General features: G+C 47.2%; 2 protein-coding genes, 2 long non-coding RNA genes and 2 gene segments (V, D, J or C); 3 read left to right on the forward strand and 3 right to left on the reverse strand.

The window, feature by feature from the left end:
• LOC149524485 (uncharacterized) overlaps positions 1–2,123 on the reverse strand; it is a 2,302-nt gene extending 179 nt beyond the window's left edge. Inside the window, exons 1-3 of the long non-coding RNA XR_016349336.1 lie at positions 1,300–2,123; positions 832–963; positions 1–101 (exon numbers count right to left, since the gene is read on the reverse strand). The exon at positions 1–101 is cut by the window's left edge and continues 179 nt beyond it. This is a non-coding gene — a long non-coding RNA (uncharacterized LOC149524485). The remainder of the gene's footprint in view (positions 102–831; positions 964–1,299) is intronic.
• A 180-nt stretch (positions 2,124–2,303) lies between these two features.
• On the reverse strand, positions 2,304–12,981 carry LOC149524486 (uncharacterized). Its single transcript, XM_089777754.1, has 3 exons — positions 12,855–12,981; positions 7,286–7,357; positions 2,304–5,848 (listed from the first exon to the last, which is right to left on the reverse strand). The coding sequence occupies exons 1-3, from the start codon at positions 12,927–12,929 to the stop codon at positions 5,612–5,614; spliced, it is 384 nt and encodes a 127-aa protein (XP_089633880.1). The 5' UTR covers positions 12,930–12,981; the 3' UTR covers positions 2,304–5,611.
• Positions 12,982–22,119: 9,138 nt separating this feature from the next.
• Positions 22,120–23,495, forward strand: LOC149524487 (uncharacterized). Its single transcript, XM_089777640.1, has 2 exons — positions 22,120–22,551; positions 22,912–23,495. The coding sequence occupies exons 1-2, from the start codon at positions 22,158–22,160 to the stop codon at positions 23,457–23,459; spliced, it is 942 nt and encodes a 313-aa protein (XP_089633766.1). The 5' UTR covers positions 22,120–22,157; the 3' UTR covers positions 23,460–23,495.
• Positions 23,496–30,288: 6,793 nt separating this feature from the next.
• Positions 30,289–221,478, reverse strand: LOC142829702 (uncharacterized). 3 transcript variants are annotated; one of them, XR_016349372.1, is made up of 4 exons: positions 221,133–221,478; positions 67,466–67,544; positions 37,927–38,078; positions 30,289–31,577 (listed from the first exon to the last, which is right to left on the reverse strand). It is a non-coding gene; the product is annotated as an uncharacterized LOC142829702 (long non-coding RNA). The 3 variants fall into 3 exon arrangements; XR_016349371.1 differs by lacking the exon at positions 221,133–221,478 and adding an exon at positions 93,814–96,087; XR_016349370.1 differs by lacking the exon at positions 221,133–221,478 and having other exon boundaries at positions 67,466–67,757.
• LOC106731490 (immunoglobulin kappa variable 4-1-like) lies at positions 112,893–113,986 on the forward strand. The segment is given in 2 exon segments: positions 112,893–113,106; positions 113,285–113,986. Coding segments are annotated over 2 exon segments (357 nt in total).
• A 42,061-nt stretch (positions 221,479–263,539) lies between the features above and the next one.
• On the forward strand, positions 263,540–264,692 carry LOC102456713 (immunoglobulin kappa variable 3-20-like). The segment is given in 2 exon segments: positions 263,540–263,806; positions 264,235–264,692. Coding segments are annotated over 2 exon segments (612 nt in total).
• Positions 264,693–288,358: the final 23,666 nt, after the last annotated feature.

The raw sequence follows: 288,358 nt of genomic DNA on the forward strand, positions 1-288,358 counted from the left end.
TAACATCTCCATGTCACAGCTCATGGTGCATTGAGCAGCAGCTGTCAGTGGAGAGCTCTCAAGATGAGGTCACACTCTCTGCTCATCTGCCTGCTGGTTTTCTGTATGAAGGGTGAGTATTAAATTAGAATTTTTAATTAAGGCACAAAGTGATGGACAATAAACTACAGAGCATCATCAGAACAAAATGAGGAACCATTTGTAAAAAGACACCAATTTTTATTTTACATCTCCATACATGTTAACTACATCAGGAATAGAATTGAAATGGTTTGATATTAAATAAAATCTCAATTTTTAATGTTTATTTAAATAATAATGTTATGGCAAATTAAAATCTTGCGCTATGCAGTACTACTACAGACACAGCTGGATTTACACTTTGATTTCATATGCAGATGCCAGCGGGGACATTGTGATGACCCAGACTCCAGAATCCCTGGCAGTGTCTCCAGGAGACAGAGTCACCATCAACTGCAAAGCCACTGCAAGCTTCAGCAGCAGCTTAGCCTGGTACCAACAGAAAACAGGACAAGCTCCTAAGCTCCTCATCCATAGCGCTTCTACCCGTCCCTCCGGGATCCCAGACCGGTTCAGCGGCAGTAAGTCCGACACGGACTTCATTTTGACAATCACCAGTTTTCAAGCTGATGATGCTGGCATTTATTACTGTCAACAATACTATCAGTTTCCTCTCACACAGTGATTTAGGCCAGTACAAAAACCTCCCCTCAGTGACAGTTCATTAGTTGTATTGCAACTCTGTGTCTCAGTGATTCCATCAGAGTTTTTCTAGGCTTCACAGCCCATCAGCGTAGAACGTTAACTCACCGATGTATGCTAGGGATGTGATACTGTACACAGTTAAACGGTTAACCGATGAGCTTGGGTAACTCATTCCAGTGCTTCACCACCGTCCTAGTGAAATAGTTCTTTTCCTCAGTGGGATCACAGCAAAGAGGCCTGTAGAATATGATGTGGGTGAGTTGTCTGGCAGCCTCCTTTTCAGTCTGATCTATTCATTCTGACCATGGCACCCTCTTTGTCAGCCTCATTTATTATAATGTCAGAGCTGTTTGTGAGATTGTGGGTAGCACTGCATTCGGTATGGCTGAGGTTATATATCACAGGACATTTTTTGTTGACAATGTCACACAGTGACAGTCTGTGCACAATTGTGGAACCTCAATAGAAATACCAAAAGAAACTGCATGATCTACTCAAGAAACTCTCTGCTACAGCTTGGGACCAAATCTATACAAACACTTCCGCAGATCCCCACCATGAGAATTCTGTTACCTGTGATCCTTGAAAATCCCAGGTGTGCCATCATCTCAAGCACTGTCTTTGAGACACCCTGACTTCTTCAGGAAACTACAGAGCATCAGCCATCTCCCTGAAAACACCATTCTGGTTACCGCAACGCAGAAGCTCTTTACACCAATATTCCATCTGGAAGGACTACAAACTCTCAGGAACACTATCCCCAATTAAGTCACCGCACAGCTGGTAGCTAAGCTATGAGACTTTGTTTTCACCCTCAACTATTTCCAGTTTGGGGACAAATTATATATTCAGGTCAGCAGCACTGCTGTGAGGCCATGCAGAAGCCCATAATATGCCGGCGTTTATATGGCTGACCTCGAATAAAGTTTCTTCAGCTCTCGTCCCCTAGTAGACTTCCTCTACGTACACTACATTGATGATATCTTCATCCTATGGACCCATGGGAAGGATACCCTTGAAGAATTCCACAGTGATTTCAACAATTTCAACACCACTATCAACCTCAGCCTGGACACGCAAGAGATCTACTTCCTTGACACTACAAGGCAAATAAATAATAGCCACATAAACATCACTCTATACCAAAAACCTACTTACCACTCTTTTTACCTTGCTTCCATCCAGGATATATCACAGAAATGATTGTCTACAGCTAAGCCCTAAGATACCCTGTGGGATTTGAGCAGATCCATTGTATGTCTACACTAGCCCCCTAGTTCGAACTAGGGTGGATAATGTAGGCATTCAAACTTGGAAATGAAGCCTGGGATTTAAATATCCCAGGCTTCATTTGCATGTTCCCAGACGGGCGCCATTTTTAAATCCCCTTAGTTTGAACTGACTGCCCGCGGCTACACACAGCAGTCAGAAGTTAATCCAAACTAAATCCTTAGTTCGGATTAACTGTTACTCCTCCTGCAATGAGGTGTAACAATTAATCCGAACTAAAGCCTTAGTTCGGATTAACTTTAAACTGCCGCGTGTAGCCACGGGCAATTCATTCGAACTAAGGGGGATTTAAAAATGGTGGTCGGACGGGAATATGCAAATAAAGCCCAGGATATTTAAATCCCAGGCTTCATTTGCAACTCTGGTTGCCTGATTTGCCAACCAAGCTCAAATTAACGAGCTAGTGTAGACATACCCACAGAGACAAACACCTACAAGATCTTTATAGGCATTCTTAAAACTTAAATATCCACTTGGGGAAGTGAGGAAACAGATTGACAGAGCAGACAAGTACCCAGAAGTCACCTGCCTCAAGACAAGCCCAATAAGGAAAATAACAAAACACCACTGATCATCACCTACTGCCCAGCTTAAATCCCTCAGGTACATCATTGAGAATCTACAACCTAGCCTGGAAAATTGTAAGGCAGACTAGGTCCCTATACTTCTCAGGGTATGTCTAGACCGCACCCTCTGTCAGCAGAGGGACGCAGATTAGGCAGGTTGACATTGAAAATGAGAAAGGGATTTAAATATCCCATGCCTAATTTGCATAAAAATGACTTGACAGTTATTGTTTTCCTCACAAACACCAATACAGATTCTAGAGTCTGAGACAGAATCATCATGGTCCACCCACTTAAACCTAGATGCTCAGAGATGGAACACTGGTGTGGTAATAAGAACAGCAAGAAAGTACCATAATTTAGCGAATATAACCCGCAGGATTCATTTTTACAAACCCCTCCCACGCGGGCTATAGTCAAGTGTGGATTATATAGGTTTTTTTTTTTTTTTTTTTTTTACAGAAGTGGCAGAGGATCCCCTCCCCCCCCTTCACTACCTTTGCTGGTCTGGGTACCAAACAACACAGGGAAACTTACAGGGGGTGCAGCAGCAGGGAACACTCCGGAGCCAGGGCAGAGGCATCCTCAGCAGAGGCACAAGGCAGGAAGCTCCCATCCTGGGCTGACAAAGGGAAGGAGCCTGGAGCCACGTTCCAGGGCCATTGCCTGAGCCTTTAGTTGCATGGCAACTGTTGGAACTGCAGCTCCGTTGCCATTGACCTTTGCAAAAGCCACTGCACTCAATTTAAAATTGGCAGGGTATGACTTAGGCATTTCTAAAAGCTTTAAAAAGTTTGAAAAGCTTAAAAAGGGGAAAGGTTTAAAGTTTAAAATGCTAAAATACAAGTTAAAAGCAGTGACTGAATAAGTGGTGTTGTTCAAAGGGGTTATATATCCCTTAGGGCTGGGCGTTATCAACTGAGGCTTATTAACAGCTGATTACAGGAGCTTTGCATGACCATTATCAGCTGTGGCTCATTGACAGGTGATTAAGGGGGTTTGTAGTACCTTTATTCACTGAGTCTCTCCTGTGGGCTATAGTCCTGCACGGGGTATACAGGGATTCCTAAACTCAAAAGGGAAAAATGGTGGGGTATACTCGGGTGCGGGGTTTATTTGGGTGTGGGGTATATTCTGGTAATGCCTCAGAGCAGATTATGATTCAAGGCTTTGCATCGCAGCACGTTACATTTGAAAACAAATGTGTTATTGCATTAAATAAAATATTGCAGCATTTTGGGCATTTTAATACATTGGTTATTAACTGGGCAGACTCTTGTGTTGCTTTTAACCATGGACCCAGAGACCCAGCAGCCAGAGACAATGAGTCTGTGAGGACATCTTGGCAGATGGTGGCTGGAAATGCTTATCAATGAGCCTTGTAGTGGAAAAGGAAAAGTTCTCAGCAGCTCACAGGAGAAATGTCACCCATGTGAATATATACATTGTATGAAATGTACTGAGCTTTAGATCCAGGCAGGATTTTACAATGACCACAGGTGGGTTCTATGTTTCATGCTGCCTGAGCATGGTCTAATTAAAGATGGGCCTGAGCAAGAACACCTGTCAAATACTCTCTCTTGCAGGGTTGGGCAATAATATTTGACAGGGGGTCACTCCAGGATTTTGGTAAATGATCAAGGGCCACACTTTTCAGTGGAGGGAGTGCAGGATCTGGTTAGTCTCTAAGGTGCCACAGGTTGCAAAGTTTCATCATTCTCACATGCCACAGGATAAGTGCCTCTCTCTGTTCTTTCCCTGAGCAATTGGATGTCTATACTTCCCAAAGGTTGACATTTAAAATGCACTTCTGTTACAGCACAGTGACTGGGCTGTTCCACACCATTAACCCATTTTTCAAATAAAAACTGAGTCCGACTCCCACATACTGTGAACAAAACCAGGTTTTTCAAATTAACAATTGAAGGTGATAAGGAAGAAATCAGGGTTTGTATTGTAACCTCCCCAGTGAATTGTCAGCTGTCTGGCCCAATTTCCAGTCTGTGTTTCTGTAAGAGTGGAAGGCCCCAGACTTTGCAGAGCTCTCCCATGTTGACTGAAGGCTGCGCTGGGTCCTCTCACAGCCCACACTATGTATTAACTCCCATCCGCCTACACTGCGTGGGGTCACCTTGTATTTCCAAAGCCACCACTCAGCCAACACTGAGCTCTACCCGGCTGAAACCTTGCAGAAACTAGCTAAGCCAACCCTGAGCATCCATCAGCCTCACTTCTGCCATCTCAACCCTTTGAAAACTTTGGGCTATGGGATTCCTGACTGAGCTGGAATCCTCTCATGTCTAGAAAGAGGGTTTCTGACCAGCCTGAGCAGGGAACGATGACACCAGAGAAGTGTCCAGGTGTTTCTTGTTTTCCTTGGATAATATTACTGGGCTGCAGTTTCCAGGCTACTAAGCTGCAGGAATTGAATGAGGTCAGAGTGTTAGCCAGTTCGGGGTTAATAGTTAAATACAAACTCAGCACATCAATCAGATACTGCGATGAAGTGACCACCATCATGACAGCATCTGGCCATTCAGAACAGGGAATAAAGAAAGGTCGTGTTGTTTAAGGAGCAAACAGCATAAGGAACAGAGCAGAAACCATTTGACCAAGAAAAATATGGTATTTATATGCAGAAAAAAAATTAAATACAGTTACAACGGGGGCGGCGGTTCTATTATTTTCACTTTACAATAAAAGCTACACTTTAAATTAAAGGCCACCTGGATGATTTTTTTTTAATATACCACACACAGATACCCCATGATGTGTACAGGCATTATTATATATGTACAAAATGTCCTCTATTGCTCCATTAACCAAGCTTTCTGGAGTAATACAGGGTTGCTGTAGTCTGGCCAAGTCATGTAATTAAACAATCAAGATTAAAAATTACCATAAAAATGGTTAAAAATTCCATAAACAGCCTCTGACAAACAGCTGTTCTAGTCTCTCTCCAGCCTAGGAACATTCTCTGTGGACTCTCAGTTACTCAAAATCTCTCCCCCCTCTGGTTCCTGCCAAAATTATTTTGAACAGTGGACACAAGGTAGGAAGTAAGGTCCTGAAAAACCCTCCATGTATCTGAGGGTGAGGGTGTCAGCCCGGAACAGTTTGAGCCCAGCTCTCTCATGCAGTAGGTTGCTTGTTACCAGGAATTCCTTGCAGTGCTGTAGATCATGCAAGTTTGCTATATTCCTACTGCTAGAAAACAGAGCCATAACTTTCCAAGGGTAACACTTTGGAAGATGGTCTTCAGTTTCCTGCATAAAGAAATACTGAGTTATTCAGTTCTGTTTTCATGGGGAGAGAGTAGAGCTAGAAGATAAAATGATGGCAGATCCGGCTGCTAAAAGCCTCCCAGACTATGGGTGGAGGATTTGTCTACTTATATCTAGCTGCAGCAATAAGATATACCCTTGAACATCTTGCCACTCCATTCCGATAAACCAGACATGACCAACAAGGCAGTTCAGACTCCAGTCAACTCAGATGTATTTACGAGACTCATTTCTTTTGCAAAATCACACGTGTGTGACACTCCCTTCCTGCTCCGCTGAGCGTGTATAAATGGAGCGGTTTGCATTGCACAGTGCTCTGGCTCACACTGTGGCTGAGAACTGCCACCATGATCTCCCACACTCAGCTTCTCTGGATACTGGTGTTTTGGATTCAGGGTAAGAAAACCCAAGAGACCTCGCTTAATGAACAGTAGCAGCAGAGAATGTGCATATAACAGATATTTGATTTGTTTTTATTTAATAATCTATCAAATTAAAAAGTGTATTAACTCTGACTAATAAATCACAAGTTCCTGTATTTTCTTTTTACATCTAGAGTCCACTGGGCAGAAAGTGCTGACGCAGACTCCAGAATCGCTATCGGTCTCCCCAGGAGACACTGTCACTATCAAATGCAGAGCCAGTGAAAGTGTTAGCACTTACCTACATTGGTACCAGCAGAAATCAGGACAAGCTCCTAAACTCATCATCCACAACGCCTCCACCCGCCCCTCTGGGATCCCAGACCGGTTCAGTGGCAGTGGGTCTGGGACCGATTTCACTCTCACAATCAACAGGGTTGAAGCTGAAGATGCTGGAGATTATTACTGTCATCAAAGCTATATCCCTAACACAGTGATACAGACCAATACAAAAACCTCCCCACATGTGTACCCACTTCTGAGCGTTTGTCACAGATGTACGTGCGACTTCACTTTCACAGGTTTCATAATTAACACGAAACTGGAAGTTAATGACACAGCTCTCTGTCATTAGTCCTACTGCCATGTCTAGTCTGGACACAGAGGGCAAAGAGAAAACCTGCAAAGGCTACTGACATCGGCAGAGTGATCCTTTAAAAACAGAAGTTGCAGGAGGGAAAACCCAGAAAAGCAATGTTTGTGCAGCACCTTGATCCATCACTGGAGCCCCTGGGTGCAACAGCAATACACACAATGACACAGGTTGCACCACTATAAACCAGAACCCTCTGATTCAGCAACATTGGTTCAGGAGGACCACAGAAGTGCCAAGATCAGAGAGTCCTGGCACACTGTGAGATGTAGGGGGCTGGGTGTCTAGCACAATGCAGGGGGGGACAACACACAGCGCAACCAGGCGTGCGGCTCAGCTGGGCTGTGCGGGGAGCCAGGAAGCCAGGAATGGGGTGGGGCCGGCAATAGTGGGGTTAAAACTCACCTTCTCCAGTCTGGCAAAATCCTCATCTGGCACCACTGATGTCCTGAGGGTGCTGGACTGGGGAATTCTAACCTGTAATAATCAAGAAATACAAGCTAGTGTTCCCAAAGAGATCATTTTCCACGTAGGCATAAAGTAAGTATTTAATACAGCTCAGCAAGTTGGCTGTCAAGAGCTATGGTGAAGCTGGTCATAAAGATCTCAATGGGAGTGGCAGGATGGCCCATATTAGGTGCCTAAATGCAAGCTGTGCTTTTTAAAAAATCGTATTCTTTGAGTCTGATCCTGGGCTCCGAGACATTAATGGAGGGCTGCTATGGACTTCAACTGGGGTTGGGCCAGACCCTACAGACTGCAGCAAGACACCTCTGTCTGACCAGCCTCAGAACTTCTCCCTGTGGTGAGATGGGCCTGGGATAAATCAAGCTGTAGCTGCCACACTGGGCAGCATTTGCCTTCCCCCGCTGTGTTCCTTCGGTTGTACTGTCAGGGTAGGCCTCTGGGTAGGGTAACCCTCCAATAAGCAGAAGGAACTGCTTCAGGGGACACAAATACCAAGGGAGATACCTCCCTTGCCCACTCACTGGGGTGGGATATTGACCTGGGGTTTGCCCTGGGGACTCAAGTCTTTCCCCTCGCAGATGCTCAGGCTTGTCTGTTTCCTGTGCAGGAAGAAGCAGGGCCTCTCCTCCTGGAGTTGCTTGTTGCCCTGCTGTCATTGGGGGAAGGGATCCCCTTTGCTCAACAAGGGAGAGGCTTTAAAAAAGCGCTTCCGAGAATGGCAACTAATTGAATTCGGGTGTTTCTAATGAACCTCAGGTAACCCCTTCTGAGCTGATAGGTTGGAGCCTTTAACATTCTACGGCTTTCATGTGTGCCTTCCCATGCTCTCTTAGGGTGTGTCTACACTACAAAGTTAATTCGAACTAACAGCCGTTAGTTTGAATTAACTTTCATAGGCGCTACACATGCAAACCGCTAGTTCGAACTTAATTCGAACTAGCGGAGCGCTTAATTCGAACTAGGTAAACCTCATTCTACGAGGACTAACGCCTAGTTCGAATTAAGTAGTTCGAATTAAGGGCTTTGTAGCCACTTAATTCGAACTAGTGGGAGGCTAGCCCTCCCCAGCTTGCCCTGGTGGCCACTCTGGGCACAACCAGGGAAACTCTTCTGCCTCCCTCCCGGCCCCAGAGCCCTTAAACGGCCTTGGTCTGGCTACGGTGCCCGTGCCAGGTGCAAGCCTGCCAGCACCCAGCCAGCAGACCCTGCACCTGGCACGGCACAAGCTGCTACCCAGCCCTCCGCCTCTTCCCGGGACCAGGCTGATGGTTCCCAGGAGCCTACCCGGGGCCACAAGAGGTGGGCACCCTCCTGGTCAAGTGCGGAGATCCTGGACCACATCCAGGTTTGGGGGGCGGCCTCCAACGTCCACGACCTCCGCACTAGGCACAGGAAAGTGGCCGTCTAGGGCAGGATAGCTGCCTGCCTGGCCACCAAAGGCCACATGCAAACCCAGGAGCAGGTTTGCATGCAAATCAGAGGGGTCCAGTGAGACCCTCGACCCTGAGCCCTGAGCTTAGAACATAAGAACATAAGAATGGCCATACTGGGTCAGACCAAAGGTCCATCTAGCCCAGAAGCCTGTCTGCCGACAGCGGCCAACACCAGCTACCCCAGAAGGGAAGGACTGAAGACAATAACCAAGCCATTAGTCTCCTGCCATCCATCTCCAGCCTTCCACAAACAGAAGCCAGGGACACCGTTCCTACCCCCTGGCTAATAGCACTCCATAGACCCAACCTCCATGACTTTATCTAACTTCTCTTTAAACTCTGTTATAGGTCTAGCCTACACAGCCTCCTGTGGCAAGGAGTTCCACAGGTTGACTATTTGCTTTGTGAAGAAGAACTTTTGCTTATTAGTTTGAAGCCTGCTACCTATTCATTTCATCTGGTGTCCTCTAGTCCTTCTATTATGGAAACTAATGAAGAACTTTTCTTTAAGCACCCTCTCCACACCACTCATGCTTTTATAGACCTCTATCATATCCCCCCTCAGTCTCCTCTTTTCCAAACTTAAAAGTCCCAGTCACTTTAGCCTCTCCTCATATGGGACCTGTTCCAAACCCCTGATCATTTTAATTGCCCTTTTCAGAACCCTTTCCAAGGCCAAAATATCTTTTCGGGGGTGAGGCGATCACATCTGTACACAGTACTGAAGATGTGGGTGTACCATATTTTTATACTTCCCCTCCTCCTTCCAAAATGCTAATTCAAACTAGTTTTTAGGTCTAGATGCACTTGTTCGAATTAGCTTAGTTCAAATTAACTAATTCAAATTAAGTTAGTTCGAATTAGTGATGTAGTGTAGACATACCCTCATAGAGGGCTGACCTGACTTGGTCACCAGCCACATGTCCAAGCTGCAGCCTTCTCCAGGTCAGCGGCAGTGGGTCGGGGACTGATTTCACACTCCAGGAAGTGCTGTTGAAGCAGTCAGTGCTGGAGGTCATTTAACATCAGCAAAGCTGGAATCAGCCACTGTCACAATGATATAAATCAACGCAAAAACCTCCCTGTCCCCCCCGTGGGCTCACTTCTTCAAGTGTCAGAACTGGGTGTCCAACCACTGCTACATTCATCGATTTCACAGCAAATCAAAATAGGAAGGATATTTGGTCACTCACTGCTTCCACAATGGAAAACTGTGTGAAAGCAGGACATGCCCTCTGAACAGCATCACCACAAAATGAGCCAGGCGGAGCCTGGAGGGGAGTGCCTGGCATGGGGCTAGGGTTGGGTGTGGCAAGGGTTGAAAAGGGGGCCGACTCAGGGCTGTGGGTTGAGGAGAGGGGCCCAGCCAGCAGATTGGGACCATGTGGCCTTTCCCACCTGTGCTCCCTGGGCTTCCCCAGAAGGGAAAGGGGGAAGCTTCACACACGGTAATAGACTCAGTGGTGATATGGGCTGGCTAGGACACTACCTAGTTAATAACCACTGAAGGTGCTAACAGCTCTGTGAGTGGTATCCTTCCTGTCTTTGCAATCTATCTATTTATTTGATTTTTATCTGCTTAAGTTTAAGTACCCATTCTCCAGATACTTAATGACGCTCTGTCTCACACAAATACCCTTCCTTTTTTCTTTTTCTTCCCACTCCTCTTCCCCTCTCCTATTTATTTCGAGTTTTCATATCCCCTACTCATAACTCTGGTCATCAGAAGAAGTGGGCTGTGCCCTCGAAAGCTCAAGATACCACCTACATGTTTTGTTAGTCTTTAAAGTGCTACCAAAATATTTGTTGTTTTTTTCAGTAACAGACTAACTCAGCTACCCCTTGAAGCTCATGGCCATGTTAGGTACCCCTGCAGTGCTGGCAGGAGAGGGGATCAGTGGGTCCTGTAGGAGGAAGGGGCTGCACTGCTTGACTCATATAGTGCTCTGGGGGCAGAGCTGCAGTGGTGGGGCCAGGTTCCTTGCCCCCATCATCCACTGCTCTGGCTGAAGGCTAGGGGGGAAGGATTTGAGACAGGGAGGCCACTTACCTAGGCTAACAGAAGGCGATTGCGAGCCACATTCACAACTGGCCACTCCCTGGTTGTGCTGCTGTTCCCCCCCTCCCCACAGCAACTCTGCAGTGTAGCTCTCCCCTGCAGTCACTGCCCCAGTGGTGACTGTGAGTAATTCCTCTCTCTGACCCTTTCATTTGCATTTTATGGAAAACAGTCCCATTCCAGGCACACCCGGTTTTCCTGTCACAGCCAAACCCTGCCCTCACGTTAAGATAAGAGGAAGCTAAATACCGAGTTTGGTGATCTTAGCTCTCTCCATTTAGGGGAGTTTTTGAACAAATGGACTTGCAGAAGGACACATGGAGAGACTCACAGACAAATGCACAAATCTCTAATAGATAGCTAGATAATTTACACAGTACAGTATTTTGGAGTTCAGATATAGCAGATTAGAAAGAAACTCAGGAAACCAGGAAACCCTAGCTTGGAGACTTTTGAAACAGATTCCATTGGGAAGAAGTACTGTATCAGAAGCTGACCTAATGCATAGTTAGAAACTTCTGCAGAAATGTCGAAACTGCTAACTTCTGAGTTGGCTTCCTTACCAACTTAGAAACATAATCTTATCTTGCTGAAAAACTATGGACAAAAATGAAAACAGTAACGGATTTTCAGGGGAAATGTCAGTCAGTGTAAAAGAATGTTTTTATTACATGTATATAATATTATTCTGTGTGACAAATAAATGTGCAATGAAAAAAATTCTGTCAGCATCTCCACGGGGTAATGACACGGATGATGAATGCTGACCACAAAGTGTTAAGATATTCTACTTTCTGGGAAATTCAGAGAGGTTAGGCTATATTGATTTGTTACACAGCCTGGTGTCTATTGTCATCACGAAAAATGGAACAAATCACGTAGCAAAATTGTGCTTATAAACTGCTTTCTTTAGTCTTTTTTGTTTAAAAATAATTACCTTCTTTGCCCTTGGATGGGATAGTAGGTGATGTCTCAGGTAGCCCTGGCATTAGGCAATTAGGCAGGTAAGGATTCCTTTGATTGTGACAATGGCTTACTTTTGTGGTTGTGAAAAGTCCCAAGTAGTAGTAGTTTAAACAAGCATTTGTTGGCAACTAATATTAGATAACGCCTATCCCCTACTGGGAAAGAATCTAATTTCACAAGTGCATGAACACTATAGAGTAGTACAACTCTCACATATGAATTGTGCAAACAGTCTCTAGCTCCTACAAGTCCCCCTTAATAAGGAAGTCAGATTATGATCAGTAGGAAATGAGTTTCCAAGGGCTGGATCTCTTTTCAGCACCTGTTGTAAATCACGATCAGCTTTTTATTGCCCTTCAGTTTAACATACTGCAGTGTAACTTGCTACAAAGCCTGAAACAGTCATCACTTGGTGCCAGTTCTCGCAGCCTGACTCCCATTGAGTATTATTTTCAGAACAGTCCGATAATTTCAGTTAGACTGTTTGAAAAGTAGGACCCTGTACAGGATAAGTAAATCAGAGTCTTTTCTCATGGCAAATGCAATATCACAAATCTCAGTGCTTTCAGGCACCCATATCAAGCTACCTCTAGAATCAGTGATGGGGATATTTGCATAGGTATGCTTGTTTTGCATATCCATGCCCCAGTGGCATTGATCTGTAGCTCAGAGGAGCTATAACAGCTCCATATCACAGCTCATGGTGCAGTGAGCAGCAGCTGTCAGTCAAGAACTCTCAAAATGAGGTCACACTCTCTGCTTATCTGCGTGCTGGTTTTCTGTATGAAGGGTGAGTGTTAAATTAGAATTTTTAATTAAGGCACACAATGAGGGACAATAAGCTATAGAGCATCATCAGAAGAAAATGAGGAACAACTTGTAAAAAGATGTCAATTTTCACTTTCTGCAGCCATACACTTTAGCTACATCAATAACAGAATTGAAATGGTTTGATATTAAATAAAATTGTAGTTAATAACAATGCTATTGCAATTTAAATCCAGTACTACTACAGACACAGCTGGATTTACACATTGATTTCACTTACAGGTACCAATGGGGACATTGTGATGACGCAGACTCCAGAATCCCTGGCGGTGTCTCCAGGAGACAGAGTCGCCATCAACTGCAAAGCGAGTTCCAGTGTTAGCAGCTACGTGGCCTGGTACCAACAGAAATCAGGACAAGCTCCTAAGCTCATATTCTATGGTTCTTCCTCTCGTCCCTCCGGGATCCCAGACCGGTTCAGCGGCAGTGGGTCTGGCACTGACTTCACTTTGACAATCACCAGTTTTCAAGCTGATGATGCTGGCAGTTATTACTGTCAACAGTATAATGAGCTTCCTCTCACACAGTGATTCAGACTAGTACAAAAACCTCCCCTCAGTGACGGTTCATTACTTCTATTGCAACTCCATATTTCAGTGACTCTGTCAGAGTCTCTCTAGCTTTCACGGCCCATCAGTGCAGAAGATTAACACACTGACTTATACTGTGGATGTGACAGAATACACTGTTAAATGGTTAACAGATGAGCCTGACTTCACTAGTTAATCTTCACAGTTATACTCAACGTCCCCTCCCCAGGGTCGCTGCTGTTTGGCAGCAGCAGCAGGAGAGGGTGGGGGAACAGGCAAGAGCTGGTGCTCACAGGGAGTTGACATGTAAGCACACTTCCCCCCAAGCTCTGGCTCCTGAGGAGCCCCCCTGACCCTCCACATAGATTGCTGCCTCTGTATCAGAGGCAGCAGCACGGGAGAGGCAGGCATATATATAGAGCCAGCTTTTAAGCCAGCTTCCCGAGCATACCAGCTCCCGTGGTGCCATCTCCCCCCCACTGCATGTAAATGTGTGGCTTCTGAAAATTTCAGTGGCTACACATTTACAAAAAAACCTGCTTTTTAACCTTCCTAACTTATACGTAAATTAGAAGGCTTACCTGGTATTGCCCAGGTTCAGCTGGGGTAATGAGGGGTAGAGGCATCCCGCCCATGTTCCCTGAGATGGATAGAGACTGGATGTGGGTCTAGGGCAGGGATGAGGTTGGGGGGTGGTGCAAGGTTTGGGAATGGGACTGGCTCAGGGCTGGAGTTTGAGAGGAGTGGCCCAGCCCTCAGACTGGAGCTATGCAGGAATTTCGTGCCGGCATTTTCTGGGCTGGCCAAGGGTGGGGGAAGGGGGAAATCTACACAGGCTGGGCCACCATGACCACTCTGGGTGCCTGTGACAAGGTGAACAGGCCCCCCACTGAAGGGTTGGGAGTAGCCCAGGCCCAGCTGGCTGAAAGAGCCCCGCCCCTCCAGCCCTGCTGGGCCTGCTCCCAGCAGAGCTGGAGTATAAAGGCAGAGGGAGCTCTGCAGGAAAGGAGGCAGCTGGAGGGTAGAAGGGCACAGGCAGCAATCCCGGTGTTCCTGCAGCAGCTGAGGCCAGAGAGAGGGCCAGCGTTAGACTCAGGGAGTAGGGTTGCAGATGGTTGAAACAAAATTACCAAACACCCCCCCCCCCTCAAAAAAAAAAAAAAAAAAAAACACCAGGAAAAAATTCTGTTGAAGGGGGACAAAGGGTGCAGGGAGACCAAAGTTATTGAAAAAAAAAAGAGACTCCAAGGACTTATTAAGCCAAAAAAAAAATTAAAATAAAACTGCATTAAAACAGCATGTCCCCTTTAAGTGCAGGGCTAGGAACAGGGTGCGGTTGAGCACTAAGACCCAGGGGAAGCATTGCTAGCATCCCCTAGGTCTTTTGGCCAGCAGCCATTTGTGCTGGCAGCCTTGCGAACCAGGTAAGTATGGGACTGGGGGCATTGGGGTCCAGAGGGGGGCAGGCTGGGCGCTGAGTGTGTAAGGTTGCCAGGTGTCCAGCATCTTTGCCTCCTGGCTGGGGAAAAATTCTGAAAATATCAGACATCTCAGGTGTCCGGTATTCTCTGAATTTTCTACCGGACAGGAAGCGAAAATACTGGACTGGCTGGGTGAATACCAGACACCTGGCAACCCTATCAGGGAGTGAACCAGAAGCCAAGCCCTGAGCGACCGGACCACCTACAGAGGAAGGTGGAAACTGCATACCTAATTTCTTTCTTCCCATTCATAAGGAGCTCTTGAACAAACGCACTTCTAGACAGACACACAGAGAGATGGACTCACAGACAGGTGCACAAATATCTAATACAGGGGCATGGATCTGGCCCCTGAGACTTGGGGCTCCCCCTCAACACGGGGAAGCCTGCACTGGTACTAAAGCCCTCTACTGTTCCCCCCACGGGGCTGCAGCACACAAAATCTACTAGCCTGGGCCCAACTGATTTTTCTATGGGTAAGCGGCCCTTGACCCCCAAAAAAGGTTCCCCACCCCTCCTCAGATAGATAGATAGTTTTACACAGTACAATACTTTCTCTTTATGGATTTCAGATAGTTAGAACATAACTCAGTAAATCAGAAAACCCCAGGTTGGAGGCTTTGGAAGCAGATTCCTTTGATAAGAAGCACCACATCAGAAGTTGACCTAATGTATAAGTTAAAAATGTATGCAGAAAAGTGGAAACTGCTAACCACTGAGTTGGCTTCCTTGCCAATTTAGTAATACAGTCTTATCTCACTGAAAAATTGCTGACAAAATTGAAGACAGCGACAGATTTTCAGGTGTAATGTCAGTGTAAGAGAATGTCTTTGTTGCATGTATAAAATCATTCTGTGCAAGAAATAAATGTGCAATGAAAAAAAATTCTGCCAGAATCTCTAATCAGTAATGACACTGACAATGAATGCTGACTAGAAAGTGCTGAGATATTCCACTTTCTGGGAGATCCAGAGAGGTTAGATTGTATTGATTTGACAGTGTTACACGGCCAGGTGTCTATTGTCATCACTAAAAGTGGAAAAAATGACCCAGCAAAATTGTGCTTATAAAACTGCTTTTATTAGTCTTTCCTGTTTAAAAAGAATTATCGTCTTTGCCCTTGGACCGGATAGTAGGTGTTGTTTCAGCAGCCATGGTGTTAAGCAGTTAGCGATTCCTTTGGTCATGACAATGGCTTACTATTGCTGTTGTGAAAAGTCCCATGTAGTAGTAGTTTAAACGTGCATTTGTTGGCAACCAATATTAGATAACGCCTGTCCTCTACTGGGTGATAATCTAATTTCACTAGTACACACACTATAGAGTAGTACAAGTCACACACATAAATTGTGTAAGTGCCCCTTAATAAGGAGGTGAGATTATGATCAATAGGAAGTGACTATTAGAGGGCTGGATCTCTTTTCAGCACCACTTGTAAATAGCAATCAGCTTTTTATTGTCCTTCAGTGTAACTCACTGAGCAGGGACTTTTCAAAATATCAAAACTGAACTCAACAGTACAAGTCAGGGTGTCAGAATTGGTCCTAATTGAAGATTGTTTTCAGGCTCCACAGAGCATGTGTGTGGAGACACTTTTCACTGAACATAAAAGGAAACATGCTTGAAAAGGTAACAAGGAATCCACTTCAGGGGGTAGCCAAGTTACTCTGTACAGAATAAACCTCTCTAGTTTTGTGGCAAATGCAGATTGAAGCTCTCTCGTCTGGCACCCTCGGGTCCTTGCCAGTTCCAAGCCAGAGAAATTTCCCGTCTACGGAAAGACAATATTATCTAGGAGAATTACCAACACTTCCACTGCTTACTGGGCTGTTAGAGGAGATTTAGGAGTAAATTGGAGCTAAATAATAGCACAGAACACTGAGAGCGGTAGCTGTAAACAAACTTTATGGAACAGTGGGAAACTTGGCCATGCCCATGAAAGTGGACATCTGGCTAAGTAAAATCATTCTGGATTATGGATGTTTCTGGACACAGAGTTCTAGACTAGAGAAAGTAAACTTGTAGCAGGGATACAGATATTGGAATGTTACATCAGAGCAAACACTCCCATCTCTGTATCCCCACTATCTATTTCTTTTTCCTTTCATGCATCTGGTGAAGTGACTTCTAACTCATGAAACCTTATGCCATAATAAAACTGTTAGGCTGTGTCTACACTGGGCCGCTTTTCCGGAATAAGCTGCGAGCTGTCTACACTGGCCCCTTGAATTTCCAGAAAAGCACTGACGATCTACTGTAAGAAATAGCTGCTTTTCCGGAAAAACTATGCTGCTCCCACTCGGGCAAAAGTCCTTTTTCTGGAAAACTGTTCTGGAAAAGGGCCAGTATAGACAGCACGGTAGTCTTTTCCGCAAAAAAGCCCCGATCGCGAAAATGACGATCGGGGCTTTTTTCCGGAAAAGCGCGTCTACATTGGCCACAGACGCTTTTCCGGAAAAGGGGCTTTTCCGGAAAAGCATCCTGCCGATGTAGACGCTCTTTTTCCGGAAATACTTATAATGGAAAACTGTTCCGTTTTAAGAATTTCCAGAAAAAGGTGCCAGTGTAGACGTAGCCTTAGTCTTTAAGGTGCTACCAGATTCCTTCTTGCCTTTTCAAGCATGTTTCCTTTTATATTCAGTGAGAAGTGTCTCCGTGCATACGCTTTGTGGAGCCTGAAAACAGACATCAATTAGGACCAATTCTGACACCCTGACTTGCATTGTGTATTATTAACAGGACTGTTTGAACAGTAGGGACCTGTCCAAAGACAAGTAAATCAGAGCCTGTTCTCAAGGCTAATGTAATATCACAGACTTCAGTGCCTTCAGGCACCCAAATCAAGCAACTCCCAGGACAGGTGATAGGGACGTTTGCATATCCATGCTTATTTTGCATATCCATGCCTGAGTGGCATTACCCTGTACCTCAGAGGAGTTATAACGGCTCCATGTCACATCTCATGGTACACTGAGCAGCAGCTGTCAGTGGAGAGCTCTCAAGATGAGGTCATATACTCTGCTTATGTGTGTGCTGGTTTTCTGTATGAAGGGTGAGTATTATACTAGAATTTTTAAATAAGGCACAAAGTGATGGACAATAAGCTACAGAGCATCATCAGAACAAAATGAGGAACGACTTGTAAAAGACGCAAATTCTCATTTTACGCCTCCATACACTTTAGCTACATCAAGAACAGAACTGAAATGCTTTGATATTAAATAAAATCACAGTAAATAAGAATATTATGGCAATTTAAAGCCTTACTCTATTCGGTACTACTACAGGCAGAGCCGGATTTACACTTCAATTTCACTTACAGGTGCCAGTGGAGACATTGTGATGACCCAGACGCCAGAATCCCTCGCAGTGTCTCCAGGAGACAGAGTCACCATCAACTGCAAAGCCAGTACAAGCATCAGCAGCAACATTGCCTGGTACCAACAGAAATCAGGACAAGCTCCTAAGCTCATTTTCTATGGTTCTTCCTCTCGTCCCTCCGGGATCCCAGACCGGTTCAGCGGCAGTGGGTCTGGCACTGACTACACTTTGACAATCACCAGTTTTCAAGCTGAGGATGCTGGCAGTTATTACTGTCAACAGTACAGCAATTGGCCTCTGACACAGTGATTCAGGCCAGTACAAAAACCTCCCCTCAGTGACGCTTCATTACTTCCATTGCAGCTCTGTGTTTCAGTGACTCCATTAGTCTTTCTAGGTTTCGCAGCCCATCAGTGCAGAACATTAATGCACTGACTTGTACTAGGGATGTCCATGGTTACACCTTCTCGATTACACACCAGGCTCATCGGTTAACCTTCATGGTTACATGCAAGGTCCCCTCCCCAACGCTGCTGCCTCTGATATAAAGGCAGCAGTGTAGTGGTGGTGAAGTGGCAGCAGGGAGCCAACTTTTAAGCCAGTTCCCTGAGCAGAACCAGCTGCCATCGAACTGCCTCCCCCTCTCTGTGCATAAACGTGTAACCTCTGAAATTTCAGCAGTTACACAATTACATGCTTTTTAACTCATAGAGAAACTAAAACACTTACCTGGGGTTGCCCAGGTCCAGCTGAGAGAATAAGGGGTGGAGGCATCTCGCTGGTGTTCCCCAAGTCAGGCAGGGACTGATGGGAGGTCTGGGGTAGGCAAAGGTTGGTAAGGGATCTGTGTGGGACTGGAGGTTCAGGGGAGGGGCCCCGCCCGCAGGGGCTGGCCTGGAGGAGGTGAGGGGGAATGAGGAAACTGTGCAGGCTGGTCCACTATGGCCACTCTGGGTGCCCCAGAGGTGCTGGTGGGTGGGGGATCCACCAGCAGGTCCTGTGGGAGGTTGGGGCCGTGATGCCTGGCTCCAGTGGTGCTCTGGAGGAAGGTCTGCGGGGATAGGGCCGCCGTGCTTCCTCACTCAATCCGTGCTGAGGGCCGGGAGTGGGAGAGGAATTTGGGTCATGGAGGCCACTTACCTGGACTAGTGACAGCCAAGATGGGGAGCCCCATCCCTAACTGGCCACTTGCTGTTCACTGCTTTAGCTTTCCCCTGCAGTTGCTGCCCCAGCAGTGACTATCACGTCCCTCCTCTCTCTGGCCCTTCCCTTTTATGGAAAACAGTCCCATTCCAGACACAACTAAACCCTGCGGCTGTGTCTACACTGCCCAGTTATTCCAGAAAATCAGCCGCTTTTCCGGAATAACTTGCCAGCTGTCTACACTGGCCGCTTGAATTTCCGGAAAAGCACTGACGATCTAATGTAAAATCATCAGTGCTTTTCTGGAAAAACTATGCTGCTCCCATTCGGGCAAAAGTCTTTTTCTGGAAAACTGTTCCGGAAAAGGGCCAGTGTAGACAGCAGAAATTTCTTTTCCGCAAAAAAGCCCCGATCGCGAAAATGACGATTGGGGCTTTTTGCGGAAAAGCGTCCGTGCCAATCTAGACGCGCTTTTTCCGAAAATACGTTTAACAGAAAACTTTTCCGTTAAAAGCATTTCCGGAAAATCATGCCAGTGTAGACGTAGCCTGTCCTTGTGTCAAGATAAGAGAAAGTTGGATACCTAATTTGGTGATCTTAGCTCTTACCTTTAGGAGGAGTTCTTGAACAAATGGACTTGCAGACAGATACATAGACAAATGGACTCTCAGACAGATGTACAAATCACAGAGGCTATGTCTACACTACACTTCTTTTTCTGAAAAAGGTACACAAATTGTGCTCCACAATTTGCGTACCTTTTTCTGATTCTTTTTTCGGAACAGGCTTTGATAGGATAACGAGCCTTGTGGATAAGGGAGAAGCGGTGGATGTCATATACCTAGACTTTAGTAAGGCATTTGATACGGTCTAGCATGATATTCTTATTGATAAACTAGGCAAATATAACTTAGATAGGGCCACGATAAGGTGGGTGCATAATTGGCTGGATAACCGTAGTCAGAGAGTTGTTGTTAACAGTGCAAAATCCTGCTGGAAAGGGATAACAAGTGGAGTTCCGCAAGGGTCTGGTTTTGGGACCAGTACTGTTCAATATCTTCATCAATGATGTAGATATTGGGATAGAGAGTACGCTTATTAAGTTTGCAGATGATACCATACTGGGTGGGGTTGCAACTTCTTTGGAGGATAGGGACATAATTCAAAATGACCTTAGCAAGTTAGAGAAATGGTCAGAGGTAAACAGGATGAGGTTTAATAAAGAGAAATGCAAAGTGCTCCACTTAGGAAGGAACAATCAGTTCCATACATACAAGATGGGAAGCGACTGTCTAGGAAGGAGCATGGCGGAAAGGGATCTAGGGGTCATAGTGGACCACAAGTTGAATATGAGTCAACAGTGTGATGCTGTTGCAAAAAAAGCAAATACGATTCTAGGTTGTATCAACAGGTGTGTTGTAAGCAAAACTCGTGAAGTCATTCTGCCGCTCTACTCTGCACTAGTTAGGCCTCAGCTGGAGTACTGTGTCCAGTTCTGGGCGCCACATTTCAAGAAAGATGTGGAGAAATTGGAAAGGGTACAGAGAAGAGCGACAAGAATGATTAAAGGTTTAGAGAACATGACCTATGAAGCCAGGCTTCATGAACTGGGTTTGTTTAGTTTGGAAAAAAGAAGATTAAGGGGGACATGATAGCGGTTTTCAAATATCTAAAAGGGTGTCACAAGGAGGAAGGAGAAAATTTGTTCCTCTTGGTTTCTGAGGACAGGACAAGGAGTAATGGGCTTAAAGTGCAGCAAGGGAGGTGGTTTAGATTGGACATTAGGAAACAATTCCTAACTGTCAGGGTGGTCAAATATTGGAATAAATTGCCAAGGGAGGTGGTGGAATCTCCCTTTCTGGAGATATTTAAGAACAGGTTAGATAGACATCTGTCAGGGATGGTGTAGATGGAGCTTGGTCCTGCCTTGAGGGTGGGGGGCTGGACTCGATGACCTCTCGAGGTCCCTTCCAGTCCTATGATTCTATGATATTTGGCCTGTCTACACTGGGCCAAATTTTGGAAAAACCTCCTCTTTCGAAAAAGCCCTTTCTCCGTTATGAAATAAGGTTTGGAGGGCTTCCAAAAGAGTGTTTCTGCTCTTCCAAAAAAATTTCAGAAGAGCAGACAAGTTCCCTGGACATGTCAGAGTTTTTCCAGGATGACTTTTTTTCCCAGAAAAACTCTGTAGTGTACATGTAGCCAGAGAGAGACACATTAACACAGTACAGTAACTTCTCTTTACAAAGTTCAGAGAGATCAGGTTGGAATGCACCTCAGTAAACCAGGAAAACCCAGGTTGGAGGCTTTGGAAACAGAGTCTATTTATAAGTATCAGAGGCAAGGAGGGATTCTTGGGGACAGGAGGTCGCTCTTGCTGCAGGAAAAGGAGACTCACAGACTATAAACTCTCTAAGCTGTCAGGTAAACTGATGAAGTAGAAAGCGACCAGCTAAAGCCTCTAACTCAGGCAATCAACACTGAGGCCGTGTCCAAACTCAGGGGTTCTTTCGAAAAAAGTACCCTTTTTTCGAAAGAACTTCCCCTGCGTCCAGACTCAAGCCGCGTTCTTTCGAAAGTAAATCGAAAGAACGCGGCTTTTCTTTCGACGGCTGTACACCTAATTTTACGAGGAAGAACGCCTTTTTCGAGGGAGATCCGTCGAAAGAACGTGAGTCTGGACGGGGGGAGCCCTTTCTTTCAAAAGAATTGGCCTCCAGGAAGAAGCCCTGGTGGACAATCTGGGCCATGGGTTGCACGTCTGTGGTTCCTGGCTGCAGCCATTCCTTAAAGGGACAGGCGCACCCTCACAGCCACTTGTTGCAGACAAGGAGCCAGAGCACACGGCGACCTTGCTGCAGCATGTCACAGCCCCAAGAGCGTCCTGGCCCTTCCTCCGAGCCTTCTGAGGACCCAGCCAAGGGCTCCAAGCGCCGGGCACCATCCTGGTCCGGCGCAGAGATCAAGAGCCTGTTGGAGCTGTGGGGAGAGGAGGAGGCCTTATAGGCCCTCAAAAGCCGGCGGCGAAATGCCGAAATTTATGGCCGCATGGCTGAAGCCCTGGCCCAGAAGGGCCACTACCCCCGCACCCAGGACCAGGTGCGGTCCAAGGTAAAGGAGCTGCGGCAGGGCTACGCCAAAGCCAGGGAGGAGAGCTCCCGGTCTGGGGCAGCCCCCCACTACTGCCCCTACTACCCAGAGCTGGACCAGATCCTGGGTGGCAGTGCAGAAGCACGCACACCACGGAGGTTCGTGCAGTCCGGACTGGCAGACCCCGTGGTGGACGCTCCAGAGCGGGAGCTACAGCAGTCTGGAGACGGGGACATGGTCCCAGAGGAAGAGGAGGACAGCGAGGAGACGGCGACCCTCACCACCGTGGAGCCAGTCACCCAGACCTCTGAGGCCTCCCAGGCGTCATCTGGCGCAGGAGAGGAAGCAGCAGGTGAGTACAGTGAGGTTGTGTCACACCCGGGGGGGGAGGTAGGTGGGTGCACAGTGGGTGATGCACAAGGGAAACCTGCCATGCTCAGGCTGATGCCCTGGTCACATACACACACACACACACACACAGTGTGACCTTCAGAATGTCTGCTTCCCCTGTCTCAAGGGAGAGGGCATGCCCTTTTGGACAGCTGTTGCACACATGACTGATTGTGATAGAAATGTAGCCGTGTTACTCTGATCTGAGGAAGTGGGTCTGGCCCACGAAAGCTCATCCCCTAATAAACCATCCTGTTAGTATTTTCAGTGCTACAGAGTCCAGTTTATAGGACTGATTGTGTCTTCTTCTTTTCCTCCACAGCCGGACCAGCCGTGGAAGAGGGCCGCAGCACCCCAGCCCCACCTCCATCTCCATCTCCATCTCGGGGACATGGGAGCCGCAGACACAGGCGTGTCTACGCGGACATCCTCAGACAGCACGTCGAGGCTGTGCAGGAGCAGAACTCCATCCTGCGACAGAGGGCGGAGGCAGAGGAGCGCTGGCGTGATCGGCTCATGAACGAGCTGGTCCTGCAGCGCACGGTCCTGTACAGCACCCTGAGGGAGGGCAGCGCCTTGCCTGCTGCTGTGCCTGGTCCTGCTCCTCCAGCACCCCATGACCCCACCCCACCAAACCCCCCTTCCACAACAGCATCCCTTTCCCCCCTTGGACCTCCCGCTCCCCCAGCCCCCCCAGTTCCCCAGCCCCTCTCTCCCCCTGGCCCTCCTCACCCCCAGGCTTCCACGTCCCAAGAGCACCCCAGCAGCCAGCCAACCAACAGGTGCATCACCCGATCCCGTAGCCGGGGAGCACCCCAAACACGAGGCCCAGGCAGGAAAGGGAAATCTGCCAATCCCCGTTCAACCTGATCCCCTTCCCCCCTCCAGGTTTCCAGTCCCCTTCCCCCCTCCAGGTTTCCAGTCCCCTTCCCCCCTCCAGGTTTCAATCACCCCCATCACCCCAGTTATAAAGCACAAACAAAGAGTTAAACGAACTGTTTCTTTATTGTATATAGTTTGGCAACAACAAAAATGAAAAAATTTTTTGTTATGTTTGCAACATTTATAATTTTGTACATATTACCTAACAAGTAAAGAGAACATTTTATTTTGAAACACACCCTGGTGTAAGTGATGTGTCCAAACTGGGTCAGGAGATGGGTTGTGGAGGGAAGCTTCTATTGGGCCAGGGCCCAGTCCCCAGGCAGAAGCCCCTCAGTGCACTCAGTCTCAGTGGCCTCCACTGGAGAATTGCTCCCGGAGGGCCTCCCGGATGCCAACTGCAGACCGGTGAGCCTGGCGGATGGCAGCTGTCCGGGGCTGGGCAAAGAGCCTCTCCTGGGCATCAGCAGCTCTCCCCCACCGTGGTAGGAAGGCATCCCCTTTCCTCTCCACGAGGTTATGGAGGACGCAACACGCGGCCACCACCTCGGGGATGTTGGTCTCCCCCATGTCGAGGCGTGTGAGCAAGCACCGGAATCTGCCCTTTAAACGGCCAAACGCACATTCGACCTGGTTGCGAGCCCGGTTAAGGCGAGCATTAAACTGCTCCTTGCTCGCATCCAGCTGGCCGGTGTAGGGCTTCATCAGCCACGGCATCAGGGGATAGGCGGCATCAGCCACTATGCACACCGGCATGTGCACATCCCCAACCGCAAACTGGCGATGGGGGAAAAATGTTCCTGCCTGAAGCCTCCGGTACAGGTACGAGTTTCTGAAGATGCGGGCATCGTGTGCCCGCCCTGACCACCCAACACAAATGTCCGAAAACTGTCCACGATGGTCGACCAGGGCCTGGAGGACCATAGAAAAGTAGCCCTTTCTATTGATGAATTGGGCTGCTCGATGGGGCGGTGCACGGATGGCAATGTGTGTCCCATCGAGCGCTCCTCCGCAATTCGGGAAGCCGAGGGCAGCAAAGCCGGCCATGACACTGTCCAGATCCGGTAGACAGATGAGCCTGTTGAGCAGCTCCGAATTGATGGCCCTCACCACCTGCAGAACGAGACAGACAACAAAGTGTTAGAAGGGGTGCCTTATGTCTTAGGAGGAGAACCCACCGCCCACCTTCTCTCTCAAACACCCCAGGAATCCCCTCCTCAGAACCCCCCCCCCCACAATTCAGGGTGAGTGGAGGAGCTCCCTCCCACTCCCACTCCACTTGGCCCTTCCTGACAGTCTCCCTTCCCCCCACCCCAAACTGTGACTGTCCCCAGACAATGACTTACCTCCATCAAGACGGCCCCGACGGTAGATCTCCCCACGCCAAATTGGTGTCCCACGGAGCGGTAGCTGTCGGGGGTTGCCAGCTTCCAGAGGGCAATGGTGACCCTCTTTTCCAGGGGGATGGCGGGCCGCAGGTGGGTGTCTTGCCGTTGCAGAGCAGGGGCGAGCCAGGTACACAGCTCCTGGAAAGTGGTCTCTCTCATGCGGAAGTTCCGTAGCCAGTCTTGGTCATCCCAGATCTCCATCACGAGCCGGTCGCACCATTCAGAACTGGTGTCAAACCTCCAAACACGCCTGTCCACGACAAAGTTCGGAGGCAAGGGCAGTGCGGCTGCCTGACGGAGGAACCCCTCGTCCCTCTGGTCTGGGAGCAGCTCGGGAAGGAGCCTCATGACTGTGTCATGAAGATGCAGCAACAGCTGCAGTATGGTGGTGTGGGGCCATCGCCTGCCCAGGGGCAGCTCTGGCTCCATGCCAAAAATAAGGGTCTGCAAGCAGAAAAACCTCAAAAGAAAAAAGCTGCTGGGGTGTCCCAGGAAGCTGAGCACTCCAAAGCAGCACTGCAATGCCTTGCAAAATTCCTCAAGGGACAGCAAAGGCAGCTGCAGGAGCAGAGCAACGGGTGTTCAGGAGTGTCCCTCTCACCACGCGTCTCTGCAAAGGGCAGGCAGGCAGCACCCGGAAGGAAATGCTGCCCCCATGCCCTGGCAGAAGCAGTTCCGGGTGGCTTTGAATTTCGAAAGAGCGTCCAGCAGTCTGGACGCTCTTTTTCGAAATAGCGGATCGATCTTTCGATCCGCGCATTGTAGTCTAGACGCGCTCTTTCGAAAGAGCCTCTTTCGAAAGATGCTTTCGAAAGAGGCTCTTTCGAAAGGAGCCTGCAGTCTAGACATAGCCTGAGAGTCTGAGGGGCAGAGGTCTGAAGGTTCCCTGAAGCTGGCCCAGGAAGGTCTGTGGTCACCAGTAAGGATCACTCTCAGAGCACTCTTCCTCTCCCATCTTTTCGGAGGGCTTCCCACCATAAGATTAGGGAGCGCCCCCCTACTTGCCAGTGGAGAGAGAGAAGCAGGAAAAAGGAAATGTGTAAAAGACAACCCCCAATGACCCCACTGATTCTAAGAGACAAAAGATGAGGTGGGAAGATAATTCTTCCACCTTAACCTGGTTTTATTTTCTGAGCCTTGAATTTTGCTGGCTATAGATGGATCAGTCTGCATAGCTAATAAACTTGTTGGAGGTTCTTCCCTTCACTGCAGGGGTGTCTGCCTTTTTGCAAAATGAGTAGTGGGAGAGAAGAAAACTCCGAAGAGCTCCTTCTTCTACACCCATATGTGACCCTGAATTCTCTCAGTCCTCAAAGAGAAGTCTTAAGAAGGAGACTCCCAGTAGCAAAGCCATGGGGCTCTCAGAGGTTGCCTCTTCCTTACCTGGCTGTTGTCATGGACTCTCTGTGAGATCAGCCCCTCCAGAGTTCCCTTAACCAATAAGATAAGGTGCCTCAAAAGGCCATTGTGATGTTACTGCCACCACCATCCCCGATTCCTGCCCCTGGCCAGCCCCTTTGGCTATGTCCAGTCTCAGGGGTTTTTTCGAAAAAAGTAGCCTTTTTTCGAAAAAACTTCACCTGCGTCTAGACTACAGCCACGTTCTTTCGAAATTAAATCGAAAGAACGCGGCTTTTCTTTCGACGGCGGTAAACCTAATTCCACGAGGAAGAACGCCTTCTTTCGAAAGTGCTCTTTCGAAAGAAGGCGTTCTTGAAAGCAAACAGGCTTTTTAGAAAGAGAGCATCCAGACTCACTGGGTGCTTTCTTTTGAAAAAGCGGCTTGCTTTTTCGAAATTCCGCGTGCAGTCTAGACGCGCTCTTTCGAAAGAGGCTCTTTCGAAAGTATCTTTCGAAAGAGCCTCTTTCGAAAGAGGCTTGCAGTCTAGACATAGCCTTTGGGATGTTTGAGTTGCTCTCTCTGTGTCACTCCCCACTCACTCAGTGTGAGTTCTGGGGATCAAGCAGGTTACACATGAAACTATCAGGGGCTGCTCAGTGTGCCACACAGTTTTGTAGAGCTTTGTAGCCTTGAAGGCCAGAAGAGACAATTAGATCAGCTAATCTGACCCCATAACATGTCACAGCCTCCCATTATGGCAAGTAGTGAGTTTTGGACTAAAGCACACTCCAACAAGGCATCTGGTCTTCACTGGAAGACGTCTAGAAATGGAGAAAGCACCACTTCCCTTGGTAGTTTGGAGGGATGGGAATTGATGCCAAAGCCACACCCAACAGTCTGCATCATAACACACATGCACAACGGTCATCTCTGTCTACTTTCTCGTGGTGGTAGGCCCTGTTTTTTTGTAGCATAGTGGTTATCACATTCGCTTCACACGTAAAAGGTCCCTGGTTCATAACCAGGCAGAAACAGGTCTCCTTTGATACTAAGCCCCGGCTAGGATGACTTAGTTGGGATTGGTCCTGTTTTGGGTAGAGGGCTGGACTCAATGACCTTCTGAGTTCTCTTCCAGTCCTAGGATTCTATGATTCTTACACACCACTGTGCTAATGTACAAGTAACCTTAATTCTGGTGTTTCCTAATGCTTAAAGGCCTGGGCGACAGACAGTCCTTCATAATTATATAGCTGTTTTGGGTAGGCCTGCATATCTGTGTTTATTGCTATCTACATAGTTGTCCCAGCACAACTTTTAGGATGTGGAGATACATATTTTCATGGAAATGCCTTGTGTCATTGTTGCTTCTTCCCCTTGCTATCATGGTGGAAAGCACCTTTAGGCAGAGATGACTGTGTCCATAGGGAGATTGTATCTCTTGAACTACCCTAGTAGAGCTCAAGCACTACCACTTTCCAGTGTGACAAGCCCCTGCTCACCAACACTCATGCACTTCCAGACTGAATTAAAACAAAGACGTCAGCCTCTTACAGAGCTTTATTTCAGTGCCCCTCTTTTTCAAAGTGCACCCTTTAAGCTGCCCTGAAGTTGACAGCAGCCCTTTCAGCACCTCTGACTGCTCAAGTATCTCGCTGCTCAAAACTCTGTTGCCAAGTGCTCAGTTCTAGTACCCCACCCCTGAGCAAACCACTACCCCTTAGGGTCACACACATTATGCAAGCTGCAACATGCTGCAATAACCATGGGACTACTGTCCTCACTGAGGTCTAGCCTCCTATAGAGACACTTCCATCTCTCCTCAATTTGACCACCTGCTCAGCTTGTTGTTAAAATGCTCCTTACTATTGTTCAGATGCCCCATATATTTTGCCCAGCTTCGTAATGTGATCAAGAATTTGAAGCAACAATTGCCTCCTATCCTCAGGAATGAGGAATGCAGGAACTACAAAATGGGGAGTGTATCCCGAAGACCAGTGACTCTGAGAAGTATTGAGGGGGGTCACAGAGTGGGCAAGCAACTCAGCATGAGCTCTCGGGGCAATGCTGCGGCAAAAGTGCTTCTGTAATTCCCCAATATAAATAGGGGAATGGTGGGACTAGGGAGGGGATTTTACCTCTGAATGCAGCACTGGTGAGACCCAGACTAAAATAGTGCCCTCTGGACATTCAGTAATGGAATTAAAAGTAGCCATTCCTCTAAAAAAGACTGTTACCAGCTGATTACAAGAGGGAGACATTTACAATTGGAGTTCATTTACAAATTCAATTCTATCAACTTAGGTTTGAATAAAGATCTTTTCATATTTCCATCTCCACATCAAATGCTGCAAATGAGACTCAATCACCCTGACTTAATTAGCCTCATTAATACTCATCTTACAATTGACAGGTAATTTCTTTGATATTATATGTACCACAGACTTTGCAGTCTCTACTCCAACTCATTTGATGAAATGGGTTTTACCATGAAAACATGTAACGTAATAAATCTCTAAAATGCCACAGGCCTCCTAATTTTTACTTAAGGATTAATTTAATCCGCATTAAAGAGCTCCAACATAGCAAAATGATCTCTTAGCCTTAACTCATATGGTTGTTAGTGCTCAGGATCCAGGGGAAAAGATATTGAGAATATTGGATGGAAAAAGCAGATGGAGAAATGATGCAATATATTTTCATGCATTAACTCTATCCAGGGATGTCAGTTTAATATTATATCTAACTTGCTTAGAAATTACTTTGATTTTATGTAAAATTAATAAAACTATGAAAATGCAATTTAAAAAGCATGTTGTTGTGTGTAAGGAGATGGAGGATAAATACACAACTCAGCTTACTTTAACTTTCATATATATCTAGTGGCTTATTTTATTTATCACTGAGGCTCCAGAGAAGACACTGGGATGACAAGGACTCCAGAAGAAACAGTCACAATCCATTGCAAAGCCACTGCAAGTGCTGGCAACTGTACCATCTGGTGCCAACAGAACTCAGTACAACCTTATTATTCTGGCTCTAGCCTGCCTTGAGAGGTTCCAGCCTGGCTCGGGAGCGGGGCAGCTAAGCAAGGAAGGACTCTGACTGTCAGTGTGGTTGACACAGATGATGGAGATCATCACCGAGACGGTGTCAGCTTCCCTCACACAATGACACAGCTCTGTCTCAAAACCTGCTGGGTCTCTTCAACTCCTGTGATTCCACAGGAACAGCTGCTGCCTGCAGAGAAGCCCAGAGCCAATGCGGCTGTTGCAGTCCAGCTAACTGCTCTGTGTCTAGACTGATATGCACAGGGCTAGACTCTGCTACCGCCAGCAGCGGATATAGGGCAGGGTGAGCGGGGCAGCTGCCCTGGGCCCCGCACTTCAATAGGCCCCGCACCAGCCCCGCTTGCCCTGCCGTATATCTGCCGCTGCTGCCCTTACCTGCTGGAGCCGCCTCTGCCGCTGCCTTTCACTGAGAGTCCACGAACGGCTCCGTTAGCCCGTGGCATGCGCGCGACGGTGGCTCGTTGCCAGGGAGGCGAAGGGTGACGCCTGGCCATGGCGCCCGGGTATCCCGCTGCTCCACCCTCCTGCCCTGCCCAGAAAGAGTCTGGGGGTGGTGAGGTCTCTCCCCCAAGGGGAGCTCAGACCCCTTTCCCGCCACACCCGGCGGCAGAGCGACCCGCCTGCCAGAGAGACATCATCTCCTCCCGCCAGTCCCCACCTCCCCCCACTTGTGGGCGCAGCGCGATCCAGCTCCACAGAACGCGCCCCCCCCCCCACACACACACACGTCCCTGGGAGCAGGGGGAGTTACCAGCCAGGAGCTGTTCGAGAGGCTGAAATGGTTATTTCAGCCTGTCTGATGAGTCGGACACCCCTGCCCGCTGGTCCTCCCTATGGCCCATCTGTGCGCCATCCTCCACCTAGCCACACCCTGCCTGCCCCCCAACCCGAGTAACCACACACTGCCTGCCTCCCAAGTCCCAACACCCACACGCTGCCCGCCCCCCAAATCCCAACACCTAATGCTGCCTGGCCCCCCAAGCCTGCACACTCACATGCCCCCTGCTCCGCCCCCCAAAGTCTCAACACCCACACTCCACCTGGCCCCCGCAAGTCCCAATGCTGCCTGGCTGCGGAACACCCAACGCTGCCTGGCAAATACCAGCCATGGGCAGCCAAAGAGAATCTACTGTGAGCCAGGAGCGTTGTGTAGGTCTTTTGATTATATCGATTGAAAATGATCTGTGTAAAGAAATGGATTTTACTGACATAATTGAAGAATGTGCTGCCAAAAGAGCTAGACAGCTATAGTAGACTTAAATACAAATTAAAATGTTTAATTATTAATGCAGAATTGTGTTTAAGAATGAATTACAATATAATTAAAATAAAAATTATCCAACTAAATTAAGTTTCTATCAAATTTACCCAATTCACATTTAATATGAAAAATAGCCTTCAATTTGCGCATTAGACGCCTTTTTTCTATTTTGTCTCCAAAGGGGGGGCCTCACAAAATTGTGCTGCCCTGGGCCCCGCAAAACTCTCATCCGCCCCTGGCTACCGCACAGCGAGTGACCTTTCGGGGGGCTGCTGCTGGAAATGGAGAGGGTGGCTGCAAGCAAACTCATAGCCCAGAGTACTAGGGGAACCAGTAGGAGAGAGTATGGAGGGGGCAGACTGCTCGGGGTTTTCCTTATGTCTCTGCTGAGGCCTTGTAAACTGATGTGCTGTGACCTGGAATTCTAAGGAGGCCAATTTTCTTCCACTATTTGATCTGAGGAAGTGGGTCTGGCCCACGAAAGCTCATCATCTAATAAACCATCTTGTTAGTCTTTAAAGTGCTACATAGTCCTGTTTTTTGTTTAAGGAGGACGTGACACTCTTGATCATTAGAACAGCAAACAGGGGATGTCTGCAGGAGCATCCCCTTGGAGAACCTCCCTACTCTCACATTTCAAGCCTGTGTTCAATGTTGCCTTGTGCAGGAGAGTAATTTATGTTAAAAAGACTATGGACAATCTGTCAAGCCGAAGGCTAGGGAGCTTTCATGAAATGAAAAGGTATCAGATCCAGAGTAACCCAAAACAGCTGGGGTAAGGCTTGATTTTTTATTGTTCTCCACCCCCAGCTTTTATCCTTTTCTTTATGCTCCACTCACGGGATGGGTCTCATGGGTATGAAGTCTATTCAATGTGCAGAGAGAAGGGACATTTACACAGAGCTGCTGCTTTGCATGTTTCCACTCCAGTGACAGTCCCCTGCTGTTAAGAGCAGATATAAACATGTCACTTGAACCGTTTGTGCTTCTGAGCTCCACAGCTGCCAACATGATCTCCTGGACTCAGTTTCTCTGGCTCCTTGTGCTCTGCATTCAGGGTAAGAGAAATAACAGGGGAAATTACCTTGAACATACTAGGATGCAGATATTCAGAGATTCCGCTTCAAGCAATGATTCCCAGAGGCATTCAGAGTGTTAGTGAAGAAGGGGTATGAGGTGAAGCTTTCTAATTAGTTACAATGTATAAGATTTGAGTCACTTTACATTTGTTTTTCTTTTAATTTTTCTCTCCCATTCAGACTCCAGTGGGCAGATCGTGCTGACTCAGACACCAGAATCCCTGGCAGTGTCTCCAGGAGACACAGTCACTATCCGCTGCAAAGCCAGTTCCAGCCTCACCAGTGGTAGTTATCAACGGCTAGCCTGGTACCAACAGAAATCAGGACAAGCACCTAAGCTCCTCATCTACAACGCTTCCACGCGTCAATCTGGGGTCCCAGACCGGTTCAGTGGCAGTGGGTCGGGCACTGACTACACATTCACCATCAGCAGGGTTGAAGCAGATGATGCTGGAAATTATTACTGTCAGCAGCATTACACCACCCCTCTCACACAGTGATACAGACCAGCACAAAAACCTCCCTGCTCTGTTTAGTTTTAGGCTGTCACTCACAGTATTTCAGCTGCTTCCTCTGTAGCATCCTGGTGCCCGTGATTCTGCAAAGCTGCCCACAGGCTGGGAGTGAGTCAGACTTGGGTCTGTTCCCTCTTTGCCCCAGATCTTAGTCCTTTCAAATGTTACCTCCCACCAAGTGGTTCAGCACTTTTCCCTCCGCTACCATTGCTCCCCTACCACTAACAGGGATCTGCTCTGAAAGGCTGCATGAAGCTTCTTACTGACAGCCACTGTGACAGGCTGCTGGTTAAGCCGGAGCCCTGCCACTACAGCCTGGCTGCAAAGATCAGCTGAGCAGGCCCCTGCCTGAGGGGCTAATGGGAAACAAAGGTGGGCCTCATTACCAGAGGGTTAGAAAATACAGCAACAGCTAAAGTAGCTGGGGAGGAGTGGGAGAATGGGGGACTGTGCTCCCCAGACAAATGGAGAGGCCGGCTGAGTTTGCTGCTGGAACAAAGCTCTGTAAATAGAAGGTGGGGAAATTGGTGTGGACAAAAAAGTCACATACGTGACTTGCACAAGAGGGAATTTCCACTTGATTTGTGACAGAAGAAGCGGTTCCAGGGGGAGGAGCCTGAGCAAGGACCTTGCCACAGGTTGCAATGGGAATACTTTGCACTGAGCAGAGAGCTGTACTCCAGCTTCCTAACGCCCCCGAGGGACACTGCAAGAGTCTAACCCATGTCCTCAGATATTAGCAACTGGAGGATTCCCATTGTGATTTAAATGTTTAATGGACCCTCAAATCCCCTTCTCAGCCCCAGGCCCCATCATCACCCCACCTTTTCCCACCACTACTCCATTCCTTCCCCAATACATCTGTCCCCTCCATTTTGTCCCACCCTCCACTCCACTCTGTCCACCAGGGTCCCACCTCTTCCTGCCCCTGCTCCAGCCTTCACCCTAATTTTCCCACCCTTCCCCTAAGCATTGTCTCTCCCCACTTTTCCGCCCTCTATTCCAGCACCTCCCACATGCTACTGAACAGCTGTTCCTTGGCTTGCAAGAGGTCTGAGGAAGGAGAGGGAGACCCCCGTGCACCCTACTTTGAGAAACACAGGCTGTCTCCAAACAAGGTAAACTGAAAGCTGCTCCTTGATTCCTCTACTTATCTAGCAAAACACAGTCACTGAGGCAGCTCCCCTTTTGTGGAAGAAACACCTCAGCAGGGTTGAGACTCTGGCAAAAACTGAACCCAGAACTCCTCACTGGCACCCAAAAGCTACAGATCACAGTGATAAAAAGAACTGAGCCCACCTGCTGGTGCACCGAGGATGAATTCTGGGTCACATTTATGCTAGCACAGGTGCAGTCATGGGGCTGTGGGTGCTGGGGCAATAGGAGGAGGAATACAGCAATCATTGTATCTGAGCAGTGGTCCATCAAATCCAACATCATTCTCCAGCTGTGGCCTGTCTCTGCTACCCCAAAGGTATCATATATATAGTAGCCCAATGACTGTGATTCTGTAACGCTGTAGCATTACGAGTTGCCTGTAGGGGGCGCTGTTGCCTCCCGCCGTGGTTCTCAGCTGACTTCTGCGCCGCTCAGCCAGGCGGGTGCAGGGGAGCAAGTGGCGCAAGTGACCGTTTGGGCCCCGCACTCTCCATGCAGCATGCTGCATGTGGAACGCGGGGCCGCCCAAACGGCCGCTTGCTCCCCTGCAGCAGCCCAGCTGAGCGGCACAAAACTCAGACGAGGGCCACAGCGGGAGGGGAAGGGAGGCTGGGGCAGTGATGTACACCTGGCCGTGTACGTCACTAGAGTTACAAGGTAGGGTTAAAAAAAACCGGACACACTTGATCAGAGGCAGGAGGAGGGAGGGATCGGATGGGAGAGGAGCAGGGCTGTCTGGGAGGAGGGGGGGGTGAGAAGCAGAGCTTGGCGGGGGGGGGGGGTCAGAGGTAGTATAGCTGGCCAGGGGAGAATGGGGGAGGGGCGGCTGGTGGGAAGCAAAGCTGGTCGGGGGTGGAGGTCGGAGGCCGCGGGGCTGGCCAGCGGGAAGCAAAGCAGGTCGGTGGTGGGAATCGGGGGCAGAGAGGCTGGCCAGAGATCGGGAGGAGGAACCGGCTGGTGGAGGGCGGGGAGAAGGAATCGGCTGGTGGGGAGCCAGACTTACGCAGGCACGTGCAGATCCCAGGGTGCTGCCTGCCCTGCTCATGGTCCCAGAGAAACAAGTCCAGCTGTGGCTCCAGCACGCGCTGGAACAGTGCTCAGGAGCAGGGACAGAGCTTCCCCTGCTTTCCAGAAGCAACTAGAGGCTCCCAGCGCCGATCGCACCCCCCCCACCAGCCACTCCCCCGCCCGCGCCAGGCTTCCATCTGGCGCCCAGCCGGAGAACCAGAAAATACCAGATATTGTACATGTCCGGTATTTTGTGATTTTTTTTTTTACCAGACAGAAGGCCTGAAAACCGGACTGACCGGTAGAAAACCGGACACCAGGCAACCCTATATGTCACCGTCCCACCCCCCCTTCACCTCCCGCCGTGGCACTCGGTTGAGTTCTGCGCCGTTGAGCCGGGCCTCCGTGGGGGAGCCCAAATGGCCGCTTGCTCCCCCGCGGTGGCCCGGCTGAGCGATGCAGAACTCAGCCGAGCACCATGGCAGGAGGCGAAGGGGGGAGGAGCGGTGACATATAGGGTTGCCTGGTGTCCGGTTTTCTACCCCAGTGACACCTTGCAGAAACTAGCTAAGCCCACCCTAAGCATCCACCAGCCTCACAGCTGCCGTCTCAACCCTCTGAGAACTCTGTGCTATGGGATTCCTGACTGAGCTGGAGCTATAATTCCTCTCATGCCTCCTGTACCCTCACCAGCAGCCTCCTCCACATTATCTACATGCCAAGGAGCCACCTGGCCACTGTTTAACGAAAACAAAAGGAAGTTAAACAACACACACACCGGGAAACCTCTGGCACAATCAGCTCAAATTCATCCCTGAGGTAACTCTGCTCTGTTCACTGCAGTTACACTAAGGATGGGTTTGGCCCCACATGTCCAGCTGAGCTGCTCCTTGCATGGCAGGTTCTACTCCATGAAGGTGAAACAGAGAGCTGAGATAAAGCTTGAGTCCAAGTGATTTGGCACCCCCTACAGGTGATCATTCAGATCTGTAGCAACCCATCCTCACCATCTCCATAGAAGTGGGCTCTACGCTGAGATAGCCACAGCACGGTTTCCTGGGTTGTGGGTTATTTGGGGGACATTTTTAGGAAATGGCAGGAACTAAATCCCCACCAGGCTCTAAGGACCACAACTGGGAGGGTCCCCTTGTAGGAAGCTAATAGATCTGTGGCCAGTCTCTCTGTGTCAAGCCCTTAACATTGGAGTTAGCTGGAGATGGAGAAAAAGAGGGTTTCTAATTATCCCTGGCAGGGAACAATGGCACCAGAGAAGTCTCCATGTGTGGGTCGTTTTCCTTGGATTCATACTGCTGGGCTTCACTAACTATTAAAAAGGTCATAGAGCAGTTTTTAAACTAAAAGATATGGGGAAAGCCGATTCGTGCAGAGGAGCACGTGGATTGGACGGAGACTTCTCTTAGAGGAGAGTCCATTGATCGAGATTCTCTAGGTTTTAGTCAGAAGGAGAGGAGGGGAGATGATAAAGTATGGGCCAGATCAGAAACAATCACATATACAAGAATCTAATACATCGGGGAAGGGCAGACAAATAAACAGTGGCAATTTTTTAAAGTGCTTCTACACAAATGCTAGAAGTCTAAATAATAAGATAGAGTACCTCATATTAAAGGAGAAGATTGACATAATAGTCATCACAGAAACCTGGTGGAATGAGGACAATCAGTGGGACACAATAATACTGGGATATAAAATATATCAGAAGGACAGAATAGGTCGTGAGGGTGAAAGATAATGTAGAATCAAATGAAGTAAAAGTCTTAAATGAATCAACATGTTCCATAGAATCACTATGAACAGTAATTCCATGCTCTAATAAGAATATAGCAGTAGGGATAGATTATCGGCCACCTGACCAGGACAGCGACAGTGATGTTGAAATGCTAAGGGAGATTAGAGAGGCTATCGAAATAAAAAAAACTCAGTAATAATGGGGGATTTCAATTATCCCCATATTGACTGGGTACATGTCACCTCAGGATGAGATGCAGAGATAAAATTTCTCAATGCCTTAAATGACTGCTTCTTGGAGCAGCTGGTACAGGAACCCACCAGGGGAGAGGCAATACTCAATTTACTCCTGAGTGGAGCGCAGGATCAGGTCCAGGAGGTAACTATTGCAGGACCATTTGGGAATAGTGATCATAATATAATAACATTTAACATTCCTGTGGTGGGAAGAACACCTCAGCAGTCCAACACTCTGGCATTTAATTTCAAAAAGGGGAATTACGCAAAAATGAGGTGAGTTAACAGAAATTAAAAGGTATAGTGACTAGAGTAAAATCCCTGCAAGCTGTATGGAAATGTTTTAAAGACACCATAATAGAGGCCATACTTAAATGTATACCCCCAAAATAAAAAGCGTAGTAAGAGACCTAAAAAAGAGCAACCGTGGCTTAAAAACCATATAAAAGAAGCAGTGAGAGATAAAAAGGCATCTTTTAAAAAGTGGAAGTCCAATCCTAGTGAGGTAAATAGAAAGGAACATAAACACTGCCAAATTAAGTATAAAAATGTAATGAGAAAAGCCAAAAAACATTTTGAGGAACAGCTAGCCAAAAACTCAAAAAATAATAGCAAAACATTTTTTAAGTACAATAGAAGCAGGAAGTCTGCTAAAAAATCAGGCCCCTGGACGATCAAGATACGAATGGAGCAATGAAAGATGATAAAGCCATTGCAGAGAGACTAAATGATGTCTTTGCTTCAGTCTTCACAGCTGAGGCCTTTGTGGGAGATGAATCTGAAGAACTGTCTCGGACTGAAGTGTTATTAGAGGAGGTTTTGAAACAAATAGAAAAACTTAACAGTAACAAATAACCGGGACCTGATGGCATTCACCCAAGAGTTCTGAAAGAACTCAAATGTGAAATTGCTGAACTATTATCTGTGGTTTGTAACCTATCCTTTAAATCAGCTTCCGTACCCAACGACTGGAAGATAGCTAACATAATGCCAATATTTAAAAAGGGCTCCAGAGACTACCCTGGCAATTACAGACCAGTAAGTCTAATGTCAGTACCGGGCCAATTAGTTGAAACAATAGTAAAGAATAAAATTGTCAGACACATAGAAGAACATAATTTGTTGGACAAAATTTGTTTCTGTAAAGGGAAATCATGTCTTACTAATCTATTAGAGTTCTTTGAAGGGGTTAACAAACATGCAGACAAGGGGGATCCAGTAGATATAGTATACTTAGATTTCCAGAAAGCATTTGACAAGGTCCCTCACCAAAGGCTCTTGTGTAAATTAGGTTGTCATGGAATAAGAGGGAAGATCCTTTCTTGGATTGAGAACAGGTAAAAAGACAGGAAAAAAAGGGTAGGAATAAATAGTAAATTTTCAGAATGGAGAGGGGTAACTAGTGGTGTTCCCCAAGGGTCAGTGCTAAGACCAATCCTATTCAAGTTATTCATAAACGATCTAGAGAAAGGGGCAAGCAGCTGTTCTAGTGTCCCTTCAGCATAGAAGACACTGACGACTCCAGCCCAGGATCATTCTCTGTGGACTCTCAGCTAATCAAAATCTCTCCCCCTCTCGGGATCCTGCTGAAATCCTTTTGAACAGTGGAAACAAGGTAGGGAGTGAGGGTCTAAAAAACCCTTCAAGTACCTGGGTGTGAGGGTGCCAGCCAGGAACAGTTTGAGTCCAGCTGTCACATGCAGTAGGCTCCTTGTTACCAGGAATTCCTTGCAGTGCTGTAGATCATGCAAGTTTGCTATACTCCGACAGCCAGACACACTTGGCAGAGGGTCTTTAATTTCCTGCACAAAGAAATACTGTTATGCAGTTCCATTTTCATGGGGAGACAGTAGAGCTAGAAGATAAAATGATGGCAGGCCAGGCTGCTAAAAGCCTCCCAGACTATGGGTGGAGGATTGGTCTATTTATATCTAGCTGCAGCAATAAGTTAGCCCCTTGAACATCTTGCCACTCCATTCCTATAAACCAGACATGACCGACAAGGCAGTTCAGACTCCAGTCAAGTCAGACGTATTTACATGACTCGTTCCTTTTGCAAATTCACACGTGTGTGACACTCCCTCCCTGCCCTGCTGAGCGTGTATAAATGGAGCAGTTTACATTGCACAGTGCTCTGGCTCGCACTGCGGCTGAGAACTGCCACTATGATCTCCCACACTCAGCTTCTCTGGATACTTGTGTTTTGGATTCAGGGTAAGAAAACACAAGAGACCTCGCTTAATGAACAGCAGCAGCAGAGACAATGCAAATATAATCTATTTGTGGTAACAGAGATTTGATTTGTTTCTTTAATAATCTATAGAGTTAAAATGTAGGGAATATAAAGCTATAACTCTGATTAATAAATCACATGTTCCTGTATTTTTTTTTTTACGTCTAGAGTCCACTGGGCAAAAAGTGCTGACGCAGACTCCAGAATCATTATTGGTCTCCCCAGGAGACACTGTCACTATCAAATGCAGAGCCAGTGAAAGTGTTAGCACTTACCTACACTGGTATCAGCAGAAATCAGGACAAGCCCCTAAGCTCATTATCCAAAACGCTTCCACCCGTCCTTCTGGGATCCCAGATCGGTTCAGCGGCAGTGGGTCTGGGACCGATTTCACTCTCACAATCAACAGGGTTGAAGCTGAAGATGCTGGAGATTATTACTGTCAGCAGAGCAGCAGCTGGCCTCTCACAGTGATACAGACCAATACAAAAACCTCCCCATGTGCGTGCGCGCTGCCGAGCATTTGTCACAGTCGTTTGCACGACATCACATTCACAGATTTCATAACAAACACAAAACAGGAAGTTAATGACACAGTTCTCCGCCATTAGTCCCACTGCCATTTGTAGTCGGGACACAGAGGGCAAAGAGAAAACCTGCAAAGGCTATTGACATAGTCAGAGTGATCCTTTTAAAACAGAAGTTGCAGGAGGGAAAACCCAGAAGAGTAATGTTTGTGCAGCACCTTGATCCATCACTGCAGGCCCTGGGCACAACAGCAATACACACAATGACATAGGTTGTACCACTATAAACAAGAACTCTCAAGTCCGGCAACATCAGTGGTCCAGGATGACCACGGATGTTCCAAGATCAGAGTCCTGGCACACTGTGGAGTGTTGGGGACTAGGAGCCTGGCAAAATGAAGGAGGGAACAACGTGTAGCCCAGCTGGGCTGGGGTGGGTGAGAGGTGAAAGCCTGGCGTGTGGCTCAGCTGGGATGTGGGGAAAGCCAGGAAGCCCAGTGGCAGGGGGCGGGGGGGAAGGAGGAGGCTGGTAGCAGAGGCTCTGGAAATTACCTCCCCTGGTCTGATAAAATGCCTCATCTGGGACCATTGAGGTCCTGAGGGTGCCAGACTGGGGAAGTCCAAGCTGTAGCACTTAGGTAATAAAAGCCAGTTTTCCCAAAGAGATCATCTCCCACGTAAGAATAACATAAGTGTTCAACAGAGCTCAGCACGTTGGCTGTCAAGGGCTATGGGGAAGCTGGCCATAAATGTCTCAATAGGACTGGATGGGTGACCCGTCTTAGGTGCCTAAATGCGAGCTGTCCTGTTTTGAAAATCTGCTTCTTTGAGCCTGATCCTGGGCCCAGAGACATTAACAGAGGGCTCCTATAGACTTCAACTGGTGTTGTGTCGGACCCTACAGACTGCAGCAAGACACCTTTGTCTAACCAGCCTCAGCACTTCTTGTGGTGAGACAGGCTTTGCCTTCCTTCGGCGGTACTGTCAGGATAGGCCTCAGGGGAGGGTAACCCTCCAATAAGCAGAAGGAACTGCTTCACTAGCCACAAATACCAAGGGAGATACCTCCCTTGCCTCCTCACTGGGGTGGGATATTGACCTGGGGTTTGCCCTGGGGACTCAGTCTTTCCCCTCGCAGATGCTCAGGCTTGTCTGTTTCCTGTGGATGAAGAAGCATGGCCTTTCCTCGCGGGGGGGGGGGGGGGGGGGGGGGAGGGGGGGGTTGCTTTGTTCAACAGGGGAGAGACTTTAAAAAGGGCTTCTGGAGAAAGGCCCCTAATTGAACTCAGGTGTTTCTAATGAACCTCAGGTAACCCCTTCTCAGCTTATAGGTTGGGGCCTGTAACATTCTAGGACTTATGTCTCTGCCTTCCCATACTCCCTTATAACTGGCTGGCCTGACTGTGTCACAAGGCACATCTCCAAGCTGCAGCCTTCTCCAGGTCAGTGGCAGTGGGTCTGGGACTGATTTCACACTCCAGGAAGTGCTGTTGAAGCAGTCAGTGCTGGAGGTCATTTAATGTCAGCAAAGCTAGGACCAGCCACTGTCACAATACAAACCAACACAAAAACCTTCGGCTGTGTCTACACTGGCATCCCTTCCGGAAAAGGGATGCTAATGTAGCACATCGCAATTGAAGTGGGAATAAGAAATCCTCTGGAAAAGGCTTTATTTTCCGGAGAATAACGTCTGGACTGGCGCTTTTCTCCGGCTTATCTCCAAGCCGGAAAAAAGCGGCAGCCATGTAAATGCAAATCCCACGGGGGATATTTAAATCCCCCGTGGAATTTGCAATTGCGATGTGATACATTAGCATCCCTTTTCCGGAAGGGATGCCAGTGTAGACACAGCCTTCCTGTTCTCCCCTGTGGGCTCACTTCTTCATGTGTCACCACTGGGTGTCCAACCACTGACACATACACCAGCTTCTCAGCAAATCGAAACAGGAAGGATCTTGGGTCACTCACTGGTTCCACAATGGAAAACTGCATGAAAGCTGGACGTGCTTTTTGAACGGCATTACTGCTCAATGGAAACAAGGGCAGAGTAAAGTCCTGCAGCAGCCTGACCTGCTGTGTGTGTAGATACAGCTCTTATAGTCAACGTGTAAGGCCAGAAGGGACCACCAGTTCCTCCAGCTTGACCTTACGCATATCACAGATGACCAATCCCACCCAGGGTCCACAGACTAAAGTCAGCAATCAAGTGAGGCCTAAGTCTTACAGCCCAGAGCTGAATATTAAAACTGAGTTATCTTTCAGAAATTTTCATATACTTCCCAGTGCCCCACCAATTCCTCAGATCCTACTTTACCCAGCATTTCTGAGAGCTAATCACATTATTCTCAGGGAGCATTATTTATTGCAAAGATATGGCAGCATAAGCAGCAATTTCAGGGCTTAATTGAGCTTCAGCAGTTCACAGGCCTCAAGCTGGCCCTCTGCATTTCACACAGCGTGACTTTGTTCGTTCCTGTGCTAGTTTTTGTGAGCAGTTCATTGTTTTGCAAATAGTTTCTGAAGACAATTTTTCACCTGTGGGTCATATAGAGTGTCTATACAGCAAAGTTATTTTGGAATAATGGCCGTAATTCCAAAATAATATATGAGCATCTACACAGAAATTCCATTATTTTGAAATAATGGACAGCTTATTCTGACTTCTGTAAACCTCTGGCTACGTCTACATTGGCAAGATTTTGTGCAAATACTTTTAACGCGAGAGTTTTTGCGTTAAAGTATTTGCGCAAGAGAGCGTCTACACTTGCATGTGCTTTTGCGCAAGAGATGTGCTTTTGCGCAAAAGCATCCGTGCCAGTGTAGACGCTCTCTTGTGCAAGAAAACTCTGATGGCCATTTTAGCCATCGGGCTTTCTTGCGCAAGAAATTCATGTTGCCTGTCTACACTGGCCTCTTGCACAAGAACAGTTGCGCAAAAGGGCTTATTCCTGAGCGAGAGCATCATAGTTCTTGCGCAAGAATCACTGATTTCTCACATTAGAACATCAGTGTTCTTGCGCAAGAACTCCCCGCCAGTGTAGACAGGCAGCATGTTTTTGCGCAAAAGCAGGTGCTTTTGTGCAAAATCATGCCAACGTAGACACAGCCTCACTGCATGAAAAATAATGCCTATTCCAAAATAGCTATTTCAAAATAATGAATGTACAGATGCTCCACTTCCGCTATTTCGAAAAGAATGGCCCTGGGCTCTAAATCAAGATAGCATGTCTACATTAGGGAAGCCTGCCTCGGACTAATTTTGAGGCTTCCTTGCAGATTAGACATGCTATTTCAAAATAAGCTATTTCAGAATAACTATTCCAGGATAGCTTATACCGAAATAACTGTGTAGAGTAGATGTAGACATAAAAACCAGGGAATTTTCTGGACCACAGAAGGTCAGCACTGTCTAGCAGCATTACAAACATTTCCACTGCTTTCTGGGCTCTTAGAAGATACTTAGGGGTAAATTAGAGCTAAATAACAGCACAGAACACAGACAGTAAAGTCTGGTGGCTGTAACAAACTTTATGGAACTGCGGGAAATGTGCCCACACCCATGAAAGGGGATATCTGGCTAAGTACAATCATTCTGGATGATGGATGTCTCCGGACTAGAAAGTTCTGGACTAGAGATACAGATATTGTAGTAGGGATACAGATACTGGAATGTTACATCAGAGCAAACACTCCCATCTCTGTATCTCTACTGTTTCTTTTTCCTTTCATGCATCCGATGAAGTGAGTTGTAACTCACGAAAGCTCATGCCACACTAACACTTAGTCTTAAGGAGCCACAGGAATCCTCATTGTCTTTTCACGCACATTTTCTTTTATATTCAGTGAGAAGTGTCTCCATGCACACACTGCTGAGCCTGAAAATAGTAATTAATTAGAGCCAATTCTGACAGCATGTCTTGCATTGAGTATTTTTAATAGCACTGTTTGAGTAGTAAGGACCTGTCCAAGGGCAAGTAATCAAAGCCTGTTCTCATGGCAAATGAAATATCACAGACCTCAGTGCTTTCCAGCATCCAAATCTAGCTTCCTCTTCCCAGACAGGCGGTGGGACATTTGCATACCCATGCTTATTTGCATATCCATGCCTCAGTGGCATTACCCTGTAGCTCAGAGAAGTTATAAGGGCTCCGTGTCACAGCTCATGGTGCATTGAGCAGCAGCTGTCAGCGAAGAGCTCTCAAGATGAGGTCACACTCTCTGTTCATCTGCCTGCTGCTTTTCTGTATGAAGAGTGAGTATTAAATTAGAATCTTTAATTAAGGCACAAAGTGGTGGATGATAAGCAACAAAACATCAGCGGAACAAAATGAGGAAAGACTTGTAAAAAGACACCCGTTCTCATTTTATACCTCCATACACTTTAGCTACATCAAGAACAGAATTGAAATGATTTGATATTAAATAAAATCACAGTTAATAACAATGTTGTGGCAATTTAAATCCTGACACTCTCTGGTACTACTACAGACACAGCTGGATTTACACTTTGATTTCACTTACAGGTGCCAGCGGGGAAACTGTGATGACCCAGACACCAGAATCCCTGGCGGTGTCTCCAGGAGACAGAGTCACCATCAACTGCAAAGCCAGTTCCAATGTGGGCAGCTACGTGGCCTGGTACCAACAGAAATCAGGACAAGCTCCTAAGCTCCTCATCCACAGCGCCTCCACACGTCCCTCTGGGATCCCAGACCGGTTCAGTGGCAGTGGGTCTGGCACTGACTTCTCTTTGACAATCACCAGTTTTCAAGCTGATGATGCTGGCAGTTATTACTGTCAACAGGACTACGACTCGTCTCACACACAGTGATTCAGGCCAGTACAAAAACCTCTCCTCAGTGACGGTTCATTACTTCCATTGAAATGCTCTGTTTCAGTGACTCCGTCGGACTCTTTCCAGATTTCCAGTCTTTCCAGCCCATCGGTGCAGAACATTAACACACTGCCATTTGAGGGATGTGCTACTGTACACGGCTAAATGGTTAACTGATGAACCTGGGCTCATCAGTTAACATTCACGGTTACACTCAAGTCTCCCCTATCCCTTCTGTTGCCTCTGTATCAGAGGCAGCAGGATGGGAGAGGATGGTGGGAGCTGGTACACTCAGGGAGCTGACCAGATCCCACAGAGCCACCTCCCTCTACTGCATCTAAACATGTAACTAGTGCAAATATCAGTGGTTACACATTTACAAAAAGCCTCTTAACATCCCTAACTTATACAAAAACTAGCAGACTTATCTGGCATTGCCAGGTACAGCTGGAGAAATGAGGGGCACAGGCATCCCCCCCCCACCTCCGGTGTTCCCAGAGCCAGGGATGGCCTGGAGGGGAGCCTGGCATGGGGCCAGGGTTGGGTGTGGCGAGAGTTGAGAAGGGGGCCGGCTCAGAGCTGCGGGTTATTGGGAGGGGCCCAGCCCTCAGATTGGGACCATGTGGCCTTTCCCACCTGTGCTCCCTGGGCTGGCCCGGAGGGGAAAGGGGGAAGCTGCACATGCTGGGCCACCATCACCATTCGAGGTGCCCCAGCAGTGCTGGCAGGGGAGGGCATTGGTGGTTCTGGCGGGAGGATAGGGCTGCACTGGTTGGCTCAGGTGGTTCTCAGGGGCAGAGCTGCAATGGTGGGGCTAGGTTCCTTGCCCCCCACATTCGGTGCTGTGGCTGAGGGACAAGGGGGAAGGATTTGGGACAGGGAGGCCACTTACCTGGGTTAACAGAAGGCAACATTGCAAGCCCCATCCACAACTGGCCACTCCCTGGTTGTGCTGCTGCCTATCCCCTCCCCCCATATGGCAATTCTGCAGAATAGCTCTCCCCTGCAGTCACTATCCCCAGTAATGACAGAGTAATTCCTCTCTCTGACCCTTCCCTTTGCATTTTATGGAAAACAGTCCCATTCAGGCACACCCTGTTTTCCTGGCACAACCAAACCCTGTCCTTGCTTTAAGATAAGAGAAAGCTGAATACCAAGTTTGGTGATCTTAGCTCTCCCCATTTAGGGGACTTTTTGAACAATTGGACTTGCAGAAAGACACACAGACTCACAGACAAAACCACAAATGTCTAATAGCTAGCTAGATAATTTACACAGAACAGTATTTTGGAGTTCAGATATACCAGGTTAGAAAGAAACTCAGTAAACTAGGAAACCCTTTGGAAACAGATTCCATTGATAAGAAGTACCATATCAGAAGATGACCTAATGCGTAAGTTAGAAACTTATGCAGAAATGTTGAAACTGCTAACCACTGGGGTGGTTTCCTTACCAACTTAGGGTGTGTCAAGACTACACCTCTCTGTCGACAGAGAGATGTGGATTAGGCCCTTCAAAAGTTCAAATGAAGCCGGGATTTAAATATCCCATGCTTCATTTGCATAAACATGGCTGATGCTTTTTTTTTAAATGGAGCTTTTTTGAAAAAAACTGGCAGTCTAGACACGATCTTTCAAAATACAACCCTTTTCACGAGAAGTAAGGGAGCGGTCGACAAAGGCTTCCCTTGTCTACCGATCCACCTAGACTGCCATGCTGTGCCAGATTAGCTGATTGTCGGCACAGCGTGGCGGCCATTTTTATTTTAATGAAGCGGGGATTATTTAAATCCCCGCTTCATTGACTATGATGGGTAAACTAGTTTACATGGCTCCAGGACGGGATAGTAGGTAGTGTCTCAGGTAGTCATGCCATTAGGCAATTAGGCAGCTAGGGAGTCCTTTGATTGTGACAATGGCTTACTTTTGTGGTTGAGAAAAGTCCCATGTATTAGTAGTTTAAATGTGCATTTGTTGGCAACAGTATTAGATAACGCTTATCCCCTACTGGGAGAGAATCTAATTTCACTAGTGCACGAACACTATAGAGTAGTAAAAGTCACACATATGTATTATGCAAATGGTCTCTAGCTCCAACAAGTGCCCCTTAATAAGGAGGTCAGATTATGATCAGTAGAAAGTGAGTTTCCAAGGGCTGGATCTCGCAATCAGCTTTTTATTGCCCTTTAGTTTAACACAATGCAGTGTAGCTCACTGCAAAGCCTGAAACAGTCATCACTTGATGCCAGTTCTGACAGCCTGACTCCCGTTGAGCATTATTTTTAGAACAGTCCAAATGATTTCAGTTGGACTGTTTGAATAGGAGGACACTGTACATGACAAATAAATCAGAGTCTGTTCTCATGGCAAATGTAATATCACAGGCCTCAATGTTTTCAGGCACTCAAATGCAGCTACCCCAGAACAGGTGGTGGGGGCGTTTGCATAGCTATGCTAATTTTGCATATCCATGCCTGAGTGGCATTGCTCTGTGGCTCAGAGGAGTTATAACGACACCATGTCACAGCTCATGGTGCAGTGAGCAGCAGCTGTCAGTGGAAAGCTCTCAAGATGAGGTCACACTCTCTGCTCATCTGTGTGCTGGTTTTCTGTATGAAGGGTGAGTATTAAATTACAATATTTAATTAAGGCTCAAACTGATGGACGATAAGCTACAGAGCATCATCAGAACAAAATGAGGAACAACTTGTAAAAAGATGCCAATTCTCATTTTATGCCTCCATACACTTTAGCTTCATGAAGAACAGAATTGAAATGGTTTGATATTAAATAAAATCACAGTTAATAACAATGTTATGGCAATTGAAATCCATACGCTATCCAGTAGTACTACAGACACAGCTGGATTTACACTTTGATTTCACTTACAGGTACCAATGGGGACATTGTGATGACCCAGACTCCAGAATCCCTGGCAGTGTCTCCAAGAGACAGAGTCACCATCAACTGCAAAGCCAGTTCCAGTGTTAGCAGCTATCTAGCCTGGTACCAACAGAAATCAGGACAAGCTCCTAAGCTCCTCATCTACTACGCTTCCAACCGTTACACCGGGATCCCAGAGCGGTTCAGCGGCAGTGGGTCTGGCACTGACTTCACTTTGACCATCACCAGTTTTCAAGCTGATGATGCTGGCACTTATTACTGTCAACAGTACGATGAGACTCCTCTCACACTGTGATTCAGGCCACTACAAAAACCTCCCCTCAGTGACTTATCATTATTTCCATTGCAACTCTGTGTTTCAGTGACACCGTCAGAGTCCCCTTAGGTTTCACAGTGCATCAGTGCAAAACATGAATGTGCCGGCTTGTGCTAGGGATGTGATAGTGTGCACGGTACAACAGTTAACAGATGAGATGAACTCATTGGCTAATCTTCAGTTACACTCAAGGTTCCACCCCCTCCCAGGGGCACTGCTGCTTCTGCATCTGACACAGAAGCAGAAGAGGGTGGGGGAACAGGCAAGAGCTGATGCTCACAGGGAGTCGACTTGTAAGCAGGCTCCCCCCAAGCACTGGCTCCTGGGGAACCCCTCTGCCCCTCCACGCACATTGCTGCCTCTGCATCAGAGGCAGCAGCCTGGGGGAGGCAAGCAGGAGCTGGTGTATGTGAGGACCCAGCTTTTAAGCTGCCTTCCTGAGAGTACCAGCTCCTGTGGATCTCTTACCCTCTCACTACATGTAAACGTGTAGCCACTGAAAATTTTAACCTCCCAAACTTATAGATAAATAAGAAGACTTAGCTGATGTTGCCCAGGTCCACCTGGGGTAATGAGGGGCAGAGCACCCCGCCCATGTTCCCTGAGATGGATAGAGACTGGAGGTGAGCCTGGTGCAGGGCTGAGGTTGGGGGAGGGCGAGGCTTGGGAAGGGGACTAACTCAGGCCTGGGGTTGAGGGGAGTGGCCCAGCCCTCAGACTGGGGCTGTGCAGGCATTTCGTGTTGGCATTTGCACTCGTGGGTGGTGCGACTGCCCCCAGTGGTGACTCCACAGTATAGCTCTCCCCTGCCATCACGGTCCCCCGGTAGTGAATGTTTCCTCTTGCTGGCCCTTCCCTTTGCATTTTAAGGACAACAGTCCCATTCCAGGCACACCCTGTTTTCCTGGCTCAACCAAAACCTGCCCTTACATTAAGGTAAGAGTAAGCTGCATATCGAATTTATTTCTTACTGTTTATGAGGAGCTCTTTTACAAATGCACTTGTAGACAGACTCACAGACAGATACACAAATCTTTAATACAGGGCTGGGGAACCTAAGGCTCGCGTGGATCTAGCCCCTCAGGCTTGGGGGTCCCCCTCAGCATGGGGAGCTTGCACTGGTACTAACGGCCTCTGCTGTTTCCCCCATGGGGCTGGAGTACACAAATTCTACGAGCCTGGACCCAACTGATTTTTCTGTGGGTCAGTGGCCCTTGACTCCAAAAAAGGTTCCCCACCCCTGCATGCATGCATGGATAGATAGATAGAAACAGTTCAGTAATTTCTCCTTATGGAGTTCAGATAGTTAAAATGTACCTCAGTAAACCAGAAAACCCCAGGTTGGAGGTTTCGGAAACAGATTCCACTGATAAGAAGCACCACATAGAAAGTTAACCCAATGCATAAGTAAGAAACGCATGCAGAAATGTCAAAACTGATAACCACTGAGCTGGCTTCCTTACCAATTTAAAAACACAGTCTTATCTCACCGAAAAATTACTGACAAAAATGAAGACAGCGATCAATTTTCAGATGAAATGTCAGTCAGAGCAAGACAATGTCTTTGTTGCATATATAAAATAATTCTGTGTGAGAAATAAATATTCAATGAAAAAAATTCTACTAGAATCTCTAATAGGTAATGACACTGACAATGAATACTGACAGGAAAGTGTTGAGATATTCTACTGTCTGGGAGATCCAGAGAGGTTAGGGTATATTGATTTGACAGTGTTACACAGCCTGGTGTCTATTGTCATCACTATAAGTAGAACAAATGACTCAGCAAAATTGTGCTTATAAAACTGCTTTCATTAGTCTTTCCTGTTTTAAAAGAATTTTCTTCTCCACCCTTGGACGGGATAGTAGGTAGTGTCTCAAGTAGCCCTGGCATTAGATATTTAGGCAGCTAGGGATTCCTTTGCTTGTGACAATGGCTTACTTTTGTGGTTGTGAAAAGTCCCATGTCTTAGTAGTTTAAATGTGCATTTGTTGGCAACCAATATTAGATAATGTCTATCCCCTACTGGGAGAGAATCTAATTTCACTAGTGCATGAACACTATAGAGTAGTACAAGTCTCACATATGAATTGTGTAAACAGTCTTTCTGGACCAGAGAGTTCTAGATTAGTGTAGCCAGAGAGAAACTCCCCTCTCTCTTTCTCCCCCTCCTCCCTCTGACATCCTTGGGAGAGAGAATCCTTGAGAGTGAAACTCTGTCTTCAAAGGCTCCAGGGCCTCCAGAGGTGCTGGAATAGCAATGGCCCTGGATGCTAGACAGGAACCAGATAACAGTGACAATTGGGCCAGCAGGCGTTCGGGGACCTTGGGCTACTTTTGGCTGGTACCAGTATTGATACGCCTACACACACTGTCCCAGAAGAGGAATCTGCTGCCCCATCAGAAAAAGGATGCCTGGCCCTAATGACTTAGTTACCTCCACCTCACAGGTGCAAATTAAGCTTTGGACCACCTGTGGGAATGGGCGTCACATAGACATTCCAACTTAACTGGCATTTTAATGACAAGAGAAGTGTCTACGTGACCACAGGGGTATAAAGTAGGGCCCTGTGCCCCACTCTAATTGGAGATCCACCCATAGACCTGCTGGTCAGGCGGTCTTGGACCCCCGAGACTTTAGGGATGCCTTCATCTCGTACTGACTGCTTCCCATTGGGATTGAGAGAAATGCTGCTTTCACCAGAGTAAAGATCGCAGGGGTGAGAATATACCTGCTAGGTGTCTGTTTTTGCATGCATTTAATAAGAGCTCAGAGAACCAAAAGGGTTTCATGGTACCTGTAAATGATTTTTTATCGTAATTTCTGTCTTGTCCTTTTGTAGTGGCTGTGTCATCTGTAACACAGCAGTTACATTTAACAGCTAAGCTTGCCTTGTAACAATAAAATAGTAACTGTTTACGCTTTAACCTGACTCCTTCAGTTGCTGTAACAGAACCAGACACAATTAAAAGAAGTAAAGCCGGTCGGGGTAGACGCAGAAAGAGCTGGGCGTTGGGTTCTGATGCCTCCACAGGGCAGATCCTTGGGGCACCCATCAGCACTTCCTGGCTACCCTCTGCGAAGGGACTTTTGTCCTAGCTGTCAAAGACTTGGGTGTAATTCTTTGGGGCACCCGTCAGCCTTCCTGGCTGCCCGCTGCGAAGGGACCCTGCAGTTGAAGACTCGGGTGTTTAATACGGCTCGCAGACCACACACTACCCCGACCACCAGCTAATAACTAGAGAAAGTAAACTTTAGCAGAGATACGGATATTGGAATGTTACATCAGAGAAAACACTCTCATCCCTGTATCCCCACTATCTGCCTCTTTTTCCTTTCATGCATCTGATGAAGTGAGGTGTAACTCACGAAAGCTTATGCCATAATAAAACTGTTAGTCTTTAAGGTGCCACTGGATTCCGTTTTGTCATTTTAAGCATGTTTCTTTTTATATTCAGTGAAAAGTGTCTACACACACACACAACAAAGCCTGAAAACAGACATCAATTAGGGCCAATTCTGACCACCTTACTTACACTGAGTATTATAAATAGGACTGTTTGAATAGTAGGGATCTGTGCAGGGTAAGTAAATCAGAGCCTGCTCTCATTGCAAATGTAATATCACAGACCTCAATGTCTTCAGGCACCCAAATTGAGCTACCCCTAGAACAGGTGGTGTTGACATTTGCATAGCTATGCTTATTTTGCATATCTATGCCCCAGTGGCATTGCTCTGTAGCTCAGAGAAGTTATAACGGCTCCATGTCACAGCTCATGGTGCATTGAGCAGCAGCTGTCAGTGCAGAGCTCTCAAGATGAGGTCACACTCCCTGCTCATCTGCGTTCTGGTTTTCTGTATGAAGGGTGAGTATTAAATTAGAATTTTTAATTAAGGCACAAAGTGATGGACAATAAGCTACAGAGCATCATCAGAACAAAATGAGGAATGACTTGTAAAAAGACACCAGTTCTCATTTTACACCCCCATACACTTTAGCTACATCAAGAACAGAATTACAATGGTTTGATATTAAATAAAATCACAGTTAATAACAATATTATGGCAATTTAAATCCTGACACACTTTGGTACTACTACAGACACAGCTGGATTTACACTTTGATTTCACTTACAGGTACCAGAGGGGACATTGTGATGACCCAGACTCCAGAATCCCTGACTGTGTCTCCGGGAGACCGAGCCGCCATCAACTGCAAAGCCAGTACAAGCATCAGCACTAACATTGCCTGGTACCAACAGAAATCAGGACAAGCTCCTAAGCTCATTTTCTATGGTTCTTCCTCTCGTCCCTCCGGGATCCCAGACCGGTTCAGCGGCAGTGGGTCTGGCACTGACTTCACTTTGACAATCACCAGTTTTCAAGCTGAGGATGCTGGCAGTTATTACTGTCAACAGTACCAGAGCTGGCCTCTCACACAGTGATTCAGGCCAGTACAAAAACTTCCCCTCAGTGACGGTTTGTTACTTCTATTGAAACGTTGTGTTTCAGTGACTCCGTCAGAGTCTTTCTAGTTTTCACAGCCCATCGGTGCAGAACATTAACTCACTGACCTGTACTAGGGATGTGATAATGTGCACGGTTAAACTTTAGTGATTACACAACAGGCTCATTGGGTAACCCCTTCTCCACACTGTTGCCTCTGGTGCAGAGAGGCAGCAGTACAGCAGTGGGGAGGAAGAGAGGGGAGAGACTGGAGCCAATGCTTGCAGGGAACCAACTTTTAAGCCAGTTCTCTGAGCATACCAGCTGCCAGAGAACTGCCTCCCCCTCTGTGAATAAATGTGTACCCTCTGAAATGTCAGTGGTTACACATGTACAAAAAACATGCTTTTTAACTCATACAGAAGCTTGAAGACTTACCTGGTGTTGCCCTGGTCCAGCTGAGTGAACGAGGGGTGGAGGTTTGATGGACCGGGCTAGGTCTGGGCACAGCTGAGGGCGTCCGCTCAGGGTGAATTGCTCAAAACTCGGGGCTTCTTACAGCCCCATACTGGAGGCCTTGCCCAAATAAGGCACAAATCAGTCACACCAAGCGCTTCAGCTGCCAATCTGGCCTGTCAGAAGCCTCGCGAGCAAAACCCCTCTGACACCCCAGCTCTTCCTATGCCCCAATCAGCCCCAGGCCTGCACACATGTGAGGGATTTTAGATCCCAATCTCACCTACCCCGAAGGGGTTCTTCTGGTCCCAAGAAACCAGCCACAGGTCCCAATCAATTTACACTCTGGATCTTACCCACAAGACCACACTGAGCCAATCCTTTAGAATTTAGAAACTAACGGTTTATTACTAAAAGAAAGAAAAGCATGAGAGTAAAATTGTTAAGGAGAATACATTACATGCACCGAATCACCAAGTTCTCAATGCAGGCTCTTAGCAGAGATGTTATAAACTGCTATATTATAAGTCTATAGTGTACATCCTATGTCAGGATGGGTCCAGTTCTTTCCAGCTTGCTGCCACATGGCACTTATATACCTCTCCTGGCATCCTCCTAGCCAGAGTAGGTCACATCGTCGAGTGACCTATCTCTGTTTCACATGCTGGCAGCCATTATACCCTGACTGGTTTGCAGGTATCAGTCACATTCCTCAGGTATGTATTGGCACCTCAAGATTCATTGTCTCCTTGCTAATTAGCATAGCCACCAGCTGAACGTTCTTTGCCTATTGCTCTGTCTCAGACAGAGAATTTTCCAGCATCAACACAGAGTACATATTTATAACTCCACATACAGATATTATACAAGTACATGAATAGCATATACAGAATCAGTAGAACATAAGTTTTCATTTAACATCTCACATGACCCCCTTTGTACAGACTTTTGGGGCAAACACCCCTTCTCCCCCATGGGAGGCATCCTGTTGCTGTTCCCCAAGTCAGGCAGGGACTGACAGGGAGACTGAGGGTGGGGCTGGGGTTGGGGAAGGTTGGTAATGGACCTGTAGGGGCCTGGAGGTTCAGGGGAGGGGCCCAGCCCGCAGGGGCTGGCCTGGAGGGGGTGAGGGAGAATGAGGATGCTATTCAGGCTAGGCCACTATGGCCACTCTTGGTGCCCCAGCGGTGCTCATGGGTGGGGGGTCCACCAGCAGGTCCTGTGGGAGGATGGGGCTGTGCTGCCTGGCCCCAGGAGTGCTCTGGGGGCAGGTCTGCGATGATGGGGCCCAGCTTGCTTCTCTCCTCATCTGGTGCTGTTGCCGCGGGCTGAGGGGAAGAGGGATTTGGGTCATGAAGGCCACTTACCTGAGCTAGTGACAGGCAAGATGGGGAGCCCCATCCCTAGCTGGCCACTTGCCGGTCACTTCTGTAGCTTTCCCCTGCAGCTGCTGCCCCAGCAGTGACTATTGCGTCCCTCCTCTCTCTGGCCCTTCCCTTTCCATTGTATGGAAAACAGTCCCATTCTAGGCACAACTAAACCCTGTCTTTGCATTAAGATAAGAGGAAGTTGCATAACTAATTTGGTGATCCTCGCTCTTACCTTTTAGCGGGAGTTCTTGAACAAATGGACTTTCAGACAGATACACAGACAGATGGACTCTCAGACAGATGTACAAATCTCAGAGGCTATGTCTACACTTCACTTCTTTTTTGGAAAAAGGTACACAAGTTGTGCTCCGCAATTTGTGTACCTTTTTCCAATCTTTTTTCGGAACAGGCTTTTCTGAAATTTGGCCTATCTACACTGGGCCAAATTTTAGAAAAACCTCCTCTTTCGAAAAAGCCCTTCCTCCCTCATGAAATAAGGTTTGAAGGGCTTTCCAAAGAGTGTGTCTGCTCTTCCAAAAAAATTTCAGAATAGCAGATGTGTTCTCTGGACACATCAGAGTTTTTCCAGGATAACTTTTTCCCGGAAAACCTCTGTAGTGTAGATGTAGCCAGAGAGACACACATTAACACAGTACAGTAACTTCTCTTTACAAAGTTCAGATAGTTCAGGTTGGAATGCACCTCAGTAAACCAGGAAAACCCAGGTTGGAGGCTTTGGAAACAGTGTCTATTTATAAGCATCACCATATCAGAAGCTGACTTGAAAGGTCACGTGAAAGGTCCCTGGTTCATCACCAGGCAGAAACAGGCCTCCTTTGATTCTAAGCTCCGGCTGGGATGATTTAGTTGGGGTTGGTCCTGTTTTGGGCAGGGAGCTGGACTCGATGACCTCCTGAGGTCTCTTCCAGCCTGTGACAGGGCAGACAAGCCCTGCACTGAAGGGTGGAGGGCAGCCCAGGCCCAGCTGGTGGAAGAGGCCCAGCATCCAGCCCTGCTGGGCATGCTCCCTGCAGAACCCCGGTATAAGAGCAGAGCGAGCCCTGCATTTGGGAGAGCAGCAGGAGGGTGGAAAGGAGCAGGCAGCATTCCTGGTGTTTCTGCAGCAGCTGAACCAGAGACAGAGCCCCACAACGGACTGCGGGAGTAAAGCCAGCAGCCACCCCCTGACTAAGAGACCGGAGCACCCGCAACCCCTACAACATCCCCAGCAGTACTGACTCCCAGGCAAATAGACTCCAGGGGAACCAGGGCATTGTAGGAAGCAGCCCAGGGCAAAGGACTGATAGTGTGGCTCGGTGTGTATAGGCTGGCCAAGCGGGCAGGAGCCATAGTCCCTGCCTAAAGGGCCCTCAGTTGGGACCTAGTGGAGAGGGAGGGCCCGGGTCCCCTACCACCCTTTTCCCTACCCTGGACAATCAACCCCTGACCCCGGAGAGGCGTCTTCAGATGGCTAGGTCTCAAAAGCCGTATTTACCCCAGTAGAAGGGCCTTGACTTTGGGACTAGGCTGCTAGAGCCGTATTTTCCCTGATAGAGGAGCACGGACTTGGTGGTGAAGCCAAGGGGAGGGGCGAGCCCCCCGACACAGCCCTAGTATTCTATGATTCTTACACACCCCTGTGCTAATGTTGTACAAGTAACCAGCTGTTTCAGAATAGCATGGGGCATGCACATGGTCAGGCTGGGATCAGGCTCTAAGCAAACAGGAGCTGACATGGAAGGTGGTCTGTCAGCTTCCCAGGGGCTGCCGGACTGGCCACACCCATCCAAAATGGCAGCAGGTGCAGGAGGTGAACAAGGCTGAAGGGAGGGAGTCTGCTCCACTCACATCACCCACTGCAGCCCTCAGACTTTGCACCTACCAGGCCAGAGAGGTTAAAGGAATAGGGACACCGACAGACTGGGCAGTGCTTGGCATACGGATGCCACCTTTCAGCTTGCTCAGATTTGGGGTGCGTGTAACTCACACACCTACTGGGTGTGGGGCAGTGGCCCATCTAGTGGCACTGAGACCACTTACAGAAAGTCTGCTCTACTGCCTTAGCTAAGAGCCAGCTGCCTTTTAGCTCATGTGGGAGAGGGTTATGTGCTAAGCGCCAGTGGTCTCAGGTTTGATTCCACCTGCAGATAAGTGGAGTCTGCTGGCGTTGCATGTGCTCTTCCCAGACCTCCTTTTCCTTCTTCCTCCATGCACCCTGCAAGCCTCCGAGAGCACCAATCATTCTGGAGGTACAAAATACCTACGGCCACTGGTGCCAAAGCAGAGAAGCACCAAGCAGCTGCTGCTCTTTTTACTTGGATCTCAACCTGCAGCTGACTTCCTTACCCATCGTTAGTTCATCCGTGGTTGCTACGCCCTGCGCTTACATAGCTAACTCTGGCTGCTCCACCATCTGAACCATGCAAATCTGTGATCATTAACACAGCCAATGACAGCCTGAAACCATCCAATCAGCTAGTTCAAAGCTCCTTCCTGGAATTAAAATCTAGTCTTTTACATATCTGAGCTCATTTGCCTATTCACACATGGCTGATATTTTCTCAGTGAGCTACTGAAGGCATAAAAGGCTCCATTTTCACTTTGTGCCTTGCTGACGAGCGTTTCTAACCACACAGCAGCAAGATGATCTCAGCCACTCCCCTGGCCTGGTTGCTGCTTTTCTGGATTCAGGGTAAGAACAGACAAGTTTTACAAGGGTTATAAGGAATGAGATAAACCATGAAAAATGGCAGTCGGTTGTTTATTTAAACACTCGTTTCTGGGGTATTTTCTAGTTCATGTTTCCTGTTACATTTACAAACGTTTCAGTACAAAGGTTTGAATGTCATTGTCCCATTTACCCAACCCCAACCCTGACAATTTTTACCTCTCTCTCTCTCTCCAGGTTGCAGTGCACAGACTGTGATGACTCAGACTCCAGAATCTCTCTCAGTGTCTGTGGGAGACACCGTCACTATCAAATGCAAAGCCAGCGCAAGCATTAGCAACAACATTAATTGGTACCAACAGAAACCTGGACAGGCTCCCAAACGCCTTATCTATTACACCAGCAACCGTGACACGGGTGTCCCAGACCGGTTCAGTGGCAGTGGGTCGGGCACTGACTACACTTTCACCATCAGCAGGGTGGAAACGGAAGATGCTGGGGATTATTACTGCCTGCAGTATAACAACTTACCTCTCACAGTGATATAGCCCAATACAAAAACCTCCATCTGAGTACACAGTGCTGAGCATTTCTCACAGCTGCACACAGTCAGCTGCACGGGTTTCATAACCAACAGAAACAGGGAGTTAGCAAGATCACCGTCTACCGCAGCAGCCCTGCAAACTCCACTGTCATTTCACACAGAGAACTCAGGGAAAACCAAACTCCAAATGGCTGTCAAGTAAAGCTTATGGAGAATAGAAGAGAGAACAATTCCTTAAAAAAATGTCAGAGGGAGGAAATGAGAAAAGCAGGGATTTTGCAGCTCCTAATACAATGGGGCCTTGAGCCATGACTGGAGTTTCTGGCACATCAGCAGTGCAAACAGCAATGATAATAACAAATAAATATGGGCCAGGTTTCCCCCAAAAGAGAGTGTTTCCTATTGAGGCACAAAATAAATATTCCTCACATCCAGGTGTTGAGATCTGCTGAAAATCTGGCCCTAGGTATCTCTGCTGAGAGATGCCCAAATGGCTGCTGAGCCCTTTTGAAAACTGCTTCTTAGAGCCTGATCCTAGTCTGAGTGATGTTAACAGGAGGGTCCCCACTGACTTCTCTGAGTGTTGGATCGGACCTCCTACAGGCTCAGCTACAAGTTTCCAGAGTTCCTCAGTTCACTCAAGAGCAAGTGGCTGGTTTGCCTCTAGAGAGGCAGATAAGAGAATAATATCTGGGACACGGTGTGAATAAAACAGCCCAAAGAAGGACACCACAAGGTGAATCTGGTATGACAGGGAGGGATCCAAAAGAAGAGGAGCCGTTTCATAAGTTCCCATCCTTGCCCAGGACACCAAGGGCCACCATAAGGTCTGGCCAGCAGAAAGAAGTGAAAGACAGTGACCACACTGGCCATGACCCAGAGATCCACAGGGCAGGAAAGTGCCTCCTCCGACTGAACCACATCAGACAGTGTTTGGAATAGTTACTAGGCAGCAGCCAAATATCAGGAACTGGCAGATGAAGGACAGATCAGTTCTAGTTCAAACAGACGTAGTCACTGACACTGCCAATGAGGTATCCACCACAGCCATTAGATTGGAATCCATGGCAAACCATGGTCTCCAAAACCCATCCAAGTGCTCTAATCCACAATGAATAACCAAGTGTTCCAGAGTCACTGAGCAGTTAGGAAACCTATTAATTAACCGTCAGCAACTGGAATTCACGCTCATTGAACATCTCAACTAGGAGTCTCCACAGCTTTATGAATTATGGACTTGAGTTATAAAAGTTTCACTTCACTTTCTGTGGTTTTTTCACAAGGTCTGATCTGAGCAGACAGAGGAGGATGATCTCGTAAGCTCATCTCATCTTCTTCTTTGTGCTCTAGATCCAGGGGGAGAACCAACTCAAAATCTAGCAGAGAACACAGGCTTTGTGTCGTCATCACACCTGGCTCTTTGCTCTTATTTACATGCACACTGGAATCCACTCCGTGTTTTTCCCATTTAATTAAGACAACAGAACACAGTACACATAACTAAGGTGTGAAAACACTAGAGCATCCATAGTTATCATTACATTTTTATCTTTACATTCAGACTGCAGTGGGAACATTTTGCTGACTCCAACTCCAGAGCCTGTTGTTACTAATAACCTAGTACCAACGGATACCTGGCAGGTTCTTATGTACAGGGCCTCCTCCTTGCGGCCTGGGGTCCCAGCCCTGTTCAGTGGCAGTCAGGCTGGGAGGTGTGCCACTAATTACACTCTCACAATCAGCCCCATTCACATTGGAGATGATGGAGCTCGTCATTGTCAGTATTTGTATGGTTCTCTTTCACACAGCAGTACAGGACAATATAAACCCTCCCTGCTCTGTGTTTTAGCTGCTTAGCTGTTTGCTCCCACCTGTCTCCATAGCAGGCTGGCTGCAGCGTGCAAACCATGGACAGCGACCAGGCAGCTCAAATTCATTCTTTATTGCTTAGGTTGTGGTTTAGTCATGGATATTTGAATTCATGGCCCATCTCCTGTCCATGACGAGTACTGAACACCTGTAAGTAAAACATGGACTGGGAAGGGCTGCAGGTGCCCTGAGGGGATAGTCTGAGGGCACAGCAGGTGCTGGTGGGATGGCCTGGGACCAAGGTGGGAAGGCTAGGGGACTCCTCTGCTCACTGCCCCCACTACCAGCTCTGCCCCACTGCTCCCATTGGTCAGGAAGCGCAGCCAATGGGAGCTGTAGGGGAGGAGAAAGTGACAGGGCAGGGACATACCAGTTGCTTCCAAGGACAGCCCCGCAAGGTGAGCATTGTCCCATAACCTAACTTGCTACCCCAGCCCTGAGACCCATTCCACACCCAAACTGCACCCACAGTGGCTTATGTGTTCAGGCAGCCACAGAGCCAACAGAACTCACAAGGTAATGGGAAGTTGGATCAGTTCAGCCATTACAGAACAAAAGTCTACTGGCCATGTCTGGTTTATTTCAAGCCCAGCAGATTCCAGGCCATGCCCTGTCACCATCACTCCTGGTAGGGTACCCAAGTGTGAGAATGCGGGGTAATAGGCACCTATATAAGACAAATCCCTGAACATCAGAACTGTTCCCATAAAATTAGGACATCTGGTCGTCCAGAGCTCAGCTGCTGGGCATGCCTTGGTATCATCGGGGATGCTGACCCTGACAGTTTGTAGTACAGCCTCATATGGAATATCGATGTAAACCTGATGCAAATACTGACCAGCAGCTGCATACCACACCACACTTCTGCAAGAACCTATCCCTGCAACAAAGCCCATTGCCAACTCTGTCCACACATCTATAAATATGATCTAGCCACATAAACCATAACATCAGGGGCTCATATACCTGCACGTCCACTAAGGTGACATATGCCACCAAGTGCCAGTAATGCCCCTCTACTGTGTTGATTGGTTAAACCAGACAGTCTCTGCACCAAAGAATAAATGGACAGAAATCAGAAATTGGGAATGTAACACACACAAACTTGGAAGGGAAAAATTTAAACTTTCTGGACATTCAGTAATGGAATTTAAAGTAGCCATCCTGAATAAAGAATTTTACTAGCTGATTAAAGAGGGAGACATTTACAAATGGAGTTCATTTTCAAATTGTACTCTATCAACTTAGGTTTGCATAAAGATCTTTTGATATTTGCATCTTCCCGTCAAATGCTGACAATTAGATGCATCCACCCTGATTTAATTAGCCTCGTTAATAATAGTCTTACATTGACAGGTAATTTCTTTGCTCTTATATATACCACAGCTTTGCAATTTCTAATTCAACTCATCAGATGAAGTGAGTTTTACCTCAGCTCATTTGGTTGTTAATGCTCAGGATCCAGGGGAAAGGATATTGAGGATATTGGTTTGAAAAAACAGATCTAGAAATATTGCAGTATATTTTTATGCGTTAACTACATCCAGGGATATCACTTTAATATTATATCTACCTAGCTTAAAAATTAATTTAATTTTATGTTAAATTAATAAAGCTTTCTAAATACATTGAAAAAAGCATATTGCTGAACATAAGGAGATGGATGATGAAAACACAACACGGTTTATTTTAACTTTCATATCTATCTAGTGAATTATGTTATTTACTGAGGCTCCAGATAATATACTGTGATGACAAAGATTCCAGAAGAAACAATCGCAATCAATTGCAAAGCCACTGCAACTGCTAGCAACTGTGCAGTCTGAAATTAGCACAACTTCCCTTCTTATTATTCTGGCTCTACCCTGCCCTGTGAGATCCCAGCCTGCTTCAGGAGCAGCCAGTCAAAGAAGGACTCTCACTGTCAGTGCAGTTGATTCAGATGATGGAGATCACCACCAAGAAGGTGTCAGCTTCCCTCACACAGTAATAGAGCCCTGTCCCAAAATCTCTCGGGTCTCTTCAATTCCTGTCATTCCACAGGAATAGGTGCTGCCTGCAGAGAGCCCAGGGCCAATGCGGCTGCTGCAGTCCAGGTCACTGCTCTGTGTCTAGACTGATACGTACAGGGCTAGATTATGCTGCTGCATAGCGAGTGTCCCTTCTGAGGGCCACAGGGAATGGAGAGGGTAGCTGCAAGCAAAAGCATAGCGCTGGGGTGCTAGGGAACCCAGCAGCAGAGAAGACCAAGTGGGGCAGACTCTTTGGGGTTTTGCATTTGTCTCTGCTGAAGCCTTGTAAACTGTTCTGCTATGACCTGCAATTCTAAGGAGGCCCTGACACTCTTGGTCAATACAACAGCAAATGCAGGATGTCTGCAGGAGCATCCCCTTGGAGAGCCTCTCTACTCTCACATTCTGAGCCTGTGTTCAATGTTGCCTTCTCCACAAGTGTAATTTGTGTTAAAAGGACAATTGAAAATCTGGTGAGGCCAGGCTAGGGAGATATCCCTGGAATGAAAAGTTACCTGATCCAGAGGAACCCAAAATGGGCAGCGTCAGGCGCTCTTTTTCTTTCATCCCCACCTCCTACTTTTATCCTTTCCTCTCTGGTCCACTCATAGGATGGGTCTCCTGAGTGTCCAGTCTATTCATAGACTTATAAACTGATAGACTTTAAGGTCAGAGGGGACCATTCTGATCATCTAGTCTGACCCCCTGCACAGTGCAGGCCACAGAATCTCACCCACCCACTCCTGGAATAATCCTCTCAGATACTGAAGTCTTCAAATAGTTGAAAGACCCCAAGATGCAGAAAATCCTCAGCTGTGATCTGTGCCCCATGCTACAGAGGAAGACGAATTCAATGTGACCCTGGGTCTGCAGAGTGGAGGGACATTTACACAGAGCTGCTGCTTTGCATATTTCCACTCCAGTGACAGTCCCCAGCTGTTAATAGCAGATATAAATATGTCACTTTAACCGTTTGTGCTTCTGAGCTCCACAGCTGCCAACATGATCTCCCAGACTCTGTTTCTCTGGCTCCTTGTGCTCTGCATTCAGGGTAAGAGAAATAACAAGGGAAATTAGCTTAAATAATACCAGGCGGCAGACACTCAGATTTTCCTGTTCAAGCGATCCTTCCAAGTGGCATTCATGGTGTCAGTGAAGGAGGGATACAAGGTGAAGGTCTGTAATTAATTAAAACTCATGAGATTTGAGTCTCTGTATATTTTTTTTCTTTTAATTTTTCTCTCCCATCCAGACTCCAGTGGGCAGATTGTGCTGACTCAGACTCCAGAATCCCTGGCAGTGTCTCCTGGAGACACAGTCACTATCCACTGCAAAGCCAGTTCCAACACTTATAGGAACCTGGTCTGGTACCAACAGAAATCAGGACAAGCGCCTAAGCTATTTATCTATGGTGCATCCACCCGTCCCTCTGGGATCCCAGACCGGTTCAGCGGCAGTGGGTCTGGCACTGATTTCACATTCACCATCAGCAGGGTTGAAGCAGGTGACGCTGGAAATTATTACTGTCAGCAGCATACCAGCTACCCTCTCACACAGTGATACAGACCAGCACAAAAACCTGCCTGCTCTGTAGAGTTTCAGATTATCACTCACTGTGTTTCAGCTGCTTTCTCCGTAGCTTCCTGATGCCCGTGCTTCTGCAAGGCTGCCCATAGGTTGTGTGTGGGTCAGATTTGGGTCTGTTCCCTCTTTACTCCAGAACTTGGCCCTTACACATGTTCCCTTCCACCATATGGTTCAGCACTTTTCTCTCCGCCACCATCGCTCCCCTACCCCTAACAGAGATCTGCTCTTACCGGCTGCATCCCACTTACTACTGTCTGTCACTGTGACAGGCTGCTGGTGAAGCCAGAGCCCTGCCACTACAGTTTGGCTGCAAAGGGCAATGAGCAGGCCCATGCCTGAGGGGCTAGTGGGAAACACCTGTGGGCCTCATTAGCCAGAGGGTTAGAAAATGCAGCCACAGGGGATGTGGAAGGAGAGGAGTGGGAGAATGGGGGAGTGTGCTCCCCAGTCAGCCAGAAAGTCCGGCTGAGTTTGCTGCTGGAACAAAGTTCTGTAAAGAGTACGTGGGAAAATTGGTGTGGACAAAAAAGGCACAGGTGGGTTGCACAGGAGGGAATCTCCACTTCATTTGTGACTGAAGAAAGGGTGCCGGGGAGGGGCCTGAGCAAGGATCTTGCCACACAGCTTACAATGTTAATTAACTCTGTAGTGAGCAGAGAACTGTACTCCAGCTTTCTCAAGCCCCCTGAGGGACATTGCAAGAGTCGAGTCCATGTTCTCAAATATTAGCAACTGGAGGAATCCCATTTTAATTTACACATTTTAATGGACCCTCCTTTTCCCACCCCTCCCTAAGTATCGTCTGTCCCCGCTTTTCCCTTCTATTCCAGCTATTGAACAGCTGTTCTTTGGCATGCAGGAGGCCTTGGGAAAGAGAGGGAGGACCTCCATGCACCCCACTTTGAGAAGCACTGGCCTCTTCCGAACAAGGTCGACTGAAACCTCCTCTTTGATTCAGCTTCTTATCTAGCAAAACAGTCACTGATGCAGCTTCCTTTTCCCAGAAGAAACACCTCTGCAGGCTTGAGACTCTGACAAAAATGGAACGCAGAACTCCTCACTAGCACTCTAAGGCTACAGATCACAGTGGCAAAAAGACCTGAGACCACCTGGAGGGGCACCCTGGATGAATTCTGGGTCACATTTATGCCAGCACAGTCATGGGGTTGTGGGTGGGCAGCAGGAGGAGGAACAGAGCAATCACGGTATCTGAGTGGTGGTCCATCAAATCCAACATCACTCTCCAGCAGCAGCCAGTCCCTGTTGCCCCAGAAGAAGATACAAGAAACCTCCAGTAGCAGTTAGAGGAAAACCTGGCTCCTAGGAAAGTTTACTCTTCATAAGACCAACTCTTATGGCATTCTTCCTCTGCAGCCAGCACAAACCCAAGAGAAAATCTGACCGAAATCATTCTAGCTGGAAGCACTGTGAACTCAGCCTGTCTGTTCACTTCCTTCCCTGCCACCTTGTGCATTATCAGGCTGTAATTTCTATTCAGAATCAGCCAGGCAAAGATGCAAACAGAAATATTTCCATTCACTCCATTGTGGATCTTTAGATAGCCATTTAATTCTAAGGTATTCATTCCTTCAGAGTGGGGATTCTTAGCAGTGTATCACCATTGCGGTGGCAGTGGGCAGAGATCTGATTTCACTTCACCCTCACGATCAACAGTGCTGAAGCAGACGATACTGTTGGCAGCCAGGCTACTGCCTCCCTCACTGCGACTCTTCTCACAAACCTCTCTGGGCTGCTCTGTCGCTCTGCTCATTAAAACATCTTCTCTGACACAGAATCTTCTCTACAGCTGCTACTCCCATGGCAGCCTCAATGACCATGTCAGCCATAAGAGGGAACTAAAGGCTTTCATTTGTGTTAAAAAGACTAAAATTTGGCAAGACCAGGCTGGGGAACTTTCCCTGAAATGAAAAGGTGTCTCATCCAGAGGAAAATAAAACAGGTGGGGCAGGGCTCTCTTTTTGTCTGTTCCCGCCTCCGGCTTTTATCCTTTTCTTTATGCTCCACCCACAGGATGGGTCTCATTGGTTTTAAGCAAAGGTGGGGAACCTTGTTTGTGTGAGGGGGCACTGATCCACAGAAAAATCATATGAAGGATGCACAGAACACAAGTGAGAAGCAATGAAAAAAAACCATCAATGACTTGGCCCCCGGGAGACAAAGAGAAAGACACTCCCCGTATTCCTCTCCCACACCAGAGCCTACAGGCGCCTAGCTGGTAGATTTTCTGTGCTCCAGCCCCATGGGGTGGCTGCAGTGAGGCTGGAGCACCAGCACCAGTTCCCTAATGCTGGAGAGGGGGGACTCTGAGCCTCAGGGGAAGGATCCAGACAAGCCGGGGGTCAAATCCAGCCACCAGGCCTGAGGTTCCCCATCCCTAGTGTAAAGTCTATTCAGTCTGACTCTGGGTCTGCAGAGGGAAGGGACATTTACACAGAGCTGTTGCTTTGCATATTTCCACCCCAGTGACAGTCCCCTGCTGTGGAGAGCAAATATAAACATGTCAGGTTTGTGCTCCTGAGCTCCATAGCTGCCAAGATGATCTCCCAGACTCAGTTTCTCTGGCTCCTTGTGGTCTGCATTCAGGGTAAGAGAAATAACAGCAGAAACTAGCTTAAATAACACCAGGCTGCAGATTTCCAGAGTTTCCGCCACAAGCAATGATTCCCAGGGGCATTCACAGAGTTAGTGCAGGAAGGATACAAGAGGCAGCTTTGTAATTCGTTAAAACTTATGAGATTTGAGTCACTGGATATTTCCTTCCTTTTCTTTTAAATGTTTTCTCCCATCCAGACTCCAGCGGGCAGATTGTGCTGACTCAGACTCCAGAATCCCTGGCAGTGTCTCCTGGAGACACAGTCACTATCCGCTGCAAAGCCAGTTCCAGTGTTCGTGGCTATATGGCCTGGTACCAACAGACATCAGGACTAGCACCAAAGCTCCTTATATACAACACTTCCACCCATCCCTCTGGGTTCCCGGACTGGTTCAGTGGCAGTGGGTCTCACACTGACTTCAGATTCACCAACAGACGGGTTGAAGCGGACGATGCTGGAGATTATTACTGTCAGCAGAATGACACTACCCTTCTCTCACAATGATACAGACCAGCACAAAAACCTCCCTGCTCTGTTTGGTTTCAGATGCTCACACACAGATTTCAGCTGCTTCTTTTGTAGCTTCCTGGTGCTGGTGCTTCTGCAGCCTTGTAGTGGGGTGCATGGGTGTGTGTTGGACTTGGGTCCCTTCCCTCTTCACTTTAGAGCTTAGTCCTTTCAGATGCTCCCTCTCACCCTGTGGTTCAGAACTTTTCCCTCAATCACCATTGCTCCCCCACCACTAACAGGGATCTGCTCTCATGGGCTGCATCCAGATTCCTACTGACAGCAGCTGACACTGCTAATACCTTTGTACTGAGCTGAGAAGACAGAGAACTGGACTCCAGCATCACACAGCACCCTGAGTGACACTGCAAGAGTCTACTCCGTGTCTTCAAATATTAGCAACTGAAGGGCTCCCATCTTGAATTAAAATTTTTAACAGGCCCCCAAGTCCCTGCCTCTGCCCCAGGTCCCATCCTTACTCCACCTTTTCCCACCCCCTTTTGACTCCTTCGCCAATTCACCTGCCCCCTCCATTTCTTCATGTCTTCCAATCCAGCTCTTCCTCCAAGGCCCCCCCCACACCTCTTCCCACCATCTGCGCCAACACTGCCCCTCTTTTTCCAGTCCCTCCTCCAAGCATCCCCTGTCTCCACTTCTCCCCCTCCCTCTGAGCACCTCCTGCATGCTCCTCAACAGCTGTGCCTTGGAATGCAGGAGGCCTGGGGAAGAAGAGAGAAGAGTTGATTCATGGAGCCTATAGACCCGCTGAGTCGTCTGCCCGATAAGCCCAGGATCATCAGGTAGTCGAGTTGACCTCTTGCACTTCCCCCAACCCCTTGCTGCCTCTACAGGAGCAAGGCAGAGATTGAAGTAGCAAGCTGGGGGAGCAGGAACTGGTGCTGGAGGGATCCGGCTTAAAAAGTGGTTCCCCAATCACCATCTCTGTAGTGCAGTTGAGGGAGGGCACGGGGGGCAGACCCACAGCACAGGATCCAGTGTGAGACAGGACTGCTGAGTCCTATCACACACCATTTCCAAGACCTACCCTCTGCAGTTTAAATGTAGTAGGGGCTGAGCTCCCTGTATGCCCCTTATCGACTAATTGTGCACTTGATTCAAACTGCATTGAGCACACAATTAGCCATTTACTTGCTATTTAACGTCTTTAGCTAAACGCAATCACAGGTGCAGCTCCCCTTTCCCGGATGAAACACATCGGCAGCACATAGACTCTGTGAAGCTGGCTGCTCTGGTAAAAATGGAACCTAGACCTGCTCACTAGTCCCCAAAGTTTACAAGCCACAGGAGAAAAAACACCTGAGCCCACCTGAGCCATTTGCAGTCACTGGAGGATAAGTTCTGGGTCCCATTTATGCCAGCACAGGTGCAGTTAGCGGTGTTGTGGGTACTAAGGCAGCAGCGGGAGGAACACAGCAATCAGGAGACCTGAGCTGTGGTTGATCCAAACCAACATCACTCACCAGCAGTGGCCAGTCCCTGCTGCCCCAGAGAAAGGTACAAAAAACCCTTCAGAAGCAGAGGAAAACCTGTCTCCTAGGAAAGTTTATTCCTCACAAGACCAGCTCTCCATGGCATTCTCCCTCTGCAGCCAGAGCAGAAACCCAAGAGAAAATCTGATCAAAATCACTCCTGCTGGAAGACTATGAATTCAGCCTCTATATTCACCCCCTCCCCACCAACTTGTGGATTATCAGGCTGTAATTTATATTCAGAATCAGCCATGCAAACATGCAAACTGAAATATCTCCAGTCACTCCATTGCTGATCTCTAGGTATTGATTTAATTCATTCAGACTCTTTGGTGCAGGACATTTTAGCATTCTCTCTCCTGAGGCTACAGCCATTGCATTGGCATAGGCAGAGATCTGATTTCACTTCAGTCTTGTGATCAACAGTGTTGAAACTGAAGATCCTGTTATCAGCCAGGCTAGTGCCTAGCACCTCCCCCCTCCCTCTTGCAGTGAAACTTCTCACCATAAACCTTCTCTGGGCTGATGTGTCATCTTGCTCATTAAAACATTTTTTAAATGAAGATATACCTATCTTCTAGAACTGGAAGGGACCTTGAAAGGTCATTGAGTCCAGTGCCCTGCCTTCACAGCAGGACCAAGTACCATCCCTGACAGATTTGCCATTCATAGGATGGGTCTCATCCCTGTGAAGTCCATTCAGTATGACCCTGGGTCTGCAGAGAGAAGGGCCATTTACACTGAGCTCCTGCTTTGCATATTTCCACCCCAGTGACTGTCCCATGCTATTAAGAAGAGATATAAACATACCACTTTAACTGTTTGTGCTTTTGAGCTCCGCATCTGCCAAGATGATCTCCCAGACTCAATTTCTCTGGCTCCTTGTGCTCTGCATTCAGGGTAAGAGAAATAACAGGGGAAATTAGTTTAAATAATACCAGGCTACAGTTGCTCAGATTTTCTTGTTCAAGCAATCCTTCCCAGTGGCAATTATAGTGTCAGTAAAGGAGCGATACAAGGGGCAGCTTGTAATTAGTTAAAACTTATGACATTTGAGTTACTGTATATTTTCTTTTCTTTTAACTATTTTTTCCCATCCAGACTCCAGTGGGCAGATTGTGCTGACTCAGACTCCAGAATCCCTGGCAGTGTCTCCTGGAGACACAGTCACTATCCGCTGCAAAACCAGTTCCAGTGTTAGCAGCAACATGGCCTGGTACCAACAGAAATCAGGACAAGCGCCTAAGCTCCTCATCCGCAGCGCCTCCACCCGGCCCTCTGGGGTCCCAGACCGGTTCAGTGGCAGTGGGTCAGGCACCGACTTCACATTCACCATCAGCAGGGTTGAAGTGGATGATGCTGGAAATTATTACTGTCAGCAGTATAGCAGCTACCCTCTCACACAGTGATACAGACCAGCACAAAAACCTCTCTGCACTGTAGAGTTTCAGATTCTCACTCACAGTATTTTAGCTGCTTCCTCTGTAGCTTCCTGGTGCCGCCCTCTGCCACTCTCCACACAGACTGGGTATGTGCCAGATTTGGGCCCCTTCCCTCTTCACTCCAGAACTCAGTCCTTTTAGATGCTCCCTACCACCATGTGTTTCCCCCCTTCTCTCTCAGCTGCCATTGCTCCCCTACCACTACCACTAACAGAGAAGACAGAGACAGATCTGTACTCCAGCTTTTAAAGCATCCTGAGGGACACAGCTACAGTCTAACGCATGTGCTCAAATATTAGCAACTGAGATATCATTTTAACTGGATCCCAAAGTCCTCCTCACAGCCCCCAGCCCCAGCCCCACTCCACCTTTTCCCACCCCCTCTGCACAGTTTCCTCAATGCTCCTCGCCATCCCCACTTCTTCACATATTCTGTCCACCCCTTCCTCCATGGCCCTACCCCACGTGACCACTCCCTGCCCTGCTCCATCCCCACCCCACCTCTCCTAGGCCCTGCTCCAGCCCTCCCCATCCATCCTGCTCCGCTCTCCAAAGCATCCCTGTCCCCATTTCTCTCCTTCATCCCAGCACCTGCAACAGAGGTGTACAGATAGTTTGAAATAGGAAGCCTAATCCGAACTACCTAGTTCGTGCCGCGTGTAGCCGCGGGCACGGAGTCCGAACTAGCAGGGATTTAAAAATGGCGGCGCCCAGCAACATGCAAATGAAGCCCGGGAAATTCAAATCCTGGGCTTCATTTGCAAGTTCGAATGCCTACATTAACCAACTTGTTCGAAATAGGGTGGTAGTGTAGACATACCCCTACTCCCAGCCTGCTCCTGCACCCCACCTCACCCCCTCACTCCCTCTATTCCCCACCTCCCTTCCAGATCCTGTACCCCCATCCTTATCCCACTTGTTGGCAGCCCTGCCTCGCACACTGAACACGTCATTTTGTCCCCACTCCAGAGCCTAGGAGATCTGCAAAATCCACTAACTCTGGAACCCCAGAAGAGTAAATCTGGCCTATGGGAAACCCTGAACCTCAGTCCTACCTGTCCCTTCCTCTCCCCCTGTGGGGCTGGAGCACCAGAGGAATGAGGTATTTCAGTTGGGGACCACATAGGTGAGGAGTGGGGGGTTTTGGAGCAGTTTTTTGCTTCTTGTGTGGTCCCCAACTGATTATTCTGTGAGTCAATGGCCCCTAACTCAAAAAAGGTTCCCCACCTCGGCCATAAATAAAAAAAAAAAGGAAAACTTTTGTGAGTTGGACATAAATTAATATTTTACTTTGTTTAAAATAAAGTTTTGTAAACTAATATGACAAAGTAAAAGCTCTTAATCGGATTAATAATTTACATTAATATTTCCATTCATACCGGTTACATGAAACCATTCTCCCTAGCTGCAGCACTTGCAAAATGGATTAGGCATAATTAAGTAATTAACGGTGAGTTTCCAACAGCAGCTGCTGGTACACACAAAGGTTTGGACTCAGCCAGGCCGGTCATTGGCAAAAAGTTTGATCTAATTCAATATCACTCTCGGGCAATGGCCAGGCCCTGCTGCTTAGGAGGAAAATACAAGAAACCTTCAGTACCAATTAGGGGACAGCCCGGCCTCACGGAAAGTTTACTCTTCACAAGAGCAGCTCTCTCCCTCTGCAGCCAAAGCAGAAATGCAAGAGAAAATCTGACCAAAATCACTCCTGCTGGAAAGGATATGAACTCAGCCTCTATATTCACTCCCTCCCTACTGATCTTTTGACATTTGCATCTCCACAAGAAATGCTGCAAATGAGATACATCCATTCTGAGTTAATGAGCCTCATTAATACTAGTCTTATAACTGACAGGTAATTTCTTTGATATTATATATACCACAGACTTTGCAATCTCTACTCCAACTCATCTGATGAAGTGGGCTTTACCAATGAAAGGACATGACAATAAATCTCTGAGATGCCACAGGACTCTTAACTTTTACTGAAGGATTAATTGATCGACACTGGAGCTCCAACATAGCAAAATGATGTCAGCCTCAGCTCATCTAGTTGTTAGTCTTCAGGATCCAGAGGAAAGGATATTGAGGATATTGGTGTGAAAAAGCAGATTTAGAAATGATGCAGTATATTTTCATGCATTAATTTCATCCAGTGCCATCACCTTAGCAGTCTATCTACCTAGCATAGAAATTACTTTTTGATTTTATGTTAAATTAATAAAGCTATGAAAATGCAATGTAGAAAGCATGTTGTTGAGTGTAAGGACATGGATGATAAATACACAACACAGCTTACTTTAACTTTCCTATATATCTAGTGGCTTATCTTATTTACGACTGAGGCTACAGAGAACACACTGGGATGACAAAGACTCCCGAAGAAACAGGCACAATCATTGAAGACACTGCAAGTGCCGGCAACTGTACCATCTGATGCCAACACAAATCAGCACAAACTCCCTTCTTCTTATTCTGGCTCTAGCCTGCCCTGAGAGGTCCCAGCCTGCCTTGGAGGGCAGCCAGGCAAGGAAGGACTCTCACTATCAGTGTGGTTGAAGCACATGATGGAGATCATCACCAAGACGGTGTCGCTTCTCTCACACAAACCTGCCAGTTCTCTTCAACTCCTATGATTCCACAGGAACAATTGCTGCCTGCAGAGAAGCACAGGGCCAACGTGGCCGCTGCAGTCCAGCTCACTGCTCTGTGTCTAGACTGATACACAGAGGGCTAGACTCTGCTACTGTACAGCACATGACCCCTCTAGGGGCTACTGGGAATGCAAAGGATGGCTCCAAGTCAAACTATAGCTCAGGTACACTAGGAAACCCTCCAGCAGAGAAAAGCAAGTGGGCAAAATCATTAGGGTTTTTCATTTCTCTGTGCTGAGGCCTTGTAAACTGTTGTGCTGTGACCTGGAATCATCAGGAAGCCCTGACACTCTAGATGAATACAACAGCAGACACAGGATGTCTGCAGGAGCATCCCCTTGGAGAATCTCCCTACGCTCACATTCTGAGTCTGTGTTCAGTGTTGCCTTGTTCAGGAGATGAATTAGCGTTAAAAGATAATTGAAACTATTGCAAGCGAAAAGTTAGGGAGTTTTCCATGAAATGAAAAAGTGTTGGATGCAGAGTAACCCAAAACAGGTGGGTTAAGGCTTGCTTTCTATTGTTCTCCACCCCCAGCTTTTATCCTTTCCTATATTGTCCACTCAGAGGATGGGTCTCATGGGTGCAAAGCCTGTTCAATGTGACTCTGTGGCTGCAGAGAGATGGGACATTTACACAGAACTGCTGCTTTGCATAGCTCCACCCCAGTGACAGTCCCTCGCTGTTAAGAGCAGATATAAACATGTCACTTTAACCGTTTGTGCTTCTGAGCTCCACATCTGCCAAGATGATCTCCCAGACTCAGTTTCTCTGGCTCCTTATGCTCTGCATTCAGGGTAAGAGAAATAATATGGGGAAATTATGCAGATGCTCAGAGATTCCACTACAAGCAATGATTCCCAGAGGCATTCACAGTGTTAGTAAAAAAGGGATTTGAGGTTCGGTGTTCTAATTAGTTAAAATTTACAAGATTAGAATCACTGTCTATTTCCTTTTCTTTTAACTTTTCTCTCCTATTCAGACTCCAGTGGGCAGATTGTGGTGACTCAGACTCCAGAATCCCTGGCAGTGTCTCCTGGAGACACAGTCACTATCCGCTGCAAAACCAGTTCCAGTGTAAGCTACATGGCCTGGTACCAACAGAAATCAGGACAAGTGCCAAAGCTCCTTATCTACGATGCTTCCAGCCGTCCTTCTGGGATCCCAGACAGGTTCAGCGGCAGTGGGTCAGGCACTGACTACACATTCACCATCAGCCGGGTTGAAGCGGGTGATGCTGGAGATTATTACTGTCAGAGTTACTACAGTAGCTCTCTCACACAGTGATACAGACCAGTACAAAAACCTCCCTGGTCTGTACAGTTTCAGACTGTCACTCACAGTATTTCAGCTGCTTCCTCTGTAACTTCCTGGTGCTGGTGCTTCTGCAAGGCTGCCCACAGGTCGAGTGTGTGTCAGAGTTGGGTCTGTTCCCTCATCCATCCAGAACTTAGTCCTCAGATGTTCTCTCCCACCATATGGTTCAGCACTTTTCCCTCTGCCACCATCGCTCCCCTACCACTAACAGGGATCTGCTCTTACCAGCTGCATCCCGCTTCCTACTGTCAGCCACTGTGACAGGCTGCTAGTGAAGCCAGAGCCCTGCGGCTACACCCTGGCTGCAAATGGCAATGAGCAGGCCCATGTCTGAGGGGCTAGTGGGAAACACCTGTGGGCCTCATTAGCCAGAGGGTTAGAAAAGGCAGCCAAAGGAAAAGTGGAAGGGAGGGAGTGAGCTCCCCAGCCAGCCAACCAACCAGCGAGGCCGGCTGAGTTTGCTGCTGGAACAAATCTCTGTAAATAGAAGGGGAAATTGGTGTAGACCAAAAAGACACAGGTGGGTTGCACAAGAGGACCTTGCCACACAGCTTGCAATACTAATACCTTTGTACTGAGTAGAGAGCTGTACTCCAGCTTCCTAAAGTCCCCTGAGGGACACTGCAAGAGTCTAACCCATGTTCTCAAATGTTAGAAACTGGAGGATTCTCATTTTGATTTGAAACATTTAATGGACCCTCCTTTTCCCACCTCTTCCCAAGCATCATCTGTCTGCACTTTCCTCCTCTATTCCAGCTACTGAACAGCTGTTCTTTGGCATGTAGATGGCCTGGGGAAGGAGAGGGAGGACCCTGGACTCCGCTCGTTGAGAAACACTGGCTAAACCTGCTCCTTGATTCAGCTTCTTATCTAGCAAAACAATCACTGATGCAGCTCCCCTTTCCCAGAAGAAACACCTTGGCGGGGTTGAGACTTGCAAAAATGGAACCCAGAGCTCCTCACTAGCACCCAAAGGCAACAGATCACAGTGGTAAAAGAGACCTGAGCACACTTGGGGGTGCACCGAGGATGAATTCTGGGTCACATTAATGCCAGCACAGGTGCAGAACTGGGGTTGTGGGTTCTGGGGCAGTAGGAGGAGGAACAGAGCAATCATTGGTATCTGAGCCGTGTGGTCTATCAAATCCAACATCACTCTCCAGCAGTGGCCAGTCTCTGCTACCCCAGAAGAATATTTAAGAAACCATCAGTAGCACTTAGAGGAATGCCTGGCTCTTAGGAACACAAGACCAGCTCTCCATGGTCTCCCTCTGCAGCCAGAGCAAACCCATGAGAAATCTGACCAAAGTCATTCTTGCCGGAAGCGCTATGAACTCAGCAGCTATACTCAATTCCTCCCCTAACACATAGTGGATTATCAGGCTGTAATTTCTATTCAGATCAGCCAGGCAAAGATGCCAACAGAAATGTTTCCATTCATTTCATTGTGGATCTGTATAAAGTGATTTAATTGTAAGGTATTCATTCCTTCAGAAGGGGGATTCTTGGCAATCTCTCATCTGAAGCTACAGCCATTGCAGTGGCAGTGGGCAGAGATCTGATTTCACTTCACCATCACGATCAGCAGGTCTGAAGCTGAAGATACTGTTGGCAGCCAGGCTACCACCTGCCTCTCACTGCGAGTCTTCTCCCCACAAACCTCCCTGGGCTGCTCTGTCACTTTGTTCATTAAAGCATCTTGTCTGACAGAATCTTTTCTACAGCTGCCACTCCCAAGGCAGCCTCAATGACCATGTCAGCCATAAGAGGGAATTAAAGGTTTTTGCCTACCTCTCTGAGCACCACTAGAGGGAGGAGGGTCTAACAATTCAGAGCACAGAGCTTAACCCTTGGTTCTTTTTTTCAGTTCAGTGATAGTGCAGCACATTTGACACAACCGACAGGAAAGAAGAAATTGGTGCATGAAGTACGGGGCCAATGCGGCTGCTGCAGTCCTGTTCACTGCTCTGTGTCTAGACTGATTCGCACAGGGCTAGACTATGCTAGCACACAGTGGGAACCCCCCCTCCCCCACCCCAGGGGGCTGCTGGGAATGGAGAGGGTGGCTGCAAGGAAAAGCATAGCCCAGGGGTGCTTGGGAACCCTGCAACAGAGAGGACGGAGCTGGCAGACACCTCGGGGTTTCATTTCTCTCTCCCTGCTGAAGCCTCGTTAACTCTTGTGCTGGAATTCTAAAGAGGCCCTGTCATGCTTGATTGACACAACACCAAACACAGGATGTCTGCAGGAGCATCCCCTTGAAGAACCTGCACACGCTCACATTCTGAGCCTGTGTTCAATGTGGCCCTGTTTAGGACTTTCATTTGTGTTAAAAAGACTAAAATCTGGCAAGGCCAGGCTAGGGAGCAATCCCTGAAATGAAAAGGTGTCTGATCCAGAGGAAAACCAAAACAGGCAGAGCTCTCTTTTTATCTGTTCGCTCCTCTGGCTTTTATCCTTTTCTTTATGCTCCACCCACAGGATGGGTCTCACTGGTTTTAAGCAAAGGTGGGGAACCTTTTTTGTGTCAGGGGGCACTGATCCACAGAAAAGTGAGAAGCAAAGAAAAAAAACCCTCAATGATGAGGTCCCCGGCAGACAAGGAGAAAGACACTCCCCATATTCCCCTCCCACACCAGAGCCTAAAGAGGCCTAGCTGGTGGAGTTTGTGTTCTCCAGCCCCATCGGGGGCAGCAGAGGGAAGGGATATTTACACAGAGCTGCTGCTTTGCATATTTCCACTCCAGTGACAGTCCCCTCCTCTCTGGAGCAGATATAAACATGTCACTTTAACCGTTTGTGCTTCTGAGCTCCACAGCTGCCAACATGATCTCCCAGACTCAGTTTCTCTGGCTCCTTGTGTTCTGCACTCAGGGTAAGAGAAATAACAATAGAAACAAGCTTAAATAACACCAGGCTGCAGGTTTCAGAGTTTCCTCCACAAGGAATGTTCCCAGGGGCATTCACAGTGTTAGTGAAGTAAAGATACAAGATGCAGTTTTGCAGTTCGTTAAAATGTATGAGATTTGAGTCACTGTACATTTCCTTTTCTTTTAAATGTTTTCTCCCATCCAGGCTCCAGTGGGCAGATTGTGCTGACTCAGACTCCAGAATCCCTGGCAGTGTCTCCTGGAGACACAGTCACTATCCACTGCAAAGCCAGTTCCAGTGTCAGCAGCTGGATGGCCTGGTACCAACAGAAATCAGGACAAGCTCCCAAACTCCTCATCTATCGCGCTTCCAATCGTCCCTCTGGGGTCCCAGACCGGTTCAGCGGCAGTGGGTCTGGCACTGACTTCACATTCACCATCAGCAGGGTTGAAGTGGATGATGCTGGAGATTATTACTGTCAGCAGCATGACACCGCCCCTCTCACACAGTGATACAGACCAGCACAAAAACCTCCCTGCTCTCTATAATTTCCGACTCTCTTTCACATTATTTCAGCTGCTTCCTGTGCAGTCTCCTGATGCTTCTGCAAAGCTGCACATATCCTGGGTGTGGAGAGGGGATGTAACTAAGAACTCAATAGGAAAAACCCAAACTTAGATCCCAGCACGCCTACAGTTTGGGTCCTTGTGCATTTTTGGGCCTGCCCCTACCAAGAACATCTCCAAAGAGCCAAGACCACGGTGCACCATCCCGGCAATCAGGGGCAATTAATGAGTCAGATTTGGGTCCCTTCCCTCTTCACTCCAGAACCTAATATTTGAGATGCTCTCTTTTCTCTCCACCATTGTTCCCCTACCACTAACAAGGATCAGCTCTTACCGGCTGTATCCAGCTTCCTTCTGAAAGCTGCTCACAATGCTAATACCTCTGTATTGGGCAGAGAAATCAGACAGAGAACTGGACTCCAGCTTCACACTGCACCCTGAGTGACACTGCAAGAGTCTACTCCATGTCCTCAGATATTAGCAACTGGAGGTCTCCCATTTTGATTTAAAATTAATGGAACCCCAAGACCTCTCAGCCCCAGGTCCCATCCCCACACCACCATTTCCAACCCCCACTGCACTGCTTCAGCAAAGCCCCTTTCCAACCCCACTTCTTCCCATCCCCACTCCACCTTTTCATCGAAGGCCTCACCCCCACCTGACCTGTCTCTGCCCCTGATCCAGCCCTCTCCCACCACTTTTTGGCCCTGCTCCTGCTCTGCCCATCCATTCCATCTCCTCTGCCAAGCATCCTCTGAACCCACTTCTCCCCCTCCATCCCAGCACCTCCCGCATGCTACAGAACAGCTGTACCTTGGCATGGAGGAGGCATGAGAAAGGTGATGGAGGAGTTCGTTGTGGGGCCTGTAGAACCCCTGGATTATCCTTAAGGCCGCAGGTGCCCCTGCATCCCAATCTGAGAAACACTGTCCTACTCCAAACAAGGCAGACTGAAAGCTGCTCTATGGTTCAGCTTCTTATCTTCCAAAACACCGTTACTAATGCAGCTCCCCTTTCCCAGAAGAACGACGTCGGCAGGATTGAGACTCTCTAATACCAGCTACTCTGGTAAAAATGGTACCCTGGTGTCCTTACCTGTCCCTAAAGGTTACAGGCCAGGCTCGTAAAAAGACCTAAACCCACCTGAGTCATTTGTCATAGCTGGAGCTGCTCCCAGGATGAATTCTGAAGCCCAATTTTTGCCAGCACAGGTGCACTCAGTGGGGTTGTGGGTGCTAAAAGCGTGGGTGCAGGAGAGGGAGAGGGGAACCCAGCAATCTCTAGACCTGAGCTGTGGTCCATCTAATCCAACATCACTCTCCAGCACCGGCCAGTCCCTGCTGCCCCACGGGAAGTGTCATTATCATGAGGGTTAGCCAGCAGCCTGGGGACTAAGGGGTTAACTATGTCCCTTACCTAGCCAGGTGGAGCGCCCAATAGGAATGTACACAGGAATTTCAAACTGGGACAAAGGAATTTTTGGTTTTTCCCTCCTTTGTCCTGGGCAGTTCTCTCCAGCTATTGAGGGGGACAGAGACTATGTCTCCCTCCAAGAAAAGACTCTTTCTTCACTTTCTGTAAGTAGGTTAAAGTTTAGATAAATCCATTTTATTATTTTATGGGTTGGGTATGGGATCTGAAGTCTGTGCACTTTGTAACTAAGTTCTAGGCCCATGGAGTCTCTCCATGACTATATTATTTTGTTACTTTTCCATCTAATCATTATGCTTGCAACACGAATAGTGTGGTGATAATAAAAGTTTTCTCTTTTCCTTTTAGTAACCTGGTATTGGTTAATGGTGGTGTCCTGCTTTTTACTTTAGGGGTGAGATTTTCCCAAATGTTCTCTGCCCTGGTTTCTTTATTAATTTAGGTGGTAGCAGCAGAAGTTTTATTCCCAAAATCTAGGTTTTTAAGATTTTATGGGGAAGTTTTATACCAAAGCCTGGTAGATAAGGTTTTGGGGTAATTGCTGGACCCCACTTCTGCATTTATTGTGCCAGACTGGGGAAGGAGCCATGACAGGAAGGGACAAAAAAATCTTCTGTAGCAGTTAGAGGATAGCCCAGCTCATAGAAAAGCTTACTCCTCCAGCTCTCCATGGCATTCTCCCTCTGAAGCCAGAGCAGAAACTGCAGAGAAAATCTGACCAAAATCACTCTTGCTGGATTCATTATGAACTCAGCCTCAATATTCACTCCCTCCCCTGCTTCCTGGTAGATTATCAATCTGTAATTCATATTCAGAATCAGCCATGCAAAGATGCAAGCAGAAATATTTCCATTCACTCTATTGCTCATCTTTAGGTATTGATTTCATTCATTCAGACTTCAGGCAGGCAGGACACAACAGCAGTCTTGGCAGTGTCTCCTCTAAGGCTGCAGCCATTGCAGTGGCCATGGGTAGAGAACTGATTTCACTTCATCCTCCAAATAGATAGAGTTCAAGCTGAAGATACTGCACCTCCATATCAAAATCTGCAAATGAGACACATCCACCCTGACTTAATTAGCCTCAATGACATTGGTTCTACAACTGACATGTAACTTCTCTTGCTGTTAAATATACCCCCGGCTCTCTAATTTCCACCCCAACACACCTGATGAAGTGGGGTTTACCACTGAAATTGGCCTAATAAATCTGTTAGTCTGTAGGAGCATCCCTTGGAAAACTTGCACTCTCCCATATTCTAAGCCTGTGTTCAATGTTGCCTTGTTTAGGAGTTTAATTTGTGTTAAAAAGACTATTGAAAATCTGGCACGGCCAGGCAAAGGAGCATTCCTAGAATGAAAAGGTGTCTGATCCAGAATAACCCAAAAGAGGTGGGGTAGGGCTCTCTTTTTGTTTGTTCCCACCCCCAGCTTTTATCCTTTTCTTTATGATCCACTCACAGAAAAGTGATAGAACTGTAGCCATGTTAGTCTGGTGTAGCTGAAACAAAATACAAGACCATGTAGCACTTTAAGGACTAACAAGATGGTTTATTAGATGATGAGCTTTCGTGGGCCGAAACCTATTTCCTCAGATCAAATTGTGGAAGAAAATTTTCTTCCACTATTTGATCTGAGGAAGTGGGTCTGGCCCACGAAAGCTCATCACCTAATAAACCATCTTGTTAGTCTTTAAAGTGCTACATAGTCCTGTATTTTGTTTCACTCACAGAAAGGATCTCGTGGGTGTAAAGCTTGTTCAACCTCAAAGTGTCCCTGGGGCTGCAGAGGGAAGGGACATTTACACAGAGCTGCTGCTTTGCATATTTCCACCCCAGTGACAGTCCCCAGCTGTTAAGAGCAGATATAAACATGTCACTTTAACCATTCATGCTTCTGAGCTCCACAGCTGCCAGCATGATCTCCCAGACTCAATTTCTCTGGCTCCTTGTGCTCTGCATTCAGGGTAAGAGAAACAACAGGGGAAACTAGCTTAAATAATACCAAGCTGCAGATGCAGAGATTTTCCCGTTCAAGCAATCTTTCTCAGTGGCAATTATAGTTTTAGTGAATAGGGATATGAGGTGCAGCTTTGTAATTAGTTAAAACGTATGAGATTTGAGTCACTGGATATTTCTTTTTCTTTTAAATGTTTTCTCCCATCCAGACTCCAGTGGGCAGACTGTGCTGACTCAGACTCCAGAATCTCTGGCAGTGTCTCCTGGAGACACAGTCACTATCCGCTGCAAAGCCAGCTCTAGCGTTGGCAGCTACATGGCCTGGTACCAACAGAAATCAGGACAAGCTCCTAAACTTCTTATATACGATGCTTCTAACCGTCCCTCTGGGATCCCAGACCGGTTCAGCGGCAGTGGGTCTGGCACCGACTTCACATTCACCATCGGCCGGGTTGAAGCGGATGATGCTGGAGATTATTACTGTCAGCATTATTATGGTACCCCTCTCACACAGTGATACAGACCAGCACAAAAACCTCCCTGCTCTGTTTGGTTTCAGATGCTCACACACAGATTTCAGCTGCTTCTTTTGTAGCTTCCTGGTCCAGGTGCTTCTGCAGCCTTGTAGTGGGGTGCATGGGTGTGTGTTGGACTTGGGTCCCTTCCCTCTTCACTTTAGAGCTTAGTCCTTTCAGATGCTCCCTCCCACTCTGTGGTTCAGAACTTTTCCCTCAACCACCATTGCTCCCCTACTGCTAACAGGGATCTGCTCTTATGGGCTGTATCCAGCTTCTCACCAACAGCAGCTGACACTGCTAGTAGCTTTTGATTGAACTGAGAAGACAGAACTGTACTGCAGCTTCTCACCGCACCCTGAGTGACACTGCAAGAGTCTACTCCGTGTTTTCAAATATTAGCAGCTGAAGGGCTCCCATCTGGATTTAAAATCTTTAATGGGCCCTCAAGTCCCTGCCTCTGCCCCAGGTCCCATCCTCACTCCATCTTTTCTCACCCCCACTCCAGTCCTTCCCCAATTCGCCTGCCTCCTCCATTTCTTCCTGTCCTCCAATCCAGCCCTTCCTCAGGCCTCCCCCCCACCTCTTTCCACCTCCTAACCGACCCTGCCCCTCCTTTTCCAGCCCCTCCCCCAAACATCCTCTGTCTCCTCTTCTCCTGCTCCATCTGAGCACCTCCTGCATGCTCCTCAACAGCTGTGCCTTGGAATGCAGGAGGCCTGGGGAAGAAGAGAAAGGAGTTGATTCATGGAGCCTATAGACCCGCTGGCGTATCCTTGCAGGCCCGTGGGAGTACAGGCACCCTATTCTGAGAAGCACTGGCCTACACTGAACAAGTCAGACTGAATGCTGCTGTATGAACCAGCTTCTTATCTAGCAAAACATAGGGACGTAGAAGAGAGTCGATTAGTCGACTGCCCGATAAGCCCAGGATTACCAGGTGGTCGAGTTGACAACTTGCACTTCCCCCAACCTCTTGCTGCCTCTACATGAGCAAGGCAGAGATAGAGGCAGCAAGGGAGGGTAGGGGGTGCAGGAACTGGAGCTGGGGGGAGCCTGCTTAAAAAGTGGTTCCCCCAGCACTGTCTCTGTGGGGCAGTTGAAGGAGGACAGGGGAGGCAGAGCCACAGCGCGGGATCCTGCATGAACCAGGAAGGCTGAGTCCTGGCTTGGGCCCTTTTCCAAACCTACCCCTGCTATCGCTCTGCAGTTTAAATGTAGCAGGGGCTGGGCTGCCTGCATGCCCCTTATCGACTCTTTGTGCACTTAATTCAAATTGTACTGAGTGCACGATTAGTCATTTACTCCCTATTTAACACCCTTAGCTAAATGCAGTCACTGAGGCAGCTCCCCTTTCCTGGAAGAAACACCTTGGAGGACTGAGACTCTGTGATACTGGCTACTCTGACAAAAATGGAACCCAGACCTGCTCACTGGTCCCCAGAGTTCACAGGCCATGGGAGTAAAAACACTTGAGCCCACCTCAGCCATTTGCCATCCCCGGAGCTGCCCGAGGATGAATTCTGGGTCCCATTTATGCCAGCAAAGGTGCAGTCAGTGGGATTTCGGGTGCTAAGGCAGCAAAAGGACAAACACAGAAATCACTAGATGTGAGCTGTGGTCGATCCAATCCAACATCACTCCCCAGCCCTGGCGCCTCATAGAAAGACACAAAAAACCCTTCAGAAGAAATTAGAGAAAACCTGTCTCCTAGGAAAGTTTATTCCTCACAAGACCAGCTCTCCATGGCATTCGCCATCCGCAGCCAGAGCAAACCCAAGAGAAATTCTAACCAAAATCACTCCTGATATAAGCACAATGAACTCAGCCTCTATATTCACTCCTTTCCCCACCACCTTGTGGATTATCAGGCTGTAATTTATATTCAAAATCAGTCATGCAAACAGGTCTGGGCTTACCATGAGGCGAACTGAGGCGGCTGCCTCAGGTGTCAGACTGGTGCATATGTATTCGCTCTGCTCTAGATGCAAAGAGATGGTGGAGTGCTTTGCTAGAGGAAGGAGGTGCACAAGAGACGTAACAGGCAGGCAGGAGAAAAGGTGGCAGGGAGGCGTCATTTGAGTTCCCTGCCTCAGGTGCCAAAATGTTGTGGGCTAGCCCTGCAGCCAAAGTGCAAACGGAAATATTTCCAGTCACTCCATTGCTGATCTGTAGGAATTGATTTAATTCATTCAGACTCTGGGGTGCAGGACACAAATCTATTGCATGGGAGTGGGAAGAGATCTAATTTCAATGCACCCTCCCGATCAACAGTGTTGAAGATGAAGATCCTGTTATCAGCCAGGCTAGCACCTCCCTCTCACTGTGACACTTCTCACCACAAACCTTCACTAGTCTGCTGTGTCACTTTGCTCATTCAAACACCTTCTCTGACACAGAATCTTCTCAACAGCTGCTACACCATGACCATGTCCGTCCTTAAAGAGATAACTAAGGGCTTTTGCCTACTACTCTGAGTACCACTAGGGGGAGGAGGGTCTAACAATTGAGAGCACAGAGCTTATCTGTGGTTCCTTTTTTCAGTTCAGTGACAATGCAGCACATTTCACACAACTGATGGGAAAGAAGAAATTGGTTTCGGAAGAGAAGACGGGGATTCTTTGCTAATGACTAGAAACAACACTAGATTCCAGAACAGAGTCCACAGACACTGATCACCTTGCTAGACCCCAGGGAACTAGCATCCTAGGGAAAGCAAGGTGGGTGGAGGGGCTCTAGGAAAGAGAGAAAGAAGAGGAAAGGAAGAGGAAAGGGCAGCTTTAAATTCCACTCCTATCCCCAAGGGCAGAGCAGCAGACTTACACACTCCACATCAATGGCATATCAATCCCAGCACATCCGGGTGGTTTCCTGTCATTTCCTTCACTCTCCCTTTCAGTCTTTAAATCCCAGAGGGTAGAGATGCAGCCCTCAGGGAGGGGACAAAGTTTAGATTCTGCCCAGGCCTGGATCGCTTCACCATCCTGGTACGTTAGAGAAGCCCCTGCGTCTGCTGTAATTTACAGTTGTGTCCCCAGAGCCACCTGTCACACCCATACTAGCTCCTAGAGCTAGGAGTGAAAAGGTTATTTAGAAGAGACCGATGATGCTTTTCCATTTCTGTACATAATTCAGTATCCATTGGCCCAGAGAGACAGACAGTCTGGAATATGGGAGACCCACGTACAAGCCCTGGTCCAATATCTATTTAATTAGTTACTCCAAGTGGAACAGCTCCACCAAGACAGATTTAGAGACACCTGGCCCACAGCACAGCCATCAGGGAACTCACCTGAAATCTGGCTTCCCACAGCTCAAATCCCTGCTGTAAATCAGACAGAAATGGGATTTCAAACAGCTGTGCACAGGTCAGTGTCCTCTCCACAGCGCTATTGCCACTCATGTAAAAGAGGGAGCCATCAGTCGGATTCTAGCCCTTCAGGAGAAAGGGCAGACCTGGCTGACCTGCCCAGATCAAGTTGACAGCCATGAATTCCAAGCAGACAGGCACCTTCTCCCACCCCAGAGCGAGGGGCCTGACCTCGTGTGAGAGGCAGGGCTGAGGCCCAACCCGTCTTCTCAGCATCTGCCACCGGCTATTTTTGGCCGCTCCCTACTCAACATGCTGCTCTGTGAATCCCTTTTTTGGGGGGAAGGAGGAACCTAAAATTGTCCCTGAGCCTTCTAGAGGGATCCATGTACCTAATGCAGGGCTGAAGATTCAACCAGCAGCAGGAACCTGGACTGTGCTGTTGTGACTCCCAAACCCCTTCATGCATTCAGCTGTGACTGACACAGGGGACACACATCCAGTCGTGTGCACAGCTGGCTCTTGGATCATTCAGCGAGTGTCTGCTTCAAAGCAGAGAGCTCCATCCTAGCCCAACATCAACCCCTCCCTGTCATTGTACTGGGCCCCACTCAACACTGCTGAAGGCATCCCACCCCAAATGGGCCAACAAGTTTCCCAGAAAACCAGGGCTGCCTTTTTCCAGCACAGGAGACATTACAGCCCTCTCTGGCCAGGTGCTTATTATAACTGTTCTACCTGGATCTCAGCCTGGTTCAGGGACACAAAAACAGAGAACACAGAAAACAAAAACACAAAAAAATACAGAGAACCACTGCTCCACTGCTTCTATTCACTTGTACCCGAGGAGCAGATACTATACTCGGTGGTGCCAGCGCAAATCAGCACAACCTCCATTCTTATTATTCTGGTTCTACCCTGCTGCTGGGGTCTCAGCCTTTTTCAGGGCCAATCACTCTGGGAATGGTCACAATGATTAACACGCTCACTCTCATTGAGGTTGAAGCAGACGATGGACAGCATCACCAATATGGTGTCAGCTCCCCTCACACTGATACAGACCCATGCCAAAACCTCCTGGGTCCCTTCAGCTCCTGTGATTCCAGAGGAACAGCTGCTCCCTGCAGAGAAGCACAGGGCCAATGTGGCTGTTGCAATCCAGCTCACTGGTGTCTCTAGACTGATACGCGCAGGGCTAGACTCTGCTACCCCACAGAAAATGACCCTTTTGGGGGCTGCTAGGAATAGAACATGTGGCTGCAAGCAAAAGCATAGCCCACTGGTGTTAGGGAACCCAGCAGCAGAGAGGATGGAGGGGAAAAAGTCCTCGGGGTTTGACATTTGTCTCTGCTGAGGCCTTGTAAACTCTTGCACTGTGACCTGGAACACTAAGGAGACCCTGACACTCTTGATCGACAGAACACCAAGCACAGGATGTCTGCAGGAGCACCCCCTTGGACAAACTGCATATGCTCACACTTGGAGCCTGTGTTCAATGTTGCCTTGCTACACAGTTTAATTTGTGTTAAAAAGGCAATTAAAAATCTGGCAAGGCCAGGCTAGGGAGCTTTCCCTGGAACAAAAAGTTGCCTGATCCAGAGGAACTCAAAATGGGCCCCGTAGGGCTCGGTTTTTGTTTCATCCCCTCCACCAGCTTTTATTCTTTTCTTTCGGGTCCACTCACAGGATGGGTCTCATGAGTGTTCAGTCTATTTAATGTGACCCTGGGTCTGCAGAGGGAAGGGACATTTACACAGAGCTGCTGCTTTGCATATTTCCACCCCAGTGACAGTCCCCTGTAGTTAAGAGCAGATATAAACATGTCACTTGAACCGTTTGTGCTTCTGAGCTCCACAGCTGCCAAGATGATCTCCCAGACTCAGTTTCTCTGGTTCCTTGTGCTCTGCATTCAGGGTAAGATAAACAACATGGGAAATTGGCTGAAATAATACCAGGCGGCAGACGCTCAGATTTTCCAATTCAAGCGATCCTTCCCAGTGGCGTTCATGGTGCCAGTGAAGGAAGGATACAAGGTCCAGGTTTGTAATGAGTTAAAACTTATGAGATTTGAGTCACTGAATATTTCTTTTCTTTTAATGGTTTCTCTCATCCAGACTCCAGTGGGCAGATGGTGCTGACTCAGACTCCAGAATCCCTGGCAGTGTCTCCTGGAGACACAGTCACTATCCGCTGCAAAGCTAGTTCCAGTGTTGGCAGATGGATGTCCTGGTGCCAACAGAAATTAGGTCAAGTGCCTAAACTCCTCATCCACACCGCCTCCACCCGTCTCCCTGGGATCCCAGACCGGTTCAGTGGCAGTGGGTCTGGCACCGACTTCACATTCACCATCCGCAGGGTTGAAGCAGATGATGCTGGAGATTATTACTGTCAGAATCATAACAACTCCCCTTGCACACAGTGATACAGAGCAGCACAAATACCTCCCTGCTCTGTAGAGTTTCAGTCTCTCACACACCGTATTTCAGCTGCTTCCTCTGTAGCATCCTGCAAGTCTCCGCAAAGGCTGGGTTTGCGCCTGATTTGAGGACGTTCCCTCTTCACTCCAGAACCTGGTCCTTTCAAATGCTCCCTCCCACCATGTGCTTCAGCTCTTTTCTCTCAACTGCCATTGCTCCCCTACCACTAACAGAGAAGACAGAGACAGATTTGTACCCCAGCTTTATAAAACATCCTGAGGGACACTGCAGCAGTCTAACCCATGTGTTCAAATATTAGCAACTGGAGACTCCTATTTTGATATATCATTTTAACTGGGTCCCCAAGTCCCCCTCTCAGCACCAGGCCCCACCCCTGCTGCATCTTTTCCTGCCCCACTGCATGGTTTTCTCAATACTCCTCGCCATCCCCACTTCTTCTTACATTCACTCCACCTCCTCCCTCTATGGCCCACCCCACCCGACCGCTCCCTGCCCTGCTCCATCCCCACCCCACCTCTTCCACTCCCTGCTCCAGCCCTCTCCATCTATCCTGCTCCACTTCCCCAAACATTCCCATCCCCAGTTTTCCCTTTCATCCCAACACATGCCACTGAACAGCTGTGCCTTTGTATGCAGAATAGTGATGGAGATGCAGCCGTGTGAGTCTGGTGCAGCTGAAACAAAAGACAGGACTATGCAGCACTTTAAAGACTAACAAGATGGTTTATTAGGTGATGAGCTTTTGTGGGACAGACCCACTTCCTCAGATCAAATAGTGGAAGAAAATTGGCATGCAGGAGACCTCCAGAAGGAGAGGGATGATTTAATTAGTGGGACCCATACATCTCCTGCAGTATCCTTGCAGACCTGCAGGTGTCCATGCATCCCAGTTTGAAAATCACTGGCCTCCTCCAAACAAGTCACACAAAAGTGTTGGATGGTTCAGCTTCTTATCTAATAAAACACAATCACAAAACACAGCTCCCCTTTCGCAGAAAAATCCCCTCAGCAGGTGAGATTCTGTGATACCGTCTACTGTGGAAAAAATGGGACCCAGAGCTCCGCACCTATCCCCACCCAAACTCCAGGATTACCGGTCACAGTGGTAAAAACACCTGAGCCATTTGCCATTGCTGGAGCTGCCCCCAGGGTAAACTCCAAGTCCCATTTTCCCCATCACAGGTACAGTCACTGGGGTGGTGGGTGCTAGAACAAGAGGGGAATGAACGCAGCATTAAGTACACCTGAGCTTTGGTCCATCTACGGCCCACAGCTGCCTTCCAAGTGGTCTATGACCCAAGCTCAGCCTCCCTTTTTCCCCCCACAGCAGGGAGCATGCGCTGGCACTCCAGCTTCGTGCCCTGCCTTTCCTCGTGAGGTTGGAGCTCCAGCACCAGCTTGTCACTCGGGGAGAGGGAGAGAAACCATGAGCCTCCCCACCAGATCTGGCTTGCGGGGAAGCAGCAGAGCCGGAGATGGCTCAGCACACTGCTGCTCCCCATCTCCTTTCTGGAGTTGTGGGAACAGCAGCCCACGGATGCACGGCCTGGGGGATTTCCTTGCTGCTCCCCTTGGCCAGGAGGATGTGCCTTGGACATGGTGTCTGGGAGCAGCACAGGGCATGAAAGCAAGTCCCCACCTTCTCTTCATGTCCAGACTCTGCACCCCCTCCCCTCACACACCTTCCCACCAAGACCTCACATGTCTAGCCTGCTCTTGCACCCTCCACTGCTCCTGCACCCTTTCCCCTGGCCACCACTGCACCTTCCCTTGCTCTTGCCTCCCCCCCCTGGCCAGACACCCTACTCCCAAGCCTGCTCCTGTACCCTATCTGCTGTGCAGACCTCACAATCTCATCCCCTTCTGCACCCCAACTCCCATGAAGAGCACGCACCCTCACCCCCTCTGTTCCCCATCTCCCACCCAGATCCAGCACTCCTATCCTTATCCCATTTATTGGCAGCCCTGTCCCACACACTAAACCCCTCATTTTGTCCCCACCCAGAGACTAGGGGACCTGCAACATCCACTTACTCTGGAATGCCAGAAGAGTAAATCTGGCCTATGGGAAGTCTTGAACCTCAGTCCTCCCTTTGTCTTCCTCTCCCTCTCCCTCTCTGGGGCTGGAGCACCAGAGGAGTGAGCTATTTCAGTTGGGGACCTCATAAGTGAGGGTTGGGGGCTTTTGGAGGATTTTTTTGCTTCTCACTTGTGTGGTCCCCAACTGATTATTCTGTGAGTCAATGGCCCCCAACCCAAAAAAGGTTCCCCACCTCGGCCATACATAAAGAGAACATGGAAAACTTTTGAGAGTTGGACATAAATTAATATTTTAATTCAATTAAAATAAAGTTTGGTAAACAAACATGAAAAAGATAAAGCACTTAATCTGATTAATATATAAATTAATATTTTCTTTCTTATTGGTTAAATTAAACCATTCTCCCTAGCTGCAACATTTGCAAAATGGATTAGGCATAATTAAGTAATTAACGGTGAGTTTCCAATAGCAGAAAGGTTTGCACTGAGCCAGGCAGGCTGCTGGCAAAAAGTTTGATCTAATGCAACATCACTCTAAGGCAATGGCCAAGCCCTGCTACTTAGGTGGAAGATACAAGAAAACCTTAAGTAGCAGTTAGGGGATAGCCTGGCCTCACAGAGAGCTTACTGTTCACAAGACAAGCTCTTAATGGCATTTGCCTTCTGCAGCCAAAGCAGAAACCTAGGAGAAAATCTGATCAAAATCACTCCTGCTGAATGCACTATGAACTCAGCCTCTGTATGCACTCCCACGCCCCACTCACTACTGGAATGTAAACCTGTGATTTATATTCAGAATCCACCATGCAATGATGCAAACAGAAATATTTCCGTTCCCTCCATTGCTGATTTGTAGGTATTCGTGTGCACAGCTGTTCCTTGGATCACTCAGCGAGGGCTGTCTGCTTCAAAGCAGAGAGCTCCATCCTAACCCAGCATCAACCCCTCCCTGTCATTGCACTGGGACCTACTCAACACTGCTGCAGGCATCCCACCCCAAATGGGCCAACAAATTTCCCAGAAAACCAGGGCTGCCTTTTCCCAGCACAGGAGACATTTATAGCCACCTCTGGCCAGGTGCTGTCTTAGAGGCAGCCTCCCACTGAAGTAATTAAATGTCTCCCTGTGGCTCACAAAAGCACAGAAGACGACAGAGAAGCTGACAGTCAACAGTGCTGAGCGCCACTGCGTCTGTTCTCTTGTGCCGGAGCAGCAGTTGCTCTACTGTTTGGTGCCAGCACAAATCAGCACAACCCCCATTCTAATTCTGGCTCTACCCTGCCCTCTGGGGCCTCAGCCTGATTCAGGGCCAATCCCTCTGGGAACAGTCACACTGATTTACACTCGCACTGTCAGTGTGGTTGAAGCAAACGATGGAAAGCATCACCAAGAAGGTGACAGCTTCCCTCACACAGTGACACAGCCCTGTCCCAAAACCTTCTGGGTCTCTTCAATTCTTGTCATTACACAGGAACAGCTGTTGCCTGCAGAGAAGCCCAGGGCCAATGTGGCTGCTGCAGTCTAGCTCACTCTTCTGTGTATAGACTGATACGCACAGGGCTAGACTCTGCTACTGCACAGCGAGTAACCATTCTGGAGGCTGCTGCTGGGAATGGAGAGGGTAGCTGCAAGCCAAAGCATAGCCCAGGGGTGCTAGGGAAACCAGCAGAGAGAGAGGACGGAGGGGTAGACTCCTCAGTGTTTTCCATTTGTCTCCTTGTAAACAGTTGCACTGTGACCTGGAACACTAAGGAGGGCCTGATACTCTTGATCGAGAGAACACCCAGCACAGGATGTCTGCAAGAGCACCCCCATGGAGAACCTCCCTATTCTCACATTCTGAGTCTGTGTTCAATGATGCCTTGTGCAGGAGTTTAATTTGGGTTAAAAAGACAGTTGAAAATCTGGCAAGACCAGGCTAAGCAGCTTTCACTGGAATGAAAAGTTGCCTGATCCAGAGGAACCCAAAATGGGCAGCGTAGGGTGCTGTTTTTGTTTCTTTTCCACACCCAGCTTTTATCCTTTTCTTTATGCTCCTCTCACAGGATGGGTCTCATGGGTGTGAAGTCTATTCAATGTGACCCTGGGTCTGCAGAGGGAAGGGACATTTACACAGAGATGCTGCTTTGCATATTTCCACCCTAGTGACAGTCCCCTGCTCTTGAAAGCAGATATAAACATGTCACTTTAACCGTTTATGCTTCTGAGCTTCACATCTGCCAACATGATCTCCCAGACTCAGTTTCTCTGGCTCCTTGTGCTCTGCATTCATGGTAAAAGAAATAAGTGGGGAAATTAGCTTAAATAATACCAGGTTGCAGATGCTCAGATTTTACTGTTCAAGCGATCTTTCCCAGTGGCATTTATCATGTCAGTGAAGCAGGGATACAGCGTGCAGGTTTGTAATGAATTACACTGGATATTTATTTTTCTTTTAAATGTTTTCTCCCATCCAGACTCCAGGGGGCAGATCGTGACTCAGACTCCAGAATCCCTGGCAGCGTCTCCTGGAGACACAGTCACAATCCGCTGCAAAGCCAGTTCCAGTGTTGGCAGCTACATGGCCTGGTACCAACAGAAATCAGGACAAGCTCCTAAACTCCTCATCCACAGCGCCTCCACCCGTCCCTCTGGGGTCCCAGACCGGTTCAGTGGCAGTGGGTCTGGCACCGACTTCACATTCACCATCAGCAGGGTTGAAGTGGATGATGCTGGAGATTATTACTGTCAGCAGTATCAAAGCACCCCTCTCACACAGTGATACAGACCAGCACAAAAACCTCTCTGCTCTGTAGAGTTTCAGACTCTCACGCACAGGATTTCAGTTGCTTCCTCTGTGGCATTCTGGTGCCGCCCTCTACAAGTCTCTACACAGGCTGGGTATGTGCCAGATTTGGGTCCCTACCTGCTTCACTCCAGAACTTAGCCCTTTCAGATGCTCCTTCCACCATGTGCTTTAGTGCTTTTCTGTCAGCTGCCATTGCTCCCCTACCCATATCAGGGTAGACAGAGAGAGTATAAAGCAACAGTCTAATCCATGTGCCCAAACATTAGCAACTGGAGACTTCCATTTCCAATTAAAAGTTTTAACGGTTCCCCAAGACCCCTCTCAGCCCCAGGTCCCACCCCCTCTCCACCTTTTCCCACCCCACTGCACCGTTTCCTCAATGGTCCTCTCCAAATCCATTTCTTCCCATATCCACTCCACCCCTTCCTCCATGTCCTCACCCCACCTGACCGCTTCCTGCTCCACCCCCAACACATCTCTCCAGCCTTCCCCATCCATCCCACCCCCTCCCTCATGCACCCCACTCCCACTTCCCCCCTTGCATCCCAGCACCTCCCATACGCCACTGAACAGCAGCGCCTTGGTATGCAGAAAGCCTGGGGAAGAAGGGGAAGGAGTTAATTAGTGGGGCCCATATATCTCCAGGAGTATCCTTGCAGATGGCAGGCGTCCATGCATCCCAGGTTGAAAAACACTGGCCTCATCCAAACAAGTCACACAAAGGTGCTGGATGGCTCAGCTCCTTATCTAGCAAAATACAATCATTGATGTAGCTTCCCTGTCATAGAAGAAAGCCCTCGGCAGGACTGAGACTCTGGGATACCGGTACTGTGGCAAAAAAAGGAACCCAGAGCTCCGCACCTGTCTCCACCCAAATTGTCGGGTTACAGGTCACAATGGTAAAAACACCTGATCCATTTGCAGCCACTTTTACTGCCCCCAGGATGAATTCCGGGTCCCATGTTCCCCATCACAGGTGCAGTCATTGGTATGGTGGGTGCTGGACCGTGAGGGGAATGAACACAGCAATGACTAGACCTGAGTTCTGGTCCATCTAATCCAGTGGTTCTCCAACTGTGGTGCGTGGATCACTAGTGGTCTGCAGCTGCCTTCCAAGTGCTCTGTAGCCCAAGCTCAGCCCCCATCTTTCCCCTGCAGCAGGGAGCTTGCACTGGAGCTCCAGCTTTCTGCCCCACCTACCCCGTGAGATTGGAACACCAGCGTTGGCTTGCTGCTATGGGCAGGGAGGAGAAAGCCCTGAGCCTCCCCACTGCATCTGGCTCACGGGGAAGAAGCAGCTCAGTGTACTGCTGCTACTCCTCTCCCTCCCTCAGTTGTGAGAACAGCAGTGCAAGGATGCAAGGCGTGGGGAATTTCCCTGCTGCTACCATTGGCCGGGAGGACGTGCCTTGAGACGGATGTCTGGGAGCAGCAGAGGGCATGAAAGCAAGTCCCCACCTTCCCCTCATGTCCAGACTCTGCACCCCACTCCCCTCACACACCCTCCTATCAAGACCCTGCGCCTCTAGCCTGCTCGTGCACCCCCCATTGCTCCTGCACCCTTCCCCCTGGCCACCACTGCACCTTCCCTTGCTCTAGCTCCCTTCCCCTGGCCAGACACCCTACTTCCAGCCTGCTCCTGCACCCCACCTCCTGCCCAGATCTTGCACCCTTAGCCCCTCTATTCCTCACCTCCCGCCCAGATCCTGCACCCCCATCCTTATCCCACTTGTTGGCAGCCCTGTCTTGCACACTGAACCCCTCATTTTGTCCCCACCCCAGAGCCTAGGGAATCTGAAAAATCCACTAACATTGGAACCGCAGAAGAGTAAATCTCCCCTAAGGGAAGCCCTGAACCTCAGTCCTACCTGTCCCTTCCTCTCTCCCTGTGGGGCTGGAGCACCAGAGGAATGAGGTATTTCAGTTGGGGGCCACATAGGTGAGGGATGGGGGGTCTGGAGCTTTTTTTTCCTTCTCAATTGTGTGGTCCCCAACTGATTATTCTGAGTCAATGGCCCCCAACTCAAAAAAGGTTCCCCACCTCGGCCATAAATAAAGAAAACATGGACAACTTGTGTGTTGAACATAAATTAATATTTTAATTCATTTAAAAGAAAGTTTGGTACGCTAATATGACAAAGTGAAAGCTCTTAATCTGATTAATCATTTAAATTAATATTCTACCTAGCTGCAGTACTTGCAAAATGGACTAGGCATGATTAAGTAATAAACGGTGAGTTTCCAAAGGCAGCTGCTGGTCTGCAGAAAGGTTTGCACACAGCCACGTAGGCTGCTAGAAACATCACTCTCCAGCAGTGGCCAGAGCCTACTTCATAGGAGGAAGATACAAGAAACTCTTCACTAGCAGTTAGGGGACAGTCTGGCTTCATGGAAAGTTTACTCTTCACAAGACCAGCTCTCCATGGCATTCTCCCTCTGCAGCCAGAGCAGAAACCCGAAAGAAAATCTGACCAAAATCACTCCTGCTGGAAGGTCTATGAACTCAAACTTTATTTTCACTCCCTCCCCTGCTGCCTGGTGGAATATAAATCTGTAATTTTTATTCAGAATCCACCATGCCAAGATGCAAACAAAAATATTTCCATTTACTCCATTGCTGATCTCTAGGTATTGACTGAATAATAAGAGAGTCAGATGTTCAGACTCCAAAGGGGCAGGGCAGTTCATGATTCTTCACAGTGGCTCCCCTGAGGCTAGAGACATTGTAGAGGCAGTGGGTAGAGATCTGATTTCCCTTCACCTTCACAATCAACAGTGTTGAACCTCAGATCCTGTTATCAGCCAGGCTAGCGCCTCCTTCTCACCATAAGTCTTGTCACCACAACCCCCCTGGGCTGCTCTGTGGCTTTGCTCATTAAAACATCGCTGCTGTCACAGAATCTTCTCAACAGCTGCTGCTCCTGCAGCCTCAATGACCATGTCAGCCCCAAAGAGATAACTAAAGTCTTTTGCCTGCCTCTCTGAGCACCACTAGGGGGAGGAGAGTCTAACAATTCAGAGCACAGAGCTTAACCCTTGGTTCCTTTGCTTCGCTTAAGTGAGAGTGCAGCACATTTGACACCATTGATGAGAAAGAAGAAATAGGTGCATGAAGGGACGATGGGGGCTCTTTGCCAGTGATTAGAAATAACACCAGATTTCAGAACAGAGTCCACAGATACTGATCACTTGGCTACTCCCAGAGAGCAGACAACCTAGAGAAAGCAAGGCGGATGGAGAGGCTCTAAGAAAGAAAGAAAGAAAGAAAGAAAGAAAGAAAGAAAGAAAGAAAGAAAGAAAGAAAGAAAGAAAGAAAGAAAGAAAGAAAGAAAGAAAGAAAGAAAGAAAGGCAGTTTTAAATTACACTTCTCTCCCCAGAGGCAGAACAGCAGATTGACACACTTCACATCAATGGCATTTCAATCCTAACACATCAGGGTGGTTTCCTGTCATTTCATGTACACTCTCTTTCAGCCGGGCAGAGATTAACCGTTCTGCCCACTCCTGCATTGCTTCAGCATTTCAATCAGTTAGAAAAGCCCCTAGGCCTCTTATAATTTACAGCTGCCTCCGCAGACCCACCTTTCATAAACACAATAGCTCCTAGTGCTGGGCGTGAAAAGGTTATTTAGAAGAGACCAATGACATTCTTTCCTTTCTGTACATTATTCATTATCCATTGGCACGGAGAGACAAACAGCCTGGATTATGGGAGACCCAATTCAAGGCCTGGTCCAATGTCTATTTAATTAGTTACTCCAAGTGGAACAGATCCACCAAGACAGATTTAGGGACACGTATCCCACAGCACGGCCATCAGGGAACTCACCTGAAATCTGGCTTCTCACAGCCCAAATCCCTGCTCTAAATCAGGCTGCGACAGGATTTCAAACAGCTGTGTACAGGTCAGCATCTTCTCAGCTCTACTGCCATTCCTATAAAAAAGGGAGCCATCAGTCGGATTCTAGCCCTTCAGGAGAAAGGCCTGACCTGGCTGAGGTGCCCAGATCCAGAAATGGGTGTTGACAGCCATGAATTCCAAGCAGACAGGCACGTTCTCCCAGCCCTGAGCGAGATGCCTGCCTTTGAGAGCCAGGGCTGAGGCCCAACCCGTCTTCTCAGCCACTGGCTGTTCTAGGCCACTCCCTACTCAATGTGCTGCTCTGTGAATCCCTTCTTCTGGTACCTAAAACTTTCCCTGGGCCTTCTAGAAGGATCCAGGTACCGAACGCAGGGCTGAGGATTCCACCAGCAGCATGAACCTAGACATTCACTGTTGTGACTCCCAAACCCTTCATGCATTCAGCCGAGACCGACACCAGGGACACACGTCTAGTCACGTGTACAAGTGTCTCTTGGATCACTCAGCGAGGTTTGTCTGCCCCAAAGCAGAGCGCTCCCTCCTAGCCCCAGCATCAACCTCTCCATGTTATTCTACTGGGACACACTCAACACTGCTGCAGGCATCCCACTTCAAAAGCACCAACAAGTTTCCCAGAAGAACAGGGCTGCCTTTTCCCAGCACAGGAGACTTACAGCCCTCTCTGGCCAGGTGCTGTCTGAGAGGCAGCCTCCCACAGGAGTAATTAAATGTCTCCCTGTGGCTCACAAAAACACAAAAAAATACAGAGAACCACTGCTCCACTGCTTCTATTCACTTGTACCCGAGGAGCAGATACTATACTCGGTGGTGCCAACGCAATCACCACAACCTCCATTCTTATGATTCTGGTTCTACCCTGCTGCTGGCGTCTCAGCCTGGTTCAGAGTCAATCACTCTGGGAACGGTCACACTGATTTACATTCTCACTCTCAGTGCGGTTGAAGCAGACGACGGAAAGCATCACCAATAAGGTGTCAGCTCCCCTCACACAGTGACACAACCCTGTGCCAAAACCTCCCAGGTCCCTTCTACTCCTGTGATTCCAGAGCAACAGCTTCTGCCTGCTGAGAAATACAGGGCCAATGTGGCTGTTGCAGTCCAGCTCAGTGCTCTGTGTCTAGACCAATACGCACAGAGCTGGACTCTGCTACCGCACAGCAAAGGACTCTTCTGGGGGCTGCTAGGAACAGAGAGGGTGGCTTCAAGCAAAAGCACAGCCACGGGGTGCTAGGGAACCCAGCAGCAGAGAGGATGGAGGTGGCAGACTCCTCTGGGTTTTACCTTTGTCTCTGTTGAGTCCTTGTAAACTGTTGTGCTGTGACCAGGAATAGAGGCAGCCCTGACACTCTTGATGGACAGAACAACAAACACAGGATGTCTGCAGGAGCATCCCCTTGGAGAACCCGCACATGCTCACATTCAATATGTTCAATGTTGCCTTGTTATGTAGTTTAATTTGTGATAAAAAGACTATTACAATCTGGCAAGGCCAGGCTAGGGAGCTTTCCCTGGAACAAAAAGTTGCCTGATGCAGAGGAACCCAAAATGGGCACCGTCCATAGGGCTCTGTTTTTGTTCAATGTTTTCTTGTGCAAGAGATTAATTTGTGTTAAAAATTCTATGGCCAATCTGGCAAGCCAAAGGTTAGGGAGCTTTCCATGAAATAAAAAGGTGTCGGATCCAGAGTAACTCAAAACAGGTGGGTTAAGGCTTGCTTTCTATTGTTCTCCACCCCCAGCTTTTATTCTTTTCTTTCTGGTCCACTCACAGGATGGGTCTCCTGAGTGTTCAGTCCATTTAATGTTACCCTAGGACTGCAGAGGGAAGGGACATTTACACAGAGCTGCTGCTTTGCATGTTTCCATTCCAGTGACAGTCCCCTGTTGTTAAGAGCAGATATAAACATGTCACTTGAACCGTTTGTGCTTCTGAGCTCCACATTTGCCAAGATGATCTCCCAGAGTCCGTTTCTCTGGCTCCTTGTGCTCTGCATTCAGGGTAAGAGAAATAAGATGGGAAATTAGCTTAAATAATACCAGGCTTGCAGATGCTCAGATTTTCATGTTCAAGCGATCCTTCCCAGAGGCATTCATGATGTCAGTGAAGGGGGATACAATGTGCAGCTTTGTAATGAGTTAAAACTTATGAGATTTGAGTGTCTGAATATTTCTCTTTTTTTTAAATGTTTTCTCCCATCCAGAATCCAGTGGACAGATTGTGCTGACTCAGACTCCAGAATCCCTGGCAGTGTCTCCAGGAGACACAGTCACTATCCGCTGCAAAGCCAGTTCCAGTGTTAGCAGCTACATGGCCTGGTACCAACAGAAATCAGGACAAGCTCCTACGCTCCTCATCTACGATGCTTCCACCCGTCAATCTGGGGTCGCAGACCGGTTCAGCGGTAGTGGGTCTGGCACTGATTTCACATTCACCATCCGCAGGGTTGAAGCAGATGACGCTGGAGATTATTACTGTCAGAATCATAACAGCTACCCGCCCACACAGTGATACAGACCAGCACAAAAACCTCCCTGCTCTGTAGAGTTTCAGTCTCTCACACACAATATTTCAGCTGCTTCCTCTGTAGCATCCTGGTGCCGCCCTCTGCAAGTCTCCACACAGGCTGGGTATGTGCCAGATTTGGGCCCCTTCCCTCTTCACTCCAGAACTTAGCCCTTTTAGATGCTCCCTCCCACCATGTACTTCCACCCTTTTCTCTCAGCTGCCATTGCTCCCTACCACTAACAGAGAAGAGAGAGAGAGATCTCTACTCCAGCTTTATAACGCATCCTGAGGGACACAGCAATAGTCTAATCCACGTGCTCAAATGCTAGTAATGGGAGACTCCCATTTTGATATATCATTTTAACTGGGTCCCCATACACCCTTCCCTGTTACATGCCCCACCCCCACTCCACCTTTTCCCAGCTCCACAGCACCGTTTCCTCAATGCTCCTTGCCATCCGCACTTCTTCTTATATCCACTCCATGTCTACCTCCATGGCCCTACCCCACCTGCCCTCTTCATTCTCTGCTCCACCCCTACCACACTCACCTCTTCCAGCCCTCTGCATCCATCCTGCCCCACTCCCTCAAGCATTCCCATCCCCACTGGGCCAACAAGTTTCCCAGAAGAACAGGGCTGCCTTTTTCCAGCACAGGAGACATTACAGCCATCTCTGGCCAGATACTGCCTTAGAGGCAGCCTCCCACAGGAGTAGTTAAATGTCTCCCTGTGCCTCACAAAACACAGAAAAAGACAGAGAACTTGACAGTCAGCAGTGCTGAGCTCCACTGCTTCTATTTGCTTGTTCCCAAGGAGCAGGTACATTATTGTCTGGTACCAACACAAATCAGCACAACCTCCATTCTCATTATTCTGGCTCTCTCCTACCCTCTCGGGTCTCAGCCTGATTCAGGGCCAATCACTCTGGGAATGGTCACAGATCTGGGACATCTGGTTGCCCTAACCTGACACAGAGCTCAGCCACTGGGCATTCCTTGGCATCACTGGGGATGCTGATCCTGACAGCATGTCATCCAGCCCCGTGTGGAATATAAATGTAAACCTGATGCAAATACTTACCAGCAGCTGTGCCCAACGCCACACTTACGCAGGAACCTATCCCTGCAACAAAGCCCATTGCCAACTCTGTCCACACGTCTGTACAGGCAATCTAACCACACAAGCCATAAAATCAGGGGCTCATACACCTGCACATCCACTAATGTAATATATGCCATCTAGTGCCAGCAATGCCCCTCTACTGTGCATATTGGTCAAGCCAGACAATCTCTGAACCAAGAATAAATGGATAGAAATAAGACATCCGGAATGTAACACACATAAACCTGTAGGGGAAAACTTTAACCTCTCTGGACATTCAGTAATGGAATTAAAAGTAGCCACTCCTCTAAAAAAGAGTGTTACCAGCTGATTACAAGAGGGAGACATCATCATATATATAGTAGCCCAGTGTCTGAGAATCTGTAATGCCGAAATGCTGGCTGTTCCCTCTGGGCGGCACTGTTGCCGAAATGCTGGCTGTTCCCATTGGGCAGCGCTGTTGCTGAAATGCTGGCTGTTCCCTCTGGGCAGACAGCAGCTCCAGGCCCCACACCCTGGCCGTGAACATCATCGCCCTGCCCCCCTTCACCTCCCGCCATGATGCTCGGCTGACTTCTGCAGTGCTCAGCCAGGTCACCGTGTGGGAGCAAGCAGTACACGGGACTGTTTGGGCTCCGTGCCCCCCATGCAGCACGGGGAGTGCGGAGCCCAAATGGCCATTTGAGCTCCATGGTCCCCCTAGTGAGAGGCAGGAGGGGGAGGAGAAGAGAAAGAGAGAGGCAGGAGGCGGAGGAGAGCTGAGGGAGAAAGAGAGAGAGAGAGAGAGGGAACGAGAGACCGGAGGCTCAGGAGAGAAGACGAACGTGGAGGAGAGACCCGAAAATCCCGTCTTATGACGGGCTAATTGGCTAGTATCTATAAAGTAGCTTATCTTATTCATCACTGAGGCTCCAGATAAGACACTGGGATGACAAGGACTCCAGAAGAAAAAGTCACAATTCGTTGCAAAGCCACTGCAAGTGCTGGGAACTGTACCGTCTGGTGCCAACAGAACTCAGCACAAACTCCCTTCTTATTATTCTGTCTCTAGCTTGCCCTGTGAGTTCCCAGCCTGGTTTGGGGGCAGCCAGGCAAGGAAGGACTCTCACTGTCAGTGTGGTTGATGCAGACGATGGAGATCATCACCAAGAAGGTGGCAGCTTCCCTCACACAATGACACAGCCCTGTCCCAAAACCTGCCAGGTCTCTTCAACTCCTGTGATTCCACAGGAACAGCTGCTGCCTGCAGAGAAGCACAGGGCCAATGCGGCTGTTGCATCCAGCTCAACTCTCTGTATCTAGATTGATATGCAGAGGGCTAGACCCTGCTACTGCACAGTGAGTGACCCTTCTGGGGGCTGCTGGGAAAAGAGAGGGTGGCTCAAAGTAAAACTACAGCCCAGGTCTGCTAGGGAACCCTCCAGCAGAGAAGACCAAGTGGGCAAACTCATCGGGGTTTTCCATTTGTCTCTGCTGAGGCCTTATAAGCTGTTGGGCTGTGACCTGGAATTCTAAGGAGGCCCTGACGCTCTTGGTCAATACAACAGCAGACACAGGATGTCTGCAGGAGCATCCCCTTGGAGAACCTCCCTACTCTCGCATTCTGAGCCTGTGTTCAATGTTGTCTTGTGAAGGAGATTAATTTGTTAAAAATACTATGGACAATCTGGCAAGCGAAAGGCTAGGGAGTTTTCCATGAAATGAAAAGATGTTGGATCTAGAGTAACCCAAAACAGTTAGGTTAAGGCTTGATTTTAATCGTTCTCCACCTCCAGCTTTTATCCTTTCCTTTATTTTCCACTCACAGGATGGGACTCATGGGTGTTCAATCTATTCAATGTGACCCTGGGTCTGCAGAGGGAATCGACATTTACACAGGGCTGCTGCTTTGCATATTTCCACTCCAGTGACAGTCCCCTGCTGTTAAGAGCAGATATAAACATGTCACTTGAACTGTTTGTGCTTCTGAGCTCCACAGCTGCCAAGATGATCTCCCAGACTCAGTTTCTCTGGCTCCTTGTGCTCTGCATTCAGGGTAAGAGAAATAACAGGGGAAACTAGCTTAAATAATACCAGGCTGCAGATGTAGAGATTTTCCTTTTCAAGCTATGTTTTCCAGTGGCATTTATAGTTTTAGTGAATAGGGATATGAGGTGCAGGTTTGTAATTAGTTAAAACTTATGAGGTTTGAGTCACTGTATATTTCTTTTTCTTTTAAATGTTTTCTCCCATCTAGATGCCAGTGGGCAGATTGTGCTGACTCAGACACCAGAATCCCTGGCAGTGTCTCCAGGAGACACAGTCACTATCCGCTGCAAAGCCAGTTCCAGTGCTTATGGTAACATGGCCTGGTACCAACAGAAATCAGGACAAGCGCCGAAGCTCCTTATCTATAGCGCATCCACCCGTCCCTCTGGGATCCCAGACCGGTTTAGTGGCAGTGGGTCGGGCACTGACTACACATTCACCATCAGCAGAGTTGAAGCGGGTGATGCTGGAGATTATTACTGTCAGCAGCATTACGACACCCCTCTCACACAGTGATACAGACCAGCACAAAAACCTCCCTGCTCTGTACAGTTTCGGACTGTCACTCTCACTCGTTCAGCTGCTTCCTCTGTAGCTTCCTGATGCCCGTGCTTCTGCAAGGCTGCCCACAGGCTGGGTGTGTGTCTGCCCCGATCCAACCCTACCCTACCCTACCTCTTTCTGGCCCTGCTCCTCCTCTGCCCTCCATTGCACCCCCTTCCCAAGCATCCTCTGTCCCCACTTCTCCCCCTCCATCCCAGCACCTCCTGCATGCTACTGAACAGCTGTTCCTTGGCATGCAGAAGGCCTGCGAAAGGTGATAGAGGAGTTAAATAATGGGTCCATCTAATCCAACATCACTCTCCAGCACTGGTCAGTCCCTGCTGCCCCAGGGGAAGAGAAAAAGAAATCTTCTGTAGCAGTTAGAGGAAAACCTGGATCCTAGGAAAGTTTACTCCTCCAGCTCTCCATGGCATTCTCCCTCCGCAGACAGAGCAGAAACCCAAGAGACAATCTGACCAAATCACTCCTGCTGGAAGGTCTATGAACACAGACTTTATAAACTTTAAAAAACAACAAATAGTCTGGTAGCACTTTAAAGACTAACAAAACATGTAGGTGGTATCATGAGCTTTCGTGGGGACAGCCCATGGTTCCATCTACCTGTTTTGTTAGACTTTAAAGTGCTACCAGACTATTTGTTGTTTTTTTAAGTTTCTCCTGGAAAGACAAACTCGGCTACCCCCTGAAGCTTCAGAGTTTATATTCACTCCCTCCCCCACTGCCTGGTGGAATATAAATCTGTAATTAATATTCACAATCCACCATGCCAAGATGCAGACGGAAATGTTTCCATTCACTCCATTGCTGATTTCTAGGTATTGACTGAATTATAAGTCAGTCAGACGGCAGGGGGACAGAGAAGTACAGGATTCCTTACGGTGTCTCCCCTGAGGCTACAGCCATTGCAGTGGCAGTGGGTAGAGATCTCATTTCACTTCACCCACAAGATCAACAGTGTTGAACCTCAAGATCCTGTTATTAGTCAGGGGGTAGTGCTTCCCTCTCCCCATGATACAGCCCAGGACAAACCTCCCTGGGCTGCTCTGTGGCTTTGCTCATTAAAACATCTTCTCTGACACAGAATCTTCTCAACAGCTGCTACTCCCATGGCAGCAGCCACAATGACCCTGCCAGCCCCAAAGAGATAACTAATGGCTCTTGCTTGCCTCTCTAACCACCACTAGGGGCAAGAGAGTCTAACAATTCAGAGCATCGAGCTCAACCCGGGGTTCTTTTATTCTGTTCAGTGAGTGCAGCACATTTGACACCATTGATGAGAAAGAAGAAATTGGTGCATGAAGAGAAGACAGGCTCTTTGCTAGTGATTAGAAACAACACTAGATTCCAGAACAGAGTCCACAGATACTGATCACCTTGCTACTCCCAGAGGCCAGGCATCCTAGAGAAAGCACGGTGAGTGGAGAGGCTCTAGGGAAGAGAGAAAAAAAGAACAGGAGAGGCAGAGGGAAGAGCAACTTTAAATTCCACTTCTGTCCGCAAAAGCAAAGCAGCAGATTTACACACTCCACATCAATGGCATCTCAATCCCAGCACATTCAAGTGGTTTCCTGTCATGTTATGTACACTCCCTGTCAGACTATAAACCTCAGGGGACAGAGATGCAGCCCATGTGGAGGGCGCAAAGTTAAGATTCTGCCCAGGCCTGGGTTGCTTCAGAACCCAATAAGTTAGAAAAGCCCCTGGGTCTACTGTAATTTACAGCTGCCTCCCCAGAGCCACCTGTCACATCCACAATAGCTCCCAGTACAGGGTGTGAAAAGGTTACTTAGAAAAGACCAGTGACACTGTGATGTAGTGTCAGTACCTTGCTGGTTTCAGTGCTTGGGCTGTGGGCTGGGGATGACCCCTACTGGCCCCCAGTGGGGGGTGTGTGAGGGCCCCCATGAGAGTGATGGAACCGGTTCTAGCAGTTAAGGAAAGGGATGGAACAAAAGAAGTGAGTGTTGGAGGAACGGGCAGTCTTGGGCTGGAACCATGAAGGAAACAGACTAAGGAGGGGGCTGGAATCTAGGGGCCCAGGGACCCCCTCTCAAGGGGGCTGAGGCATCCTGGCCCAGACTCCTGTAGACACATCACGTCTATGCTGTGCTGTATCCTGGAGAAGCAATAAACCCCCTTTATTCTGCTGGCTGGTGGAGTCTGTTCTTGCTGCTACGGGGATGCAGGATCGTCGTCACAGACACTCTTCCCTTTTTGTACATTATGCAATATCTATTAGCGTAGAGACACAGCCTGGAATATGGGAGACCCAATCCAAGGCCTGGTCCAATGTCTATTTCATTAGCTACTCCAAGAGAAACAGCTCCAACAAGACAGATTTAGGGACATCTATCCCACAGCACGGCCATCAGGAAACATACCTGAAATCTGCCTTCCCACAGCCAAAATCCCCGCTCGAAATCAGGCAGAGGAAGGATTTCAAACAGCTGTGCACAGGTCAGTATCTCCTCCTCAGTGCAACTGCTATTCATGTAAAAGAGGGAGCCATCAGTCGGATTCTAGCCCTTCAGGAGAAAGGCCTGACCTGGCTGAGCTGCCCAGATCCAGAAATGGGTGTTGACAGCCATGAATTCCAAGCAGACAGGCACCTTCTCCCAGACCTGAGTGAGGTGCCTGACCTCTTGAGAGAGGGAGTGGTGAGGCCCAACCCGTTTTCTCAGCATCTGCCACCGGCTATTCTAGGCCACTCCCTACTCAACATACTGCTCCGTTAATCCCTTTTTTTCGGCACCTAAAGCTTTCCCTGAGACTTCTAGAGGGATCCAGGTACCTAACGCAGGGCTGAGGACTCCACCAGCAGCAGGAAGCTAGACATTCACTGTTGTGACTCCCAAACCCTTCATGCATTCAGCTGTGACTGACACCAGGGACACACGTCCAGTCGTGTGCACAGCTGGCTCTTGGATCACTCAGCGAAGGCTGTCTGCTTCAATGCAGAGAGATCCCTCCTAGCCCCAGCATCAACCCCTCCCTGTCATTGTACTGGGCCTCACTCAACACTGCTGCAGGCATCCCACCCCAAATGGGCCAACAGGTTTCCCAGAAGAACAGGGCTGCCTTTTCCCAGCACAGGAGACATTACAGCCACCTCTAGTCAGGTGCAGTCTTAGAGACAGCCTCCCACAGGAGTAATTAAATAAGTCTCTGTGGCTGACAAAACACAGAAAAAGACAGAGAACCTGACAGTCAGCAGTGCTGAGCTCCACTGCTTCTATTCACTTGTGCAGGAGGATCACGTGCTATATTGTCTGGTGCCAGTGCAGATCAGCACAACCTCTGGCTCTCCCCTGTCCATTGGGTCTCAGCCTGCTTCCGGGCCAATCATTCTGGGAAAGGTCAGACTGATTTACACTCTCACTGTCAGTGCAGATGATGGAGATAATCACCAAGAAGGTGTCAGCTTTCACACAGTGACACAGCCCTGTACCAAAACCTCCTGAGTGCCTTCAACCTCTGTGATTCCAGAAGAACAGCTGCTGCCTGAAGAGAAGCACAAGGAGAATATGGCTGTTGCAGTCCAGCTCACGGCTCTGTGTCTAGACTGATACGCATAGGGCCACACTCTGCTAGCCCTCTGGGGGCTTCTGGGAATGGAGAGGGTGGCTGCAAGCAAAAGCATAGCCCAGGGATGCTAGGGAACCCTCCAGCAGAGAGGACAAAAGGATCAGACTCATCTGGGTTTTTCATTTGCCCTTGCTGAAGCCTTGTAAATTATTGTTCTGTGACCTGGAACACTGTAACCTGTGACACTTTTGATTGATTGAATACCCAACGCAGCATGTCTGCAGGAGCATCCCCTTGGAAAACCTGCACACACACACACACACACACACACATTTCAAGCCTGTGTTCAATGTTGCCTCGTGAAGGAGTTTAATTTGTGTTAAAAAGACTATTAAAAATCAGGCAACCCATGCTAGGGAGCTTTCCCTGAAGTGAAAGGGTGTCTGATCCTGAGGAACCCAAAAATGGACGGGATGGGACTCTTTTTATTCCTTCCCCACCCCCAGCTTTTATCTTTTTCTTCATGTTCCACTCACAGGATGGGTCTCATTGGCATAAAGTCTATTCAGTGTGACCCTGGGGCTGCAGAGGGAAGAGGCATTTACACAGAGCTGCTGCTTTGCATGTTTCCACTCCAGTGAGAGTCCCCTGCTCTCTGGAGCAGATATAAACATGTCACTTCAATTGTTTGTGCTTCTGAGCTCCCCATCTGCCAAGATGATCTCCCAGACTCAGTTTCTCTGGCTCCTTGTGCTCTGCATTCACGGTAAAAGAAGTAACAGGGGAAATTCGCTTAAATAATACCAGGCTGCAGATGCTCAGATTTTCCTGTTCAAGCGATCCTTCCCAGTGGCATTTATTGTGTCACTGCAGGAGCGATATGAGGTGCAGGTTTATAATTAGTTTAAAATTATGAGGTTTGAGTCACTGAATATTTCTTTTTCTTTTAAATGTTTTCTCCCACCCAGACTCCAGTGGGCAGATTGTGCTGACTCAGACTCCAGAATCCCTGGCAGTGTCTCCTGGAGACACAGTCACTATCCGCTGCAAAGCCAGTTCCAGTGTTAGCAATGAGATGGCCTGGTACCAACAGAAATCAGGACAAGCACCTAAGCTCCTCATCTACTACGCTTCCAGCCGTCCGTCTGGGATCCCAGACCGGTTCAGTGGCAGTGGGTCTGGCACCGACTTCACATTCACCATCAGCAGGGTTGAAGCGGACGATGCCGGAGATTATTACTGTCAGCAGCATTACACCACCCCTCTCGCACAGTGATACAGACCAGCACAAAAACCCTGCTCTGTAGAGTTTCAGATTCTTTCTCACAACATTTCAGCTGCTTCCTCTGTAGCATCCTGGTGCCGCCCTCTGCCACTCTCCACACAGGTTGGGTGTGCGCCAGATTTGGGTCCCGTCCCTCTTCACTCCAGAACTTAGCCCTTTTAAGGGCTCCATGTGCTTCTGTCCTTTTCTCTCAGCTGCCATTGCTCCCATGCCACTAACAGAGAAGACAGAGAGAGAGAGCTACTCCAGCTTTATAAGGCATCCTGAGGGACACAGCAACAGTCTAATCCACATGCTCAAATGCTAGCAACTGGAGATTCCCATTTTCATTTAAAATCTCTAACAGATCCCCAACTCCCCCTCTCAGCCCCAGTCGCTGGAGCTGCCCCCAGGATGAATTCTGGGTCCCATTTTTCCCATCACAGGTGCAGTCATTGGGGTGGTGGGTACTAGAACAGGAGGGGAATAAACTCAGCAATCACTAGACCTGAGCTCTGGTCCATCTGCGGTACGTAGCTGCCTTCCAAATGGTCTGTGGACAGTCTCAGCCCCCCCCCTTTTTTTTCCCACATCAGGGAGCTTATGCTGGAATTCCAGCTTTGTGCCCCCTAATGAGGTTAGATCATCATCACCAGCTTCCCTCTGGGAGTGAGTGGGAGAAGCTCTGAGCCTTTCCACCAGATTTGGCTCATTGGGAAGAAGCGGAGGCAGAAGCAGCTAAGCACACTGCTGCTCCCCCTCTCCCTTCCTGAGTTGTGGGAACAGCAGTGCAAGGATGCACAGGCTGGGGGATTTCCCTGCTGCTCCCATTAGCCATGAGGATGTGTCTGGGTCAGTGTCTGGGAGCAGCACAGGGCATGAAAGCAAGTCCCCACCTTCCCCTCATGTCCAGAATCTGCACCCCACTCCACTCACGCACCCTCCCTCCAAGACCCTGCACGTCTCACCTGCTCTTGCACCTTTCCCTCTGGCCACACGCTGCACCTTCCCTTGCTTTTTCCCCCTCTCCCTGGCCAGACTCCTTACTCCCAGCCTGCTCCTGCCCAGACCTCACACGCTCACCCCTCTACTCCCCACTTCCTGCCCAGATCCTGCACCCCTATCCTTATCCCACTTGTTGGCAGCCCTGTCCCACACACTGAACCTCTCACTGTCAGTGGCAGTGGGTCTGGAAGTGGCTACACCGATTACACTCTCACAATCAGTGCTGCTCAAGCTGAAGATGCTGCAGATCACACCTGACAGCATTATTACAGCAGACCCCAGCCCTAGTGATACTGACCAGCACAAAAACCTCCCGCCTGTTAGCTCTAGCGCTCACACTCTGCTGTGACAGATGTTTCCCATAGATCACTCACACATCCTGGAGGCCCTGCACAGCAACCAATGGGCTGAAAAACCACCCATGCCCAGCACCTTCAGGACCTTGTTTGGAGCAAATCTTTGCACAAATCACAGCCAACAACCTGGACCAACCTGAGCCTTGGCTGCCCTTGCTCTGGGGAACTCAATCTGATCTGGGCCTACGTCAGCCTGGGCTTGGGCAATAGCCAATGATGCATGAGGCCAAAAGGAGTTGCCCACAGTCATCCAGCTTTTCCAGCCCCTTGCTGTACCACACCTCTGCCCATCTGCTACCTTAGAGTACGTCTCTACAGCAAAGTTATTTTGCAATGACAGCCCTTATTTCGAAATAACTTTACTAGCGTCTACACAGCCAAACCGCTATTTCAAAATTAATTCAAAATAGCAGAGCACATATTTCGAATTTCGTAAACCTCATTTCACGAGGAGTAAAGCCAAATTCGAAATAGCTATTTTGAAATAAGTGCTGTGTAGACACTTACATTGAAATAGGGGGCCTCCAGCCTTCCCTGGGTGGCCTGGTGGCCACTCCAGCCTCAACCAAGAACACTCCTCACCCTCCTCCACCCCCCCGGAACTCTTAAAGAGGCAGACTCGGGCCACAGTGCCTGTGCCAGCTCCAAGCCTGTCAGCCCAGAGCCAGCAGTCATTGCCCCTGACCCAGTGGCTCCAAAATATGAGCCAGCAAGCCACTGGCAGCCAGCCCTCCACCACTCCCCAGGAGCAGTCTGCCAGCTCCCAGGAACATGCCAGGGCCCGGAGAAGGTGGGCGCCTTCCTGGTCCAGGGTGGAGATCATGGATCTTATTCACGTTTGGGGGGGATGCCCCCAACATCCATGATCTCTGCACTAGATGAAGGAACACGGCCGTCTGTAGCAGGATAGCTGCCAGCCTGGCCACCAAAGGCCACATGCGAACCCAGGAGCAGGTTTGAATGAAAATCAAGTTGGTCTGGTGAGACCCCCAGCCCTGAGCTTCCCCTCCCCCTTCTTCCCCTTGCTTCCCCCTTCCAGCTCCCTCCTCCCAGGTTTCCCCCTCCCCTCTCCCACCCTCTCTCTTCCCCTCTCCTGCCTCCTTTCCCCAGTCTCACCAGAGTTTCATTTGCCCCCCCCCCCGTTTTGTTAAATAAAGAGAGTTTGTGTTCATGAGAATACATGTATTTTATTTGACATCAGGAAGAGGGGGTTAGGGAGGAGTAAGTGGAAGGACGTAAGGGAGGAAGAGGCACAAGCCCCCAGTGGGGCAGACCAGGGAGGCTCTTAGAGCTCCTCAGGGTGGAAGCTCTTCCGCAGGGCCTCCTGGATACTGACAGCCCCCCAATAGACTTCCCGGATGGCAGCCTTCAGAAAGTGCAGCCAGGCTCGCAGCAACACGTCCATGAGAAGCACCAGAGTGCCCAGGGGCAGCTCTGGCTCCATGTTGCAGAGCACTGTGGTGTCCCAAGTGAGGGCAACCAGAGCACGCACAGAGACAATGCTTTGCTGTCCCTCATCGAGGTAGGCAAGCAAGCAAGCAGGGAAACCTGAGAACTGTCTGTCAGGGTGGTGGGGGGAGGGTTCCTTTAAGCACAGGCCTCAGATAGCCTCAGGCAGCAGCCACACAAAATAACTCCTGATCTGACGTCCTGTGGGACCTGGATCTGGCCGGCCTTAAATGCGATTCAGCGTTCACTCGGTGTGGATGCGCTATTTCGAAATAGCAACATGCTATTTCAAAATGCATTTTGTGTGTAGACACGTTATTTCAAAATAAGCTATTTCGAAATAACGCTGTACTGAAGACATACCCTTAGAGAATTGTGGGCCCCAGTTCTCTCTAACCAGCATTGGGTTCATTCTTCTACTGGCCTACAACTACTACTAAACCAGGAGGCAATTGGCCAGAGATAGCAACACATCTACTGGGATCCAGCCAGGACAACTGAGGGCAAAGACATTTTAAGTCAAGAAGGATGGAGGAAAATAGAAGCAGCATGAAATAGAAAAACCCAGGAAAGAGAGACTGGGAAAGTTTAGGAGATGATCTAATCCAGGGTTTCCCAACCTATGGATCAGGACCCAAATATGGGTCACCAGTACATTTCAAAAGGGTTGCCAAGTGTCTCCCCAGGTGGCTCTGCCCCCTCTCTTCCCCCCGTTTTTGAACTGCCTTGAGTCACCAAGTCTTCCTAAATTGTCAAAATGGGTCCCCATCTGGAAAAGGTTGGGAACCACTGATATAGACAAATAAAAGGATCAATAAGTTGAAAGGAAATCCAACCCCCACCTTCCTATTATAGAAACTTACCCATGTGTCTCATACCAAACCACAGGGGAAAGATACTCATGACTCTCACAATTACCCCTCACTATCAACTGAGTCACCTAGAGCAGAAACACGAAACCATAGAAGATGATTGGCCATGTCGAACTAGGACAGTGTGTTTTATCTGTAATGACTCTATCATGGATAATACACTACACTATCCCGCCCCACAGCACAGCTACACAGGAAAGATCTGTTTCTAAAGGTCACGTGCAAGTCATTCCATATTCCATGGAAAGACACAGGAAAATGTTCTCCCAGAGCCCTCTCCCCACTTCGTGGGCAAAAGCCTGCACTGCATTGAGCTGTGAAAACAATAAGCAGATTTTCATAGCCACTTGTTGTGTTGCTGACGCCCAACAAGCCAGTGTAAAGAAATAACATGCAATTTCTGTTACAAACAACAGATCTGGCTTCTTTTTATTTGCCTTCAGTGTTTCACTTAAAAAAAATTTCTGCATAACCATGTGGGCTAAAAAATGACTTTTTCTTACAATTAAAATACATTCTCACCTAATCACATGACTTCACCAGCTGGGGCTTTATAAATAACACAAAAATCACAACTTTTGCCCACCTTACAGCCTTCTGTGCAGGGCAAACACTCAGGTTTGAGCGAACATATTGTCATGACACAGACCCCAGAACTTTGGCAGTGTCTCCGGGAAACAATGTTGCTATCAACTGCAAAGTCGGTTCAGCCATTTACAATAATATGGTCTGGTGGCTTGAGGACATTCAGTACGAATCTCCCCCCAGTGGCTGGGGATGGGTTTCTAGACCGATACGGATCCTCTGCATCAATTAGGCAAAATCCACCTGGGAATGTAAAAGCACTTTACAAATACTAATCAATGATGTCCAAGTATCCCTTAGCCGTGTGCCCAGTGTGCATCACCCTCCCTGTTATGCAGACAGGGAAGAGAAGTTACAGAGATTTATGGCCTGATTCCATGGCCATTGAAATCAATAGGAATTTTGCCTGTGATGCCTAGAGGAGCAGGGTTGGGTGGACAGGGTAGTGTCTTGCAGCTGTTGCTAGTGTTCACTGTTTTTAATGAAGACAGAGAGTACTGAATATATCACAGGACTGGGTCTGCAGGAGCATCCCCTTGAAGAACCTGGACATTCTACCATGTTCTGAGCCTCTGTTCAATGTTGCCTTGCTTAGCAGTTTAATTGCTGTTAAAAAGACAATTGAAAATCTGGCAAAGCCAGGCTAGGGAGATTTCCAAGAAAAGAAAAGGTGTCTGATCCAGAATAACCCAAAACAGATGGGGGTGATGCTCTCTTTTTGTTTGTTCTTATACTCAGCTTTTATCCTTTCCTTTATGCTCCACCCACAGCATGGATCTCATAGGTGTAAAGTCTATTAAACGTGGCCCTGGGGCTGCAGAGGGAAGGGACATTTACTCAGAGCTGCTGCTTTGCATATTTCCACTCCAGTGACAGTCCCCTGTAGTTAAGAGCAGATATAAACATGTCACTTGAACCGTTTGTGCTTCTGAGCGCCACATCTGCCAAGATGATCTCCCAGACTCAGTTTCTCTGGCTCCTTGTGCTCTGCATTCAGGGTAAGAGAAATAACAAGGGAAATTATCTTAAAAATTATAAAATGTCACTAGGCTGCAGATGCCCAGAGTTTCCCCCTCAAGCAATGATTCCCAGGGGCATTCATAGTGTTAGTGCATGAGAGATACAAGATGCAGCTTTGTAATTAGTTGAAAAACTTATGAGATTTGTGTCACTGCATATTTCCTTTCCTTTTCAATGTTTTCTCCCATCCAGACTCCAGTGGGCAGATTGTGCTGACTCAGACTCCAGAATCCTTGGCAGTGTCTCCTGGAGACACAGTCACTATCCGCTGCAAAACCAGTTCCAGTGTAGGCAGCAACATGAACCTGTACCAGCAGAAATCAGGACAAGCTCCTAAACTCCTTATCTACGACGTTTCTAACCGTCCCTCTGGGATCCCAGACCGGTTCAGTGGCAGTGGGTCTGGCACTGACTTCACATTCACCATCAGCAGGGTTGAAGCGGGTGATGCTGGAGATTATTACTGTCAGTATTACTACGGTACCTCTCTCACACAGTGATACAGACCAGCACAAAAACCTCCCTGCTCTGTAGAGTTTCTTTCTCTCACTCACAGTATTTCAGCTGCTTCCTCTGTAGCTTCCTGGCACCGGTGCTTCTGCAAGGCTGCCCACAGGCGGAGTGTGTGTCAGAGTTGGGTCCCTTCCCTCTTCACTCCAGAACTTAGTCCTTCCAGAGGCTCCCTCCCATCATGTGGTTCAGCCCTTTTCTCTCAGCTGCCATTGCTCCCCTACCGCTTACAGGGATCTGATCTTATGGGCTGCATCCAGCTTCCTCTGGACAGCAGCTGACAATGCTAATACCTTTGTACTGAGCTGAGAAATCAGACAGAGATCTGTACTCCAGCTTCCCACAGCACCCTGAGTGACACTGCAAGAGTCTACTCCATGTCCTCCGATATTAGCAACTGGAGGGCTGCCATTTTGATTTGAAATGGTTAATGGGCCACAAGTATCTTTCTCAGCCCCAGGCCCCATCCCCACTCCACCTTTTCCCACCTCATTTTAAGAGGGATAAGGGAACTTTCAGAAAAGGCTTTATTTTCCGAAAGATCTGCGTCTAGACTGGCGCTTTTTACTGGCAAAGCTCCGAGCCGGAAAAAAGCGGCAGGCATTTTTATGCTAACGAAGCAGGGGCATTTAAATCCCCACTTCATTTGCAATTGCGATAGGTCTAATTTGCATCCCTTTTACGAAAAAGGGATGCAGTCTAGACATAGCCGTTCAGTAGCAGTTAGAGGATAGCCTGGTTCCAAGGAACGTTTATTCCCCCATTTCTCCATGTCATTCTCCCTCTGCAGCCAGCGAATAACCAAGAGAAAATCTGACCAAAATCACTCCTGCTGGAAATCTGTAACTTAAAAAAAAAGAAAAGAAAAGAAAACAAAACCCTTAAAAAATAGTCTTGCAACACCTTAGGAACTAAGAAAACATGTAGATGGTATCATGGGCATTTGTGGGCACAGCCCACTTCATTAGATGAATGATGTTAAGAGGTCCAGTTTCCAAATAAACAGCAATGAAAGACAAGGGGTGGAGGGAAGAGAAGAAAAAAGCAAAAAAGGGGAAAAAATTGTAAATTAGAGTGTCCATGCTAAATGAAGTTGATAGACTGCGCAGAGACACAATATTCACTCTCTCTCCCACCACCTTGTGAATTATCAGGCTGCAATTTATATTCAGAATCAGCCAGGAAAAGATGCAAACAAATATTTCCATTCACTGCATTGCTCATCTCCAGGTATTGATTTAATTCATTCAGACTCCGGAGGAAGAGTAGGAGGGCAGGACACTACAGAACTCTTGGCAGGGTCTCCCCTGAAGATACAGCCATTGCAATGGCAGTGAGTAGAAATCCCATTTACCCTCTTTACCCTCATAACCAACAGTGTTGAAGCTGAAGATACTGTTGGCAGCCAGGCTAGCACCTCCCACTCATTGTGAGTCTTCTCCCCACAAACCTCCCTGGGCTGCTGGGTGATTTGCTCATTAAAACATCTTCTCTGACACTGAATCTGCTCAACAGCTGCTCCTCCAGCTGCAGCCTCAATAACCCGTCAGCCCCAAAAGGGTAAGCAAAGGCTTTTGCCTACCTCTCTGAGGCCACTAGGGGGAGGAGAGTCTAACAGTTCAGAGCACAGAGCTTAACCCATGGTTCCTTTTTCAGTTAGGTAAGGGTATGTCTGCACTGTGGGTTGAAGTCGAATTACGATACACAGCTTTAGCTATGTTAATGGCATAGCTGAAGTCGAAGTAGTTATTCCGAACTATCTGTACGCCTCGTGGAACGAGGCGTACAGATAGATCGGAATGGCTATGTAGTTCGAACTATCTAGCCCGTGACGCGTGTAGCCGCGCGTCACGGGGTTCGCACTAGCCGGCTTTTTAAAATGGCGGAGCCGGCTTTATGCTAATGAAGCCCGGGAAATTCAAATCCCGGGCTTCATTAGCAAGTTCGGTATGCATACATTACCACGCTAGTTCGAACTAGCGGGGTAGTGTAGACATACCCAAAGAAAGAACAAGACAAGAAGAGAGAAGGGCAGCTTTAACTATCACGGCTGTCTCCAGAGGCAGAGCAGCAGATTCACACACTCCACATCAGGCAAGCCAGGCTTTGGAACTTTCCCTGGAATGAAAGGGTGTCTGATCCTGAGCAATGGACGGGGTGCGGCTCTCTCTTTTTGTTTCTTCCCCATCCCCAGCTTTTACCCTTTTCTTTATGCTCCACTCAGGGGATGGGTCTCATGGATCTAAAGTCTATTCAATGTGACCCTGTGTTGGCAGAGGGAAGGGACATTTACACAGAGCTGCTGCTTTGCATATTTCCACTCTAGTGACAGTCCCTTGCTCTCTGGAGCAGATATAAACATGTCACTTTAACTGTTTCTGCTTCTGAGCTCCACATCTGCCAAGATGATCTCCCAGACTCAGTTTCTCTGGCTCCTTGTGCTCTGCATTCATGGTAAGAGAAATAAGAGCAGAAATTAGCTTAAATACCAGGCTGCAGCTGCTCAGATTTTCTTGCTCAAGCGATCCTTCCCAGTGGTGTTTACGGTGTGTGTGAAGGAGGGATACAAGGTGCAGATTTGTAATCAGTTAAAAATTACGAAGTTTTCTTTTCAATGTTTTCTCCCATCCAGACTCCAGTGGGCAGATTGTGCTGACTCAGACTCCAGAATCCCTGGCAGTGTCTCCTGGAGACACAGTCACTATCCGCTGCAAAGCCAGTTCCAGTGTAAGCAACAACATAGCCTGGTACCAACAGAAATCAGGACAAGTTCCTAAGCTCCTCATCTACTACGCTTCCACCCGTCAATCTGGGGTCCCAGACCGGTTCAGCGGCAGTGGGTCTGGCACCGACTTCACATTCACCATCAGCCGGGTTGAAGTGGATGATGCTGGAGATTATTACTGTCAGAAGCATTACGGCACCCCTCTCACACAGTGATACAGACCAGCACAAAAACCTCCCTGCTCTGTAGAGTTTCTTTCTCTCACTCACAGTATTTCAGCTGCTTCCTATGTAGCATCCTGCTGCTGCCCTCTACAAGTCTCCACACAGGCTGGTTATGTGCCAGATTTGGGCCCCTTCCGTCTTCCCTCCAGAACTTAGCCCTTTCAGATGCTCCCTCCCACCATGGGCTTCAGCCCTTTTCTCTCAGCTGCCATTGCTCCCCTACCACTAACAGAAGATAGAGAGAGATCTCTACTCCAGCTTTATAAAGCATCCTGAGGGACACAGCAACAGTCTAACCCATGTGCTCCAATGCTAGCAACTGGAGACTCCCATTTTGATACATCATTTTTACCGGGTCCCCAAGTTCCCCCTTCTCAGCCCCCGGCCTCACCCCTGCTCCAACTTTTCCCACCCCAATGCTCCTTTCCAACCCCACTTCCTCCTATATCCACTCCACCCCTCCCATCGTGGCCCCACTCCACCTGACCTCTCCCTGCCCTGCTCCATCCCCACCCCACCTCTTCCTGTCCCTGTGTGATGGCGCGTCGGGTTTTCCCCCAACTCCTGCACCCCCGTAATGGCACGAACAGACTCCACCAGCCAGTAGAATAGAGGGTGTTTATTGCTTCTCCAGGATACAGCACAGAATAGATTTAATCTGGTTACAGGGCAGGCCTAGGTTGCCTCAGCCCCCCTTGAGATGGGGGAGACTGGCCCCCTAAATACCAGCCTCTTGCTTAGGCTGCTTCCTCCATGATACCAGACAGAAACTGCCCAACTTCCAGCCCTGCCCCCCAGGTAAGGGCTGCACTCCACCTTCCTCCCTTTGTTCCTCTCCCTGGGAGGTAACCAGTAGAACAGGTTGCCTACTTGACCCATCAGCTCCTCTGCTGGGCCGTGGTACAGACAGTAGCTAGTGGGGGTCACCCACAGCCCAAGCCTAGCAACCAGCAAGGTACCAACACTAGATCACACCCTGCTACAGCCCTTTCCATCCAACCTGCCCCACTCCTCCAAGCATCCCCACCCACACTTTACCCCTTCATCACAGCAGTTCCTATATGCCACTGAACAGCTCTTCCTTGGTATGCAGGAGGCCTGGAGGAGGAGAGGAAGGAGTTGAACAGTAGGGCCCACAGGTCTCCTGGAGTATCCTTGCAGACCTGCAGGCATCCATTCTGCTGCTACTCTTCTCCCTCCCTCAGTTGTGGGAACAGCTGTGCAAGGATGCGCGGCCAGGGGGATTTCCCCGCTTCTCCACTGGCTCGGAGGATGTGCAAGAGACACGGTGTCTGGGAGAAGCACAGGGCATGAAAGCAAGTCCCCATCTTCCCCTCATGTCCAGAATCTGTACCCCACTCCTCTCACACACCCTGCTGCCAACACCCTGTGCCTCTAACCTGCTCATGCACCCTCCATTGCTCCTGCAGCCTTCCCCCTGGCCACCACTGCACCTTCCTTTGCAAGAATTTGCCCTCTGCCACCGGCCAGAAACCCTACGCCCAGCCTGCTCCTCTGCCTTAGCTCCTGCCCAGACCTCACATACTCATCCCCTGCTGCGCCCTACCTCCCATGCAGAACGTGCATCCTTACCCCCCTTCTACTCCCCACTTCCTGCCCAGATCATGCACCCACATCCTTACCCCACGTGTTGGCAGCCCTGTCCCACACACTGAACCCCTCATTTTGTCCCCACCCTAGGATCTTCAAAATCCACTAAGACTGGAACCCCAGAAGAGTAAATCTGGCCTATGGGAAGCCCTGAACCTCAGTTCTCCCTGTCCCTACCTCTCCCCCTGGAGACTACAGCCATCGCAGTGCCAGTGGGTAGAGATCTGATTGCACTTCACCCGCCCCATCAACAGTGTCCAAGATGAAGGTCCTCTTATCAGCCAGGCTAGTGCTTCCCCTCTCACCATGAGACTTCTCGCCACAAACTTTCCCTAAGATGCTCTGTGGCTTTGCTCATTAACATTTCTCTGACACAGAATCTTCTCAACAGCTATATAAATGTAGCTGTGTTAGTCTGCTGTAGCTGAAGCAAAATACAGGACTATGTAGCACTTTAAAGACTAACCAGATGGAGTAACTCTAGTTATCTTACCCATTACAAAGATAGCTTCCTCAATTATCACCTCTAATATCATTAGCTCACAGACATTTACCTTCCCTTCCCCCCCCCCCCCCGCATCCCTCTTCTGTTCTGAAATTTGATTTGTCCTTTTCATATGTGTTCTCTTTTTTTAATTGTATCCTTTGGTATATATGGTTGTGACTATTTTCTTCCATTATTTGATCTGAGGAAGTGGGTCTGGCCCACAAAAGCTCATCATCTAAAATACCATCTGGTTAGTCTTTAAAGTGCTACATAGTCCTGTATTTTGCTTCTCAACAGCTGATATTCCCGCAGCAGGGTCTCTGAACACCACTACGGGGTGGAGAGCCTAAGAATTCAGAGCACAGAGCTTAATCGTTCCTTTTTTCCAGTTCAGTGACTGTGCAGCGCACTAGACATCATCAATGGGAAAGAAGAAATTGGTGCATGAAGAGTCGACGGGGGCTCTTTGCTAGTGACTAGAAACAACACTCAATTCCAGAGCAGAGTCCACAGACACTGATCACTATGCTGCTCCCAGAGAACAGGCATCCTAGGGAAAGCATGGTGGGTAGAGCGGGTCTAGGGAAGAGAGAAAGAAAGAGCAGGAGAGGAAAAGAAAAGGGCAGCTTTCAATTCCACGGCTGTCTGCAGAGGCAGAGCAGCAGATTTATCTACTCCACATCAATGGCATTTGAATCCCAGCACGTCCGGGTGGTTTCCTGCCATTCCATGTACACTCCCTGTCATCTTACTAAATGACAACGATTATTTAAATCGACGCTTCATTTGGGTATGTCTAGTAAACAAATCTACATGGCTCTGGCGACAGAGCCCTGTGTTCTAGACATACCCTTGGTGTTCTCTTGTTCTTCTATTAGGGGAACTAATAAATAACTTTTCTTTATTCACCCTCTCCACACCACTCATGATTTTATAGACCTCTATCATATCCCCCCTCACTCTCCTCTTTCCTGAACTGAAAAGTCCCAGTCTCTTTAATCTCTATTTATACCCGTTCCAAACCCCTAATCATTTTAGTTGCCCTTTTTGGAACCATTTCCAAGGCCAAAATATCTTTTTTGAGGTGAGGAGACCACATCTGTACACAGTATTCAAGATGTGGGCGTACTATAGTTTTACACAGCGGCAGTACGATATTCTGTGTCTTATTTTCTATCCCTTCCTTAATAATTCCAAGGGATAGAAATAATAATTCGCACAGTGTATGGAAGTTTTCAGAGACCTATCCACGATAACTCCAAAAAGGTGTCTGATCCTGAGGATGAAGTAGAGCTCTCTCTTTTTGTTTCTTCTCTACCCCAGCTTTTATCCTTTTCTTTATGCTCCACTCAGGAGATGGGTCTCATGGATCTAAAGTCTATTCAATGTGACCCCAGGGCTGCAGAGGGAAGGGATATTTACACAGAGCTGCTGCTTTGCATATTTCCACTCTAGTGACAGTCCCTTGCTCTCTGGAGCAAATATAAACATGTCACATTAACTGTTTCTGCTTCTGAGCTCCACATCTGCCAAGATGATCTCCCAGACTCAGTTTCTCTGGCTCCTTGTGCTCTGCATTCATGGTAAGAGAAATAAGAGCGGAAATAACCTTAAATACCAGACTGCAGATGCTCAGATTTTCTTATTCAAGTAGTCCTTCCCAGTGGCATTTATTGTGTCTTTGAAGGAGGGTTACAAGGTGCAGCTTTGTAATGAGTTAAAAAGTACGAGGTTTGAGTCACTGGATATTTCCATTTCTTTTAAATATTTTCTCCCATCCAGGTTCCAGTGGGCAGATTGTGATGACTCAGACTCCAGAATCCTTGGCAGTGTCTCCAGGAGACACAGTTACTATCCGCTGCAAAGCCAGTTCCAATGCTGGCAGTGAGATGTCCTGGTATCAACAGAAATCAGGACAAGCTCCTACGCTCCTCATCTATGGAGCTTCCACCCGTCAATCTGGGGTCCCAGACCGGTTCAGCGGCAGTGGGTCTGGCACCGACTTCACATTCACCATCAGCAGATTTGAAGCGGGTGACGCTGGAGATTATTACTGTCAGCAGGATTACAGCTTCCCTCTCACACAGTGATACAGACCAGCACAAAAACCTCCCTGCTCTGTAGAGTTTCAGATTCTCACTCACTATATTTCAGCTGCTTCCTCTGTAGCATCCTGGTGCCGCCCTCTGCCATGCTCCACAGAGGCTGGGTATGTGCCAGATTTGGGTCCCGTCCCTCTTCACTCCAGAACTTAGCCCTTTCAGATGCTCCCTCCCACCACGGGCTTCGGCCCTTTTCTCTCAGCTGCCATTGCTCCCTACCACTAACAGAGAAGACAGAGACAGATCTGTACTCCAGCTTTTTAAAGCATCCTCAGGGACACAGCAATAATCTAACCCATGTGCTCCAATGCTAGTAACTGGAGACTCCGATTTTGATACATCATTTTTACCAGATCTCCACTTCCCCCTTACATCCACTCCACCTGTCCCTCCATGGCCCCACCCCACCTGACCTCTCCCTGCCCTGCTCCATCCCCACCCCACCTCTTCCACTCCCTGCTACAGCCCTCTCCATCCAACCTGACCCATTCCTCCAAGTATTCCCCCCCCCCCTCCACACACACACACTTTCCCCATTCATCCCAGCACTTCCCACATGCCACTGAATTGCAGTTCCTTGGCATGCAGGAGGCCTGGGGAAGGAGAGGAAGGAGTTGAATAGTGGGGCCCAGAGATCTCCAGGAGTATCCTTGCAGACTGGCAGTCGTCCATACACACCAGTTTGAAAAACACTGGCCTCATCCAAACAAGTCAGACAAAGGTGCTGGATGGCTCAGCTTCTTATCTAGCAAAATACAATCATAGATGCAGCTCCCCTTTCGCAGAAGAAACCCCTCAGCAGAACTGAGACTCAGTCATACTATCTACTGTGGAAAACATGGGACCCAGAGCTCTGCATCGGTCCCCCCCAAATAGCAGGGTATCAGATCACAGTGATGAAAACATGTGCAGTCCCTGGAGCTGCCCCCAGGATGAATTCTGGGTCCCATGTTCCCCATCACAGGTGCAGTCATTGGTATGGTGGGTACTGGAGCAGGAGGGGAATGAACACAGCAATCACTAGACCTGAGCTCTGGTCCATCTAATCCAGTGATTCTCCAACTGCTATGCGTAGATTACTACTGGTCCACAGCTGCCTTCCAAGTGGTCTGTAGCCCAAGGTCACCCCCATCTTTCTCCTGCAGCAGGGAGCTTGTGCTGATGCATCAGCCTCCTGCCTGCCCACCCCCGTGAGGTTGGAGTGCCAGCACCGGCTTCCTGCTGGGGGCAGAGGGGAGAAAGCCCTGACCTTGCTCACCGGATCTAGCTGTCAGAGCAACAGCACAGCCGGAAGCAGCTCAGTGTACTGCTGCTACTCTTCTCCCTCCCTCAGTTGTGGGAACAGCAGTGAAAGGATGAGCGGCCTGGGGGATTTCCCTGCTGCTCCCATTGGCCGGGAGGATGTGCCTGAAACATGGTGTCTGGGAGCAGCAGAGCATATGAAAGCAAGTCCCCACCTTCCCCTCATGTCCAGAATCTGTACCTCACTCCTCTCACACACCCTGCTGCCAAGACCCTGCACCTCTAACCTGCTCGTGCACCCTCCATTGCTCCTGCACCCTTCCCCCTGGCCACCACTGCACCTTCCCTTGCAAGAATTTGCCCTTTCCCACCGGCCAGAAAACCTACGCCCAGCCTGCTCCTCTGCCTTACCTCCTGCCCAGACCTCACATAGTCATCCCCTACCTTCCATGCAGAATGTGCATCTTCACCCCCTTCTACTCCCCACTTCCTGCCCAGATCATGCACCCCATCCTTATCCCACTTATTGGCAGCCCTGTCCCTCATTTTGTCCCCATCCCAGAGGCTAGGGGATCTGCAAAATCCACTAACACTGGAACCCCAGAAGAGTAAAGCTCCCCTATGGTAAACCCTGAACCACAGTTCTCCCTGTCCCTTCCTCTGCCCCGGGACACTACAGCCATTGCAGTGCCAGTGGGTAGAGAACTGATTTCACTTCACCCTCCTGATCAACAGTGTCAAAGATGAAGATCCTCTTATTAGCCAGGCCAGTGCTTCCCCTCTCACCATGGATATGTCTACAGTAGCTCGTTAATTTGAGCTAGGTAGGGTAATCAGGGCAACCGAAGTTGCAAATGAAGCCCGGGATTTAAATATCCTGGGCTTTATTTGCATGTTCCTGGGCGCCGCCATTTTTAAATCCCCCTTAGTCCGAACACCATGCCCGCGGCTACATGTGGCACAGACTAGGTAGTTTGAATTAAAGCTCCTAATTCGAACTACCGTTACTACTCATTACCGTTACTCCTCTATGGTAGTTCGAATTAGGAGCTTTAGTTCGGACTAACGGGGATTTAAAAATGGCGGCGCCCAGGAACATGCAAATGTAGTTTCCAGATATTTAAATCCCGGGCTTCATTTGCAACTCTGGTTGCCCTCATTACCCTACCTAGCTCGAATTAATGAGCTAGTGTAGACATACCCCATGAGACTTCTCACCACAAACTTTCCCTGGGATGCTCTGTGGCTTTGCTCATTAAAATTTCTCTGAGACAGAAGCTTCTCAACACCTGCTATTCCTGCAGCAGCCTCTCTGAACACCACTAGGGGGTGGAGAGTCTAACAATTCAGAGCACAGAGCTTAACCGTTCCTTTTTTCCAGTTCAGTGACTGTGCAGCACACTGGACACCATCAATGGGGAAGAAGAAATTGGTGCATGAAGAGTAGACAGGGGCTCTTTGCTAGTGATTCAATTCCAGAGCCGAATCCACAGACACTGATCACTTTGCTGCTCCCAGAGAACTGGCATCCTAGGGAAAGCAAGGTGGGTGGAGAGGTTCTAGGGAAGAGAGAAAGAAAGAAGAGGAGAGGAAGAGGGAAGGGGCAGCTTTAAATTCCACTGCTGCCTCCAGAGGCAGAGCAGCAGACTTACACACTCCACATCAATGGCATCTCAATCCCAGCACATCCGGGCGGTTTCCTGTCATTTCATTTACGCTCCCTGTCAGCGTTCAACCCCCAGGGGGCACAGTCTGTGCTGCATTTACCCAAGAGATGCAGCCCATGAAGAGGGGGCAAAGTTAAGATTCTGCCCATATGTGGGTCGGTTCAGCACCCCGGTCAGTTAGAGCGGCCTCTGGGTCTACTGTAATTTACAGCTACCTCTCCAGAGCCCCTGTCACATCCACAACGGCCCCCAGATACGACGTCAGGCCTGGGAAGGTTATTTAGAGGAGCAGTTCCCAACCATGCTGCAGCCCGCTGACCTCTGGCTGCCAGGCTGCAGCGGCTCTAGGGGCCGGGGCTGGGTTCACTGCTCTCACCACAGCAGTTGGGAGAGATGTGCCCTGCCCCACCTCTAAGCTAGCCAGCTCCAGGAAGGAATGGGATCTCTTCCTGGCCATGGAAGAGCCCTTCCCTGCATGGCAGGAGGGCCTGCTGGCCATCTGAGAGGCAGGACAAGAGATGCTTCTCCCTTCAGCTGCAGCAGGATGGAAAGCGCTGGCTGGTGGACCCCAGCCCCAGCCCCTAAAGCCACCGCAATGTGAACAGCAGCACAGGGCTAGGTGAGGGGAGCTGGGCAGGCACTGAGGGCTCCAGGGGTGAGGCTAGTGCCTGGGCGCTCTGGTAGGGTTACCAGGTAGTCTTAAAAACAATACCAGACACACTTGATCAGGGGCCTGGAGGACTGGCCGGGAGGGGAGCGGGGCTGGCCGGGAGAAAGGGGGGGCTGGGAAGGAGACCTGGCAGGAGGGGTTAGGGCAGATTGGGGGAGGGGTGGCCAGCAGGATGCAGAGCTGGTCGGAGCAGGGGAGGGCAGGGGCAGCGAGGCTGGCTGGGAGAGATCAGGGTGGAGGGCAGCCGGCAGGAATTAGAGCTGGTTGCGGGGGGTGCAATGGGGCTGGCTGGGGGAGATCGGAAGAAGGAGGGGAGAACAGGCCGCTGGAAGCAGGTCTGGCAGGGGCAGCAGGGCTGACCGGGGAAGACTGGGAGAAGTGGGGGACAACCAGCCGGTTGAGAGGGGAGCAGGGGGAGAGGAGTGAATCGGCCGGCGGGGAGTGGAACTGACCCAGGCACATGTAGATCCCAGGGCACTGCCCGTCCTGCGCACCATCCTGGCGAACCGAGTCCGGTTGCGGCTCCGCCATGGCTACATCTAGACTGGCCCCTTCTTTGGAAGAGGCATGCTAATTTCTAACTTTGGAATAGGGAAATCCGCGGGGGATTTAAATATCCCCCGCAGGATGTAAATAAACATGGCCGCCGCTTTTTTTCCGGCTTGGGGAAAAGCCGGAAAAGAGCATCCAGACTGGCGCGATCCTCCGGAATAAAGCCCTATTCTGGAGGATCTCTTATTCCTACTTCCCAGTATCCAATAGCAGCGTGCCCAGTGAGCAGACAGGGAAAAGGAGGCACAGAGATTGATGGCCTGATTCCACGGCCATTGAAATCAATAGGAATTTTGCCTGTGATGCCAATGGGAGGAGCATTGGCTGGACAGGGTAGGGTCCAGCAGCTGTTGCTGTGGTTCATTGTTTTTAACAGAGACAGAGAGCACTGAATACATCATAGGACTGGGTCTGCGGGAGCATCCGCTTAAAGAATCTGGACATTCTAACATGTTCTGAGCCTCTGTTCACTGTTGCCTTGCTTAGCAGTTTAATTGCTGTTAAAAAGACCATTGAAAATCTGGCAAGGCCAGGCTAGGGAGATTTCCAAGAAAAGAAAAGGTGTCTGATCCAGAATGACCTTTTTGTTTGTTCCCACCCCACAACTTTTATCCTTTTCTTTATGATCCACTCACAGGATGGGTCTGATGGGTGCAAAGTCTGTTCAATGTGACCCTGGGGCTGCAGAGGGAAGGGACATTTACACAGAGCTGCTGCTTTGCATATTTCCACTCCAGTGACAGTCCCCTGTAGTTAAGAGCAGATATAAACATGTCACTTTAACCGTTTGTGCTTCTGAGCTCCACAGCTGCCAAGATGATCTCCCAGACTCAGTTTCTCTGGCTCCTTGTGCTCTGCATTCAGGGTAAGAGAAATAACAGGGGAAATTAGCTTAAAATTATAAAATGTCACTAGGCTGCAGATGCCCAGAGTTTTCCCCTCAAGCAATGATTCCCAGGGGCAGTCACTGTGTTAGTGAATGAGGGATACAAGATGCAGCTTTGTAATTAGTTGAAAAACTTATGAGATTTGTGTCACTTTATATGGCCTTTCATTTTAAATGTTTTCTCCCATCCAGACTCCAGTGGGCAGATTGTGCTGACTCAGACTCCAGAATCCCTGGCAGTGTCTCCTGGAGACACCGTCACTATCCGCTGCAAAACCAGTTCCAGTGTTGGCAGCTACATGGCCTGGTACCAACAGAAATCAGGACAAGCTCCTAAACTCCTCATCCACAGCGCCTCCACCCGTCCCTCTGGGATCCCAGACCGGTTCAGTGGCAGTGGGTCTGGCACCGACTTCACATTCACCATCAGCAGGGTTGAAGCAAATGATGCTGGAGATTATTACTGTCAGTGTTACTACCGTGGCTCTCTCACACAGTGATACAGACCAGCACAAAAACCTCCCTGCTCTGTAGAGTTTCGTTCTCACACACACAGTATTTCAGCTGCTTCTCTTCTAGCTTCCTGGCACCAGTGCTTCTGCAGCCTTGCAGCGGGGTGGCAGGGTGTATGTTAGACTTGGGTCCCTTCACTTCTTCACTTCAGAACGTAGGCCTTTCAGGTGCTCCCTCCCACTATGCAGTTCAGCACGTTTCTTCCAGCTGCCATTGCTCCCGTACCGCTAACAGGGATCTGCTCTTACTGGCTGCATCCAACTTCCTACCGACAGCGGCTGACAATGCTAATACCTTGTACTGAGCATGAGCACGGCATAGATAGAAGCAGCAAGCGGGGGGAGCAGGAACTGGTGCTGGGGGAGCCAGCTTAAAAAATGGTTCCGCCAGCACTGTCTCTGTGGGGCAGTTGAGACAGGGCACGGGAGGCAGAGCCACATCGCAGCATCCAGCATGAGCCAGGACTGCTACGTCCAAGCTCGCACTATGTCCCAGACTTATCCCTGCTGTGGCTCTGCAGTTTAAATTCAGCAGGGGCTGGGCTGCCCCCTCACCTCTTATAGACTAATCATGCCTTAGCCCACCTGAGCAATTTGCAGTCACTGGAGCTACCCCCAGGATGAATTCTGGGTCCCATTTTGGCCAGCACAGGTTCAGTCAGTGGAGTTTTTGGTGCTAAGGCAGCAGTGGGAGGATTGGAGCAATCACTAGACCTGAGCTGTGGTCGATCCAATCCAACATCACGCTCCAGCACTTCCCCAGAGAAAGATGCAAAAACCCTTCAGAAGCACTTAAAGGAAATCCTGGCTCCTAGGAAAGTTTACCTCTAACAAGACCAGCTCTCCATGGCATTCTCCCTCTGCAGCCAGAGCAAACCCACGAGAAAATCTGACTAAAATCACTCCTGCTGGAAGCACTATGAACTCAGCCTCTATACTCACCCCCTCTCCACCACTTTGTGGATTATTTATCAGGCTGTAATTTATACTCAGAATCAGCAGGCAAAGATGCAAACCAAAATATTTCCAGTCACTCCATTGCTGATCTCTAGGCATTGATTTCATTCATTCAGACTCTGGGGTGCCAGACACAAAAGGATTTTTAGCAGTGTCTCCTCTAAGGCTACAGCTATTGCATTGGTGTAGGCAGAGATCTGATTTCGCTTCACTAGTGTTGAAGCTGAAGATCCTCTTATCAGCTGAGCTAACAACACCTCCCTCTCACTGTGAGACTTCTCACCACAAACTTTCGATGGGCTGCTCTGTCACTTTGCTCATTAAAACACCTTCTCTGACACAGAATCTGCTCAACATCTGGTACCCCATGACCACGTCAACCCCAAAGAGATAACTAAAGGCTTTTGCCTGCCCCTCTGAACATCCCTGGGGGGAGGAGAGTCCAACAATTCAGAGCACAGAGCTTAACCCGTGATTCCCTTTTTTTTATTGTTTAGTGACAGTGCAGCACATTTGATACAACCAATGAAAAAGAAGAAAGTGGTTCGGGAAGGGAAGATGGAGGCTTGTTGCTAGTGACTAGAAACAACACTAGATTCCAGAACAGAGTCGAGAGACATTGATCATCTGGCTGTAGCCTCCGGGGAAACACTGAAGAATCCTGTAGTGCCCTGCCCCCGCACCACCTCTTCAGCTGGAGGGGCTCTAGGGAAGAGAGAAAGAAAGAAGAGGAAAGGAAGAGGGAAGGGGCAGCTTTAAATTCCACTGCTGTCCCCAAAGGCAGAGCAGCGGACTTACACACTCCACATCAATGGCATTTCAATCCCAGCACATCAGGGAGGTTTCCTGTCATTTCTTTTATACTCCATGTCAGCCTATAAACCCCAGGGGGGCAGAGATGCAGCCCATGGGGAGAGGTCAAAGTTTGGATTCTGCCCATACCTGGTTCGCTTTAGCACTCCAATAAGTTAGAAAAGCCCCTGGGTCACCTACAATTTACAGCTGCATCTCCAGAGCCACCTCTCACAAACACAATAGCTCCTCATGCCAGGCGTGAAAAGGTTACTTAGAAGAGACCAATGATGCTCTTTCCTTTCTGTACATAATTCAGTATCCATTGGCCCAAAGAAAGACAGACACCTGGCTTATGGGAGACCCAAGTACAAGGCAAGTTCCAATGTCTATTTCATTAGTTACTCCAATTGAAACAGCTCCACCAAGACAGATTTAGGGACACCTGGCCCACAGCACGGCCATAAGGGAAATCACCTGAAACCTGGCTTCCCACAGCCCATATCCCTGCTCTACATCATGCAGAGAAGGGATTTCAAACAGCAGTGCACAGGTCTGTGTCCTCTCCACAGCGCTACTGCCATTCATGTAAAAGAGGGAGCCAGCAGTCGGATTCTAGCCCTTCAGGAGAAAGCACTGACCTGGCTGAGGTACCCAGATCAAGTTGACAGCCCTGAATTCCAAGCAGACAGGCTCCTTCTCCAAGCCCTATGTGTATTGGCTGACTTGCTTTGAGAGGCAGGGCTGAGGCCCAACCCATCTTCTCAGCATCTGCCACTGGCTATTGTAGGCCGCTCAACGTGCTGCTCTGAGCATCCCTATTTTTGGCACCAAAAAAAGTTTCTCTGAGCCTTCTATAAGGATCCAGGTACCTAACGCAGGGCTGAGGAGTCTACCTGCAGCAGGATCCTAGACATTCGCTGTTGTGACTCCTAAACCCCTTCATGCATTCAGCTGTGACTGACACCAGGGACACAGGTTCACTCGTGTGCACAGCTGGCTCTTGGATCATTCAGCGAGTGTCTGCTTCAAAGCAGAGAGCTCCATCCTAGCCCAACATCAACCCCTCCCTGCCATTGTACTGGGCCCCACTCAACACTGCTGCAGGCATCCCACCCCAAATACGCCAACAGGTTTCCCAGAAGAACAGGGCTGCCTTTTCCCAGTACAGGAGACATTACAGCCACCTCTGGCCAGGCGCTGTCTTCCACTGAAGTAATTAAATATCTCCCTGTGCCCCACAAAACACAGAAAAAGACAGAGAACCTGACAGTCAGCAGTGCTGAGCTCCACTGCTTCTATTTGCTTGTGCCGGAGCAGTAGGTACGATATTCTCTGGTGGCAGCAAAATCAGCACAACCTCCTTTTTTATAATTCTGGAGAGAAGCACGGGGCCAAGGTGGCTGTTGCAGTTCAGCTCACTGCTGTCTCTAGACTGATACATGCAGGGCTAGACTCTGCTACTGCACAGTAAGAGACCCCTCTGGGCACTGCTGAGAACGGAGGGCAGGGGCCGCAAGCAAATGTATAGCCTAGATGTGCTAGGGAATCCTCCATCAAAGAGGACGGGGTGGGAGGAGGGGGGCAGACATCCTGGTGTTTTCCAATTGTCTCTGCTGAGGCCTTGTTAGCTGTTGCGCTGTGACCTGGAATTCTAAGGAGCCCCTAACACTCTTGATTGACAGAACATCAAACACAAGATGGCTGCAGGAGCATCCCCCTGGAGACCCTGCACACACTCACATTTTGAGCCTGTGTTCAATTTTGCCATGTGCAGGAGTTTAAGCTATGTTAAAAAGAGTTTTAAAAATCAGAGAACCCAGGCTTTAGAGCTTTCCCTGGAATGAAAAGGTGTCTGATCCTGAGGAATGGATGGGGTGGGGATCTCTCTTTTTGTTTCTTCCTCACCCCAGCTTTTATCCTTTTCTTTATGCTCCACCAATGGGATGGGTCTCATGGGCATAAAGTCTATTCAGTGTTATCCTACGGCTGCAAAGGGAAGGGATATTTACACAGAGCTGCTGCTTTACATATTTCCACTCCAGTGACAGTCCCCTGCTCTTGAGAACAGATATAAACATGTCTCATTAACTGTTTCTGCTTCTGAGCTCCACATCTGCCAAGATGATCTCCCAGACTCAGTTTCTCTGGCTCCTTGTGCTCTGCACTCACGGTAAGAGAAATAAGAGCGGAAATTAGCTTAAAAACCAGGCTGCAGATGCTCAGATTTTCTTGTTCAAGCGATCCTTCCCAGTGGCATATAAGGTGTCTGTGAAGGAGGAATATAAGGTGCAGCTTTGTAATTAATTAAAAATTGTGAGGTTTGAGTCACTGGATATTTCTTTTTCTTTTAAATGTTTTCTCCCATCCAGGCTCCAGTGGGCAGATTGTGCTGACTCAGACTCCAGAATCCCTGGCAGTGTCTCCCCCTGCAGAGTACCGGTAGTTCGGAATAGGACCCTAGTCCGAACTACCTAGTTCGAGCCCCGTGTAGCCGCGCTACACGGGGTTCGAAGCAGCGGGGATTTAAAAATGGCGGCTCCCCGCTTATGCTAATGAAGCCCGGGAAATTCAAATCCCGGGCTTCATTAGCAAGTGCGGTATGCATACATTACCCCGCTAGTTCGAACTAGCGGGGTAGTGTAGACATACCCCCAGTCCCTGCTACTGCCCTCTCCATCCAACCTGCCCCACTCCTCCAAGCATCCCCCCACACACTTTCCCCATTCAACCCAGCACTTCCCACATTCCACTGACCAGCAGTTCCTTGGTATGCAGAAGGCCTGGGGAAGGAGAAGAAGGAGTTGAATACTGGGGCCCATAGATCTCCTGGACTATCTTTGCAGACCGGCAGGCATCCATACATCCCAGTTTGAAAAACACTGGTCTCATCCAAACAAGTCACACAAAGGTGCTGGATGGTTCAGCTTCTTATCGAGCAAAATACAATCATATAGGCAGTTCCCCTTTCACAGAAGAAACCCCTCGGCAGGACTGATACTCAGAGGTCCTCACCGGTCCCCACCCAAATTGCAGGGTTACAGATCACAGTGATGAAAACACATGAGCCACGTGCAGTCACTGTAACTACCCCCAGGATGAATTCTGGGTCCCATTTTCCCATCACAGGTTTAGTCATTGGGGTGGTGGGTGCTAGAACAGGAGGGGAATGAACACAGCAATCACAAGACCTGAGCTCTGGTCCATCTAATCGAGTGGTTCTCCAACTGCAGTGCGTAGATCACTACTGGTCCACAGCTGCCTTCCAAATGGTCAGTAGCCTAAGGTCAGCCCCATCTCTCCCCTGCAAAAGGGAGCATGTGCTCGTGCTTCTGCCTTCTGCCCTGCCCAGCCCTATGAGGTTGGAGTGCCAGCACTGTCTTCCTGCTGGGAGTGGAGGGGAGAAAGCCCTGAGCCTCCCCACCGGGTCTGGCTCTCAGAGCAACAGCACAGTGGGAAGCAGGTCATCGTACTGCTGCTACTCTTCTCCCTCCATCAGTTGTGGGAACAGCAGTGCAAGGATGTGCAGCCAGGGGGATTTTCCTGCTGCTCCCATTGGCTGGGAGGATGTGCCTGAGACACGGTGTCTGGGAGCAGCGCAGGGCATGAAAGCAAGTCCCCACCTTCCCCTCATGTCCAGAATCTGCACCCCACTCCTCTCACACACCCTGCCGCCAAGACCCTGCGCCTCCAGTCTGCTCTCGCACCCTCCATTGCTCCTGCACCCTTCCCCCTGACCACCAATGCACCTTCCCTTGCAAGAATTTGCCCTCTTCTACTGTCAGAAACCCTACTCCCTGCCTGCTCCTCTACCTTACCTCCTGCTGAGACCTCACACACTCATCCCCTGCTATGACCTACCTCCCATGCAAAACGTGCATCCTCACCCCCTTCTACTCCCACTTCCTGCCCAGATTATGCACCCACATCCTTATCCCATGTGTTGGCAGCTCTGTCCCACACACTGAACCCCCCATTTTGTCCCCACCCCAGAGCCTAGGAGATCTGCAAAATCCACTAACACTGGAACCACAGAAGAGTAAATCTGACCTATGGGAAGCCCTGTCCCTTCCTCTCCTTCTGGAGACTACAGGCATTCCAGTGGCCATCCAGGAAAACCTGGACTTTCTAACATGTTCTGAGCCTTTGTTCAATGTTGCCTTGCTTAGCAGTTTAATTGCTGTTAAAAAGACCATTGAAAATCTGGCAACGCCAAGATAGGGAGCTTTCTCAAGAATGAGAGGGTGTCTGTTCAATGTGACCCTGGGGCTGCAGAGGGAAGGATCATTTACACAGAGGTGCTGCTTTGCATATTTCCACCCCAGTGACAGTCCCCTCCTCTCTGGAGCAGATATAAACATGTCACTTTAACCGTTTGTGCTTCTGAGCTCCACAGCTGCCAAGATGATCTCCCAGACTCAGTTTCTCTGGCTCCTTGTGCTCTGCATTCAGGGTAAGAGAAATAACAGGGGAAATTACCTTAAAAATTATAAAATGTTACTAGACAGCAGATGCCCAGAGTTTTCTCCTCAAGCAAAGATTCCCAGGGGCATAGAAAGTGTTAGTGCAGGAGGGATACAAGGTGCAGGTTTGTAATTAGTTAAAATTATGAGGTTTCAATCACTGTATTTCCTTTCCTTTTAAATGTTTTCTCCCATCCAGACTCCAGTGGGCAGATTGTGCTGACTCAGACTCCAGAATCCCTGGCAGTGTCTCCTGGAGACACAGTCACTATCCGCTGCAAAGCCAGTTCCAGTGCTTCTGGCTACATAGCCTGGTACCAACAGAAATCAGGACAAGCACCAAAGCTCCTTATCTATGGTGCTTCCACCCGGCCCTCTGGGATCCCAGACCGGTTCAGCGGCAGTGGGTCCGGCACTGACTACACATTCACCATCAGCAGGGTTGAAACCGGTGATGCTGGAGATTATTACTGTCAGTATACCTACACCACCCCTCTCACACAGTGATACAGACCAGCACAAAAACCTCCCTGCTCTGTAGAGTTTCGGACTCTGACAGTATTTCAGCTGCTTCCTCTGTAGCTTCCTGGCATTTATGATTCTGCAAAGCTGCCCACAGGCAGAGTGCGTGTCAGACTGGGGTCTGTTCCCTCTTTGCTCCAGATCTTGGTCCTTTCAGATGCTCCCACCCACCATACGGTTCAGCACTTTTCTCTCCGCTGCCATGACTCCCCTACCACTAACAGTGATCTGCTCTTACCGGCTGCATCCCACTTCCTACTGAGAGCAACTGACAATGCTAATACCTTTGAACTGAGATGAGAAGTCAGACTGTACTCTAGCTTCAAAGACCACCCTGAGTGACACTCCATGTCCTCAGATTTTAGCAACTGGAGGTCTCCCATTTTGAGTTAAAATGTTTAATGGAACCCCAAGTCCTCTCAGCCCCAAGCCCCACTGCCACCCCACCTCTTTCAACCCCTCTTCCAAGCTGGCCTCTCCTTTCCACACCTCTGCCCAAAGCATCCCCTGTCTCCACTTCTCTTCCTCCATTCCAGTACCTCCTGCATGCCACTGAACACCTGTTCCTAGGCATGCAGGAGGCCTGGAGAAGGAGAGGGAGGACCCCGTGTTTAGAAATGATGGCCTACTCCAAACAATTTAGATTAAAGCTACTGTATGATTCAGCTTATGTAGCAAAACAGTCCCTGGTGCAGCTCCCCCTTTCCCGGAAGAAAAGCCTCGGCAGGGCAGAGGGTGATACCGGTTACTCTGTCAAAAATGGAACCAAGAACTCTTTATCTGTTACCAACGGTTACAGGGCAAGGTGGTAAAAAGACCTGAGCCCACCTGAGCCATTTACCATCCCTGGCACTGCCCCCAGGATGAATTCTGCGTCATTTTTGCAAGCACAGGTGCAGGCCGTGGAGTTGTGGGTGCTAGGGCAGCAGTGGAAGGATCACAGCAATCAGAAGACCTGAGCTGTAGTGGATCCAATCCAACATCACTCTGCAGCAGTGGCCCGTTCCCTGCTGCCTCAGAGGAAGATACAAAAACACCTTCAGTAGCAGTTAGAGAATAGCCTGGCTCCAAGGAATGTGTATTCCCCTCTCTCTCCATGGCATTCTCCCTCTGCAGCCAGAAAATACTCAAGAGAAAATCTGACCAAAATCACTCCTGCTGGAAGCACAATGAACTCGGACTACATACTTTCACATTGGTAGCCGTGTTAGTCTCTAAAAAAAAAGTCTTGCAACTCCTTAGAGACTAACAAAACATGTAGATGGTATCATGGGCATTTGTGGGCACAGCCCACTTCATTAGATGAATGATGTTAAGAGGTCCAGTTTCCAAATAAATAGCAGTGAAAGATAAGGAACGGGGGGGAAGAGAAGGAAAAAGCAAAAAAGGGGAAAAAATTGTGAATTAGAGCGTCCATGCTAAATGAAGTTGATAGACTGAGCAGAGACACGATATTCACTCTCTCTCCCACCACCTTGTTGATTCTCAGGCTGCAATTTATATTTAGAATTATCCAGGCAAAGATACAAACAGAAATATTTCCATTCATTCTATTGCTCATCTCCAGGAATTGATTTAATTCATTCAGACTCTGGAGGAAGGAGGGGCAGGACACTACAGGACTTTTGGCAGGGGCTTCCTTGAGGCCACAGCATTGCAAGGCAGTGGATAGAGATCTCATTTCACTTTACCCTCATAACCAACAGTGCTGAAGCTGAAGATACTGTTGGCAGCCAAGCTACTGCCTCTCTCTCACCATGAGACTTCTCACCACAAACCTCCTTGGGCTGCTGGGTGATTTGCTCATTAAAGGATCTTCTCTAACACAGAATCTTCTCAACAGCTGCTCCTCCAGCTGCAGCCTCAATAACCCGTCAGCCCCAAAAGGGTAAGCAAAGGCTTTTGCCTGCCTCTCCGAAGCTACTAGGGGGAGGAGAGTCTAACAGTTCAGAGCACAGAGCTTAACCCATTGTTCCTTTTTCAGTTAGGTAAGGGCATGTTGGCACTGTGGGCTGCAGCTTCAGCTATGTTAATTGCGTAGCTGAAGTCGAAGTAGCTTAACTCATCTTTAGGCGCTGTCAACAGTAGGAAGTTGAAGGAAGAACACTCTTCCTTCGACTTCCCTTATTCCTTGTGAAATGAGTGTTCCAGAAGTTGGAAAAACACGCCGGTTTTTTATTTTAATTAATTTAAAACAATGGGCTTGCTGTGTAGACAAACACTCTATTATTTTGACATTACTTGAGTTATTTCAAAATAACCTTGCAGTGTAGACATGCCCTAACCTTATGGCACATTTGACACAAGCGATGAGAAGGAAGAAATTGGTTTGGGAATGGAAGACGGGCTCTTAATTAATGACTAGAAACAAAGCTAGATTCCAGAGCAGAGTCCACAGACACTGATCACCTTGCTACTCCCAGAGAGCTGGCATCCTAGGGAAATCAAGGTGGGTAGAGTGGTCCTAGCAAAGAGAGAAAGAAAGAACAGGCGAGGAAGAGAGAAGGGCAGCTTTAAATTCCACGGCTGTCTCCAGAGGTCGAGCAGCAGGTTTATGTACTCCACAACAATGGTATTTCGATCCCACCACATCCGGGTGGTTTCCTGTCATTTCATATAAACTCCCTATCAGCCTATAAACCCCAGGGGGCACAGTCTGTGCTGTGCTCCTGAGACAGGCAGCCCATAGGGAGGGACCAAAGTTAAGATTCTTCCCATGCCCGGGTCACTTCAGCACCCCAGTGAGTTAGAGCAGCCCTGGGTTTGCTGCAATTTACAGCTACCTCCTCAGGGCCACCTGTCATATCCACACTAGCCCCCAGCTACAACGCCAGGTCTGAGAAGGTTATTTAGAAGAGACCCATGAAGCTCTTCTGCTCTGTGTATATAATTCAATATCCATGGGCCCAGAGAGAGAGACACAGCCTGGAAAAAGGGAGACCCACATTCAAGGCCTGGTCCATTGTCTATTTAATTACTTACACCAAGGGGAAGAGCTCTAGCAAGAGAGATTTAGAGACACCTGTCCCGCAGAATGGCATTCAGGGAACTCACATAAAATTTGGCTTCCCACAGCCCAAATCTCTGCTCTAAATCAGGCAGAGAAGGGATTTGAAAACAGATCTCTCACCTGTCCGGTGAGTGTCTTAACCGCAGGCCTATTGCCCTTCATGTAAAAACTCTTGTTTTTCAGGTAAAAGGGCTGATCTGCCTGAATCCAAGAATGGGTGCTGAGTGCCAGGAATTCCAAGCAGAGAGGCACCTCCTCCCAGCCCAGTGCCTGACTTCCTTTGTGAGGCCCCACCCATCTCCTCAGCATTTCCTACTGATTATCTTAGGCTGCTGCCCACTCAATATGCCGCATGCTACAGATCCCATTCTTAGGCACCTACAACTTTCTCCATTCCTCTGTAGGGATCCAGGTGCCTAATGCAGGGCTAAGGATTCCACTAGTGGCAGGCATCTAGATATTCCTTGCTGTGATACCTAAATTCCTTTATGGATTTAGCCATGATTGACAGAAAGGACACACATCCAGTCTGCTGGGATATGTCAAATTAATTGGGGTCTGGGATAGTGGTAAGGGGTCAGCCACAGCAGGCATTGCCCTTAATCATATTTTTCCTTTTGTTTCTGCAGTCTGGAAAGATAGATTAGGGTCCAGCCAAAGCAGATATTATCCTTTCTGAAGTATAAATATGCTCTTTCCCTTTGTTTTTGTAGCCTAGAAAGCTGTTCTTTGTTGTGTCTTTCCTTTAACCTTACTGGCTCTGTATAAAATATTTCAGGGGTTACTTTCCTTGTAATCTCCATAACCTGCTGATTTGGAAAGTTTATAGCATAGAAAAGTGTTGATTTAATTATAATTCTGTAAATTCTGTAAATAGTAATTAGGGGCAGGCATAATAATATTCATCCCCTATTTATTAATATTCATTCTGTGGGAGTTAATATGCCAAATAAGGTTTTAGGGAAAATAGTGATAGACATGTGAATTAACATACTAAAATAAATGAGAGTGTAATTGGTGCCAGATTGCTTTCACTCGGAATGATGTGTTGGGGGTCCAAGATTAACGTGTGTGGACAATAAAGCTGTTCTGTTTACACCATCCACTCCAGGGTCGCCTGTTTCTTCTCTAACAGTGGTCCCTTGGCTCATGCGGTGAGAGTTGTCTGCTTCAATGCAGAGAGCTCCATTCTAAGCCCAGCATCAACTCCTCCATGTCATTATACTAGGATCCACTCAACACTGCTTCAGGCATCCCACCCCAAATGTGCCATCAAGTTTCCCAGAACAGGGCTGCCTTTTCCCAGCACAGAAGACATTACAGCCATCTCTGACTAGGTGCTGTCTTAGGGTACGTTCACACTGTGGAGCTATTTCACGATAGCAGAAGTATCCAGAAATAGCTACTGAAGCAGCCCATTATTTCAAAATAGATTACAAAATAATGGGAGGCTTTTTCCGACGTCCCTCATTCCGAATAGCGGTTACTTCAAAATGTGATGCTGTGTAGACAGTGCCAAATTATGAAATAAGCTATTTCAAAATAGCATTGCAATAAACTATGCAATGTGCTGAGCACAAATTGCGTACCTTATTTTGAGTTAAGGGTGCTGTGCAGATGCTCTGTTAGAGGAAGCCTCCCACAGGAGTAACTGAAGTTTTCTCTGTAGCTCACAAAAACACAGAAAAAAGGCATAGAAACAAGCTCTGTTTACCACCAACGGTAGTTGTCTCAATCAAAAATATTGCCTCGCACACTTTGCCTTTGTAATATCCTGGTACCAACATGTCCATGACACTGCATACATTATACACTTCTCAATTAACTGATCAGCACTGGACAGCTCCACCATAGCAAAATGATCTCTCAGCCTCATCCGTAGAGCCCTGTAAATCTGCAGAAATCTGCTTTATATCCACATGTGTCTATAACCACGAATGTGGATATGGGTATCTGCAGCTTATTTTTACGGATACAGATGTGGATGCAGATACAAAATTTTGTATCTGTGCAGGTCTCTACTCATCAGGTTCTTAGTGCTCAGGATCCAGAGCAGAACAAGAGGATATTGGCTTAAAAAAGCAGATAGAAAAATATTGCGGTGTATTTTTGTATATATCCTCTCCATCAAGTGTCATCACTCACATGGAAGAGGGACCCTCCATTGAATTATAGGGGAAAATACCATAGGAACCTATCTCACAAGACTAGAACTTTTTTTTCTAGTTTACTCATTTCTATTTAAAACATTTAACCAAACATTTGCATACCAGGGTATATAGAGTTAGCTGACTACATCTATATGGAAACCCCTAACAAAAGTGCCTTGATTTTTCAGAGATGCCGAAATTGTACTAAAGTCAATGGGGGATGAAGGTATCCAGACCATTTGAAAATCAGGCCATTCTTATTACGGTGCATAAATATGGTTGTAGAACCCGCATTTTAACATTTTCTCCCAAAGCAATACATGGTAAAATAGGAGCCCCGGGTGGAGGAGGTACTCAGTATAATCTGAACTCATGTGATAAACTTTTACATGCAAGCCCTTATAACATGAACCATGAGGTCTTGGTGGCACATTGCTGGACCCTGAGGAGATAGTGGAGTTGTTCTTGAGCAATTGAAATGATAATAGAACCAAGGGACTTCGTGGCCCTTGTGGAGAAGAGAGAATTGAAGCAGGTGGATTTGTAAACTACTAAACTGTTATCTCAAACTCTAAGGAGGCCCTGTCACTTTTGATTGATATAACACCAAATACAGGATGTCTGCAAGAGCATCCCCTTGGAGAACGTGCACACGCTCACATTCTGAGCCTGTGTTCAACGTTGCCTTGTTTAGCAGTTTAATTTGTGTTAAAAAGACCATTGAAAACCTGGCAAGGCCAAGCTAGGGAGCTTTCCCTGAAATGAAAAGGTGTTTGATCCAGAGGAACCCAAAGCAGGCTGGATAGAACTCTCTCTTATTGTTTGTTCAACCCCCAACTTTTATCCTTTTCTTTATGCTCCACCCATAGGCTGAATCTCATGGGTGCAAAGTCTATTCAATGTGACCCTGGGTGTGCAGAAGGAAGCGACATTTACACAGATCTGCTACTTTGCATATTTCCAACCCCACTGCCCCAGCGACCGTCCCCTGCTGTTAAGAGCAGATATAAACATGTCACTTTAATCTTTCTGCTTCTGAGCTTCATAGCTGCCAACATGATCACCCAGACTCAGTTTCTCTGGCTTCTTGCGCTCTTCATTCAGGGTAAGAGAAATAACGGGAAATTAGCTTAAAAATTATAAACTGTTCCTAGGTGGCAGATGCTCAGGGTTTCTTCCTCAAGCAAAGATTCCCAGGGGCATTCACAAAGTTAGTGCAGGAGGGGAACATGATGCAGCTTTGCAATTTGTTAAAACTTATGCGATTTGAGTCACTGTCTATTTCCTTTTCTTTTAACTGTTTTCTTCCATCCAGACTCCATTGGGCAGATTGTGCTGACTCAGACCCCAGAATCCCTGGCAGTGTCTCCAGGAGATACAGTCACTATCCACTGCAAAGCCAGTTCCAGTGCTTCTGGTGGCATTGCCTGGTACCAGCAGAAATCAGGACAAGCTCCTAAGCTCCTCATCCACAGCGCCTCCACCCGTCCCTCTGGGATCCCAGACCGGTTCAGCGGCAGTGGGTCTGGCACTGACTACACATTCACTATCAGCAGGGTGGAAGCTGAAGATGCTGGAAATTATTACTGTCTGCAGTCTGTTAATTTACCTCTCACAATGATATAGACCAATACAAAAACCTCCCTCCTCTATGAAGTGTGCAGCGTAATAGACACTAGTAGACAAAACTAACAACACGGTTAAGTTTTCAAATGTTCTTCCAAAAGACAACTAGAAGGAACATTTCTCCCATTCACTTACATAACCTAAAACTCTAACGAGGTGTTGCTATCTGGAGAACTTAGCTATGCAGTGAAGTTTGATAATCAATAGGGAATCTCATCTTGGTGTTTCCAATTTATTCCTCTTTTTAAGTCAAAACTTAACCGAATTTTCTGGGTTTTAATTCTTGGTTTTTTGATAGCAATAACATGCCTGTTTTGTATTTTATTCTAAATTACTAATATGTACTGTCAGCATTAACTCCACCTTATTATTAGGATTATTCTTTATTGTTTGCATTACCATAGCACTTAGAAGCCCTAGTCACCAGACCCTAACATGCTACATGCTGTCTAAATGCAGAACAAACAGAAGGTCCTGACTCCAATGAGCTGACAATCTTAAATGTTGTTTCTGTCAGTGAATTCCTATATTAACCCAGAAAAAACTGTTGTAAATTAAATTTGTTCTCAGATAAAATCTGAAAACACAGGAAATAATAAATGCAACACAGATCACACACAAATAATTTGTTATCACATTATATTCATTATTAAGGCACTGACACAAATCTTCAGGCAAAAATTATGCAGGTCAGGTACATACCATCACAGAAGGCACCACTATGTTTTGAGAAGGAGACGAAACATCGTCTCATGACCTGGTTTATGGAGGATAGATCCATGCTCAATACTTTTCCCAAGCTTTATACCAGAGGGATAGATATATGCATGATCTATCCACTGGTGTTGTGCCCTCTCATGTGCAGATCCCCTCCTGGTCTGTCCAAGAGGGAACCAAGTGCTGCTTTTTTCAACAAGCACCAGAACTTTTGCAGCTATCAGGTACAGTTTGGGAGCTGGTTGTACTTGCCACGCCTTGCACAACCACATTCAGTGTTCTGCCTTGTTCTAGAGTGGATTAGTCTTTGATAGCTATGGAAAGCCTGCTGCTAGACAGGCCCTCAAAACCCAGCAAAATGTACAAAGAAAGGATGGTGATTATGGTGCAAAGGGATTTTTTCTTTTTTGCACCATGACTCCACAGGACTTAGGTTTGAACCCAAAATAGACTTCAATCCTCCCTCCATCCAAAACAACAGCAACAACCACCACTACCTCCTAATGGGAATCTAGAAATTTCAGCTTCTGCCTGTGCTGTGCAAAACTTCCTCTCCTCTGTGACATGAGCATATCTTTGTAAATTCCCAAACAGAAACAACATTAAGAGGATGTTAAAGTTGTAAATACATGCGGGTAATAAAGATAAAATAAGAGATCAGAGACGAAGCGAAATGAAATCAAGACAGATTGTATTATGGAAATACACAGGGACACCACTGCAACAACCAAACTCTGCCCTATAATGATGAAACGCAATTATGAGATAGATGTGGTTAAAGCAATTTAGTGTTTGAGGATCTCCGATTAAGTTGATTTTTAAAGAAACAATGAATTTTTTTTTTCATATTTCCCCCTCCCAGCATCCCTGCAGCTTAGTGTTAAATGTTGGCTAGGTGCCTTAACAGTAGTTTTATTATCTTAACATGTTAAGGGATAAGATTCATACTTAAAAAAATCCTTCATTTCCTTGGTTTTATAATGTATGAGTCTAGGATGAGAAGACCATCCATACAATTTTTTTTATCTTAAATTACCAATACCTACTGTCAATGTTAGCTCTATCATAATAGAGGTTTTATTATCTGAGAATTTCCTTATTTAAAAAAAATTACAAATTTCATACAGGAATGATAAAGCAGCCCAAAGAGAATGATGCCACACAAAATTGCTAGTGATAGGCAGATATGGAATACCTGACCCTCCCTTAACTGGCTCTCTGCATTTACCCAACAATCAGGACTGCAAATTCAGAAATGGCCACTAGAAGGTGCAGCAGCAGCAGATTTTTTTTCTCCATTATCTTCTTTACCTGGATTTTTGGTTATCCAATCCCCAGTTCCAATTAGATCTGCTGTACTTGTAAAGTTACCCAGGATCCTGCTTCCTCGACTACACTGTGCAGTGAAGGTGACCTGGTTGGTGACTTGATTCAGGAGCATAGGGTGAGTTCTGTAAACTAGTCTTTTCCATTCATGTGTAGGGGTTTTTTCCATCCCTGCGTGGAACATATTTGTACGTGCACCGAGGCATGGACAAATGTGCACCACCAGAAGAAACAAAACCAGATAGTGGGAGCTCTGCTCATCAGCTGGGCGGCATTGAACTCGCTCCTGAGTGGCCACAGAAGCATGCAGTGTACAGGGAGAACTGCTGTTGGCTCAAAGCATAAAATTGCACTGGATGGCCTGAATTCCAATGTAACCAATGGGGCAATGAGACAGAGAGAGATTCAGTGACTTGCCCCAGGCCACACAGGACTGAGCCAGGATGTGAACTCAGATCTCTTCAACACCAGTCCACTAACTTAACAACATGCCTGTTCTTCCTTAATCAGGGCCCAGGGGCTACCCGTTCACGATACAGATCTCCTGGTGTAGGTGGAGAGAACCTCCCCATGGTTACAGTGATAATACAAAAGAAAAACTATGTAGCACTTTAAAGACTAACAAGATGGTTTAACAGGTAATAAGTGTTCATGGGCCAGACCCACTTCCTCAGATCAATGATAATACAAAGGACACTAATGCTGAACCAACCTGAACTTTGTCCGTGGTGTAAATATTGCTGGGCCTGGCTGTGCTGCCACTGTGTGAAAAGCCTCATGTTTGAAAACCAGCTGCACAAGATCAAACACAGCTTGAATCATGTGACAGGAGTGTGAAAGGGGACACAGATACAAGGCAAAGATGCATAGGGCCATGGAGCATCGCCGTCCCTGGATAGGGCTGCAACATCTCTGTAGCTGCAGCTCAGGGACTAAATTCTGTGGACAACACCACCTTTGGCCTGTAGATGGCAGTATTACAACACAGCATTGCAAAGGTGGTGCTGTCAGGCCAAGCAGGCCAGCTGGAGTCTGCAGAATCCACCCTACACCCGGATTCAAGACGAAGGAGGTGGATGGGTGACCAGGCTTTCCTGAGCACAGTGTTCTAAAGAAATGTGTAAAGCCAGACTGGGAGGCTCTTATCCCCACAGATGAGTTGTGCACTTATTCACATGAGTGGTCCCAGTGAAATAAATGGGATTACTTATGAGAGGAACCCCATGGGAATAAAAGGCTCACAACTTAGCCCTACTTCAATAAGGTGACCATGTTTCCCTATGTTGAATATGGGATCCCCTGGATTTGTACTCTAGTGAGCTCAGTGGTAATCAGTAAGAACTATGTAGTACAAATGTTCACATTAATATTGAGTTCACTGAGCCTCTGATAAATGTTCATACTGTGCAGCTGGATTATTTTTATTTACCTTCTGATCTTTAAGGCTTTAGGGTTTCTATGTGAAAAAGGACACGCACGCGCACACTCACTCTTGTACATCTCTCTCCCGGGTTGGGTGGGCGACCACTTGACCTCTCTAGTGCTCTCCACCCTCCTGGCCTGACTGGGTCCCCAAAACAGGCCCACCGTTCCTGGGACTTGGAACCACGTCTTCCTGAAGCAATACATGGGAAGCATGCAGGGTCCCTAGGAAGGGACACACTCTGCAGGGGAGATATGGAGGAGCAGTGAGGCGGAGGGGCATGAAGGGACATAGCAGTGGGAGCATGTAAAGGATTGATGGGTGGGCAGCAGAGGCAATGAGTAATCAGCCATGGTCTGGCACCAGCTTACACTCAGAAAAGGGATGGGAAGCAGGGGCCTGCTGGACAGCACACAAGCCTGGACAGATTCTGAGCCCTGCAGCTTTGCCCTGCTATCAGCTTTGCACACCCATCACCATCATTCACCACCAGACCCTCCCATTCACCACTAGTGAGCCGACAGCTGGCAAGCAGGGACCCACCAGTGCTGACTGGGGGGGATACAGAAAATATGGGACAATTTGCTAATTTTTTAAAAAAGTCGGGACACCTGCAGGAGGGCTTAAATACGGGAGTGTCCTTTAAAAAGGGATGTCTGGTCACCCTACCCAAAAATAAAAGGAAGTGCACATGCAACTCAAACATGGCACATTTATATGAGCAAGTCATTTACATATTCACCAGGAAGGACACTTCCTTGCCCTTGCTGCTGAGTATTTATAACTAGTCCCTGCAGGGTGAGCTGCTTAGCATTCCTCACTGGGACCTGTCAAGATGCTCTCCCAAGTGCAGCTTCTCTGGATACTAGCGCTTTGGATTCAGGGTGAGCATTGTATGCACAGGGAACAGACGCCATCGGCAAGACAATGCCAGCTCGGGTTAATAATCCTGCCGTCGTTTTACAGATCAGTGTGAAATGAGAGATTTAATAAGAAATGAATTTAGATTTCCAGCTTTAATTACTTTCACTGACATGTCCTGATTGCATGTATTCTCTTTCCATGTCTAGACTCCTATGGCCAGATTGTGCTGACCCAGACTCCAGAATCCCTGGCAGCATCTCCTGGAGACAGAGTCACCATCAACTGCAAAGCCAGTACCGGCATTAGCAACTACTTAGGCTGGTACCAACAGAAACCAGGACAAGCACCTAAGCTGCTTATCTACGATTCTACTAACCGTCCCTCCGGGATCCCAGCCCGGTTCAGTGGCAGTGGGTCTGGAACTGATTTCACTCTCACAATCAACAGCTTTGAAGCTGAAGATGCTGGAGATTATTACTGCCAGCAACGCCAGAGCTACCCGCTCACAGTGATACAGACCAATACAAAAACCACCGCGTGAACAGAGAGAGCTCACTGCTGTTTGTCACAGCTGCAACAAGGAGGTTAACGTTTATGAGTTAATGCACGTTAAAATCAGGAAGTAACTCAAAATATACCTGACTTTATTTATAGCACCAAACATCTACCAAGCCAACAATGAACAGATACTTGAATCTGCTCACCCTCACCAGAAATTCATAATACTGACTGCAATAGGGCCCTGTTCCTCAATGGAGCCTTTGGATGCCAGTGTCTGTAATAAAATAATAATTCCAGCAACACTAAGAAGTAAATAATAATGAGATTTAAAAATTTCATGCCAATGATAGAACAGAACATTCTTCCCATAGTTAAAAACTGACATTTGGAGACAATTCTGTAGCCCCTTTCAGACTGCAAAGCTCTCTACACATGTAAGAATCAGCTGTAACATCACCAGGACTCCTCCTTTGGGTGGAAGCCAGAATCCTTCAGAATGTAGAGTCACAGTTCAAAGCAGAAACTTCAGGGGGAGCTTGGGAGGGGGAATGGAATTGCTCTTCTCAGTTGTGACTTGGAGGGCATGAAACAACGTCCACACTGCACTCCCCATCAGTGCCTAGCCTGGGCCAGGGAAGCTAATGGGCCAGCCTGTGGACCCCATTCAGAGACAAATCTTGGTCATGTGCCACCTGAGGCACATTGTGTATATGGTAAGAAGAAGAAGAAGTTGGGCTGTTACCAGCACACTAGGACCCATACTATTCAAGGTATGTAGGTGGAATTGTGCTCAGTATTGCAACACATAAATGCCTCAGGAGTCTAAATTTCAAGAGCAGCAGCAGCTGGACCCAGTCCCCTGCCCTCATGGCAGGGCCAAATACTGTCTAGACCATCCCTGATAGAATCATAGAATCATTTATCTAACCTACTCTTAAATATCTCCAGAGATGGAGATTCTTCAACCTCTCTGGGCAATTTATTCCAGTGTTTGACCACCCCGACAGTTAGGAAGTTTTTCCTAATGTCCAACCTAAACCTCCCTTGCTACAGTTTATGCCAATTGCTTCTTGGTCTATACTCAGAGGCCAAGATAAACAAGTTTTCTCCCTCCTGCGTATGATACCCTTTTAGATACCTGAAAACAGCTATCATGTCCCCCCTCAATCTTCTCTTTTCTAAACTAAACAAACCCAATCCTTTCAGCCTTCCTTCATATGTCATGTTCTCTAGACCTTTAATCATTCTTGTTGCTCTTCTCTGAACCCTCTCCAATTTCTCCACATCCTTCCAGAAATGCAGTGCCCAGAACTGGACACAATACTCCAACTGAGGCCTACGTAGTACAGAGTAGTTCGGAAGAATGACTTCTCGTGTCTTGCTCACAACACACCTGTTAATGCATCCCAGAATCATGTTTGCTTTTTTTTCAACAGCATCACACTGCTGACTCATATTCAGCTTGTGGTCCACTAGAACCCCTAGATCCCTTTCTGCCATACTCCTTCCCAGACCATCGCTTCCCATTCTGTATGCAGGGGCGGATATAGGGCAGGGCGAACGGGGCGGCCGCCCCGGGCTCCGCGCTTAAAAAAGCCCCGCGCATGCGCCGTGGTGCCACCACGCATGCGCATGGCGTCACGGCACATGCGCCGTGGCAAAGGGAAAACCCGCGGAGTTATGCTGCCCGGGGCCCCGCAAAACAGTCATCTGCCCCTGTCTGTATGTGTGAAACTGATTGTTCCTTCCTAAGTGGAGCACTTTGCATTTCTCTTTATTAAACTTCAGACCATTTCTCCAATTTGTCCAGATCATTTTGAATTATGATCCTATCCTCCAGAGCAGTTGCAACCCCTCCCAGCTTGGTATCATCTACAAACTTAATAAGCATGCTTTCTATGCCAATATCTAAATAGTTGATGAAAATATTGAACAGAGCTGGTCCCAAAACAGACCCCTGCGGAACCCCACTTGTTATACCTTTCCAGCAGGATTGTGAACCATTAATAACTACTCTCTGAGTATGGTTATCCAGCCAGTTATGCACCCACCTTATAGTAGCCCCATCTAAGTTGTATTTGCCTAGTTTATGGATAAGAATATCATGCGAGACTGTATCAAATGCCTTACTAAAGTCTAGGTATACCACATCCACCACTTCTCCTTTATCCACAAGACTCGTTAATACAAAAAGAAAAACTATGTAGCACTTTAAAGACTAACAAGATGGTTTAATAGGTAATAAGTGTTCATGGGCCAGACCCACTTCCTCAGATCAATGATCAGCGATAATACAGAGGACTCTAATGCTGAATCAACGTGAACTTTGTCCATGGTGTAAATATTGCTGGGCCTGGCCGTGCTGCCACTGTTTGAAAAGCCTCATGTTTGAAAACCAGCTGCACAAGATCAAACACAGCTTGAATCATGTGACAGGAGTGTGAAAGGGTACACAGATACAAGGCAAAGATATATAAGGCCATGGAGCATTGCCCTCCCTGGATAGGGCTGCAACATCTCTGTAGGCGCAGCTCGAGGACTAAATTCTGTAGACAACATCGCCTTTGGCCAGTAGATGGCAGTATTACAACACAGCATTGCAAAGCTGGAGCTGTCAGGCAAAGCAAGCCAGCTGGAGTCTGCAGAATCCACCCTACACCCGAATTCAAGAGGAAGGAGATGGATGGGTGACTAGGCTTTCCTGAGCATAGTGTTTTAAAGAAATCTGTAAAGCCAGACTGGGAGGCTTTTATCCCCATAGATGAGTTGTGCACTTATTCACATGAGTGGTCCCAGTGAAATAAATGGGATTACCTATGAAAGGAACTGTTCCCCACAGGAATAAAAGGCTCACAACTTAGTCCTACTTCAATAAACTGTCTGGGTGGGCTTTTGTTGAAACATATGGAAATGGGGAAATGAATGGACATCTACAGCCTGCTCTGATGCCCACTCAAAGAGTTTCCTTGTTAAATAATAAAACTACGCTGGCAAGTTTTGGTGCCTAACGTTATACCACTTTTACTAAAGCACTTTAACTGTTGTGTGTCCACATTGGCACCTTGTCTGGGAGCACATCGTCACTAGCAGCATTCTCAACCAGGAGAGCAGTGCATTCTGGTAGCTATTCCACAGGGTGCTTTGGAGAAGGTTTGTAGTGCCTCATGGGGCAGGTCCGTCACTTGATGCAGGTTTCTCAGTCCCATTGCGAGACACTTTTCAACTGAACTGTGTGGGACAAGTGAGCAAGTGTATGGGAGGAGGAGAGAAAGGCGGCACGCGTTTGGAGAGAGGGAGCGTGCCGTCATGCTGTGTTGTAAATTCAGACAGACATAGGAAGCAACCAGTCCTGAGACAGGAAAAGGAGGAGACCCCATCCTCAGCCCTGCCTGCCTCCCTGTCTCTACTCAGCCCAGAATCTCCCTTGTTGACACATGCTCATATCCATCCCTATTGTGGGAGACAGAGCACTTCACATCCATGAGTTGCTGAGTGTCCCAGAGCAAACCGGCACAGCCCACCTAGGCTGTCAGAACAGAGTGACGAGTGCAGGGCTGTTGAGTTCTAAACCATGAACAGAGCCAAGCCATTGTGGGATATCTCTAGAGACCAATTACTTCCATAAAGGCAACCAGGGCATTCATAGTGGTTCTTTGGCGTTAAAGACCGAAGGGAGAATAACTAAAAGGTAAATTGAGATAAAGAGCTCCAAAAACTGCTGTTAAAATGGCCAGGAGAAAATATACAGTCCCATACAACATTCCTGGTTCCATTTTAATATAACACCTTCTATTATTCCATTCATAGACTCCTCCATGTCCCACTTCATCTCATAAACCACTGGCACCAGGTTACCAACACCACCCAAAAATAAGGTGACCATATTTCCCTATGTTGAATATGGGAACCCCTGGTAAAATTATTTGTACTCTAGTGAGTTCAGTGGCAATCAGTAAGAACTATGTAGTACAAATGTTCACATTAATATTGAGTTCACTGAGCCTCTGATGAATGTTAATACTGTGCAGCTGGATTATTTTTATTTACCTTCTGATCTTTAAGGCTTTAGGAGCTCTATGTGAAAAGGGACACGCACGCGCGCACACACACTCTTGTACATCTCTCTCCCGGGGTGGGTGGGCGACCACTTGACCTCTCTGGTGCTCTCCACCGTCCTGGCCTGACTGGGTCCCCAAAACAGGCCCACCGTTCCTGGTACTTGGAACCACGTCTTCCTGAAGCAATAAATGGGAAGCACGCAGGGTCCCTAGGAAGGGACACACTCCGCAGGGGAGACGTGGAGGAGCAGTGAGGCAGAGGGGCATGAAGGGACATAGCAGTGGGAGCATGTAAAGAATCGATGGGTGGGCAGCAGAGGCAACAAGTAATCAGCCATGGTCTGGCACCAGCTCACACTCAGAAAAGGGATTGGAAGCAGGGGCCTGCTGGACAGACTCTGAGCCCTGCAGCTTTGCCCTGCTACCAGCTTTGCACACCCATCACCATCATTGACCACCAGACCCTCCCATTCACCACTAGTGAGCCGACAGCTGACAAGCAGGGACCCACCAGTGCTGACTGGGGGGGGATACAGAAAATATGGGACAATTTGCTAATTTTTAAGAAAAAGTTGGGACACCTGCAGGAGGGCTTAAATACAGGAGTGTCCTTTAAAAAGGGATGTCTGGTCACCCTACCCAAAAATAAAAGGAAGTGCACATGCAACTCAAATACGGCACATTTATATGAACAAGTCATTTACATATTCACCAGGTAGGACACTTCCTTGCCCTTGCTGCTGAGTATTTATAACTAGTCCCTGCAGGGTGAGCTGCTTAGCATTCCTCACTGGGACCTGTCAAGATGCTCTCCCAAGTGCAGCTTCTCTGGGTACTAGCGCTTTGGATTCAGGGTGAGCATTGTATCCGCAGGGAACAGACGCCATCGGCAAGACAATGCCAGCTTGGGTTAATAATCCTGCAGTCGTTTTACAGATCAGTGTGAAATGAGAGATTTAATAAGAAATTAATTTAGATTTCCAGCTTTAATTACTTTCACTGACATGTCCTGATTGCATGTATTCTCTTTCCATGTCTAGACTCCTATGGCCAGATTGTGCTGACCCAGACTCCAGAATCCCTGGCAGCGTCTCCTGGAGACAGAGTCACCATCAACTGCAAAGCCAGTACCGGCATTAGCAACTACTTAGGCTGGTACCAACAGAAACCAGGACAAGCACCTAAGCTGCTTATCTACGATTCTACTAACCGTCCCTCCGGGATCCCAGCCCGGTTCAGTGGCAGTGGGTCTGGAACTGATTTCACTCTCACAATCAACAGCTTAGAAACTGAAGATGCTGGAGATTATTACTGCCAGCAACGCCAGAGCTTGCCGTTCACAGTGATACAGACCAATACAAAAACCACCGCGTGAACAGAGAGAGCTCACTACTGTTTGTCACAGCTGCAACAAGGAGGTTAACGTTTATGAGTTAATGCACGTTAAAATCAGGAAGTAACTCAAAATATACCTGACTTTATTTATAGCACCAAACATCTACCAAGCCAACAATGAACAGATACTTGAATCTGCTCACCCTCACCAGAAATTCATAACACTGACTGCAATAGGGCCCTGTTCCTCAATGGAGCCTTTGGATGCCAGTGTCTGTAATAAAATAATAATTCCGGCAACACTAAGAAGTAAATAATAATGAGATGTAAAACTTTCATGCCAATGATAGAACAGAACATTCTTCCCATAGTTAAAAACTGACATTTGGAGACAATGCTGTAGCCCCTTTCAGACTGCAAAGCTCTCTACACATGTAAGAAACAGCTGTAACATCACCATGCACAAAAACAGTGGAGCACCCACACCTCACATGCATTTATGAGCAAAAAAAACCAACAACCAGTAAATCAATAAGACAGAGAGCTTTTGCCGGTAGAGTTATTCCTCTCCCACAAGTAATAACTCCTTTTTGCGCTACAGCTCTTGCACTAAAAGGCATGTCTGGATGCTCAGCAGGAGTTTCTTACACAAAAAGAGCCTATCAGAAAAAGCACAGGTGCTCTGATGGTCATTCTGTTAATGGCAATCAGGGGTTTTCTGTTAATGGCAAAAGGCATGTGTAGACACTCTCTTGCGCAAAAGCACATCTCTTTTGGGATGCACTTTTGAGGTGTGGACACGTTTTTGCGCAAGAAGTTCTGCGAAAAGCTTCTTGTGCAAAAACTCTGCAGTGTAGAGAAAGCCTGTGATTCTACCAACCATCCCACTGGGGTTCCAGCTCGGTTCAGCAGCCATGGGTGTGACACTGACTTCACTCTCACCATCAGCAGTGCTGAAGCTGGAGATGATGGAGATTATTACTGTCAGCAACACAGCTTCTTCCCACTCCCAGTGATACAGACGAATACAAACACCTGCCTGTTAGCAAAGAGATCCCTGCTCACTGTTTCTCATAGCTATGACCAGGAGGGAGAGTTTTATCAATTAAAACGAAAACCAGAATGCAACTCAAAAGACACCTGACATTTTAGACATCTACCAAAGTTATCAACACATACACACAGAAATCTGTTCACCCTGTACTGAAACCCAGCTCCACTGGAGTGCAAAGAATAATATTCTGCATTGTTTTATTCCATTATCCCTACAGGGAGCATTGTTAGTAGTCAGGACTTAAACTCTGGCCCAAAACTGGTGCCAATATTCATCCCTTCTATGGAAAAACTTGCTGTGGGTTGTTGGAAGACCTGGAGTGTTTCTGGTTTTAGTTTGATTGATCATTTAAAACCATGGTCCCTGCAGAGCAGCCCTCTAGTGCCAGAGGAGATCATGGATCTACTATAGACTCAGAGAAAAGAGCACCTCCTAAAAACATAAGTACAGCCACACTGGGTGTAACAAGGGGGGACTGGGAGGCATGGCTGAGATCATCAAATCATATTCAACTTGTGGTCCACTATGACCCCTAGATCCCTTTCTGACATGCTCCTTCCTAGACAGTCGCTTCCCAATCAGTTCCATACATACAAGATAAGAAGCGACTGTCTAGGAAGGAGCATGGCGGAAAGGGATCTAGGGGTCATAGTGGACCACAAGTTGAATATGAGTCAACAGTGTGATGCTGTTGCAAAAAAAGCAAATATGATTCTAGGTTGTATCAACAGGTGTGTTGTAAGCAAAACTCGTGAAGTCATTCTGCCGCTCTACTCTGCACTAGTTAGGCCTCAGCTGGAGTACTGTGTCCAGTTCTGGGCGCCACATTTCAAGAAAGATGTGGAGAAATTGGAAAGGGTACAGAGAAGAGCGACAAGAATGATTAAAGGTCTAGAGAACATGACCTATGAAGCCAGGCTTCAGGAACTGGGCTTGTTTAGTTTGGAAAAAAGAAGATTAAGGGGGGACATGATAGCGGTTTTCAAATATCTAAAAGGGTGTCACAAGGAGGAAGGAGAAAATTTGTTCCTCTTGGTTTCTGAGGACAGGACAAGGAGTAATGGGCTTAAAGTGCAGCAGGGGAGGTTTAGATTGGACATTAGGAAAAAATTCCTAACTGTCAGGGTGGTCAAATATTGGAATAAATTGCCAAGGGAGGTGGTGGAATCTCCCTCTCTGGAGATATTTAAGAACAGGTTAGATAGACATCTGTCAGGGATGGTGTAGGTGGAGCTTGGTCCTGCCTTGAGGGCGGGGGGGCTGGACTCGATGACCTCTTGAGGTCCCTTCCAGTCCTATTATTCTATGATTCTATGATTCTAAATCAGGGCAAACTGCATAGGGACAATGTTGCCACAACTCAAGACTGGGGTTCCTCCCCTATAAGGCACATACCAAACCAGTCACAAAGAGAACTTCTGTTTCACCACACTGGCTAGCAAGATGTCATACAAACAATTCCCTCAGCCACTCCAGTTCTCCGGTGTCACCGCCCGTAACACTCCTGGTATCAATGAAAGGTTATGAAAACCAGCCTCGTCAAACAAAAAGGTTCTTCTGATTCCAAAGGAGCAGCCACATTCCCAGATCAATATTCAAGTCAGATCTTACCCAAAACACACGCTATTGCCAATCTGTGTGGAGGGAATCTCGTTGCTCTCGCTGTGGAAAAGGACAGCTACAGATGGAATTGGTCACCTGAGCTAGTGCCTGGTCCAGGCATGACTCAGTTCTGCACAGGTGGAAGCCATTGCTCCCATGCTTGTCTGAACATTCACAGGAAAGCTTGTCAGATGCGGCTTGGTACCTCCCAAAGTCCCATTTGTCAAGTCATTCTATTCAACCTGAGTAGAGCCTTCAAAACAGGCAGGCTTAAACTCCTCTTGGTGTCTCCCAGGAGCAAACATTTGAAATACAAGTACAAGGCCAATGCTCATAACTTCAAATACCAAAAAGTTACATGCATGCAAATAGCGTAATTATAACCAGCGAATTTTATATTATAACCAGCACCACATTTCAAGAAAGAGGTGGAGAAATTGGAGAAGGTCCAGAGAAGAGCAACAAAAATGATTAAAGGTCTGGAAAACATGACCTATGAGGCAAGGCTGAAGGAATTGGGCTTGTTTAGTTTGGAAAAGAGAAGACATAATAGCGGTTTTCAAGTATCTAAAAGGGTGTCATAGGGACAAGCAAGGAAAATTGTTCTCCTTGGCCTCTGGGGATAGGACAAGAAGCAATGGGCTTAAAGTGCAGCAAGGGAGGTTTAGGTAGGACATTAGGAAAAACTTCCTAATGGTCAGAGTGGTTAAACACTGAAATAAATTGCCCAAGGAAGATCGTGGAATCTCCATCACTGGAGATATTTAAGAGCAAGTTAGACAGACACCTGCTAGGGATGATCTGGACAGTGCTTGGTCCTGCCATGAGGGCAGGGGACTGGACTTGATGACCTCTTGGGATCCCTTCCAGTTCTAGTATTCTACGATTCTATGAATTATAAGCTTTCCATAGACACCTCCCTTGGCCCACTTTGTACAAGATTTGCTGCAACCATAAAACACTGGTTGCAACAATGATCTGTATGGCACATTTTAACCAGCTATCATCACTCTGGGTGAGACCAATGGTCCATCTAGCCCAGTATCCTGTCTCTGAGGGTATGTCTACACTACCCCGCTAGTTCGAACAAGCGGGGTAATGTAGGCATACCGCAATTGCAAATGAAGCCCAGGATTTGAATTTCCCGGGCTTCATTTGCATAAGCGCTGCCATTTTTAAATCCCCGCTCGTTCGAACCCCGCGCTTCATTTGCAATTGCGGTATGCCTACATTCCCCCGCTAGTTCGAACTAGCGGGGTAGTGTAGACATACCCTAACAGTGGCCAATGCCAGATGCTTCGGAGGGAATGAACAGAACCCTGATGTCCAGTGCCAACTTCAGGCAGGCAGAGGTTAAGGGACACTTGAAGCACAGGGATGCATTCTACCCCTAAACCATCAACTCTGCTTCCTCCACTACCTCCATTTTCCTTCATAGTCGCCCATCCACACACTTCCCAAATCCATCCATGAGCCATCCATCACGGCACTTGAAATCAGAGTCTCTGTCTGAATGGCTTCTGACTAAAGTACACGTAACAATATTGTGTCACATCACAAGGTTTTACATCTGGCATATTCCCTGCTCTTAATTTTCTGTCTTCCTTTTCAGTGATCACTGCAGGGGGTAAACAAACCCACTGAGTTTTCCCTTCTTATGTCTCCTCCCTTGAGACTCACATGTCAGAGACAAATTTCTGTTATATCACAAACTGCACCAATTGATTCCCAATCTTTCTTAAAACTCAATGGCCTTGATCTATACAAAGGCTTTCAGACTAGGCCTTTTGATTCTCCAGTGATTTCATTAATCCCCTTGGAGTCTCTTGGTTCATGAAGACTTCTAAAAAACAATTAGAACTAAAATGAGGCGCTTTCTTATGATGATCCAACGGTTCTGGATAAAGCTCCTTGTGGTATGGTTCAAAGCCAATGTACATATTAATCATAGTAATGAGCATGACACCCATAACATATCACACATTTCAGTGAGACACACCTAAAACACGTTTCCTTACATGCCAGATTTTCCAAAAAACACACCAGTAGGAATTCAATCTAATTATAGTGAGAAGTAAATGTTTGCAGGGCTTGAATGACTGCAGATGAAAATGAAATGGTTGAATGGTCTTGATGCTTGTTCCATTTTGAAAGATGTGCTCTTGAATCATATATTCTTCCCTTAGTCAATTAACGTTTTTGCTACCCCCATGACCATTGCTGATTTTCCATCTTTATCAACTTAGCTTCATCTCGGCAAGAATTAATGATTCCAAGTTCAGAATCTCTGTGTCTGTGGAGGGAGCTTGTTAAAGTCTTTTTGAAAGTTCACATATACTATTATCACTGGATCCACATTTTAGTTGATCCCCCTCAAAGAATTCCAATAGACTGGTGATGTATGATTTTACTTTACAAAAGTGGTGTTAAATCTTCCTCCACAAATTGTGTTAATCTGTGTTTCTGATAATTGTTTACTATAGGGTCTACAAATTTGCCTCGTAATGAAGGTAAGATTACCAGCCTATAATTACCAGGATCACCTTTTATAAAAAATAGGTGTCACCTTAGTTACAATCCTCTAGTACAGAAACTGATTTAACTGACTGGTTACATACCACAGTTAGCAGTTCAGCAATTTTATATCTGAGTTTCTTCAGAACTCTTGGGTGAATACCATGGGATCCTGGCGACTTACTAGAGTTTAATTTATCAGCTTGGTTCACCTTAATCAGCTTCTCAGATTATCAGCTAAAAAAATGGTTCAGCTGCAGAAATCTCTTCCTCCTCTGCAGTGAAAACTGATTCAAATAATTCATTTAGCTTCGCCGGCACAGCCTTAGCTTCCTTGACTTCTCCTTAGCACTGTGATCATCCTGTGACCCCACTGATTATTTAGAAACCTTCTTGCTTCTGATGTACTTAAAGTGCTGCTAGTGCTAGTTCCTAAATCTATCCTCATATTTACAACAACTGCTCACATTATTCACGGGGGGAAATTATTTGCTGCAAATTTGAGGTAAAATTGTCCCAGGCGCAAAACTGCTTCATAGACCTTGGTCTGGCCCTTTGCTCAGGATAATTTCATCCAGAAATATTTTTGTCTGTTGTGGTGTTGGAGTGTGCATGTATATGTATTATTACGTTCTTCAGTCTTTTCCAAATGCAAACAGGTTTTAACTATGGATCATACACAAGCTTTTCCCACAAAAGCTCATGATACCATCCACATTTTTTGCTAGTCTCTAATATGCTGCAAGACTATTTTTGGTTTCTTTAATTTTTCCTATTACAGACTCAGATGGCTACTCCTCTGAAAGCCCCAGACTATCTGTTCTTCATGCTGGATGAGAGGTCATGTGAGTCACGTGGTATTTCCTCTGCTCTGTGTATGGATGGCTGTATCCTTGAGACTGCTGACCTGTCCTCATTGTTTATTTTTTATTTATAACTCACTAATTTTTTTTTTAAATTGCACCTGCCACAGCCATGGAATGATCACTATAGTGCCATGGAATCCAGCTATGTGCCCCAGGATTCAGCTCAAACATGTGACAGAGTCCACAGGGCTCCATGCAGATGTCTCAGAGAGGAGAAACAGAACTCTTTATTCATACTGATTTTTTAACTGTAAATAACACTCTCCTTCAAGAGTCTTTTCAAATGGGCCTTTTCCTTTTCTATTCCATGAAATGTGTCTCCACATCCCCATGACAGAGCCTGAAAACTGTCATCATTAGGGCCAGGTTCTGACAGCCTGCCTCACATTGTCTGGGGCACTACTCTCTGAACAGCCCCAATGATTTCAACAGGTCTAGCTGAGGAATCTGGCCCGGAGGGAAATGCAATATCACAGGTACCAGTGCTTTGAGGCATCCAAATCCAGCTTCCCCCATATAGGTGGTGGGGACGTTTGCATAGCTAGGCTTATTTTGCATACCCATGCCTGAATGGCCATTGCCTTGTGGCTTAGAGGCTTTATAACGGCTCCATGTGACAGCTCATGGTGCATTGAGCAGCAGCTGTCAATCAAGAGCTCTCAAGATGATGTCACACACTCTGCTCATCTGCGTACTGGTTTTCTGTATGAAGGGTAAGCGTATTGGAATAGAATTATAAAAAATGTATAAAGAGATGGGTGATGCTGTTGCAAAAAAAGCAAACATGATTCTGGGGTGCATTAATAGGAGTGTTGTGAGCAAGACATGAGAAGTCATTATCCCGATCAACTCTACGCTGATTAGGCCTCAATTGGAGTATTGTGTCCAATTCTAGGCACCACATTTAAAGAAAAATGTGGAGAAATTGGAGAAGGTCTAGAGAAGAGCAACGAGAATGATTAAACGTCTAGGGAACATGATCCATGAAGGAAGACTGAAAGAACTGGGCTTGTTTAGTTTGGAAAGGAGAAGAGTGACAAGGGACATGATAGCAGTTTTCTGGTTTCTGAAAGGGTGTCACAAGGAGGAGAGAGAAAAATTGTTCTTGTTGGCCTCTGAGATAAACTTAAACAGCAGCAAAGGAGGTTTAGGTTGGGCATTAGGAAAAAGTTCCTAACTGTCAGGGTGGTTAAACACTGAAATAAATTGCCTAGGAAGGTTGTGGAATCTCCATCTCCGGAGATATTTAAGAGCAGGTTGGATAGACATCTACAGGGATGGTCTAGATGGTGCTGGGTCCTGTCATGAGGGCAGAGGGCTGGACTCGATGACCTCTCAAGGTCCCTTCCAGTTCTAGTATTCTATGATTCTGTAAGCTGTAAAACATCATCTGAATAGAAGTGAGGAATGATTTAGTAACCAGATGCCAATTCTTATTTATATGCTCTGTCTCTACGAAGCACAGAACTGAGATTGTTTCATATGAAATACAATCCTGGTTTATAGCAAAACTGTGAGAATGAACATGCTATCCTATCAGGCACTACTACAGACACACCTGGATTCATTCTCTGATTTCACATACAGATGCCAGCAGCGACACTGTCATGACCCAGACACCAGAATCCCTGCTGGTATCTCCAGGAGACAGTGTCGCCATCAACTGCAAAGCCAGTGCCAGCATCGGCCAGCAGATAGGTTGGTACCAACAGAAATCAGGACAACCTCCTAAGCTCCTTGTCTATGCTGCTTCCATCCGTCATTCTGGGGTCCCAGACCGGTTCAGCAGCAGTGGCTCTGGCACGGACTACACTTTGACAATTACCAATTTTCAAGCTGATGATACAGAAACTTATCATTGTCTACAGGACAAGAGGTTCCCTCTCCCACAGTGATTCAGGCCACTACAAAAACCTCCCTGATGGTTAATTTACTTCCATTACAACACGGTGTTTCAGTGACTCCCTCAGAGTCTTTCCAGATTTCACAGTGCATCGGTGCAGAACAATGTGTAATACACTACTTGTGCATAAATTATCACAGTTAGGCTATGTCTAGACTACAGGGTTTTTCCGAAAAAAACCTTCATGTGCATCTAGACTGCTGCTGCATTCTTTCAAAATTAAATGAGTTACCTAGGGAGGGGGTGGAATCTCCATCCCCAGAGGTATTTAAGTCTCGTCTTGACAAATTCCTGTCTGGGATGATTTAGTTGCGGTTGGTCCTGCTTTGGGCAGGGGGCTGGACTTGATGACCTCCTGAGGGCTCTTCCAGCTCCATGATTCTATGTCCCACCCCACTCAAGCTTTCTGCAGGCTAACAGCCACCCACAATGAGAAAATGGGTGAGGGGGAGGTGGGGAGAAGTGTCTGGCCTGGAGTCTGGGTGCAGAAGCATTCTGAGGTTTGGGCATCTGGGTGAAAGGAAGGATTCAGGAGTGAACTGAGTGTGGGGATCTGTCTGGGAGGTAGTAGGCAGGAGTAGTTGGAGGGTGGTGGATCTTATTGGGAAAGGGAGTGTAGGAGTAGCTGAGGGTGGGGGCTGTGTGGGAGAGAGGGTGAAGGAGTGACTGAGGTGAGGGGTCTTTATGGGAGGTAGTGAGGGTCTGGGCATGAGGGGGAGGCAGGGGTGCTTACCTGGTTCCACATCCATCGCCGCTCCCAATCACTGCCCCCCTCCCCCATTTCTTCCATTGGCCATAATTCCAGACAACAGGAAATCCATCAGGGAAATCCTCAAGGTGAACAGTTTCTTGCGCTGCTGTTTGCCCAGCTGAGGGGAAGGGCAGCAGCAGCACATGGAGCTGTTACCTCCCATCATGAGCTGGACCATGCCCATGAGGCTCGGGGCTACCCCTCCCCCTGTAGTTGGAAGCTGGCACTGATGCTCCAACCTGATGAGAGTGGGGCTCTGGCCCTGGAGCACCAGCATGGGCTCCCTGCTATGGGGGTGAGCCCTGAGCCCATGGCCTACTTGCAAGACAGTCACGGACCACTGATGATCTGGGGACCATGCATGCAGAACCATGGCTCTAGGCACTGACGCATTTCTTGCATCGGGGCAGGGTGCTAAGGAGAGACGCCTGGGGGTTCCCTCAGCAGAGTGGGAGAGAGGACAATGACCAAACTTAATGCCACAAGAATGAGCAAGGAAGGAGGAGGAAGGACAGGGCAGCACCACAAAAACCAAGACTTTCGTAGGGAGTGTGTGACTGACCACATCCAACGCAGCCGAGAAGCCAAGGAGGATGGGGAAGGAGATTGAACCAGGAAAAGTCCAAGGGCAGTTTCAGAACAGAGGAAAGAGCAGAAACCAGCTCAGATTGGAACTGCAGGAAAGGAATCAGAGACAGCAGCTATTAACGGTCCCGGAGCACGGATTTTGCTGGATCAGTGAGTTCTGGTTTATACAGGTGCAACCTGTGGTAATTTTTCAAAGCCTCACATAACGATTAACTTAGCTTTAGGCCAGGGTTTAGAACTGAAACTGCCTTGGTCACCCTGGTAGGCGATCTATGCCAGGAGATGAACAGGGGGAGATTTTCTTGGGCCTCTCAGCAGCTTTTGATACCATTGACCCTGGTATCCTTCTGGAACGCCTGGCGGAGTTAGGTATTGGAGACACTGTTCTGCAGTGTTTCTGGTCTTACATGTTGGGATGTTTTCAGAAGGTGGAGCTAGGACACTGTTATTTGTTAGAGAAAAGAAAATGCCCCCCCCCCCCCCCCAGTAAAAAAGTTTGGCCAGGCCACTCTTGACTCCTTGGGAGAAACCAGCCGCACCCTTCCTGCATACCATTGCCTTTAGAAAAAGGGAAGGCGTGAAAAGGGGAAAATAGCCTCAGACTCTCCCACCCGTCACCTTGGCATGAGAACTGCGGGGCTTACCTGGTCGCATGAAACCTGCACAGTTTCGGCCCAACCCCTGGGACACAGACCCCCCCCCCACTTCGTGAGCATTGGGCCATATATGGTAATATGCAAGCACAGGGAAGTGATGTGCAGATTTGGGGATAAATACCCATGGCACAGTTCGCTCTAGGAGGTCTTCGCAACACACGTACCACCGTGCGTGTGCCTTCTCGTATACTTCCAAGCGCTGCCGGCCTGATCAACCAACCAGCCACCTCCCCCGACTCTCGGGCGTAACCAAGGCCTTCGCAACCGAACCGATATCTGTGAAATGTTCCATGTGCTGTGTAAGTTGGTATGTATGATTTGATTTTTTCCTGTTGTATAAGCTTAGTGTTGTAGTTGTTTTTGGGTAGTACATAAGAGTTTGTAGTTATCACTGTTATTTTATTACTGTAGCTGGATATTTTAAGATTAGAGACTATTCCCCTTGCCATTCCCATCCTTATATCTGACACATTTAACTAGAAATCGTAGAATAAATATAATAAATACTGTAAATTCATTATTAACACGGTCTATTAAAAATCTTAGAATAAATATTATAAATTCACCACTGTCATAAATAAATATTTTTTATTTGATAAAACTGTCCACCTGGTTCTGTCCTTCCCCCCTTGGGTATTTATCATCGGACCTGTGATTCTCGCAATATTATTCAACCCCGTGGCGATTGTGGCACGAGGTCCAACAAGAATGCGTCCTGTCCCCCATGCTGTTTAATATCTACATGAAGCTGCTGGGAGAGGTCATACGGAATTTTGGAGGATGTTGCCATCAATATGCAAATGACTCCCAACTCTATTTCTCTGTGACATCAGAACCAGGTGTGCCGGTGACTGATCTAAACCGGTGTCTGGAGGCACTGATGGAATGGTTGAAGTCATATAAGCGGAAGCTGAATCCAGATAAGACTGAGGTTCTGTGGATCAGGAGGCTATATATTTGGGAATGTGGCATGGTATCTACGCAGCTCGGAAGTCCTCCTGGACCCTTTTTTAACATTTGAGAAACAGATTTCTCCGGTGGCCAGGAGTGCTTTTGGGCAGCTTCATCTGATCTGCCAGATGCAATCCTTCCTGAACAAGCATGACTTGGCCACAGTCAGCCGTGCTCTTGTTACATCCCGACTGGATTACTGTAATGTGCTTTATGTGGGGCTGCCTCTAAAGAGCCTTCAGAGACTTCAACAAGTCCAGAATACAGCTGCTCATGTCTTAACTAATACTCATTATATGGAGCACATTATGCCAGTGATCCAGCAGCTGCACTGGCTTCTGGCATGCTTCTGGGCACAATGTAAGGTTTTGGTCATGACCTATAAATTCCGAAATGGGTTGGATATGGGTTATCTGAAGGATCGTCTTCTCCCATATGAACCTGCCTGGGGATTGCGGTCAGCTGGGGAGGCTCTGCTCAGCGTTCCCCCACTTATGGAGATAAGATTACGCACAACAGGACTTCTCAGCTTTTGTTCCCAGGCTGTGGAATTCTCTCCCCCAGGATATTCTGTGCAAGGAAGGAGAGATACACTGCCAGATGGGAGTGGAGAATACATGACCCTAGATCTGCAAGGGGAAGGGACATTTACACAGAGCAGCTGCTTTGCATATTTCCACCCTAGTGACAGTCCCAACTGTTCAGAGTAGATATAAATGTGCCACTTTCACACTTCATGCTTCTGTGCTCCGCATCTGTCACTAGGGAGGCAAGATGATCTCGCAGACTCAGCTCCTCTGCCTCCTTGCCCTCTGCATTCAAGGTGAGACTAACAGCAGGAATTTATCTTTACAGAAAGAGATAGTATTGTAGCCGCTAAGCATTCCTCTCTCCAGCAATCACTCCTAGTGGCAATCAGTGTCAGCAGAATAAGAGCTCCAGGCCAGACACCTAATGATGCAGCATTGTAGTCTGTTAAATATGCAGATGTTGAAATTATTTTACATTTGTTTTTATCCTAAATTATTCTCCCATTCAGGCTCCAGTGGGCAGATTGTGGTGACTCAGACTCCAGAGTCCCTGGCAGTGTCTCCTGGAGACACAGTCACTATCCGTTGCAAAACCAGTTCCAGTGTTAGCAGCTGGATGGCCTGGTACCAACAGAAATCAGGACAAGCACCTAAACTCCTCATCCACAAAGCCTCCACCCGTCCCTCCGGGATCCCAGACCGGTTCAGCGGAAGTGGGTCTGGCACCGACTTCACATTCACCATCAGCAGGGTTGAAGCGGATGATGCTGGAGATTATTATTGTCAAAAGTATGATAGCTCCCCTCTCACACAGTGATACAGCCCAGCACAAAAACCTCCCTGCTCTGTTTAGTGTCAGATTCTCACTCTCAGTGTTTCAGCTGCTTCCTGGGCACCTTCGGAGCACTTCCCGTTTCTGCTGCCCTGCAATGGGACGGCCGGGTGTGTGTCAGAGTTTGGTCACCTCCTTCCAGAACCTGTGTCCCTTCCAGTGCTCCCACCATGTGGGTCAGTACTGTTTACTCAACAGTGGCTCCCAGACCACTGGCACATATTTGCAACCGGCAATAATCTAACCACAGAGAATTGTGGTCCGAGCAAAATCTTTATAAAAAAACAGGACTATGTAGCACTTTAAAGACTAACAAGATGGTTTAATAGGTGATGAGCTTTCGTGGGCCAGACCCACTTCCTCAGATCAAATAGTGGAAGAAAATAGTCACAACCATATATACCAAAGGATACAATTAAAAAAAAGTACACATATTAAAAGGACAAATCAAATTTCAGAACAGAAGGCGGATGCGGGGGGCGGAGGGAGGTAAATGTCTGTGAGCTAATGATATTAGAGGTGAAAATTGGGGAAGCTATCTACATTTCTATCAAAATCTTTATGTGCTCCATTTCACTCTCTCAGGAGATGCGTGGCAGCTGGGAAGACTATACCACACCCAGAGACCTACTCCCCAGATTCACCCCCACTGCTCTTCTAAACATAACGGAGAAAGCACAAGTGTGCACAGATCACACACAACACAACGCACACCTTAGCTGCAATGCCCCTCACTAGCTCTTCCTTCTCTTGTGTGTGACTGGGGGTACGTCTAGACTACATGCCTCTGGTGACAGAGGCGTGTAGATTAGGCTACCTGGCATAGGAAAATGAAGCGGTGATTTAAATAATCGCCGCGTAATTTAAATTTAAATGGCTGCCGCACTGAGCCGATCAGCTGTTTGTCAGCTCAGCGCGGTCTGGACACTCCGTGGTTGACTTCAAATGCATTTGTCGACCTCCCAGGTAAACCTCATCCCAGAAGGCATACCTGGGAGGTCGACAAATGCCTTTGATGTCGACCTTGGAGCGTCCAGACTACCGCGCTAAGCCGACAAACAGCTGATCAGCTCTGCGCGGCAGCCATTTAAATTTAAATGAAGTGGCAATTATTTAAATCGCTGCTTCATTTTCCTATGCTGGGTAGCCTAATTTTACATACCTCTGTCTCCAGAGGCATGTAGTTTAGACGTACCCTGGGAGACCATCTATGTTCAGTAAGGAAGGTGACATGCCCCGTTGCATCTACATGCAGAACCGCTTCACCCTCCTGGGATCTTTCAGCCCAGCTTACCTGCTCTCCACTTTCTCCTGAGAACTGCAGCCACATGGCCCAGACTCTCCTAGAACTCTCCCTCTTTCCTCTGTAGTTAGGTGGTTTTACTGCAGTGGTGTTCTCACAGGTCTCTGACTCCGTCAGTGATGGTAACTAGAGGGCTGTTTGCATGTATGCTGAATGATGTGGGCCCAATGACCACAGCAGACCCCGAGAGGGCTCCCAAAGATCACAAACCACATAAGGATCAAAGGTGCCTGGCCAGGTTTTTTTAAGTGATGTACAGTAGCAGTGGAAAGAGCAGAAACCAGCTCACATGGGAATTGTGGGAAAGGAATTGGAAACAGCAGCTATTAATGGTCCCAGACAACGGATGTTGCCGGACCAGTGAGTTCTGGTTTATAGAGGTGCAACCTGTAGCAATTTTTCAAAGCCTCACGTAAAGATTCACTTGGCTTTAGGCCAGGTTTTAGAACTGAAACTGCCTTGGTCACCCTGGTAGGCGACCTATGCCGGGAGATAAACAGGGGGAGATTGTCTTGGCCTTTCAGCAGCTTTTGACACCATCGACCCTGGTATCCTTCTCAAATGCCTGGTGGAGTTGCGTTTTGAAGGCACTGTTCTGCAGTGTTTCTGGTCTTACATGTTGGGATGTTTTCAGAAGGTGGAGTTATGGGGCTGGTATTCAACCCCGTCGCAATTGTGGTACAAGATCCCACAAGGCTCCGTCCTGTCCCCCATTCTGTTTAAAATCTGCATGAAGCCACTGGGAGTGCTCATACAGAATTTTGGAGGATGTTGCCATCAATAAGCAGATGACAACCAACTCTATTTCCCTGTGGCATCCGAACCAGGTGTGGCGGTGACTGATCTAAACCAATGTCTGGAGGCAGTAATGGACTGGTTGAAGTCATATAAGATGAATCCAGATTAGACTGAGGTCCTGTGGATCAGGAAGCCATCTCTTTGGGAATGTGGCATGGTATCAGTTCTAGACGGGGTTATTCTCCCCTCGAAAGAATAAGTTTGCATCTTGGGAGTCCTCCTGGACCCTTTTTTAACATTTGAGAAGCAGATTTCTTCAGTGGCCAGGAGTGCTTTTGGGTAGCTTCATCTGATCCGCCAGCTTCATTTGAACCGCCCTACCTGAACAAGCATGACTTGGCCACAGTGATCCATGCTCTTGTTACATCCCGACTGGATTAGTGTAATGTGCTTTATGTGGGGCTACCTCTAAAGAGCTTTCGGAGACTTTAACTGGTCCAGAATGAGGCTGCTCATGTCTTAACTAATACTCATTATATGGAGCACATTATGCCAGTGATCCGGCAGCTGCACTGGCTTCTGGCATGTTTCTGGGCACAATGTAAGGTTTTGGTTATGACCTATCAAGCCCGAAATGGGTTGGGTCTGGGTTATCTGAAGGATCGTCTTCTCCCATATGAACCTGCCTGGGGATTGCGGTCAGCTGGGAAGGCTCTGCTCAGTGTTCCCCCACTTATGGAGATAAGATTACGCACAACAGGACTTCTCAGCTTTTGCTCCCGAGCTGTGGAATTCCCTTCTGCAGGATATTTGTGTGGCACCAACGTTAGCATTGTTTCGGTGTCAGGCTAAAGCCGCCATTTATACTCATGCTTTTAGTTTGAGTCTGTGTGTGTGTTCCTCCTCTTGAGATGTTTTTAGCAAGTTTTATGTCCCTCTGGGGTCTCATATTTTTAAATTTATATATATATATATATATATACACATGTATTGTGTTTTTAAAAACTCTGTAAGCCGCCTCAAATAGGCGGGGTAAAAGTATTTAAATTAAATAATAAATATTAATTAACTTATTAACCAGCATCCTAATAACTCATTTGGAAAACTGCTCTGTGAGTGAACACCAGCCGCCGAACATTGTAAATAAACCCTGGGTGATAATACCTGTTAGTGTCACTACCACCGAGCTTAGAAACTAACTCATCCCATGACTTGACTCCTTGATCAGAGAGAACTCCAGGACACTCTGGACTTATAGAGCTTTAGGGAGTAGCTGGGTTAGTATCTATCTATTGACTTTGTTTGTTATCTGCTTAGGTTTAAGTACCCATTCTCCAGATACTTTATGATGCTCTGTCTCACCCCCCTCCCTTTTTCTTTCTCTCCTTTCTATTAATTTCGAGTTTTCATATCTCCAACTCAAAACTCCGGTCATCTGAAAAAGTGGGCTGTGCCCACGAAAGCTCATGATACCATCTACATGTTTCGTTAGTCATATAAGTGCTACCAGACCATTTGTTGTTTGGACTTACTGAGAGAGACTGCTGCCAGGGCCATCCTTCAGTGCAAGGAAGGAGAGATACACTGCCAGACGGGGGCATATTTAAATATCCCATGCTTCATTAGCATGTTCCCAGGCGGTCACCATTTTGGAAACTGACTAGCCTGGAATAACTGCCCGCGTCTACACGCGGCAGTGAAACGGGAGTTCGAAGAAAATCCCTAACTCCAATTAGCTGTTACTCCTCATGGAATGAGGTTTAACAGATAATTCGACTATTAAGCTGGTCTGGAACAAATGCAATGGCTTAGGGTAGGACCACAAACTGGGGCAAGCTTCTTAGTCATTGTGGGGCTTCCAACCTTGCCTCTGAGGCTCTACCCAGTTCAGTGGCAATGGACATCAAACGGATTTCACCCTCACAGGTAACGAGTTGGAAGCTGAAGACGCTGGAGATTACCACAGTCGGGAGAGTACAACCTCCCTGCCCCAACAAGACAGAACTTTCCAGCATGGTGCTGTAGCTTTCCTCATTTAAACTTCTCCTTCTACACCAGCGGTGGGCAAGTACTGGACTATGGATTGGATCTCGTCTGCCAGGATTCGCCCCCAGAGGGCCGCCACTACTATTTTTACATGATGCTCTGCAGGTACCAGCAACCACAACTCCCATTGGCTGCAGATCACTGTTCCCAGCCAATGAGAAATAAAGCGAGTGGTGTCCTGGTCCACACCACTGTCCAACACTCCTATTGGCTGGGAATGGTAATCCATAGCCAATGGGAGCTGCAGAGGCTAACCTTGGCCAAACTGGGCTTCCTTTGTTGCCTACCTTTGTCCTAGACAGACTCTTGTAAACACCTGGGCTGTGTCTACACTAGCATGAATTTTTGGAAATGCTTAAAACGGAATACTATTCCGTTTTTAGTTTTTCCAGAAAAGAAGCGTCTACATTGGCAGGCTGCTTTTCCGGAAAAGCCCCTTTTCCGGAAAAGCGTCTGTGGCCAATGTAGACGCGCTTTTCCGGAAAAGAGCCCCGATAGCCATTTTCGCGATCGGGGCTTTTTTCCAGAAAAGACTACTGGGCTGTCTACACTGGCCCTTTTCCGGAACAGTGTTCCGGAATAAGGACTTATGCCCGAGCGGGAGCAGAATAGTTTTTCCGGAATAGTGGCTGATTTTGTACAGTAGAGCGTCGTTGCTTTTCTGGAAATTCAAGGGCCAGTGTAGACAGCTCGCAGCTTATTCTGGAAAAGCGGCTGATTTTCCGGAATAAGTGGCCCAGTGTAGACACAGCCCTGCTGTTGGAGCTGCTGGATCAGTCCCTTTTAGATACCTCTTTGAGGCCAAATGCAGGACTATGTAGCACTTTAAAGACTAACAAGATGGTTTATTAGATGATGAGCTTTCGTGGGCCAGACCCACTTCCTCAGATCAAATAGTGGAAGAAAATAGTCACAACCATATATACCATCATCTCTGCTGAATCACCAGGAGGTGGGGTAAAGTCTCATAAATCAGAGAACCTTCTTAGTTTGCTAAGTTCTGCCTAAAAGTGCAGCATATGAGATACAATTATTTGATACAATTGATGAGGAAAAAGAGCTTAAGGCAGGGAGGGACAAGGATGCCTTCCTAATGACAATGTACAGCCCATAAGTGCTCAAACGCCACCCTGTTCCTGGGATTTCACTGAACTCTTTGGGCCCCATCTGCTCCCATTGAGGTCAAGACAAGAGTACCCACTGACTACAATGGGGGCAGAATGAGGCCTTCATATAGCCCATGCTGTTGTGATAAGCACATGACATTTCTCCCTGGCATTGTACAAATTGGATGCACTGTGCGGGAGTTTACGTCCTGGATTGAGGGAACGAAGGCTGGGCCCCTCTGATACTTGACACCGTCTAACTTGTAGCCCAGTGGTTAGAGGACTCACGTAGGGTGTTGATCCCTCTGCCTGAGATCAAGGAAGGATTTGAATGGGGGTCTCCCACCTCTCAGCACTAACCTCTCTGTAGCTGGATATCTTGATATCCTTCAGACTCTCCTGATGAATCTGTTCCCCTATGGATAAATAAAGTGTCAGTGGAGCAGGGGGGACTCGGCCCTGGGTTTCCAGCCTTTAAATGGAATGGGGGTCACGACTCCCTGCCCTGGCGCCCCAAGTGGCACAAAAGAATTTTACTGTTATTTCTCCTGATGTTGCCATTTTATTTGCCTTTTTTCTATTCGCTGGGCCTTTGGGTCTGCTAGTCTGTGATTTTCCTCAAGTGTTTCTCAGACTGATTCCACTAGCACAGACCGCACAGCAGCAAACCGTGCCGTGCAGCTCCATGCTCTGGGTAACAGACAGCATCTGCCGTTTTCTTTTTCCTGACTTCATCTTCGACATGCACTGAAGACCACCAGCTCACTCGCTAACGACTGTTCCAAGCTGTTACACACACACACAGATACAAGTGCACAGTCTCAGCCTCCTCGTTGAGATCTCCAGACTTGTGAGTGAGTTTGTACATTGAAGGGTTCTGGCTTCTGAATCTATGACAGGACCACTGTGATCCTCTAGTGTGACACAGGCCATGAGACTTCCCTAGAATAATTCCTATTTGAACTAGAGTCCATCTTTTAAGGAGGAAAATTCATCTGCTTTTCAATCCATTCTAACCTCTGCTCTTCTGAACCACAAGCTGCCGAACAAAGGTGAAGAGGGAGATTTTCCTTCATCAAGCAATTCCACAGAGTGCAGGAAATGAAGCCCATCCCTCTAAACCACATTGCTTTACCCTGACTGTGTGATGTATTGAGAACCTACTATCCACAAGAAGTGAGATACCATGGGCACTGTCATGCCACCAAGCACCTGCACAACCCTGCTACTGCTTTGCCTCAATCCAATCCACTACGCCAGCTGGGCCAAAGGGACAAACCTTTTTACAACAGGCATTAAGTAGAGGGAGGGGAATCAGTGGGATCACAAAGGCAATGTTTTTATTTAGCTGGTGACAAAATGGTACTTTATGGACTCTCTTTTGCTACACAACTCATGTTCATCTCATTTTTTTTAATGTCTAAAATTTAGTGAAGAAATCCGGTGGACTCAGACACAAGGTAAGACAAAGAGCCTGACATAAAACCATCCCTCTGAACATATGGAGGGATCTAACTTATGTACTCGAGCAAAGAAAATTAAATACACACCCACCCACACATGGACACTAAGGTGAGTCACAAATCAGTTGCAAAGACCACATCGTGACCCCTGTCCGTATATATTCAGGAGGAGCTGTGCTCTCAGAAGTATTGCCAAGCCTCCAGGAATTGTCCTGGAGTCTCCAGAAATTAACTATTAATCTTTAATCAAAGATGATGTCACATGAGGAAACCTCCAGGAACACGTCCAACACAGTTGGCACATCTAGTTCCTTCTTTGTTCACTTACACACATTTATCTAGAGTGGCTGCTTTGTATATCTCCACCCAAGAGCCATTTCCCTCTGTACGGAGAAGATATAAATGGGTCATTTATGAACCCAGTGTGTTTGTATGTGCCAGTTTAGAAGCATGAAGATGCTCTCACAGACTCATCTTCTCTGGCTTCTAGTGCTCTGGATTCAGGGTAAGAACAAGGAGGAGGTGATATTGACTTCATTTAATTACTCTCTTTATTGACAGGCAGTTCTGTGGTATTCGATCTGATAGCATTTGAGCACCTCACAAGCATGAATGAAAATTAACTATTTTGAGATGAATAAATAGGAAAAAATGTATTTCTTTATCTAATTTGTAATAGTGCTTCAGTACCCAAACATCAGTGGATGGAGCTTTCATTTGTTAAACACTATTCTCCTTGATTTAAATCTTTAATTGCTTTCCTCTGTGCAGACTCCTGTGGGGACATTGTGATGACTCAGACTCCAGAATCGCTGTCAGTGTCTCCAGGAGACAGAGTCACCATCAACTGCAAAGCCAGTTCCAGTGTTAGCAGCTACATGGCCTGGTACCAACAGAAACCCGGACAAGCTCCTAAGCTCCTCATCCACAGCGCCTCCACCCGGCCTTCTGGGATCCCAGACCGGTTCAGCGGCAGTGGGTCTGGCACTGACTTCACTTTTACAATCAGCCGGGTTGAAGCGGATGATGCTGGGAATTATTATTGTCAGCAGGGTAACTACTACCCTCTCACAGTGATACAGACCAATACAAAAACCTCCCTGCTCTCTTCTGTTTTCAGTTCCTCTGTATGTCAGCTGCCTCCTGCAATCATGCTTCCAGCAGACTTGCTGGGCAGCGGGAATCTCTTGCTTCAAGAGCCTCCCACCTCACAGTTATTCATTTCATTTCTAGAGTCCCCAAGTCTTGAATTCATTTCACAATTCATTGGATCATACGTAGTTGTTTGCCTTCTCCAGAAAAGTGCTTTTCTTTTACAGGGTGGATCTCACCTCCCAACAGTCAGGTGACCGGGTGGACAAAGAGCTGTCCTGCTATCTTCTCAAAGCATCCAGGACACCATGTTCCGGGCATGAGGAACAAAAGCAGAGTGGAAGTTCCATTTCCCTGCAGTACTTACCATATCTGAATCAGTACAGCAAGTTCCAGCCCTACAGGTGGCCCTGCATATCTACAATGTTACCTATTGTCTTAAAAGAAGGAACACAACCACCCCTTCTACAGTCTCATTTTTTGTATTAGTTCCACTAGTCCCAGGCTCCATTAGACGCTTGTCTGAGTGCTGTAAAACTGGTTAAGCAGGGCTCCTCCAAAAGGAAGCAGAAATTCATGCAGGAATCAGCTCTGTAAACTCGTGCGCCTTCCTCAGACTTGGGCAGAGGAGAGTGGTGCACAGCTCTAACAAGCGCTGGCTGAGTTGTAGGAAAAACTCAGTTGTAGGCTGAGTTGTATTGAAAGAACGGGCAGGGACCTGGGTTGCAAGAGGACAGCCAGCACCTGTAAGAAATGTTAAGTTACTTTCACCCCTGAACTCAAGAGAAGTTCTTCTGTACCTGCAACCTTTTTACAATACATTTTTGGAAGGACAGGCAAGGAAAAAAGGGAGGAGGCGAGGACTTGCATAGAAACGAGGAATACACTTGCACTGAGGTTGAGACAGAAGCGGGAGCCTGACCCATTGACAAACTCTAGCTAAGGTTCAAAAGGGTCAAAAACAAGAGGGGTCTGCTATAGACCACCTAAGAGGTGGATGCCGCTTTTTTTCAACACCAAAATCACCCAAACACAGGACTTGATGGTCCCAGAGGACTTCAACTAACCACTCATTTGTAGGGCAAACACCACAGCAGGGCACAGGTTACCCAACATGGTCTTTGAATGCAGAGAGACACATTTTCATTACAGAAGATGGAGAAAGCAGCTAGGGAAGAGGCAGTTCTAGGTTTGTTGCTGGTATCAGTCTAGGGGCGTTACACTGGTGGTGGAAGTAACAAAAAGTCTTATCCATACAGGAGGAGAGGGCACACCATGGCGGGGCGGGGGCATGTGACCTCTCTACATGACCTCCCATGTGACTCCACCCTGTCCCGCCCCAACCTACTCTTTCCCCCAGGCCTCATCCCACATTATCTGTTGTGGGGGAGGGCAGGCTGGGAGCAGTATGGTGGCTGTTGGCAGTTCTACCTCTCCCAGCAGAGAAAGGAGCCGAACTCTCCTCCCCTCCCTGCCACTGTCCCTCCATGGAGTTGTTGCATCTGTGTACAGGGCTGGGGGGGCAGTCCGGGCAGTCCTGCTCCTTTCCTCCCTGGACAGGGCAGTAGGGGAAGGAGCAGAACATCACCAGCTCCTCTAGCTGCCACAGCACTCCCATCTTCCCTCCAGGCTCCAGCCTTGTACAGAGAGACACAGCTGCCAGTGAAGGGGATGAGAATGGCTGTCAGGGAGTCTTTCCAGTAAGCCAAACATAGCTAAAAATAACTTGCTGGTACTGCGTGCTGACCCATAGCAGCCCACTTGCACCACTGAGTGATACAGAAGTCCATCAGGGATGATGAGTTATTACATTTCCTCATCAGAGAAACATGCTACCTTAAAGCTGCAGGCAGGAGGGCAGGCAATGGGGCAGTGGCTTTCAGATGAAGACTTTACAGGTGTGCAGTTGTAGTCGTTCATCAGATAACAGCCTATCAGGTATAACTAGGAATCACAGAGCCTGGGAATCTGATGAAACAACTGTGCAATTCTGAGACTTTACAAATAAACCTTTTAAAAGGTTTTATGAGTTAAACTTCATTACATTGAGTATACTTTGAGACATTTAGCATGTGTGTCCATCTTCCCTGTGTCCAAAGTGATCTTATTAATGGCCTCCCTTCAAGGAAACACAACTGGGATACAACCTAAGGGAAACATAGAGTGGATCATGCAGCTTTTAAAAAACAATATTTTATACCTGAATACAATCCTTAACAAGGTAGATCACTGTCAGTGTTAACACCTACTTTGCACGCACATTGCACAGGTGTAAATTATTCTACAAGTGAAATGTTATAGGAAATCAAGCCTCTGGCCTTCAGATATCATAAACTTTTTCCTGTTTGTGCACACGCAATGAAAATTATTCCAAGAGTGTCCAGCAAAGAAGTATCCCCAATCCCCAAAAAGGGTTACATGTTACCTGCAAACCAAACACTAGCTATTGAGGTAACACCAAAAATTGAGCCTAAGGGCTCCATTGTGTGCTTGCTTTCTGTATGCAACATTCCCTATCATTAAGTAGGATGTAATGGGCACAGCTCTCTCTCTGCAACCTCTATACTGCGGAACAGGGACTGCACATTTTCATAGAGCTGTATTGCTTAGTACCATCCTTGTGCCACTTCCATGTTCTGAAAGGTATATATAAATACTAGGGATTTAATGCTTGATCCTTCTGTGTCTGTCAGTCAAGAAATATCAAGATAATCTTTGGGACTCATTCTTGTGCTTTGGATAGAGGGTAACAACAGAAAATGGGTAAAGTTTACCAACATCTTCCAAAATAATATTTGGGAAAAATTTAAAGATGCAGTTTCCTTCTGTTAGACATTAAATTATTTCAGTGGTCCTATGCTCTTATTATTTTATGCAGATTCCATTTTTGGGAGGACAGGTGTTTCTCCCTGGCAGTGGCTCCAGGTACCAGCAGAATTCAGGACAAACGCCTACGCTCCTCATCCACAACACTTCCAACCGTCCCTCCGGGATCCCATAGAGGTTCAGCGGCAGTGGGTCTGGCACTGACTTCACATTCACCATCAGCAGGGTTGAAAACGATGCTGCTGCAGATTACTACTGTCAGCATTTCTATGACACTGGTACAGAGCAGTACAAAAACTTCCCTGCTCTCCAGAGTTTATACTGCTCAGTGCAACAGTTGCTTCCCAACCAGTCATGGAACCAGATAAAATGTCGCTGGCAGACACAGTAGCCTTCGGTCCCCTGTAAACCTCACTTTTTGAGGAATAAGGTTTGTTTGGTTTTTTCCAACAAATGGGCCCGGATACACAGGGCTTTTTATCACAAAAACCTCTTCTGCAAAAAGAATCTGAAGAGGATATGTAAATATGCACAATATATGCAAATGAGCATTCCACTTCCATATCTTCTGCCAAAAAAAAAACACGCAGTGTAGAGGTAGCCTCAGACTCTTCCCATTTCCCCCACTTAGCCACAAAGCTCTCACCCAGAGATACCTGGTGATTGACGACATCCCGTTCAGCCATTCCCCTTCTACTGTTCACTTCTTGTTCTCAGTAGGTACGTGCAGTCTGCCACTGACATTCTGACAGCCTTTTGGATAAGTTTACATGTCACACAATTTCTCAATAAAAGCTCATCATGTGCCTACCCCACAGCAAAACCAGGTGTTATTCACAACAGGAGTTTTATAGACTAAAAGGAAAATGGCATCTGCAGAAACATGACTTATATGGGGACAAATCTATAGCCACCTAGGAATTCTAAATTATCACTACACTACATACCATAAAAACACAGACTAGCTGGTCCCCTTGTTTCCTGTCTCCATGAGACTAATGCCAGCTGAAATGTGATAGCTGACATGAGATTGCAATTTTTATTGCTGTAAAGACAAGGCCGAAGAAAGTCTAGCCATAAAGAATCTTGTGATCCCTGCACCCTTCCCTGAAAACCCCAATGCCTTGAGAATATACACGTTGAATCCAAATCAAGATGGTTACCAGTGACCAGACTTAGTGATACAGACCAGCACAAAAACCTGTCTGCTCTCTTCAGCATAGGGACAAAGTAACACTGGCTCTGATGGAGACCAAAGCAGATCAGAACTCCATCGACAGCAATCATGTCATATTTTTTAAACCTAGTGCTCAGAGAGAGAAGACTGAAGGAAACAGAATGGAAGAGCCATGTACTGTCCAGATGCAGGTTTGCAACTCTCCTTGCAGTTCATTGGTATTTGCTCCTCCCTGTTGTCTGCACACTGGGCCACAGAAAATGCACATTTACATAGAGATCTTTTGCATATTTCTACCCACATGACATTTCCTTGCACCATGAAGCAGATATAAGTGTTACAGGCTAATGCTTTATGTTCCTCAGTTTGATACCTTTCAATCTAGAAGCAGCATGATGATCTCACAAATCCAACTTCTCTGCCTCGCTGTCCTCTGGATTCGGGGTAAGGAAAGCAGCAGGGGACAGGTCACCTTAAAATAATTTCTTACCAAGATGTCAATAATGACAGCTGTGACCCTGAATTCCCTGACTACCAGACATATTCTCAGTCCCATTCGATAGATGGGTGGGTTTGTTTCTTAAGATCACAGTAGGTCTTAATTACAAGAACTGTCACCAGGTGTGATTATAACTACCCTTTAAAACCGAGGTGCTAACACTGCATCATATCTTTGTTAAACTGGATTTGATTTACACTGACTCTATGTTACTTTACTTTACTTTACTTGTTCTGTGTGCAGGATCCAGAGGGGACATCCTTGTGACTCAGACTCCCGAATCCCTGTCGGTGTCACCAGGAGACACGGTCACTATCAACTGCAAAACCAGCTCCAGCGCTAGTAGCTACATGGCTTTGTATCAGCAGAAACCAGGACAAGCTCCTAAACTTCTTATCTATAGCACTAACTCTCGTCCCTCTGGGATCCCAGACCGGTTCAGTGGCAGCGGCTCTGGCACCGACTTCACTTTTAAAATCAGCAGGGTTGAAGCAGATGACGCTGGAGATTATTACTGTCAGCAGCATTACAGCTACCCTCCCACACAGTGATACAGACCAGCACAAAAACCTGCCTGCTCTTGTCAGCCTACACAGTCACCATAGTCAGTAGTGACACTGAAAACTAGAGTGGCACAGCTGCAGCATTTCTACTGAAGATGTAGCCTAAGTTTCTGTTCCTCTGGTGATCCAGCTGCATCCTGCCCAGTCACACTATCTACGGACCTAATGCGGTTGATCCTGGGGGTTCCATCAACTTCTCTAGGGGTGTGGATTTTTCACACCCCTGAAGGACTATGCTGAGGTAACTTTTCAGTGTAGACCAGCCCTGTGAAACTGCTGCCCCCTACAGGGCATGTGGGCTAAGGTGAAAGTAAGCCTGTGCACATCGGTGCAGCACACACATAAGAGACCAACCCGCTGCGGGTAGACCTCTGGATGCTGCCGGAACGAACTCTAGGCTGTGTGGTCACAGCACATGCAGACTACAGCCGCAATGCTCAGGTGGCCAGGCAGTATAGTCCCTACCGCATTAGGAATTCAGCGGCCAGGCAGTGTTGTTGCTGCACTCCCAGCCCCAAGCTCCCCACACACATACACAAAACCTCCTTCCCTTAACCACCCAACCCACAACCCCCTGATTCCTGCACCCCAGGCCCTCCACAAGCCTGCCTTGAGCCCCCCCCACTTTTAATCATGCACACGCCCTCCACAACTCAACCCCCCCGCCCTGCTGATTGAATCCCCCCACACCTCCTCTGAGTCCCCACACTCTCTAGCCCACTGCCTAGAGCCCACAGACACCACCATGGACACCCTAACCACTGCCTGAGCCTACTTCACTCCATCCAACACTTAAATTTCTTATAGGTACTGTCCTAACACAACTACCCCCCCCCCCCATTTCCTAAGTGTTGTTGAAATTCAACTGTATCTATAGGAAATTTAACTAACTTTCACACCCATGTATGAGACACTCACTTCTCACTTACCCTTATTCCTCCAGGCAGTTCTTTCCTGTCATTTCTTGATCCCTCACTATGCAATAGCCTATGGGCTGGAATTTATGTTACCCCTGATATTATAGCAGTGTAACGTGATCAGTCATCAACTTTTGAAGTCATCAACTTCCCCAAGTCTGAGAACCTTACCAGGTGGCAGAGTTAATTTCATTTTTCCCTTTGGTCATTGTCTAATTTTTCTATAGTTGGAAACACTTTGAAAAATTAAAGCGTTGCAAAAGTAAAATAACCTAAAAAGTGAGACCAAGGTTGGAGAAACTTACAAGATATCATTTATTCTAATCTATTGCACTCAAAAAGAAGAAAGGGGGAAAGACAACTGGAAATTTCAGAATTTCAAAGTTAAAATGTGGGGGCAAGGTGTAAAAACCAAAATGAGAATTTAAATTCAAAGTGAATCCAAATGAACATTTTCAAGTCTCATTTTAAAATTATCTATTAGAAAATAGAAGAAGCAATGGTTTTCTTTCCAAAATGATTGTTAGGAAAAATAATCAGAGTAACGGCATTGTGCAAGAGGGCTTTTGTTGAGCGAAAAAGGTCAGTGTAGACAGCTCCTTCTGGCGCAAGAGCCTCTTCTGAAAAATGAGGGCTCATTAGGTATGCAAATGAGGCTCAGTGATATTCCATGCTTACCCTCATTTGCATATTTCTGGCACAAGAATCCACTAGTGCAGACAAAGCCTAAGAGATCTTTAATATTTCCTGGAAAAGGGTTCATGGTTATATAACACTAACTCCTACCTGGCCTGACCAACTCGCTACATCTAACACATTGTTGTCCTGATGTTTAGCTATAAAGAACATCACAGGGAGGTAGCAAATTAAAACTTAGATCACCATGGTGATGCAGTCACCATGATCTTTGTGTGATGGATGGCAATTAGCAAGCTGAATGTTCATACTGAAAATATTTTTAAACCAAATGAACCAGGCAGGGCTGATAAACAAAGATTTCCCAGATGAAGGAAAACAGACTTGCCTCTCTGCCCAGGTCTGAAATAGAGCAGAGTAAGCCAGAGATTTTGGGAATTATATTTGCATATTGAGCTCACAGGAAAATCAAATTAACAGCAACACAGACAGGATGGTGTCCAAACCTGACAATTGCTGTTCATGCACAAATATGCTCAGGAAAACAGACAACTTGAAAATCTCTTAGGAGACTCAAGTCCTAATGAGTGAATTAATGTACAAATGTAATGTAAGGGCACAGTCCCTAAATATATGCATGCAACCGTCACTGCTATTACAGGATTTATACTCAGAGATTTCTGTTCATGAACATCCTATTCACAACATGCTAGGTGCACCCAGACATTGCAGAAAGGATGCCTCCTGCGCCAGTGAGATCAGAATCTGAGAACAGCAGTTAAAGAAATGGTAGCATGGGAGAAGTGTTAGGGGACAACCGTGGCTCGAGTGATCATGAGCTAATTCAGTTTAAATTAAATGGAAGGATAAACAAAAATAAATCTGAGACTAGGGTTTTTTATTTCAAAAGGGCTAAATTTAATAAATTAAGGAAATTAGTTAGGGAAGTTGATTGGACTAAAGAAATTATGGATCTTAAAGTGGAGGAGGCCTGGAATTATTATAAGTTAAAGTTGCAGAAGCTGTCAGAAGCCTGTATCCCTAGAAAAGGGAAAACATTTATAGGCAGGTGTGTTAGACCAAGCTGGATGAGTAAGCATCTCAGAGAGGTGATTAAGAAAAAGCAGAAAGCATACAAGGAGTGGAAAATGGGAGGGATCAGTAAAGAAAGCTACCTTATTGAGGTTAGAGCATGTAGGGACAAAGTGAGAAAGGCTAAAAGTCAGGCAGAGTTGGACCTTGCAAAGGGAATTAAAACCAATAGTAAAAGGATTTATAGCCATATAAATAGGAAAAAAAAAAAGAAGTAGGACTGCTAATTACTAAGGATGGAGTGGAGGTTAAGGATAATCTAGGAATGGCCCAATATTTGAACAAATACTTTGCTTCAGTCTTTAATGAGGCTAATGAAGAGCTTAGGGATAATGGTAACTTAACAAATGGGACTAAAGATATGGAGGTAGATATTACCATATCCGAGGTAAAAGCCAAACTTGAACAGCTTAATGGGAGTAAATCGGGGGGCCCAGATAATCTTCATCCAAGAATATTAAAAGAACTGGCACATGAACTTGCAAGTCCATTAGCAAAATGTTTTAATAAATCTCTAAACTCAGGGGTTGTACCATTTGACTGGAGAATTGCTAATATAGTTCCGATTTTTAAGAAAGGGAAAAAAAGCGACCCGGGTAACTATAGGCCTGTTAGTTTGACATCTGTAGTATGTAAGATCCTGGAAAAAATTGTGAAGGAGAAAGTAGTTAGGGACATTGAGGCTAATGGCAATTGGGACAAATTACAACATGGTTTTACAAAAGGTAGATCGTGCCAAACCAACCTGATCTCCTTTTTTGAGAAAGTAACAGATTTTTTAGATAAAGGAAATGCAGTGGATCTAATCTACCTCGACTTTAGTAAAGCATTTGATACAGTACCACACGGGGAATTATTGGTTAAATTGGAAAAGATAGGGATTAATATGAAAGTTGAGAGGTGGATAAGCAACTGGTTAAAGGGGAGACTACAGCGGGTCATATTGAAAGGTGAACTGTCAGGTTGGAGGAAGGTTACTAGCGGAGTTCCTCAGGGATCAGTTTTGGGACCAATTTTATTTAATCTTTTTATTGCTGATCTTAGCACCAAAAGTGGAAGTGTCCTAATAAAATTTGCAGATGACACAAAGTTGGGAGCTATTGCCAATTCAGAAAAGGATCGGGATATCATACAGGAAGATCTGGATGATCTTGTAAATTGGAGTGTTAGCAATGGGATGAAATTTTATAGTAAGAAGTGTAAGGTTATTCATTTAGGGATTAATAACAAGAATTTTAGTTATAAGCTGGGGACACATCAGTTGGAAGTAACGGAGGAGGAGAAGGACCTCGGAGTCCTGGTTGATTATAGAATGACTATGAGCCGCCATTGTGACATGGCCGTGAAAAAGGCTAATACAATCTTGGGATGTATTAGGCGAGGTATTTCCAGTAGGGATAAGGAGGTGTTAGTGCCATTATACAAGGCATTGGTGAGACCCCATTTGGAATACTGTGTGCAGTTCTGGTCTCCCATGTTTAAGAAGGATGAATTCAAACTGGAACAGGTACAAAGAAGGGCCACTAGGATGATCCGAGGAATGGGAAACCTGTCTTATGAAAGGAGACTCAAGGAGCTTGGCTTGTTTACCTTAACCAAAAGAAGGCTGAGGGGGATAAATACCAGGGAGGGAGAGGAATTATTTAAGCTTAATACCAATGTGGACACAAGAACAAATGGATATAAGCTGCCTAGTAGGAAGTTTAGACTTGAGATTAGACGAAGGTTTTTAACCATTAGAGGAGTGAGGTTCTGGAACGGCCTTCCAAGGGATGTAGTGGGGGCAAAAGATCTATCTGGTTTCAAGACTAAACTAGATGGGTTTATGAAGGGGATGGTTTGATGAGATAACATGATCTTGGTAACTAATTGACCATTCATTATCAGTGGGAAATAGGTCAATGGAGGGATGATAGGAGTTACTATAGAGAACTTTCAGGGTATCTGGCTGATGAGTCTTACCCACATGCCCAGGGTTTAGCTGATCGCCATATTTGGGGTCGGGAAGGAATTTTCCTCCAGGGTAGATTGGCAGAGGCCCTGGAGGTTTTTCGCCTTCCTCTGTAGCATGGGGCACAGATCACAGCTAAAGGATTCTCTGCATCTTGGGGTCTTCAAAGTATTTGAAGGCTTCAATATCTGAGGATTATTCTGGGAGGGGTGGGTGAGATTCTGTGGCCTGCACTGTGCAGGGGGTCAGACTAGATGATCATAATGGTCCCTTCTGACCTTGAAGTCTATGAGTCTATGAGTCTAAGTGGGTCTTCAAGAGGGATCTGAATTTGGATGTGATAGTGGCCTTCCAGAAACGTGTCTCCTAATTGCAACTGAGAGAGAAAATGGGTTGAGAAACATACAAGCTCTTGAAAATAATTTGGAAAATAACACCCACCTCAGAATTAACATTGGCATCATTTTCAGAATGATGAACTTCCATAACTATGGAAAGAGACATATGAGACTATTTAAAGACCAGATAGTACGTATTTTAATGAACTGTTGATGTATTTTATATGCATATTTATGCCAAATCCACAGACTAGCAAGAGACTGTACCTGTACATACTAATTAATATACAGGCAGTCCCCGGGTACGTATAAGATAGGGACTGTAGGTTTGTTCTTAAGTTGAATTTGTATGTAAGTCGGAACTGGCGTCCAGATTCAGCCGCTGCTGAAACTGACCAGCGGCTGACTACAGGAAGCCCGAGGCAGAGTTGCTCTGCCCCGGGCTTCCTGGAATCAGCCGCTGATCAGTTTCAGCAGCAGCTGACTTGGGGACACCTGGGGTAGAGCAGCTGGTGCTGCCGGGTTGGTCCCCGCAGCGCCGAGGTGCGGCACTACTGGACCAACCCGGCAGCATCCCAGCTGCTCTAGCCCAGGTGTCCCCAAGTCAGCTGCTGCTGAAACTGACCAGCAGCGGCTGATTCCAGGAAGCCCGGGGCAGAGCAACTCTGCCTTGGACTTCCTGTAGTCAGCCGCTGGTCAGTTTTAGCAGCGGCAGACTTGGGGACGCCTGGGGCAGAGCAGCTGGGGTGCTGCCGGGTTGGTCCAGTAGCACCGAGGAGCGGTGCTGCGGGACCAACCTGGCAGCGCCCCAGCTGCTCTACCCCAGTCAGCGAGAAAAGCCTGGTCTGCTGGGGGGGGGGGGGGCACTAGCTGGGGGGGGGGGTCCCAGCAGACCAGGGAGACGCGGGCGGCAGGATCGCTGAGACGCGCCATGGTCCCGCCGCCCGTGTCCTCCGCGGCTTTGCTCCACGTCTCCCTGGTCTGCTGGGGGGCCCCAGCAGACCAGGGAGACGTGGAGCAGCTTTTCTCACCCTGGAGGACGCGGACGGCCGGACCACTGCGCGTCTGGGTGGTCCCGCCACCCGCATCCTCCGGGGCGAGAAAAGCCCCGTTCGTAAGTACGGATCCGACATAACTCGGATCCGCGTAATTTGGGGACTGCCTGTACAGACTCCAGTGAACAGATTGTACTGACTCAGATGCCAGAATCCCAGGCAGTGTCTCCTGGAGATACAATTGGAATCCTCTGCAAATCCAGTTCAAGCCTCACTAATGATAACACTCACAACTTAGATTGGTTCCAACAAAAACTGGAACAAACTCTTACAACACAGCTCAATGGTGCTACCTCATGGCCGACTGGAGACCGAACCCAGTTCAATGGCAGTGGGTCTGGAACTGATTACACTCGCACAAGCAACAGAGTTGAAGCTGAAGATGCTGGTGATTACTATTGTCAACAAAGCAAGAGCTCGTCTCTCGCAGCAATTCAGACCCGTACAAAAACCTCCCCATCTTGTTCCTTTCAGTGAACTGCTGCTTCTTATCCATAACTGCTACATTATATTTCCGACAGCATTTTGATCAGTTTTGCAACACCCGTCAGAGTCCTCTGTGACCACTGCTGACATTTTGATACTATTGTCTCTTTCCTACCAAGGGTGAATCTACACAGGACCCTTACCTCGAAATAACCTACATAACTTGTGCTATGAACATTGCATGTCTTATTTCAATCTTATTTTGAAATAGCTTATTTTGAAATTTGGCACTGTCCACCCAACATCAAATTTCAAAATAAAGCACTATTCTGAAACATTCCTTAACCCTCATGCAATGAGGTTTACAGGGACGTTGGAGTAGCGAGCCCGTTATATTTTCATAGACTAGGCTTGTTCTGAAGACAAGGAATAGTTATTTCAGGATACCAGAGATATGCCAAAATACCTCCACAGTGTAGACGTAGCATTGCAACAGTTCCCCAATGCTAATATAAGTGTCTTTTCCCCATGCGGAGCAGATGTCTGGCCCAGCTTCTTGGAATAAGAGAAATCAACAGCACTGTGTGTAAATACACTACGCATAACTTGTTTATTTACACATACAGACCCTATCCTGGAAAAGATGTGATCAAACACAGAATGCAAGAAAACCTCTGTTTCCAGGAATCTCATTGCCTCACCCGCACCCATATCCCACAGAGCAAATCTCCCTTAAGAATTTGATCAGACTAAGACCGATAGCAACCTCTCCTGCTGCTCACTTAGATCCCTTTCCTCAGAACCATGCATAACCCAAACTACCACCACAGGGTGCCTTCCAAAAAGTGACCATATGCTCACACATGAATAGAAAACATGGAAGACTATGTAACAGCGCCACCTGGAAACACAAAGACAGTTCTGCTCTCTGAATTACCTGCTTCTTGTACAAATGCCCAGTGTTTTGCTCCTGCATCTCTCAGTATGGGAACCGTGCAAGGGTCAGGCTTCAGGCACCTGTCTGTTCCTCTTGACTTTTCTTCACAGTAACTTCTCCACCCAGAGGTGTAAGTCTAACCACTGCTAGCACAGGATGAAAACGCTCCTCTTTCATACTTAAATAGCACTACGGAACTTTTTGGCATAGAAGTCAAAACACACAACAAGGGTGAGTTTCTTAGGGTTAAGCAAAATCAGAGGCCAGTCCCTACTGCACCACACACAGCAAATACAATCATATCCCATCACTACTCTATGATGCTCCATCATATTACACCACTATTCAGTTGCCTGCCTTCTCTGATCAGCCGACAAGAGGACAACACTAGAGAAAGAGACAGAGTATGTTAAATTCAGAACATTTCTGCTGTTAGCTAATTTCCAAACTAAGAGATCAGAGGATCAAATTCTTCTCTAAGGGTACGTCTACACTACATGCCTCTGTCGGCAGAGGCATGTAGATTTGTTTATTCAGCAAAGGTAAATGAAGCCGCGATTTAAATGATCGTGGCTTCATTTACATTTACATGGCTGCCACGCTGAGCCGACAAACAGCTGATCAGCTGTTTGTCGGCTCGCCGCTAGTCTGGACGTTCCCCCTGTCAACATCAAAGCCCTTTGTCGGCAGCCCCGTTATTCCTCGTGGGATGAGGTTTACCGGGGCTGCCGACAAAGGGCTTTGATGTCGACAGGGGGAACGTCCAGACTAGCGGCGAGCCGACAAACCGCTGATCAGCTGTTTGTCGGCTCAGCGCGGCAGCCATGTAAATGTAAATGAAGCCGCGATCATTTAAATCGCGGCTTCATTTCCCTTTGCCTACAACCCTCATCTACATGCCTCTGCCGACAGAGGCATGTAGTCTAGATACAGCCTAAGATATAAATTGAAAGAAAATCCACTGACTTTGGCTCCTTTAAGGAAAATAACTAATTCAACGATTATTTCATCCAAATCTCCCCTGCTAGGAAGCCATTGTTTAGCTTCTGTGTGCCTATTAACTTTTATTCTCATGTACAGAGAATCACAGAATACAAGAGCTAGAGGGACCTTGAGAGTTCAAGTCCAGTCCCCTGCCCTCATGGCAGGACCAAGCACCATCTACAACGGCCATGATAGATGTCTATCCAACCTGCTCTTAAATGTCTCCGGTGATGAAGATTACACAACCTCCCTAGGCAATTTATTCCAGTGTTTAACCATCTTAACATTTAGCAAGTTAGAAATAAAACCCACATGTTCCAGCCAGCAGTCAGTGTTAGCTAATGAGTTCATTTCCCAGCACCTCCAGGACCACAGCACAACTGTCACTTTAACACAGAGACACTTGTACACAGGAGTGACTGGTTGACCTTGCCTATGTCATCCATCGCCCTTACACTTCCCTTTTCATGCCTGTTAATGGACCAGGTGTGAATTTTCATCTCTGAACGCCATTCGCATATTGCACACCCAGATTATATAAATGTTACAGGTTAATGCTTTATGTTCCTCAGTAAATGCACTAAGCATAACTTGTTTTATTTAAACATACAGACTCTTCCTGCAACAGAGGTGAACCAACAGAGAATGCAAGAAAACTTCTGATTCAGGAATCTCATTGCCTCACCAACACCATATCCTACAGAGCCAATCTCCCTTAAGAATTTAATTGGAAACTAAGGGTTTCTCTACATTACACAGTTTTGTCCCAAAAAAGGCCATTTTTCTAACAAAACTGGAGGAACATGTACACAGTAAAACTGTGTTCTTGTGCAAGAAAATTGAATGAACAGAGGGGATTTTCTGGCGATGGTAATCGTCATTCTATGAGGAAAAAGCCTTTTTCCGTTAGAGCTCTTTCGCAAAAAGGCATGTGTGGACAGAGAAGAGGGAATTTTTTCAGAAGAAAAGGAAAGAGGAAAAAGTACAAGTGCCCTGGTGGCCTTTCCGTCCATAGCAATTATAGCTTACATGCGAGAGAGCATCCATTCGGTCTTGATGCTCTCTTTCAGAAAAGCAGATTGCTTTTTTGATGCACCGTTGCTGTGTGGACGCTCTCTTTCGGAAGAAAATTTTCGGAAGCTCTCTTCTGAAAAATGCTTCTTCTGAAAGAAGTCTGCAATCTAGACGTAGCCCAAGACTGAGAGCCACCACTAGAGAGAGACACAGCGTGTGTTAAATTCAGAACATTTTTGCTGTTAGCTAATTTAAACAAAAAACAAACCCGAGGGTCAAATTCTTCTCTGAGGTATAAACTGGAAGGGAATCCACTAACTTTGGCTCCTTCAAGGAAAATATTCAACTCAATAATTATTTCATCCAATCTTTGCAGCCAGGATCCTGTTGGTGAGCTTCTGTGCATCCTGTTCACTTTTATACTCATGTACAGGGAATCACAGAACAATAGAACTGAAAGGGACCTTGAGAGGTCATCAAGTCCAGTCCCCTGCCCTTACGGCAGGACCAAGCACCATCTACATCATCCCTCATAGTCTAACCTGCTCTATCCAAATGTCTCCATTGATGAACATTCCACAACCACCCTAGGCAATTTATTCCAGCATTTAACCACCCTGACAGTTAGGAAGTTAGAAAAAAGATGCATGCCAGCCAGCAGCCAGTGTCAGCTAATGAGTTCATTTTCCAGTACCTCCAGGACAACAGCAGGGTCTGGGCAGCAAAAGACCATGGAAGAGTCATGTGCCATTAGCACTTTTCTGCTGGTCTTCGTGTACTGGTCTCAAAGTGTTCTACGTGGAGGGGCATGATAGATCCAGATGGAGAAATTGAGGTAGAGGAGAAATAACTTAACCAAGCTCCCCCAAAGCCTTCAGAGATCTAATGTAGCCTGAGTGAGAACTAACTCTTCCACAGATACTCATGTGTACCCTGGAGAGACGAGATCACAACAGGAGGCTAGCCCAGGGAAACTTTGTTGGCACAGTCCTGCTGTCTCTGGGCCATGGAGAAAAAGGAGACAGCCCTAGAATCAGGACAGATGCATGGTCCTCACCACACCAATGACCCTGACACACCTGTGCCTTCTCTAGGCTGTGCGGTGATTGGGGGCAGAAGCACAAGGGACCCAACAAAAGAACAGGTGGGAGAAAGCCCTGGGAGAGGGTCCATATACAGTTTACTTTTGCTCCTCATGGAAGAAGAGAATTTGGGAGCTGTCAATCCATCGCCTATCACCAGCACAAACTTTATGCAAACTTCTTTAATGGATCCGGTTGCTGATACGGATGATGGCATTTTTCAGGAAGATCTTTAATTGATAATATCTCATGCAGTGCTCATGGCTCTTGCAGGTGATTCTAGGTGTGAACCAGCTATAACCCTTAGGGGATGTCCATGAATGTGCTGCTGGATCCAAGCTACAGACAGAACAGAGTTGCACATACTGGAGGCAGATGGAGATCCGCGTTTAACAACATTTCAAGGAGGTAGGATTCGGAATTGCAGTTCAGCCCTTTAAAGAGAGAGGGGTCAGTCATGACAGTCTCATTCAAATGTGCAGCCAAACTCCTATTTATCCTGCACCCGGGATTTTGGTTCACACCTAACTTTAATCTAAATGCAGTAACGTCGGAGCTGAATAGCACCTTACAATACCAGCAGAGTCACTGAAATCAGTAACATAGATGAAACTGGCCATATTGTAGCAGTGATTTAGGCACAAACTCTGCATGTTGATCTAAACCTTATAATGATTATAAAAACCCCAGTTGACAAACAATAATACTCAGTTTCATCTACTGAAGCTGCAACCTCAGACCAGAGGCTGTACACGACTTTCTCTCTTCACCAAGCCACAGAGAATGCCCATTTAAACAGAGAAACTGCTTTGCATATTTCCACCTGAGTGCCCTTGCCTTCCAATCTCTGACAGATATAAAAGTCTCATTTCTTCAACTTGCTGCCTTAGAGTCTCAGTGACTGTCAGGCTAGAGGAACAAGGATGATTTCACAGACTCATCTGATCTGGTTCCTAGCGCTGTGGATTCAGGGTAAGAACAATACGTTTTAATTATCATCGATCTCCTCATCAAATCAATATTAATCTTTCATCCCATGAGATCACCAGGGACAATTCCAGTGGACATAGACTTTAATGTAACTAAGTGGGTCAATGGTCCAATGGAAAGCTAGGCATTATTTACAACTTTCCTTTTTTAATAATATTTCATTTAATTTTCCTTGTTTGTCATATAATGTTTATTCCTCTCTGCCAGATGCCAAGGGGGAGACTGTGCTGACTCAGACTCCAGAATCCCTAGCAGTGTCTCCTGGAGACACAGTCACTATCCGCTGCAAAGCCAGTTCCAGTGTTTACAGCTATATGGCCTGGTACCAACAGAAATCAGGACAAGCTCCTAAGCTCCTTATCCACAGTGCCTCCACCCGTCCCTCTGGGATCCCAGACCGGTTCAGTGGCAGTGGGTCTGGCACCGACTTCACATTCACCATCAGCAGAGTTGAAACTGATGATGCTGGAGATTATTACTGTCAGCATTTCTACGGTACCCCTCTCACACAGTGATACAGAGCAGTACAAAAACCTCCCTGCTCTCTGGAGATTCTATTGCTCAGTGCAGCAGCTGCTTCCTAATCACTCCTGGAACCAGCGAAACTGTTGCTGTCACACAGAGTAACCCTCTGTCTCTGACACTTCATCCAGCAGGCCAGTTCCCCCACTTAGCCACAGAGCTCTGACACTGAGATACCTGGTGATTCACTCCATCACATTCAGCCATTTCCCTTCTACTGTTCACTTCTTGTTCTCAGTAGGTACGTGCAGTCTCCCACTGACATGCTGATACAATCCTAGGGCCTTTTGGATAAGTCTACATGTACAAATAAGTTTACACGTAGAATATATTATGTCATGCTACTTATCAATAAAAGCTCATCATGTTCCTAACCCACAGCAAAACCAGGTGTTATTCACAACAGGAATTCTATTGACTAATAGGAAAATGGCCTAAGAGACATCTGCAGAACATGCCATAGATGGGGGGAAATCTATAGCCACCTAGGAATTCAAAATTGTCAATACACCACTGTGATATAGTGTCAGTGCCTGGCTGGTTGCTCTGCGGGCTGTGGATGACGCCTACTGGCCTCTGTCTGTAAGCATTGCCCAGTGGAAGGCGTCTTGAGGGCTCCCATGTAGAATAGTGATAGAAATGTAGCCGTGTTAGTCTGGGGTAGTTGAAGCAAAATGCAGGACAATGTAGCACTTTAAAGACTAACAAGATGGTTTATTAGATGATGAGCTTTCGTGGGCCAGACCCACTTCCTCAGATCAAATAGTGGAAGAAAGTAGTCACAACCATATATACCAAAGGATACAATTTAAAAAAATGAACAAATATGAAAAGGACAAATCACATTGCAGAACAGAAGGAGGATGCGGGGGGGTGGGAAGGGGGAGGAAGGAAGGTAAGTGTCTGTGAATTGCTGATATTAAAGGTAGGGAGAGTGGGATGTTTGTGAGTTAATGGTATTACAGGTGATAATTGGGGAAACTGTCTTGATAATGGGTGAGAAAGTTCAAAGACTTGTTAAGTCCCTGGTGGTAAGTGTCGAATTTTAACATGAATGACAGTTCAGAGGATTCCCTTTCAAGTGCAGATGTAAAAGGTCTTTGTAGCAGAATGCAGGTGGCTAAGTCATTTAGAGAGTGTCCTTTCTGGTTAAAGTGGCAAGAAACTGTTTTCTCTTTGTGATCTTGTCTAATATCTGTTTTGTGGGCATTAATCCTTTGGCGAAGTGTCTGAGATGTTTGTCCAATGTACATAGCAGACGGACACTTTCATGTGCCGAAAGTGTCCGTCTGCTATGTACATTGGACAAACATCTCAGACACTTCGCCAAAGGATTAATGCCCACAAAACAGATATTAGACAAGATCACAAAGAGAAAACAGTTTCTTGCCACTTTAACCAGAAAGGACACTCTCTAAATGACTTAGCCACCTGCATTCTGCTACAAAGACCTTTTACATCTGCACTTGAAAGGGAATCCTCTGAACTGTCATTCATGTTAAAATTCGACACTTACCACCAGGGACTTAACAAGTCTTTGAACTTTCTCACCCATTATCAAGACAGTTTCCCCAATTATCACCTGTAATACCATTAACTCACAAACATCCCACTCTCCCTACCTTTAATATCAGCAATTCACAGACACTTACCTTCCTTCCTCCCCCTTCCCACCCCCCCGCATCCTCCTTCTGTTCTGCAATGTGATTTGTCCTTTTCATATTTGTTCATTTTTTTAAATTGTATCCTTTGGTATATATGGTTGTGACTACTTTCTTCCACTATTTGATCTGAGGAAGTGGGTCTGGCCCACGAAAGCTCATCATCTAATAAACCATCTTGTTAGTCTTTAAAGTGCTACATTGTCCTGCATTTTGAGGGCTCCCATGACAGTGACCGAACTGGTTCTACCAGTTAAGGGAAGGGATGGAACAAAAGAAGTGAATGTTGGGGGAAGGGGCAGTTGCTGTCTGCGAAACTTAAAGGGAACAGCCTAAGCTGAGGGGTTAGCCGTGATGGACCCCTAACCCAAGGGGTCTGAGGCATTCTGGCCCTGATTCCTGTAACCACATCATGTCTATGCTGTGCTGTGTCCTGGAGAAGCAGTAAACCCCCTCTACTCTGCTGGCTGGCGGGAGTCTGTTCTTGCTGCCACGGGGGAGCAGCATCGGGGGAACCCTGACTGTGCCGTAACAACTACATACCGTAAATACACAGACTAGCTGGTCCCTGTGTTTCCTGTCTCCATGAGACTGATGCCAGCTAAAATGTGATAGCTGATATTAGTTAACTCCAATTTTTATTGCTGTAAGGACAAGGAAATTCTAGCCATAAAGAATCTTGCCACTGGAGAATACACACATTGAATACAAATCAAGATGGTTACAAGCAACCAGGCTTAGAACATTCAGCACAGGGGCAAACTAATGCCGTCTTTGATGGATACCAGTACAGATCAGAACTCCATTGACAGCAATCATGTCATACTGTTTCAAACTAGTGCTTACAGAGGGTGTGTCTACACAGCGAAGTTATTTCAGAATAAAGGCCGTTATTCCGAAATAACAATGCGAGTGCCTACACAGCAATAACATTATTTTGAAATAATTTCAAAATAACAGAAGGCTTATTCCGACTTCTGTAAACCTCATTCTATGAAGAATAATGCCTATTCTGAAATAGTTATTTCGAAATAGGGGCTGTGTAGACACTCCACTTCTGCTATTTCGAAACAGCCCCTAACAAGGGCAATCCTAACTTATTCCTCCCTAGTGCCTCCTGGGGCTCTAAATCGAGATAGAATGTCTACATTACGGAAACGTGCCTCGGACTAATTTTGAGGCTTCGCTCCAGTGTAGACATGCTATTTCGAAATAAGCTATTTCAGAATAACTATTCCGGAATAGATTACTCTGAAATACATGGGCAGTGTAGACGTAACCAGAGAGAAGACTCAGGGACATGGAATGGAAGAGCCATGTGCTGTCCTGATGCAGGTTTGCAACTCTCATTGCAGTTCAATGGTTTTTACTCCTCCCTACAGTCTCCACACTGGGCCACAGGAAATGCACATTTACATAGAGATCTTTTGCATATTTCCACCCATGTGACATTTCCCTGCTCCATGGAGCAGATATAAATGTTACAGGTTAATGCTTTATGTTCCGCAGTTCGCTACCTTTCAGTCTGGAAGGCAGCAAGATGATTTCACAAATTCAACTTCTCTGCCTCGCTGTCCTCTGGATTCGGGGTAAGGAAAGCAGCAGGGGACAGGTCACCATAAAATAATTTGTTACCAAGATGTCAATAATGACAGCTGTGACCCTGAAATCCCTGACTGCCAGACATATTCTCAGTCTCATTAGATAGATGAGCGGGTTTGTTTCTTGAGACTATAATAGCTCTTAATTATAAGAACTGTCACCAGGGTGATTGAAACTACCCTTTTAAATCTAGAGTGAGACGCTAATACTGCCTATTTCTTTGTTATACTGGATTTGATTTACAGTTACTCTATGAAACTTTATTTTAATGTTGTTCTCTGTGCAGGATCCAGAGGGGACATCCTTGTGACTCAGACTCCCGAATTCCTGTCGGTGTCACCAGGAGACACGGTCACAATCAACTGCAAAACCAGTTCCAGTGCTAGAAGCTACATGGCTTTGCACCAGCAGAAACCAGGACAAGCGCCTAAACTTCTTATCTACAGCACTAACACTCGTCCCTCTGGCATCCCAGACCGGTTCAGTGGCAGCGGCTCTGGCACCGACTTCACTTTTAAAATCAGCAGGGTTGAAGCAGATGACGCTGGAGATTATTACTGTCAGCAGCATGACAGCACCCCTCTCACACAGTGATACAGACCAGCACAAAAACCTGCCTGATCAGGCACTTACAGTCACTGTAGTGAATATTAACACTGAAGCACTAGAGTGGCACAGTTGCAGCATTTCTATTGAAGATGTAGCCTAAGTTTCTGTTCCTCTGGTGATCCAGCTGCATCCTGCACAGTCACACTATCTACGGACCTAACGCCGTTGATCCTGGGGGTTCCATCAACTTCTCTAGGGGTGTGGATTTTTCACATCCCTGAAGGACTATGCTGAGGTAACTTTTCAGTGTAGACCAGCCCTGTGAAACTGCTGCCCCCTACAGGGCATGTGGGCAAAGGTGAAAGTAAGCCTGTGTACTCTGGTGCAGCACACACATAAGAGACCAGCCCTCTGTGGGTAGAGCTCTGGATGCTGCTGGAAACAACCTTGGGCTGTGTGGCTGCAGCACACCCAGACTTCAATCCCAATGCTCGGGTGGCCAGGCAGTGCAGTCCCTACCGCCTTGGGAATCCAGTGACAGGGCAGTGACAGGGCAGTGCTGTGGCTACTCTCCCAGCCCCGAACTCCCCACACACATACACACAACCTCCTGACATTATACCAATGTGATATGATCAATAAACAGCTTTTGAACATGTCCCTGAGGGTATGTCTACACTACCCCGCTAGTTCGAACTAGCGGGGTAATGTATGCATACCGAACGTGCAAATGAAGCCCGGGATTTGAATTTTCCGGGCTTCATTTGCATAAGCCGGCCGAGGCGTACAGATAGTTCGGAATGGCTTGCTAGTTCGAACTATCTAGCCCGTGCCGTGTGTAGCCGCGCGGCACGGGGTTCGAACAAGCCAGCATTTAAAAATGGCGCCGGCCAGCTTATGCAAATGAAGCCCGGGAAATTCAAATCCCGGGCTTCATTTGCATGTTCGGTATGCATACATTACCCCGCTAGTTCGAACTAGCGGGGTAGTGTAGACATACCCTGAGTCTGAGAACCTTACCAAGTGGCAGAGTTAATTTCACTTTTCTCTCGGTCGTTCTCTAATTTTTCTACAATTGGAGAAACTTTGAAAAATTGAAGTGTTGCAAAAGGAAAATAACCTAAAAAGTGAGGGTAAGGGTGAGGAAACGTACAAGACATCATTTGTTCTGATCTATTGCACTCAAAAGGAAGAAAGGGGAAAAGAGAACTGGAAATTTCAGAATTTCAAAGTTAAAATCTGGGGGCAGGGTGTAAAAACTAAAATGAGAATTTACATTCAACGTGAATCCAAATCAACGTTTTCAGGACTCATTTTAAAATTATCCATTAAAAAATAGGAAAAAAGCAATGATTTTCTTTCCAAAATGTTTGTTTGACAGAACCCTTTTTTTCAGTGCAAACACCCAGTGTTTTGCTCCTGCTTTTCTCAGTATGGGAACCAGGTAAGGTCAGAAATCAGGCACATATCTATGGTTTTTACCTTTCCTCGCAGTAGTTTCTCCACCCCGGGGTGTAAGTCTAACCACTGTAAGAACAGTATGAAAACGCTCTTCTTTCATAGTTAAACAGCACTATGGAACATTTTGTATAGAAGAAATCGGATCATGCAACAAGGATGAGTTTTTTGGGGTTAAGCAAAATCTGAGGCCAGTACCTACTGTTCTGCACACAGCAAATACATTCAAATCCCTCATGTACTCATCACTTCTCTATGCTGCGCCGACATATTACACCACTATTCAATTGCCTGTCTGGTCCTATGAGCTGACAAGAGGACACCACTAGAGAGAGAAACAAAGTGTGTTAAATTCAGAACATTTTTGCTGGTAGCTCATTTCAAAAGAAAGAAACCCAAGGGTCAAATTCTTCTCTGAGGTATAAACTGGAAGGGAATCCACTGACTTTGGCTCCTTTGAGGAAGTCATCTCAATAATTATTTCATCCGATCTCTGCAGCCAGGATAGCATTGGTGGACTTCTGTGTGTCCTATTCACTTTTATACTCATGTACAAGGAATGCCAGAACACTAGATCTGGAAGGGACCCTGAGAGGTCATCAAGTCCAGTCCCCTGCCCTCACGGCAGGACCAAGCACCATCTACATCATCCCTGATAGATGTCTGTCCAACCTGCTATTAAATATCTCCAGTGATGGAGATTCCACAACCTCCCTAGGCAATTTATTCCAGTGTTTAACCTCCCAGGGTATGTCTACACTAGAAAGTTAGTTCGAACTAACGGACGTTAGTTCGAACTAACTTTCCTATGCGCTACACTAGCGCTCCGCTAGTTCGAATTTGAATCGAACTAGCGGAGCGCTTAGTTCGAACTAGGTAAACCTCATTTTACGAGGACTAACGCCTAGTTCGAACTAGCTAGTTCGAACTAAGGGCTGTGTAGCCCTTTAGTTCGAACTAGTGGGAGGCTAGCCCTCCCCAGGTTTCCCTGGTGGCCACTCTGGCCAACACCAGGGAAACTCTATGCCCCCCTCCCGGCCCCGGACCCCTTAAAGGGGCACGGGCTGGCTACGGTGCCCGTGCCAGGTGCAAGCCTGCCAGCACCCAGCTAGCAGACCCTGCACCTAGCACGGCACAGAGCCACCCACCCGATGCCCCCCAGCCCACCCCCTCTTGCCGGGACCAGGCTGGCGGCTCCCAGGAGCTTGCCCTGGACCGCAAGAGGCGGGCACCTTCCTGGGCTAGTGCGGACATCGTGGACCTCGTCCACGATCTCCGCACTAGGCACAGGAAAGTGGCCGTCTAGGGCAGGAGAGCTGCCAGCCTGGCCACCCAGGAGCAGGTGTGCATGAAAATCAAGGGGGTCCACTGAGACCCCCGACACTGAGCCCTGAGCTTACAATGGCCGTCCTGGGTCAGACCAAAGGTCCATCTAGCCCAGTAGCCTGTCTGCCGACAGCGGCCAACCCTAGGGACCCTGGAGGGGATGGACCGAAGACAGTGACCAAGCCATTTGTCTCGTGCCATCCCTCTCCAGCCTTCCACAAACTTTGGGCAGGGACACCACTCCTACCCCCTGGCTAATAGGACTCCATGGACCCAGCCTCCATGACTTGATCTCACGTCCCTTTAAACTCTGTTCTAGTTGTAGCCTTCACAGCCTCCTGCAGCAAGGAGTTCCACAGGTTAACTATTTGCTTTGTCAAGAACAACAACTTTCTCTTACTAGTTTCAAGCCTGCTACCCATTCCTTTCCTTTGGTGTCCTCTAGTCCTTCTTTATGGGAACTCAGGAAGAACTTTTCTGAATGCACCCTCTCCACCCAACCCCTGCTTTTAGAGACCTCTATCCTGTCCCCCCTCCGTCTCCTCTTTTCTAAGCTGAACAGTCCCAGTCTCTTTAGCCTCTCTTCATCTGGGACCTGTTTCCAACCCCTGATCATGTTAGTTGCCCTCCCCTCTCCCAGCCTTTCTCTTCCCCTCTCCCACCTCCTTTTCCCAGTCTCCCCCAGTTTTTTTCAATAAAGACAGAGTCAGTGTTTGAAGAAACGTTATCTTTATTTTGTACATCAATAAGAAGGGGGGATAGGGAAGGGCAAGTGGAAGGAGGTGAGGGAGGAATGGGGTACGAGCCCCCGATGGGGAGGACTGGGCTGGCTCTGCGGGCTTCTGGGGGTGGAAGCTCTCCTGCAGCCCCCCAATTACTCCCTCTCCCCAGATGGCAGCCTGCGGCAAGTGCAGCCGGGCTGATGGCCGAGTGCTGTGATGTGCCCAGTGTGGGCACTCAGGGCACTCCAAGCCAGAACTTCTTTGCAAGCGGGGCACCCCTTAGAACTGTGTGTCCGGGGTGGGGGTCGGGACCCTTTAAGCGCAGCCCTCGGCTAGCCTGAGACAGTATCTCCACGCTCTAAGTCCTCCTCTGATGCCCTGCCGGCACTGCTTCCGGCCATCCTTAAGCCCTGTTCAGAGTCCACTCAATGTGGACTTACTAGTTCGAACTAGCAAAACGCTAGTTCGAACTAGTTTTTAGTTCTAGATGCGTTAGTTCGAACTAGCTTAGTTCGAATTAACTAATTCGAACTAAGTTAGTTCGAACTAGCGCTGTAGTGTAGACGTACCCCCAGAGAGTTAGGAAATTAGAAAAAAAACACGTGCCAGCCAGCAGCAGTCATTGTCAGCTAATGATTTCATTTTCCAGCACCTCCAGGACAACAGCAGGGTTTGGGCAGCAAAAGACCACAGAAGTGTCATGTGCCATTAGCACTTTTCTGCTGGTCTTCGTGTCCCGATCTCAAAGTGTTCTACACAGAGGGGCACTATTGATCCAGATAGTGTTCCACGTTTTCCAGTTTCCCTATCAGATGTCTTCTCCTCTGCGCCAGCTCACGTGGTGTGTGGTGCACCCGGGCTGAATACACCAGCCCAGGCAGCCGCTCCTCTTTGCTTCAGCCCAGCTGCACCGTGGTCAGTCTGGGGAGGCAGCGCCTTGCCCCAGCTGCACTGGAGCAAAGAGGAAGGGCTTCCTGATCAGCAGGAGCATGGCGCAGTCTCCCCAGGCTCAATGCAGGGCAGCAGGGCTGGAGCAAAGAGAAGCAGCTGCCCAGCCAGCTGGCCATGGTGCTCAGCCAGGGTTTACCATGCTCCATGTGGGCAAGTGCAAGAGGAGAATCTGCCCGATCAGATGGAGTGCAGTGCAGCCTCCTGCAGCTGATCCCTGGCCACCCGTGGCTGTGTATGTCACCACCCCATCCCCCTCCTCAGCAGACCATCACAGCAGAAAGAAAAGGGGGGCGGGGAGAGACGTGGCACAGAGAGAGGCATGAGGAGAAGAGAAAAGGAGAGTGAGAGGCAGGATTTTGGAGAAGAGAAAGACAGAGAGAGAGGCAGAAGGCGAGAGAGGTAGCAGGTGGAGGAGAGCTGAGGGGGGAGGGGAGGCAGTAGGAGGAGGAGGAGAGAGAGAGAGAGAGACCGGATGCTCAGGAGAGAAGACCAACGTGGAGGAGAGACCTAAAAATCCCGTCTTATGACAGGCTAATTGGCTAGTCATATATATAGTAGCCGTAGTGTTACAGACTCGACTATGGGGGGTGCTGTTGCCTCCCGCCGTGGAGCTCAGCTGAGTGCTGCACCGCTCAGCTGGGCCGCGGCGGGAGAGTAAGCGGCGGCAAGTGGCCATTTGGGTCCGTGGCCCCCCGAATGAGAGGCAGGAGGGGGAGGAGAAGAGAAAGGGAGAGTGAGAGGCAGGATGGGGAGAAGAGAAACAGAGACAGAAAGAGAGGCAGGAGGTGGAGGAGAGCTGGGGGGGGCAGGAGGAGGAGGAGAGAGAGAGACGGACATAGAGGAGAGTCCTGAAAAATCCCATTGTATGACTGGTCTTTGGCTAGTAAGAACAGAAAATGTGGAAGACTATGTAACAGCACCACCTGGAGGCACAAAGACAGTGGTGCTCTCTGAATCAGCTGCTTTGTGTACAAATGTCCAATATTTGGCTCCTGCTTGTCTCAGGATGGGAATCGTGCAAAGATCAGAATTCAGGCACCTGTCTATTGCTTTTGACTTTTCTTCGCAGTAGCTTCTCCACCCAGGGGTGTAAGTCTAACCACTGCTAGCACAGGATGAAAACGCTCCTCTTTCATACTTAAACAGCACTAGGGAACATTTAGGGATAGAAAAAGTCAGAACACACAACAAAAATGGGTTTCTTGGGATTAAGTAAAATGTGAGGCCAGTCCCTACTGCACCGCACACAGCAAATACAATCAAATCTCATCACTACTCTATGATGCTCCGTCATATTACACCACTATTCAATTGCCTGCCTGCTCTGATCAGCTGACAAGAGGATAACACTAGAGAGAGACAGAGTATGTTACATTCAGAACATTTTTGCTGTTAGCTCATTTCAAAATTAACAGACTTGAGGGTCAAATTTTTATCTGAGTTATAAATTGGCAGGAAATCCACTGACGTGGCTCCTTTGAGGAAAATAATTAACTCAATAATTATGTCATCCAAATCTCTGCTCCCAGGAAGCCATTGTTTAGCTTCCGTGTATCCTATTAACTTTTATTCTCATGTACAGGAAATCACAGAATACTAGAACTGGAAGGGACCTTGAGAAATCAAGTCCAGTCCCCTGTCCTCATGGCAGGACCAAGCACCATACCATCTACAACATCCTGATAGAAGTCTAGCCTACCTGTTTTAAAATGTCTCCAGAGATGGGGATTCCACAACCTCTCTAGGCAATTTATTCCAGTGTTTAACCACCGTGACAGTTAGGACGTTAGAAAAAAGACACATGTGCCAGCCAGCAGTCATTGTCATCTAATGAGTTCATTTTTCAGCACCTCCAGGACCATAGTAGGGTCTGGGCAGCAAAAGACCATGGAAGAGTCATGTGCCATTAGCACTTTTCTGCTGGTCTCTGTGTACTGTACTACATGGGAGGGGGCACAATACATCCAAATGGGAAAACTGAGGTAGAGGTGAAATAACTTAACCAAGCTCCCCCAAAGCCTTCTGAGATCTAATGTAACCTGAGTGAGCACTAACTCTTCCACAGCTACTCATGTGTACCCTTGAAAGATGAGGTTGCAAGAGGAGGCTAGCCCAGGGAATCCTTGTTGGCATGGTCCCACTGGCTCAGGCCTGTGGGAAAAAGAGAGACAGCCCAAGAGTCAGGCCAGAAGCATGGTCCTCACAATGCCAATGACCCTGACACCACTGTGCCTTCCCCAGGCTGTGTGGTGATTGGGGGCAGAAGCACGTGGACCCCAACAAAAGAACGGGTTGGAGAATGCCCTGAGAGAGGGTCCATATACAGTTTACTTTTGCTCCCTGTAGAAGAAGACAGTCAGGCCCCAGGTTTCCTCTTCCCAACAGTGTCAATCCAACACCTAACACCAGCTCAAACTTTCTGCAGACTTTTTTAATGGAGCCGGTTGCTGTTACGAATGATGGCATTCTTCAGGAAGATCTTTAATTGCAAATATCCCATTCAACATTAAAGCCCCTTATATCTCACGGCAGTGCTCATCGCTTTTGCAGCTGTGATCTAGCTAGAACCCTCAGGGCCTGCTCATGAATGTGTTGCAGATGGGGCAGAGTTGCATGTACTGGAGGCAGAGGGAGATCCACATTTAGTAATATTTCAAGGAAGTCGGATTCAGAATTATGGTTCAGTCCTTTAAAGGGAAAGGAGACAGTCTTAACAGTCACCTACAAATGTGCAGCCAGACTCCTATATAGTTTAGAGCTCGTCATTAGACACATCAGAGAGAGGTGCTACATTAAAACTGCAGGTAGGTAGTGGCTTTCAGATGAGGACTTTACAGGTGTCCAATTGTAGTGACTGTTCATCAGATAACAGGTGAAACTAGCTATGCATCTGACATCACATGCATCTGACGAAGTGGGTCTTTGCCCACGAAAGCTTATGCTCCAACACTTCAGTTAGTCTATAAGGTGCCACAGGACTCCAAGTCGCTTTTGCAGATTCAGACTAACACGGCTACCCCTCTGATAGATGAAACTAGAAATCACAAAACCTGGAAATCTGATGAAACAACTGTGCAAATCTGAGACTTTAGAAATAAACCTTGTGCATAGTTTTATGAGTTAAACTTAATTAAATATAGGATTCTTTTAGACATTTAGCATTTGTGTCAATCTTCCCTGTGTTCTAAGTGATCTTACTAATGGCCTCCCTTCAAGGAAACCCAACTGGGATACAACCTAAGGGATGGAAATAGAGTGGATCATGCAGCTTTTTAAAAACTATATTTTATTGCTGAATACAGTTCTTAACAAGGTAGATCCTCTCACTGTCATAGTGCTAACACCGACTTTGCACACACATTGCACGGGTGTAAATTATTCTACAAGTGGAAGGTAATGGGAAACCAAACCTCTGGCCTTCAGATATATTGGAGGCCAAAGGAGATACACATTTATTAACATTTCAATGAGGTTGGATTTGGAACCGTGGTTCAGTCCTTTAAAGAGAAAGGAGACAGTCTTTAAAGTCACCTCCAAATGTGCAGCCAAAATCCTATATAGTTCAAAGTTGTTTGAACCTGGGATTTTGGTTTGGACCCAACTTTAATCTAAGTGCAGTAACTGCAGAGCTGACTAGCACCTTACAATACCAGCAGTGCCACCAAAATCAGTAACATAGCTGATGGTATAAGGCCCTACTGCTCAGAAACTGGCTATACGGGCACAAACACTGGAAGTTTATCCAAAGCTTATAATGATTATAAAAGCTCCAGCTGACATGAACAATAATACTCAGTTTCATCCACAGAAGATGCATCCGCAGATCAGAGGCTGTACATGGCTCTCTCTACACAAGGCCAGAGAGAATGCCCATTTTCACAGAGAAACTGCTTTGCATATTTCCACCTGAGTGCCCTTGCCTTCCAATCTCTGACATATAAAAGTTTCATTTCTTCAACTGTATGCCTTAGAGTCTCAGTGACTGTCAGGCGAGAGGAACAAGGATGATTTCACAGACTCATCTGATCTGGTTCCTAGCGCTGTGGATTCAGGGTAAGAACAATAAAAAGGAAGCTTTAGATTATGATCATAATCTACCACTAAGATTTAATTATCATTGATCTCTTCATAAAATCAATGCTAATTATTTATCCCAAGAGATCATCAAGGACAGTGGACACAGACTTTAATGTGTCTAGGTGGTTCAATGGAAAACTAGGTGCTATTTGCAGCTTTCCTTTTTTTAAATATTCATTTTTTCCCCTTATATTTATTACAATGTTTTTTCCTCTCTGTCAGATGCCAAGGGGCAGATTGTGATGACTCAGACGCCAGAATCGCTGGCAGTGTCTCCTGGAGACACAGTCACTATCCGCTGCAAAGCCAGTTCCAGTGTTGGCAGCTACATGGCCTGGTACCAACAGAAATCTGGACAAGCTCCAAAGCTTCTTATCCACAGCGCCTCCACCCGTCCCTCTGGGATCCCAGACCGGTTCAGTGGCAGTGGGTCTGGCACTGACTTCACATTCACCATCAGCAGGGTTGAAGCGGATGACGCTGGAATTTATTACTGTCAACAAGGCTATAACTTACTTCTCACAGTGATACAGACCAATACAAAAACCTTCCTTTAGTTTCTGTTCCTCACTGTAACAGCTGATGCCTGTAGAAAGAAACAATTTGTCTCCAATTGCTGTTGTCTCAAAATCAGACTCACTGATACCAACTCTGGGGCCCAGGACAGAACAGTCAAGCTCCCCTCCCTACTCCCAACACACACATGCACAAGCCTGGCCCCCACAGACACAATTCATCTGACTTTTGGTTGGTACATGCCTGTACTGGCTGGTGTGCTCTTCCCCTTAGCCAGGGTTTCCACACGCCTGCTCAGTGGGGTTGCCAACAGTCTATCCTCACAGAACAAAAGACCCTTGCTCCATCCTATGCCCTGCCCCTTCTTCAAGGCCTTGACCCCCCCTCGGTCACTCCATCCCCCTCCCTCCATCACTCATTCTCCCCTTCCCTCATCCTCACTCATTTTCACCAAGCTGGGGCAGGGCAGAGTGAGACTCTGGGAGGAGATAAGGGTTCAGGCAACTCTGAGGAGAAGTTTGATTCCAGAAGGAGGTGAGGACTCTGGGTTTGGGCAGGAGGTTTGGGTGCAGGAAGTGGTCAGTGCTTACCTCAGGCAGTGCCCAAAAGCAACTGGCAGCCACCCTTCTGACAGGAGTTCCTAGATGAGGGAGACAGGGAGTCTCCACCCACCTCTGGCTACTCACAGGCACCATGCTCACAGGTCCCATTGCCCAGAGTTCCTAAACCACCTGGACGGTGGAGTCAGTGCTCAGAGCAGGGGGAGCAAATGGAAACAGACACAATCACACCCACGTGCCACAGGGACGTGCCAGCTGCATCCAGGAAAGACTCTGAGCAAAGGCAGGCACGAAGTTTCCCTTAGCCCTGCTGCGCTGTTGATGACAGTGGTCTGGGACCATCAGTCTCTTTCAAATTCCACAGACCTCTGCGCAATTGGCCCCTTTCCTCCTACCCTTCGGTGGGCCTGCTCACGGTGATGGAGTATCCGTGTATTTCAGACATCTCACCCTCAGCAGGGCATTTCTTCCTTTTCTACAGCTCCCTCACTACAGCAGTGCAAAGAACACAATTCACAGGGTGAATCTTAATATGCTCAGGGGTTTCCTTTTAACTACTGATGAGTATTAGCTCTAGAGAGGCAGGAACCAACTTCCTACTAACATTATAGAGTTGTAGAAAATGAGGGTTGGAAGAGGCCTCAGGAGATCCTCTAATCCGGCGGTTCTCAAACTTTTTGGGGTCCGGAGCCCGTTACATGTGTAAAAATTTATGCAGAGCCCCAGCAGTCCACTAATTGTATGTGTCGTACCTATCGATGTTTCCAGTTTATCAATCTCGTGGAGCCCCTGGAGATGTCTCATGGAGTCCTGGGGCTCCGTGGAGCACTGTTTGAGAAACACTGCTCTAATCCAGCCCCCTGCTCAAAACAGAGCCAACCCCAACTTTGGATAGAGTTGCTTTGTATCAGGCTTCTTTTCTACAAATATGCGCATGTTAACTTATCTTTTAAAGGGAGGAGAAAACAGCTCAACATGCATTTTATTAACATTAACTGTTGATCCAGTGGGTTAAATACTGGACCAAAGAAAAGGAGACTTGGAGGTGGATGGGAATTTTCTGACAAAATGTTTTTTCATTGGGAACCATCAATTCAGCAGAACCGAAACTTTTTACAATGTAGTTGTGAAAGAGGATGAGCAGGGATAACACTGAGCGGGCTAATCAGGATGTACCTCTGCTAACTGAGTGTTCTCCCCGCTCTAAGACCCTCACCCTGCCAGGTCTATTTCTTGGTCAAGGGTGAATCAAACCATTTTTTAATCACAATTGTAAGGGGATCTCCCTTGTAGCAGTCTTAATAACCAGTATCCCAGAAACATGCTTAGAACATCCATTCCCTTTAATCTCAGATAAATGTCACTTTAACACTGACACACTTGAACGCAAGAGCGACTCGTTGAACTTGCCTGTGTCATCCATGGCCCTTATACTTCCCTTTTCATGCCTGTTTATGGACCAGGTGTGAATTTTCATCTCTGAACTCCATTTGCATATTTCACACCCAGATGACCTTCCTCCGTGGCACTGAACTGTTATAAACGGTCCATGTCATTCATCCATCATGAGGCCACTGAGACATCTCAAGATGTTCTCACTAGCTCATTTCATCTGGCTGCTAGTGCTGTGGATCGAGGGTAAGCATGAGACCCAGAAAAAATTTGATGAATTAAAAGTTCAATGATCCTCTGAAAATCTTGAAAGATCTAGAAATGTGGTATACTGATCCATCAACTATCATCTGCCGTCAAAGCCCATTTAGTACGTAAGCTCTTTGAGGCAGGGACTGTCACTTATTGCTGTCACCTACTTTGCATGCACAATGCACAGGTGTAAATTATTCTACAAGTGCAAGGTAATGGGAAATCAAGCCTCTGGCCTTCAGATCTCGTAAACTTTTACCTCTTTGTGCACATGCAATGAAAATTATCCTAAGGGTCTCTAGCAAAGAAGCATCCTTAATCCCCAACAATGGTTACATGTTACCAGCAACCCAAACACTGGCTATTGAGGTAACATAAAAAATTTAGCCTAAGACAAGGGTTTTCAAACTTGTGATACCGCAACCCCCCTCTAAGTTGCTTGCAACCTCCCCCCCGCCCCCCCGGGGTCGGGACCCACAGTTTGAGAAACGCTGGCCTAAGGCCTCCATTGTGTGCTTGCTTTCTGTATGTAACTTTCCCTATCATTAATGTGCACAGCTCTCTCTCTGCAACCTCTGTACTGGAGCACAGGGAATGCACATTTTCATAGAGCTGTTTTGCATAGTATCATCCGTGTGCCACTTCCATGCTCTGTAAGGTGTATAGAAATGCTAGGGGTTTAATGCTACATACTTCTTTATCTGTCAGTCGAGAAATATCAAGATGATATTTGGGACTCAGTACATTTGGCTCCCTCTTCTTTCGACAGAGGGTAAAAACAGAAAATAGCTAATGGTTACTGTGATGGGGCAGGGCCGTCCGTCTCCACCGAGACAGATCTGCCCCACACTAGCGCCACAGAAGCAATCGCACTCCTGGGGGTAAGCCGAAGGGCGCTGTCCCATTGCGCGCACTGTTCTGCGGCGGCTGCTCAGCTGGTGGACACAGCGGGTGGACTCCGCATGCAGCGGCACGCCCCTGACGCCAGGACACCCCACCCTCAAGGCGGGGGGAGGGAGTCTGGGCACCCCGCCCTCAGAGCAGAGGGGGGCGGCAGGATGCTTCACTGCAGGGCCCTGGGTGACCTCAAAGGTAGGCGACGGGGGTAGGATATAAAAGGTGGAGAAAAGGACAGGGGCAGGAGGGAGGGGGCTGGCGGAAGAGGGAAGAAGGACGAGCATCGAGGGGAACGGATGCAGCATGGACAAGGGAGAGAGCCGGGTAGGAAGCAGCCCATGGCAGAGCATCCGAGGACTTGCCGGCGGGCTGGTGAGTTTCAGGACCAATCCCACACCAGCCGGACAGTACACTGACAGTGTCTGTCCTTAGGGCCCTGGTCTGGGGCCTGTGAGACAGGGCGGGCCCAGGTCCCCTACCCCATGCTCCCCGACCGCGGGGCGGACGTGGACACTCCCTCATTGGGACTTTCTGCCTCACCGCGGAGCCAGCCAGAGGAAATCAGTGAACTGAACACATGGTCTACACGCTAGCACAGAGGCAGGGACACCGCCAAGAGAGCACGGGGAACCCCTCCTTTGTACAGTTACTAACTTCTTCAAAAATAATATTGGGGAAAAAATTAAAGATGCAGTTTCCTTCTGTTAGACATTAAATTATTTCCGTGATCCTATAACCTTATTATTTTATGCAGACTCCAGTGCGGGGGGCCACCCCAGAATCCCTGGCAGTGGCTCCAAGAGACACAGTCACGATTGACCTCAAAGCCCGTTCCAATGCTTATAGCAATATGGCTTGTTACCAGCAGAATTCAGGAGCAACTCCTAAGCTGCTCATCCAGAGAGCTTCCACCCATCCCTTTGGGGTCCCAGACCGGTTCAGTGGCAGTAGGTCTGGCACTGACTTCACATTCACCATCAGCTGTGTTGAAAACGATGCTGCTGCAGATTACTACTTTCAGCATTTCTATGACAGTGGTACAGAGCAGTACAAAAACCTCCTTGCTCTCCAGAGTTTCTATTGCTCAGGGTAACAGCTGCTTCCCAACCAGTCACAGAACCGGTTAAACTGTTGCTATCACACACAGTAGCCTGTCTCCTGTAAACCTCATTTTTTGAGGAATAAGGGCTCTTACGCAAAAGGTTTTAATTCCCAACAAATGGCCCAGTCTACACAGGACTTTTTATCACAAAAACCTCTTCTGCAAAAAGGATCAGAAGAGGATATGCAAATGAGAATGCAAGATATGCAAATAAGTACTCTATTTGCATATCTTCTGCCAAAAAAAACTCACGCAGTTTAGACGTAGCCTCAGACACTTCTCCGTTCCCCCACTTAGCCACAAAACTCTTGATACCTGGTGATTCACTCCATCACATTCAATCGTTTCCCTTCTACTGTTCACTTCTTCTTGTTCTCAGTAGGTGCATGCAGTCTGCCACTGACATTTTGACAGCTTTTTGGATACGTTTACAACTTCTCAATAAAAGCTCATCATGTTCCTACCCCACAGCAAAATCAGGTGTTATTCACAACAGGAGTTCTATCCGGTAATTGAAAATAGTATAAGCGACATCTGCAGAACATGCCTTATATGGGCACAAATCTATAGCCACGTAGGAATTCAAAGTTGTCGCTACACTACATACCGTAAAAGCACAGACTGGCTGGTCCCCATGTTTCCTGTCTCCATGAGACTAATGCCAGCTAAAATGTGATAGCTGACATTAGTAAACTGACATTTTTATTGCTGTAAAAACAAGGCCTTAGAAATTCTAGCCATAAGGAATCTTGCCATGCCTGTACCCTTCCCTGAAAACCCCTGTGGACAGGAGAATGTACACATTGAATAGAAATCAAGATGGTTACCAGTGAACAGACTTAGGACACTCAGCACAGAGGCAAACTAACACTGGCTCTGAGGGATACCACTGAAGATCAGAACTCCATTGACGGCAATCGTGTCACACTGTTTAGTGCTCAGACAGAGAGAAGACTGAGGGATAGAGAGTGGAAGAGCCATGTGCTGTCCTGATGCAGGTTTGCAGCTCTCATTGCAGTTCAATGGTATTTGCTCCTCCCTAAGGTCTCCACACTGGGCCACAGGAAATGCACATTTACATAGAGATCTTTTGCATATTTCCACTCACTTGACATTTCCCTGCTTCATGGAGCAGATATAAATGTTACAGGCTAATGCTTTATGTTCCTCAGGTCTCTACCTTTCAATCTAGAAGCAGCAAGATGATCTCACAAATCCAACTTCTCTGGCTCGCCGTCCTCTGGATTCGGGGTAAGGAAAGCAGCAGGGGATAGGTCACTTTAAAATAATTTCTTACCAAGATGTCAATAACAACAACTGTGGCCCTGAATTCCCTGACTGCCAGACATATTCTCAGTCTCATTAAATACATGAGTAGGTTTGTTTCTTGAGACCACAATAGCTCTTCATTACAAGAAGTGTCACCAGATGTGATTGTAACTACCCTTTTATACCAAGAGTGAGATGCTAATACTGCATAATTTGTTTGTTAAACTGGATTTGATTTACACTGACTCTGTGTTACTTTACTTTAATGTTGTTCTCTGTGCAGGATCCAATGGGGATATCCTTGTGACTCAGACGCCCGAATTCCTGTCAGTGTCACCAGGAGACACGGTCACTATCAACTGCAAAACCAGTTCCAGCGCTAGTAGCTACATGGCTTTACACCAGCAGAAACCAGGACAAGCTCCTAAACTTCTCATCTACAGCACTAACTCTCGTCCCTCTGGGATCCCAGACCGGTTCACTGGCAGCGGCTCTGGCACTGACTTCACTTTTAAAATCAGCAGGGTTGAAGCAGATGACGCTGGAGATTATTACTGTCAGCAGCATTACAGCACCCCTCTCACACAGTGATACAGACCAGCACAAAAACCTGCCTGATCTCTTCTGCCTGAAGTCACTGTAGTGAGCAGTGACACTGAAGCACTAGAGTAGCACAGCTGCATTTCAAGCAAAGATGTAGCCTGAGTTTCTGTTCTTCTGGTGATCCAGATGCATCCTGCGCAGTCACTCTATCTATGTACCTAATGCTGTTGATCTTGGGGGTTCCATCAACTTCTCTAGGGGTGTGGATTTTTCACACCCCTGAAGGACTATGCTGAGGTAACTTTTCAGTGTAGACCAGCCCTGTGAAACTGCTGCCCCCTACAAGGCATGTGGGCTAAGGTGAAAATAAGCCTGTGCGCCCCGGTGCAGTACAAACATAAGAGACCAGCACATTGGGGGTAGACCTGCGGGAACCCTGGGGTGTGTGGTCACAGCATATGCAGGCTCCAGCCCAATGCTCGGGTGGCCAGGCAGTGCAGTTCCTACCGCCTTGGGAATCCAACAGCCGGGCAGTACTGTGGGTGCTCCCCCAGCCCCAAGCTTCCCATGCACATACACACAACCTCCTGCCCTTAACTTCCCAACCCCAAATCCTCTGATTCCTGCACCCCAGACCCTCCACAAACCTGCCATGAGCCTCCCCACCTTGAGTCATTCACACGCCCTCCACAACTCAACCCTCTGCCTTGATGCCTGAATTCCCGCACACTGCCTCTGAGTCCCCCACAGTCTCCAGCCCACTTAGATCACCATGGTGATGCGGTCACCCTGATCTTTGTGCGATGGATGGCAGTTAGCAAGTTGTATTTTTGTACTGGAAATATTTTTAAACCAAATGAATGTGATGGGGCTGATAAACAAAGGTTTCCCAGATGAAGGAAAACTGACTTGCCTCTCTGCCCAGGTCTCAAATAGAGCAGAGTAAGCCAGAATTATATTTTCATATTGAGCCCACAGGAAAAGCAAATTAACAGAAGGATTAGAAAAACATCACAGACAGCATGGTGTCCAAACCTGTCAATCACTGTTCATGCACAAATATGCTCAGTAAAACAGACAAGTTTCACAACTTGCAAATCTCCCAGGAGAATCTGGAAGCCAAATAAAATAGAGGTGGCTACGAGTCACTAGTGACAATGAGAACCTGATTCACCACTATGTGACTACTTCTTTTCATGTGTCACTCTTGTAATTTCAAAAGAGATACACTGCATGGCAACTCAAGTCCTAATGAGTGAATTAATGTACAAATGTAATGTAAGGCCTCAGACCCTAAATACATGCATGCAACCGTCAGTGTTATTATAGAACTTATACTCAGACATTGCTATTCATGAGCGTCCTATTCACAAAGTGCTAGGTGCACCCAGATATTGCAGAAAGGATGCCCCCTGCGCCAGAGAGATCAGATCTGAGATAAAGAGAAGATAAAGAAATGGTAGCATGGGAGAAGTGGGCGGGCAAGAGGGATCTGAACTTAAACATGACAGTGGCCTTCCAGAAACATGTCTCTTAATGGCAACTGAAAGAGAACACAGGTTTGAGAAACATACATCCTATTGAAAATAATTTGGAAAAAAAGACCCACCTCAGAATTAACATTGGCATAATTCTCAGAATGATGAACTTTCATAACTGTGGAAAGAGACATATGGGACTATTTAAGGACAAAATAGTGTGCATTTTAATGAACTGTTGATGTATTTTATATGCATATTTATGACAAATCTACAGACTAGCGAGAGACTGTGCATGTACATACTAATTAATATGCAGACTCCAGTGGGCAGATTGTGCTGACTCAGATGCCAGAATCCCAGGCAGTATCGTCTGGGGATACAGCTGCTATCCACTGCAAAGTCAGTTCAAGCCTTACTAGTGATCAGACTCACAACTTCGGTTGGTACCAACAAAAACTGGAACAAGCTCCTAAAACACTGCTCTATGATGCTATCACATGGTCATCTAGAGACCCAACCCAATTCAATGGCACTGGATCTGGTACTAATTACACTCGTACAATCAAAAGAGCTGAAGCTGAAGATGCTGGAGACTATTATAGTCAGCAAGGCAAGAGCGTGCCTCTCACAGCAGTACAGAACCGTACAAAAGAACCCCGTCTTGTCCCTTTTGGTGAACTACTGGTTCTTATCCATAACTGCTACACTAGTTTTCAGAAAGCACTTTGATCAGTCTTGAAACACCCAACAGAGTCCTTTGCACCCACTGCTGACCTTTCGATAATATTGTCTCTTATCCACCAACGGTTTGTTTACACAGCACCCTTACTTCTACACAACTTGTGCTATGAAAATTCCATAGTTTTTTCAATCTTATTTTGAAATGGCTTATTTCAAAATCTGGCACTGTCTACACATCACCAAATTTTAAAAAACGTGGTATTCGTAAATGCTCCAAAACCTTGTGCAATGAGGTTTACAGGGATGTTGGAATAGAGAGGCCATTATATTTTGATAGAATGGGCTTGCTCTGAAGAGGTGGAATAGCTATTTCGGGATACCAGAGGTATGCCAAACTACCTCCGCAGTGTAGATTTAGTCCAAGAATTACCCAATGCTATTATAAGTGCCTTTTCCCTGTGACGAGCAGATGTCTGGTGCAGCTTCTTGGTGTAAGAGAAATCAACAATGCTAAGTTTAAATACACTAAGCATAACTTGTTTTATTTACACATACAGACCCCTCCTGGAACAGAGATGATCAAACACAGACTGCAAGAAAACCCCTATTTGAGGAATCTCATCCCCGCATCAGTACCCATATCCCACAGAATAAATCTCCCTTAAGAATTTGATCATAGACTAAGATGGAGCGCAACCTCTCCTGCTGCTCACATACATCTCTTTCCTCAGAACCATGCATAACCCAAACACCACAGCGTGCCTTCCCAAAACAGACCGCATGCTCACACATGAATAGAAAACATGGAAGACGATGTAACTGCGCCACCTGGAGGCACAAAGACAGTGGTGCTCTCTGACTTAGCTGCTTTGTGTACAAATGTCCAGTGTTTCACTCCTGCTTCTCTCAGTACGGGAACCTTGCGAGGGTCAGGCTTCAGGCACCTGTACACTGCTTTTGACTTTTCTTCACAGTAGCTTCTCCACCCAGGGGTGTAAGTCTAACCACTGCTAGCACAGGATGAAAATGTTCCTCTTTCATACTTAAATAGCACTAAGGAACATTTAGGCTACATCTAAACCAGAGGTTCCCAACCTTTTTTGGTCCCTGTATTCCCTTGGCTTTCAATAAACCTTCCCGTATTCCCTATTCAATATGAAAGGAAATGAATTCTAGACTCTAGAATCCACAACTTTTTTCACTAACACTACTACTTTTGGATAATTTCAATTAGGACAATCTAGTTATTTACCAAATATTCCCCCTACACCCTTGGCAGGCTTCTCGTACCACCTGGGGGTACGCGTACCCCAGGTTAGGAACCCCTGGTCTAGACTACGAGCTTCTTTCAAAAGAGGCTTTTTCGAAAATATCTTTCAAAAAAGCCTCTTTTGAAAGAGACCGTCTAGACTGCAGTCACCGAAGCAGTCTGGATGATCTCTTTCGAAGAAGCCCTGTTTGCATTCAAGAACACCTTTTTTCATAAGAGCACTTTCAAAAAAGATGTTCTTCCTCGTAAAATGAGGTTCACCGCGGTCAAAAAAACTACTGCGTTATTTCGATTTACTTTCGAAAGAACACTGTAGCAGTCTAGATGCAGGGGAAGTTTTTTTTTTAAAAAGGCCATCTTTTTCATAAAAACCCTGTAATCTAGACATACCCTTAGAGATAGAAGAAGTCAGAACACAAAACAAGATTGAGTTTTCTTGGGGTTAAGCAAAATGTAAGGACAGTCCTTACTGTGCCGCACACAGCAAATACATTCAAATCCCTCACATATTCATCACTTTTCTATGCTGCTCTGTCATGTTACACCACTATTCAATTGCCTGTCTGCTCCAATGAGCTGACAAGAGGATAACACTAGAGAAATACAGACTCCCTAGGCAATTTATTACAGTGTTTAACCTCCCAGAGGGTTAGGAAGTTAGAAAAAAGACACATGTGCCAACCAGTAGTCATTGTCAGCTAATGAGTACATTTTCCAGCACCTCCAAGACCACAGCAGGGTCTGGGCAGCAAAAGACTATGGAAGAGTCATGTGCCATTCGCACTTTTCTGCTGGTCTTTGTGTACTCATCTCAAACTGTTCTACACGGAGGGGCACAATAGATCCAGATGGGGAAACTCAAGTAGAAATAACTTAACCAAGCTTCCCCAAAGCCTTCAGAGATCTAATGTAACCTGAGTGAGCATTGACTCTTCCACAACTACTCATGTGTACCCTGGAAAGACGAGATCTCAAGGGGAGGTGAGCCCAGGGAAACTTTGTTGGCATGGTCCCACTGGCTCCGGACTGTGGGAAAAAGGGAGTCACCCCGAGAGTCAGGCCAGAAGCATGGTCCTCACCACGCCAATGACCCTGATACCTCTGTGCCTTCCCCAGGCTGTGCGGTGATTGGGGACAGAACCATAAGGGACCCCAACAAAAGAACGAGTTGGAGAAACTCCTGGGATAGGGTCCATATAGAGTTTACTTTTGCTCCCCATAGAAGAAGAGAATCAAGCCCCAGGTCTCCTATTCCCAACAGTGTCAATCCATCACCAGCACAAACTTTAAGCTCACTTCTTTAATGCATACAGTTCCTGTTACAAATCATGCATTTTTCAGCAAGATCTTTAGTTGCTAATATTTCATTCATCATTAAAGCCCTTCATTTCTCACTACAGTGCTCATGGCTCTTGCAGGTGACTGTAGGTGTGAACTAGCTAGAAGCCTCAGGATGTGTCCATTAATTTAGTGCAGATGGGGCAGAGTTTCATGTACTGGTGGTAGAAATCCACATTTATTAACACTGTAAGGAGGTTGGATTCAGTCCTTTAAAGAGAGAGAGGAGCCAGTCTTGACAGGCACCTGCAAATGTGCAGCCAAACTCCTATATAGTTCAGAGCTACCTGAACCTGGGATTTAGGTTCAGACCCAACTTGAATCTAAATGCAGTAACCACGAAGCTGAATGGCACTTTACCATATTAGCCAAGCCACTAAAATCAGTAACATAGCTTCTGGCATCAAGTTCTACGACTCAGGAATTGGCCATGACTAAGCAGTGATATAGGCACAAACACTGGATGCTGAGCTAAACCTTATAATGATCATAAAAGCCTCAGCTGACATGAACAACAATACTCATCCACAGAAGCTGCATCCTCAGACCAGAGGCTGTACACGGCTTTCTCTCAACACCAGGCCACAGAGACTGTCCATTTACACAGAGAAACTAATTTGCATATTTCCACCTGAGTGCCCTTGCTTTCCAATCTCTGACAGATATAAAAGTTTCATTTCTTCAACTTTATCCCTTAGAGTCTCAGTGACTGTCAGGCTAGAGGAACAAGGATGATTTCACAGACTCATCTGATCTGGATCCTACTGCTGTGGATTCAGGGTAAGAACAATAAGATTTAATTATCATTAATCTCTTCATCAAATCAGTGTTAATTCTTCATCCCATGAGATCACAAGGGACAATTCCAGTGGACATAGTCTTTAATATAACTAAGTGGTTGAATGGTCCAATGGAAAGCTAGGAATTATTTACACCTTTCCTTTTTTAATAATATTTCATTTAATTTTTCTTATTTGTCTTATAATGTTTATTCACCTCTGCCAGATGCCAAGGGGCAGATCGTGCTGACTCAGACTCCAGAATCCCTGGCAGTGTCTCCTGGGGACACAGTCACTATCCGCTGCAAAGCCAGTTCCAGTGTGAGCAGCTACATGGCCTGGTACCAACAGAAATCAGGACAAGTTCCTAAGCTCCTCATACACAGCGCCTCCACCCGTCCCTCTGGGATCCCAGACCGGTTCAGTGGCAGTGGATCTGGCACTGATTTCACATTCACCATAAGCCGGGTTGAAGCGGATGATGCCGGAGAATATTACTGTCAACAAGCTCAAAGCTGGCCTCTCACACAGTGATACACAGCAGTACCAAAACCTCCCTTTGGTTTCTGTTCCTTTCTGTAACATTTGATGCTTGTAGAAAATCAAAGATTCTCTCCAGCTGCTTCTGTCTCAAAGTCAGATGCACTGACAACAACTCTGGGCCCAAAGGCAGATCAGTCAATAGTCCGTTCCCCCCCCCCACACCCATGCACAAGCCTTGTTCCCACAGACAGAGGGTATGTCTACACTACAGCGCTAATTCGAACTAAGCTAATTCGAACTAGCGCATCTAGAACTAAAAACTAGTTCGAATTAGCGTTTTGCTAATTCGAATTAGCGCGTCCACACTGATTGGACGCAGGGGGGCATTTAAGGGCAGCTGAAACCGGTTCTGGCAGGGCATCAGGTCAGCAGTTGCTTTGTGTGGCTGCTGTCTGAGGCTATCTGAGGCTCGTGCTTAAAGGGACCTCCCTGGACAGCCGGTTCTCAGCTTTTCCTGCTTGCTTGCCAACCTCGCCGAGGGACAGCAAAGCGTCGGTCTCTGTGCCCGTCTGTGTCGGTGCTTCCCTTCGGGGGGGACCGCCGCAGGTGGCAACATGGAGCCACGGCTCGCCCTGCACCTTCTGGTGCACGTTCTGGACTTGCTGCTGCAAGCCTGCCAGCAATGGCTCGAGGCTGCCTGGCACCACCTGGTGAACGTCAGCCCCCTGTCTCTCCGCCTGGCTGCCCTGGGGGCCGTGGAGGAGCCGCGGCGGCGCCCCGGCACCGGCGTGCCCCGCCGCGTCTGGCGTCTGGACACCAGCACCGACTGGTGGGACCGCATTGTCCTGGAGTGCTGGGAGGACCGACAGTGGACCCAGAACTTCAGGATGAGGAGGGACACCTTCCTGGAGCTCTGCGAGTGGCTCGCCCCTGCCCTGCGCAGAAGGGACACTCGCATGAGGCCCGCCATCCCCCTCCAGAAGCGGGTGGCCATCGCCCTCTGGAAACTCTCCACGCCGGACAGCTACCGATCCGTCGGGAACCAGTTCGGCGTGGGGAGATCCACCGTCGGAGCGGTGCTCATGCAGGTACGGCACTCGTCGGCCACTGAGCCGGGGGGGGAAGGGGGGCTGCGAGGAGGGGATGGGCCGCCCCAGGGACAAAGGGGGGGGGGCGGGAGGAGGCGAAAGCGCCCCGCACCGGAGGGGTCGGGCTGTCCCAGCCGTACTACACGCCGCCAGGGGGGTTGCTACCGGGAGTGGGGCGCGGGGCACTGCCAGGGCACGAACGCTCCCAGCCACCCGGGCGCCCCACTGATTGGCGCTTTGCTGTGTCTCTCTCCGCAGGTGGTCAAGGCCATCAACCGGGTGCTGCTCCGCAGGGTGGTCCGCCTCGCCGACCCGGACGCCGTCATCCGGGGATTCGGCGCTCTGGGCTTCCCCAACTGCGGGGGGGCCATCGACGGGACGCATGTCCCCATCCGTGCCCCGGAACACCAGGCGTCCCGGTACGTCAACCGCAAGGGGTACTTCTCCGTGATCCTGCAGGCCATGTGTGACCACCGGGGACAGTTCACGGACATTAACGTGGGCTGGTCCGGCAAAGCACACGACGCCCGGGTGTACCGCAACTCCTCCGTGTGCCAGCGGCTGCAGGCCGGGACCTTCTCCCCGACCGCCACATCAGGGTCGGGGACGTGGACATGCCCGTCTGCCTGGTGGGGGATGCCGCCTACCCACTGCAGCCCTGGCTCATGAAGCCCTACACGGGGCACCTCAATCCCTCCCACCAGGCCTTCAATGCCAGGCTCACCAGGGCCCGCATCGTGGTGGAGGGGGCCTTCTGGCGACTGAAAGCCCGCTTTTGATGCCTCCCCACCCGTCTGGACCTGGCCGAGCACAACATCCCTCCCATGGTGGCGGCATGTTGTGTGCTCCACAATTTGTGTGAGCGAAAGGGGGAGGCTTTCCTGCCAGCCTGGATGGCTGAGGCTGACCGCATGGCTGGACACTACGGTCAGCCCCGCACCGCCGCCATCCGGGAAGCCCAGCGGGGGGCCGTCCGGATCCGGGAAGCCCTGCGGGAGAGCTTCCTGGTGGAGGAGGAGGAGGACTGACCTCTCCCTGCATGCCCCACTGGGGCCTTCTTCCACCCTACCCCCCTTCCCCTTTCCCCTCCCTATCTACTGTAAAATAAAGACACCTGTTTTTGAAACAAAAACGTCTGTTTATTTAACATAACTGGGTGCGGGAAGGGAGGAATGAGGGTTGGAGAGAGGAGGGGGAAACCTGGGACGAGGGAGCTGGAAGGGGAGGGAAGGGAGGAAGGGAAAGGAAAGCTCAGGGGTGGGAGTCCGGCTGCCTCTCCCGTCTCACCACACTGCGGGTCCGGGGGCGTTGGTGGGAAATGGTTGTGGAGGGGGGGGGCAGGAGGGACAGGGGGTGTGGAGGAAGCAGGAGCGGAAGCAGGAGCAGGAGCAGGAGGGGGAGTAGGAGGAGCAGGGGGAGCAGGAGGAGCAGGGGGAGCAGCAGGAGGAGGAAATGGGAAGCGGTCGAGCAGGCTCTGGAGGTGGCCTCGCAGGGCACGGCCCTGCTCCTCCAGGGCCTCCAGACTCCTCCGGCGCAGCCTCAGGTCCTCCTGGACCCAGTGGTCCTGGAGACGGAGCTGTTGATCCAGGAACCGGAGGTGCTGCCTCTGGTACTCCTCCTGGTTCCTGGCTGTCCTGCTTGCCCGGACGCGGGCGGCTGCTGCAGGCGGGGTGGTGCGCCCTGCAGTCCCTGGTGCTGCGGCAGTGGTGCAACAAGACCAGCGGTCAATTACCCCAGGGGCCCAGGTGTGTGAAACCCAGCTCCCCTCTGCAAAGCCAGGGCCCCTGCAGGATCCCCAGCTGCTTCTCCTTGGTGGGCAAGGCCCAGGCGCACGGTCCCGGGGCTCCCTCTCGCCCCAGCCCCCCGTACACATAAGGGGAACACAAGGGTACTCACAGGTGGACGCCTCCCCGGCCTCAGACGACACAGGCGAGCGGCTCTGTGGCGTGCCTCGGGGGTCCCGGGTCCCAGGCAGGCTGGCGGCAGGCTCCTGGCTCTCAGAGCCCTCTTCCTCCTCCTCCGTCTCCAGGAGCGGTCCCTCTGCCCCGGGGTCAATCACGTCCCGGGGGGCAGGGATGGCATGAGCCCCCAGGAGGCGGTCCAGGGTGTGGAAGTGGGGGCAGGCCTCCGGGTCGGCCCCTGGCTGGCAGGCCCGGGAATAGGACTGCCGCAGGTCCTTAATTTTGCAGCGGACCTGCTCCCGGCTGCACTGATGGCCACTGGCGGCCAGGCTGGCAGCCATGCGGCCGTAGACGGCTGCGTTCCTGTGGCTAGTGTGGAGATCGTGGACATTGGAGGCTTCCCCCCAAACCTCGATGAGGTCCACGATCTCCGCATTTGATCAGGTGGGCGCCCGCCTTTTGCGCCCCCGGGCAGGCTCCTGGGAGCCGCTAGACTGGTCCTGGGGAGCAGTGGAGGGCTGGGAGCCCTCGGATGGCTGGCTCATGTTGTGGCAGGTGCAGGGTCTGCTGGCATGGGTGCTTGCAGCCTTGCAACTGGCACAAACTGTGTAGCCAGCCCATGGCCCTTTAAGGGCTCCGGGGCCGGGAGGGAGGGCATAGAGTTTCCCTGGTGTTGGCCAGAGTGGCCACCAGGGAAACCTGGGAAGCCTTAGCCTCCCACTAGTTCGAATTAAGGGTCTACACAGCCCTTAATTCGAACTAGCTAGTTCGAACTAGGCTTAATCCTCGTAAAATGAGGTTTACCTAGTTCGAACTAAGCGCTCTGTTAGTTCGAATTAAGTTCGAACTAACGGAGCACTAGTGTAGCGCCTAGGAAAGTTAGTTCAAACTAACGTCTGTTAGTTCGAACTCACTTTGTAGTGTAGACATACCCAGAGTGTGTCTGACATTTGGTTTGTGTGCTGGTGCCCACTGAGCTGCTGGCTGCGCTCTTCCAGCTCTGCTAGTGCTTCCACATGCCTGCCCCGTGAGGTTTCCAACTGTCTAATCGCACAGACCCAAAGACCGTTGCTCCTCCCTCAGCCCTGCCCCTTCTTCAAGGCCTTGTCCTACTGGTCACTCCTTCCCCCCCTCTCTCACTCATTTTCACCAAGATGGGGTGGGACAGAGTGCAGATTCTGGGAGGACATAAGGATTAAGGCAACTTTTAGGAGAAGTCCTGTGCTTGAGCATGAGATTTGGGTAGAGGAAGTGGTCAGTGCTTACCTCAGGTGGCGCCCGAAAGCAACTATCACACCCTTCTGACAGGAGTTCCTAGATGACGGATACAGAGAGTCTCCACCCACCGCTGGCTACTCACAGACACCACCCTCACAGCTCCCATTGGCCACAGTTCCTGGCCCAAGTGAATTGTGGAGTTGGTGTTTGGGGAGGGGGAGCAAATGGATACAGACACATGCACCCCTCAAGTGCCACAGGGACATGCTGGCTGCATCAGGGAGAGATGCAGAGCAAAGGCAGACAGGAAGCTTGCCTTAGCCCTGCTGCGCTGCTGATGGCACTGGTCTAGGACCACCAGGCTCTTTTAAATTGCTCAGACCGCTGAGTAATTAGCCCATTTGCTCCCACCCTTCGGTGGGCCTGCTCACAGTGATGGAGTATCTGTGTATTTCAGACATCTCACCCTCTGCATTTCTTTCTTTCCTACAGCTTCCTCACCACAGCAGTGCAGAGAACACAATGTACAGGGTGATTCTTAGTATACTCAGGAGGTGCATTTTAACTACTGAGGGGTATATGCTCTAATGAGGCAGGATCCAATTTCCTACTAACATTACAATTACAGAGTCATAGAAGATGAGGGTTGAAAGAGACCTCAGAAGATCCTCTGATCCAACCCCCTGCTCAAAGCAGGACCAACCCCAAGTGTGAATAGATGTTTTGCATCAGGCATCATTTCTCCAAAGGTACACATGTGAACTTACCTTTAGAGGGAGAAGAAAACAGTTCAACATACATTTATTAACATTGCTCATTTCATTAGGTAGGTTACATATTAGACTGAAGAAAAGGAGACTTGGAGGCGGATAGGAATTTACTGACAAAATGTTTTTTCATTGGGAAATATCAATTCAGCAGAACCGAAACATTTAAAATATAGTTGTGGAAGAGGATGAGCAGGAATCACACTGGGTGGGGTAATCAGAACGTACCTCCACTAACTGAATGTTCTCCCCACTTGAAGACCCTCGCCCTGCCAGGTCTATTTCTCTGTCAAGGGTGGATCACACCATTTTGTATTACAATTGTAAGGGGATCTCCAGTGTAGCAGTCTTAATAACCAGTCTCCCAGAAACATGCTTAGAATATTTATTCCCTTTAATCTCAGACAAATGTCACTTTAACACAGACACACTTGTACACAGGGGTGACTGGTTGAACTTGCCTCTGTCATCCATGGCCCTTACACTTCCCTTTTCATGCCTGTTAATGGACCAGGTGTGAATTTTCATCTCTGAACTTCATTTGCATACTTCACACCCAGATGACCTTCCTCCGTGGCACTGAACTATTATAAATGGTGCATGTCATTCATCCATCATGAGGCCACTCAGACATCTCAAGATGATCTCACACGCTCATTTCATCTGGCTGCTAGTGCTGTGGATCCAGGGTAAGCATGAGACCCAGAAAAAAATTTCATTAATGAAAAGATGAATGATCCTCTGAAAATCTTAAAAGATCTAGAAATGTGGTATGCTGATCCATAAACTATCATCTGCCGTCGAAGCCCATTTCGTTAGTAAGCTCTTTTTCTTTGTACAGTGCGTTGAACAACTCAACATAAATTAGAGGCATTTAGGGATCAGCAAATATCAGTGTTAATCTATAAATATTTGTCAGGAATTACCCTGATTTTTTTAAAATCTGTATCTTTTTAACTTGGAATTAAGAAAAAGAGGTTTAGAAATTTATGTGCTGTAGGTAAGAGGGTTAGAATGAAACTGTTGTTGACTAGACCTGTATTTATATTAACTTATTTTCTCTTTGTGAATTTAGGCACCCAAGGGGAAATTGTAATGACGCAGACTCCAGAATCCCTGGCAGTGTCTCCTGGAGGCACAGTCACTATCCGCTGCAAAGCCAGTGAAGGCATTACAGGCACTTACACCTACTTAGCCTGGTACCAACAGAAATCAAGACAAACTCCTAAACTCCTTATCTACCGCGTTTCCACCCGTGCCTCTGGAATCCCGGACCGGTTCACAGGCAGTGGGTCTGGGACCGATTTCACTCTCACAATCAGCAATGTTCAAGCTGAAGATGCTGGAGATTATTACTGTCAACAAGGCTATAGCTCACCTCTCACAGTGATACAGACTAGTACAAAAACCTCCCTGCTCTGTCTCATTCTGTATAACAGCTGCTTCCTTCACACAACTTCCTTCTCCATGCTAATGCAACATATTATCTGGAGGCAAACTTTTAGCCCCAGAAATGCATATCCATGCCCTCTCCAGTCTACAATACACATACACTAACAGGTAGTTTGTTGCAGAGAAGTTAAAAACACTTTTGTATGGAGGCAATACTCTGTAACAGCAAAGGTAGCATTTTCCCCTTCTGGCATTAGGTTACTTTGCATGCCTCCAAATTATTGTCCTGAAAGGACAGAGTGACCATTTCAGGTTGGCCCAGGGTTTTACAATGAGCTCTGCCAGGGCAGGGAACAGAAGTGATGCCCTGCATTCAAGGGCTTCAAGATCTTGGATAGAAACAAGGCATCTCGGAATCTCGTGACTCATTCTGGCAGACACGTGGCATGACAGCAGAAGGAACCTAGGAAGCATCTCTGTAGGAGGAAACATGGTAGAAATGAAGGGGCTTGGAGAGGAGAACGTTGAACCCGCAGAAGGCAATAGGGGGTGTCACGGAGGTTACCAATTCTGCACAAGGGGAGCAAGGCCTAATCAGGCCCACATGGCTGAGGAAACCTCACCCCCACAGACCTGCTGGGCATGCTCGAACTGCAGCCCAGGTATAAAGGCCTGGAGAGAGACTCAGTCTGGGTTTGCTGCTAAGGGGGAAAGAGGTACTACCCGAGCTCCTGTAGGCAAACTGCGAGTGGGACCAGACAAGGAGACCAGCCAGTGAGATACCAGACACACAGCCAAGGAACTGGAGGAAGGATCCTGGAAGGAGTCCAGTGGAAACTGGTAGGAATTAGCCCAGGCCAGGATATTGTATCTCAGGAGCTCAGCGCGTTGTGTGGGATTCCCCACTGAACAATCAGTGGATTATGCCACTGCTACTAGGGCCCTGAGCTGGGACCCGGTGGAGAAGGGGGGCCTTGAGTCCCCCTATCCCTCCTCAATCCCCAACCCATGGGGCCTGCACCTGCAGCTAAAGACTCTGGCTGCTAAGCCATACCACGCCAGCAAGAGGCGTGTTTGTTAAACACTCTGGCTGCTCGGCCACATTGCCCCAGTGGGAGGAGAGTTTTCTAAACACTCCAGTGGCTAAGATGCACTGCTTCAGTGAGAGCTGCATTTGTCATCATTGACTTTAACTACTAGGCCATACTACCCCAGCAAGAGGGGTGTTTGCTAAAGACTCCAGCTGCTAGGCCTCACTGTCCAGTGTGAGGGGCTTTTTGTTATTGATGTTGGCTATTAGGCAACACTGCCCCACTGAGAAGGGCATGAGTGTAGGACTGTAGGTGTGTTGCAGTACATGTGGGGTCGTGGGCCACGTTTGGGTCCGGTGCCATGGCCGGGCAGCCCTGCCTCTGTCCTGCCCAGAGCAATGGACTTCTGTGTGGGGACGTCAGCTCTGCCCTGGGCTCCTGGACACCTGTCTTTTTTTGCCTCTTGTGTCAGGCTTGACTCACTCAGCTCCCCACCCGCTGCAGGCTGGAGTGCTATGGCTTGGAAACTTTTCTTCTTACAGTAAAACAAGAAATGCACAACCTAAAGCTTTAAGTTTAACATCCAAAACATGGGAATAAAATTTTATTTTTAATGAGAAGCATTAAAAATGGCAACAAAGAAGAGATGCTTGTTGGATGAACACAGGCTTTTCAACCTTGTTTGGGAGGTGGGATTTACTTTTCCAGAGATAAATGGAAAACCAATGTGTCTTCTTTGTCAAGAGGCTATCGCTGCGTTAAAGAAAACAAACCTGCAACAGCACTATGAATCTTATCACCCTGAGTTCAAAGACTGTATCCACCTGACAATTTAAGAAAAACTAAGATACGTTCCTTACTGGAAGGTTTCCATACTCAACAAGATATGTTCTGTTTACAAGATAAAGGCAGCGATGATGTTATAGAAGCCTCCTTCAGAAGTTTAATAAGGACAAATGCAAAGTGCTCCACTTAGGAAGGAATAATCAGTTTCACACATAAGGCATATCTAGACTACATGGCTCTGTCGCCAGAGCCATGTAGATTAGCTTACTAGACATACCCAAATGCCAATCAGCTGTTTGGCAGCACAGCGCGGTAGTCTGGAGCTCTGTGGTCAACATCAAAAGCATTTGTCGACCTCCCCGGTAAACCTCATCCCACGAGGAATACTGGGGAGGTCGACAAATGCCTTTGATGTTGACCGCGGAGCATCCAGACTACCACGCTGTGCCACCAAACAGCTGATCGGCACAGCGCGGCAGCCATTTAAATTTAAATGAAGCAGCAATTATTTAAATCGCCGCTTCATTTGGGTATGTCTAGTAAGCTAATCTATATGGCTCTGGCAACAGAGCCATGTAGTCTAGACATACCCATACAGAATGGGAAGCGACTGTCTAGGAAGGAGTATGCAGAAAGGAATCTAGGGGTTATAGTGGACCACAGGCTAAATATGAGGCATCAGTGTTACTCTGTTGCAAAAAAAAGCAAACATGATTCAGGATGCATTATAGGTGTGTTGTGAGCAAGACACGAGAAGTCATTCTTCTGCTCTTCTCTGCACTGATTAGGCCTCAGTTGGAGTATTGTGTCCAGTTCTGGGCACCATATTTCAAGAAAGATGTGGAGAAATTGGAGAAGGTCCAGAGAAGAGCAACAAGAATGATTAAAGGTCTAGAGAACATGACCTATGAAGGAAGACTGAAAGAATTGGGCTTGTTTAGTTTGGAAAAGAGAAGATTGAGAGGGGACATGATAGTGGTTTTCAGGTATCTAAAAGAGTGTCACAAGGAGGAGGAGAAAACTTGTTCATCTTGGCCTCTGAGAATAGACCAAGAAGCAATGAAGGTTTAGGTTGGACATTAGGAAAAAGTTTAACACTGGTATAAATTGCCTAGGGTGGTAGTGGAATCTCCATCTTTGGAGATATTTAAGAGTAGGTTAGATAAATGTCTATCAGGGATGGTCTAGACAGTACTGGATCCTGCCATGAGGGCAGGGGACTGGACTCGATGACCTCTCAAGGTCCCTTCCAGTCCTAGTATTCTATGACTCAGAATGGCTGGGCACATAGTGAAACAAAAAAGACTTTTTCCCAAAGGGGAATTGATGAAGCCGTGCTTCTTGGGCTGTAGCAAATCTCTTTTTGCAGAATTTAAAAACAAAGAAGTTATAGTTAAACAAATATCAAAACTGCAAGTGTCTGGTTCAACTGTAGTAAGATGAATTGAAAGCATTTCAGGCAATCTGTTTTCTAAATTGGTAAGAGACATTAAAAGCACTGAATATTTCAGTCTAAACTACTCATAATCTGGATGCATTTTTTTCAATGGCAAAAAGTATGCTGAAGAAATGCTTACTCTTTGATGGGTCAAACTAGAGGAGAGGATGTTTATTCTGCACTGATGGTATTAGTTGAAGGTCTAGGAAAATGCATTGATTTGAAGAAGCTTACTTTGATAACAACTGATGATGCTCCCTCTATGATTGGAAAAGAGAAGGGGTTAATTGCTTTGCTGAAGAAAAATCCAGTTTCCAGATTTCCTTTCATACCTTTGCATTCTGCACCAAGAACTGTTATGCAGCAAACTGAAGAGAGGATTTCTCAAGAGCACAATGGATAGTGTCACAAAAATCACCATCTCCAATGTTGCAATTGTCTTGAAACATGGACAATTTTGAGCTTTAGTTGCAGAGTACGAAACACATTATGGTGACTTGGTAATGTTTGCAGAAGTTAGATGGCTGAGTCGAGGCAAAGTGTTAGATCGGTTTATGGATCCACTGCCTGCTGTACAAGTGTTTTTGGAGGCAAAGGATTGCCAGGATTTACTGTCGTGTTTAGACAGAGATATTCCTGCTAAATGTGGCTTTTCTCACTGATATGACACACCACTTAAATGCACTCAATCTTCAACTTGAAGGAAAATCTAAAATGAAGTTCATTAAATTTAAACTAGCATCCAGGCAACAATGTTGAGTTGTGACCACTTATTTCCATTCAACCCTGTCAAGCGCCATTTCATTAGAACACAAGCATCAGGAACAGAGTGCTCCTACAATATCTACCACAATGAGGCACTAATACAGATTAAGGTTTCTGGGTGCTACCACTTCATAGACATAATCTATAAAATCATAACTCCCATTTCAACGCAAAATGAAGCAGCTGCCACAGGCCCTGTGGCGTTGAGCTTGTCATTACCCTAATACCTCATCCCTTCCCTTTTTCTCAGTGCTTTGGATCAGATGCGAATTTTCATATTTAACACAAATTTGCATATTGCACACGCAACTTACATCCTCTGCTGCTCTGAGCAGTTTTAAATGTTCTGTGTGGCTTGCTACACTGCATTGATCAGCATCTGGTCAGTCAGACTCATCAGGATGATCTCACAGGCTCACCTCATCTGCCTGTTAGTGCTCTGGATCCAAGGTAAGAACCAGATCAAGAGGGAACTGGCATGATTATAAGCAAGATCCTAATTTAAAGAGAAATGAAAGGATATAGGAACCCTGTCTAGCAAATCCCTATATCCTTTCATTTTTCTTTAAAATCCTCACCGCTTTAGCAAATTCTTAATATCCCTCAAGACAGTCTTAATATCCCTTATGTTTGAAGATTTTTGTCTCACTTTAAGCATGAATAAGAAGGTATTACCACGTGTAAGATATTTGGGCTGGATGCAAAGGCCATTCAAGTGCACAGGAGTCTTTCCATTGACTGCAGTGTGCCCTAAATGAATGACTGAAAAGCATTACAATGACATGGCTGCCTCAGCCATGGAGTCTCAGCCAAGTCGGGAGCTCTTGGAAATAGGGAATGTGCACAGGAGACTGTGAAGAAATAGCTTATTTGCTTAGACCTACTGTGTATTAAACATTTATTCATTTGTATTCTGTCTTTATCCCCAGACTCCAGTGGGCAGATTGTGCTGACTCAGACTCCAGAATCCCTGGCAGTGTCTCCAGGAGACAAAGTCACCATCAACTGCAAAGCCAGTTCCAGCCTCACACACAGCAGTACAGGCAAAGAGCTCTTAGCCTGGTACCAGCAGAAATCAGGACAAGCTCCTAAACTCCTTATTTATTATGCCACTACCCTGCACTCTGGGGTCCCAGCCCGGTTCAGTGGCAGTAGATCAGGAAGCGATTACACCCTCACCATCAGCAGGGTGGAAACTGATGATGCTGGAGATTACTACTGTCATCAGCACAAAAGCTCACCTTTCACAGTGATACAGACCAGTACAAAAACCTCCCTGCTGCCTTCAGTCTCTGTTCCTCACTGTAACAGCTGTTTTTCTGCAGTGAGTCAAAGTGTCACACCAGCTGCTGCTGTCTCCAAGTCGTGGAATGTCTGTCAAAGTCAGGCACCCCATCCCTTTGTCCTCTCTTTCTGGTCATTTCTCTACAACCCTCATCAAAGTAGCAGCACACAACCAAAATTTATAGCCAACATATTACCTGAGAAATGGCAACTGCTGAAGAAATCCCCTAGAAATTACTCATGGAAGCAGAACCAGCTGACTGGCTGCCTCCCTCCCCATACAAGCATCAAAGCAGTGAGACCCCTTTCCACACAATGTGGTGCATGTTCTTATTTCTATTCCCAAATGGGACAGAGATACAGATTTTCTTGAATCACTGCAGACATGTTTGTTTCTACATTCCAATAACCTACAGATTCTAGTTCACATTTCAGATAATCTCAGATAGGAAATAGGCGAGGAAAAGGTGCTGACCTCAGTTTTCAACTAGTAGCCCGATTTCACCTTCTCTTCTATTCACTCAACCGTGTGCAGCAGCACAAATCTTCTGTTGCCCACAGATCCTTACTACGAGCAACATCCCTGATTACTTCAGTTCTGTATAAGGAGATCAGGAGTTGATGAGCTCTGCAAAAAACAGCAAGAAATGCCCTTGGTGAACATCGGTTGGTTCTGCTTATTATTTTTATTACTAATGGCAAGGTATCCCAACCCAAAATACAGGTGGCGTTGCCAGGGAGAGCTTCTTTGTATCATGACTGGAGACATTTTGAGTCACTTTCTGTCACAGAAACCTTTGCACACTTTAAAATTACCTATCCATACAAGGAATCCCAAATGCTGGTAGCAGCAGCAGAACCATTTTCTGCGGGTGCAGTCTTTTAGACTCTCATGTTGGAGCTGCAAAGGTCTGGGGCTCTGTATGGCCCTCGAGCCACTGCAAGGCACCGGGAAGGAAAATCATCAGGAGGGCTGCTTTGCACAGGTAACATCTTTAAAGAAGAAGCTGTACTTGCACCCAGTTTACACCAGATGGCCACATTCAGCTACCACTCCAGAGGGACAGGATCAAAGTTCCATACTTTTGTAAATGAGTCCAAATAAATAAGTTAGGTGCTGAAATGCAGAAATAGAAGTCCAATTTTAAATCTTCAGGAACAAAACTTAAGGTCTATTTGTGCAATCTTATACAGAACCTGGGCAGCACTGCCACAGGGCTCACAAACTAATAAGAGAGTAGCTTATTTCTGTACACTACACTTACCTTAGAGATTTAAAAGGCAGAAATAGGAGATCAAGAGTTAAAGGCCTGAGAGTTGCCCTGTGTATTACTCCACAGCCTCCTCAGCTGCAGCCAGCAGTATCACGAGTAACTCTGTGAGCTCTCTCTGCTGAGGAATGTCAAACCAACACAACAGACTGACCCTCCTCCCCCTGCAGCCACAACATGCTGCTGTGTTCCTACTGCTTTTTGTTCCCCGAGCAGGGCAGCTCACTTAGCTGTCAGATACTTCTGGAAGCTTTGAAAGGGGAGGGGCATATGCCTTCAGAGCAGCAGAGATCAAAACACTGAGCAGAACGTTCAGGTCAGGCATTGTGGGATACTAGCAGAAGTCAATTCTGTCCACAAAACAAACAGCAGAGTCTTCACTGACTCCTTGCCCACAAAAAGGGAAGGGGTAAAGCATTTTGCAGGAATGGACATTTTTTGTCACCAAAACTGGGAATTTTTCCCAACAAAAGTCATATTGCAGTGTGTACAAGGCAGTTTTGGGTGACAAACCTTGGTCATATGTTTCTCCCCCACCTCCATTTTTTTCCTTCTCCCCTCTCCTCCTCCCTCACTTATTTATTTTTGGATCTGGACTTCCAACACTCCAGCCATCTGAAGAAGTGGGTCGTTCCCACGAAATCTCATGATACCATCTATATATGTTCTTAATTTTTAAGGTGCTGCTAGACTATTTGTTGTTTTTTAAGTTTTTCTTGGTACTGTGGACATACCCATCATATGGGCTTGTTTGGCACCCCTCAAAATCAAGTTCTGAGACAGATGGAAACATCTGGGGACCACCATCTCCAACAAGAGAAATACCAGTTTAACGAGAACGGACGATGAGGGCCCAGCAGGTTGCACTTGCCTATTTCATCCCTGGCTTCTCTGAACCACAATTTGTATATTTCACACCCAAGTGATGCTGCCCTGCAGCTCTGTGCCCTTAAAAATGCTGCATGTCACTGTTGATCAGCACTAGGCCCGTCAGATGGAGCAAGATGATCTCACAGTCTCAGCTCATCTGGCTGTTAGTGTTCTGGGTCCCTGTGCTGCTCTATTCAGCGTGGCAGCTGCTTCCTCAACGATCCCCTTCTCACTACAACTCACAGCAACGCTCACTTACAGCCCTATAGTCACACAGTGAGCATGTCAGAGTTCAGACAGACATGGCCAGCCCAGGGCTATATTGGCACTGCTGACACATGGGGGGAAGCAGGGAACCTTGGAGCTCTCTGGGGCTGCCAGGGATTGGAAAGGCTGAATTGGCATCAAAGGAATGACTCACTGTGCTCCCCAGCTCAATGATTTACCAGACACATGGCAGGACACTGGCCAGCTGTGTTAGCAGCAGCATGGAGCCCGGATTTGCTAGAGGGAAGAAGGTACAAGAACATGCGGGTCCGTGGGGGAGTCAGGAATTGGGGCCTTGAGGATTTGTTTGGTTCACACAAACCAGAACTGAGCCCTGGAGGTGCTGGCTGCTTCCCTAGGATTTGAGATCTACCCAGCTGGTCTCTTCAGAGTCAAGGTGCTAAAGATTCACATGGGATCTGGGCACTAAAGTATCTGAGAAGCTTAAGTGTAACTTGAAGTGGGTTGTATACACACAAGCTCATGATTCCATCTACATGTTTTGTCTTTAAGATGCTGCTAGACTATTCGTTGTTTCTTACATTTTTCCGGTTACAGAGTAACTCGGCTACCCCTCTGAAGCTTGTGACTTGATTGATGGCACGTGCTGGCATCCCCCTGGGGTGAATTAGAATCCACAGAGAATTAACCTTGACACACAGCTTGGATATCCAGATAGCAGCCAGATCTTATGCAAGAGCAGTATACACAAATCATGCGCTGTATACAGCCATGCACCATGCCGCATGAGATGTACGGTTACACAGAGCAGGTGTGTTCACTGGAGCATTTTCCATATTTTCACATGGTATGACAGGCCCCCTGCCCATTGGAGCAAACACAAAAGCAGAATGGACAAAAATATTGTCTTCATTTCAGTTCTTCCCACTCGCTCACTTCAATGGCAAGTTCATTGAAATTTAATGAGAGCTGCTAGTGCTAAAATGGTTAAGGACACTGGTGGCAGAAATGATCGAGTCACTAACCATAGACAATAACTCCTTTGTTTAACGAATAAATAGATTTAAAATGCAAAACATGTTCTGATTAACTCCCTGATTATTTCAGCACGTGTTCTATAGTTTTATAAACTAATTTGGAAAATGTAAAATGAGATTTTTAATTGAACGCTAATCTCCATGTGGAAATCCTGGCCCACATTCAAAAAAAAAATCAGAAAAAGCTACACAAAATACGAAGTGCATTTTGCGTAGCTTTTTCCCAGAAAAAGCGGCAGTGTAGACCTAGCCTCAGTGACATTTCCTGGGAGAGCTGGTAGGCATATTATAATTTGGAAAATGAGGACAAATATTTCAAGGGCTAAAATATGGACTTAGGAGTCTAGCATTGCATCTCCAGGAAAGAAAATTAATTTATTTTATCTAGAAAATGGAGAGCAATGCTACAGGGCTCACAAACTATTTAAAGGGCTCTCTAATGTAACAACTGAAAAATCCAGCACTCTAGACATAGCCTTACTGTATTAGCTCATGGAAATAAGTAGATAAAGCAGAAGAACATGCTTACGCTTAGCAATATTACCAGCACTTGTACTGCTTGCTGGGCTCTTAGAAGACATTTCAGAATAAAATAGAGCTAAATAACAGCGCAGAACATGTGAGCCAAGCTTGCTGGATGTAAAACAAATTTTAGAGGGCTGCAGGAAACTTGGCCACACCCACAATAATCGAACAAACTGCTAACTAAAATCATGCCAGATTAGAGAGGTTAAAAATGTACAACTATGATTGTGAACTTATTAAATGTAAATGAGCTACAAAGAAATATTAAGAAAAAGAGAAGGGATCTCTGGGCCCCACACTCACTATTACTGGATCTACCACTTGGCTGAAGCTTGAGGATACTTCCAACTGCCAAACAAGTCCAACTTGCCTATGTCACCCTCTGTCTCTCGTTTCCCTTTTTCTGCACGTGTTTAGCTCAACTGGGATTTTTTCTCTGCACTAAATTTGCATATTTCACACCCAGGTGACACTGCCCTGCAGTTCTGGAACAGCATAAATGCCCCATGTCACTGGTGACAGTCTGCTGATCTGCATCAGGCCAGGCAGACGTAGCAAGATGGTCTCACACGCTCAGCTCCTCTGGCTGTTAGTGCTCTGGGTCCCGGGTAAGAATCAAATGAAGAGGGCGTGGGATGACTTATGCCACTACGAACCACAGAAAATCTTAACGGCTCTAGGAATGTTCTGTGTGAATCCCAACACATGAATTAGTGATATTAACTTTTGAGAAGTGGAACTGCAAGGGAGAGAGTAGCAATGGAGGACAGCTTGGAATCAAACAGACACCTCAAACTTAATGTTAGTATCAGTGTCAGAGATGACCTGCCATAAGTATGTAAAGAGGCATAAGAGAAAGTTTACCATATCAAACATGGTTCATTTTCATTAAGTGTAACATTGGCATAAGTTATATATGAGAGAGAGACAGAGAGAGAGAGATGACATGCACACAGTAATTTATATGTTCTTCTTTCATACAGACTCCAGTGGGCAGATCGTGCTGACTCAGACTCCAGAATCCCTGGCAGTGTCTCCTGAAGATACAGTCACAATCCGCTGCAAAGCCAGTTCCACCCTCACTAGTGGTAGCACTCACTACCTAGCCTGGTACCAACAGAAATCAGGACAAGCGCCGAAGCTCCTTATCTATCATGGAAGTTCCCTGCAATCTGGGGTCCCAGCCCGGTTCAGCGGCAGTGGGTCTGGGACCGATTTCACTCTCACGATCAATAGGGTTCAAGCTGAAGATGCTGGAGATTATTACTGTCAGCAGTATATCAGCTACCCTCTCACAGTGATACAGACCTGTACAAAAACCTCCCTGCTCCGTTCCTTTCAGAGTAACAGCTGTTTCCTAGCTACAGTGTAACAGCTATCTACCTTTCAGACAGAGTTGTGAAAAACCTTCCAGCACCACAGACTCCTTCCGCACCCCTCGCTGAGCGCTGAACCATCTATGATATTGTTGGCTTTCCCAACACCAGTGTCCAAATTTCTAGCACCACTTTTGACCCAGTGCCAAGCAGCAGCAAATATTCTGGTCTTGCAGGTCAGCTTCTCATGAAGGGGAATCAGTGAGCGATATGGAGTCTGAGAATCCTAAGCCATTCTTCATTTATTTGCACATCTACCCCAGACCTGGGAGTGGAGGTGATCACAAGCCTAAGAAACCTTTCTCTCAGGAATCTATCCCAACACCATTCTCCATAGATGGCAAAGCTGCTTAAAGAATTCACTGTAATCAGACACCCCAGCAGAGAAACTCTCCTGCTTCTCTCACAGCTCCCTTTCCTCACAACCCTGCATAACCCAAACCAGCAACACCACAGCATGTCTTCCCAAAGCTACACATTTGCTCGCACATTCAGAAAAACAACTTGAAAGAATGTGCATAACTGTGCCACTTGGTGATTCTTTCCCTAACATTAACACACTGCAGAGTATTGTCCAGCCAGACAAGATTACTGCTAAAAATATTTCCACTAAGAAATGTTTATTGTACTGGCTGAATTGGGATCACTTTTTCCCTGCATAATCTTATTCCCTGGATCCCCAAAAAAGTTCTTTTCTTGCCATCTTGTAAAACCCATCTGGCCAATTCAGGATTAAACCAAAGAGAGTTCTCTTAGGGCTTTATTAGCAAATAGCATTACCATGGACAGGCTTGGAAGAACAGACAAGAGCTCTTGGCTGCACCTTGCCTTCCTTGGCTGGAGGGAAGATCACAACTACCTGGGGCCCTGAGGGGGAAACTGGGCAGTTGTCAGGTTCACAAGTGAGCTAGTATAGAAAGAAGCTCAACAGAATATTTCCTCCTTTGTTGTGGGCATTTGACATGTTTTCAGGGCTGGGGACAGTGGTGGGGAGTTGAGGATTCATCTGCTTTTACTCAAGCTGGTGCTAACCAATGGAAGTGCTGGCAGCTTTGCAAAGATCTTCTTCCATTGAGCCCCACCCGACTGCACCGTCAGCATCCAGATCCCTGCAGAGAGGACAGGGCCACTGACAAGCTATGGGGGTGGGGATTCTGCTAACAGCATCATGGGGTTGCTCCTCAGACCTGTTTGCTACTCAAAGGGCTAGGCCATCCCCAACTGACTTTCAGCAACCAAGTACAACAAACACTACAACATCCAATACTACAGAGCTAATCCTACCCCAGATTACTTGGTGCTCTCCTCCTGACTACACCCTGGAAAATCAACTGGCCCTTACAGTCTTTTTAGTGTCTCAGCAATCTCCAGAATATGATAGAACTAAATCATGGTACAGGCAGTCCCCGGGTTACGTACAAGATAGGGACTGTAGGTTTGTTCTAAAGTTGAATCTGTATCTGAATCCGCTGCTGAAACTGACCGCCAGTTCTGACTTACATACAGATTCAACTTAAGAACCCCAAGCTTCCCCAAGTCAGCTGCTGCTGAAACTGATCAGCGGCTGATTCCAGGAAGTCTGGGGCAGAGCAACTCTGCCTCGGGCTTCCTGTAGTCAGCGCTGGTCAGTTTCAGCAGCGGCTGACTTGGGGACGCCTGGGGCAGAGCAGCTGGGGTGCTGCTGGGTTGCTCCAGTAGCACCGCTCCTCGGCGCTACTGGACCAACCCAGCAGCACCCCATCTGCTCTGCCCCAGGCGTCCTGATTCAGCCACTGCTGAAACTGACCAGCAGCGGCTGAATCAGGACCTGGGGCAGAGCAGCTGGGGTGCTGCCGGGTTGGTCCAGTAGTGCCCAGAGCGGCGCTGTAGGACCAATCGGCAGCGCCCCAGCTGCTCTGCCCCAGGGTCCTCAACAAAAGCCTGGTCTGCTGGGGGGGCACACTAGCTGCGCCCCCCCCCCCAGCAGACCAGGGACACAGGGAACAGAGCCGCAGCGGCAGCGGGGTGCCGCGCCTCTGAGGCTTTGCTCTGGCAAAGTCTCAGAGGCGCGGGACCCCGCCGCGGCTGCGGCTTCAGTCCCGGTGCCCCTGGTCTGCTGAGGACCGTCTCCAGCAGACCAGGGGCACCGGGACTGAAGCCGCAGCAGCGGTGGGTTCCCGCGCTTCTGAGGCTTTGCTCTGGCAAAGCCTCAGAAGCGCGGGAACCCACCGCTGCTGCGGCTTCAGTCCCGGTGCCCCCGGTCTGCTGGGAACCGTCTCCAGCAGACCAGGGGCACCGGGAGCAGCTTATGAACGGGGCTTTCTCGCCCCGGAGCTCGCAGGTAGCAATCCGCCACCTCGACCTCCGGGGCGAGAAAGCCCCGTTTGTAAGTGCGGATCCGACATAAGTCGGATCCGCGTAAGTCGGGGACTGCCTGTACTGGTTTATATGGACATGGTTTTTTTTCTTTCCTTGACTAATTTTTCATCTCCAGTGGCCTCATTTCCTGGGTCTGGGACCTCAGAAGGTGATTAACAATTTGAATGCAGTATAAAGTTATTCTTGGTCATATTTTTCCTTTCTAGAGATCATTAATCATTTGATCCAGAAATATCTGAGATGCAGCACCTTTCAAAATAGGCTGGTTTAAATTTTGCCAGAATCCCTTTTTTAAGCTGACACAGAGAAGGGAAACCCCAGGAAAGAAAAATGCTGTCTTTAAAAGTAACTCAAATGTTTAGAAATCCCAAATTCTGCTCACAACTACATACAAATGGGTGACATTTTCCAAGAAAATTGTGAATCCAGAGAGTTTGCATGTCTCCCCTCATAACCTAGCAAAATTCATTCATGCATAATGACTTAAAAGAATGTCATGTCAAAGAGCCATAAAAATCAAGTTCATTCATCTTCAGTTGATGCTCTTGCACCAAAATAAAGTAAACTGAAGACAAACAAATCCTGTAATGTACCTGAAGGATTCTGTGATCAGCATTTCTTTTTGCTAACTGTGAAGTGTTTGATCCATTTGCCACTGTTCCATTGTCACACAATTTTAGCAGCTACAAAAATAGTAAAAACAATGAGTAATCCCGAGACCCCTTAAAGATGAACAAATGTATTAGGTCATGAGCTTTCACGGGTAAAACCCACTTCATCAGATGACGGGCTCTCTATGGTCCTGGAGCCACAGTAAGGCACCCGGAAGGAAAATTATCAAGAGAGATCAACTACCATTCTAACTACCATGCTGGAAGTTCACTGCTTTTGTAACTGAGGCCGAATAAATATTTTAGGAGTTGAAATACAGAATTAGGAATCTCCAGGAACAAATCTTAAGGTCTATTTGTGCAATATTAGACAGAACCTGGATAGCACTGCCACAGGACTCATTAACTATATAATGGGAAACTAGCCTATTTCTGTCCACTACACCTACCTTAGGGATTTCAATAGCAAAAATAGGAGATTAAAGGTTAGAGGCTCCACAGACTCCCCCTTCTTCCTGCCCCATTTCCCCACCGGGGCATTACTACAGTGTTCATGAGGTGATGACTTCTCTTTCTGCGGGCTTTTCGGTCAGCTGGGAATTTACATCACTGAACCACAATTTGTATATTTCACACCCAAGGGACACTGCCCGGCAGCTCTGTGCCCTTAGAAATGTTCCATGTCACTGGTAGCGTTTTTTTGGTCAGCACCAGTCCAATCAGACTCATCTGGCTGATACTGCTCTGGGTCCCAGGTAAGGATGAAAGGAAGGGGGTCTGGATCATTTAAGCCACAAAGGTCTAGGAAAAAATTTAAGAGAGCTGGAAATATTGTATACCACTGCATAATCATTCTGCTCTTCATGAGAGCAACTTCTGAAATAATGGCACGTGCTTGCAAAAAGGGAAAAGAGATCTGAGAAACATAAAAAAAATTGAAAACTGGGAATGAATAAACCCCGCTCAAACAATGTTAGCGTCATTCTCAAAGATGCTAAATATTCACTGGAATACTTATCTATGTTGTTTTGATTACATATAGTATTGACTATAGTATTTATATATATATGATATTATTTATTTATGCTATGTGTATGAACTAAAGAGAAAGAGACTGTATATGTACATACTAATTAATATTTTGTTTCTTACTTCAGACTCCACTGAGCAGATTGTGCCAATTTAGATGCCAGAATCCCTGGAAGTGTCTCCTGGAGACAGTCACTGTCATCTCCAAAGCCAGTTCAAGTCTTACCCACAGCAGCAGAAGGAATAAAAATGGAACCTGGTCCCAAATGAAACCTGCACAAACTCCTAAATTCCTGACCTGTTATGCTTCTGCACCACAACCTGGGTCCCATCACACATACCAGCAATGCCCTGTGGTGAACCAAAAACTTGGATCCGCATCCGATCTGTGTCCACAATAATTCACTTGTACCTGACCCACAAACCATACTCCACCTTTTATACACATCTGCATCCACAGCTGCACCGACAGCCTATCGTACTGTCAGACCCCTGTACCTATAAAAATGTTTTGATCTGTATCCAATCCGCAATCCCCAAAGATAGTAAAGAGGTGAGCCGCATCCATGGATGCAGATATCCATGGATTTATGGGGCTGTACACATCCCAAGCTAAACTACAGTTTAGAGCCCCAGATTATGATAGCACTCAGAATACAAAAAATTACTAGTTTTCAATTGCATCCTCACCTATGAACTGGCATATATGCAAATATAAACTTTTATTATTTCTAGTTTCATTATCCTTTCTGTTAGAATAATACACTTTTTTTGGTGATGTCATAGGGTGTGTTAAAGTTGAGATTGTTTAAAGTCTTCGCATGTCTTAATCCATTACAGGTGGTCTGCAATGGATTTCACTCTCACAATCAGTTCTGAGCATTAAGGTTGGCAGAGACAGAAACTCAAAAATTAAAAACATAGCTCAGACAGGTAAGCTGCGTCTATAACTTTGTTGTCTGGTTAGCAAGAGTAGCTAGAACATAATCTAAACAGAGGGGGACTAAAACAGGCATGTATATTTTGTGAAATAGGAATTTCCTTTTCATGTAAATTGAAGTTCTATCAACTTACTCATTTCCAGATAGACAAAAATTCAAAACAATTCTTTGGAAAAATTCCATTTCATTTTTTCACACCTTCATTCTCCCAAACACACGTTCTTCCATCCTTTGGAAAGTGTCTCTAGAAGAAGGATAAAATAGTGGCGGACAATATTCGGTAGGGGATCAATGAACTGAGTTGAAAAAATGTTGAACTATTTTGTGTAACACTTCAATCAGCTCTCCCTCTAATATCTTTGAACATAAAGTTGATTTTCTACATACGCACCACAAGATGGCACCAGTTTACTAGTTTTTCCTTCATTGCTGCTGGATGTTAAGTGCTTTGAATATCAGGCCAATTATTTTCAATGTCTAAATATGGCCCTTGGAGTCTAACATTAGGACACCAGTGTTAGAAATTCAGCAAAGTTCATACCAACAGCAAAACAATCAGAAGATTCTCAGTTACAAGTCTCTAAGATGGTGAGTAGCAGGAGGTGTGAGGCCAGATGATGGTGGTCCATTACCCAGTCCCCCTAACGAGGGAGATTCACACCATTTATAGCATGCACTGAGACATTTCTAGTATAATACAAAAACCAAGTTCATTAAATTTAAACTGGCATCCAGGTAACAATGTTGCACTGTGACCACTTATTTCCATTCAACCTTCTCAAATGCCATTTCAACAGAATGCAAGCATCCGGAACCATGAATTCCTACATCATCTCCCATTGTGGAGCACTGATCCTAGAGATAGGAAGGACTGTGGGTTTGTATACGTCTGTGGTCACCAATCAGTTCGTCGTGATTGATTGGTCGATCACAGGTGCACTGTCAATCGATCGTGAGGTAGTGTTCCCAGCTCCTACTTATCCCCCCCTCACTACCAATGAGGAACCCGCACTGGTGCTACAGACTCCCATAAAAATAGAGCTAGCTCCAGGTTCCTGTAGCGTGTGGGGGAAGTCCCATGGCTCTGCATTGGATCCGGCTTCTCAAGAAGCATGTGTGCTGCTCTTCTCCCCCACCCCCAACAGCGCATGTGCTTTCTTGTCTTTCCTTCCTTACCCCATGCTTTGGGGGATGTGGGGTGAGGGGCAGATCCGGAGTGGCTGGATTTCTGAAAGGAGCCGCAAATGTCCTCCTTCCAGTGCTGCCTGAAGATCCTGTCCTAGAGATCCTCATCCACAGAGACCCCCAGGTATCAGATGACTTACTCCTGCCCCCTCTTCCCTGGCTAGACCCCCACCAGCAACCTGTCCCTTAGCCAGACCCCCACCAGCACACTGCCCCCTTGCCAGACACCGTCCAGCACCCTGCCCAGACACCAGCCAGCACCCTGTTTCTGCACCCTCCCTCCTGGAGAAACACCTACCCACAGCTTGCTCCTGTACCCTACTTCCCACTCAGATTCTGCACCCCTATCCTTATCCCACGCACTGTCAGGCAGCCCTGTCTCACACACTGGATCCCTCATTTTTGGCCCCAACTCAGAGTGCAGAGGGGCTCACAAAATCCACTAACCCTGGAACCCCAGAAGAGTTAATCTGGCCTGAGGCCATGGGGCTGGAGTGCCAGGGGAGTGAGGTGTCTCAGTTGGGGCCACATCAGTGAGGGTTGGGAGAAGGGGGGTTTTGAGGGGCTTTTTTTTTTTGCATCTCACTTGTGTGGTCCCCATCTGATTTTTCTGTGGGTCAGTGGCCCATGACCCAGAGCAGATTCCCCGCCCCTCCCATAAATAAAGACAATGCTGAAACACTTTGTGTTAGACATGATACTTTATTTAAAAATGAAGCCTGGCCAATAAGCTTCCAATTTGAGCCAAGTCCCCCATCTGGCTGCAGCATCATAACACTCCTGCACCCGCCTCAGACCACAACCCTGAGCCCGTCATACACCTGAACCCTTGCCCTGAGCCCCTCACATCCCCAAACTCCTGCACCCCCACATCCCCAGTCTTCTGCTACAACACTCCTGTACCATCCACACACTACAAACCTTCCTGCCCTGAGCCCTTCATACACCCCAACCCAAACTCCTGCACCCTCACTTCCACAAGCCTGCAGATGGCTCAGCACCCAAATCCTCCACCTAACCCCAACACTCTCCAGCCTAGAGCCCCTCCCTAAGCCAGCATCCCCTTCTCCACCTCCTCCTGCACCCAAATTCCTTCCCAGAGCTTGCACCTCTCACCTCTTCCCACAGATCTTGGCCTGCCCTAACTTTTAAAAAATTGTCTTGGGTGTAAAAAAGGTTGGAGACAGCTGGCAAACACCATCCACCACAACGGGGCACTGATCCTGATTAAGGTTTCTGGTTGCTCTCAGACTAACTACAACAACGATAACTTCCCATTTCAACACACAAAATGAAGGAGAAACACACAGGCCCTGAGGAGCTGAGGTTGTCATTACCCTAATACTCATCCCTTCCCCTTTTCTCATTGCTTTGGATCAGATGGACATTTTCATATTTAACCTACATTTGCATATTACACATCCAAGTTACATCCCCTGCTGCTCTGGGCAGTTTTAAAAGTTCCGTGTGGCTTGCTCCACTGCATTGATCAGCATCTGGTCAGTCGGACGCATCAAGATGATCTCACAGGCTCACCTCGTCTGGCTGATAGCGCTCTGGATCCAGGGTAAGAACCAAACCAAGAGGGAACTGGCCTTGTCATAAGCAAGATCCTTCCTTAAAGAGGAATGAAAAGATGTAGGGACTCTGTCTAGAAATTCTAAAGATCCCTAAGAGGGCTCCATTACCCTTCAGCATCTTTCTTTTGTTTTAAGCTCCGATAAGGCGGCAAGACCATGTTATTTGGGCCAAGCCCGTTCAAGCCCGTTCAAGTATCTCCATTGACTGCAGTGTGCCTTAAATGAGTGACTGAAGAGCACGACAATGGCATGAATGCCTCAAATCTAACATTAGCCTCTCAGCCAACTTAAGAGCTCTCAGAAATACGGAATGTGCACAGGAGACAATGAAGAAATGGCTTATTTGCTTGGACCTACTGTACATTAACATTTATTCATTTTTATTCTGTTTTTAACTTCAGACTCTACTGGGCAGATTGTGCTGACTCAGACTCCAGAATCCCTGGCAGTGTCTCCTGGAGATACAGTCACCATCAACTGCAAAGCCAGTTCCAGCCTCACACACAGCAGTACAGGCAAAGAGCACTTAGCCTGGTACCAGCAGAAATCAGGACAAGCTCCTAAACTCCTTATTTATTATGCCACTACCCTGCACTCTGGGGTCCCAGCCCGGTTCAGTGGCAGTAGATCAGGAAGTGATTACACCCTCACCATCAGCAGGGTAGAAACTGATGATGCTGGAGATTATTACTGTCAACAAGGCAAAAGCTTTCCTCTCACAGTGATACAGACCAGTACAAAAACCTGCCTATGCCGTGCAGTTCAATGTGACAGGTGCTTCCTCAGTAGCCATCTTCTCACCAGAACTATTACACTTCAGATTTGACCAACCTTTCAGCAACTCGGTATTTGAGCCCAATATTACCCTGAACTCTTGTTGCCCTGTTACTCACAAGCCCAGTTGCTGTGGAGGAAAAATTGCTCCCATATTGAAGGTTTTTCAATGACTTTGTAACTTTATAGCTATTTTAATAAACATTTACATCATTCTACATTATTCCATACATTTTCATTGAATAATTCATACCAAAATATTATTTTAAATATATATGAAATTATAGTTTGTTGTGACTCATTCCAATACAATACCTAAAGTTTTAAGAAAATTCTTTTCACATAAAGTAGTTCCCATTTCTTCTGCCAGTGGGAAGCACAAGTAGAGAGTTGAAACTAGAGAAGGGAAAACCTCACGTTACTATCTACAAACCTGCCATGGTGCACTGATGCATAAATGAGGACAGACTGAAATAGGAAAGGGTACAGCAATGAGATCCTTCAACAGAGAAAATTTGGACAGTTCCCAGGTCTCCAAGATGAGCTCAAAGGGGAAACTATAAAAATAGCATTTACATAAATTCATAGATATTTAAGTCAGCAGGGTTCGTAAAACAATTTAATCTGATCTCTAGGGGTATGTCTACACTACAAAGTTAGTTTGAACTAACTTTCATAGGCGCTACACTAGTGCTCCATTAGTTCGAATTTAATTCGAACTAGCGGAGCGCTTAGTTCGAACTAGGTAATCCTCATTCCACGAGGATTAAGCCTAGTTCGAACTAGCTAGTTCGAATTAAGGGGTGTGTAGCCCCTTAATTCGAACTAGTGGGAGGCTAGCCCTCCCCAGGTTTCCCTGGTGGCCACTCTGGCCAACACCAGGGAAACTCTTCTGCCCCCCTCCCGGCCCCGGACCCCTTAAAGGGGCACGGGCTGGCTACGGTGCCCATGCCAGGTGTAAGCCTGCCAGCAACCAGCCAGCAGACCCTGCACCTGGCACAGATCGAGCCACCCACCCGATGCCCCCCAGCTCTCCCCCTCTTCCCGAGACCAGGCTGGCAGCTCCCGGGAGCTTGCCCGGGACCGCAAGAGGCGGGCACCCGCCTGGGCTAGTGCAGACATCATGGACCTCGTCCACGATCTCTGCACTAGGCACAGGAAAGTGGCCGTCTAGGTCAGGAGAGCTGCCAGCCTGGCCACCCAGGAGCAGGTGTGTAAGAGCAACAAGGGGGTCCACTAAGACCCCCGACCCTGAGCCCTGAACTTACAATGGCCGTCCTGGGTCAGACCAAAGGTCCATCTAGCCCAGTAGTGTGTCTGCCGACAGCAGCCAACCCTAGGGACCCTGGAGCGGATGGACCGAAGACAGTGACCAAGCCATTTGTCTCGTGCCATCCCTCTCCAGCCTTCCACAAACTTTGGGCAGGGACACCACTCATACCTCCTGGCTAATACCACTCCATGGACCCAACCTCCATGACTTGATCAAACTTCCCTTTAAACTCTGTTCTAGCTCTAGCCTTCACAGCCTCCTGCAGCAAGGAGTTCCACAGGTTGAGTCTTTGCTTTGGGAAGAAGAACTTTCTGTTACTAGTTTCAAGCCTGCTACCCATTCCTTTCCTTTGGTATCCTCTAGTCCTTCTTTATGGGAACTAATGAAGAACTTTTCTGTATGCACCCTCTCCACCCCACTCATGCTTTTAGAGACCTCTATCCTGTCCCCCCTCTGTCTCCTCTTTTCAAAGCTGAAAAGTCCCAGTCTCTTTAGCCTCTCTTCATATGGGACCTGTTCCCAACTCCTGATCATTTTAGTTGCCCTCCCCTGTCCCAGCCTCTCTCTTCCCCTCTCCCACCTCCTTTTCCCAGTCTCCCCCAGTTTTGTTCAATAAAGACAGATTCCATTTTGGAAGACACGTTATCTTTATTTTGTACATAAAGAAGAGGGGCTAGGGAAGGGTAAGTGGAAGGAGGTGAGGGAGGAATGGGGCACGAGCCCCCGATGGGGAGGACTGGGCTGGCTCTGCGGGCTTCTGGGGGTGGAAGCTCTCCTGCAGCCCCCCAATTGCCTCCTCTCCCCAGATGGCAGCCTGCGGCAAGTGCAGCCGGGCTGGCGGCCAAGTGCTGTGATGTGCCCAGTGTGGGTAGTCCGGGCACTCCAAGCCAGGACTGCTTTGCAAGCGGGGCACCCCTGAGAACTGTCTGTCCGGGGTGGGGGTCAGGTCCCTTTAAGCACAGCCCTCGGCTAGCCTGAGAAAACATCTCTACGCTCTAAGTTCTCCTCTGATGCCCTGCCGGCACTGCTTCCGGCCATCCTTAAGCCCGGTTCAGGGTCCACTTAATGTGGACGTGCTAGTTTGAATTAGCAAAACGCTAATTCAAACTAGTTTTTTAGTCTGGATCCGTTAGTTCGAATTAGCTTAGTTTGAATTAACTAATTCGAACTAAGTTAGTTCGAATTAACATTGTAGTGTAGACATACCCTAGCATAACACAGTCCAGAAAATTCCAGCTCATAATTCCTGTCTCCTGGTTGCACTATGGCATTTCTTTTAGAAAAATAATCCACCACATCTCTAGGTGAGCTGCTCCAATCACTAATTATGCTCATGATTTAAAAACCTGCACTTCATTTCTATCAATGAATTTGCTGAGCTTCAGCTTCCAGATCTTGTTATGACTTTGCCTGCAAGATGAAAGAAATCTCTGGTACCTGGTATCGTCTTCTTCTGTAGGTATGTAGAGACCACTGCCAAGCAGGCACAATAAAGCTTCCCTTCTCTACTCTGTTCTGTCCTGTCACATGAAACATTATTCTTCTGCCCATCTGCTCCCATCAATTCACATGACAAAGGAAAAATAAGAGAGAGAAGCCAAGCATGTTCAGGAAAGAGCATGTTTGCTGTTAACCAATTTACATTTAACAAACACCCCCCAGCAAACAGCCCAAATCCATCTGTGTTAAGGTCACATGAAATAGAAATAAATCCATTGACTTGGGCTCCCAGGGTATGTCTACACTACAGTGCTAATTTGAACTAACTTAGTTTGAATTAGTTAATTCGAACTAAGCTAATTCGAACTAACGCATCCAGATTAAAAAACTAGTTCAAATTAGCATACAGAAAAGTTCTTCATTAGTTCCCCAAATAGAAGGACTAGAGGACACCAAAGGAAAGGAATGGGTAGCAGGCTTCAAACTAATAACAGAAAGTTCTTCTTCCCAAAGCAAATAGTCAACCTGTGGAACTCCTTGCTGCAGGAGGCTGTGAAGGCTACAACTAGAACAGAGTTTAAGGAGAAGTGAGATCAATTCATGGAGGTTGGGTCCATGGAGTGGTATTAGCCAGGGGGTAGGAGCGGTGTCCCTGCCCGAAGTTTGTGGAAAGCTGGAGAGGGATGGCATGAGACAAATGGCTTGGTCACTGTCTTTGGTCCATCCCCTCCAGGGTCCCTAGGGTTGGCCGCTGTCGGCAGACAGGCTACTGGGCTAGATGGACCTTTGGTCTGACCCAGGACGGCCATTGTAAGCTCAGGGCTCAGGGTCGGGGGTCTCAGTGGACCACCTTGATTTTCATGCAAACCTGCTCCTGGGTGGCCAGGCTGGCAGCTCTCCTGCCGTAGATGGCCACTTTCCTGTGCCTAGTGCGGAGGTCGTGGACAAGGTCCACGATGTCTGCACTGGACCATGCGGGTGCCCGCCTCTTGCGGTCCTGGGTAAGCTCCCAGGAGCCACTAGCCTAGTCCCGGGAAGAGGGGGAGGGCTGGGGGGTATCGGGTGGCTGCCTCGAGCCGTGCCAGGTGCAGGGTCTGCTGGCTGGGTGCTGGCAGGCTTGCACCTGGCATGGGCACCATAGCCAGCTCGTGCCCCTTTAAGGGGTCCGGGGCCGGGAGGGGGGCAATAGAGTTTCCCTGGTGTTGGCCAGGGTGGCCACCAGGGCAAGCTGGGGAGGGCTAGCTTCCCACTAGTTCTAATTAAGGGGCTACACACCCCTTAATTCGAACTAGTAAGTTTGAACTAGGCTTAATCCTTGTGGAATGAGGTTTACCTAGTTTGAACTAAGCGCTCCGTTAGTTCAAATTAAGTTTGAACTAGCGGAACGCTAGTGTAGCGCCTATCAAAGTTAATTCAAACTAACGTCCGTTAGTTCAAATTAACTTTGTAGTGTAGACATACCCCTATGGACAGCCAAAAACTCTACACTGAATGCCCATCAAAGCCTCCATGGACAGGATCCCATCATTTACATTTTCCTTCCTATTAACCTGTAAACACATGTAAAAGGAAAGCAACAGGCAGAAGCTATCTATCATGGTGGCTGATGAGTTACAGTGTCCCTGTGCCTCTGGGACCCAATATACAGGAAAACCCCATAGAACAGATGTGTTCCATGAAGTAACATACCTAGTGGTTATCTACTGCTCTCTGTGCACAGATCTCAATGTACTATGCAGTACAGGGCCAAAATCAGTACCCATGAGGAAACTGAGGCAGGGATGGGGACCGCATTTAGACAAGCTTCCCCAACAAGTCAGTGGCCAACTTAAGCACAGACAGCTAAGCCTGAGGCAACATTAACTCTTACACAGCTCCCTTGAATTATGGGGGAACACCCTTGGAAATCAGGATCCCCAGAAGATGGTGTCCAGGGGAAAGGGTGGCAGGGCGCACACATGCGCACACGCACATGCACATGCACTCACACATGCACACACAGAGTGATTACCTCAATCAACTATGCATCCTGCAGGATGTGCCAAAATCTGGGGATGGATGTGCTGCTTCATCGACACCAACTAAATAGATTGGAGAGGGCTCTAGGAAAGCATCCTCATGCTTCTCTTCAGAAAAATATCTGGTTGTTTAGATCATGTTCAACTCACAGCCCCTAATATCCCTCTTCTCTGCCCAGAGATAATCTGAACTACATGGGATATATCTCTGTGAAAGTAAAGTGAAGGCCCAGCATACAGATGGGGCCAAAACACACACAGTGGAGAAAGACACTAGAGATCCATATCTATGCTGAAAGTTGATTTGAGGGCTCAGAGACTGCAACAAATCACAAAATTCACTATCCACAAACAAATTCTTCCATCATTTAGAGCCATTCATTTCTGGAATTTATTGTGCAGGCCCAACTCTAATCTAAAACACTACAGATATAGGGCAAAGTTCTAGCACTCTTGGGGAACGTACCCATAACAACGTTTTTTCGAAATAAATGACATTGTTAAGATGGAGGACTGCTTATTCTGACTCCTGTAAACCTCATTGTATGAGGAGTAAGGTAAGTCGGGGGAAGGGCACTCTATTTTGAAATAATTGCTGTGTGGACAGCACCAATAGTCGAAATAAGCTATTTCAACTTAAGGTATGCAATTAGCGTAGCTCAAGTTGCATAGGTTATTTTGAGTTTAGCCTAGTTGTGTAGACATGCCCTTAGCCTGAGCTCCACTTAATACTTCTCACCAGCACACCTAGCCAGTATTGATGTGATTTTTGACTAACACAGCGGTGTTACCATGAGGCCTAGTGTAAACGCAATTATGCAGGAATAAAAGTGTTTTGGCTGATCAAAATGGTCTCTCTTGGGCGCCTGGTGTGTTCTGAGCTGGCAGAAGTACTTTTATGCTGGTAGAAGCTGCAGCCACACTAGGAGGGTTTGTCATTATAGTTCAACCACTATAGTTCTGCCAGCAAAAATTTTTCTACTGTAGACAAGGCCTCATTCATATGGAGATGAGACCATGTTAATAAGAAATTACATAATAGGAGATGTTGTTAAAGGACAAGAGATGTTAAGTAGAGCTGCACAGTGGAGTATATTGGGAGACAAAGACCAGAATGACCATACACTTCTACGTGCACAGAAACACTGTCCTGCACAGAATCTTCATCCAGATCTTTGTGAAATGGCTGAACTGGAAGGGTCATTGATCAACTCAGTAGGAAAGAGGGTGCAGGGTCACAGAAGGGGTTATCAGGAAGGGAGGCTCTGCTGGGCTTTTATAAGCTTACCTTTTCCCTCTGGCAATAGGACACCGGGGGTTACTGGAAACTTTTGTTAGGTTACTATAGGGCTTATTTTGATTACATAAAAGTTCTGTAGTTTCAAACCTAGAAGTCAGAGGCCTTGAAGGCATCTGTAGGGCCCTTGAAAGAGAGTTAGGGCTTTCACCAGGATTGCCAGACATCCCCAGGCAAGTGTCCACAGAAGATCAGAGGGATAAAGGGGTTTACTAGTGACCCAACCACAGCGGTGTTGAACCAAGTGTGTGTCCTAGAAAGTGCAGATAGTGATGCTCACACTGAGTAGTACCTCATCCTGCAGCCAGTGCCAGGGATGCCAACAGAAGTGATAGCACAGCAAGACACTTCCTCAAACAAGCATCTTAGATTCATGCTCAGAATTACCAGCAATATTGGGTTGGTAACACTGGATATTGAAGCACAGATTGGTAACAAGGCCATAGCCAACTCCGTGTGCACAATACTCAGTTCCATCAAGAGAAGCTGGATTCTGAGCTGAAAGCTGTATCAAGCCCTTTCTTTGCACTGGGGCACAGGGAATGGGCCTTTACACAGAGCGGCTGCTTTGCATACTTCCACCCACACAAGCGTCCCTTGCAATGAACGGCACATATAAAAGTATCATGTGCTAGGCTTGGATTCTCACAGTCTGTCAGACAAGAGGGTCCAAAATGAATTTACAGACTCGATTCATCTGTCTCCTAGTGCTCTGGATTCAGGGTAAGAACATGATGGGAGATATTAGATTAAGATGATGATCTCTCATCAATATTTATCACAGATTTCTTCATCAAACCCAGATTAATTCTTCATCCCAAGAGATCCCAGGCAGGTATTTTCAAGTGTGACTAGGCAGTTTAAATGAAAATGAGACATTAGGTATTTGCAGATTTAGTTTTATAATAGCATGTCCCTTGTCTTTTCTTGTAATGCTATTCTCTCTCATCCAGATGCCAAGGGGCAAATTGTCATGACTCAGACTCCAGAATCCTTGGCAGTGTCTCCAGGAGACAGAATCACCATCAACTGCAAAGCCAGTTCCAGTGCTAACAACTGGATGTCCTGGTACCAACAGAAATCAGGACAAGCACCTAAGCTTCTCATCTATCAAGCCTCTAGCCGTCCCTCTGGGATCCCAGACCGGTTCAGCGGCAGTGGGTCTGGCACCGACTTCACATTTACCATCAACCGGGTTGAGGCAGATGATGCTGGAGATTATTACTGTCAACAAGGTCAAAGCTTCCCTCTCACAGTGATACAGACCAGTACAAAAACCTCCCTGTGCTGCTTCAGTTTCTGTTCAGTTTTTCTCCAACTGACAGTTCTCTCAAAGTCAGGCCCCACCCCCTCCTCCATGCACAAGCCTCACTCCCAGAGACACAGCTGGTCTGACATTTGGACGGTGAGTGCCAGCGATGGCAGGTGCAGTGAGCTCTTGGGTGCGCTCTTCCAGCCCACCCCGGGCTTCCAGGCCTGCCCAGTGGGGTTGCCAACTGCCTAATCGCACAGACCCAAAGGCCCTTGCTACACCCTCTGCCCTGTCCCTTCTTCAGGCCTTGCCCCCCCCCCCTTCCTCCATCACTCACTCTCCCCTACCTTCACCAAGCTGGGATGGGGGGAGTGCAAACTCTGGGAGGAACTTTGGGTGTGTGAGGGGATAAGGGGTTGGGCGGCTCTCGGGACGAGTTCAGTTGCAGAAGGAGGTGCAGGCTCTGGGAGGACATTTGGTTTTAGGCTCTGCACTTGAGCAGTGATTTTGGGTGCAGGGAGGGGTCAATGTTTACCTCAGGCAGCGCCCGAAAGCAACTGGTACATCCCTGTGGTGGGAATTCCTAGATGAGGGAGACAGGGAGTCTCCACGCACTGCTTGCTACTCGCAGGCGCCACCTCACAGCTCCCATCAGACAGAATTCCTGGCCAGAATGAACTGTGGAGTTGGCGCTCAGGGCAGGGGAAGCAGATGAGAACACCCCTGCCCCCTAAGTGCCTCAGGGACATGTCATTGTGTCCTCAAGAGTCACAGAACAAGGGCGGACAGGAAGTCTGCCTTAGCCCTGCTACACCATTGGCGGCAGTGACTGGGGACTCCCAGGCTCTTTTGAATTGCTCAAACCCTTCCATGGGCCTACTCACAGTGATGGAGTGTCCATGAATTTCAGACATTTCACCCTCTGTAGTGTATTTCTTCCTTCTCTATAGCACTCTCGCTACAGGAGTGTAGGCACCAGAATTTACAGGGTCATCCTTAATATACTCAGTGGCCTTCTTTAACTACTGAGGGATATTTGCTAAAACAAGGCTGGATCCAATTTCCTACTATCATTAGAATTGTCGAGTCATGCAAGATGCGGGTTGGAAAAGACCTCAGGAAATCAAATCCAAACTCCTGCTCAAAGCAGGGTCAATGCCAGCTTAGTCATCCCCAACAGAGATTGTCAACATTACAAAAACACCCCAATATATCAGCTAAAATTGGGTAGCCACTGTAAAAAGCCTCCAGAAATGTACATAAGCAGGAGCAAAATGGTTGCCTCCCTTCCCAAAGAGTCCCCAAAGCAGGTGCCCCTTTCTAGCATATGGGGCATGATGCATGTCCTTAAGGCTGGCCACAGATGGGACAGAGGATTGTCTAATCTACATTTCCCGAATCACTTCTCTGTGGTCCAATAACCTTCAGGTCAGCCCAGTGCTTTACTATGAGCTCTGCCAGAGTGGCACAGAGAATCACTGAATCATAGAATCTTTGAACTGGCAGGGACCTTGAGAGGTCATCAAGTCCAGTCCCCTGCCCTCATGGCAGGACCAAGCACCATCTAGAACATCCTTGACAGATGTCCATCCAACCTGCTCTCAAATATCTCCAGTGATAGTGAAGTTATGCTCATGGCTTCAAGATATTGGATAGAAACAAGTCACCTCACCATCTAGTGGCACATTCTGGCAGATATATAGCATGACAGGAAAAGGAACGTAGGAAGTTTTTCTGTAGGAGGAAATGTAGTAGAAATTCAGGGCCTTGAGAAGGGAAAAGTTGTACCTGAAAAAGGCAACGAGGAGTTCCTGGGGAAACAATATAAATAACATTATAAGAATCTCTGAGAAGAGACACACGGGGGAGCTAAGAGATGTGGCAAATGGATCCAATCCCCTTTCTATGGGGCTTGTCAGTGAACTTCACACAATAGTTAAGCACAAACATTTCCAACTGAAAGGGACAGAGAAATATCAAGAAATAATGTTATTAGCAACTAACAGTCACATCCATCTTAGCTGTAACATTAGCATCAATGCTTGGCCACATGGTCATATAATAATTTATAACACAATATAGGTACACGGGATAGATCACTCAGCTCTGTTAATTTAGATTTTGATTGTAATTTTGGCCACCAGGAGACACATTGTGATAATGAAGTCTCCAGATACATGCATACAAAGAGGATAATCATATTCAGGAAATCATAACTTTTCCAATGACACCTCACATGACATATCTTGCATAAAATACATCTTACATATGCTATAATTGTATCAAATAATATCACTATGAAGTATATGGGGTTTAGTGTCACATGCTGTTTCCTGGAAATAGTCACAGGGACTTCTCTGTTCCCCTATCTCCCTACTCTAGCCCATACATTGCACAGAGATGAGGATTACATACTGAGCTTTGTGTTGTACTGACACCCTCTCTGTCCCCTCCACTCCTCACATCACAGGCCTTGTCTTCATTGCAAAAATCAAACTATGCTAGGACAAACAGATTGAAATGTTAAATCTGCTGATATCACAGTGATCACAACTTTGCAGCAAGGATCACATACCCCCTGTACTGGAGATTTAAAGTCTGTGATTCAAACGAGCTCACTTTTCAACATCTCTTCCTGCTTAGCGTATAGAAAGACAGATTTTAAAACCTATTAGCTAACGTGATTAACCACAGCATTCAGTACAACATCCAGGATGAACTTCCACACAGTCTCCAACAGATGACAACAACTTATAAATTGAGGTATCTGAAATTCTAGTTAAATAGCTCATAAAAAGTTAATGCAGCAATATAAATCATTGTTTACCATCAAAAATAATGAAATAAATCAGTTCCACAGAACCTATTGTCCCTCTGCAGGAGACAAATCTTATTTAACCAGCATAAAATCAGGAGTAACTCTACTGAAGTCTCTGGAGTTAAACCAGTGTAATTAAGATCAGAATTAGACCCACTGAATTCAATAGGAATTACTTGAGTCTTGCTAAGAAAGAATCAGTCCTTGTATATGTAAGGCAGAGAGCCCCAAGAAGGGGATGGAGGAGGGTAGGGTGTAAGACATTTTAGGGACTGCAGGAAGTTTTCAAACTATTCAATAATTATGCAGGATTGAAATGCCATTTACATTGCAGGAGCAAACGGCCAAATCTCAGTGCCATTTCAAGTAGCTGGATCCGTGAGGGAATGGTGCTGGGACCTTCCACACTGGCTTGCAATTTGTACCAATAGGTCTTGATGCTGAAATTGAGAAATACGTCCATGAATCTTTATGGATATTAAGGCCTAGTGGTTTTGAAAGGCCACCTGATACAGGCAGTATCCTCACATAGCAGTACCCTCACCTCACCCATGACAGGGGAAGGATACAGCCTCCAAATAAAGCAAAATGCTAAGGAAGGGCAGGATTCAAAAACAGTGGAGCACTGTTGAGCTAAGGGCTATGCATATTTGACAAGGAGTGAGACAAGATGCTTTGCCTACTCATATTGCTACACTTTACTGGAGCAGCCTTTCAAGATCTTGCTCCTCTGTTCACAGTCCGGCAGTGCTGTAGGCTGGGGAAGCACAATTAAAAAATAAGCAGACCGTCTCGATCAATTTGTTGCTGGAGAAATTTCCTCACATGAAGTGGGGATTTTACTTGATCAGATCAAGGGGGGCATTTGTCTTTTGGCTTAATATTTGAGGCTAATTAAAAAGCCAATACTGTAATGTGTTGCTTACACTCTAGAAGATCATTACCGAAAGGTGGTTTTGGTGTGGTTTCAGGCCTGTGTGTATGGGGTGATGTGAATGCACCCCTTCAACCATCCCTCAGGCAGAATGTGGCCCCACCAATCCTCCCCCGTGCTCCAGCCAGGACTGAGCCTGGTTCGGGGGAGAATTAGTCTGAGACTTCCCCCCTCCAGCGAGAGCACAGTGGAGGAAGTCTGGGGCTGCTCCTTCTTCCCCCAGGCAGCTGTAGCACATGGGAGGGTCCAGTAGAACAGTAGCAGCCACCTGGTTGGTGTGATGCCCCCTCCACGGCCGGCGGTGGCTGCAGCGGCACTGGGGAAAGTGTGCAAGCCCCCGTAAAAAAACAAAAGGGGGTGGAGCATCAGGGACAGGGCTGGCGTGAGACCCTGCGGCCCAGGAGATGAGGGTTTAGTCTGGCTGCCGCAGCAGCTGTACCCATGGGGCCTGATGGGCTTGGGCTAAAGCCAGAGCCTGCTGATTGTAGCCCCCCCCCCAGCTCCACAGATTGCCAAAGAGGAGACAAAGCAAGGCTGGCTACTCCTGCTGCACCAGGCAAACTCCCACCCAGACCCCTAGTGCAACAGCTCCAGGCAGCCTGCGTCCCTCACCGGGCCACTGCTGGGTCCTGTCTCCGCGAGGCCCCTCATGTTTGCACAGAGCCAACAGATCCAGGAAGCTTTTTCTCCCCTCTCCCCAGGAGCCTACTGTCCAGCCGTCAGAGCAGGGGAGACATAAGACTTCCCAGGTGTGCCACTGAGCCACTAGGTGACCTTGGGCATGTCACTGTGCTGTGCTCTGCCCCAGTCCTCCCCTCTGTAAAAGTGAAGTGGGCTTCTTGAGGCAGAGTGTGCTCCTAATGGACCTGTGGGGGAGTGGACACTTGGAGCTGGGGGTGTTGGACTCCCAACTAGAGGTGACATACTTGGGATTCATCTCATGGAGCAGAGACCCAAACATGGTAGCTGCCACAGTAATCTGAGACCTTGCTATTCAGAGTATGAGCCTAGGAGTGCAGCTTCTAGCCTGTGTGTCTCTGGGTGGATACCCATGCTACGCTCTCTTTTAAGCACACTAGTTCCATGAACATTAGTTGAAGCTGGGAATTGCACTCCCTACCCTCCACTTATGAGGAGTAAATAGTTGAAGCTGGCACAATTGTTCTTCTTCGGCTGTGCACAGGGGAACTGCATTGGAATCAGTAGACTGAAAGAGGATCAGTAGAATGAAAGGGGATCGTTTCCTGCACATTTCAGGTAAGCATGGGGGGGGAGGGGACTCTGTTACGGGGATGGGAGAGCACTGTGTTGCTGGGCATGAGCAGCAGGGCTGGTGGGAGAACAGCATCCCCCACCCGTGAGGAGTGGTCTAGGCCCAGCCCTACTGGCTGGAAGCCCCGCCTGCACTCACCCTGCACTGGCCTTGCTGAGCAGGTAGACCCACTGCAGGCAAAGGTAGCTTAGGGAACGGGGGGCATGGCACCCATGCTGACCGCCTTCATCCCAGAAGGTGATTTCTATAAAACCTTAATTACTGTACATTTTTAGTATAACAAAATCATTCTACCAATCACTGTTTTCACTCAGATTTCTTATTAATCTTGTTGGGGTATGTAAAAATTAACAGGGGTGTGGGACAGCGGTAAGGAGGTCAGCCACAGTAGGCATTACCCTGGAACATGCTCTCTCCCTTCGTTTTTGCAGCCTAGAAAAAGAGAGAAGCATGCAGCTGCTCTTCCTTCGTTGTGTCATTTGCTGATCCTCACTGGTGCTGTATAAAATATCTTCAGGTTTCAATTTCTTGTAATGTCTGAAAACTGCTGATTTAGAAAGTTTGTGGCGTAAAACAAAGTGCTGATTTAATTAGAAATTCCGTAAATTGTAATTAGGAGTGGGTATAATTGTATTAACTCCGCCATGAAGCCTCTAGGGTATGTCTACACTACCCTCCTAATTCGAACTAGGGGGGTAATGTAGGCATACCGCACTTGCAAATGAAGCCCGGGATTTGAATTTCCCGGGCTTCATTTGCATAAACTGAGCGCCGCCATTTTTAAATCCCTGCTGGTTCGAACCCCGTGCCACGCGGCTACACGCAGCACGAACTAGGTAGTTCGAACTAGGAAGACCCCACAGAAAAAGGGTAGATGATATAGTAGATTGGTTTGCAGCTAGTCTACAGAAACTAAGCCACAATAGACAGGGAAAGATGGAAGGAAATAGTAAGGGAGGCATTGGACACCAAAAGGCGTTGAGCCTATGCTTGTTGTTGTTATTGTTGATGATAATTGTATTAATTATTTTCTTATTAATATTCATGTTATGGGAATTAACATTACGAAATAAGGTTTTAGGAAAAGTAGTGATAGACATGTGAATTAACATACTAAAATAGATAAAAGGGTATAATTGGTGCCAGGTTGTTGCCACTCGGAAGTTGTGTTGAATGTCTAAGGTAAGCGTGCATGGACAATAAAGCAGTTCTGTTTACCCCACCTGCTCATGGGTCCCTGTTTCTTCTCTAACAAACATGTCTTACGCACACTCATTGAATGACTATTTTGAAGTCTATCATATTTAAACAAAATGTGGTCCACACAATTATAAAAAAATCACATGCCCCAGAAATTCCTGTGTACAGGCCTGGGTTTTGAGTATTTGCTGTGTTTGAGCTCAGCCCCACTACACACTGCACAGGAAATGAGCATTTGCTGAATGGCAGCTTACATACCAAACCCCTTGACACAAGAAGCTGGACTTCCAGGGAATGGACAATAGGTGGAAATATTCAGCAACCTTTCCAGGGAGAGCTGCTAGGCGTACTACAATTTGGAAAACAAGGACAAATATTTCAAGGGCTAAAATATGGATTGAAGAGTCGAGCATTGCATCTCGAGGAAAGAAAAGCACAGTCTGTTTAAGTAATGTTACCTAGAAAGTGTACAGCAATGCTACAGGGATCACAAACTATATAATGGGTGTTCTAACATTATAACTGAGAAATCCAGGAAGGAGTAGCCATTAAGGAGCAGTTAGTCCCCTGCACTGATCCCCTGATGCAGGAAAATAATGCTATTGATCTAACTTCTCTCAGGATATTCCTGTTACAGGTTCATAATTTCTAGTATGGAACCCTTGGGACCTGACCAGTACCGAACTAGAGAATTTTCTGCACCATGGGAGGCCAATTCTGAAGTCAATGGGTCTAATTTTTATTTCATGGAGACAAATAAATGGAAAAGTGCTTGCAATACTGTTTAATAAAGTAAGACTGTATTGGTACACCCCATATAAGCCTACGCATAGCTTGGTTTTATTAGCTCTCTTTATAACAAAGTTTTAGCGTTGTTACACAATTTCACTGTATTGACACACAGAAATAAGTAGATAAACATAAGAACATGCTTACACTTAGCAGCATTACCTTGCTTGCTGGGCTCTCAGAAGACATTTATGAGTAAATTAGACCTAAATAAAAGCACTGAACATAGAAAGCCAAGATGGGAGGCTGTAAAAAAAAACTTAAAGGGGCCATGGAAACTTGGCCACACCCATGATAAGTGAACACCTGACTGACTAAAATCATGCCAGACTAGAGAGGTTCAACCTGTACAACTATGATTGTGAGCTTATTACATTTAAATGAGCTACAAAGCAATATTAAGACAGAGAAGGGATCTATGGGCCTCACACTCACTATTAGTGGAATTGCCATTTGAATGAAGCTTGAAGATGCCTTCCGAGAGCCAAACAAGTCCAACTTGCCTATGTTACTGTCTGTCTCTTATTTCCCTTTTTCTGCACGTGTTTAGCTCAGCTGCGACTTTTTTCTCTGCACTAAATTTGCATATTTCACACCCAGGTGGCACTGCCCTGCTGTTCCGGGCCAGCATAAATGTCCCATGTCACTGGTGACAGTTTGCTGATCTGCATCAGGCCAAGCAGACATAGCAAGATGGTCTCACACGCTCAGCTCCTCTGGCTGTTAGTGCTCTGGATCCCAGGTAAGAATCAAACAAAGGGGAACAGGATGAATTACGCTACCATGAGCCACAGAAAAACTTAACGGCTCTAGAATGTCCTTTGTGAATCCATAAACATGAGTTAGTGACAGTAATTTCTGAGAAATGTGACTCCTTTGCATTGGAACTGTGAGGGAAATACTAGCAGTGGAAGACACCTTCGAATGAACAGCCACCTCAAACTTAATGTTAGTATCAGTGTTAGGAGAACAACCTCTCATAAGTTTGTAGCGAGGCATATGGGAAAATTTACCAAACCAATGCATGGCTCATTCTGCTTAACTGTACTATCAGCATAATTTATATATGAGACACATTCCTCATGGCCGTACTAATTTATATGCTGTTTCTTAATACAGACTCCAGTGGGCAGATCGTGCTGACTCAGACTCCAGAATCCCTGGCAGTGTCTCCTGGAGAGACAGTCACTATCCGCTGCAAAGCCAGTTCCACCGTCACCAGTGGTAGCAATCACTACCTAGCCTGGTACCAACAGAAATCAGGGCAAGCGCCGAAGCTCCTTATCTATCTTGGAAGTTCCCTGCAATCCGGGGTCCCATCCCGGTTCAGCGGCAGTGGGTCTGGCACAGATTTCACTCTCACAATCAACAGAGTTGAAGCTAAAGATGCTGGAGATTATTACTGTTACCAGCATCACACCTCACCTCTCACAGTGATACAGACCCATACAAAAACCTCCCCACTCTGTTCCTTTCAGAGTAACAGCTGCTTCCTAGCTACAGTGTAACAGCTACCTACATTTCAGACAGAGTTGTGAAAAACCTTCCAGCACCACAGACTCCTCCTGCTCCCCTTGCTGTACCATCTATGATATTATTGGTTCTTTCCAGTGTCCAAACTTCTAGCACCACTCTCGACCCAATGCCAAGCAACAGCAAACATTCTGGTCTTGTAGGTCAGCTTCTCACTGAAGGGGAAATCAGTGATATGGAGTCTGAGTATCCAATGCCGGTCTTCGTTTATTCACACATCTACCCTAGACTTGGGAGAGAGCGGACCACAAGCAGCATGTAGGGAAACCCTTCTCTCAGGAATCTATCCCAACACCGAAGTCCAGTTCCTAGACTTCAAACTTGCTTCAAGATCTCACTCTAATCAGACACCACAGCAGAGAAACTCTCCTGTTTCTCACACACCTCTCTTTCCTCACAACCATGCATAACCCAAACCAGCAACACCGCAGCATGTCTTCCCAAAGCTACGCATTTGCTCGCACATTCAGAAAAACAACTTGAAACACTGTGCATAACAGTGCCACCTGGTGATACCCCTTCTAACATTAACACACTGCAGTGTATTGTCCAGCCAGACAAACTGCTAAAAATAATTCTTTCCAGTGAGAAATGTTCATTTTACTGGCTCAATTGGGGGTTACTTTTTCCTGCACAATCTTATTCCCTGGTTTCCAAACCATTTGTTTTCCTGCCTGGGCAATTCAGGATTAAACCCAAGACAGTTCTCTTAGGGCTTTATTAGCAACATTACCACATGGACAGGCTTGGGATAAGAGACAGAAGCTATTGGCTGCATCCGGCCTTCCTCAGATGGAGGGAAGGTCAAAGCTACATGGGGCCCCGAGTGGGAAACTAAGCAGTTGTCAGGTTCACAAGTGAGCCAATATAGGAAGAAGCCCAACAACTTATTTCTTCCTTTGTTGTGGGCCTCTGACATGTTTTCAGGCCTGGGGACAGTGGTGGGGAGTTGAGGATTCATCTGCTTTTACTCAAGCTGGTGCTAAGCAAAAGAAGTACTGGCAACTTTGCTGAGGTTTTTTTTCCTTGAGCCCCACCCAACTGCACCATCAGCATCCAGATACCTGCAGAGAGAACAGGGTCCTGAGAAGCATCTGGTAACTCCATCATGGGTTGCTCTTAGCACCTGTTTGTTAGTCAAAGGTTCAGGACATCCCCAACTGATTTTTAGCAACCGAATACAATAAAACTCCCCAGGAAATCAACTGGTCCTTGCAATCTTTTTAATACCACAGCAATCTCCAGAATGTGATAGGACCAAATCATGGTACTGGTTTTTATGGACACGAGTGTTTTTCCTTTCATTGACTAATTCTCCACCTCTAGTGGCCCCATTTCCCAGGTCTGGCACCTCAGAAAGGGTATGTCTACACTACCCCGCTAGTTCGAACTAGTGGGGTAATGTAGGCATACCGCACTTGAAAATGAAGCCCGGGATTTGAATTTCCCGGGCTTCATTTGCATAAGCCGGCCGGCGCCATTTTTAAATGCCGGCTTGTTTGAACCCCGTGCCGCGCGGCTACACGCGGCACGGGCTAGATAGTTCGAACTAGCAAGCCATTCCGAACTATCTGTACACCTCGTGTAGCCGCGCGGCACGGGGTTCGAACAAGCCGGCATTTAAAAATGGCACCGGCCGGCTTATGCAAATGACGCCCAGGAAATTCAAATCCCGGGCTTCATTTGCAAGTGCGGTATGCCTACATTACCACCCTAGTTTGAACTAGGGCGGTAGTGTAGACATACCCAAAGTGATTAACAATATTAAAGCAGTATAAAGTTATTCTTGATTATATTTATTCCTTTTTAGAGATCATTAATCATGTGATTCAGAAATATCTGAGATGCAGCACCTTTCAAAATAGGCTGCTTTAAATTTGCATAAATCCTATACTTTTTTAAAGCAGACTCACAGAGGAGAAACACAGAAAAGAAAAAGACTGTGGTCAAGGCTGTTCCCCAATCTAACTGTTTAAGTGCAGGAGCCCATAGGAAACCTTAAAGATACCCTGTCTCTAGAGGTTTCTGTTTGCAAAATCTCCCCAAGCTCACAGACTCCCTGACCTTGCAAGGAATGCTGCAAACACCCATGTGAAAAATCCTCTTTCTACTCTAAACCTGGAAAGAAATCACTTGGGAATTATTCCAGAGGGGTACCCCAAGCTCTTTCACCACAATGTTAAAGACCAAAAATTCTCCCAAGAGTTAAAGGCCCCAAAGCGCTCCTGTGTATTACTATAGAGTCTGAGGGGAAAACTAAATTACCCTGTGGGGACTAGTTAGGAAGACAGGGGTCACCACCCTCCCTGCACAGATCCCCCTATTGCAGACCTCTAATCAACATCATTGAATGCATCTTTGTGAGTTGATTCTTAATATAACAATGATTTGAGGCCATTAAAATGAATATTTATTTCCATTCCAGCCTGACAAATGCCATTTCAACATGAAGCAAGAGAAAGAAAGGGATTATACCTGAGTGGATGTCTACACTACCAACTTTTGTCAACAAAGCGAATGTCAATAGCCAAAAGCCAACAAAACAAAAGTCACCAGAGGGTGTCCACACTCGCTCCCTCTGTCAACAGATCATGTCCACACTGGAGTCACCATTATTAAAGTGAGCAGTGCACTGTGTGTACACTTTCCACAATGCAGTGCTGTGGGATCACATTTTAGGATTCCCTCTGAGTTCTCCCACAGCTTCCTCCGCTGCTGGGAACAGATTCATGACTAGCTCTGTGAACTCACGATGCTGAGGAATGTCAAAGCAGTGCAGCAGTATGTCCCCCTTCCCTTGCAGCCACAGCCTGATGCAGGACAGAGCAGGAGAAGTCTAATAATTTGCTCCTTGATCCCGAAGCACAGCAGCTCACTCAGTTGTCAGATACTTCCTGAAGGCTTGAAAGGGATGGGGCACATGCCTGCAGGGCTTCAGAGATCACAAAACACTGAACAGACACTCAGGTCAGGCATTGAGATACTGGCAGAAGCCAGTTCTGTCCACAAACCAAACAGCAGAATCTACACTGGATCTTTGTTCACAATAAGGAGAGGGGTAAAGAAAAGTTGCTTGTAGGGGTGGACATGTTTTGTCTCCAACACTGGGAATTTTTACCAACTAAAGTCGCACTGCAGTGTGTAACGCTATCACTATTTTGTCGCCAAAAGGCAGTTTTGGGTGACAACCCTTGGTAGTGAGGATATGCCCTTCATATGGGCTTGTTTGGCAACCATCCAAACTGGGTTCTGAGACAGATGGAAACATCTGGGTACCACCATCGCTATCAACAGAAATACCAACTTAATGAAAACTCAATAGGTAGCACTTGCCTGTTTCATTCCTGACTTCTTTTACTTCTCCTTTTCGGCCTGCTTCTTGGTCAGCTGGGAATTTACATCTCTAGACCACAATTTGTATATTTCACACCCAAGGCGCACTGCCTGGCAGCTCTGTGCCCTTATAAACGTTCCATGTCACTGGTAGCATTTGTTGATCAGGACCAGGCCAGGCAGACAGAGCAAGATGATCTCACAGGCTCAGCTCATCTGTCTGTTTGTGCTATGGGTCACAGGTAAGGATCAAAGGAAGGAGGTCTGGATTATTTCAGCCGCAATGATCTGTGGAAATATTTAAGAGAGCTGAAAATATTGTACTGAATATGGACAAATAACCATTCTGTCCTTTGTGACAGCAACATTAGACAATGGCTCCTAACTGACAGTAAAAGGGGGAGGGGGGAGTCTGAGAAAAATACAAGAAATTGAAAAATTGGAATGAAAAACCCCAGCACGAACAACGTTAGCATCATTCTCAAAGATGAATCATCACTGGAATATTTATAAATATTGTTTTGATTAACTATACTATTGAATATATGTCTATAAATGATATATTTATTCATGCTGTGTGTATGAACTAGAGAGAGAGAGAGAGAGAGACTGTACATGTACATACTAATTAATATTCTGTTTATTAATTCAGATGCCAGTGGGCAGATTGTGCTGACTCAGACTCCAGACTCCCTGGCTGTATTTCCTGGAGACACAGTCACTATCCGCTGCAAAGCCAGTTCCAGCCTCATCCTTGGTAGCTATCACCGCCTAGCTTGGTACCAACAGAAATCAGGAGCTGCACCGAAGCTCTTTATCTATTATGCTTCCTCCCGTGTCTCTGGGGTCCCAGACCGGTTCAGTGGCAGTGGGTCTGGCACCGACTTCACATTCACCATCAGCAGGGTTGAAGCTGCTGATGCTGGAGAGTATTACTGCCTGCAGCATTACAGCTACCCTTTCACACAGTGATACAGACCAGCACAAAAACCTGCCAGAGCAGTTCAAATCAGTGTCACAGCTGGTTCCTACATGTTCACTATCTGTGTGATACTGCCATGCTCCATGGGTGAGGAGGGGGGGCGCTGGGCGCTGGAGTACAGAAACTGCTGATCTTCCACAACCTGCAGCACAGGCAGGAATAAGGACATCGCCCAGGTGATTTTCTTTCCAAATATCTCCCCTGAATTGCTCTTTCCCAGGGTAAAAAATTTTGTTCCCCAAACCCAAACAATGACTGTCACTTCCTGCCCTAGGAATCCTCTGGGAGCATTTCAGAGGTACACAGTGTTGCCTCAGCATCCCCACTGCACCACTGAACGGGAACTACTCAAGTTAAGCCTTTCCTACCCCAGCGCTGACTCCCCCAAAAATGGAGCCCCCTCCTACACCCCAGAGCTCTCATCCTCAGCCCCCACTCTAGAGCCCACACGCTAGTCAAATTATGTTGGGTCACAGGCAACAAACATTTTCTTCAACTGTGTCATGAGAAAAAGTTTGAAAACCTCTGACCTAGATGAGAATTCCAAGCAAAGAACGTTTATTCTAAGTCAACTTGACAAGTGGCATTAATGAGGGAGCTGCCCAGAATCTGGGTGGCTGAACTTGTCTATTTCAGCTGGTGGGGGCCCTTCTGGTTTTGTGCATGTCTATCGAGCACCTGAATTTTCATCTGACCCATATTTGCATATTCCCACCCATGTGATATTTCCCCGCTGCTGTGAGTGGTTATAAAACACTCCCCTGTCGCTTGTTATGGCTTGGCCAACAGCTTCTGGGCAGCCAGATGTATCCAAATGATCTCACAAGCTCAGCTCATCTGGCTGTTAGTGCTCTGGATCCATGGTAATTATCAAACCAAGGAGCAACTGTCTGAATTAAAATTATTATTTATTAATTCTTTATTCAGTGAGACCTGGATGACCTAAAAAGGCCTCAAGGCAGCTTTGTTCAAGGCACCGCTACTTTAGAGAATGTTTCTCTTATTTAAACTGACATTAAAAAATATGAGAAAGCCGATAGTAACAGAGAAAGTAGATAAAATGAGTTTTATGCTTATTACTAAGGCCAGGTGACAAGCTACAGTAATTATATAAAGAAAGTCACTAAATACATATTTTATAAATATTATAATGCATTAAATGACATATTATTCCTAAATCCAAATGCCAGCGGAGACATCGTCCTAACTCACACTCCAGAATCCCTGGCAGTGCGTCCAGGAGAGAAAATCGCCATCAACTGCAAAGCCAGTTCCAGCCTTACTGACTCAGGCAGTGACGACTTAGCCTGGTACCACCAGAAAATGGGACAAGCTCCTAAGCTCCTTGTCCATCTTGCTTCCACTAATGTCTCTGGGATCCCAGCCCAGTTCAGTGGCAGTGGGTCAGGAACCCATTTTACTCTCATAAATCAGCAGGATGAAGCTGAAGATGCTGGAGATTATTACTGTCTACAAATCAGTAGCTCGCATCTCAGTCTTACAGCCCAATAAGGAAGCCGAGTTCTCTGCTCCCTCGGCTGATTCTGCTATAATACAATTGTCTCTTTGCTAATTGCAGTGTTAACCCTCTGCCAAGCTGTGGCAGGTGCTCTGAACATGTCAGCTTTGGCAGTACAGCAGAAGTCAGTTGTGTGGCCTCTGAGGATACTAAGCACAAGTTGTTTTCTTTATGAATCAACACCTGTCCTGAAACAGCAGTGATCACAAACAACATGCAGGCAAATACCTCTTACAGGAATCTCATCCCAATATTAATGCCCATATCCCAGGAAACAAATCTGCCTCAAAAATGTACTCTGATCACAAACCAAAACAAAGAGCAAATACGCCCTCTACCCACGCAGCTCCGTTTCCTAAGTACTTTGTGTAACCAAACTCAACAAACACACAGCAACAATAACACAATTTCTTCCCAAAATTTTACATTCATTTCTACGCTCAGAAAAGCAACTTGGAAGGCGGCGTAACAGCACCATCTGGTTACATAAGTACAATAAAGCATACGAGCTGCCAGAAAAGTTTGCATCTAGAAACATTTATCTCAATAGTGAAGGTTTTTTGCTGCATCAAATCAATAGGAGCCTTTTTTGCTGCAGAAATTATTTCATTCCCCAATTCCCCAAAATAATTCTTACATGCTGCCTCCTCCGAGCACTTCAGGATTCGAACAGACAGAGTCCTCCCAGTGCTTTATTGGCAGTGCTGCCTTTTGGAGATCCTGGACCAAGCTCCTGAATTCCAGAGCAGTATCAGATTTACAAAGATATCAGTGGCACCATGGGGCCAGGCCTGGATTCCAAAATGGGCTTGGACCCACCTGATCCACTGGTCTCAAGGATTTTTACATCAGGAGAAACAATGTGATTCCCCCCCCCCCCCCACACACACACCTTAAATCATTTTACTCCCCCCTTCAGCCTCTCAACAGGATTCCTAGTGGTGCCTCGAATTCTATCTGTGTATTTCACGATGGACTCAGTGGCCAATGGCAGGGCTGCCATGTTGGAGGAGCAGTGCCGATATCCTGAGGGTTGGGCAGGCTGCAGAGGCAGCAGGACTGAGCCCTGGAGGGAAGGACTCTTCACTCTACAGCAGCGCTCAGGCTGGCGCACACGGCATGACAACAGTGGCAGACTGCATGAGACGTTGTGTCCTTCCTGCTAGAGGAGAGGTAGCAGCTACATGGGGCATTTGGGCGAGGGGTAAGCAGACTGCAAAGGGACATAAAAGAGAGGAGATAACAGCTGTTCTTCCCCCTCTTTCATTGATAAATGGAGCAAACAACTGATTAACTTGTTCTGTATAAAACTTTTATGCAGAAGACGATGGATTGATCTGGGGTTCTGGTCCCATTGGGACCGTGCACCAGGGTTCTGGGTCATGTCCCTGTGGCCGAGTGCTCACAGAGCTGGTCTCGGTGTCTGTGTTGCACTGCTGTGGGCTGTGACCCCAACTCTGTGCATTGCTGGGGGAAACCAGAGATTCTCACCAAGTAGGTCAGGGTGATGGGGCACCCCAGAGGGCAGGTAGACAGGCTCAGGGACATGATCAGCCCATCATGATACAGTGGTGTCAAGTAGGTGTCTCTAACTTAACCTGTCACAGTGACTTTTCAACCAATAGAACTAGATGCAGTTTTGCAGGCATAGACTGCTTCTGCCAGCAGCGACTATCTCCAGGAAATGGTATAAACTCTGCTGGCAGGACCACTTCAGTATTGCAACTGCACTAGGATGGTTTGCTGATACAGTTCAATCAGGGTAACGTTGCCAGCAAAAGATTTCTAACATCGACAAGGCACTGTAGAGAAGACACAATGTACACATGAAAGTGTCTGATATAAGATGTTATAGAAGTTGTTAAACGGAGCTGTATGATTTGGAAGGCAGGGGATGAAGAGCAAAATGAACACATGCTATTATGTGCAATACCCAGCCCTGGGAGCCTAAGTCAGCTGGCACAGGCCAGTTACTCTTGCTGTATAGAAATACCCTGACAGACAGAAGGATCACAGAGCAGATATGAGACTGTAAGCACTGCTGAGCTCTTACAATATTACGGTTTCCTTCTGGCAGTAGTATGTAGGGTTACTAGAAGCTACCTCTATAGTAACAATGTTTCTTTGGAGAAGGTCCAGTGGAGGGCAACCAAAATGATTAGGGGGCTGGAGCATATGACTTATGAGGAGCGGCTGAGGGAGTTGGGTCTGTTTAGTCTGCAGAAGAGAAGAGTGAGGGGGGATTTGAGAGCAGCCTTCAACTTCCTGAAGGGAGGTTCGAAAGAGGATGGAGAGAGGTTGTTCTCAATAGTGACAGATGGCAGAACAAGGAGCAATGGTCTCAAGTTGTGGTGGGAGAGGTCCAGGTTGGATATTAGGAAAAACTATTTCACTAGGACTGTGGTGAAGCACTGGAATAGGTTACCTAGGGAAGTAGTGGAGTCTCCATCCCTAGAGGTGTTTAAGTCTCGGCTTGATAAAGCCCTAGCCGGGTTGATTTAGTTGGGATTGTCCTGCCTAGAGCAGGGGGCTGGACTTGTTGACCTTCTGAGGTCTCTTCCAGCTCTATGGCTCTATGATTCTATGTTTCATCTGGTTAAAGAGAAGTCTGGGAGTATTTCAAACCCAGACATCCTGAACTGATCTGCAGGGTCCTTGAAAAACAGCTAGAAAAACAACCAGGATCACTCAGGAATCACAGGCAAAAATCCTGAGAGGAAGATTAAGAGTAAAATGGCTGTCCTGGCAACCCAGATGATAGCGCTGACCAAAGTGAGTTTCAGAAGGGACAGATCAATGTCTCATGCTGAGTAGCCACTCATGCCACAAGCAGTATGGTAGAACCTCAGAGCCACAAACACCTCATGAATGAAGCAGCGCAGAATGTTCATGACTCTCAACAAAACATGGTTTTCTTTCAAAAGTTTACAATTGAACATGGACTTAATACAGGTTTGTTCATAATACGCTGAAGAAAAATGCTGTTTTCCCTTCTTTTTTTTTTAGTACTTATGTTTAACACAGCACTGTACAGTATTTGGGATGTGAGTTTGTTTGGTCTTTGCTTCTTACAGATTTCTAGTTCAAATAAGGTGTGTGGTTGAGAGCTCAGTTCGTAGCTCTGGTATTTGTAACTCTGAGGTTCTACTGTACAACTGATACCAACAGAAGGACTCACAGAGCAAGATATAATTCAAAGGAAGCTTCTCAGATTCTGGCTCAGAGTAACCAAAGATACACACTGGGTCTTGCATTAAAGCCTATATTGATAACAGAAGCCATATCCTGCTCCCTGTGTGCAATACTCAGTTCCATCCATAGGAGCTGCATTCTCAGTCCAAAGTGTGTACATGGCCCTTTCTCTGTACTCTCTGAAAGGGGACACAGCAAATACGCATTTACATAGAGCAGCTGCTTTGCATATTTCTGCCTAAGCAGCATTTCCTCGCAATGAACAGCAACTATAAATTTTTATTTCTTAGACTCTATGCTGCAGATTTTCACTGTCTGTCAGAATAGAGGAACAATGATGATTTCACAGAATCTCTTGATCTGGCTCCTCGTGCTCTGCATTCAGGGTAAGATCATCATCCGAGGAGATTAAGACAATCTCTTATGATTTAATCATCAGATTCCTTCAAACCCAGATTACTTCTTTATGCCATGAATTTACAGTGAGCTACAGTTCCAATTGTTACAGACCTGAATGTAACTAGGTTGTCTACATGAAGACTAGCTACTAAAGATTTGCACATTTCTATTTTGTTTTAATGGTATTTCATTTGATGTTACTTATGTTTTCCTCTCATCCAGGTGCCAAGGGACAGATTGTGATGACTCAGACTCCAGAATCCCTGGCAGTGTCTCCAGGAGACACAGTCACTATCCGCTGCAAAGCCAGTTCCAGTGTTTATAGCAACATGGCCTGGTACCAACAGAAATCAGGACAAGCTCCTAAGATGCTCATCTATCTTGCTTCTACCCGGCCCTCTGGGATCCCAGACCGGTTCAGCGGCAGCGGGTCTGGCACTGACTTCACATTCACCATCAACAGGGTAGAAGCTGATGATGCTGCAGATTATTATTGTCAACAAGGCTCTAGCTCACCTCTCACAGTGATACAAACCAATACAAAAACCTCCCTGCGGCCTTCAGTTTCTGTTCCTCATTTTAACAGCTGTTTCACTGCAGTCAGTCAAAGTATCACACCAGCTGCTGTGACTCCACAGTGGTGGAGTGCCTGTCAGTTTCAGGCACCTCACCCCATTGTCTTATCCTAGTCATTTCTACAGGTCCCTCATCAAAGTAGCAGCACATGGCCAGCATTTACAGTGTGCTATATTCATACATGCTCAGCAGCTTCCTTTAAAATACTGAATATTTGTTCTTATGAACTGGATCCAATTTCCCACTAACATTGCAGAAAGCTTTGGTGTAGAAAGCATATAGAAATTTACTTGTGCATGCAAAATCAGCTGACTGGCTGCCTCCCTCCTTGTACAAGTATCAAAGCAGTGAGACCCCTTTCCACACAATATGGTGCATGTCCTTAAGCCTGTTCCCAGAGGGGACAGACAGAAAGATTCACTGCACCACTTTTCCTGAATCGCTGCAGACATGTTAGTTTCTACATTCCACTAACCTACAAATCCTGGGTCACATTTCAGACAATCTCAAATAGGAGATTAAAAGTGCTGACCCCAATTTTTAGCTAGTTTCCCAATTGTACCTTCTCTTCTATTCACTCAGCCTTGGGCAGCAGCATAGATCTCTTGTGCTGTGTATTGGGTTGCCAATAAATCCTTATTAGAAAAGAAATCCCTTATTACTTCATTTCTGTAGAACAGGATCAGGAGTTGGTGAGTGCTGCAAAATGCAGCAAGAAATACTCCTGGTGAGCATAAGTGGGTTCTGCTTATTATTAATGACAGGGCACCCCAACCCAAACTACAGGTGGCATTCCCAGGGAGAGCTTCTTTGTAGGATGGTCAGATACATTCTGAGTGTCTCATTCAGAGTCTCTCACTTTAAAATTACCTAACCATACAAGGAATCCCAAAGGCTGGTAGCAGCAGCAGAACCATTTACTGCAAGTGCAGCCTTTTAGAATCTCATGGCCACTAGTGGGAGCTGCAGAAGTCTGAGGCGCGATATGGTCCTGGAGCCACAGCAAGGCACTGTGAAGGAAAATTATCAGGAGGGCTGCTTTGTACGTCTAAAACCTTTCAATAAGGAGCTGCACTTGCTCCCAGTTCACACTAGGTGGCCATATTCACCTACAATTCCAAAGGGACAGGCTGGAAATTCCATGCTTTTGTAAAGGAGGCCAAATAAATATTTTAGGAGCTGAAATGCAGAATTAAGAGTCCAACTATAAATCTCCAGAAACAAAATTTCAGATCTAATTGTGCAATCTTACACAGAACCTGGGTAGCACTGCCTCAGGGCTCATTAACTATTTAATGGAAGACCAGCCTATTTCTGTCCACTATACCCACCTCTGGGATTTAAATAGTAAAAATAAGAGATTAAGGATTAAGACCCCAGAACCCCTCTGTGCTTTACTATAGAGTCTGTGAGTTTATGACTAAACAACCCAAGTGCAGAGTAGTTAGGAAGAGAGGGATTGTCCCTCACCCTGTGCAAACCTCTAATCAACATCATTCAACAGATCTTTGTGAGGTGATTCCTAGTATAAAAATGATTTTGAGGCCATTCAAATGGAGACCATCCCTAAAGCAACACTGAGAAGCTGTGAATATTTATTTCCATTCCGGCCTGAGAAATTCCATTGCAACAAAAGGGAAAGAAAGGGATTATAATGGTGAGTATATCTACACTTCCAGGTTTGTCATCAAGTCTAACATCAACGCCCAAAAACTGACAAAACAAGAGTCACCAGAAGGTGTTCCTACTTGCTACCTCTGTCGACTGATCATGCCACACTGGGCACCATCATTAACAATGTGAGCGGTGCACTGGTTATACGTATCCCATAGGGCAGTGTTGTGGGAAGGCAGAGCTGATTGCATCTTGGGATTCCCTCTAGTTCTCCCACAGCCTCCCCAGCTGCTGGGAACAGCATTATGAGCAGCTCTATCAACTCTGTGCGAAGGCATTTCAAAGCAGCTCAGCAGTATGTCCCCTCCACAGCCTGATGTGATGTTGTGCAGAGCGGAACAGGAGCAGTCCAATAATTTGCTCTTTGTTCCCCAAACAGAACAGTTCTCTCAGCTGTCAGATACTTCCCCAGAGCATTGAAAGGAGAATTCCACATGCCTTCAGGGCAGCAGAGATCATAACATCCAGCAGAATCACCAGGGGGTTGTGGGGCTGTAGTGGAGGATGGGAGGCCGGAGGAAGTGGGGAGGGAAGCAGCGCTGGCGGGAGGCTGTCTGGGGGCTGTGGGGCTGGACGGGAGGAGGGGGCAGGAAGCAGACCTGGGGAAGGGGGTGCAGCACAGACCCCAGATGGCTGCTTGCCACGCAGGGGCATCACTGAGCTTAGCCCGAGGCGGCAAATGGCTGCCGCTCAGCTGAGCAGCACAGTGTGCCATGGAGGGAGGAGAAGGGGGGCGGGGCGCCACGCAGGGAGAGGAAGGGGGGGGCGGAGCTGGCCAGAAGGGGGGTGGGAAGCAGAGCTGGGGGGGTTGGGGGCTGTGGGGCTGGAGGGAAGGATGGGGGGGCCCGGAGGAAGGGGGGAGGGAAGCAGTGCTGGCGGGAGGAGGTGGGGGATGTCCAGGGGGCCGTGGGGCTGGTCGGTAGGAAGAGGGGGCGGGAAGCAGAGCTGGGGAGGGGTCGGGGGCCCTGGGGCTGGATTGGAGGAGGGAAGGCGGGAAGCAGACCTGACGAGGGGGGGGATGCAGCCACTGGCTGCAGCCAGGCCCCAAACAGCCACTCAGCTGAGCCCCGGTGGGATAGGAAGGGGGACGGGGTGGTGATGTATACAGCCGGGGCCGTGTACATCACGGCCCCCCCTTCCTCCTCCCGCCATGGCGCTGTGGGGTGCGCCCCTCAGCTGGGCCGCCGCGGGGGGGGGGGGGGGCGAGTGCTGACGTAGACAGCCCCACCCCCTGGCTGTGTACGTCACCGCCTCGCCCCTCCTCCCCTAAGGATGACGTTCACACCATTGATTTCTAGTATAACAATAAACCTAAGTTCATTAAGTTTAACCTGGGATCAAGGCAACAATGCTGAGCTGTGGCCACTTATTTCCATCCATCCCTGTCAGTTGCTATTTCAACAGAACGCAAGCATTGGGAACAGTGTGTTCCTACAACATCTGCCATTGTGGGGCACGGATCGCAGGGATCTCAAGGACTGTGTGCTTTTATACGCCATCTGCCACAATGAGGCACTGATCCTGATTAAGGTCTCTGGGTGCTGCCATTTCATAGGCATAATCTACAACAATGATAATTCCCATTTCAGCACAAAATACCACAGGCCATGTTGAGTTGAGCTTGTCATTACACTAATACCTCATCCCTTCCCTTTTTCTGAATGCTTTGGATAAAATGGAAATTTTCATATTTAACACAAATTTGCATATTGCTCATCAAAGTAATTTCCCCAGCTGCTCTGAACAGGTTAAAATGTTCCGTGTGGCTTGCTACACTGCAGTGATCAGCATCTGGTCAGTCAGACACATCAAGATGATCTCACAAGCTCACCTCATCTGGCTGATAGTGCTCTGGATCCCAGGTAAGGACCAAAACTAGAGTGAATGGGCATAGTTATAAGCAAGATCCTAATTTAAAGAGAAATGAAAAGATATAGGGACCCTATCTAGCAAATTCTTAATATTCCTCAGAGGGTTCCATTACCTTTGAGCATCTTTGTCTCATTTTAAGCTCCAATAAGAAGGCAAAACCATGTGTAAGATATTTGGGTCTGATGCAAAACCCATTACATTGCACAGGAGTCTTTCCCTTGACTCAGCATGCCCTAAATGTGTGACTGAAGAGCACTATAATGGCATAGCTGCCTCAAGTCTAATATTAGTCTCTCAGCCAAGTAAAGAGCTCTTGAAAATAGGAAATGTGCACAGGGGACTAAGAAGAAATAGCTTAATTGCTTTGACCTATTGTGTAATAAACCTCTATTCATTTTTACTCTGTTTTTGGCTTTAGACTCCAGCGGGCAGATTGTGCTGACTCAGACTCCAGAATCCCTGGCAGTGTCTCCTGGAGACAGAGTCACCATCAACTGCAAAGCCAGTTCCAGCCTCACAAGCAGCTATACAGGCAAAGAGCTCTTAGCCTGGTACCAGCAGAAATCAGGACAAGCTCCTAAACTCCTTATTTATTACGCTACCACCTTGGAAACTGGGGTCCCAGCCCGGTTCAGTGGCAGTAGATCAGGAAGCAATTACACCCTCACCATCAGCAGGGTGGAAGCAGATGATGCTGGAGATTATTACTGTCAACAAGGCAAAAGCTCTCCTCTCACAGTGATACAGACCAGTACAAAAACCTGCCTGTGCTATTCTGTTCTATGTGACAGCTGCTTCCTCAGCAGGCACCTTCTCACCAAAAGTATTATACTTGAGGTCTGATCAGCCTTTCCGCAACTCAGTATTTGGGCCCAAGATACCCCTGAACTCCTGTTGCCCTTCTGCTTACAAGCCAAGTTTGCTGTTGGAAAACATCCTCCCATATTGAAGGTTTTTCCATCATGAGAATTAAGGATTTTTTTCTGGATTACATGAGTTTACAGAATCTCAAAAATAATTCCTATTGCCAGTCCCATGAAGACTGTCTGAGCATTCCAGAAAGAAAATGTTCCAATGCAGTGTTCTTGTAGCTGTTTTGGTCCTTGGATATTAAAGAGATAAAGTGGGTGAGGATTTGCCATTTATTGGACCAACTTCTGTTGGTGAAAGAGAAACTGGTTTTGCTACACTGCTCTTCCTCATGTCTGGACTAGATTGTTTGAGAGTTTGTCTCTTCAACAGAAACTGGTCCAGAAAAAGATATTACCTCACGCACCTTGTCTCTCCAATGTGATAATGGCAGAGATGCCCAGTGAGGAGGCAAAATTGATGGCAGGTTCAAAGATTTTTCTGGACAAATATATATATTTTTAATTACTTTTTAAACTTTACAGATATTTTAATAAACATTTATATTATTCTACATTATTCCAAAAATGTTCTAAAGTTTTACCACCAAAAATGTTATTTTAAATGTGTATGTAATTATACTTTTTGTTTTCACTATTTCATCACAAAGTTTGAAATTTTAAGGGGGAAAAAACAGACTAATTTTTTCACAGAAAGCAGTTCCCGGTTTTTCAGCCAGCTCTTGCCCTGAGGCAGCCTCAGGCTAGAAGGGATGCAGAGGTAGAGTTCAAGCCCTAGAAAGAAAAGCCTCATGTTGCTCTCCAGCAAGCTGCTATGATGGACTCGTGGATAGAGGACAGACTGCAAAAGGAGTTACATTCTCCTCTCATCTGCTAAAGGAAAGGATGCAGCAGTGGGGTCCTTCAACACAGGAAAGTAGTACAAGAGGGACAGTTCCAAGGTCTCCAAGATGAGCTCAAAGGGGAAACAATAAATATAGTATTTGTATAAATTCATAGATGTTGAAGTCAGAAGGTCCCCTTGAGACAGTCTAGTCTGACCTCCTGCACAATGTAGGCCAGAAAATTCTAGCTAGTAATTCCTGTCTTCTGATTTACCGATAGCATTTCTTTTAGGAAGAATCTAATTTTGCAGATAATCCACCATATCTCTAAGTGAGCCACTCCAATCACTAATTACCCTCATGATTTAAAAACCTGCTCTTTATTTTTATCTTGAATTCGCTGAGCTCCAGCTTCCAGGGACTGGCTCTTCTTAGGGCTTTGCCTGCTAGATGAAAAAACTCTGGTACTGAGTACCTTCTCCTTGTGTAGGTACCTACAGACCACGGCCAAGCAGGCTCAGTAAAACTTCCCGTCTCTACTCTGTTCTGTCACATGACAACATTGTTCTCTTGCCCATCTGCTCCCACCAGTTGACACGATGAAAGGAAAATGAGAGAGAAGCCAGGTATGTTCGGGAAAGGGCATGTTTATTGGTAGTCAATTTAAATTTGACATAAAACACCCCCCAGCACACTCAGCCCAAATGCATCTGAGTTTAGGTCATTTATATTAGAAGTAAATCCATTGACTTGGGCTCCTACAGACACCATAAAAAGCTACATTGACTGTTCATCACCCCCTCCACAAACAGAGTCCTATCATTTACACTGTAGATATGCCTGTTTCATAGAACTGGAAGGGACCTTGAGAAGTCATCAAATCCAGTCCCCTGCCCTCACAGCAGCACAAAGTACCATTACCTGACAGATTTGCCCCAGATACCTAAATGGCCCCCTCAAGGATTGAACTCACACCCCTTGATTCAGCAACCAATGCTCAAACCACCGATCTATTCCTTCTACTAATTATTTTACCTCTTAACCTGTCAACACATATACAGGGAAAACAACAGGCAGTAACTACCAGTCATGGCTGATGAGTTACAGTTTCCCAGTACCTCATATGCAGGAAAACCCTATAGAACAGATATATGCCATAAAGTAACATACTTAGTCTTATCTATTGCTCTCTGTGCACAGATCTCAAAGTGCTATATAGTACAGGGTCAAAATTGTTATCCAGGGGGAAACTGAGGCAGGGGTGGGGAGTGCATTTAGACAAGCTCCCCAAGCAAGTCAGTGGCAGAAGTCAGTGCCTGTCCAAATGGAGCACAGGCAGCTAAGCCTGATGCAACATCAACTCTTTCACAGCTCCCTTGTGCTATGGGGAAACACCCTTGGAAATCGGGGTGTCCAAAAGATGGTGTCCAGGGGAAGGTTTGGCAGCCCAGTAGGTGAAAGTTGAGGGATAAGTGCAAATTTCCTACATTCAGCACAGAAACACAGATTAGATTTCCCCCTCCCCATATACATACACATACATACTCATTGCCTCAATCAACTATGCATCCTGCAGGATGTGCCAAAAACTCTGGCTGAATGTGCTGCTTCATCTACAAGGGACCACAGAGACTAAATAGATTGGAGAGAGCTCTAGGAGAACGTCCTGATACTTTTCTGAAGAAAAGTATCTAGTTCTTTAGATCACATTCAACTCGCAGCCCCTAATATCCCACTCGTCTGCCCAGGGATAATCAGAACTCCATGGGATATATCAGCGTGAAATTAAAGGTCCTTGTAAAGACCCTTCTGTGAATCTACTCAAGATTGGGCCAAGACACACACATATTGGAGACTGACACTTGAGATCCACTTCCACATTGGAAGTTTATTTGAGGGCTCTCAGACAGCAACAAACCACAAAATTCACTATCCACACACAAGTTCTTCCATCATTTGGAGCCATTCGCTTCTTGGATTTTTCTGCAAGCTCAACTCTACTCTAAAACACTGCAAAATATAGGGCAAAGTTCTACCACTCTTAGCCTAAGCTCCACTACATACGTCTCTTCGGCACACGTGTGCCAGTATGGCTGTGATTTTTGACTAGTCCAGCTATGTTACCAACTGGCCTACTGTAAATGCAGTTATGCAGGTATAAACATGTTTTCCTCCATCTAAATTATGTCTCTTGGGGGAACTTCTGTGACCTGTGCTGGCAGAAGCTGCAGCCAGACAAGGAGAGTTTGTCATCATAATTCAACCGCTATAGCTCTGTTTACTTTTCTACTGTAAACAAGACTTCACTCATGTGGAGATGAGACCATGTTAATAAGAAATTACGTAAGAGATGTTGTTAAAGGACAAGAGATGTTAAGCAGAGATGCACAGTGGAGTATATTGGGGGACAAAGACCACAATGACCATACACTGCTGCATGCACAGAGACACTGTTGAACTCCTTGACAGAAGCTCCATCCAGATCTTTGTCAAATGGCTGAGCTGGAAGGGTCACTGATTGGCTCATTAGGAAAGGGGGTGCAAGATCACAGAAGGGCTTGTAGAGCTAGACTGAGATCAGAAATGGAGGCTCTGCTGGGCTTTTATAAGCTCACCTTTTGCCTCTGGCAATAAGACACAGAGGGGTTATTGGAAGCTTCTGTTAGGTTACTATAGGGCTTATTTTGACTACATAAAAGCTTCGTAGTTTTTCAGCCCCAGAAATCAAAGGCCCTGAAGGCATCTGTAGGGCCCTTGAAAGAGAGTTAGGGCTTTAACCAGGAATGCCGGACATCCACAGTTAAGCATCCAAAGAAGATCAGAGGGGTAAAGGGCTTTACCGGTGATCCAACAACCAGGAGTGGTCCTAGAAGAGCTGTTGGCAACTGGTGCCCTAGATGATACACGCAATCAGTGCCCCCACCTCCAAAGCCCTCAATGGCCATTTTTCTTGGTGCTCTAGGCGACCACCTAGGTCGCCTGTATTGACAGAATGCCACTGCCAAAAACAACTGTTGAACCAAGTGTGTATCCTGGAAAGTGCAGATGGTGACGCTCACACTGAATAGTTCCTCACCCCACAGGCAGTGCCAGTGATATCAATAGAAGTGATAGAACAGTGAGATACTCCCCCAAACAAGCAACTTAGATTCATGCTCAGAATTACCAACACTACTGGTTTGGTAACACTGGATATTGAAGCATAGGTTGGTAACAAGGCCATAGCCCATTCCATGTGCACAATACTCAGTTCCATCAAGAGGAGCTGCATTTTGAGCTGAGAGCTGTACGAATCCTTTTCTTTGCACTAGGGCACAGGGAATGGACCTTTATGCAGAGCAGCTGCTTTGCATACTTCCACCCACACAAGTGTCTCTTGCAATGATGGGTACATATAAAAGGGTCATTTGCCAGGCTTGGATTCTCACAGTCCATCAGACTAGAAGATCCAAAATGAATTTACAGACTCAACTCGTCTGTCTCCTAGTGCTCTGGATTCAGGGTAAGAATATGATGGGGCACATTAGATTAAGTTGATGATCTCTGACCAATATTTATCATAGATTTCTTCATCAAACCCAGATTAATTCTTCTTCCTATGAGATCCCAGGCAGAGATATTCAATTGGAAATGAGTGACTAGGCAATTTAAATGAAAAGGAGACATTAGGTATTTGCAGATTTAGTTTTATAATAGCATGTCCCTTGTCTTTTCTTATAATGCTTTTCTCTCTCATCCAGATGCAAAAGGGCAAATTGTCATGACTCAGAGTCCACAATCCTTGGCAGTGTTTCCAGGAGACAGAATCACTATCAACTGCAAAGCCAGTTCCAGTGCTAGCAACTGGATGTCCTGGTACCAACAGAAAACAGGACAAGCACCTAAGCTTCTCATCTATCAAGCCTCTAGCCGTCCCTCTGGGATCCCAGACCGGTTCAGCGGCAGTGGGTCTGGCACCGACTTCACATTCACCATCAGTCGGGTTGAAGCAGATGATGCTGGAGATTATTACTGTCTACAGTCTCAAAGCTGGCCTCTCACACTGATACAGACCAATACAAAAACCTCTCCCTGCTTTCTTCAGTTTCTGTTCCCCACTGTAACCGCTGATGCCTGTAGAAAATCAATGTTTCTCTCCAGCTGCTGCTATCTCAAAGTCAGATGCACTGACAGCAACTCTGGGCCCCAGGGCAGAACAATCAATGGGCCCCACCAACCCCCCCCCCCCCACACACACACACACACCCACGCACAAGCATTGCTCCCACAGACACAGTTCATTGGACATTTGGTTGGTGCGGTGGTGCCCAGGGAGCTGCTGGCTGCACTGTTCGGAATGCGCTTGCATCCCGGTGAGGGCTTCCACATGACTGCCCGATGGGGTTGCCAATTACCTAATTGCACAAACCCACAGTCCCTTGCTCCACTCTCTACTCTGCCCCTTCTTTGAGGCCTTGTCTCCTCAGTAACTCCATCCCCCCTCCCTCTCTCTCTCACTCTCTCCCACCTTCACTCACTTTCACCAAACTAGAGTGGCGGAGGTGCAGACTGTGGGAAGGAGTTTTGGTGTGTGAGGGGATAAAGGATCAGGCTGTGAGGAGAAATTTGGTTGCAGAAGGGGCTTCAGACTCTGGGGGCAGGAAGGGGATAGAATTTACCTCAGGCAGCACCTGAAAGCAACCGGCACACGCCTGTGGCAGGAGTTCCTAGACAGAGGAGTTAGGGGGTCTCCACACACCACTGACTACTCACAGGCACCACCCTCACAGCTCCCATTGGCAACAGTTTCTGGCTAATGTAAACTGTGGAGTTGGTGCTTGGGACAGGGGAGCAAATGGAAACTCACCCCCCAAGTGCCGTAGGGACATGGAGCAAAGGAAGGCAGGAAGTCTGCCTTAGCCCTGCTATGCTGCTGCTGCTGGTGGTGGCCAAGGACCCCCAGGTGCTTTTAAATTGCCTAGACCTCAGGGCAATTGACCCCTTTGTTCCCATCCTTCCATATGCTTATGCTCCATCCTCGGGACAGGGATTCTGACATGTAATTAGATTCTAACTCATAATTAATAATTAGGGATTCTAACACTTAATTAAAAATTCAGTTATTGGATAGAGTTGTTTTGCATCTCATATTTCCTCCCCTCCCCCTCACACATATATGCACGTGAACTTACCTTTTACAGGGAGGAAAAAAGAGCTCATTAGATCAACATACATTTTATTAAGTGCTGATTTTGTCCAATAGGCTACATATTGGACTGAAAAAAAAAGATGACTTGGAGGTGGATAGAAATTTAGATCTGGGTTGTAGTTTCAGCATCCTGGGGCAGATTGTGATGATGCAGTCCCCAAAGTCCCTGTCAATATTTCCTGGAAGTAGAGACATCACTGACTCCAAGGCCAGTAAAGGCATTAGCAATGCTTTAGACAGGCACCAGCAGAAAGCCACCTACAATTTTAAACTATTTATAGCCTGCTTATCTTCCCACTGGGATTCCCACCCTTTTCAAAGGCAGTAACTAAGAATATGATTTTATCTTCACAACCAGCTGAAAAAGAGAGATTAGCAGCCTATGTCTACACTAGACGAGACAGGTTGGCTTAAGACATGCCACTGAGCTATGGAAAACGCATAGCTGCATTTGGCTTATCTTAAGCTAAGTTGCCACAGCATCTATACTATAAGATATTTTGAAATAATGCTGTAGTGTAGACATACCCTGAGAGAGTGCGGGGTCATTTTCCAGGATAGGTTCTAGATTTCTGATAATTCATCGGAGGGATTTAAGTTGTAGACTGTAGGTGATGACAAGTGATGTTCTGTTATTTTATTTTCTTGGCCTGTCTTGAAGTATTTCAGGTCTGGGTACTCTCCTGGCTCTGACCATCTGTTTATTCACTTCTTCAGGTGGGCATTTATGTTTTAAGAATGCTCTATATAGATCCTGTAGGTATTTGTCTCTGTCTGTGGGATTGGAGCAAATATGCTTGTATCTTAGGGCTCAGCTGTAAACAGTAGATTGAGAAATGGGTCTTGGATGGAAGCTAGAGGCATGAAGGTAAGTGTAACAGTCAATAGGTTTTGAGTATGAAGGTGGTGGTAATATGTCCATTGTGTAATTGTACTGTAGTGTCAAGGAAGTGGATCTCTTATGTGGACTTTTCCAGGCTGAGATTGATGGTGGGGTGGAAGTTATTGAAATTCTTCAAGCATATGTAGTCCCCTTACTAAAGATACCTCTGCTTATTCTCTGGGAAGATCCTGTGTGCTGCAATCTAGCCCCAAAGACTCTCACAATCAACCAGGTTGAATCTGAAGATGCTGGAGATTAAAACCATGTTGGCTTTTACCTATCGCCTTATTTTCTTCCAGACATTTGCAGATGAATTCCCTAATTACCTGCTCCATTATCTTTCCTGTCACAGAAGTTAAATTGACTGGTTTGTAGTTTTCTGGATTGTTCTTATGTAAGAACATACGTCCTTATGTTCTTATTTCCCATTGAGTAGATGGACACTATATTTGCCCTTTTCCAGTCTTCTGGAATCTCTCCCGACTTCCATTATATTTCAAAGATGATAACTAACGGCTCAGATACCTCCTCTATCAGCTCCTTGAGTATTCTACATTGCATTTCATCAGACCCTGGTGACCTGAAGACATCTAACCTTTCTAAGTATATTTAACTTTTTCTTTTTTTATTTTATCTTCTAAACCTAGCATTCACCATCTTAGGCATCCCGTCACCATCAAACTTTTTAGTGAAAACTAAAACAAAGAGGTCGTTAAGCACCTCTGCCATTTTCCAAGTTCCCTGTTATTGTTCATTCCTCATTACAGAGCAAGGGGCCTACCCTGTCCTTGGCCTTCCCCTTGCTTCTAAGATATTTATAGAATGTCTTCTCAATCTACCTCGAGACATAAAGAGTAACAAGATCATTGTCTGCCTTTGCCTTTCTAATCTTGCCCCTGAATACTTGTGTTGTTTGCTTATGTTCATCCTCTGTAATTTGATCTAGTTTCCAATTTTTGTAGGACTCCTCTTTGATTTTTTTAGGTCATGCAAGATCTACTGTTTCAGACAAGGTGGTCTCTTGACATACTTTCTATATATGCTACTTGATGTAAGAGGACTACAGCAGCACGCTCCAGTGACACAGTCCACAGAGACAGAGCGTAACTGGCTAGTGCAAGATAGAGTCACATTCCTGTTCATCCAGAAATATAATTTATGCCATCATATGCCAACAGTGTCCTTCTGCTATGTACATTGGACAGACTTCTCAGACACTTAGCCAAAGAATTAATGCCCACATATCAGACATCTTCACAAGGAAAAACCAGTTTCTTTTAATTTCAACCTACCTGGACATAGTCTTAATGACCTTACTACATGCATCTTACTTCAAAGAGACTTTAACACCAGATTACAGAGGGAAACTTCAGAACTTTCATTCATGCTTAAATTTGACACTTTACGAATGGGCCTTAACAAAGATGCTAATTACCTTACCCATTACAAAGATAGCTTCCCCACTTATCCCTCCTGACTAGCCATTCATTGACTCATAAATAGATATTCCCTCTCTCTCTCTCCCTCACCCCACCTTCTGTACTAAATCTGATTTGTCAGTTTAATAATGTGTTCACTTTTTTCATTGTATTCCTTTTGTATATATGGTCATGCCAATTCTTTTCCAGAATATGATCTGAGGAAGTGAGTCTGGTCCATGAAAGCTCAACATCTATTAAACCATCTTGTTAGTCTTTAAAGTGCTAAAGCAAAATACAGGACTATGTAGCACTTTAAAGACTAACAAGATGGTTTATTAGATGATGAGCTTTCATGGGCCAGACCCACTTCCTCAGATCAAATAGTGGAAGAAAATGGTCACAACCATATATACCAAAGGATACAATTAAAAAAATGAACACATATGAAAAGGACAAATCACATTTCAGAACAGAAGGGGAATGCGGGGGAAGGGGAGGAAGGAAGGTAAGTGTCTGTAAATTAATGATATTAGAGGTGGGGAAAGTTAGATGTCTGTGAGCTAATGGTATTAGAGGTGATAATTGGGGAAGCTCTCTTGGTAATGGGTAAGGTAGTTGGGGTCTTTGTTCAATCCCCCCAGAGATTGTCGAATTTTAACATGAATAACAGTTCAGAGGATTCCCTTTCAAGTGCAAATGTAAAAGGTCTTTGTAGCAGAATGCAGGTGATTAAGTCGTTGAGACAGTGTCCTTTCTGGCTGAAATGGCAAGAAAATAGTTTTTTCTTTGTGATCTTGTCTGATATCTGTTTTGTGGGCATTAATCCTTTGACGAAGTGTCTAAGACGTTTGTCCAATGTACATAGCAGACGGACACTTTCGGCACATGATAGCATAAATTATATTTCTGGATGCGCAGGAATGTGTGTTCTTGATCTTATAACTCATGTGCTTAGGTCCAATAATGGTATCAGCAGAATGAATATGTGGACAAAGCTGGCAACGGGGTTTGTTGCAAGGAAAGTTACCAGGGTTGGTATTAGTGTGGTATGTCCTGTGGTTGTTGGTAAGAATCATCTTGAGGTTAGGTGGTTGTCTATAGGAGACTATGGGTCTGTCTCCCAGAGCCTCTTGGAGTATGGTATCCTGTTCCAGTATAGGCTGTAGTTTATTGATAATGTGTTGGACAGGTTTAAGTTGGGGGTTGTAGGTGATGACAAGTGGTGTTCTATTGTTGGTTTTCTTGGGTCTGTCTTGAAGTAGATGGTTTCTAGGTATTTGTCTGGCTCTTTCAATTTGATTTTTTACTTCTCTGGGTGGGTAGTTGAGATTTATAAATGCTTGGTAGAGATCCTGAAGCTTCTGGTCTCTGTCAGTGGGGTTAGAGCAGATGCGGTTGTAACTACGGGTATGTCTACACTACCCCGCTAGTTCGAACTAGCGGGGTAATGTATGCATACCGCACTTGCTAATGAAGCCCGGGATTTGAATTTCCCGGGCTTCATTAGCATAAGCGGGGAGCCGCCATTTTTAAATCCCCGCTGCTTCGAACCCCGTGTAGCGCGGCTACACGGGGCTCGAACTAGGTAGTTCGGACTAGGGTCCTATTCCGAACTACCGTTACTCCTCGTGAAACGAGGTGTACCGGTAGTTCGGAATAGGCACCCTAGTCCGAACTACCTAGTTCGAGCCCCGTGTAGCCGCGCTACACGGGGTTCGAAGCAGCGGGGATTTAAAAATGGCGGCTCCCCGCTTATGCTAATGAAGCCCGGGAAATTCAAATCCCGGGCTTCATTAGCAAGTGCGGTATGCATACATTACCCTCCTAGTTCGAACTAGGAGGGTAGTGTAGACATACCCTAAGGGCTTGGCTATAGACGATGGATTGTATGGTGTGTTCTGGATGGGAGCTGGAAGCATGTAGGTAACTGTATGAGTCAGTGGGTTTTCTGTAGAGAGTGGTGTCTAATTTTCCATTGTTGATTTGTACTGTGGTGTCCAGGAAGTGGACCTCTCGTGTAGAATGGTCCAGGCTGAGGTTGAAGGTGGGGTGTAGGTTGTTGAAATCTCTGTGGAATATCTCCAGTGTTTCTTGGCCATGCGTCCAAGTGCTACACAGATTTTCCTTTCGTTTTAGCAAGATCAGACTAACACAGCTACCTCTCTATTAATATTCATTCATGCTGGTGTCACTGACTGTTCATGTAAACAAAAGGCAACATTTCAGTGATGTAGCGGGGGTGCTGTCTGCTGTGTAACCAGGTGTCCCCCAGTGCTGTGATGTGTGATTCCTATTGACTCACCCACCTGTGTATTAGCCCAGACACCTAGTCCCAGCCTGGGCAGTTAGCAAAGCTCCTCCCAGGGGGAGAGACAAAGGGAGGGAGGCAAAGACGAACACCAGGTGTCGGGAAGAGAGTCAGTTGCTGGCTGGAAAACATGATGGGAACAACCTAAGCTGAGGACTGAGGGTCTGGAGGCCATGGAACCCCTAACCTCAGGGGTCTGAGGCATCCTGGCCTTGACTCCTGTAAGCACATCACCTCTAGGCTGCGCTGTATCCTGGAGAAGCAATAAAACCTCTCCATTCTACTGGCTGGCAGAGTCTGTTCTTGCTGCTACAGGACTGCAGGATTGAGGGAAACCCTAACTGTGCCATCACAATTTCACATCAGGATTATTTTTCATGACCTGCCTCTGATAAAGAAGTTGCTGACCTTCCTCCATAGTTTATAGAAACTTTCCCCTTAATGCTCAGAGGGAATCTGGGAGTTTTCAAAGCAAATACATTTTCAAAGTAATTAACAAAAAAGACTTTAGATCAGAAACTAGTAATAACTTGAATCAACTTGAAGAGGTTCCTGTCTCTATAACAACATTTTAAACTTTATATAGAGATAAGTAAAATACACTGGCAGGCTATGGACTGCACTGTGTGAGTTACAGATAAACAGCTGACCTTGGTCCTGGATTTCTTCCTTGCACAGTTTTGTTACTTTCACCACCTGTATAAAAATAGTACATTAGTGGACCCAATTCTACATTTGATACCACCATACTGCAGTGTTGTAGACAAGTGACAGATTTGTAAGGACAAAATTTTCCCTTTCACTTCGTCTATACATCACATTGGTTACTCGAGACATTTTTTAAAAGAATTTAAAGGTGTTCAATTGAATAAAAAAAAATTAATAAATCAGTGTTCTGATTCACTTTCCTCATCAATTAATTTAATAGGCAAATTGCTCTTTGTGGCATAAAAAGTTAAAATAACATTTTTCTTCCACTGTAGAGTACCATTATTAGAAAGTATTTTATGATAGTGATGTGATAATTTTTCTTTTTTAAAAAACCCACAATATTCAGACAGAGCTGGGCAGCCTAGTGCTTTATTGCCCTTCACTCTGCATTTCAGGATGTGATAGAAGGCCCACAAGAGTGACTATACCTAAAGACATTGAACCTACATTGCTAATATTGTTATGATGAGGGACACAGAGAAACAGCAGTACCCTAGCTGTCTATGCTAGATTATGCCAGAATACAAGAAACTCTCAACATCACAAGGTTGTCGAGCCCAAATCTCTACAATTACCACTGATATGGGCAGCTGTGCAGGACATCCCAACCGAGACTTCAAGTGGTATTTCCAGGGAAAGCTTCTTTATAGGATGCTTGGAGACATTCCGAGTGTCCCATTCAGAGTCCTTTACACACTTGAAAATTACCTAACCATAAAAGGAATCCCAAAGGCTGGTAGCAGAAGCAGAAACATTTACTGCAAGTGGAGCCTTTAAGAATCTTCATGGTCATCTATGGGAGTTGCAGAGAACTGGGGCTCTATGGTCCTAGAGCCACAGCAAGGCACTGGCAAGGAAAATTATCAGGAGGGCTACTTTGCCCACCTAACACCTTTCAACAAGGAGCTGCATTTGCAAACAGTTTACAGCAGGTGGCCACATTCAACTACCATTCCCACTATCATGCTGCAAGCTCCATGCTTTTGTAAAGGATGCCAAATGAATATTTTGAGAGCTGAAATACAGAATCGTGAGTCCAACTTTAAATCTCCAGGAACAAAAGTTAAGGTCTATTTGTAAAATCTTACACAGACCATGGATAGCACTGCCACAGGGCTCCCTATTTAATGGGAGACCAGCATATTCCTGTCCACTACAGTACATTTACTTTAAGGATTTAAATGGCAGAAACAGGAGGTTAAGAGCTAAAGGCCCCACAGCTCCTATGTGCATTACCATAGAGTCTGTGAGGTGATGACTAAACAACCCAGTGGGAAGTAGCTAAAAAGAGAAGGGATACCCTCTCCCTGCACAGACTCCCCCCCCCCCCCCCAATGCTGACCTCTAATTAATACCATTCAATTAATCTTTGTGAGGTGACTCCTAGTATAAAAATGATTCTGAGGCCATTACATGTAATCCAGCAGCCAAGCAACACTAAGGAGCTGAGAATATTTATTTCCATGCCAACCATTTCCATTAATATGGGTTTTTTTTAAATCTCACCAAAAAATGAGACCTAGGACAGATGAAGACCTCCGGGTACCACCATCACTGTCAACAGAAATTCCAGTTTAACAAAAACTGAGGATGCTTTCCGAGAGCACAGCAGGTAGCATTTGCCTATTTCATCCCTGGCTTCTTTAACTTCTCTTTTTCTGGGCTTTTCAGTCAGCTGGGAATTTACATCTCTGAACCACAATTTGTATATTTCACACCCAAGCAATGCTGCTCTGCAGTTCTGTGCCCTTAAAAACGTTCCATGTCAGTGGTAGCATTTGCTGATCAGTGTCAGGTCAGTAAGACGTAGCAAGATGATCTCACAGGCTCAGCTCATCTGGCTGTTAGTGCTCTGGGTCACGGGTAAGGATCAAAGGAAGGGGGTCTGGATCATTTAAGCCACAAAGATCTATGGTAAAATTTAAGAGATCTGGAAATGTTGTATACGGACACAACCATTCTGCCATTCCTGATAGCAACTACTGAAAACATGGCACCTGACTTCAAGTAAAAGGGAAAAGATTTGAGAAAAATACAAGAAAATTGAAAACTGGGAATGAACAAGCCCATCTCAGACAATGTTAGCATCATATCATTATATGTCTATAAATGCTATATTTATTCATGCTTTGTTCATTTATTCATGCTATGTGTATGGACTAGAGACAGAGAGACTGTACATGTACATACTAATTAATATTCTGTTTCTTAATTTAGACTCCAGTGGGCAGATTGTGCTGACTCAGACTCCAGAATCCCTGGCAGTGTCTCCAGGAGACACAGTCACTATCCACTGCAAAGCTAGTTCAAGTGTCACCAGTGGTAGCTATAACTACCTAGCCTGGTACCAACAGAAACCAGGACAAGCACAGAAGCTCCTTATCTATCGTGCTTCCAGCCGTCCCTCTGGGGTCTCAGACCGGTTCAGTGGCAGTGGGTCTGGCACCGACTTCACATTCACCATCAGCCGGGTTGAAGTGGACGATGCTGGAGAATATTACTGTCAGTATCACTACACCACCCCTCTCACACAGTGATACAGACCAGCACAAAAACCTGCCTGTGCAGTTCAATTCATGTCACAGCTGCTTCCTACACGTTCACTTTCTGTGCGACTGCCACACTTGATTGGGAGATGGGGAAGAGGACATGGGGTACATAAACTGCTGCTCTTCCACAGCTCCCCATCCTGCAGCACAGACAGGAATAAGGACATTGCCCAGGTGGTTTTTATTCCAAATATCCCCTGAACTGCACTTCCACAGAGTCAAAGATTTTGTTCCCCAAACACAAACAATGACTGTCACTTACTGCCCTAGGAACCTCTGGGTGCATTTCAGAGGTAACACAGACATGGGCAGCCCAGGGCTTCATTGGCAGTGACAAAGTGTGGGGGAAAGACATGAGAATCTGAGTGTTGGGGCTCCTGGAAGCTGGGAAGGCTGCAGATGCAGCAAAGGAACAAGGCACACCGCTCCCTGCTCACCTCGCTTAATAGAGATGTGACATGACACCGACAGACCATGACAGGAGCTGCATGCAGCCCTAAGAGCCCTGCCATAGTGCCATGCCATTTCCTAGAACTGGAGTGAGGCAGAGCACAGGAACAGAACAGGTTCTGCCGACAGTCTAGCTGCAGCGGTGCTGACACCTACGTGTAAATAAGGAGACACAGGCTAGCTCTACACTACAAAAAGTCAAGTCGGAAAAATATACACAAATTGCGGTTCACAATTTGCGTATCTTTTTCCGCTTTTCTTTCTAAAGAGGCTTTTCCGAAATTTGGCCCATTTACATTGGGCCAAATTTCAGAAAAACCTTGGCTTTTCGTACATCCCTTCTTCCTCATACAGTAAGAATTACTGGGATGGTGAAGATACATCTGCTTTTTTGGAAATTGTTCCAAAAAAGTGAACACATTCCTTGGACACGGCCTAGCTTTTCCAGGATTCCACCGGTATCCCAGAAAAGCTCTGCTGTCTACAAATAGGTACAGGGAATTAGCACCAAGGACTGGCCCAAAACCCCACTGAAGCCAGTGGAAAGATTCCTAGTGATGTCAGTGAAGTTTAGATCAAACAATACTTGGCCCAATCGGGGGTTACCAATGTTTACTGAATGGGCCAACGTACTCCTTAACACAAGCCAATGTATCATTATTCTGTCAGCGAGAGCACACAGTACTGTTGCTGTGAGGAGATCTCTGCTGTAGGAGCATGAACCAACCGGGACCTAGACCAGCAGTTCTCAAACTGCAGGTCACAACCGTGTATTGGGTGGTGGATTGTCAGACACTAGGTCTCATTGCTGCAAGCAGATCAGTTGACCAGTGGAAGTGCTAACACAGACTACTTGCCTGTTCTGGCACCACAGACTGTGCTGTGTTCCAGAAGAGGCTGGGAACAGGACTGGTTCCAAGTGTGTGTGTGTGGAGAGGAGAGGAGATCCACCCACTACCTCTGCCATGAGCACTAGATTTACCCTCCCATCGGCTGGAACCCTGCTGCAGGCTGCTTTTAGAGTACAGCATAGTCAGGATAGCAGGAGAGGCAGCAAGCCTACCTTAGCATCCCTACTGCACTGCTGACCGGAAAGTTGCTTAAGTGCCTCTGACCTCAGCCCTGACACACCCAAAGCCCCTCCAACGCTCCAAAACTCTCATCCTCCGCCCTAACCCAGAGCCCACATGCCAGTGAAATTGTGAGGGGCTGTGGGCATCAACAATTTTCCTCAACGGGGCCATGAGACAAGTTTGAAAACCGCTGACCTAGACAAAGGTGAGGAGCACAGAATGTTTATTTTCAGTCACCCCTCATGAGTGGCATTTCAGACCTTCATGACAGAACTGCACAGGGCCTGGGGGGTTGAGCTTGTTTATTTCAGCTGGTGGGGCCCTTCCTGGTTCTGTGCATCTCTATCGAGCACCTGAATTTTCATCTGAGCCAGATTTGCATATTTCCACCCAAGTGGGATTTCTCTGCAGCTCTGAACACTTATAAATCATCCCGTTGCTTGTTATGCTTGGCCATCAGCATCTGGGCAGTCAGACGTATCAAGATGATCTCACAAGCGCCACTCATCTGGCTGTTGGTGCTCTGGATCCAGGGTAAGGATCAAACCAAGAGGCAACTGTCTGAATTTAAATGATTATTTACTAATTCTTTATGCCGTAGCACCTTAATGGCCTAAATAGGTCTCAAGACAGCTTTGTTTGAGACACTGTGCAGACAGATCATAAAAAGTTGGTCTCTGTCCTAAAGAGCTTCAGATTGAAACTTTTTTTGTATTGACTCAATCTGGAGATGCTGAATATCACACAATATGTTCCTCAGAGATCATCGCTAACTTTAGAAAATATTTATTTTATTAAAACTGCCATAAAAGAAACAAAAACATATGAGAAGGCCAAGAGCAACAGATTATAATGAAAGAGTTTTATTTTTGTTACTAAAGTCAGGTGATGAGCTAGAATAATTCTATAAAGACTGTCACTACATAGATATTTTATAAATATTATAATGTGCTAAATTACATATTATTCCTAACTTCAGATGCCAGAGGGGACATTGTGCTGACTCAGTCTCCAGAATCCCTGGCAGTGTCTCCAGGAGACAGAGTCACCATCAACTGCAAAGCCAGCTCCAGCCTTACTTCCTGGGGCAGCAACTACTTAGCCTGGTACCAACAGAAAAGGGGACAAACTCCTCAGCTCCTCATCTATGGCGCTTCCACCCGCGCCTCTGGGATCCCAGACCGGTTCAGTGGCAGTGGGTCTGGGACCGATTTCACTCTCACCATCAGCAGGGTTGAAGTGGATGATGCTGGAGATTATTACTGTCAGCAAAGCTATGAAACCCCTCTCACATGGTGATACAGAGCAGCACAAAAACCTCCCTGTGCTGTTCAGTTCAGAGTCACAGCTGCCTCCTGCAGGGACCTGCTTAGTGCAGCTGCTACACTTATTTACATACTCAGACTTTTGTCTAGAAGGGGAAAGTTTTGCTCAGCCTTTCAGCACCACACAGGCTCTGTCTGCCCACTGCCCCATGCATGTAGAAAGTAGACAAACAAACCAGATAGGTTTCTGGCTAAAGAAATTTTCTTGCCTAGAGCAGGATTTTTACATCAGCTGAACAATGTGATTCCCCCACTACCTTCAATCATTTCACTCCCTCCCTCAGCCTCCCAATGGGACACTTACTGGTGCCCCGAATCAGTCTGTGTATTTCACAATGGACTCAGTGGCCAGAGGCAGGGCTGCCATGTTGGAGGAGCAGTGTCGATATCCTGAGGGCTGGGCAGGCTGCAGAGGCAGCAGGACTGAGCCCTTGAGAGAAGGACTCACTTCACTCTACAGCAGCGCTCAGGCTGGCTCACACGGCATGACCACAGTGGCAGACTGCACGAGACACTGAGTCCTTCCTGCTAGAGGGGAGGTAGCAGCTACATGGGACATTTGAGCAAGTGCTTGAGCAGACTACACAAAGTTATAAGGAGGGAGGGGAGACAACAGCTCTTCATCCTCCTCTTTCATTGAAAAAGGATAAGAACAAATTATGAGCTTATTCTGCATAACACTTTTCTGCAGCGTAAGACAGACTGATCTGGGGTGCTGGTCCCACTGGGGTTGTGCACCTGGGTGCCATGTCATGTCCCTGGGACTAAGCCCACCCAGAGCTGAGCTAAACGCAGTGTCTGTGACCCCAACTCTGTGTCTTGCTGGGGGAAACCAGAGCTTCTGACTCAGCACGTGAGGATGGTGGGGTGACCCAGAGAGCAGGGATGCAGGTGTCACTGGCATGATCAGCCCATCAGGACAGTGTCTCAAGTGGATCTCTGACATACCCCGTCACCGTGATTTTTTTGATCAACAGAACTAGACGTGATTATGCAGCCATCAAAGTGCTTCTGCCAGCAGGGAACGTGTCTCTAGGGAAACCGGTGTAAACTGAGCTGGAAGAAACTCCTCAATACGGCAACCACACAAGGATGGTTTGCTAGTACAGTTCAACCAGTATATAACTGCCAGCAAAACCTTTCTAATATCAAGAAGGCCCAACGCACTGTGGAGAGGAGACTATGCCCACACCCAAGCGTCTGCTGTAAGATGCTGTTATAGAAGTTGTTCACCGGAGGTGTATGATTGGGTGGACTGGGGGATGAAAACCAAAAAGAACATCTGCCATTACATGCAATACCACGCCCTGGATGCCTGAATCAGCTGGCACAGGCCAGCCGCAGTTTCTGTGTAGACATACCCTGAGTGAGAGCAGGGTTGCAGAGTAGATACGAGAGTTGGACTGGTTGCTAAGACAAGCATTCTTAAAAGATGATGGTTTAATTTTGGCAGTACCATGTAGAATTACTGCAAGCTGCCTGTGTAGTAACTTAGAGTACGTCTAGACTACAGGCTTCTGTCGACAGAAGTTTTGTCGACAGATACTGTCGACAAAACTTCTGTCGACAAAGAGCGTCTAGACTACACTGAGTTCTGTCGACAAAGCAAGCTGCTTTGTCGACATGGTAGTGTGGACGCAAAGGACAGTTTACATTCAATAACACCTTCTGTTGACAGAACTCTGTCGACAGAAGGCGTTATGCCTCGTAAAATGAGGTTTACCAGCGTTGACAAAACTGCTGAGTTCTGTTGACGTTATGTCGACAGAACTCAGCGGTAGTGTGGACGCAGGTATAGTTTTGTCGACAAAAGTCCACTTTTGTCGACAAAACTCTAGTCTAGACACACCCATAATGTTTGACCTGGTAAAATAGAACATTGGGGGTATTTCAAACCCAGCGGTCCGGAACACATCTGCAGGGTACTTAAAACAGAGTTAGAAAAACTGCCAGGATCACCCAAGAATAATCACAACCATCAGGACCTCGAGAGGTCATCAAGTCCGTTCCCTCACCCTTCTCCCTCTCATCTCTACCAAGTCCCATCTAGATCAGTGGTCTCCAACTTTTTTAAACACAAGATCACTTTTTTGAATTTGTCAATTCAGAATTTACCTCAAACCCAAATGCCCTCCCCCGCCTCTCCTTCTCTCTTCTCCAAGGCCCTGCCCTGTTCACCCCGTGGAGATGGGCTACAGGGCTGAAGGGAAGAAAACCCACTGATATCAGTGTCCCTCCCTTCTGCCTCCCCCACCCTGCATAGCAAGCAGGAGGCTCCCGGGGGATGGCTTCAAGGCCAAAGGCAGGAACAGAAGGGGAGTAAAAAGAGGCAGCTGCAATGCCAGCACTTGATAGCTTCCCAATCAAACTGGTCAGGATAAGAGTTCAGAGGCTCCAGGATCTACCAGTAGATTCCGATCTACTGGCTGATGACCACTGATCTATATTCATAGGCAAGCATCTTCAGAGAAGAACAGGGGGTAAAATGGCTGGCATGGAACCTCAAATGACTGTTCAACAAAGTGTGTTCCAAAAGGGGCAGATCAATATCTGATGATGCGTAGCAGCTCATGCCACGGGCAGTACGGTCAAACCTCAGATGCACAAACACCTCGTGAATGCAGCTTGTTCAGAACATTCTCAACAAAACGTGATGGTTCTTTCAAAAGTTTACAGCTGAACATAAAGCTTTGAAACAGCTACACAGAAGAAAAATGCTTCCCCGCCCTTTTTTTTAAACGTAGTCTCATATAACACAGCACTGTCCTGTGTTTGTGGTTTGGGTTTCTTTGGTATCTGCTACTCTCTCATTTCCAGTCACAAACAAGGTGTGTGGTTGACAGGTCAGTTCATAACTGTGAGGTTCTATTGTACCACTGATACCAACAGAAGGACTCACAAAGTAGCTATAAATTATCCTTAGACTTTATGCCTTAGTGTCTGTCAGACTAGAGGCACAATGATGATTTCACAGAATCTCTGGCTCCTTGTGCTCTGCATTCAGGGTAAGATCATCATCATAGGAGATTAACGCCATCTCTCACTCATGATTTACTCATCACAGATTTCTTCAAACCCAGGTTACTTCTTCATTCCACGAACTCACAGAGCGATACAGTTCCATTTGGCACAGGCCTGAATGTAACTAGGTTGTCTACGTGAAGATTAGTTACTGGAGATTTGGGGAATTCTTTTTTGTCTGTCTTCATTGTCTTTCATTTGATCTTACTGATATTTTCCTCTCATCCAGATGCCAAGGGACAGTTTGTGCTGACTCAGACTCCAGAATCCCTGGCAGTGTCTCCTGGAGACACAGTCACTATCCGCTGCAAAGCCAGTTCCAGTGTTGGCAGCTTGATGGCCTGGTACCAACAGAAATCAGGACAAGCTCCTAAACTCCTCATCCACAGCGCCTCCACCCGTCCCTCTGGGATCCCAGACTGGTTCACAGGCCAGTATTTACACGTTGCTGTATTCACACATCTTCTGCACCTTCCTTTAAAATACTAAAAAGTGTTTCCTCTTACACACTGGAACCCACTACCCACTAACACTGCAATACAAGTCCAGAAGAGCAGTTGAGAAATGGCAACTGCCATAGGAAGTCTCTAGAAATTACTGGTGGAAGCAGAATTTGTGTACAGCCCAAACTACAGGTGGCATTGCCACAGAGGGATTCTTTGTATGATGGCCAGGGACATTCTGAGTCTCTCTCTGTCAGAGTTCACCTACACTACCGACAATATTGAAGATGCCACAGTCCAATTCCCAGAGTTTGAATTAGTGGGTCTAATGGGGACAGATAATTTAAATCGAAAGGGGCAAGCTGGTCAACGTCAACAGTCCTGCTTCCATGAGGAATAAGGAAAGTCAAAGCAAGAGAATGTTCTCCCTTTGACTTCCTGCAGCATGGACAGTGCCACCATTTGAGTGAAGGTACTTCGACATCAGCTACACAAATAACAAAGATGAAGTTACGTATCTTAATTTGACATTATTCTGTAGTGCAGACATACCCACAGAGTCCCTCACACACTGTAAAATTATCTAACCATACAAGGAATCCTACAGCCTGGGGGTCGCAGCAGCAGAACCTTTTGCTGCTGGTTGACCCTTTAAGATTCTCATGGTCACCGGTGGGAGTTGCAGAGATCTGGGGCACTGCAGGGTCCTGGAGCCACAGCAAGGTCTCAGGAAGGCATGTTATGCAGGTAGCTTTGTGCACCCAGCCTCTTTAAAGAAGGAGCTGCACTTGCACACAGTTCACACCAGATGGCCACATTCAGCTTCCATTCCAGTGGGACAGGCTGGAAGCTCTGTGCTTTTGTAAATGAGGCCTCAATAAATAGATAAAGAACTGAAATGCAGAATTAGGAGTCTAAGTTTAAATCAAAACTGAAGGTCTATTTGTACAATCTTCAACAGTGCCTGGGGAGCACTGCCATAGGGCTCAGTATTTAACGGGAGACCAGCCTATTTCTGTGCACACTGCCCCTACTTTAAGGATTTAAATGGCAGAAATAGTTTAAGGCTTAAAAACCACCCAGCTCCCCTCTGCATTGCTATAGAGTCTGTGAGGTGATGACGAAACAACCCCGTGAGGAGCAGCTAGGAAGAGAGAGGCTGTCCCTCTCTCTGGGCGGATCCCCCTAATGCAGACCTCTCATCACCACCATTGAATTTTTCTTTGCAAGGGGATTCCAAGTATAACATTGATTCTGAGGCCATTAAATGTAACCCAGCAGGGAAGCAACACTCAGTCTCTGAGAATATTTATTTCCAGTCCAGCCAGAGAAATGTCATTTCTAGAAACAGATTATAACTGAGGGGCACCTCCACTAGCAAGTTGTCAACAAAGCTAATGTCAACCCCCAACAATCGACAAAACAAAAGTTACCAGAGAGTGTTCACACTTCATCCCTCTGTCGAGAGATCACGTCCATACTGGGATCCCCATCACTGACAATGTGAGCAGTGCACTATGTGACCATCCCACAGTGTAGTGTTGTGGGATCACAGCTTGGGATTCCCTCCGAGCTCTCCCACACTCCCCTCAGCTGCTGGGAGCAGCATCGTGAATAGCTCTGTCAATTCTCTGTACAGAGGAATGTGAAAGCAGTTCAGCAGTCACCCCCCTCCTCCAGCCATCGGCAGCCACAGGTAAGAACAGGAGCAGTCCAATAAATCTGGTCTTTGTTCCCCAAGCAGAGCAGCTCACGCTACTATCAAATACTTCCCCAAGTTTTGAAAGGGGAGATGTGCATGCCTACAGGGCAGCAGAGATGAAATCACCAAGCAGAGCCATTAAAGCAGGGATGGTGGGTTACTGGCAGAAGCCAGCTCTGTCCACAAGACACCAAACAGCAGAGTCTACACTGGGTCTCTGTCCACAATAAGGGGGAGGGTAAAGAAAAGTCTCTTGTAGGGTAGAATATTTTGTTGCCAAAACTGGGATATTTTCCAAAAAAATCTAATTACAATGTGTATGGTCTCACTATTCTGTCACCAAAAGGCAGTTTTGGTAGACAAAATGTGATAGTATAGACAGACCCTTTATACGGGCTTGTCTGGTACCCATCAAAATTGGGTCCTGAACACTCAGCAGGAAGCAACTGCCAAGTTCATCCCTGGCATCTTTTATTTCTCTTTTTCTGCTGGCTTTCCAGTCAGTTGGAAATTTACATCTCTGAACCACAATTTGTATATTTCACACCCAAGTGATGCTGTCCTTTATCTCTGTGCCCTTAAAAACGTTCCATGTCACTGGTAGCATTTGCTGATCAGCACCAAGCAAGCAAGACGTAGCAAGATGATCTCACAGGCTCAGCTCATCTGGCTGTTAGTGCTCTGGGTTACGGGTAAGGATCAAAGGAAGGAGATCCAGATCGTTTAAGCCACAACGATCTAGGGAAATATTTAAGAGAGCTAGAAATGTTGTAGATGGACACACCCATTCTGCCCTTTGTGAGAGCAACATTAGACAATGGCTCCTAACTGCCACTAAAAGGGAAAAGTCTGAGAAAAATATAAGAAACTGAAAAATTGGAATGAAAAAACCCAGCACAAACAATGTCAGGGTCATTTGCAAAGATGAATCATCACTGGAAGATTTATTAATATTGTTTTGATTAACTATCCTATTGATGATGTGTATATATCATATATGTTTCTACTATATGTATAGATTAGAGACACTACACATGCATATATATTAACTGATGTTCCATTTCTGAATTCAGACTCCAGTGGGCAGATTGTGATGACTCAGACTCCAGAATCCCTGGCAGTGTCTCCAGGAGATACAGTCACTATTCGCTGCAAAGCCAGTTCCAGTCTCACCAGCGGCAGCTATCACTACCTAGCCTGGTACCAACAGAAATCAGGACAAGCACCAAAGCTTCTTATCTATCTTGCTTCTACCCGTCCCTCTGGGGTCTCAGACCGGTTCAGCGGCAGTGGGTCTGGCACTGACTACACATTCACCATCAACAGAGTTGAAGCGGATGATGCTGGAGATTATTACTGTCAGCAGTATCTCAGCACCCCTCTCACACAGTGATACAGACCAGCACAAAAACCTGCCTGTTCAGTTCAACTCCGTGTCACAGCTGCTTCCTTCACAGTCACCGTCTGTGCAACTGCCAGACTGAATTGGAGATTTGGGGGGGGGCTGGGCTACAGACACTGCTGTTCTTCCACAGCTCCCCAGCTTTCAGTCCAGACAGGAATAAGGACATTGCCCAGGTGGTCTTCATTCTAAATATCCCCTGAACTGGGGATATTTTTCCACAGGGTCAAACATTTTGTTCCCCAAATGCGAACAGTGACTGTCACTTTTGTCCCTATGAACACTCTGGGAGCATTTCAGAGTTAATACACATGAGGACAGCCTAGGTTTTTTTTGTCAGTGGTACCGTGTGGGGGGAGGGGAGTCACAATCT

This window comes from Pelodiscus sinensis, chromosome 4 (assembly GCF_052426305.1).
Source record: "Pelodiscus sinensis isolate ZL-2025 chromosome 4, ASM5242630v1, whole genome shotgun sequence".
Classification (NCBI taxonomy): Eukaryota; Metazoa; Chordata; order Testudines; family Trionychidae; genus Pelodiscus; species Pelodiscus sinensis.

Coding starts and splice junctions, on each gene's coding strand:
- LOC149524486 (XM_089777754.1), bottom strand. CDS start 12,929: ATGGCGACTCTGTCTCCTGGAGACACCGCCAGGGATTCTGGAGTCTGC. Junction 7,358..12,854: donor CAATGTCCCCATTGGTACCT/GTAAGTGAAATC, acceptor TGATTATTACAG/GTTAGAATTCCCCAGTCCAG. Junction 5,849..7,285: donor ATTTTGCCAGACTGGAGAAG/GTGAGTTTTAAC, acceptor TTCTTTATGCAG/GAAACTGAAGACCATCTTCC.
- LOC149524487 (XM_089777640.1), top strand. CDS start 22,158: ATGGCTGAAGCCCTGGCCCAGAAGGGCCACTACCCCCGCACCCAGGAC. Junction 22,552..22,911: donor CGCAGGAGAGGAAGCAGCAG/GTGAGTACAGTG, acceptor TTTCCTCCACAG/CCGGACCAGCCGTGGAAGAG.